This window comes from Peromyscus maniculatus, chromosome 8, assembly GCF_049852395.1.
Source record: "Peromyscus maniculatus bairdii isolate BWxNUB_F1_BW_parent chromosome 8, HU_Pman_BW_mat_3.1, whole genome shotgun sequence".
In the NCBI taxonomy this organism is placed as follows: Eukaryota; Metazoa; Chordata; class Mammalia; order Rodentia; family Cricetidae; genus Peromyscus; species Peromyscus maniculatus.
This window is the reverse complement of record NC_134859.1, coordinates 1,853,484-2,098,435: the sequence shown is the minus strand read 5'-3', so window position 1 is coordinate 2,098,435 and position 244,952 is coordinate 1,853,484. Positions and strand designations below refer to the sequence as shown.

The window sequence follows — 244,952 nt, the reverse complement described above, 5'->3', positions numbered from 1 at the left end:
CATCAAGAACAGGGATCCAAACTATGTCTAGTGCTACTGTTTACATGATTATATTGATCAAAAAAATCTAGAGAATAGCTTGAAAAGAGATCTATATGATTAGTAGTTCTGGTCTCTTGTAGAACATAATCCCATATTTGGCTTTAATAGGAATACAGATGTTATGATGTTCTATACAAATAGGAAATGATTTAAATCCCAAGGAAAAATTAAACACAGCCCCTTCTTCTGATGGATGAATGTATCTTCATGGTCCCAAGGTCTATTCATAAACACAGAGCCATTAGTAGAATATCTTCCCCCTTGGTGCACAGGGCCTGAACTTGGCCCCAGGTGGACAGGCTTGACCTCTGGTGATATGACCTGAGTCCAGAGGACCCCAAGAGGAATCCACAGTGTCTCAATGGATCCATCTGCAATGACTTCTGGAGAGTTAAAATGGGGCAAGTTAATGCATCAGCTTCCTTATTTCCTTCTGCAATAAAACAAGGTTAGAGTGTGTGGGGGTATAAGCAATAAACAAGAATGTGTGTGTGCAGATTGTCATCAGAGGTTGTAGTTATGGAAGCATAACAGAATGTGAAGACAAAATTAAAAATCCTTCAACATAAGCAGAATCTGAAATGATATTTAAGGGTTTATGAATTAACTGTAATAGAGGAATCAAAACAGCCAATTCCATCTGTTGGGACTGAGGAAAAAGAATAATAATAGATTGATGAATATCTGGATCATGAATCCCTCCTATGCCATTAGATGAGCCATCAATAAAATAAGTATCTGCCTGTGGGATGGGAGAAGGTTGGGCAATTTTTGTGATCACAAATTCAGTTTGTATGAGAAACTCTCATAGATTACCAGCTAGCAGGTTGTAATGAATAATCTGAAGTAAACTCACTCCTGTCACTACAACTGGGAGGGGGCAGAAAAACACAATCCAGTAACAGTGCTCTGCTTTGAAGAAACTGAGGTCACAAGACCCTTGTCTTGTTTTCTTGGTGTTTTCTCACAAACACAGAATTCTCCTCATATGACTCCATTCTTGGACTATGTTCCAACATATGGGTATAATTTAAGTTATTAAGAGTTGGTTTGATATTATGTCCATTTAGCAAAATAATAGTAGTAGGTTCTCTTCTGTGGCCTATGACCAGCCAGGCCATAGGTTCTTGGCCCAGTAATGGTGCTGGGTAAGGATTTCACCTTCTGGGGTGAGTAGGCTTCAAATCCAACCCAATCAGAAAGTCTTTGGTTGCTTCCATGCTGTTTGTGCCACTACTGCATGGGCATGTGGGCATGTCTTGCCAAGCCAGATGATACTGTAGCATGTAGGGTTCACAGCTTCGGCAGATGGATACTCACTTTTCTCCTCTAGTAGCATGCATTGCACCTCCAGCACTATGAAAGCTATCCAGTGGCACTGAAACTTCCAGATCGGCTTTTAATTTTTATTTATTATTAGTGTTTGTATATGTATAGCAAGTGTGTAAACATGGGCATATGCATGCCATGGTCCTTATGTCTAAGTTAGAGGACAAGGCTTAGAAGTTGATTCTCTCCTTCCACTTTTACATCTGTTCCAGGATCAAGGTCAGGTCATTAGGCTTGAGTGGCAAGTGTTTATCCACATAACGATCTCACCTGCCCTCAAACTAGCTTTTGAAGTGGCTGTCCCAGTTATCATCAGTAAATCAAAATATTACAAGAATCAGTGGGTCTGTAAGAATCTTCTGCAACACAGCACTTGGTATTGTTAGGCTTAGTTTATGCTGAGCAATTGTGAGTTAATAAGTATCACATGATTAGTGCTAGCATTTTCACAGTGATGCCAAACATCTTTTATAGGTGATTTTGAGGTGAAGGGGTAATGGTGTAAACAGATGTTTCCTGTCCCAACTGCCCACTCCCTGTCCCGGTAGCTGCTTATTATTATCACACAGAGGCTTAATATTATTTGTAAATGCTTTGTCAATAACTCAGGCTTGTTACTAGCTAACTCATACTTTTAAATTAACCCATATTTCTATTTATGTTTTGCCACGTGGTGGTACCTTTATTAGCATGACACATTCATCTCCCGCTCCCTTTGCATCTGGCTAGCAATCCCTGACTCTGCCCTTCTCCTTCCCATCATCCTTAGTTTGGTCACCCTGCCTATACTTCCTGCCTGCCTACTGGCCAATCAGCATTTTATTAAACCAATTTGAGTGACAAATCTTTACAGTGTACAAGAGGATTATTCCCCAGGGACTCCCAGTACCATAGCAAGGCAGATACCCACAGTAGTGGGTTGACAGTTTTCAAAACACTGCCAATGTGGAGACTGAGAGCTCAGGGATACAGAAGATTGGTGTGTAGTCTGCAGGTCAGGGGAGACTTCATGGAGGAAGAGACGCCTGATCTCATGCAGATAGCTTGATGGAACTATCATCCAAACCCAGTTAGTGGGGAGCTGGAGTTCCAGTTCTAGGGTCAAGTTCACAGTTTGAGCCCTAGGCTCACACAGCCCCACCCACAAAAGCACCCATTGCTTTCATTCATCAAGGGGTAATAATAATACAGAAAGCATAAGTTTATTAGAAAAATTAAATGACATACTGGATATATAGCTCTTAGTCAATTCAATTTTATGACCAACTCACAGAAAATCAATTTACAGAAACCCAATTTGCCAAATGACCAATATACTAAAATCTGTGAGGTACCAAGTGATTTTAACTAGAATATTCAAGTTTGGTCTGTAACTGAGAGATGTGGTTTCTGGCTATTGGTTCTTTTTAGGCTGTCAGTCAAGAGGGAATGCAGCAAGGTCATGAGGAGCTACTTGGTTATTTTTAATTTTTGTTGTTGTTAATTGTTTGAGATTGGGTCTCTGTGTAGCCCTGACCAGCCTGGAACTTACTATGTGGCCAAGACTGGCCTCACCTCTGGGATCCTCCTGTCGTATGCTCTTCAGCTCAGTCTTTAGAGGCACGAGCACTCTGCCTCACTACGTTTTACTTGTCTGTGTTCTCCCAATCCTAAAGGTGCTAAAGGTGGAACCCAGGGCTTTACACACACCAGGCAACTGTTCTGCCACAGTATCCCCAGATGTTGCATGATCCTAATTAGTCTTAATCAATAAAAACCCGGAGTCAGGTATTAGGGTGGAAAGCCAAAAGATCAGGGAAGCAGAGCAGCAGCCACCAGAAACTTTTTATCTCTACAAATCCTCAGACCGAATTGGGGGCGGGGTCAAGATTAAATGAAGGGATAACCAATTTAACTGGGACTGACATAATGTTAATTATCATTTTGATAACACTTATTATTGGTTTGATAATTCTTGGTTTAACCCTAAAAAAGTTGGTTGAGAGACATCAAAAGATAGTTTGGGGTTAGTAATGCAAATTAGGATAGAAAGTGAATTAGGTACAACACTTTGGACTCGCCGAGATAGGATAGATAATGGAGTATTTTCTCTGAATTTGTCAAATCAAATGGACTAAACATTGTTAATGTAATTTTTGCCTGTATATATTTGTATACAGTTATTGTACTTATTGTATATAGTTGTTCTATGTTAGTCAAAACCTTTGCTTTTTGTTTAGACAAAAAGGGGGAAATGCTGTGTGATATTTTGTTTGCGTTCTGACAACTAAAGCTCTTCTAGAGATCAGAGGGCAGAGATAGCCACTAGTTAACCATAGAGGCCAGACTGTGGTGGCACACACCTTTAATCCCAGCACTTGGGAGGATCATGCATTTGATCCCAGCACATGGAAAGCTCAAGCCTTGATCCCAGCACTTGGGAGGAGGAAGCAGGAAGATCAAGGGTTCAAGGCCACCCTGGGCTACATGAGATTGAACCAGTCTAAAAGAGAAACAGAGCCAGGCAGTGGTGGTGTGTGCCTTTAATCCCAGCACTAGGGAGGTGGAGACAGGAATATAAGGTGGGTGGAGACAGGATCTCAGTCCCTCGTTTAGTCTGAGGATTCGTAGAGGTAAAAAGTGTCCAGTGGCTGCTGCTCTGCTTCTCTGATCTTTCAGCTTTCACCCTAATATCTGACTCCATGTTTTTATTAATAAGACTAATTAGGATTGTGCTTCACCTAGCCCTTTAAACACTGCTCCAAATGTGAGGCCAGTGAGGTGGTAAAAGTGCTTTCCACGTCTGGTAACCTGAACTGGATCACAGGAACCCACATACATGTGGAAAAAGAGAACAAACTCCACTAAGTTGTCCTCTGACTTCTACACCAGTGTTGTGGTACACGTACATCATGGGCACAAACACAATTAATAAATAATAAACTAATAACATTTTAAAGGGCGTTTCCTAAAAAGGTAGCTTGTATGACACCCTCAGTTAAATCCTAGACACAGGAAAAATGGTGAAGTGACAATAAGTAATTTTTACAATGAAGTGCTGTTTATCTACTAAATTTTGAATTTTTATTTTTAATTTTTTATTATATGTCTATTTTATTTCTAAGTGTGAGTTTATGTGTGTATACAATCCACTGTGCATTTGTGGAGGTCAGAGGACCATTTAGTGGAGTTTGGACTAAACTGAGTGGACAACTTGTGGGAGTCAGTTCTCACCTTCCACCATGTGGGCCCTGGAATTCAACTCAGGTCACCAGGCTTGGTGGCAAGCACCTTTACCCACTGAGCCATCTTGCTGGACCCTACGTACTAAAATTAGAGCATCACATGTCATTAACTTCCATTTCTTCTATGATACTTTTGAGTGTCTTCTATTTTTCAAAGTGTAAGCATTTACAATGCTCTCTTCTCTGTTCCTTTCATGATATATCAGACTTAAGTGAATTAAACTTAAAATTGAATTTATTTCAAATTAGATTTTAAATATATTAAGTTTCAATACACATGATAGCAAGGAAATCTGAAATCTTAATGAAACATGAAAACAGACTAAAGAAGATTTGGCTCACTGGGACTGTGCTTTCCTGGAAAATGTTGAAATTTTGGTTTTCTCAGGGATCATTTGGGATAAATGAGTGAGCAGCAGTTCACATTCAAGACTGACATGAAACATATTAAGAAATTTAAAGGAGGGAAAGTTAACTTCCCCACAATGAATCATATTATCAAGACATCAAGATATCGATACGTAGGAAATTATAAAGAATTCATCTACAACATCAACCCAGTTAACAGCCCTGGGCTGGGAAAATGGCTCATTCTCATGCAGGAGGGCATGAGCTTGGATCCCCAGCACCCGTGTGAAAAGTCTGGCAGTGCAACACCTGCCTGCAACCCCAGCACTGGGGTGGGGAGGAGATGGGCGATCCCAGGAGCTTGCTCACCAGCAACTCCAGGCTCAGCATAGAGACCTGGGAGAGACAGGCCTCCAAGACTGCTTTGACCTAAATGGTGAATAACGGGGAATTGAACAAAGGTTATACTGAGACATTGACCCCGGCTGGGATGCAGCTCAGTGGTACAGTACTTGCTGTTTATGAGCAAGGCCCTGGACTCCATCTCTAGCACTGAAAAAAATATTTTAAAAATATCATCATAGATCCAGCAAGATAGCTTTATGAGTAAATGTACTCGATGCCAAACCTAACAGCTTTGAGCTCAATCCCTGGGCCCCACATGATGGAAGGAGAGAACCAAGAGTCCTTTGATCACAACACAATGATGTGGCCTGCCAGCACTGGCCACTCCATAAAATAATATATCACTGTTAAACCACTTCACAATCAGATAAGTGAAGTATAGTTATTTAGTGTGATCAGTGTGCCTGCCGGACATACATGTATGTGTGTGTGTGTGGGGGGGTGCTGGACATCACACTTAGGACCACACACATACTAGATAGATAGGCATTTATGACTGAGCGACATCCAGCTGGGTAGAGTCTTATCGCATGTTTAAGAAATCTGAATATGAACAATTCAGGTAAAGCAAAATATCCTACAAGAAACACCGGAAGAGGCCGGAGCAATGGCTCAGCAGCTAAGAGCACTGGCTGCTTCTCCAGAGGTCCCAGGGTTGATTCCCAGCACCCAGCTCACAACTCCCTGTAAGTCCAGTCCCAAGGAATCTGATGTCCTTTTGTGGCCTCTGTGGACACCACACACATACGGTACACAGACATACATGCAGGTAAACATTCATGAATGTAAAATAAAAATAAATAAGATCTTAATAAACAAACCCACTGAAGGTCCATCCATATCAAGAGCCCAGACTCAGCATTCCCTCTGCAGCTACTGAAACAAGGCACTTTGCATTATTTCCCAAAACAGAAAATTTCAGTAGCTGTTTGATATGTAAAATACATTCAGATTTTTCTGGAATTCTTATTCATGTACAATGTATGTATGTATATCTGTGAGTATTCCATTAAAAACATATCAGTGTGTCCTGTGAGGCATAGACCTTTTTCAGGACGGTGAGCTAGCTCCATTTGTTCTAAGTATTTCCTTTACTAACTGAACTGTTTTGTGGTGCTGGGATTGAATCCAGGGCCTTTTGCATGCTCAACAAGTACCAGACCACTGAGCTACAGCCCCAGGCCAGCCTGCTGATCTCACTGACACCTTTGTCATACTTCACTGACATCTGCATCTGGGTGTCTCTGGCTTCCATTCTGTCCCTCTGTTCCGTACCCTGCGTTTAATGAGCATTCTTTGTTCTGGTTTCATTTCTGTCACTGTGACAGAAACAAAGCAGGTGGGAAAGAGTTTATTTCAGACGACAGCTCTCAGAGTCCATCACTGCAAGGAAGCACTTGTAGGAGCCTGAAGCACTTGTCAACGCATCCTCAGCCAAGAGCCGAGGAACATGATGTCCGCATGCTCGCTTGCTTGTGCTCAGCTCCATTCCTTCACTTTTTAAAAATTCTGTTTTGAACTTTATGTGTATTTTGTCTGCGTGTGTGTCTATGCACCACTTGTGTGCCTGGTACCCAAGGGCCGCCAGATCCCCTGGAACAGGAGTCACAGATGGCTGTTAGCAGCCATGTGGGTGCTGGGAATCAAACCCAGGTCCTCTAGAAGAGCAGCCAGTGCTCTTAACCATTGAGCCATCTCTCCAGCCCCAGTTCCTCCACTCATACACAGTTCAGGATGCCCCTACCTGGGGAATGGTGCCACCTGCTGCAGGCTGGGCTAAGACATGCTCACAGGCCGATGTAGACAGTCCCTCCCTGAGACTGTCTTCCCAGAAGACTCTAGTTCATGCCAAGTTGGCAAAGGTAAGCATCTGCAATAAATGTGAATCATTGGCTGAATAGAGGCCACTCTATCATAATAGCCTTGAAGTTTTTATTAGTTAAGTGGCCCTCCTTAAGCATTTATTCTTTGAGATGCTGAACATTTAATGTTACTTTTTTTTTTAAAATTTATTGTTTTTTTAGACAGGGTCTCACTATGTATTCCTCGTTGACTTGAAACTCACCCTGTAGACCTGGCTGCCTCCAACCTCACCGAGATCCACCTGCTCTGCCTCCTGAGTGCTGTTTTTGATAATTTCCCTTTGTTGTTGCTGTTGCTTGAGACAGAGTCTCATCTACAACCCAGGATGGCCTAACCCAGCTCAGCCTCAAACTCACAGCAACTCTGCCTCAGCTTCCTGAGTGTTGGAACGACAGGTGTGAACTACTATGTCTGGAAAGATTTTGTTATTGCATTTATGTATTTATTTATATACCACTTGATTCTTTTAAAGATGTGCTAAACATCAGCCTTTTTTAAAGGCATAAAGGTCTTTCCAGTGTTGAAATAAACAGAACTGTTTTAAACACCAAGCAAGTCACATACAGTGCCTGGTGTTCAGATTCAAGCCACGTTCACAGCACCCCTCCTTTGGCTGGAACTTCTAAAATCTAAGAATGTACTGAGTCAGAATGCCAGGGTTTTAGGCCGGCAACATGGCTCAGTGGGTAAAGTTGCCACCAAGCCTCACAACTCAAGGTTGATCTCTGAGGCCTACATGGTGGAAGGAGAGAATCAACTCCCACAAGTTGTTCTCTGATTTGCACACACATGCAGTGGAGTGCACACACGCACACACACATCACATGCACACATACACACACACACACATCACATGCACACAAATAACTAATCAAATAAGATGTAATTTAGAAGATAATGCCAGGCTTTCTTGCCTGGCCTGCCCTTCCCTCATCAGGGGAAGGAGCTCACCTATGAACTAGAAAACTCATTGCCATCTGCATCTCCAGGATGCAAACACGATACACATTAGTTTGCTTGATGACAGCAGAAATCATGCTGTCACTGTTCCAGACACAAAAGCATGAGGCTGAGGAGGAGGCTCTGTAGGGGGCCCTGGCCTGCTGCACCCCCCTCATGGTTCTGGTGTCTCCTTGCCATCTGTGGATTCCCTGATGGCTGCCTCACTCCGGCCTCTGCTGCCCGTTCCACGTGCTCTCTTCATATGAGGTCACCAGATGTTGGGCACTTAGTCCTGTGGGATCCCTCCTCATAGTTACATCTGCAGAGACCCTATTTCCAAATGCAGGCACAGCCTGAGGGCCTGTGGACATGGACTTTGTGGGGACACTCCTCAACCAACTACTTTAGTCTTGAGTAAGTGCAACTTGTGTCCATGTTTTCCTTTCTCTGTTCTGTGGTGTTTGGTTATCAGGGTAGAGTTTCTTTTATAAAGTTAATTGGGGTATTTTTATTTTCTTTATACTCTGGAACCAATTAAACCCTCGAGAAAATGCTTACTCCCTTTAAGTGAGGGGTTTGCCCACCCACTCCCCTCTCTGAAGTTTTGTTTTTTGAGTCAGGGTCTCAAATATAGTCCAAGCTGAACTTGAACTACTACCTCCATTGCCAGGATTATAGTATGCTCTATCATACCAGCTGTGTTGCGTGTGTGCACATGTGTGCATGTATGCGTGTGTGTGTGTGTGTGTGTGTGTGTGTGTGTGTGTGTGTGTGTGTGTACACGAAGGCCAGTGGTCAATTTCTAGTGTTTTCCTTAGTGTCGCCACTTTATTTTTTAAGGCAAGGTCTCACTGAGGCTGGAGCTCACCAGCTCAGCTCCAGACGCCCTCCTGTCTCTGATCCCATCACCGGGGTTACGGACTTGTGCGGTTTTGCCTGGCTTTTTACATGACGGCGCCTCACGCTTGCACAACAGCACCTGGCCGAACAAGCAAGCCCAGCCCAGCCCCATGTTCTCTCTCTCTAAGATGAGTTCCTCTATAAGGGTCTCTCTCCTCGACCTCGCCTTCCGACGCAGGTTTGACTGCTTTATTTTAGTCACCGTTTGGTGAGATAAATTTAAAGAAGTATGCTTTCAATTTGCACCTCCCACATCTGTTTGGAAGCGCTTTTGAACTCTAGCGTTATTTATTCCTTTTTCACATGTGACCTTGCTAAAGGGTTGTCTCTTTTATTGGTCTTTAGAAGCACTTGCTGCTCTTTGATTTACCTTATCAATTCAGTGACTTTCTGGTTTCTAGCTTACTCAGCTCTCTTTATCTTTCACTTTTTTATTTCTACCATCTGCTAGTGTCTGTCTCCATTTTCTAAACATAGTTTTTATTATTTATTCTTTAGGGATTTCACATCATGCCCCCAATCCCACTCATTTCCCAGCCCCCCATATCTGCCCTTCACCATTGCAGTGCCCCCCAAAAGAAAATTAAAAATAAAGATAAAAATATTAATTAAAAAGAAAAAAAAAACCTCACTCCGCTCTCCATCTTTCCCACCTCTCCGTCACCTCTTCATTAATCTTAGTGGCAATGGGAGCTGCGGCGTGCCGCCCAGTCTATCCTTTTGTCCAAACAGCTTTACTTGCAAATGTTCACTGTGATGAGCTGGTCTGGTTCAAGGCTTCTGGCTTCTGGTACACCATCAATTCTGGACCCTCACCGAAACTCCACTGGGATATCCTGCTGTTGCCTGAGTCGTGGAGATCCTTGGCTATGGTTCCACAGGACCAGCCCCTTCACATGCTCTAGCAGGTCATAGATAGGGAAGATGTTGGGGTGAGCCAACTCAAAGCACTGACTGTGGGCCTCACTGGTAGCTGAGTTGCTCAGTCCCGGCCTCCACCAGGACTTCAAGTGAGGAGTGGAGCCAGGTCTCCTGCGCCCACACCCTGGAGGGCAGCTAGCCCACGCCTGTGGTGAGAGGTGGGGCAGCTCTCCCATGAGGGGCACCAGACCTCCCAAGGGCCAGCAAAGGGGACACCAGTTTTTTTAATTGTACAGGATTGTTTAGCTATCCTGGGTTTTTTGTTTTTCTATATGAAGGTGAGTATTGTTCTTTCAAGGTCTTTAAAGAATTGTGCTGAATTTTGATTGGAATTGTTCATTCTGTGGATTGCTTTGGTAAGATGGCCATTTTTCCTATGTTAATCCTACTAATCCATGAGCATGGGAGACCTTTCCATCTTCTGCTATCTTCTTCAATTTCTTTCTCAAAGACTTGAAGTTCTTGCCATAAAGTTCTTTCACTTGCTTGGTTAGTGTTACCCCAAGATGTTTTATAATATTTGTGGCTATTGTAAAGGATGTTGTTTCCCTCACTTCTTTCTCAGCCCATTTAGCCTCAGCTAAATTTATAGGCATGTGCCACCATGCCCAGCTCACTATCATCTTTGTACAGATTAAGAAACTGAATTTCAGGCCAGGCGGTGATGGTGCATGCCTTTGATCCCAGCACTTGAAAGGCAAAGGCAGACATATCTCTATGAGGCCAGCCTAGTCTACAGAGTGAGTTCCAGGACAGCCAGGGCTACACAGAAAAACCCTGTCTGGAAACCCAAGAAGATGGAGGAGGAGGAGGGAGAGGAGGAAGAGGAAGAGGAAATAGAAGAGGAAGAAGAGAGGAGAAAGGGAAGGAGGGAGCGAGGGAGGGAGAAGAAAAGAAGAAGGAGAAATAAAGAAACTGAGTTTCGAACCCTAACCTGGCAATATTTACTAATATGCTGAACCCAGGCCTTCTGATTCATTTCTCACTAGCATAAAGTTTCCATCAAGACAGAGTTTTGAGACGTCTTCACTGAGGGGAGGAGATGGAGACTGGCACAGGCTTTCCTTGTACCGACCTTGGGATAGTCTCACATCTAGAGAAGTCTATGTCTTGGCGTCTAAGACCCAACGAGACAGGCTCTGATTTAGACGTCACAGCCTTGTGTCAGGGACTCCTCCCAGCCTCAGTGTCCTCCTTTGTAAAGGACAGTCACAGGAGGGCCCACCGGAAGGGACGCTGTGACTGAACCAGAAAATACCTTACAGCATTTGGCCCCTGGCGAGTAGTCGGTGCTTGTGTTGACAATGTGAATTGCAGTCACCAGGTAGCTAGAAATGAGCACGTCTTCAGACCTGGTGCTTAGGGGTTTGTCCTAAGCTGGCACTGAACCTGCAATCCTCCTGCTTCACCCTCCTGGTCCTGAGACTGCAGGATAGGCATGCCAACCCTTGATTGAAGTCGTTCTTGGATAACAGTCTTTTCCTCGAAGGTCTGCTTCAGTCAGTGGCAGGCCAGAGACTTTTGTGATGCACTCAGAAAGGAAGAAAATTCAAGATGGCTTCTTGAGATAGGACCCAGACTCTTCTGGCCAGAATAACCCACAGTCATTTCCTTAGGGGTCGGTTCAGAGTTGCACTGTTGTTAAGAATCCAGCTCTGAGTAGGTCACTTTACCTGTCTGCACTTCTGTCCAGGAGAACATACAGGTAAAATCATTAAAATACTGATTCTGTCCTTGATTCTTTGTTCTTCCAGTGGGGTAAGGAAGGCATCATCCCAGCACTGGATAAAGACTTAGGCCAGCACCAGAGCATTCCTTTTCACTCGTGTAGTGTGTGTGCATATATGTATCCCGTGCACACATGAGGAGGTTAGATAAGGCCATCAAATGTCCTGCTTTACCATTCTACAGCATATTCCCTTTTGACAAGGTCTCTCACTGCCTTAGGGTTTCTATTGCTTCGAAGAGATACCATGACCATGGGAACTCTTATCAAGGAAAACAGTTTTTGTTTGTTTGTTTGTTTGTTTGTTTGTTTTTTCAAGACAGAGTTTCTCCATGTAGCCCTAGCTGTCCTGGAACTTACCTTGTAGACCAGACTGGTCTCAAACTCACAGAGATTTGCCTGCCCTTGTCTCCCGTGTGCTGGGATTAAAGGCATTGGCCACCACTGCCTAGCCTAAAGGAAAACATTTAACTGGGGATGGCTTGCAGTTCAGAGATTTAGTCCATTATCATCATGACCAGAAGCATGTCGACATGCAGGCAGACATGGTGAATGGAGAGGAAACTGAGAGATCTACATCCGGATCCACAGACAGCAGGAAGAGAAAATGAGCCACTGGGCCTGGCTTCAGCTTCTGAAACTTCAAAGCCCTCCCAAAGACACACTTCCTCTAGCAAAGTCACACCTCCTAGTAGTGCCACTCCCTATGAGCCTATTTCATCCCAACCACCACACTCACTGAGCCTATAGCTCACTATTGGCCAGGCTGGCCAGAAATCGTCAGGGATATTTCCGCCACTGCCACCACACATCGCTGGAGTTATTTACCTGTGCACAGCCATGTTCCACTCTTTATATGAACGCTGGCAATCTGATCTCAGGTCCTCATGCGTGCACAGCGAGTGAGCTGTCCCCAGGCTCCTTTTCGCTCTTAGTTAAACAAACAAATCCTTTGTTGCTTATGGTGGCACATACTTGAAATCTTATCCCTGGGAGACAGAGGCAAAAGGATGTGAATTTGATACTGGTCTGGATTACCTAGCAAGTTTGAAACCAACCTTCCATCTTAGCTACTTTTATTTTGCTATGAAGAGACACCATGGTTAAGGCAACTTATAGGAATAAGAATTTACTGGGGCTTACAGTTTCAGGGGGTGAGTTCCTGATCATCATGTTGGTGAGCATGGCAGCAGGCAGGCAGCCATGCACTGAAGCAGTAGCAGAGAGCTTACATCTTATTTACAAACACCAGGCAGAGAGAGCAGAATGGGAATAGGGTAGGTAAGCACTTGAATCCTCAAAACCCACCCCCAGTTACATACATTCTCCAACAAGGCCACACCTATTAATCTTCCCAAACAGAGGACCAACTGGGGACCAAGCATTCACAACTATGAGCCTATGAGAGCCGTGCTCATTCAGACCAGCACATTTCAGCCTCTGACCCCTATAGGCTCATGGCCATATCACTCATCCACATAGTGAGATCAGACCTTGTCCCTTGAGTCTCAAGTCACAGATTTAGTCCCATTTTAAAAGTCAATATCCTAGCTAACATGTTAGTAAATATACCAAACTTTGTCTGAAGGGCTCTTTTTCCCTTTCTTTCATCTGTGGTCCATTAGAGCATGCTGCCAGTCTTCTGAGAAGAAGGAAGTGAATATCATCTTCCCCAACATGCATACTCAAGGGGGTGGGAGGGGGAAAGGAAACATAAGCCAGGGTGAGCAGGAAGGGCTTACCTGACTGGCTGAGCCCAAAGACAGTAAGCACCCTCTCCCTGGGGGTGTGCTCATACACTCTGTGAGGTAGAATAGCCACTTGCGGAGACTCCGCAATTGAAGCTGGTGAGGCTCAGGGCAGCTTCAGGACCCTCCCCATACCCAGCACTCCAAAGACCCTTCAGTCTATGTCTACTGAGGGCTCAGGGCTCTTCCAAACTACCCCGTGAGCTAAGTCGATGCCTTGCTTAGAATGAGGAAAAGTACTTGTCCTCTGTCAGAAGAGGCTTGGCATGCTGAGCCCTGTGGGCTCCTGTGTTAGTCAGCTCCTTTTGCTATAACAACACCCAGAGTAATCAACTTCCTACGAGGAAAGACTCGCCCTCGGCTCACATTGTTTAAAAATTCCATTCATGGGCCTATTGCTTTGAGACCCATGGTAAGAAAAAACACCATGGAAGGAGCTCGTGTTGGAAGAATCCCATTAACCTCAGAGACTTGAATGAAGGAGAGAAGCAGAAAACGGTGGCTCTCAGAATCCCCTTTGAGGATAGATACTCAATGATCTATTATTCTATAAGTAATATTGGTTGTCAACTTGACAGAATTTAGAATCACTTAGGATATAAAACCTCTGGACATGCAAGTGAGAGAGTTTCTACATTGGGTTAATTGAGGTGGGAAGACTCATCCTAAATGTGGGTGGTACCATTCCACGGGCTGTGGGCGGCACCATTCCACAGACTGTGGGCAGCACCCTCCCACAGGCTGTAGGCGGCACCCTCCCACGGGCCGTGGGCTGGGGTCCTGAACTCATAACAAGGAGACAGCAAGACAAGCACTAGCTCTCCTCTTCCTGGCTGTGGATGTGCAGCATGACCAGCTGCTTTGTACCCTGCTGCCATGACGTCCCAGCTATGGTAAAATGTATCTTCAAACTGTGAGCTTTTGTCAGGTGTTGAGTTAATGCAATAGGGAAAGTCACTAACAGAACTGTGCAGGTTTCTATTCTGTTTCTGTGATTGAGGGAAAAATAAACACAAGCAAAAAACACCCTGACAAAAGAACTTATGTGACAAAGGGCTTATGTGGCTTCCAATTCCAGGTCACAGTCCATCGTCACCAGGAAGTCAAGGTAGGAATTTGAAGGACCTGGTCACATTATGTCTACAGTCAAGAGCAAAGCAACAAATGAATGCTGCATGTCTGTACTAAGCTTATCCAGGACCCAAACCCAGGGAATGGTGCCACCCAGGGTGGGTTGGGTCTTTGCACATTCATTAACACAATCAAAACAATGCACCACAGACATGTCCACAGGCCAACTGATCTAGACAGGCCATCATTGCCACTCTCTCCCAGGTGTTTCTAGATTGTGTCATGCTGACAATTAAAACTAACTGTCACAAAACCTAAAACCTACCGAAGGTTCCGTTATCTCCCAATAGCAATATAATGAGGGCCAAACATTAAGCACACGAACATTTATTAAACATTCCAGACACGAATCATAGCAGTTTCCTTACAACTATCTCTCACCCTCTTAATGCTCAAAGGTAAATCCCACATATCCCTGTACCTCCAGGGAATTCAAATCAAACTCTTTGTAGCCTCTGGAAGAAGTTGCTGCCCCCAGACAGGAGGGGCAGGAAGAAATAAAAAAAAACACACCAACTGTTGATAAGAAACAAAGGACAGCTTAGTATTTGAAACAAAAACAAAAATAAAAAAACTCCTGTCAGGATTCTCTAATACTAATTGATACTAATTGATTCTTTTATATCCCGTCTGTGGATCTACAAGGCCAGAAGGACTCAAATACAAGACAAATTCTCCAGTACCGGCTGTGGAAACCGAAACCCTAGGTCTTAGCTGCTTTTCTACTGCTGTGGAAGAATACCCCAACAAAAGCAACTCAAGGAAGAAAGAGCTTATGTTATTTCACAGTTCAAGAATGCAGCCCATCATGGCAGTCAAGACAGGCAGCAGGAGCTTGAAGCAGCTGGTCTCCCTGCATCCACGACCAGGAAACAGGAGAGAAATGCATGCTGCCACTCAGTTCCCTTTCTACAGTCCAGGTTACAGCCAGGGAATGGTGCCACCCACAGTGGGTGGTTCTTCCCACCACAGTGTAATCAAGATGGTCTCCCACAGGTGTTTCCAAGGGCCTAGGCTCTGTCAAACTGACAGTTAACTCACCATCACAACTGGAAAGTCCCTTTGCAGTTTTTATGGCTTTTAAATCTCCTAATTTATTCTCTCTGCTGTTAAAGCGGGGATATTGTTTATGTTTACTCAGTGGAGTTTCTAAAGTGATGAAATCATACAACTGATGAACACAAAACACTAAGCAGAGCAGCTGACAGAGCAAAACCTCAGATACAGTGGACGTTAGTCATCTAGGTCCTCCATACGCAGCAGAGGACGCGACACATAGGAAGTGCTGGATAAACGCTTACAAATGATTGCGGATAATGCATCTCAAGGCAGAATAAAGTATGCATTGTGTACAAGTCCTGTATCATGTCAACCAAAAGAAGCCATTATATTGACAGGTGTCTAGGTCAGAAGGTGGTGGCCGAGATTTGTGTGTGAAGTGTCTGCTACAGACTCATGTTGGGTCCCCAGCTGGTGGCAGTGTTTGGGAAGGTTATAGAACCTTTTAGGAAGTGAACCTTGCTGGAGGAAGTGGGTCACAGGAACAGGGCTTGAGGCATTATAGCCTATCTGCACTTCCTGCTGGCTCTCTGCTCCCTGCCTGCTGATACAATGTGATCACCTGGCTTCCTGCTTCATGCCTTCGCCACCATATGGACTGGATCTCTTTGAACTATAAGCCACAAGTCCCTCTTCCCTTAAACTGCTTTTTTTTTAGACATTTTGTTAGAGTAACAAGAAAAGTAACCAATACTATAGTTTCTGTGTAGGCAGGGGATCAGTGTGTGGTTCTGGAAGAGCCTAGCTGTTCTGGGAGGGGATGAGATTGAGCCTCCTGGATAGGCAGAGAAGGGTTGTTTGTTGGGCCATGCCGTCTTTAACGACAGGCCAAGGCCACGTAGGCATGTAATATTCTACTGTGGGTAGTAAAGCCATCACCCTGAGCAGCCCTAGATGGTAAAGGCAAGTGCAGCATTGAAGAGGAGCAGCTTCAGCACATGAGGCCATCAGGATCCGTTGCCTTCCTCATTACCCTGATTTCATTCTCAGTCAGGCAGGTTCAATCTGGGGTAGCAGGGTAAATGAGATATTTCCTTCCAGTTCAGATCCAGAAGTACACTCAGTCTTTCCAGATAACACTCCAAAATCCATCATGATCATTCAGCCTTGTGTTGCACAGGACTATCCTCCAAGCCAAACTGCCACCATCTTTGTGAGTTAAACTCTGCCCTTTTGCAAAAGATCTTCACAATTGGACTTGAATATTGATGTTCTCTCTAAAGGAGGGGTAGGGAGGGTCATAGGACCATCACTCAAGTATCCAGCCATTCCTTCCAACCAGTTGTTTAGATGGACATTTCTGTCCCACTAGCCTGCTCCCAAATAACCATATAGAGACTAATTATCAATTATAAATGATGGGCCCATAGCTTAGGCTTGTTACTAACTAGCTCTTTCAACTTAAATTAATCCATATTTCTTATTTACACCCTACCACGTGGCAGTACCTTTTTTTAGTGTGGCATATTTATCTCCTGCTTCATCTGCATCTGGCTGGTGACTCCTCCCTCTTTCTTCCCAGAGTCCTCCCAATCTGGCTCTCCTGCCTAATCTCTTCCCACCTACCTATTGGCCAGCCAGCTCTTTATTAAAATGAGAGCAACACATCTTCACAGTGTACAAAAGGATTATTCCACAGCACAGTTGTATACAATTCTGCCCTAATTGTAGGAAACCTCATGGAGGTGCTAGAGTACATAGCCTGGGAAGGGCTAGGGCTCCATCTGCGCCCTCTAGGGAGTCATCATCCCTGCTGGGTGTAGACCCTCCAGTGTGGCTGCTTTAAGTACACCCACACTCCTGCCCCATAATCTCTTCCCTGGTGCTCTGTAGGGACGCCTAATAAACTCATCAGTTCCTCAGAGTGAACTCTGGTGGAATTGTGCCTTGGTTTGTCATTGAAACCTTTGAAGGAAGGTAGAGGTTGTTTATATCTCCCCACAGAAAGAATTTTAACAGCTTTGGAATTTAGCAATTTTAGAATTTTAGGCTCTAGCTCATAGGGGTTAGGGGAAAAAAAATCAAAATTGATTTTTACACAGCTCTTAATAGCGTATGACATTCCTTGTCCTTAGGCTGAATCAGAGATAGCTTTTGTTATTTAAACACTTAGTATTGTCACCCCATGATCTAATGACTACCCAGTTAGTCCAAGTGACTCCAGCCCCTACTTGGGTCATGACTGCCTCTCAATCAGGCAGGCCTTAGTGTGATGAGATCCAAAGTCAGATCAGAATGAGAAGGTGGGGTCCATATTGTTTCTTTTCATAAATACCAGTCTTGAGAGGGTCCTTTCACATCACAGCCCAGGGTCTGCCATGGGAATCCAAGCCTTCTCTGGGCTTGGCAGCGTGAAGGAAACCAGGAGGAAATGCTCCCATTAGAAGCAGGCCAGAACATTCCCTCAAATAGTCCGAACCATGATCCACTCCCAGAGGGAATTGCCGGAGCTGCCCTGCTGAGGTGTTGATGGAGAAGTGACGGTTCTCTCTGGTGCCTTCTCACTGCCAGTATGAATGTAGGGAAGGGAGAGTGCAGACAACAGAGCCAGGTTAAATCCCAGTGTTCCGCTCACCTGTTGTTTTTCCCCCCACTGAACCCCACTTAAAAAGAAAAATGCAATCTTTCCCCACTTAGTATCTGCCAGGTAGCCTGAGAATGTCCTTTTAGTGAGTCTGCTCATGAAAAGGACCTTTTGGTGACACCAAGTGGATCCCCACTCTATTTATAGGTGCCGTTTGTTTAATTTGAGTCCGGTCTCTAAGAATAAGTAATGAGCTCATCCTGGGAACCAGCCACAGCCTAGGACTTTACAAACCCATCCCCCTTTCCTCTGGTTTGGGAAGGGATTCTATAAGTCAGAGGTCAGCGCCTTCTTTTGGCTGGAGAGGCTTGAGACTCAGACATGTTTGCACACCCAGATTTATGGTTAGCCCTCAGCATGTTTCAGGATTGGGGATATGTAGTTTCCAACTGGTGCTTAAAGAGTGGGTGTGATCTCCTCATCACCCACAAGGATTGACAAAAAAAACAAGGATCCTAGTGAAATTTAAGATGGAGAGAAACTCCCCCAGGACACCTAGGAAGGAGGATGTGACGATGGGGAAGAAAAATCCAAATCTCAGCATCCTCCCAAACTGGCAGCCAAGACTGCACCCGAGTTATCTCATAATGTGATAGACACAGGAGCCATGGCCCACTTAAACTTTAGGTATCTGACCCAGAACTCGCTGCACCAAAGTTCAAAGACGCATTGTCCCTTGAAAACTAGTTCAGCATGTGCTGGAAGCTTCCCCCATCTCCTGGCATGTGGTTTAGTGGCCCTAGAACCAGACCTGCTCAGTCTGAATGGAACCTTTGGACTGGGTTCATTCACACATTGTGGCTTCCCGTCATTCTCCTTCTCCATGAACTTGACCGCCTTCTCTCTGGGAAGGAACAGTGCTAGCTCATTTGTTTATCCCCTTATCTGCTGGCCCTCCCCTCTACGCCAGAGGCTGCTCTAGGACCACGAGGTGATGATGTGTCAGGCTCTGATTTTAAAGTGAAAAAATTTCAGCCTCCTTTATCTCTTGCAGATGAGTTAGGCTGGCTGCCTCTGGGCTCCATTCACATCATTCTTTCATTCAAAAAGTGTTCATGATGGAGGCAGGAGACATGGCTGATTGGTAAAGTGTTTGCCACACAAGCATGAGGACCCGAGTTCAGGTCCCCAGTACCCATGTGAAATGCTGGGTGTGGTGGCGTGTGTCTGTGGTCTCAGTGCTGGGAAGGTGGAAACAGGAGGATCACTGGAGGCCAGGATAGCCTGCATCTAGCCTCCATAAGCACCCACATATCCATGCATACCCACAACTACCCATGCATACACAAAGTACTTATGAGGCATAGTCTGCTAGGTACAAGGCTGGGTGTGGCGGTTTGAATAGGAATGATCCACATAGGCTCATATACTAGAATGCTTGGTCATCAGGAAGTGGCACTACTTGAGAAGGATTAGGAGATGTGACCTCATGGGTGTAGGTATGGCCTTGTTGGAGCAAATGTGTCACTGGGGGTGGGTTTTTAGGTTTCAAAAGCCCAAGCCAGGCCCAATGGCTCTCTTTTCCTGCTGCCTACCAATCCAGATGAGGAACTCTGAGTTACTTTTCAAGTACCATGTCCGCCTGTGTGCTGCCAAGCTCTCCCCCATGATAATAATGGATTAAAACTTCTGAAACTGTAAGCAAGCACCAATTAAATGCTTTCTTTTATATGAGTTGTCATGGTCTTGGTATCTCTTCACAGCATCAGAACACTGTCTAAGACACCGGGTGATTCAGTATACCATGAGGTTAAAAGATCAGTCCTTACTTTTGACAAGTCTGGAGTCCAGTGGGGAAGGTGGATATTAATCCAATAATCACACAAAAATAAAAATATTACAAATGATGGGGAATTTATATGGGAGAGCCTGAGTGAGGGATGAGGATTGGTTAGGCAACCAAAGAATGGACAACTGTGTCCCCTAGAGTTGCCCCAGGAGATGAGCCACCTATTGAGGACAGAGGCCAGTGATGTCTGTTGCATCTGGTGTCTTTACTCTTACCCAGTTGCCCTGAGGATAGCCATAGGCTAGCACATCTCTGGGTGAGTTTGTGGTCACAGAGACAACAGAGACCTAGGTGTCTAGCATGTTGAGATTTTGACCATCACCTAAGGGTCTGCAATGTGTCGGCTGAACTGCTCTTCCTGTTGTCTTTTGGTTTAATAAATTGTGTTCTCTTTCTCCCCATTTTATTTTTTTAAAGATTTATTTACTTAGCATGTATAGTGGTCTGTCTGTAAGTATGCCTGCAGGCCAGAAGAGGGCACCAGATCTCATTACAGATGGTTGTAAGCCACCCTGTGGTTGCTGGGAATTGAACTCAGGACCTCTGGAAGAACAGCCAGTGCTCTTAACTGCTGAGTCATCTCTCCAGCCCCCTCTTCCTGTTGTCTTTCTGGACATTTTCTCATTCTGACTCAGCGTGACTGTCACTTTTGACTTTTTTAAAGTCTGAAAATATTAACTTTAAACATGTATGTGTATATAGCTGTTCATCATGATTGTGTGGGTACCCTCAGAGGCCAGAAGAGGGTGTCACATCCCCTGGAACTGGAGATGCAGGTGGATGTGACTTGTGAGTTGCCTGATAGGTACTGGGAACTGAACTCTAGTTGTCCTCGGGAAGAACAAGCCACAAGCACTCAACAACCGAACCGTCATTCCAGTTTCTGTACCATCATTTCAGTAAGCACTAATTTAAAAAATGTAAGAAACAAGAGAAAGTATCCTACCCTGAACACTCTCATGAGACCACTTAGATGAGATAAACACTGGATACTTATAACGTGCCAGACACAGAACCAGCATGCAGAAGCTACGTGTTGCCTAGATCAAGTTTAATCTTGCTTGCTGAAGTTGATGATCCAAAAGAGATGCTCAACCCATCATAGAACATGATGATACCACACATGCTAGTCTGCTCGAGACCACTTAGAAGTCAGTGCTTTTGACAGAGTCTTGACTCTGGAGTCAGCTGTGCAGAGATCTGAGGGGAGCAGCAGCAGATGGAACAATCTGAGGCATGAAGGGCAGGGGGTGATTGCCTTGTTTGAAGACTATGGAGACACATGTGACTAAACCTGTGTGAGGGGCCATGGGCCTGGCAGGCTAGGGGTGTGGCTTCATCTCCAATAAGAATATGACATTTTAATCTCTCTCCCCAGGGGAGATTTGGCAGACTGGATGAGATTTTGAGAAGACAGATTTGGGAACCTCATTTTTTTTTTTATGTGTATGTGGTATCTTTGTGTGTTCATGTGCAAGCACATGCACGTGTATGTGTGTGTGTGTGTGTGTGTGTGTGTGTGTGTGTGTGTTTAGAAGCCAGAGGTCAACACTGGGTATCTTTCCTGATCTCTCTCCATCTTAACTGTTTGATACAACACTGAGCATGGTGTTCATTAACTGGTTGGCCAATGAGCTCCAGGATCTTCTCCCCCTTCTCCCCCGCTTCATGTCCCCTGCCCCACCCCCACCAGCCCTAAGATTACACATGTGTGGTGACATGCCTGACTTTTTCAACATAACTCTGGGGATCGAAACTCAGGTCCTCATGCTTGTGTGGCGGGCCCTTACCAAGTTCACCACCTCTCCAGCCACGGGCCTGGGAGGCTTGAAGCAGAGATGCCCAGGTGAACTTACATCCAGAAAGATAAGAAATTAACACTAGTATATTTCTGAATAAGGATAATCCTCCTAACCTCTGGGGAGGAACGGATGAAACTAGAACATGAATCAACCATAAGACAGGCTCATGCTTGCAGCCTGGCATCCATCCCCACGTTCAGGAATGGGCTAATGTGACTCAGAAGCATCTCCCACTTGCTGCCTTCACAGCTGAGTGATTGACTGAGGGATGGGCACAGAACCCACTCAGGGGCCAAGGCAACCCAAGAGGCCCCGCTTCCTCCCTTTTCCTTGGGAACGAAGACATGACACTTAGAACCTTCACAGCTATTTGTGACCATAGGGGAAGGTTCTAGAATTGTGTAGGGCCTTGGGGGAGCAGAGTGGCTTGTGAACATAAGCCAACCACACAGAAGGCAAAGCTAAGAGGTAGAGAACACCGAGTCCTGTAACAGCATCGAGTGCCAGCATGCAGCCTCACCTGGAGCCTGACCTACTACAAGGTATTTTAGTGGGCTCAGCCACTTAAAGTGTTCTTTATTACATAAGCTGGTTTCAGCTGGGCTTGTAGGCTTTGTAACATAGAACTCACAAACCTTGCGGTAGGTTGCCAAGAGCCTCCGCTCTGCACTCCCTGTTCCTATGAGGAAGCGAGCCTGTTTTGAAGCCCAAATAAAAGGTCCTGCCTCCCCCTTCTCTCTCCCAATGTTTCCATGCCTCCCATCACCACAGCACTGGGACTCTCACAGAAAGGCAGAGGAAGCAGAGGAGGAGAGGAGGCCCGTCTCCAGGCTGGGTTGCTACACTGTGGGGAACATGAGGCGGCTCCAAGCCTGACATTTCAGGATCGAGATAACAGGGTAAAAATAAACTCTCAAGCGCCTGTAGCAGGGCTTGCTTCTCTGCTTCACAATTCTTATCTCTCCTCCATTGGGGACAGAAAGGTTCCTTTCAGGTCACCTTTCAGTCTGCTTCTTCCCAGCCCTGAGTGGGGAGGAAGCAGAGGGGTGGTTTGTATCTGCCCACACATGCCTGTTCACCTCTGGGAGCCAAGCGGTCCCTGCCTCTTCCCTTAGTCTCTTCTTTTACGCTGTAAATGAGCTTTCCCTTTGGATTCTGCCATAGCCCAGGGGATGACGGAAGCTGGGTCTCCATTTTGCTGGAGGGCAGAGGAAAGGACACTTCTCACGTCATACTGCTAATGAACAGGGTGGCCCTCTCTCCCCCGGGTGTCTTCGGCAGCCCTACATTTGAAACTGTCAGAAAGAGCCTGGCGCTTTCAGGGATGCTGACAGTCCTATAGGCTGAGTACTGTACAGTTGCTGAAGGTGACAGTCTTGTGAGGATGTGAGCATCCCTATGTGATACCTGACGGTCACAACTTCCCAAACATACCTTGTCAGAGTTTTGCATTTGCCAGTGAGCAATCTACCCTTTCAGTTGGCCTTGTACGCTTTGTAACATAGAACTCACAAACCTTGCGGTAGGTTGCTTGTACCTACCGCAAAAGCTTGTCTGAACAATGGTGCACATCTCTATGATCCCACCACTGGGGAGGCTGAGGCATAAGGACCATGAGTTTGAGGCCAGCTTGAACCACATTATGAGTCCTGTCTAAAAAACAAACAAACAAACAAACAAAAACAAAAACAAAAACAAAAAAGAAAGGAAATAAGGAAGACAGATGGGATGGCTGATGGTAGGGGCCAGTTAGTGTTAGGGACCCGGAAGCGTCCTGGGCCACTAGGTTCACAGAGGATCCCTGGGCCTCAGTTCCCTCACCTATAAAATGCTGATGAAGATGAGCCTCGGTGACAAGATTGTTGCAGATTAAAGTGCAGCCTGCACCTGACAGATGAGGCCCTGTCATTTGGAGCTTCTTGTGACTGTGGTGGCTTTTCATGTGTCACTATCTATGTGTGGGCATTGCCGCTTCCCTGGGTCAGTAGAACAGGCCCCTAGAGCTGTTTCTGGATTCTGTTTTGTTTTGGCTTTTTGACCCAAGCTAGACCTCGTTTGGATGCATAGCTGAGGGTGTGTTTGAACCCTGGTCCTCCTTCCTCCAGTCTCTGAGCCCTTGGGCCTCTGGTTCTTTCTGTCACCAGGGCCAAGGATTTTCACTGAGCCGTTTCATCAGTTAAGCCTCCCGTGGTTCCGAGTGACTGGAATACCAGACCTCACAGGATTACATGAAAGGAGAATCACTGGCTTCGCAGTAGCTCTAAAGCAGTGAGTATAGCGTTAGCTTCAGGCACAGCTGGATCCAGGGATGGAAATGATACCATCAGGATTGAGCTTCTCTCTCCCTCTCCCCCTTCCTCTCCCCTCTTCCACCCCCTCACTGTTGACTCCCTCCCGTGTTAAGAGAAACGCCATGAGAGACAAATGTCTCAGTCTCTTAGTTCAAAACAGAACTTTGCAAAGTCCCAACCCAGCACTACCAGCAGAAGGCTCTGTGCCTCTCTCACTGTCTAGACCCTGTGGATGGACCAGAGTGTTCAGGGAGAGAAAAGCCCAGATGGTGACAGGCCCCATAGCCAGGGATGGGTCCCTTCCACTAGATGCCCAGATCTGAGTGATCACTAGCCACTCTGAGAAGTCAGCTATGGCTACCATTAAGGTGAATTTTGCAGCCACTGGCCACCCTGCCTTGTGCCCCAAAGTATACACTGGTGATCAACTTTTGAAATTCCAAACACCATCACCCAAGATTCAGGGGGTGTTTTTTCAGTGATAAGAGTTGTCAAGCATTCTGGAAGCCCTGGATTCCATTCTCAGCTCTGCAAAATAGCCACCATCACCTGAGGACCACCCTCCCACCCCCGCCACCCAGTGTCAACTGCTGCCTGATTGGACCAACAGGAACCTTTCCTGGGCGTACTGAGTGAAAAGCCAGTTTCTAACCATCTGGGCTCTTCTCCGGGCTTCCCTGTTCATTCTTTATCTTCTGTCTATTAAGAAGCAGGCTCTAATGACAAACCTCTTTCATATATTACAAAATATACATCTGACAGGGCTGGAGAAATGGCTCAGGAGGTGACATGCTTGCCGCACAAACCTGGGGACCTGAGTGGCATCCCCAGAACATACAGTGTGGCTGTGAAGGCTTGAAGACTCAGTGCTGAGCAAGAGAGAGAGAGACAGAGACAGAGAGAAGGGGGGCGGCCCTTCTATTAACATGTATCTGGCTTTTTCTGTGTTTTGTTTTTTTGCTTGCTTTAAGCCTGGAGAATATTGCTGCTGTCACTGAAAGTGAAGTTAGCCGTTTGTAGGAAGGTGTCAATGTCATATCTAGCACTGACTTCAGACATACTGAAATTAAAATGATCAGAAACAAATTATAAAGGGAGCAATTTTCCCTTTAGATGGTTCCATTGATTTACATGCTAGTAGTCAGTGTTGCCCACCACCCCCCCCAAGCTCTCTGATGTACCTTGAGGGAGCATGTGTGTGTTCCACTTTGGCTCTAAGAACCCAATGTATGCTGGTCCAGCTGCAGCCTCAGACCCACTTCCCAAAGTGCCTCTGTCCTCTCTCCCTCAAGCCTAGAGATAGAGAAGTGGGCGAGCAAACCAGGAGAGTTGGCTTTTAAAATAATTATGGTAATTATGTATGCCTCTCCAGTGGGAGCCTCTGGGAATCACTCCTAAAAGACTGGAAAGAATTTCCTCTTTTGATCTTGATTCTGAGCCAGAGAAAATCAAATTAAGAAAGAAAAGCAAGAGAGGAATCTCACTGGGGAGGAAGGGACCAGAGCTGGGGCATTGAGTGGGGTCTGGGAGAAAAGATGATAACGGGAAAGTCCCAAGGAACCCCCCAGGCTTCCTAAGTGTCGACTCCTCGGGGAACTGCTTTTGACATCAGAAGAAAGACGCTCAAGCCAAGCGCTATCTTCACATCCAGCCTGCAAGGCTGCAGTCCCTCCCCTAGAGGGGCCTGGAGAATGTTCCCTTCCAAGCCGTTACAGACACATTTCCTGTGCCTGAAGAGTGGCTGGCCAGGCCCCTGACAATGACCAGGACAGCCAGTGGATTCTCACCAGCTCCCCTCCAATCACTGAAGTGAGGTCAGAGAGTGTAGGTGTGTGAGTTGTTTTTTTTTTTTTTTTTTTTTTTTTTTTTTCAAACTCCTGTTGAGGCACTAGGCAAAATGGTCCTGTCACTTCTCTAAATTTTCTCCTGTGGTTGCTAAGCAGCACGCCTCTGCCCCACTTCCACTTCCCTCTGCTCCTGCTGTCTTTGTCTCTCTCACCACCCTCCACCCCCACACAGGCACAGTGCTCTTTCCTGCCTAAGTGTGGAGAGCAGGGAAGCTTCCTGTTCCAACGGCTCTTCGCTGCTGCCATGCTGGGTGCTTTCATGAAGATGCTCCCACAGAGGTGCAAGTCCCAATTCTTCCCTGCTCAGAACATGTGCAGGAGCATTGCTGGAGACCTTTTGAATCTCTCAACAGGCCTGAGAGCTGAGGCTGACTCCAGATATTCTCCCATTCATACTCATCCACTCCCCTGTTCACCTTCCGGTCCGGTCCATCTATCCATCCACCCACACATCCGTGAACCTATCCATTCACATACTCACCCACCCATCCACTTATCTCTTCTTCTTTCCTTGGGAGCTGGAGGGGGAACCTCAAAGCATGCAGGCTGCAGGCAAGTGACGTAATGAGGGAAGGAGGCCAGGGCTAAGATAGCCTAGCTGTGCCAGCTGCTGTTAGAAGGACATATAGACAATGTTGTTCAAACTCAGTACATGGGGGCTGGAAAGAGAAGCTGGTCTGTGAGTGCTTGCCGGGCAAACATGAAAACCTAAGCTGGGGTCTCTAATAAAAATATAAAAATCCAGGTGTGATGGTACACAGCTATAACCCCAGCCCTGGGATACGGGTGAGGAGGGTAGGGGTGGGTGGATTCCTGGGGCTTGTTGGCAGAATTTAGCAGAATCACTGAGCTCCAGGTTCAATGAATGAGAGTCTCTGCCTTAAAATAAAAACAAAGATGGAGACATGATTAAGGAAGACCCCTGGTGCTGCTGTCTGGCCTCCACATGCATGGGCACTTGTGTACGCACATAAAAACAAACAAACCAGCCAACCAGAAACCTATCTGTAGCTAGATCAAGGAGGCTGTATAAAGCCAGCTCACAGTGACCCCATGGCTTTGGCTACAGAGTAGAAGATTGATGGGAGGAAGCTCTGAGCTGCAAACTATTACTCCTGAAAGTTCCTTAAAGAAAGAAAAAGGATTGAGGCATCCCCGAGCCCTAATTTCTACTGGACCCTCATTTGGACAGGTAAGAGAGTAGACCCGCTGAATAGGGTGTTCCCCACAGCCACAGGCACCCGTCACTCAGCCCTGCCTGAGGCCAGAAAGGCTCCAAGTTAATGAGGGGCAGTCACTGCACAGATGTGGCCACAAGGGATCTCCAAGGACCAGGGGAGTAGCTAAAAGAATGTCCTGGTGAGGTGGGGCGAATACAGTGCAGAAAGGAACGCCATAAAAGAGAACTCTGATCGAGATCAGAGGCTCTGGGGCCTTGTAGCCTGGGCTCTCCCCCACTGGCCGGCAGCTCCCATGGGCCCCATAGGACCTTCTGGCTCTCTTTCCTCATCAGCCACAAAGATGCTCAGAGACTCCAGTCCTCCTGGAATGGAACGAGCCATCCAAGTGCTCAGAGTTCTGTGTGGGTTCTGGCTTGTGAACCAGGGGCCAGAGCTTGGAGGAGGCACTTACCACTACAAGGATGGACCTTGATCCCTCTGCCCAGTCTCTCAGGCCTGGTTCTCCCCGAGATACGGGGTTACCTCTGGCTGGAATTACAGATGTGTATCTGGATCTTATCACACAATCGTGGGCTGCACAGCGTCCAATCTGTAGTTTCTACGAAGGCCTGAAGGAGCCATGTGGCTGAGTGAAGGAAGGAACCATATAGGCACAGGCCCCATCCTCCTCACATCCCCAGGCTTGGGGACTGGCCCTGCCCCAGGAGCCTACCAGCAGCTAATGAGTAACAGCTGGGAATACGAAAGCAGGCTGTTGGTGAAGACTGGGGCTGCTAGCTTATTTAGGTGTTTTGTTTTGTTTGAGAGCGGTACAGCGTGCTCTCTTTGAAGGCCTTTTACCCCTTTGCTTTCAAAGGGGTTAAGGGAGCAGGGAAGGTGGTAGGAAATAAGAGGGGAGCCGGGCTGTAGGTCAGTTCTAGGGCTGTCTACATGGCTAAGCTGGTAAGGAGCTTGCATTGCACAGCGTGGATCTTCCAGCACGCAGGTCAGGGAGGCAGATGCGTGGCAAGAGACTCCTCGCCAGGGAATGGTGGAGGGTTTGGCATTTGGTCATCTCCAATCTGAGGGCTCAGTGTTATCATCCCCATTTAATAGATAGGAAAGTAAAGGTCAGAGAACTCAAGCAGTTTATAAGATATGGGTGCAAAGTGGAGACCCTAGGCCCCTCCTAGCTCAAGCTCCTGCTGCAGAGTGAGTGCCCACTGGGGAAAGGATGCCCAGAGATGATTCGGACGCCACTGACTTCTCTTAAACATTACATTTATTTTTTTATTTATTTATTTATTTATTTATTTATTGTGTGTGTGTGTGTCTATTTGCATGCACGTATGCATTCGCATGTTCTCACCTGTGTGCTGAGGACAACTTACATGCCCCCTCTGTCCCTCTTGCTCTGCTTCCTGGCTGACATGATATTCTGCCTCTCCTTCCGTTGAAATCTCTGAAACTAAGCCAGGATAAACCATTTTCTTTTGAAGACGTTTATTTGTTCCTTGAAAATTTCATGTACGTTTATAACGTATCTCAATTATATCCACCCCACCGCTTCTGTCCAGCTCCCTTGGGCCAATTAACAGACCTCCCTCCCCAGTCTTCCTTTCATAACCCGGAGTTAGGTCAGTATTGCTCGTAGACGCTTGGGTGTGGGGTCCGTCACTGGGACATGGCAAGCTATCAGTAGCCGTCCCACAAAGAAAAGTGACCCCTCACCTCAGCAGCCACCAGCAGCTCCCCAGCTAGGGGCAGAGCCTTGGAAGGCCCTCCTCCCTCCATGCTGGCTCTCTAACTGGGTTGATCTTTGCACGTCTTATGCAGCTGCCGTGAGTCGGTGTGCAGCGCCCAGTCGCATTCAGAAGACTGTTTCACAATTCTCCCTGGGTATCTGTCACAGTGAGCACCAGAAGTGAGAGGATCTCTTTATGACCTCTTGATACCTGCGAGGTAGCCACCCACCCTCACCCCTGCTGCCCACCACCCTCACCCCTGCTGCCCACCACCCTCAACCCTGCTGCCCACCACCCTCACCCCTGCTGCCCACCACCCTCACCCCTGCTGTCCACCCTCACCCCTGCTGCCCACCACCCTCACCCCTGCTGCCCACCACCCTCACCCCTGCTGCCCACCACCCTCACCCCTGCTGCCCACCCTCACCCCTGCTGCCCACCACCCTCACCCCTGCTGCCCACCACCCTCACCCCTGCTGCCCACCACCCTCACCCCTGCTGCCCACCACCCTCACCCCTGCTGCCCACCACCCTCACCCCTGCTGCCCACCCACCCTCACCCCTGCTGCCCACCACCCTCACCCCTGCTGCCCACCCACCCTCACCCCAGCTGCCTACCCTCACCCCTGCTGCCCACCCTCATCCCTGCTGCCCACCCACCCTCAACCCTGCTGCCCACCACCCTCATCCCTGCTGCCCATCCTCATCCCTGCTGCCCACCCACCCTCACCCCTGCTGTCCACCCTCACTCCTGCTGCCCACCCACCCTCACCCCTGCTGCCCACCCACCTTACCCCTGCTGCCCACCTCACCCCTGCTCTCTACCCTCACCCCTGCTCTTTTGGATTTGCAGCAAGCTTTGAAATCAGGAGCTATGAGTCCTCCAACTCCATTCTTTTATAAAATTTTTACTTATTATTAATGTGTGTAATGTATGTGTGTATATGAGTGGTGTGTGGATACAGGTATGCACATGTTGTAGTGTGGGTGTGAAAAGCAAAGGGCAACACACACACACACACACACACACATGTATGTTTTACTGTTGGGAATTGCAGGGTGGGGTATGCATATCACCACACAAATGTGGAAGTCAGAGGACAACTTTTGGGGAGTTGGCTCTCTCCTTCCATCACATAAATTCTAGGGATTGGACTTTATTGGTATTTTCATTGAAATGACATTGAGTCCATGTCACTGAAGGATGTATCTTGTCCCCTGTCTCTCTCGCATCCTCTTCTTCCTGTCTCTGGGGCTCTCTGGCTGGCCAGCTTGGCCTACTTGGTGAGTTCTAGGCCAGTGAGAGACCGTCTTAGTTGGGGTTTCTATTGCTGTGCAGAAACACCACCAGCACAGCAGCTCTTCTAAAGGAAACATTTAATTGGGGTGGCAGCTCACAGTTCAGAGGTTGAACCCATTGCTATCATGGAGCGACATGGCAGCGTGCAGGCAGACATGGTTTCAGAGAAGGAGCTGAGAGTCCTACATCTTGGAGGCAACAGGAAATGGTCTGAGACACTTCGTGTGGCTTGAGCATATATAAGAGCTCAAAGCCCACCTCCACAGTGACACACTTCCTCCAACAAGGCCACACCTCCTCCATCAAGGCCACACCTCCTAAGAGTGCCACTCCCTTTGGGGGCCATTTTCTTTCAAACCACCACAACGACTCTGTCTAAAAACAAACAAACAAAACAAAACAAAACCAAGTGGAGAGCTCTAGAGAAGTTACGCCACAAACTGACCTCTGACCTCCACGCTCATTTGCATACCCGTACATGCACATGTGAACATGCACACAGAAGCAAATTAAACAGGGGCTGGAGAGGAGGCTCAGCAGTCAAGAACACTGGCTGCTCTTGCAGAGGACCCGGGCTCAGTTTCTCGCACCCACATGGCTGCTAACTACAATCTGTAACTCCTGTTCTAGGGATCCAATTCTTCTCTTTTGACCTCTGCATGAATTGCATGCGTGGTGCACTTAAGCACATACAGGCAAAATGCTCATACACATAAAAGTCAATAAATTAATATTTAAGAGTTATCCACTCATACAACATACACTTATTGGGATTGTAGACTCAGAATGACTTCTGACCTTTGGGGTTTCCCTGTCCACTGCAGTAGCTATGACCCACAGGTAGCTATAGAAATGTAAACTCACAGGAGTGGTGGTACACACCTGTAAGCCTAGCACTTGTAAGGTGGAGGTAGAGAACCAAGAGTTCAAGGCTAACCTAGTCTATATGAGATTCTATCTCAAAAAGGGAAACATTGAAATTAAGTAGCATTCGAGTCCTGTTCCTGCTTTACACTAGACACATTTCAAGTGATCACCAGCCACATGGAGTGTAGAGTTGCCATATTAATCAACACAGTTCCAAGCCATTCCCATCATAACAGGAGATTGTTGGATAGCATTGTTCTAGTCCTGGAGAGACAGAAAGTATAATTAAGAATGATGGGGTTGGAGAGATGACTCAGTGGTCATGAGCACTGGCTGTTCTTCCTGGGTTCAGTTTCAGGCACCCACATGGCAGCTCACAACTGTCTGTAACTTCTGTTCCAGGTGATCTGATGCTTTCTTCTGACTTCTGCGGGTACCAGGCACACACACAGTACAGATACACACATGCAAGCAAAACACTAATGCACATAAAAATAAAATATGAAAGAATACTGTCTGGGAGGCTTGAGACAGACAGGTGAGGCCTGTGCATAAGGCCCACCCAGAGATGAGGAGGTGAGGAGCTGGCTCTGGCCCTGCCACTCCTAATTCTGTAACTTTTGGGTAAATCACTCCCTTCTATGGTTTTGCCCACTGCCAACAAGATGGAGATGTTGGGCAACATGCTGCTGAGAGCCCTTGCCGTGATCTGTAGTTTAAGGTGGGTTAGCCAGAAAAGGAGAGGGGAACCACTTCCTAACACAGAAAGGAGCTGGTATCCCAGTCGGGGGTACAGACTGCTGCTTGATATTACCCAGCTGAGCCACCATGGACCAAGTTACTTAACCTCTCTGAACCCCATTTCCACATTCATGAAAGTAAAGGAGAGTGTTTGGAAAATAGATTGAGAAAATCCATCAAAAAATACATTGAAAAACAAAACAAAGGACCTCAAGATGTCACCATGCCAAATAAATGGGAAAGTAAGCAAAAATCCATTTCTCTGATTGTTATGAGGACAGATTTCTGGTTTTGCTTTTTTGGGTGGGGGCATGAGTGTGTGTGTGTGTGTGTGTGTGTGTGTGTGTGTGTGTGTGGTGTACACATGTGTGTGCAGATGCGTGTGCCAGTGTGTGTACAGAGGGCAGAAGAGGTTATCAGGTTCCTGCTCCGTCACTCTCTTGAGACAGGATCTTTCACTAAATCTAGGCCTCGGCTGGTGGCTGCGCTCCAGCTCTCTTCCCGTGTCCACCCTCCACAGCACTGAGGTCGCAGGCACATGCAGCCAGGCCTGTGTTTTCATGTGAATGCTGAGAATACAAATTCAAGTCCTTACATTGCATGGCCAGTGCTCTCACCCACTGGGCGGCCGCTCCAGTCACTGAACAGAATTCTCTTTTAAAGTCTCTCAAGAAGTATCTACCGGCATCTTCAATGACATGGAACACCCTAAGATCCAAGTGGTCTCTTTAGGTCAGCTTGGATTTACAGCTGTTGATCCAGTGCAGCCCTGAAATATCTCTGACCTGGGGAAGAATTTGAAAGACTAGGATCAGAGGACACTATATGAATGGGCTGGAGTGCAGGCAGTTGTGAGCAAAAGCTAGAGAAGTGAAGGAATCATGAAACTCTAGGGAGAGTACAGTGTGGAGATCCTCTGGCATCTCCACAGACTTTGGCCTCCCTCCCACAGGACGGCTCTGAGATGTACCCATTGCACAGATAGGAAACCAAAGTCCTAAAACATCTAAACATCCAGTGAGTGGCAGATCTGTAATCTGGCTCATGCCTGGGTGGCTGTGCACGCCCTAGTCCCTTTCTTTCAACAAACATACAAGATTCTGTCCCTTGAGGTTTAATCCTGCAGTCAATGAGGAAGAAAACTACCTAAGGTTGGTGACACCATCCTCAGACTGCTTCTTTACACTGAGTCAGCTCTTCCATGCATGTGTGTACCTATACGTGTATTTTGATTATTGCTAACACTGAGTGTGGGACCCTGGGGCATGCTTGTCAAATGCTCTATCTGATGGAAACTATCACCACATCCCCGGCCCTTCTTTTTGTTAATTCTCAGACAAGGTCTTACCATCTAGTAAAGCTGACCTTGAACTCAGGCTGGCCTCAAACTAGTAATCCCCCCGTCTCTGTTAGTGCTATAACTGCAGGGATGTCCATCCACACCAATCCGTCTGATTGGTGCGTGCATGCACACGCATTGGAGTATGTGCTCATGGTACCCACATGGAGGTCAGGAGACAACTTGTGGGATTGGTTCTCTCCTTCTACTACGTGTGTCCCTGGGGATCAGGCTTAGGGGCAAACATCTCTAACCAGTGAGCTATCTTGTTGGCATGTGCCCAGCTTTTTATGTAGGCGATGAGATTCAATTTTTTTTTGCTTGTGAAGTGAGCTCTTTTAGATGGATGGGCTTAGTCAGCTCTCCTCCAGTCTCTACAGCTTCTCATCAAAGATGACTCAGGAAGCCCCAAAGCAGAGCTAAAATCAGCTCCCATCCTGACACCTCCCACCCTCGCCCCCTGGGAATCACCAGTGTCGAGCAGGCCGGTATGAAGCCTGAGATAGCAGGAAGTATATTTGAGAAGACTCTACCCATGTCTTGGATCTTCTAAGTGAAGCCAGAGATACTGGCTGGTCTGATAGAGTATAGAGGCCCTGGCTCTCAGGCGTGGATTAAGGGAGCATGGTGTGGACCGGTGGATTTTTATATGTGGTATGTCTTGTTGGGTTAATTCAGACTCCATCCAGGAGACTGGAAACTAATCAATTGCAATTAAAAAGCATTGATACTGGGGCAAGGCAGATGATTCAGTCATCAAAGTGCCTAATCGTCAGCACCCACGTTCTCCCCATCCACTGCTGTGGGTTCCGTGGACTGAATGCCGCTCACCAGCTGGCAAGGCTTCTGGCAGTTGAGGCAGTTTGTTTTCTAAAAGCTCGCTCCTTTAAGGTGGTACAGTAAACAATTTTATGTACTGTCCCTAGCACTGTGTGTGTGTGTGTGTGTGTGTGTGTGTGTGTGTGTGACAGGGTTTCTCTGTGTAGCCCTGGCTGTCCTGGAACTTGCTCTGTAGTCCAGGCTGCTCTGCCTCCTGAGTGCTGGGATTAAAAGCATGTACCACCATGCCCAGATGCACCTTGATATTTTGAAACACACTGGGGCCGTGTAGAAAAAAGGGAAAGCATTGTGAATGCTGGAATCCTCTAACAGATCTAGCTGAACGTAACAGGGGTCCTCGCTTACAGTTAACTGGGCAAACTCTGCCAAGATCACAGATAGCATCCCTTTTGCTCCAACAGCAATCAGTTGTGGGGCATGTGTTGTAACCCTGTCTTTAAATACAACCACATGTATGACATCATTTGTTTGCTCTTGGCCACTGGACTGGGAAACTACTAAGACAACATCTGCTTTGCTTTGTGATTGAATTGGGGGCAAAGGGCAGGTCTCCACAGTCCTTCAGATAGAGAATGCTCTCAAGTTACAGTCACTGAGCACTTTCCCACTCCTGAGGAATCTGGCCGTGGGAACCAGCCCCTCTGCAGGGCCTCCTGGCCTCGCCTCCAGCAGGTGCAGAGTGGTTGTTGTTGTGTTTGTCTTGTTTGGAATACTACCCATCACCGTTGACAGGCTTTCATTTTCCAGTTACTTGTCTCCACCAGGATGACACCGTGAGAGTGATCACTTCCCTTATCCCTTAGGGAAGCATTTCTCAACCTGTGGGTTGTGACCCCTTTGGGTGAGGAATGACCCTTTCACAGGGGTCGCATATCAGGTATCCTGGCGTCTCAGATATTTACAGTTCATAACAGTAGCAAAATTACAGTTATGAAGTAACAATGAGATAATTTTGGTTGAGGGTCACCACAGCATGAGGAACTGTATTGAAGGGTCGCAGCACTAGGAAGGCTGAGAACCCCTGACCTAGGGCCAAGAACAAGTAGTGAGCAACTTCACAGAACTTGTTACATAAGCCATGGGGTTTCCCAACTAGGGGAGTTGAGGGGGTGGGGCATGCAGATCTTTTCATGAGGTCAAGGTTGGTCATGGGGGTTAATGCCTCTGACAACTCGCTCCCTGGCACACTCCTCCCCAGCCCACACCCCTGTATGTGTGCATGCGCACGTGTGTGTGCACATGTGTACAAGTTCCTGTGTGAAGGGTCTGAAACCAGCAGTCCGGGCTCCTGCGGGGAGAAGCATGGCTTGGATTCCTGCCGCGCACAGTCTATCGTTAATAACTAACACGCAGGTTGAATGGCCCCTAAAGAGGCAGATTCCCTTGTTCCCATCATCGTGTAGGACTTCCCAGGGGTTTCTGTGCTCACCTGTATCAGTGCAACGATGAACCTCTAGAGACTTGCACACAGAGACAAGACTGTCAGGATCACATCTGTCTTAACAATCCTCCTTTTCACATGCCTGGACTTCTCCTAACCCTCCATGCCATCTCTGCAAACCCAGGATCCAGGCCAGTGAACCCATTCCTCTGTGTACAAGCTGGGGATCTGGAAACTCTGCCTGGCTGTGTGACTTTAAGCAAGTTACTTAAGTTCTCTGACTCATGGGAGTATTAAATTTAGATCAAAGGAAGGAACAGAGGTGGGAGAGCCGTGGCAAGTTGGAAGGTTGTAGCCTGTGAAAGGTCTACCCAGATGGTCTCCAATGAGCAGGAACTCCTGAAGGCCCCTGAATGAGGCTCCTCCCAGGACAGAAAATAAGGTGGAGCTGTTGCAGACAACAGCTCCCCGCTTGTTTCCACATTTTCATTTATTTGCTTACTTTGTGGGTGGGGGAGCTTGCACGTGGGAGTTAGAAGACAGCCCGTGTGGCAGTCAGAGGATAACTTGTGGGGTTTGGTTCTCTCCCTCCACCATGTGGGTTCCAGGGATTGGACTCAGGTTGTCAGGCTTGCTGGCAAGCGCCTTTACCCACGGAGCCCTCCGGTTGGCTTTAAAGAATGATTTCCCCCCTACCCCCACCCCACCCCCATCTGGTGAGTCCTACTTTGTTTCTTCAAGGGATCGTAGATGCCATGTGTTAGTAACCACTAATGGGTGTTTGAACTTGCTTTGACCACACTACTCCCAACCCAAGTGGTTAAGCCATCGATTGGCTCCAGATGTGGACACGTGACTCAGAACTGGCCACTTAGGCCATCGCTTTCCCTCAGTCAGAAGTGAGGTGCCATTTAGGTTGAGCCAAGAGGCTCTTCACAAGGATTTCTGAGGTGCAGCTATTCCCTTCACATGCTCAGAACCGAGTTTGGTAAAGAGCCGGAGCTGCTGCACCCGGCATAGCAGGAAGAAGATGGAGAATGGCCAGAAGCAAAGACGAGCTCTTCAAACCGGGTGTCGTTGGCTCCATGGGACCAAATTACATGTGTGTTGCCTTGGAAGCTGACGTATGAGATTTGAGTCACTTGCAACTCTAAGAATCCTGACTCCTATGTTATGTTTACTTTTTTTTTTATCAATTGGAGTTTCTTTTTCTTTCTTTCTTTTTTTAATTTTTGCTTATAAACTATAGCTTCAGGCTCCATTTGAACCCACTGATCCATTAATTTATTTGACTTTGGTATTGGTGGTGTGAGAGAGACATAGAGAGAGAGAGAATTTGTGTATGTAGTCTATGTGCACATGTGTGTAACAGTACACATACCAGTGTATGTTCATGTGTGGAGAGCAGAGGAAAATACAGGGTGACCTCCTCCGTCATTCTCTACCTCTTCCCTTGAACAGGGGCTCTCACTGAACCTAGAGATAGACTAGCAGCCAGTTCCTGTCTCTAACACCCACAGTGCTGAGGGTACAGGCACATGTACAGCTTTTCACATGGGTTCTGGGGATTTGAACTCAGATCCTTATGTTTGAGTAGCAAGCATTCTTACCCACTGAGCCATCTCTTCAGTCCCCATTGACATTTATCTTATTTGAAAGTACTCTTATTTTTCCTTTGCTGGGTGGTAGTCATTTTTTTCTCATCAATGTTGGAACTACAGAGACTGTGGAAACAACACCATTTGCTCAGTAATTCACGGTTTCCGTAAAGCTTTTTACGGGTACTGTATCAGACAGAACCATGGTACCCACACTAAATAGATGAATAAACCCAGAGTCGGAGAAGAAGAACTCCACATGTAAGAGCACACCGTTAACAGCCCAGGATGACTGAGGAGATGCAGAAAACAGGCCTTGTTACAGTCTCGGCTGTGTGTTCCACAGCCCGGCCTTCTGTATGAAGCAGGACTTCAAGCTCTCATAGGAGCCCTCACATAACTCAAAGTCCTATTATTGTACCTCAGCCCTGGCCCCAAAAATCCCCTAGGGTGGGTTAATTCATACCCATGCTGAAGAGATTTCCTTTTCAGACTTTGGAGAACACACCCAAGCTTCCACCCTGTCTTTTAAAAATTGATTTCCTTAATTGTCCTTCCTTCATTTGTCTAAACTCTTGGTTGCTGACAGTAATCCATTTGAGCTCCGTTGAGAAGAAAGGGAAATGTTAGGTTGGTTGAGTCTCAAAATCTCCAACAGAACCAGATCACTGGACTGCTGGCCACCTATCCAGGAACAGCCAGCATCCTAGTTGCAAAGAGAGTCCAGTAAAGTAAGCTGATGTTTTCCACTTTTACCAGGAGATTTAAACAAACAAACAGACAAAAAGCCCCCAAAATGAAAAAAACAAAATCAAAGTCTTGTTGTGTAGCCCGACTGTCCTGGAACTTACTATGTAAACCAGGCTAGCCTCAAACACAGTACCATTTTTCTTCCCTCTACCTCCCAAGTTCTGTCATTATGGGTATGCTCCACCATACCTGGCCTAGGAGACTCCTTATCCCCAAAAGAACCTTAAGTTGGACAGTTCCCCAGATTTGTTGACAGTCAACAGGTGCAATCCAAGCACAAGAAGTTATGTGGTTGTCTTCCTAATTATGCTATGATGCAAACACTACCACTCCTCGACCTGAGAATCCCCACTCACAGTTTGGCACCGCTTTATTCTCACAGGAGCGATGTCTACAGTGCTGTTATCTTGGTCTCCTTGTCGGGACTCTCCCCCACATCCAGGGCCATTCCTTCTCTATTCCGAAGACTGTGCAGTTCACTCCACCTCAGCTGCCCTTGTCACTGAACTTCCACTCTAACACCTTTTCAGTTGAGTCCTTTGATTTATTGTTCAAGTCTCACCTTAGGAACTCCATCCTGAAGAATGTCATCAATGCACTCTTTAGAAACGAAGCCAGCACAGAAGCTATTGCCTATGTTGTCCACCAAGTCCACGGGGTACATTCCCAGAGTACATCAAATGTGTGAAGTGTTTGTAGAGAAATGCCTCTCACAGTCTAGGCCCCCAGCTGGTGGAGCTGTTTGGACAGCCCGGGGGTGTGGCCTTTCTGGAGGAAGCATGTCACAGAAGGGCGCCATTCCTGCTCCCTGCTCCCTGCTATGGTTTAAGAAATGAGGCCGGGCGGTGGTGGCGCACGCCTTTAATCCCAGCACTCAGGAGGCAGAGGCAGGCGGATCTCTGTGAGTTCGAGGCCAGCCTGGGCTACAGAGTGAGTTCCAGGAAAGGCACAAAGCTACACAGAGAAACTCTGTCTCGGAAAACCAAAAAAAAAAAAAAAAAAAAAAAGAAATGAACCTCAGCTGTTGGCGCTGCCGTGTTTGCTGCCTGCTGCTGCCCATCCCCTGATGTGATGGACTCCCCCGCTCTGGAACCCTAAGCACAAGTAAACTCTTCTGGAAGTGGTGTTGCTCATGAGTTTTACCACAGCAAGAGAAATGTAACTAACATCTCTCGGCTTTATTTGGCTTTTCTGTGAAGGATCGAGCTGTGTCACTCCAAAATATGCTGCAGTTAAGTGTCAGGCTTACGTTGAACTAAAGACAATGGAGGCTCATAGGTGCAGGAAAGTTCCCCACCCTGTTTGACTGCCTAGGAGAAAAGTGTGGGAAGCCCTGTAAGGAAGCTACCCCACCTATGTAGGCTAGGGAACAAAAGGCTACAGTTCTCATAGAAGACAAGACCGGTACCAGGATGTGGCTACAACAACAGGCCTTAATGAAACAGTCCTTATCATCAAAAACCTCACTCACTGTGTTAGTTACTTTCTATGGCTGGGAGGAGACTCCTTAGATTAGGGCTCCATGACTATCATGGCCGGCAGCATGGCAGCAGGCAGCAGGCAGGCAGCAGGCAGGCAGCAGGCAGGCAGCAGGCAGGCAGCAGGCAGGCAGCAGGCAGCAGGCAGCAGGCAGGCAGGCAGCAGGCAGCAGGCAGGCAGGCAGCAGGCAGGCAGGCAGGCAGCAGGCAGCAGGCAGGCAGGCAGCAGGCAGCAGGCAGGCAGGCAGCAGGCAGCAGGCAGCAGGCAGGCAGGCAGCAGGCAGCAGGCAGGCAGGCAGCAGGCAGCAGGCAGGCAGCAGGCAGCAGGTAGGCAGCAGGCATGGTGCTTGAGTAGTAGCTAAGAGTTTACATTTGATCCAAAAGCATGAGGCAGAGAGGGGGGGGGAGAGAGAGGGAGTGAGAGAGAGAGAGAGAGGGGGAGGGAGGGAGGGAGGGAGAGAGAGAGAGAGAGAGAGAGAGAGAGAGAGAGAGAGAGAGAGAGAGAAGAGAGAGAATCTTCATTCAAACCACCACGAATTAATTCTTAAGTTTTCTTGCAAGACTGACACCCAGGTGACTCCTTTATGCTGGCTGGGTAAATGGGGCTCCATCTCTAGTTGCCTGTTATTAGCTTCCCAGTCCTTTTTCTGAAAATTGTTAGTTATTTAGCACCTAACTCAGGTAACTCCATTTCACTTGTCACAGTCCAGACAAAGCCTCTCACAAACTGATTATGAAACCAAATTTATATTTCCTACAGAATAAAAGTCCCTGACTCTAATTCTGACCAACCTAAGGTCAGTGAGCCTTAGTGCTTTCAAATATTAACAAAAGGTCCTCCTGTCTCCATCTTCCCCGTGCTGGAACCACGAGCATGCACCACCACATCTGGCTTCTGCATCTTAATGTCATCTAGTCACAGCTTATGTGTTTAAAGCCTGTCTCCCCTGCAGGACTGTGAGTGCTGTGAGGGAAGGAAGCTCATCTCTCCTATTATCCGTGCTTGCCCTAGTCCCAGACTCGGGGTAGCACTTCCTCCATAAATAACTACTAATTGACACAGAGTTGAGCCTAGCTGTCCTGGATGGATGTCAGGGAAGCACTTCCTGCCTCAGCAAGCAATGGTCACACCATTCTTGGCTATTGGAAATGTCCCCCGAATATGGCTGGGATATAGGGCATGAGGGAATAACCACCCTAGCATGAAAAAACCTACACCAGGAGCTTGAGGAGGAGTCTTGCTTAGAGAACACAAAGAGGCAGCTACCGTTTTCTCCTGGATGGAGACAGAGGCTGACAGATGTGTGAGAGGTGTTACGTGAGGTACGATTCTCTGAAGAGAGCCAAGATAATGCATGTATATTTGAAGAGGACTTATTAGACCTCCTTACATGACATGTACAGGTAGTGTAAGCCTATCAATGGCTATCTCACACCCAAGAGGCAAAGAGCCTGCTGGTTACTCTGCTTACAAGGCTGGAAGTCACAGCAGGCTCAATCTGGTTCCCAAAAGCCTGAAGGATTCCTGGAGAGCTACTGGCCTTGAGTCTGTGTTAGAATCCTGAAGAGGCTGGTTCTAATGTCAGTGAAGGAATGCCACAGCAACAGGATAGATAGACTTGCCAGCAAGAGTGAAGGCAAGCAGGCAAAAGGCACATTTCCATTTACCTGGGCTGCCACCAGAAGACACCACCCACATTTAGGATGAGGCCTCCTGCTCCAAATTATCTGACCAAGAAAGGACCTCACAGGAGTGTAACACGAATTGGTAAATGGTCTTATTTAAAAAACAAACAAAAAACCCAGAGCCAGATAGTGGGGTAAACGCTGGAAGATCAGAGAGGCAGAGAGCAAGCCAGCCACGTTCTTACCTCTACAAAATCCTCAGCCTCAAGAGCGTGAGTTCCTGTTTCCTCATGCTTTATAGACCTTTCTCTGGCCAGACATCACTTCCTGGGATTAAAGGCATGTGTGCTTCCCAAGCAAAGTTGGGATTAAAGGTGTGTGCCACCACACTTGGCTCTGTTCCCAGTGTGGCCTTGAACTCACAGAGATCCAGACAATCTCTGTCTCCCGAGTGATAGGATTAAGGGTGTGTGCCATCACTATCTGGCCTCTATGTCTAATTTTGTGGCTGGCTCTGTCCTCTGATCCCCAGAGAAGTTTTATTGGGGTACACAATATATCACCACACAGGAGGTCACAGTAGCTTGCTCCTTAGTAGATTCCTGGTCCAGTCAGCTGACAACCAAGACTAGCCAGGATGCTCCGCAGCTCACTAACCCTGTTCTGTGGCAGAAGTGGGCTGTTGGCAGGAGCATGACCCAAGTGGGTGTGAGACAGGAGTGGACAGGAGGGAAAAGCTCTCCAGGAGAGCTGGAGAACCCAGGAGAGAAACTGCTCTCGATTTTTAAGTCTTGCTTTACTTTCTTGGCTCCTTCATGTTGGCTCTGAGGGAGAATTACTTGCTTAATCTCAATCTGTCCCTCCCCCTCTCTCCCTCCAAGCCTCCTTCCCTGTCCTTTTTCTTCAACAGATCAACATGCCCAAGTCTCTCTTATCTTAAGACCTCTCCCTTTGCTCAACCTTGCTCCCCCCCCCCATTAATAATATTCTAGAAAGGACCCATACCCACCCTCATAGCCCCTGGTCATCATCCTCTATCCATTAGTCCATGGCATGGCTTTTCTGGCCCAAAGTTATTCATGATCCTAAATCAGTCATTCAGCCCCCCCCCCCCACACACACACAATTTGGGTTCTCTAATCTACTGAGAACTTAATAAAACTGATAGATTTTCTTTTCAAAGAAAACATACTCTCATAGCCATATAAATAGCCACATATAATTTCAGGAATGCACTTCCTGAAATTTACCCTCAATCCTAGGTCAACAATCCTTCCCCAGAGTATGAAATCCAGCAATCTGGAGGCATAGGGGTGAGAAATGAGCGTACACAAGGGTGCCGGAGCATGTGTGTGGAAACCAGAAGCCAGTCTCAAGCACTGTGTTTTTCTCCAATAGCCATTCATCTTGTTTTGTGAGGCGGTAGACCTGGGGTTCAAGGACTAGGCTGAGCCAGCTAGCCTAGTGATACGCCTGTCTGAGCTTCCCCAGCTCTGGAACTACAAACTCACACCACATGGGCACTGAGGATGGAACTCAGGTGTTCAGGCCTAGACTGCAAGTTCCTTATGTAGTGAGCTACTTTCCCTAGCCCACCCGGGATGCCTTTTCTTTATTTCTTATTTCAGTGTGTAAATAAAGTACATTTCACGTGTGTGAAATAGAGCCTGATGGCAGATTTTTGTTTCTGTGTTTGATTTTTTAATGCTTTGACAATGTGATCCATGTACATAGTGATTTTGGTTCTTTCAGCCCACATAGCCCTCTTGCCCCTCACCTCCCACCAAAGCTCTTCTTCCCGACAAGTACCCCTCAGACTTGCATGCCCTTTAGTTTTGTTTGTCTTCTGAATTTAATTAGTGTTGCTTGCATGAGGCATGGGGGCATGTTTACTGGGACATGGACAAGTTGCCAAGGGCTACACCTCTGAAGGAAGTGACCACCTCCCAGCAGCCATTAACTGTCTGTGACTCCAAAGGTTTCCTAACCAGCTTTGAAAAAGAACAGGAGCTGCCGACCAAATTGGTTATGTAAATCCCAGCTCCATCCTTCCCAGTCACGCGAGCTTAGACTGCGCTGTACCTCATTTTCCCCAAAGTATAAGAAGTGAATGACTGTAGAGAGCATGGGATCCTTTTGCTCACAGATAAGCACTAGGGAAACAGGAGTGTTAAACACACAGGCTAATAGTCTCTTCAACAGAAGGGATGTGTACCTGTTTTCCACCTAGAAAGCTGGGAGTGGATGTTGGTATCAACCTGGTGACCTCTGCTATCTGTAGGGCCAGGCCAGGCCTGAATCCTTCAGACTATTATGTTTACCCCAAATTCTTCCTCCCTAGACCTTTACCTTCAGTATTGCTCCCCAGTCACAGAACTCTTCCCTAGAGGAGATGTCACATGTACTTTGAGCCCTTAAGCTATAGATAGAACCCATTCTTACGGAAGAGGTCACATGTACTTCTCAAGATGCAGTCACTCCGTGAGCTTTATTGTGACGACTGTCTCCAGGAAACCTTTACCCAAAGTTGTGCTGTGCTTAAATATGTCTAAAATAACCTGCCTGGGGTCAGACTCTAGAACTTTGAACCGACCCTGGCTACTGGCAAATTTCCTTCTTGCCTCACATGGATCATTTCTCTGCTGGCCATGGTGTTTACAGGGACCCCCCCCCCAATAACGGCACCCAACACAGTAGCTTATGCAAACTGGGATGATGCAGGTCTGACATTGAGCAGCATGTGGTGAAAGTGTTAGACTCACAGGAGCTTCATTGTCTTCTTGGTTATTTTAGCTTCATTGTTTACTGTCACCAACCTCATTAATTCTAGATCTAATGTGGTTCCATGTTTGACTTGCAGATGTGCCTTGTGGGCTACACATTATACCTTTTAAAAGCAAAGCTTACTGATAATTTTGTTAACATTCTTGTTGCCGTGACATACCTGACCTGAACAGGTGTTGTGGTGTCATGGGTTTCAATGCACAGCTCTCTTGTTTCTGGCCCTGTGGTGATGCAGCACACACAGCAGTCAGAGTGTGTGATGGTGGTGCTTACCGCATGGAGTAAAGAAAGGAGAAAGGTATTGAGAAAAAGAGGAGCTCCCTGAACGGGATACAAGCTCCTCAGGTCCTGCACTGGGGCCGGCAATGGGCTGCAGAGGTAGAAGTAAATGTCAATAAAAGTGCTTGTCTGGCAAGCATTAGGACCTGAGTTCAACCCCCAAGAACTCCTGCTCTGCAAAGCCAGGCATTCACTGGAGATGTAGCTCAGCGGTAAAACACTTACCTGGCAAGCATAAAGACCCATACAGTGCCCAGTACCAAGATGGGGGGGAAGCCTGGCATGGTGGTAAGCTGTTCTAATCCCAGTAAAGGGAGAAGGAGACAAGTGGGTCCCCATTCAGTAGCCACCAGTCTATCCCACTTGGCAAACTCCAGGCCAGTGAGAGACCCTGTCTCAAGAAAAAGGACAGGTGAAGGGTAGCTGAGGAAGGACACCAAAGTTACCCTCCAGCCTCCACAAGCACTCTCACACACCCCCCCCACACACACATGTGCTCATGCACACATGAACATGCACTCAAGGATTCACATACACATAGAGAACACTGGTTAACATTCAAGTAAAGACCATGCCTAAAAAATGAACATCATAAATACTCGCTCATTCTCTCACTGGATTGCCTGGCCTTTGAGGACGTTTACACTCTTCACCATTGACACATTGACATCCCGGGATGTGCTGCTGCCCTTGTACTGCCCCAAAGCAAGTCTGTATTCTTCTCAGCCGCACTGTGGGGCAGCTCCAGATAAAATTGTAACAGAGGTCACATTTCTATCTTTCCTGTCACCAGTGGCCTTTGGTCCTTGTATTCTGTTCAGGGCTTTCCCACTTCCCTCTGGAGGAAGTCCTCAATCAGCATGGCCTGTCCTCTGTGCTGGGAAGCAGCTCCATCCTGGCAGGATCAAGGTATTCTAAAGACAGACCCTCTGCCTATCAGACTACTGAAACAGTGGACCCCAGGAAGTCAGAATCTCAGGCTGGGAGAAAGAAAATTCTGGGGTCCCAGTGCCAGTCACAAGGGGAAGTTTCTTTCAGAAAGAGATTTCACATGGTTCTAACAACTTCCCAGACTGCCTAGAGCCTGATCCATCAGTAACAGGCAGGACCACACCTTGACCAGCACTGCTTAGCTGTGCAGACATCTAGCCCTCTAGTTACATGTAATCCTCATGTAAGGACCCCAAAGATGGACTTGGGGAGGCCATTGACCCCCTGTCCCTCTTCTTTATGTGGTCACATTGGATAAGTCTTGTCCTCAGCTTCTCGCTGTCACTTGTCTTTTTTGTTGGCCTATTAAGGACAGTTGGCTGACCTTGGTTTGGGGGCTACAGGGCCCAGACTGTGGGCCAGACAACTCCAAATAACACTGTTAGTATGTTATTTTCTTTCACCTCAGATTATTTTTTAAATTTTTGTTTTGCATTGTGTGACAGTTTAAATGAGAACGTCCCCCATAGGCTTATATATTTGAATGATTGGTCCTCAGTTGGTGGAACTGTTTGGGAAGGATGTATCACTGGGTGTGTTGGAAGAGATGTGTCACTGGGGGTGGGCTTGGAGATTCAAAAGCCCAAGGCATTCCAAATTCTCTCTCTCTCTCTCTCTCTCTCTCTCTCTCTCTCTCTCTCTCTCTCTGTGTGTGTGTGTGTGTGTGTGTACACTACTGTGCTGTGTACATGTGGAGGTCAGAGGACAACTTTCAGAAGCTATTTCTCTCCTTCCACCACGTAGGTTCCAGGGACCAAGCTCAGGTCTCCAGGCAATGCTCCCCCTTCACTGAACCAACTCACGGGCCCTCACCTCGGATTATGTCTGAGTTTAGCATCAAGACCTTTAAAGAAAATGCTTCACTTTCAAGATGTGGCTCTAATAGTGGAAATATCAGTGGGTTTGGCAGGCCAGGGAAGGAGATATTTTTAGATCAAGCCCTGCCAAGTGGCTGTGGCCTTCAGGTCTTGCCAGTCACCTGACATGTGCTAAACACCAACAAGGGATGTTTTCATTTCCTATTTGCTGCCATAGCACATTACCACATATTTAGCAGCTTAAACCCATTCACATCTGTGATGTCATATTTCTGGAGGTTGGAAGCTCAGGGACCATGGGGTCCCCTGCTTAGAATCTCACAGGTCTGCACTCTTTTGGGAAGTTCTGGAGATGTCTGCTTCTGAGGTCGTAGGTTGCAGGCTGATTTCCATTTGAATGGTTGTAGAAATGAGGTCCAGTTAGTAGCTGAGGGCTGGTCTCCTCCACTCCTCCAGGCCGCCCAGTTGCCTCTCGTGCTTTCCCAGTGAGCTCTGCAACCAGAGCTCAATGAATGTCACTCGCTCCAAACCCTTCTGGCCTGTTCTGCTAAACCTCTCTGACACCAGTCACAGGAGGTTCTCTGCTTCTTGGGTTTTGTTTTCTTTTTTGAGAGTTTCTGGGGTGGATCTAAGTCTCACACATGCTACTAACCCTCTATCACTGAGCTACACCACAGCCCACATTCTCTGCTTTGAGGAGCTCCTCTGCTGACCTGGTAGGACAATCTCCTAAAGATCTATAACCTAACCACACTGCAAAATGTTTGCCTTGTAATACAACTTCTAGGTTCCAGAAATTAAAATATGCACATATTTGGGGTGCGCCCTGCCTACCACACCCAGCAGGAAGGCAGAATGAGGGATAGATTTGCACTGCCGCTCTGCCACTGTAACTGTAGGCAAAGCTGTTAACTGCCCGAGCTCCAGTTTTCGTCTCCACTGAAGAGGAATGGCAGCCAGGACTTCACAGCCTGCTCATCCAATCTTATGGCTTAAGTCAACTTAGATACCCAAAGGAAGGCCATCAGTTTAACAGACACACGTGTCACTGCTGCTGCTCTGTGCCACGGGGCACTCGGAACACTCTTGTGTTGTGTGGGCTCCCTCTCTGCCACCTTGGAGAATTCTCTAGCAGAAGAAAACAGCTACAGCAGAGCTGGTTAACGACATGGGCTCTGGAACCAGCTGCTTCCGCTTAATTCCTACTTTCTCTATTTATTTGTGGCCCTGGGAAAATTATTAAGCTGTGTTTTAGGTTCATGATCCATTAAAAAAAAAAAGAGTAATGTCAGGGACTGGCGATGTAGCTCAGGTGGTACAGTACTTGTCCATTTTGGGCCTAGCCCTGTGATCAATTCCCAGCACCACATAGAGTAAGTGTTGTGGCCTATACCTTTAATTTCAGAACTTGGAAGTATGAGTAGGAAGATGAGAAGTTCAAGGACATCTTCTATCCTCAGCTGTTAGTGAGTTTGAGGAAAGCCTGTGGTCAGTGATTGAATGAGTAAGTGATTGGATAAATAAATCAATACATTAAAAAGGAAGAAGAGTAGCATCTCCATAGCTGTCACAAAGAGTAAGTGTACTTCCATATGCAAAATGCTTAAAGTTTGTCTGGCAGCTGCTGCAATTGCCTCATGGTCAACACCCATATTCTGCCTCCCACCGGCCCTTCACCGCCCTCCTTACCACTAGCGATCTTGTCTGTGTTACCCGGGTGTATTTTCCTCCTGTGATAGACGCCAAGTCCATTAGGACTACTAGGTGGAAAAGAGCTGCTTACTGTTTGTTACTTAAGTCATGGAGAATTCATCTCGTAAGTACATGGACCCACTGAGGATGAAGGTGTCTCCTTAAGGAAGCTGTGCTCCCTGCCTGTTCCTTCCCGAGGGAAGCGGCCTGAGGTCTGACAGTATCTTGTTGCTGTGGATGTGGAGAGGTGGAAATGCCCAGACCTGTAAATGGATATGGCGTCCACCAAGTGCAGTGTGGGCAGGAGCTATTAAAATCAAGAACCAGCACATCTCCTGACCCAGCAGTTTCACTTCTCAGAAGACACGTTAGACATGCCTGTCCAAGAAGTCAGGGAGGAGGAGGGATGGTCATGGCTGTGTTCCCCATGATCACAAAAATGTAGCAGCCTAAATCCCCATGGATTCAGGAAGATGCAGCACTACTCATGTGTGGTGCAAGAAGCAAATATGGAACTTGTGTCTGTTTTTAAATCCTCATGTTTTTCATGATTGTATTTGTACTTCATAAGGTGTTAAAAATCTGTGTATGTGAGCACACTCATGCACACGTGTCCATGTGTGTCGTGTATGCATGCGTGTTTACTTGCACAGGTGGAAATGTACGGCAATCATAGGTCGACATCAGATCTCTTCTCTACCTTGGTTTTTAAGACAGGGTATCTCACTGAATCTGGAGGTCGCTGCCTATCCCAGACTGGCCGGTCACTCAGGGAGCCCCAGGGACCCACTGGTCTCCATCCCCAGCCCTAGGGAAGCATGGCACTATGCTTGACTTTTTACACAGGTACAGGGGATCCAAACTCAAGCTCTTTCCCACCAAGCCATTTCTGCAACCCCTGAGCTTACAATTTTTAATAAGAACAGCAGACTTGCTGTGTTTTGCAAGCCCTGTTTTGCATTTAACTCATCACAACAGCGTTCTGGTGTGGGTGCTGTTATTATCCTGTTTACTGAGGAGGAAAGTGGCACACAGAGAAGATAAGTAACTTTTCCGAAGTCACCAGTGGCTTTGGAATTTGAACCCAGGAGTCTCCATTATGTAAGTGGGGTTAATCATTATGCTATATAGCTGCTCCTTTTCTGGAATGTTCATGAGACAGCAATATAAGAGATCATGTCTTAACGTGTAAAGGTAATATTCAGAGAACTTGATCATAAAGTTTTAAGCCAGTTTAGAACAGTGCGCTGCTTCCTAGTTCCCGCAGCTGTCAGCCCGTGATATAAGAGTCTCAATCCGGGATCGCCTTCATCAGACCGGCCTGTGAGCACGGCCCTGGAACATTTTCCTGATTGCTGATTGGCCTGCGAGGGCCCCGCCCACTGTGGGCAGTGCCACCCCGGGGACCGGAGATCCTGGGCTGTATGGTAGGGAAGCTCTCTGAGTAAGTAAGCAGCCAGTAAGCAGCGTTCCTCCGTGATTTCTTTGCTTGAGTCCCTGTCCTGAATCACCCCAACGGTAAACCATGACCTGAACTAAGCCAAATAAACCCTTTCTCCCCAGGTTGTTTTTGATCAGCATTTTTCTCACAGCAACAGAAAGCAAACTCCGACAGCAGCCGCAAAGATGAGGTTGCCCATGCCGCTCACCTCAGTGTCTGTCCGCTTGTGTTGCAGGTCCAGCCGGCACCTTACACGTGCCAAGACCACATTAAGAACCCAGGATGCCTTGATTGCCTTCATGTAATGCTTGCCCTGGTCTGACCGCAAGTAGGAAAAACCCTAAGGTATGTCTTTAGGCTCCTTGCTCTCCCTTTTCAGACTCTGTGCCCCAGGACACCGGCTGGGCAGGGGCAAGAAGCTCAAGTGTCCTAGAGTAGAGACACAGAGATCTGTAAGGCTGGGTGATAGAGCTGGGGATTCCGGGAAGAGCAATGAGAAACCTTCACAACAAGAAACAGCTCCTGGAACATGAATACAGACACACCACAAGATACAGGATTAACATGCAAAAATCAGCCGCCTTAAAGTAATCCCACTTTGCAACCAGTGAGAATTAGGTCCAAACGGAAAATGACAGTGCCATTTACAATTATTCAAAACCTTAAGGTATAAACCTAATAAAATAATACAGACAATAAAACAAAAATTATAAAATACTGGTGAGAATCAGGGAGAGCTATGCGAAGATGTATACCATGTTCATGAAGCAGCCTGTTTCCACAGACAAAAATATAAAGCTCAAATGAAATCTAACACATTATACAAAACTTGACTCCTAATGAATCATCTATATAAGTCTAAGATATAAAGCAATAAAAATTTTTAAGAAAATGTAAGAGAAAACTTCTTGGCCTCGTGAGAGCTGAAACTCCCTTGAACATAACTTCTAGGGCGCCATCCCTAGGAGAAAACATGGAAGTTAGACTACATCAAACTTTAAAACCTCAGTTTTCTGAAAGAACCAGTTAAGAAGCTGAAAATACAGCCATGGCCTGTGAGAAAACAAAAAACAAGATCGTGCACAGTACTTTTAAAACTTAAGTGACCCCCCAAATTCCAGGGCCATGAAGATGGCTCTGTGGGTGAAGGTACTTGCTGCCAAGGCTGTACACCTGAGTTTGACCCCAGGTCCCACATGGGTGGAAGGAGGGGATGTGACTCCGGCAAACTGACCTCTGACCTTCACATGTATACTGTGACATACACATACTCATGTACGTGTGTGTGGGCCACACACACACACACACACACACACACACACACACACACGTATATAAAATTAAAAACCCCATTAGAAAAAGGGTCAAAGATACAAAGAGACACACAAAACTACGTAAACGTATAAAAAGATTGCAGTGTCTCTGGCCTTGAGAGAAATGTAAGAGAAAGACACAATGAGCAGCTATTAATATGACTCAAAGTTTTTTCATAATTTCAGATTTTGAATTTTTCAAATTCATAGCCTAGTAAGTGTTGGCACAGCTGTGTGTTCCTTGTGAATGGCTGGTAGGACTCTAGAATGATACACCAACCTGGAACACATTTGGCAGACTCTAGAATGATACACCAACTGGGAACACATTTGGCAGTTTCTTTTTTAGATTTATTCATTTTATTTTCTGTGTAAGAGTGTTTTGCCTGCATGGACATGCATGCCTGAGTGCCTCAGGAAGTCAGAAGAGGTCAATCTATGCCCTGGAAATGAAGTTACAGATGGTTGTGAGCTGCCATGTTTGGACCAGGTTTGGGTCCTCTCCAAGAGCAGAAAATGATCTTAACCACTGGGCTATCCAGCCCCTGGCAATTCCTTAGACACACAAGGGGCGCACAGATGGCTCAACAGGTAAACATGCTTACTGTGCAAACCTGGGGATCTGAGTTCCACCCCTGGAACTCAAGGTGAGAGGTGGAAGGAAAGAACCACAAAGTTGTGCCGGGACCTCCACATGCACACCATGTCATGTGCGCATGCTCACACATGGTAATAGTAATAAATTTTCAAAGTTAAAATGCACACATACCCTGAGACCCAGCCACTGCTTTCCTGCATTCTAAGTGTGAAAGTGCAGGTTTGTGCCGAACCCTCATATCTCTATTTGTAATAGCTCCAAACAACCCAAATGACCGTCAACAGATGATGAACCAGCCCTTCCTTGGCCACAGAAAGGAATTAATATTGATATATTCAACCACTTGATTCTCCAGAACAATTATGCCAAAAGAAAAAAAATCCAATCAAGAAAGGTTAAATACTACACGATGTCATTTTTAAAAATACCTCAAAATGACAAAATAGTAGAAAATGTCAACAGGTCAGTGGTATCAGGGTTTAGGGTTGGGGACAGTGTGGCCAGTGGGACAGTCGGGGGTCAAATGGGGAATCCTTGGTGGTGACAGAATGAGTCCTAATCCTGATCATGACGGTGATGGTGCTAATGTCTACACGGGATGGCGTTCCAGAGTATCCTCCATTGAAAAAATGGCAATTGCGTGTGAACGCCGGTGCAGTCTGAATACGGTGCAGTTTAGTGACGCCGTCCATTTCCTCTGCTCCCTTTATAAGCTGCTTAAGTGCAGGCCATCCGGGTGGCTGCACATGGGGACTCTAATTTCAGCAGCTTCTAGTAAGTTTAAATCTATCTCAAGATACAAGAGCTTTCAAAACTTTAAGGCAGCTTATTTACACAAGTTTGGGAAGGGTGACATAACACTATATGGCGATTAAAATGAGTCAAGTGTCTCTGTGGACCACTCCAATAGAGTGGAACAAGGAACTCTTGGGTACATGGAAATCCTGTGTGAACAGGATACAGACAGGATAGCTGAGTCCAGACCCAGGTCTTCATGATCAGGTGGCCCCTTCGATAAGCCTTGTGACCTTGGCCCTTGGCTGTGCAGGGCTACTGTGTCTTGCCGTAGGAAGACAAATGCCAGAGCTGGCAATTCCTGGAAGAGTTCTAAACAGGTGGTGGGGTATCAGGCACAGCTGGCCCAGGTTTGACAGAAGACAAGATCTTTCCAGGGTTCCGTTCTGACCTGGGCTGGTCTTATGACTGTAGGGACACTGGACCCCTTCTTTTGACGTAAATTGGCTGCTCCAGCAAGCTGCCTGGCGCTCTGAATTTATTGCCCTCTCAAAAGACCCTTAAGTTTGAGTCTGCACTCCTTCCTGGTTGTGTGAACTTGGGATAAGTCGTTGCACCACACTGGAGCCTCTGTGCTTGTATCCATAAACTGGACATCATGTCCTCTGAGCCTGTCAGACTAATGCCACACAGGCGTGTGGATTAGTATTGTTCATGTCAAGGACTCCGGGCGAGGTCTGTTTGTTTCAGGGCACAGGGTACATTCGCTTTCTTTCTGTAAGGTGCACGTTAGGTACCAATGGAAGTGCTGGATCTAGCACTCTGGATGAATTGTTCTTCCTGCCTGTCCTCTTGGCTTGCTCTCCTTTGTATCCAGCTGAAATCAAGTCATACCAGTGTCCAGGATGATGTCTGAGGGGTTCAGAAACCTTGAAAGAGCTGTCGGGGCATGGCCAGCATGAGGCATGGCCCATTGGTAACAAGTTAGGCTACCAGGATTCACACCCCAGCTCTGTTCTTTATGGAATTATATGGGCGACTTACTTAAGGTCTTAGACAGGCCTGCCATCCCCACTTCTTAGGAGGCTAAGGCAGAAGGATCCGGAGTTCACAGCTTGCCTGGGCTACAGATGAGTACACAGCCAGTCCAAGTCATTTAGTGGAACCTCTCAAAATTTAACAACAAAAAGGCTGGGACATAGTTCTGTGGCAGAGCCCTTGCCCAAGCATGCATGAGGCTCTGAGTTTGATCTCCAAAATAAACAAACAAACAAACTTAAATAAAGTAAAATGAAGATAAAAGCCTAGGCTCATAAGACTATATAAGTATTAAGTATAGTATAAATACTGTATGGAAAGTCCTAAGCATCATGCTGGGGACACCATCATCATTTTGATGTCCACACAGATAAGGAAGGGCACAGAGCAGAACATCTGCAGGTGTTTTTAGCTTCCAGAACTGCTTCTGCCCACCCCCTTATTCCATCTCCGGGAATCACTTTCACAGCAGGGAGAGGCAGCTGTCCTTGCCTCAGGTCCTGTGGGAAGGATTCTCTAGGGAGAAGACAAACTGTCTATCTGGGTTACCTGCAACCTCACCAGATGCATTCCCTGGAAACTAGGCCCCAGTGATCTAGACCCAGTGGCTTCGTCAGGCCAAGATAACATCCTCTCTGTCCTCAGATGCCCTGAGAGTCGGGTAGATGCCCAGGCATGGTGGGGAGGGAGGAGGGAGGATGCCTGTGATTGGTCAGCAGGCCAACCTCACCTGGCAGAGAAAGGAGAGGAACTCAGTGTCCCTGGTCTGAGAGCGTAGTTTTCTGCTGCCTTCTGCTCTGCCCAGATTTCTGAGTCTCACTGAATAGCCAAGACTCAGAAGCCACCGGAAACCACACAAGGCAGCTGGTCCAAGCCCTTGTTTTTCAATCGGAACACTACGGCCTATTGCAGATTGCCACAGTACAGCACAGCCTGTCAACTCCCTGGACAGTGCTCTGTCCCCCTGGACAGTGCTCTGCCCTCTGACCCCCACAGCAGTCAGAGTCAAGTTCTGGTTCTGCTTGTTTCTGGTTGTGGGAGCTATGTATTGCCACAAAGGCCACCTCTCTCTGCCTTCACTTCACCATTCGTAAAGTGGGATAACTCAAACCTCCAAGACTTCTTGTAAGGTGCATTAAAGCTATGCACAGATGGCTGAACATGGTGGGCAATGCAAATGAGTGGGGCCTCGGGGAATTCAGTCAAGCTGTTTGCCTGCTACAGGCCATGTGCCAACTACAGGCCCTGAGCCTGTTAACTCATGTCACCCTCCCACCAGCAGCCTCTGGAGGCCAGGGGTACCCCTTCTTTACTTCCAGAAAGGAGACAGAGGCAAAGACTAGTTGAGAAGCTCACTCAAATCCAGCAGCCTGGATCCTGAGTTGGTGATCTTACCCTTCCCGTGAGGAGACCTCAGAGCCACAGAGGATTCAAGTTGACCCCCTCAGAGCACTGACAGTACACAGCACACATCGGTAAAATGTAAGAGGTAGAGAGCAAGGAGACTGCACGTGGGACCTGCAGCAGGGGTCCTTTACCAGGACACCCTGGAGGCAGAGTCTGTCCTTGCTTCTACCTTGTTTGAGACAGGGTCTCTTGTTGTTTCCCACTACAGATGCCTGGGTAGCTTGCCTGTGAGCTTCTGGACATCCTCCCATCTCTATCTCTCATCTCCCTGTAAGGGCATCGGGATTTCAGCTGGGCACTGCCCTGCCTGGCTTTACTGTGGGTTCAAATCCAGGCCCTCATGTTTGCACAGCAGACACTTTGCCCACTGAATCATCTTTCCAGCCCTCAGCTTGGGTATCTGAATATGAGGTCAGCAGTTTGTGCTATCCTGAGTCCAGAGATCCCCCACTGCTCATATATAATGGCAGGCATCTTGAAATTCTCAGAACAGACTCAAAGAATTATCCTGTCCCAAAAGCCAGCAGCCTCCTAACTGATGAACTTATTCATTAAGAAACCTCAAGGGAGGAGGCTCAGTTGATAGAGTCCTTGGACATGATTCTCAGAACCAATGAGAGAGAGCATCTGGGTGTGGAAGTATGCATTTATAATCCCAGTGCAGGGAGGTAGAGACAGGAAGATACCCTGGGCTTGCTGTCTAGGCAGCCTGGTCTGCTTGGTGAGCAGTGAGAGACCCGCCTCAAAAGAAAAAAGGTGGACTTCACCTTCAGAATGACACTCAAGGCTATCACACACATAGGGCCTTGTGCGCACGCACACACACACACACACACACACACACACACACACACACACACACACACACACACAAATCTTATGAGGAAAGACCTGACACATGTAGACCTCAGGTAAGGCTCATGTAGCCATACACCTCTCCTCAGTTGTCTAAAGGGTAAGGAATAAAAGAATATAATTGCATTAGATCCATATTCTCCAAACTTTGGTTCATAGGAAAACATCATTTTAATGATAATGTATCTTAATGTATACTAGAAAAATAGTACACCAGATTTGTGATTAAATGAAAAGTATTTCTCTATTTAAGATGAAATCAAAGTTCCTGATGTCTCTGAGGGGTACTCCAAGGACCCCCATAGATGCCAAGATGAATTGATGCTCAGGCCTCTGATGTAAAGTGCTATAGTATTTGCATGTAGCCTACATACATCCTCCCATACACTCGGAACCATCTGTGGAGTACAGTACCCAACACAATACAAACACTCATAATCACCATAGTGTATTGTTTAGGGAACAATGACAAGAATAAAGGGTGTGTGTATATAGCACAAATGTAATTAAAATATTTTCAATAGTTGAATCACAGGTGTAGAATGCAAAGACACAGAAGGCCAGCTGTGTTTGCTTGTTTTCTTTTAGTAAATAGACAATGTTATCTAAAGGACCAGTGATGAATTGGAGTATTATTGTGATGTAACACATAACATGTTTATCTATCTTTTAGTCAACCTTCTATTGAAAATCAGTCATCTATCATCTATCAAGCAATCATCCATCTATCAATCAATTTTCCATATATCAATAAGCTGTCAATCAAATATCCATGTATCTATCTATTGTCAATTACCTATCATCCATCTACCCACCTATCATCTTCTATAAGTTATCCATCTACCAACTATCTAGCTGTCAATCATATATCAGTCATCCATTTATCTCTCATCTATCTACATCTATAACCTATCTATATGAAGTACCTATCTATGTCTATCTCTCTGTCTCGGTCTTTGTCTCTTTGTCCTGCTTTGACCACAGCTCCTGAAACCCTTGTACTCTCTTAAGTGATAGTGAAAAAAGGCATCTTTTGTTACATATGCATTTTGTTTTTTAACCCCAGAGCCTAAAACAGAACCGGAGTGATAAAGGTGTTATTCATCACAATCCCTTTTCAACCACACCCGAGTCCTGCCTGGGAAAGGCTCCTTCCTCTGCCAGATATTGGCTCGTCCCGTGAGATTTCATATCTTGCACTGGTTATTATTACTGCTACTTTGCACATGCCCCCAAATTCAATCTTCAGTGACGCTGTGCTGATGGATGGGATCTTTAGAAGGTGTTGGGTAGAAAGGACCAATGGGGATACAGTGTTGATCATGGAGTGTGTTGGTGGGTGTTATGTACTGCTCATGTTTCCAGAGTTTGTTACCCAGCTGGGGCACTGTGTTGGGAGGCTGTGGAGCTTTTAGGAGATGGGAAAAGCTGGAGGAAATGGGTCACTAGGAATGGGCTAGGATTTGACCTGCTTTCTGGTTGCTGTCTGGCTCTCCATTCCCTGGTGCACCATGATGTAAATAAAGAGCCCCAGCCACATACTCGCAAAACCGGCTGTACTATTCCACATTAGCTGCCTGCTATAGAACTGTGGGCCCAAATAAATACTTCCTTACATTGTCTCTGTCAGTAATTTTGGTCACAGTGATGCCCAAGTGACTGATACACTAGTCAAGGAAGCAGTCTCCTGATGAAAGGATGGGTCTTCTCTCTCTCCAGTACAATGCTCTCCTGTCCTTCCCTTAGAACAACATAAAGCAAGAAGGCCATCACAAGAAGCTGGCCTCTAGAACCATATGTTAAGTAATGTCTATGCCTGATGAGTTATCTGGTCTCTAGCATTCTGTTATAACAGTGGGAAACAGATCAGCATGCCACCCATCATCTGGCACTCTAGGCCAGACTCACATATCTAAAACACTATGTAGAGTTTAGTAGCAACCACCCCTCCATTTGTCCCTTCTACATCCAGAGAAGTTAATTATCTCATCAGATTACTATTCACATCATCTATTGTTTTTCCTAGAAAATCCAGAAATTGGGCTTTTTTTGTATGAAGTGTCTTAACATTTTAATGTTTGCGATAAATTAGCATTTTTTTGAGCAACAACAAAAAACTATTATAGCCAAATAAAGCCCATCTGTAGAACAGATGTGGCCAGAGGGCTTGTGTCTACATCCCAGTTCTGACACTGAAGTCCATGATTATGTCATGGTAGGATACTGGGATGTCCCCATCTTCAGAAGGACAATGACAATCCCCACATTGTGCCACTGAGTTTGATGGAGTGATGACAAGGTGCAGCACCAGGCACATAGCTGACACTCAGTAGGTTGCGTTATTATGACAACAGGGACATAAAGCAGCACCAGGACTCTGGTAGGCAGAGATGGAGCAAGGCAGATGGATCACTTGGAGTTGGTGAGGTTTCATGTGTTTCGAAGACACTGGAGGAAGATATCCAGAGGCTGGTGGGCACGGGGATGGGGACTGACGATGTTTCTCTGGGTTGGAGATGGCTTCTACTGAGAGTGTTTCAAAGAAGCGAGAGGTTCTGTACATGTGCATTCAGATTTATGTGTGTGGAGCCCAGAGGACAGCCTTGGGTGTTGTTCCTCAGGAGCCACCCACCGGCTGGCCAGAGAGTCCCAGGGGTCCTCCTGTCTTTGCCTTCCTTGCACTTGGATTTTAAGTGCACACCACTATGTCTGGCTTTTCTTTGTACGTGAGTCCAGGGATGGAAGTTAGGTCCTGGTGCTTACAAAGCAAACATGTCACTAACTGAGCCATCTCCACAGCCCCAGAGAGAGATTTAAAACAGCTGTGTGAAGATTTATTTTTACTTTTAATTGTGAGTGTGTGTGTGTGTACACATGCACATGAGTACAGGTGTGCACAGAGGCCAAAAGTGGGCATCAGAGCCCTTGGAGCTGGAGTATCTGGCAGTTGTGAGCCATCTAACATATGTGCTGGGAACCAAACTCAAGACCTCTGCAAGATCAGCACACACTGTTCATCACTGAGCCATTCTCTAGCTCCCTTAGAACATCTTCTAATGTACTTTTTTTAAACTTAATTTTCATTTTTATTCTTTTTTTTCCATCACAGGCAATTTATTTTGTTCTATTCATTCACAGTTAATACAGAAAATACTTGGAAACATTCCCATATAATGTTTGACACAGAAATCATCAAATAGAAGTATACAATGTTGACTGGAGGCAGTACATTTATAATTTATAACCCAAAATGTATTTATAAATTAGAAATGGAAAGATCTACAAATGAAATTATGAAGGTTCACCAAAGTCATTTAATCTGTTAGTTTCTCATTCATTTTTATGTCTTAATAATGTTCTATTGTATGAATAAGCCACATTTTATTTCTCTCCAGTATTTGATAGCTATTTGAGTTGTTTTAACTTTTTTACTATTAGCAACACACTGCTGTAAACCTTCATGTACATGTTTCATAGGTGCACATTTTCAGTAGTTTGAGGTTATATTCCTAAGGGTAGAATTGTTGAGTAACAGAGTAACAATGTTTTGCATTTTGACCAACCACCAGACTGTTTTGCCAAAGTGGCACACCATTTTACAACCTCACCAAATCCTTGTTTTTAAGGCTCTGATTTTTGTACAAAAGCATTCAATCATTCTGTCAGACCAAACCAGGAAAAGTAAGCTATAGTTCAGAGCTGTTCTATTCCATTTACTATGCAAAACCAATCTTGGCGTTTGCAACTCTCAGCCCTTTTGAGTATTCTTGCAGTGTTTACCTTTTCCTCCACCACTTTTTTTTTCTTCTTTTTTTCTGGTTTATTTCTATCTATTACAAATGTGTAAGAAATCCTCCATCAACGCTGCTGATAGCACCAGAACCTTGAGAAATATACCTTTGGTTTGCCTCAGAAAAGGAACACATATTGTACTGTAAAGTTTATAAAATTGGTGCAAAACATTGTAATAATGTTACAATACCAGTTTTAAGAGTTCAGTAACTAATGGGGAGCCGATGGGATACATGCAGAACTGTGAAAGCGATCTCACTTAGCCAGCTGTACACGTAGACTGTAAATCTACATTCAGATCATTTCTGAACTAAGACTGTCATCTCAGTTTATCTGTTGAGGTCAACCAGGAAACCCTAGAATACACCTTGATTTTTGCAAAAAAACAAAATAGGGGGAGGGGTTTCTTCAGCATTTCAGTCCACGAGTAACAGTATCCTAACAGGCAAAGTGTTCTCTCACTGTCAACATAGAATGAACTGCTGCTGGAGGTCAACTTGGGCTTTAATTTGCATTAGCACTTACATGCATAGTAGTCCAAGTTGTTGACCTCATGACTTTAAAAAGTAACTCTAAAAAAGTAAAATGGCCCTTCTTGGAAGACTAAAGAAAGACATCCAGCCACAGTTGTAAAAAGTCTCATCAAAACAATATACCCTTTTATGAATTACGCCTCAATTAAAAAAAAAAGTAGCCCCAAATAAGAAGCAGCTCTGAAAAAGAAAATATAACTTAAGATATTTGAAAAAAAAAAACAAGGTGAATACAGGTTCAAAAGTAATAAAGATATATTTTCTTAAGGCTATCTAGAATTAGGCTTTAAAGAATTCTACCATTTCAAGTTTACCACTAGTTACTAGATACCTATTTACAAACAAGATGTTCACCTTTTTTGTTTCTTTATCAAGAGAAAAATCTACCTTCAGACTATGAGGGTGGTGATGGGGAGGGACTAGAAAACAAGATTCAAACAATCCCATGCAAATATCACATTTTTCAAATGGAAGAACTCCAAACTGCTCTAGAAGTTCCAATCACTAAGACACTTTCCATTGAAATGATTTAAGTACAACTACATGGCACCAAGGTTTAGGCCTAATATAGGCCTGACAACCAAGTCCTTGTTTTCTGGAAGAAAGGCCTCAAAAGTCCCACTCAATTCCATATAACAATACTTCAAAGATCAATTAGGTTTTCCTTTCCTTAATATTTTTGTTTTTGACTTCTAATCCTAAAGACTAGATTAAAACTTAACTCATTTCCCAGAAGGCATTGCTTCCCTTTGCTCTATGAAAGAGTCCACCAAGACCTCTTCCTCAAAACCATCTAGGCCCCAGCCTCCAGCCTGTGCTTGTGATGCATCTTTCTCAACATCCTGAAAAGGTAATGTAGGTAACATATGCTCATAAACATTAAAACTAGTTGTTAGAAAGATGTAACTAGCTTTATAATTTAAGTTTTAAAGTATAAATACTTGCAGCTTAATCTGCACTGACAATGATTGTCGAAGCCTAGAATTCAACATTTACAAATTCTCATTCACACACACAAAACACACTAGTATCACACAACTTGTGTCTTGAGAGAATCTTCTGCTTTTTAAATCTTTGGCCTCCCAGTCAATCCCAAGTTCAACCAACTTTTCCGAGTTCTGGTAGTTACCTGGACCACTGAGGCATTGCCACAAGACTTCTTCTCTTTTGAAACATCCTTTTTCTCTAGATATTAGGATAGCTACACCAGCTTGTTTCTTCTGTGGTGTATGTTGGTGTGGGATTATCTATTGCTTGATTTTTCATGGATGTGTTTAGCTTCTTTGGGTTGAATTTTCCCTTCTAGTGCTTTCTGTAGGGCTGTGGTTGTAGACAGGTATTGATTAAATCTGGTTTTATCCTGGAATATTTTGTTTATTCCGCCTATGGTGATTAAGAGTTTTGCTGGGTATAATAGTCTGGGTTGGCATCCGTGGTCTCTTAGTGTCTGCATGAGATTTGTCCATGATCTTCTAGCTTTCATAGTCTCTATTGAGTAGTCTGGTGTTATTCTGATGGGTTTACCTTTATATGTTACTTGGTCTTTTTCCTTTGCGGCTCTTAATATTTTTTCTTTGTTCTGTGTGTTTAGTGTTTTGATTATTATGTGGCGAGGGGACTTTTTTTTTGGATCCAGCCTATTCGGTGTTCTGTAAGCTTCTTGTATCTTCATATGTATTTCTTTCTTTAGGTTAGGAAAGTTTTCTTCTAGGATTTTGTTGAATATATTTTCTGTGCCTTTGAGTTGGTATTCTTCTCCTTCTTCTATCCCTATTATTCTTAGGTTTGGTCTTTTCATGGTGTCCCAAATTTCCTGGACGTTTTGTGTTATGACTTTTTTGTCTTTAGTGTTTTCTTTGACTGACGAATCTATTTTCTCTATCATGTCTTCAGTGTCAGAGATTCTCTGTTCCATCTCTTGCAATCGGTTGGTTATGCTCGTTTCTGTAGTTCCTGTTCGTTTTGTCAGGATTTCTATTTCCAGCATTCCCTCAGCATGTGTTTTCTTTATTGTCTCAAATTCATTTTTCAGATCTTGGAATGTTTCTTTCATCTGTTTAATTGCTTTTTCTTGGCTTGATTTGATTTCTTCCCATTTTTTGTTCGTTTTTTCTTCCATTTCTTTAAGGGAGTTTTTAATTTCCTCTCTAATGGAGTTTTTCATTTCCTCTTTAAGGGAAGTTTTTATTTCCTCTTTAAGAGAGTTTTTCATTTCCTCTTTAAGGAAAGTTTTTATTTCCTCTTTAAGGTAGTTTTTCATTTCCTCTTTAAGGAAAGTTTTTATTTCCTCATTGAGGGAATGTTTTATTTCTTCTTTAAGGGCCTCTATCATCTTCTTAAAGTCATTTTTAGGGTTGATCTCTTCTGTTTCTTCTGTCATGGTATGTTTAGGTCTTGCAGGTGTAGAATCACTAGGTTCTGATGTTGCCATACAGGTCTTTATGTTGTTGCCTGTATTTTTGCACTGGCGTCTACTCATCTTTTCCTCTGTGCGGTGCAGGTGGTGTCTGTGTCTGAGAGTGCCTCTCTTGTTCTAATTTTTAGTCTTGGTTCAGTAGGGGTTCTTGGTTAAATTGGTGCTATTGGGCTGTTTCTTCAGGGACAGCTGATTTCAGTCGGTGAATTATATACTTATGATTCTCGTGATCTGGTTTGGTGACTGGGTAGCGCCTTCTTCTGTGTTCCCAGGTCACGTTTTGTTCATTTGTCAACTCCTCAGCTGATCTTGTTTCTTCAGACTTCAAACTGTAGGCATCTGAATCCTCTCCCAGATGGGTTTCAGCTGAGCAGGGTAGTCTCACCAACACCTCCAAGTTGTTGGGTTTCACAGGATCAGCAGTTGGGCCCTGGGTTGTCCCCAGACGGAGTGTCCAGACTCGCCCTGGTTCCGACCCATGGAGATAGCCTCTTCCCCAGGTGTTGGGGCTAGGGGCGTCCCCGTTCCAAGCTGTGTCCGCCCCTCTCTGTCCCCGGGCCTGTCCACTCCTGTGGCCCACCGCCACAGGCCCACCTGCGTCCACTTGTCTCCACCGCTGGGCCTGTATGTCCCTGTCAGCTGCTGCTGGGTCTGTCCGCCTCTGCAGGCGGCCAATGGGCCTGTATGTCTCTGCCGGCTGCCGCCGCAGGCCTACCTACCTCTGCTTGTCACTGCTGCCAGGCCCATCCACCTCTGCGAACTGCCACGGGGCCTGTATGTCTCTGCCGGTTGCCGCTGGGCCTGTACGTCCCTGTCGGCCGCTGCCACCGGCCCTTCCACCTCCGCAAGTCGCCGACCTGCGTCCGCCTGTCTCCACCACGTGGCCTGTCCACCTCTGTGGACCACCGCCAGGCCTGAAGGTCTCTGTCGGCCGCCGCCGCCGGTCCTGTCCACCTCCGTCTGCTTATCTCCGCCGCCGGGCCCGTCCACCTCCGTCTGCTTATCTCTGCCGCAGGGCCTGTACACCTCTGTGGGCCGCCACTGGGCCTGAATGTCTCCGCCAGCTGCCGCTGGGCCTAAATGTCCCTGTCAGCCATTGCCGCCGGACCTGTCTACCTCTGCGGGCCGCTGCCACAGGCCTACCTGCGTCTGCTTGTCTCTGCCATCCCTAATGTACTTTTGTAAGTCCTACATGCTCACAGGCTTTGGGCCACCACTGCCATGTTGGGTGCTTGGCATTGTTTCTTGGAGGAGACACAGTTCCTTGAATTGACACTTTTCTGTTGAGAATAACAAGATAAAGTCAGACTAGTACTGGTTCTTGTTTATATAGACCATTTTAAGGACATTTTATTTCTAAGTGTGCGTGTGTGTGTGTGTGTGTGTGTGTGTGTGTGTGTGTGTGTGTCATGTGTACACATAAGTGTGCAAATGTGCATGTCTAAGCTCACTCTCAGAGGCCAGTGGAAGACACTGGGTGCACTGATCTATTACTTTATACCCTATTCTCTTGAAACAGTGTTTCTCATTGACCTGGAGATAACCAGACAGCCATCAAGCTCAGGTCTTCACCCCTACCCCACCACCCCACCCCTGGAACACAACAAGGTTATAGACTCCAATGCAGTCACCGCAGCCTTTTTTGCATAGGCGTTGGAGATCTGAACTCAGATCCTCATGATCCCACAGCAAGTGCTTTTACACACTGAGCCATCCCTCCCCACCCCGTGTGTGTGTGTGTGTGTGTGTGTGTGTGTGTGTGTGTGTGCACATATGCGCGAGTGTGGTATATGTGTACATAGTGTATGTGTGTGTGTGTGTGCCTGTGCATATGCAGAGGACAGAGGAGGACATTCCATGGCCTGCTCTACACTTATTACCTCATCTAGAGAACACTAACCCTGGTGCTAACCTGGCAACCAAGCAAGCTTCAGTGATCCTCCTTCCTCTGCCTCCCACCACACTGGGGTTACCATTGCATGAACTGTATGTAGGTGCTGCAATCCAAAGTCAGGTCCTCATGTCTACTGAGCAAGGCTCTTACTCTATGGGCATCTCCTCAGCATCCAGACACTGTTTTCTGCCATCATGAACATGGAACCAGGAGCTTGGTTGATGTCCACCAGCATTTCCTGAGTCTTTTATCTGTGGGCTCTTGGTCTCACTTATCAGAAGAAATGTCCTCCGGTTAGGGGATGTGGACTGCTCCTGCTGTTCTGTGTCCTCTCTGTGTCTGGCTGAGTCACGCCTACATTTGGACGTGAGTTTATTATTTGTAAGGCAAGTGCTGGACTGTGATTCACTCTCTAGAGTTGCCATGACAAAAGACTGCAGGCTGGGTGTCTGAAATAACAGGAATGTATTTCTTCACAGTTCCGAAGGCTGGAAGAGCAAGTCCACAGGGTCCGCAGGACTCCCCAAGGCCTCTCCTTGGCTCTCCTATGTGTATCCAATTGTCTGTGTCTAAGCACCTTTTTATAGGGATATCATTCATTTTCCATTAGGGCCATCCCATGACTCATCTCACCTTAGTTACCTCCTTAGAGATCCTGTTTCCAAGTACAGTCACACTCTGAGCTAAGAGGGAAAGAGGGTCACAACTCAGGTCACAGTTCACAGGACAGACCAGACCAGCATCTTCCAGCGTCTGAGTGGGGATGGCTTCACGTCAAATGCAGAAGCAGATCTTGAAGAACCATCAGGCATTCTGAGTACATGAAGAAAAGAGTTCAGTTTAGTGCTAATGTGCCTCATTTTTGTTGTTTTGTTTTATTTTGATGAGGGTTTTGTTTGGTTTTGTTGAGACAGGATCTCATCATAGAGCCTATGCTGGCCTCTAAGTGGCAAATCTCTTGTCCAGCTTCCCGAGTACTGGAATTACAGGTGTGCGCCAGCCTGGTATGCCTGGTTTAGCATACTTCTGACACATTTCAGTGAAAAGGGAAAATAGGACCCTGGCAGAGGTTTAGTAAATAAGCACAGCTGTGTAACAAATTACCCTCGAATTCAATAGCATCAAAAGACTACTCATGCCCTGGACAAGTATCCACAGGTCAGAAACTCAAGAGCATCATAGATGAACGGCTCTGGTTCATGGTCTCTTATGAGGTCACAGTAACCTCAAGGTTTAACTGAACTAGTAGATCCACCTCTAAGTTGGCCCAGGGTGGTGCTGGAAGTTGGTGGTACCCCTCTGCTCCTTATCACCTGGGTATCTCCCAGGCTGCTTGAGCACCCTTACAACATGGCACCTGACTGGATCCAGAACCAGCAGTAGAGAGAGTCAGGGAGCAGATGGGAAGCAGCATTAGATGCCATCACTCACAGATCTGTTCTTCCAAGGGGCAGTGAAATACATAGGACCCAGGTCAGCCCTGTTCACTGCACAGAATGGAGGCAGAGTCTTGAGTAGCAGGGAGTGAGGCCCGCTGGGGACCATCTCAGAGGCTAGAACACTAGAGAGTCACAAGCCCTGCTTTCCTATTAGCTACTTTATTGGTCACTTCCTTTAGAGCTGATACACAGAAAATATGTATTAATGTTGCTTGGTCTTTAATTCTCCAGCAATTCTGTGTGACACATAATTGATTTTCACTTGACAGTATGCCTCTGAGACCTCTCTGGGCTGACATCAGTAGACTGGGTGCACTGCCTTAATTTAATAGTACATGCCACTTCATTTATCCAGTGACCCTTCGGTGGCCACCTAGAAATTTCTGACCATTGCTTTTATAACAACGAAGGTTGGAAATCCTTGTCCATATCCTAGGATAAGCAATGAAAAGAAAGTGCTGGGTTGTATGTATTCTGTCTTTTTAGTAGGCAGGGCCAATTGCCCTTTAAAATAGTGATTTACATTCTCATTCACCAAGAAGATAGTTTCCATTTCTCCACAACATCATTAACTCCTGTTGCTAGAAATTTTAATTTTTGCATACTCTTTGTTTTTGTTGTTCTTGTTTGCTTTGGGATCTTTTGGGGTTTTGTATTTTTTATTGTTTGCAGAGGGTCTTGCTCTGTAACCCAGCTGGTTTTGAACTCATGGTCTTCCTTCCTCAGCCTCCTGAATTGTAGAATTACAGATATGCACCATGACAACTGCTTGTTTTGACAATTTGATAGATATACAAATGGTATTTTGATGTTTTGGGGTTTTTTTTGTCTGTTTTAAGTTTGGTTTGCTTATTGTTTTTAGATGGAGACTTATACTCAATAGGTACTTGTACTATTGTGTTCAATAGGTAGCTAGGAATGATCTTGAACTTCTGATTTTCCATCACCTGACTGCTAAGATTACAAGTAAATGTCACCACACCGAGTTCACGCAATGCTGGAGATAGAACACGGGACTTGGTGCACAAGCAAGTCATCCACTAAACCATACACTTAGCCCTTAATTACTTTTAAGTATGTTTGAAAAAATAACAGAAGCTTCCCTAAGCCCCCACAGGCACAATGCTTTCTGCTGTATGAGTTCAACTTTAGATCCCTCACGTAAGTGTGGTCACGCAGCCCATGTTTGCATCCTGCACCTGGCTGGCTTCTCCTGGTGCAGTGTCCGCAGACTCCATCCACACTGTAGTATGGACAGGATTTCCTTCTTGTGAGGCACCTGCCACACTTCCTTATCCGCATATCTGCAGATGGGCATTTGGGTTGTCTCCATGTGTTGCCTATTGTGAATAATTTCTCTGTGGACGCAGGTGCATAGATTTCTTTCAATTATTTTGTATATGTATCTTCAGAAGGGGATTGCTAGATTGTGCAGTAATTCTATTTTTAATTTCTTGACAACCCCCAATACTGTTTCCCACAGCACTCCTTTTTTTTGTTTGTTTGTTTTTGTTTGTTTTGTTTTGTTTTAACATTCTCGTCAACAATGGGACAAGAGTTCTTGTTTCTGGGCTAGAGTGTAACTTGGTTGTTAGACTGTGTACCTAACATACATGGGGCCATGGGTTCGATCCCCAGCACTTCATAAACTGAATGTGGTGGCACATTACCTATAATTCCTGCACTTGTGAAGTTGAGGCAGAAGGATCAGAAGTTCAAAGTCCTAATCTACAAAGCTACTTCAGAGCCAGCCTGGGATACATGGAACCCTGTCTCAAAGAGTTGCAGATTTTTCATGTGTTTACCAATACTTACTATTTTTCTGTAATTGTTGCTTTTTGACAATGGCCAACCAACATCTGTATTTTATACCTCACTGAGTTCCAGTGAAGTTGGGCATCTGTACCCTGTCCCACTTGAAGGATGGAAACTGGAAGCTCTGGAAAGATAAGGCCTTCATCCCGAAGAACAGGGCTGGGCAGTGGCGGAGCCAGTGCAGAAGGGGTGTAGTCCGAAGTGCAGCACCTTCCCAGCATGCCACCCTGCCTGTAGGTTTCAGTGCCTCTTTATGGCGAGAAAGGAAGGAGAACAGGATGGCCCTGCTTCTGAATTCCTGCCGCACACCCCACAGACAAGCCGGGGATGTGCACAGCATTGTTGTTCTTGGACTCGAAGGCCGAGCGGCCTCTACCTTCACCCAGAAGGAAGCAGCATACAAGCCAATACCCCGGACGGGAAATGTGTGCCCAGAAGATTACAGCTCCATTGTGTGTGGCTGGACGCCTTCCACGGGCTTTGTTTATGGGACAGATTGTGTTTGCTAAGTTGTTTGCTCCGGTAAGCCTCCAAGTTCTCGAGGCCCCTGGCTGTGGAGAGGGTCACATTTACGGGCAGCACAGAGCACAGGCAGGAAAGGGCTACAAAGGAGTTGAATCCTGTGAGAGACCTCCGGAGCTCCCTGGACAAAACCAAAGCTGCTTTTACTTTATTTCCTAAGTGGCCCTGCCACAGGTGTTATCTTTCCTTCCCTCTTGGCTTCGGGTGCTGACACCCTTGTGTCACTGTCCACATTCCATGACAACTCACCGCTACACACTTCCATATGTGCTGTTGGGATTCTGAGGCATTTTCTTTGGTTTTCCTAATTCTTCCTTCCAGAAGTACAATGCACTCAGTAGTTCAAGCGTTGCTGTACCATTTGTTCCCAATCATGGAGCAGACGGAGCCTGTGGAGTGTAAGGTGAACACGCCCCACTCAGGGCCATGAGGGGTGTATCTCCTCTGGTGGTCTTGGCGCCGTGTCCCTCTGACGGAGAACGTATTGTGTCTGGGTTTTGGAGCAGATGCCAGCTGCTAACATGCACTCCTTCATTGTTCTTTTTTCCCACCCACCTCGCCACCCAGCCCATCCCACCTCCCAGCATTTCCCACTCTCCCCAGACCTCAAGAATTTAGGCCAGCCAGTCTAGAAAAGACAGATGTGGAAGTAAAGGAGGCTCAGGGTCTTACCGTGGCTGGATACGGAGGAGGGCCACCCTGGTCACAGAGGTCACTGCAGCAACAGGGGTGTCAGTGGAAAAGCTCTCAGCATAGTGCTGGGAACCACTCCCTAGGGCTGAGGGTGTAGCTTAGTAAAAAGCATGTCTCTAGCATGCACAAGGTCATGAGCTCTGTCCCAGCACAAGAACAATGTAAGTCCCTCTAACTTCCTGCATGCTACCTTGGGCTGGGCCTTCTGCTCAGACAGTCTTGCCAGTGTGAACCACAATGAACTGACTACAGTGTATTGATTTAAAACTAGACATCTAGACCCAACTGTATCAGAGAAGGCTTCCTGGAGGAGGTGACATCTAGATTGAGTCTGGAAGAAAGTTTCTTCACGCTATGTAGGCAATCTTGAGCCTTGAGAGACACCATTTGTTATCCATGACTGCTGAAGTACCTGGCCAGGTCCTCATCCACTCATTTATCTATTCACTCATTCAGTCAGTCTACAAAGTGTCAGTGAGCATCTATAGTGACAAGATAAACCTAGGTCCCATGACGGTGTCTGTGGGACGATAGCTGAGATGGAGAGGGAGGGTGCTCCGAGGCCCTGTGCCCAGCATGTGACCTCCTCATTACTAACTGACGCTGGTGCTCCTCTGTCTTCATAGTGCTAGGAATAGCTTTTGCTCCCATTTTAAAGGAAGGACATTGAAGTTCAGGGACTGTGTTATCTGGAATTTGGGGCAATGTGACAAATGCCTGAGAGATTCATTTGACACACAGCTTCAGTCAGTGGTGTCTGGTTCTACAGAATGTCACGGAAGGAGGGAATAGGTGGGGGCATTGCTGACCTTGAGCAGGAGGATAGGAGGAGGAAGGGTGTGGTTTGGGCAAAACAAGCCTCCACAGGCACCCTCTAATTTTTCTAGAACTTCTTAAACTAGGACCAGCATCTGGGAACTGCTCGCCAGTGGGGTACATGTCATATTCCAGCTGTAACAGGGATGACATGTAGTCCTCATGGCATCTTCCACTGTGCTTGTTTGCAAACCCAGGACAAGTAGGAACCCACCATAAGAGGGTGAGCACACACTCTCTGCAGCTGAGGTGTGTGAAGAAAAGTCTGCTCCTTGGTGCCCAAAACCTGCTCTGACCTCCCTCTCAGGCTATGCATATCACTGACCCTTAGCCAAGAGGGATAGGAACTTCACCCAAAGACGCCATCATCCCAGAATTATATAGCCACCTCCGCTGTCTCACAACACGACGGAGAGAGTCCCGTGTGTCATGGTACTGCTCTATCGGGCCCTGTGGAGGGGTTCCTTTGTCCATGGTCACTTTCTCAGAAGGCTGCAGTTGTTGAGCCTGTAACTCTAGGACTCCTGGACAGTAACCAGCAACTCCAACCATCCAAAGCAGCTCCTAGCTAGATTGTTCTCTGGGAACAGTCTTTTTGTCCCTGGTCATCTCTGGCCAGTTCTTGGTCTCAGGGCTATCTCACCCCTCCTATAATGGCTCCCATTAGTCTACTTCCTACCACCACCATCAGCTCCTGTCTCCACCCCCTGCAAGCAGGATACACGAAATCTTCCAGAAACTTCTAGATGCGTGATCTAATATCTCATTCTGCCTAAATATATTGTTTGTCAGTTTTGTTTGAGTATTATCTGCTTCCAGAATCTCACATGGGAAATTATGTAAAATCTTCTCAGCTGTTGGATTTTCCATACTCACCTAACAATCCCTTCTCAGCAAGTTCAGCCCAAGTGGATATCTGAGGGCTGACGGCTTCCTGCCTCTCCCTCTCCTCTTCACACAGAATTCCATGGGCAGTGAAGGTCTAGCCTTGGAAGTGGAGAGAGAGGTAAGCTAGGGAAACGGCTCAGTCAGTGAAGTACTTCCCTTGCACGCCTGAGGACCAGAGTTTGATGCCCAGAACCAAAGGTGGCAGTGCATGTTTACAATCCCAGAGCCAGGAGGCAGTGACAGGTGGATCCCTGAGGCTCTCTGCAGCCAGCCTGGGCTACTCAGTGAGTTCCAGGCCAGCGAGGGATCTTGTCTTAAAAAACAAGGTGGTCAGCACCTAAGAAATTACCTTTGAGGTTGACCTCCGACTTCACATGCATGTGCACAGGCACACCCCGACATGCACACACAAAACACAGAAAGTCACAAAAGGAAGTAGCTCCAGGAAAGAAGACAGCTAATGAGAGAACAGGTGGCTGTGGGGCTAGCCTGCTACCCTAGTGTTCAGCAATGGAGAGAGAGTGAGGATGTGCAAATAGGAAAGACCAGAGGAGTAGGGAGAAGAAGTTGTATGACCTTTGGCAACTCATTAACTTAAACTGATTCTCAGCTTACCCAGCTGTGAACTGGGGATGACATTATCTCTGTCCCACAAGCCTGTGAGAAATGAATGAAAACATACCACTAGGTCTCTCACACCTGTATCTGGGGGCTGACAACATGAGTTGTCATGAATTTATGTCCCAGCTTTATTCAGGGAGTCATGTTTCTTGGCACCTGACTAAATAAAAGTGAGTTTTAAATTTTTATTACATTTATTTTTTTATTATGTATGTGTGTGTATACTTACATGCTATGGTGCGTGTTTGGTGGTCAGAAGACAACTGTCAGATGTGGCTCTCTCCTTTCATCATGGAATCTGTGGATCAAATTTGGATCACCAGGCTTGGCAGCAGACACCTTTGTCAGGGAGTGATCTCACTGGTGCACAAGGGAATTTTTAAAGGAGGCAAGGAGATAGAAATGGGTGCTACTGAGTAGCCGGTGACCTTAACCATGGCTGGTGAAGTGACATCAGCATTGTGCCAGCTTCAAGTACGTCCTGGAGAGTAGCAGTTATTAGAGTGATGTAAGGCCTGAAACCTTGATTAGTGCTGACAAGGTTGCAGATTATGGAGGGAAGTCTGTGAAGTTCTCAGAATCATCAAATCATAATGCTTTCCTGTTTTGTTTGTTTTGAGACAAGTTCTCAAGTGTCTCGGGCTGACCTCAAACTTGCTATGTACCTTTCTTAGTTAGGGTTTCTATTGCTGTGAAGAGACACCATGACCACGGCAACTCTTATACAGGAAAACATTTAATGGGCTAACTTACAGTTCAGAGGTTTAATCCATTACCATCATGGTGGGAAGCATGGTGGCATGTAGGCAGACATGGTGCTGGAGAAGGAGTTGAGAGTTCCATGTCTGGATAGGCTTGAGCATCTGGAACCTTAAAGCCCGCCCCCAGTGACACACTTCCTCCAACAGGGCAACACCTCTTAATAGTGCCACTCTCTATGGGCCTATGGGGGCCATTTTCTTTCAAACCATCACAGTACCCAAGGTGATCCTCCTGTCTTCACTTCCCAAGTGCTGATGACACTTGAGAGGCTCAGAGAAGCGGTTGCAGCTAAGGGTGAATTCTCCCAGTTCACCATGCTTGGTGTATGTGCCGCTGGGTATCTAACTCAGAGCTTTGTGTGTGAAGTGAGCACTCTCCCAGCTGAGCCACACCCCAATCTGGGAGACTGTAATCATTTCTGTCCAGACACATCTCTACAGAGGACACAGTAGGTGGTTAATACATACTGAGTTAGAAGGGACAAGTCTCCTGGGCCCTGGTGAGCTGCAGCTTCCCTTAACTGCTAGTGGAACCTCTGAGGAGCTTTCAGGAACCCCAGACACAATGAATGACAAACTCCATCCTTTGCATGGTGCACAACAGCAGAGCCACATTTCCTGAGCAGCATTTCTTGGCCTGTACATGAAATTGCCAGGCTTTGTGCAATTCCCTACGTTTCCCTCCCTACGCCCCAAACTTGCTAACCCAGCAGCTCTCAGAAAACAGTGTGAATCTCTCCTAACTACCATCATCATTTTTCTTAATCTATTGCCTAACTAAGTAAACAGAGCTTAGAGCTGAAGAGAAGAAGCCAAAGTATACTGCTGCAAAGGCTCACAGACAGCAGATCTTTCCAGCTGTAAGTGAGCCTGACCATGATATCAACAGACAATAACAGTTCTCTGAGCAGTGATTACACACACATCCATCTACTCCTTTCATCCTTGCACTTTCAAGGTCCAGAGATGACCCCTAGTTTATACAAGAGGAACGAAGGAGCACACAGGTCAGTGGTTATCAGACTTGATCAGGAGTCAGCCCCAATTCTAGAGGACTGGATGTGGAGTCATGGAAAGATGATTGTTAGGGGCCCAAAGTTGCAGCTGAGTAGAGGAATCACTTCTTGGCAACATTCAGTTGTGTATTTCAAAATAACTAGTGAAGAGGATTTTTAATGTTTCAAGACAAGATAAAGGTTGAGAGTGATGGACAGACATGCTGATGACCCTGATCACATTGTATGCACCTGTTGAAATGACACACTGGACCACATAAACATGTGTAAGTGTTAAGTATCAACAAACACACACATATGAAAAGCAAAATTCACACTGACATTTCAAATAGAATTTTGGTTTTTAGATGTTTTTTACTGATGACAGCAGCTCAAACCCTTCGGTTTACTTTTCCCTCAGGAGCAAAAGTAAGAGGATGCTGCACTGTTTTTAAGGCTTAGGGCATGAAAGTTCCTTTGGTCTTAGTAGGCCTGAGCACTACTCAGCACCACCGTGTAGTTCAGAAGGGAAAGAAGGAGGGGAGGGAAGAGAGGGAGGGAGGAAAGGAGGACGATGAGGGCTCAGTGCCCTATCTGGAGTGCTGGCAGATCTCTGTACCTCATTGGCCAGGAACCACCTCTGCCCAGATTGTCACTCAAGAGAAGGTCAAGTCAGCTAGCCAAAAGTGCCATGAAAAAGTTCTACGGGGTGGGGGAATACAGGATGTCTGTCAGGACAGGACAGGTGGCTTTGAACAGAGGCCTGGTGACTGGGACCCAGGCTCACTGCAAAGATCTGGAACAGAGCTTTCTACACAGAGCAGGGAACAATGTTATTTGGAAGCAAGTAGGGATGGTGTGGGGCTAGGGTGTCTCTAAGCAGAGAGGGAAGTTTAGGGCCACTGAGACCTGAAAGCAACATAACAGGGCCACAGGGGGCACAGAGGCATTTAGACTGAGATCCAGGGGGTGAGGTAGACCTAGAGCTTTCTGTCAGGGGCTGGCAGGATCCACTCACAGTTGGTGTCCAAGGGTTCAGAGAGGTGAGAGGCTCAGAGAAGCAGTTGCAGCTCGGGTGAATTCCCCCAGTGCCTGCCTTTGGGTTTATTCCTCCTGGAAATCCTCACCCACTCCACCCCTCTTTTATGCTAGCACAGCTCCTAGAGTGCTGGCCTGTGTCCTGTTCTCCCCAGGACCTTATGCAGGGCCAGAGGTGATGGAAACACTTGCGAAGAACCACTTGAACTGAACTGGGCAGGAGCAAGTGTCTGCTCGAAGATCCCTCCACCTGTTGCCACTGACTCCACTCATGGTTCTGGCTAGAGCACTGGCTCTTTGCCTCCCAGGGGGGCATTTGACAATGTCTGAAGACACATTCTGCTGTTGTCATAACTAGAGAGAAGTGACCAGGCTGCCGCTGTTTCCATACAGGGCACAGGATGACCCCCACACAGAATGACCTGGCCCCAGTGCCAGTAGTTCTGAGGTTGAAAAACCCTGCATAGATCTAAATATCTTCTCCACTGTTTCCCTAATATTTTCTGCTAAATTAATTCACTTTCTTATTAGCACATATTAATTGTGTCAAATAATGGGTTTCATTGTGACATTTTCATACAAGTGTGAATGTTCTCTCATTAAATTCCCCTCCCTTATTCCCCTCCCTTAACACATCTTCCCAAATGAGTTCGCTTTTTAAATGAAGGAAAAAAAGTGGCAGGGTTGGGGGAGAAGGGCCGGGGGTAGAGTACTCACTGAGCATGAACAAACCCAAGGGCTCCATTCCTAGTGCAAAAAATACACAAAGAAAACAGAAACATGAAGTAAAATAAAAACAAGACCATGTATGGCTCTTCTAATTAACACACCAGTGTGACTTCTGGTAAATAGAAGACTGTATGAAAATAAGTACTCATAAAACAAAAAACAAACAGACAAAAAAACAATTACACCATAGCTGAATGTTTCGACCACTTAAAGGTCCTGAGCCTGAAGCTTGTTTCTCTCTCCCAAAAACAGTTTGATCGGCATCTTTAAGACCTGATTAATTAGGTTAAAGGAAAGTGAAAAGAAAAGACAGATAAATGTAGTATGATTCTGGGTTGATTTTGAATCAGAAAAAAATATTAGAATGATTCAGATGGCCTTATTGTGACAACTGACAAGCTCTAGATGTGAACTGTGTGTTAGCAGAGAAGGGTCAACATCACATGACTTGTGTATGGTTATATTCATAAGTGCCCTTGTTCTTAGCAAAACATGAAACATATCAGAATGCAATAACCAATCACAATGTTCTCCATGCAAGTTATTCTCCATGCATTTTAAAAGTTAGTTTGTTGCACTTTATTATTACTACGTTTATGACTAGAGGTATTTGCATGTGCCATGGTGCAAATGTGGAGGCCATGTTACAATTTTGGACAGTTATTCTCTCTTTCCACTGTGGGATCCAGGAATCAAACATGGGTCATTAGGCTTTGGGGCAAGCACTTTTATCCATTTCACCATCCTGCTGGCCCTGAAATGCTTTTTTTTTTTAAAGTGAGATATAGATACACACATGTGTAATACATACATGTAAATAAACATGGAGAGGAAGACAAAAAGATAAATATAGCAAAAATATAAAGCTAAATCTAGTACATAAGAGAAATTGTATTACTCTTGTAACTTTGCTTTTTTTTTTCTTGAGACCCAGCCTTGAACACATTAGAATTGAAGATAACTTCATACTTATAAACTGTCAGCCCCCATCTCTCAAGTGCTCAGATTACAGGCATGTACTACCATTCCCGGTTTATGCTGTGCTGGGCATGGAAGTCAGGGTTCATGCATGTGAAGCAAGTACTTCCCCCACCCCACCCCACCCCTGTGCCTCACATTTATCCAAGATAAAAAGCTAAAAGCAGGGTTGGCACAGGTTGGGGAAATAGTTCAGTGGGAAAAATGTTTCCCTTGCAAGCACAAAGACCTGAGAGAGACCCCCAGACCCCCCATTTAACAACAACAACAAAAGCCAGGCACTTAAAACCTTGGCGCTGGGAAAACAGAAACAGACAGTTCCTTGCAGCTTGCTAGCAGCCTCGCCTACCTGACACAGTCCACACCAGTGAGAAGATTTGTCTCATTAAAAAAAAAAAAGGAAGGAAGGAAGGAAGGAAGGAAGGAAGGAAGGAAGGAAGGAAGGAAGGAAGGAAGGAAGGAAGGAAGGAAGGAAGGATGAAAATTACCTAAGGAATGACACCAAAGGCTATCCTCTGGCCTCCATAAGCATGTACACATGTCCATCTGCCCACCCACATGAATGTATTGTGTTATGTGCTTGTAAGCAAGAACACACGCGTGTGTGTGCACACACGTAATCAAGCAAGTAAAAACTGACTTTGCCTCTCACATGAGAAATGTCTGTGTTTTAGGAGCTCAGGAGGCTTGGGATATTAATGGTTTCTGATGAATTGAATACTTCTATTTTTCCCAAAAATTGATAGCAAATGATGCTTTCCATGCCGTCATACCATCACACATAAGCGATAAGACAGGCAGATCCCCTCCGGGGGCAGGGGTGGTGCTAGTGTCAGCAATCCTGTGTGCAGGGCTCGTGGGGTGCATCTCTGTGGGAAAACGCTTCAGTTGTGCCGCTGAGGCTGTGGTACTGGCTGGAGACACTGCTGCTGCTGGTGAGAGAGTGTGAAAGACTACCCCACCGAGAGAGGCGACACTCTTGCTGCCACTGGGTGTGCGCTGGCCAGGCAGATGTCTCTGCTGGCTCAACAGCTGGCAGCTTCTCTTCAATTTATGAAAACATTACCTGTGAGACTCAGTTTCCACAGCTGTGAAGCAGTGAGAAATAGTGTAAACTGGATGTCGACAGCCCTCTGAGGTCTCTAGAAAGCACTGACTCGACTCACCACCCACACGCTTGTTCCCAGTCTTGGGGAAATTCCAATACCAATGCAAAGAGGTCACAGGATTCCCGGAGCCTTAAATTCCCACCCAGGGCTCTGTTCCCTCCTCTCAAGCCTGACTTCTTGCCCTCCTCTGGCACGTGCAGCAACTTAGTTGTCTTCTCTCTCAGAAACTCCCTTGCAATGATGTCCAACACACACACAAAGGCAGGGGAACACCAACATATCCCGACATTTAGGAGACAAAGACACACACAGACAAACATCCAGACATAGCAACACACCTAGGCCCAGAGCAGGAAATGCACACAGGCACACGGACAGACACACAGACAGAACTGAGGCAGTTGCTCAGCAGTAGAGCACTTGCTCACAATGGGAAGGCTCTAGGTTTACTCCCCAGTACTGATAGCTACATTCCTTCTTGCTGGGAATGGTGCCCTATGCCTGTAATCCCAAGATCTTGAGAGGCTGAGGCAGGTGGATCACTATAGGTTTTAGGCCAGTCTGGGCTACACAGTGAGTTGCAGGACCCCTTAGGCTACCAAGTGAGACCCTGTCTCAAGTAAAATAAGAAAATTTTATCTCCAGCCACACCACTCTGAACACTCCTGACATTGTCTGATCACAGTAAGCTTGGATGGGAGAGATACAGTGTATTTAGACATACATATACACATGTATGTGGGTGCATAGATCATACACACAAATGCATAGACATACCCCCATGTGGAAATGTGTATAGAAATGCAGACACACTCTTAAATAAGCAGAAACACACACACACACACACACACACACACACACACACACACACACACACACACGAGGCCTGAATGTGTAGCTAACTTTACAAGGTCTGGGAACACATTGGGTACACATACTGCTGTAATCCCATCACTCAGGAGGCAGAAGGGAGGTAGTTACAAGTTCAAGATCAGTCTGTGCTGCATAGTGAGACCCTGTCCAAAAAAAAAGAAAGAAAGAAAGAAAGAAAGAAAGAAAGAAAGAAAGAAAGAAAGAAAGAAAGAAAGAAAGAAAGAAAGAAAGAAAGAAAGGAAAGAAAGAAAGGAAAGAAAGAAAAGAAAAGAAAAAAATTGTCAAGGCAAAGTTGAATATTAAGAACCTTCCTTTCAAAGCCCCCTGAACATCCTTCCTCTCTTGACTTCTACAATGCTTCCCAAAATATCCCTCTCCATTTTTAAAATCAGAACTAGTAATTTCTTTGTGACTCTCCTTACTTTCAAATCCTGCTTTGGATTACCTCTGTATGCCTTGTAGGTGGCCTGCCCCCACTTTTCCCCCTAGGGTACTCTTGAACAGAGAGAAATGAGGAATATGTAGATAGAAATATAGAGGAGAGAGACAGTTAGAAACATAGAATAGTCTCAGGAGGTCCTGGGTCAAAACCCACCAGCTCCTTCTGTCTCTACTAAAGGGCTTTTAAAGGAATGTCAAAGGGTGGAGCAAAAGACATCCCCCCCCCAGAACAGCCAAGTGCAGACGATCCCAAACACCTCATGACCATGCACATGGTCAAGCAATCCCCTAATGCAGCCCTGCTGTGTAAAGCAAGCTTAGATATCACTAGAAAACTTTTGTGGGCTCCCACAATGTGTCTACCCTCATACCCAAGCACTGCTACAAAATGCCTCCCTTCTTGCTCCCAATCTGCTCCCACCCAGCTTTGCAAGAGGAGAGCAGCAGGGAGATTTATTTCCCATAATAAATGTGGCATGTCATTCACTCTTAGACTTAAAGTGATGCTGTAGTCACACTGTGTCTTGTTACATTTGCTGAAGGGTTTGCACTAGTTGCTTCCTCCTCCTCCACCTGGCAGGCTTGTTGGAAGGATGATATGAAATGTGGTGGCGGCAGCAAATTCATGGCTTTAGGATCCCAATATAAGTCAACTTAAAGCCAACTAGTCAAAGTTCATGGTGACGGGCACCACATCCCTTAAACACACTGCTATGGTTTGGGTGGGATCTGAATTTGTCTCCCAAAACTTCACACACCAGAAAGGAAGGCACTGTTGAGAGGGAGGAGCCTGTAAGAAGTAGGGCTCAGGGGGAGGTGTCTTGGTCACTGGCTCTTGGAAAGAATAGTGCAGTCCTGACCGGAGCCCAGAGAGAGCGAGTTGTTATAAAAACAAAAGAGCAAGGCAGGGGTGAGGGTGGCTGCGGAGACGGCTCAGTCAATGAAGTGTCTGCCATATAAGCATGGGGACCTGAGTCTGGATCCCCAGCACCCAGGTAAACTCCAGGAGTGGCAGCAGGTACCTGTAATCGCAGTACTGAGGAGACAGGAGCCACAGAGCTTGCTGGCCAGTCAGTCTAGCTTCAGATATAGTGAGAGACTATATCTCAAAACTGAAGAAGACCTGATGTTGACCTCAGGCTTCCACACACATGTGCACACACAGGAGTATACACACACAGACCAAGGCTGGCCCCTGTGTCTCCAAAGCTTCCTGTCACAACTTCTGACGTCCTCCATCCCATATGGTACAGCCAGACATGCTCTTAGAAGAAGCAGAACAAATAAGGCTGCCTAATCCTGAACTTTCACTCTTCAAAACCATGAAGTTAAATGAAACATTTTTCTTTATAAACCTCCCAGACTCTAGTATTTACTTATAGCAATAGAAAATGAATTAAGATACACACCTAAATCTTTCCTGACTCAGAGCTCCATACACGCTGCTCCTGTCTGCCGTTCTTCCTTCTCCCTCGGAAGATTCAGCTTTCTTGTCCATTAGTTCTACCCTTTTTACCATCAGTTCAGAAATGCTCACCAGGCCATCCTGCTGGCTTCCTGCCTCTGCCTTAGCTCACAGTGATTCTGGATTTCTCTACTTAGTTAATTTTTTTAAGATTTATTTTTATGTGTATGGGTGTTGTATACATGTGCACTACATGCATGCAGAGGCCCGAAGATTGCATCAGACTCCTTGGAATTGAGGTTACAGACTGTTGTGAGCCTCCATGTGGGTGCTGGAAATTGAAACCAGGTCCTCTGGAAGAGCAGCCAGTGCTCTTAATCACTGAGCCATCTCTCCAGTCTTTTTATTTCTGTGTACATGCATGTCTGTATGTGCATATATGTGTGCAGGTGCCTGCAGAGGCCAAGAGAAGGCATCATATCTCCCTGGAGCTGAGGTCACGAGCAATTGTGAGCCACCCAGCACAGGTGCTGGGAACCAAATCTGGTCCTCTGAGAGAGGAGCAATCGCTCTTAACAACTGAGTCAGCCGAGCCCTTGTTCTTACTTTTAGCATATTTACTTTAGTGAGTTCTTAGTAGGTATGCCTATGTGTCCCCTTCATACCCCCAGAACCCAGCACACTGCTGAGCACATGATGTTGAATGACAGTCCCCTTTGAAAGCCTCACCACAGGGGATAGATGGTTGTAATTGGCCTTACTTTTGTTTTGCTGTGGTTTGAATTTTCATTTTTTGAGACAGTTGTACTGTGTAGCCCAGGCTGGCCTCAAACTTGCAACCTTCCTGCCTCAGACTCAAGAGTCCTGGGACTGCAGGCATGCCTACCACCTAGGGTCTCCAGTCTATTACCAGCTTTAGAATGTGCAATTCTCAGGTTCATATTGCTTCTAGAAAACTGGAGAAATGTCCTGTCAATCACGTGGGTGGTCAGCAAGTGCTGTACTCTGCACTAAGTATGCTGCCCTAGGGTGGCTTATTAATGTGATTTTAACCTGAGTTACTGGGTCAACATGGTGCTTGTGTGATTCATAGACTCTGAAAAGTTAATGTCCAGCGGGAATTGCTCTGGTTCCTTTATTTCCTTCTCATGTATTAATTATGTCTCCTTAAAGAAAAGAATCCCCCTCCTCTCCATAGGTGTCCATGGCATCTGTTGCATTCTATGACATACAATTCAACACGGTCATTGTTCTGTTGCCGAAACTATTCCAGCTTTGATGGTTGGTGTTCTTTCCAGTGTCCTTTCAATCGCCTTCCCTCCTCAGAGTCCTGGTTCCTTTTCCTGGACGGCATTTAGGAACCAAGATTTAGATGAAAAATATGCTCAGCGTTACAGCCTGGGGCCCTTTGACACTAGGCCTTAATGCTTTCCTTCTTTGTTTGTAATTGTGAGGTAATTTTTCCCTCCAATTGAAGGGCTAATACTTAAATCTGGACAAGCTGTGGAAAATGTTCCCTCTCATGCCTCCCCCTTTCTCTCTACCCCTCACATGACTGGGCACCAGAGTGCAACTCTGAATGCTAGATGATGATGTCAGAAGCTGACCCTAGGGCTCTTCCTTCTGTAGGAAGCACTGAGCAGGGGTGCAGGAGGGTCAGCCAGGCTCTGGAATGTGAGCTCATTATTCCAGGCAAATGAGTCAGAAGAGAGGGAACGAAAATGCACTTGAGTAGTTCTGTATTAACACAGTCCTGGGGAGAAAGCAGGGCGGCTTTGGTCCTCTGTGGAGAACCCGCAACAGTAGCGTTTCTCTTTGGCCACTGGCTTCTCTCCTGCAGGCACCACCACCCGCTCAGTAATGTCCTCCCATCGTCCCATCAGAGCTGCTGTCTCCTTTCCATTGACTGTCCCTCCCCAGTGTCCCAGCGGAAACCTTTCACAGCTGGCTCCTCAGGTTTTCCATAAAAAGAAATCAAGCTTACATTCGAATTTATTTTGTTGTCTAAGGACTTTTCCCCTCCTCTGAGGTTCCTTGGTTTATAACACACTGGGTGTTGAGGGAGATACTCTGCATTTCCGTCCTCTCAGAACAACACAGCATGAAACCTCAAAGCATGTTTCCACCAGAAATCCAAGTGGTGCCCACTGCTCTCCAGATGTGGGAAAGCGAGGGAGGCAGCCAGGGTATGCTCCCTGATAGCATCCAGCAGTGGTTGTCAACCTTCTTAAGGCTATGACTCTTTACTACAGTTCCTCATGTTGTGGTGATCACCACAACCATAAAATTATTTTGCTGCTATTTCGTAACTGTAATTGTGCTACTGTTATGAACTACAATGTAAATATCTGATACTGTAAATATCTGACATTCTCAACCCACAGGTTGAGAACCCCTGGCCTACAAGCTTTAGGATTGCAGACCAAGAGACCCACTTCTCTAAGCCTCTCCTGGGGGGGGGGAGGAAACTGTTTCATGTACTGCTCTATCATGTCATCAATGATGCCTGAATCCTGCACCTCCCACTAGCAAGGTGGCTGCCACTCTTGTCAGGAATAGACAACAAATTCCTGCCACTCCACAGTCTGGAAATGTCAAGGCCACACAAGAGAGAGCCTAGGGTGAGCCCAGTTTTTCTTAGCTGTTTCTAGGAAGTCTGGATAGAGCATTACCAGGCATTAACTTCCCAAGGAGCCACTGGGTAGCTTCCTGGGGGGACTGGGTGTCTAAATCATTGCCTGGTTACTGAACCTTCACAACACAATATAGAACTCCCTTGGAGAGTTCCAAGAACACTCTCCATCTTTGAGAGGAATGTTTAGCAAAGCTACTTGGGGTTGGCAGGAAGGGACAGAAGATGTGGTGAGTAATATCAAGGGTGATGTCGTGAGGGGCATGTGAGCAGTGTTACAGCAGGAGCTGAGACAAGGAAGCAGTGATGACGGGATGATGCTGAAGGTGGTTGGGATTTAACCGCCTTCTTTATAAGCCTGACAATGAATGCTCTTGAGTTTGTATCTTCCTGAATTCTCACTGTGTAAGGTAAGGGCTCTCATAAATCGCCTTTTACATCTGAGAAACTGTGGTCCAGAGGACTGAAGTGCAGTGGCTGCAAGGTGGGAAGGGTTGGAAGATAACTCTGGAATATTGGCCTTTGGTTAATATTCACTGTATGGTTTTGTTAGAAAGGTCCATCGTGTGGGTAGTTAGGCTTTGATTTAAGTACGTTAGTGTGTCCCATGTACGTATTAATGTGCATGCACGTGTGTGGGGGCCAGATGTGGGCATCATGTCTTCCTCAATGGCTCTCCACCTTTTTTTCTGAGACGGGGTCTTTCACTAAACCTGGGCTCACTGGTAAATGAGCAGGCACTGGAGCTGCTCCTGCCTGCCTCCTAGATTCTGGGATTACAGAAGCACACTTCAGTGCTCAACTTTTCACATGGGTCCTTGTGCTTACACAAGCACTTCAGTGCCTGAGCCCCAGGGCTTTGGTTTTACTGAACCAAACACTGAGGTAGCTAAGGCTGATGCTTTTTAGCATGTGCTTTTGATGCTAGCCCATGACTGAGAGAAAGGCAGTCAAGGCCCCACCCTCTCCATATGTGCAATATAATGAGAGAATCACTGGGCTGCCAAGTTAGGGCCACTCAGCATCACTCAGCATCACCCATCCTTCAAGGATCTGCCCAGGGATTCTGGAAACAAGGTAGTGAGATTGGAGGGAAGATATGCCAGGCAGATCCCAGAGTGGGAGCCAAAGTGCGGACATGGGAGAGAGTGACATGAAAGCATAAGGCAGGGTTCGAGGTGAAGGGAAGATGCAGCTAAAGCTGAGGAGAGAAGTGAGGGCTAGTGCAGAGCAGCTATATACCTGGAAAGCAGATACAAGTAATACTCCATGTTAGGTTGGCAAGCTCATCCTGTTGGTGACTGATTTTGTCAATTAACTTCCCACCACCTGGAAGGCTTTGTTACTTGTAAAGTGCTTATATGTTCCCACTTCATGTTCTCTCTTTCAGATGCTTACCCTGTTCCTATGGTAACTTATTTTTAACTCTGCATCTCTGTTTACTCAGTCCATGTGGCCTTTAAGAGTGGGGACTGAGTTCTAGACCAAGTTGTACAGGGAGGGACCAGAGCCATAGGGGTATAAGCTTGGAATGGTGGGAGGCTGGTCTAAGATGTCTACAGCTGGAATCTTCAGGGCTGCAGCCTGAGCTCTCCTGTAGTCCAGCTAAGTACAACACTTTGAATTGAGTGAAGGATCACATTGCAGGTACAGTCATTCTTGAGTATCCAGGGCCCTAGGGATTCCCAAATCATGGATGCTCAAATCATTTATATAAAATGTAATAAGGCTGGGGAAATGGCCAGGTGGTTAGTCTACCAGCCAGCAGTAAGAACCAGGATTTGTACCCCAAGAACCCACATAAAAGGTGGAACAGGGGCTCCTAAAGCAAGCTGGCCAGCAAGACTATACACATCAGCCAGCTCTTGGTTTGACTGAGACATTGCCTCATTGAATAAAGTGGAAGAGCAGTTGAGGGTGATTCCTGACATCAGCTTCAGGCCTCCGCATGCACATCTACATACATGGAAACACATCTGCACATACATATGCATGCAACATACATAAAAATGGGATATTAAAAAATAAAGTAACATAGTATTTGCGCATAATATTTGTAACCATCAGTAGAGTAAACCACCTCCAGATTGCTTTAAGATACCACAGTGTAAATGTGATATGAAGAGCTGGCATGCTGCGTTGTTTAGAGTGTTATCTGCTCAGTTAACACATGCAGATTAAGACATTGTCTCCTCAGTTGAATTAAAAAATGCAAGATTAATAGCTATGGAGGGAAAACTGTCAGTCAAGATAGACTAATGCACATGGGGACAGCCATCAAGGCCCACTTCTAAATGGTTTAGAACCAGAAAGTTCATCCTCAGCTCACACTGTGTGTCCATGAAAGATGGGCTGGGAGACTCTGCTCAGTAGACCCACTACTGTCCTAGGCACTGCCATGCTGGATAGACAGAACCCTGTTTCAGTCTAGCTTTTAATGCTTTGTCCCAGAAATGTCACATTCTCTCTCTACCCATGCTCTTTGACTAGATTGTGACCCAAGCCAAGGGAACCAGGAAGTACCAACAGGTACATACCCAGACAGTGGGGATCTAGATATCTTTGTTGAGCAGCACAGATGATAAGCAGCCTCCAAGAAGGTAATCTTGTGATTTCACAGGGGGCCTGAAGACATGTGTTCACAGCTAGGCATGATGGTGTTCACCTGTAACATACCTATAATCACAGTACTTAGGAGGCAGAGACAAGGGGCATCAGGAGTTCTCTGCAGTCAGCCTTGGCTGTGTGAGTTGGAAGCCAGCATGGGCTACACGAGACCCTGTCTCAGATAAACAAAACAAAACAGAAAGTGTGTTCAGGAGCAAAGGGTAAGAGACAGAGCTGGGTTCGTGCTCTGCAGCAAAGTGAGGAAGTGAAAATGGAGGCAGAGCTTTTTGTCCCATCCACTAATCCCAACTACCTGTCAGCCGCTTTCCAAATTACCACACAGAGGCTTATATTAATTACAAATGCTTGGTCTATGGCTCAGGTTTATATTAATTGGCTCTTACATTTAAATTAACCCATTTCTATTCATCTGTGTATTGCCATGTGGTCCGTGGCTCACTGGTCCCCTGGCATCTGGCTTCTGCAGCAGCTCCTTGCGTCTCCCTCGACTCCACCTCTCTTCCTCTGAGTCCTCAGTTTGATTGCTCTGCCTGACCTCATCCTGCCTTGCCACAGGCCAAAACAGCTTTATTCTCAACCAAAGAGAGCAATACATATTCACAGTGTACAGAAGGATCATCACACAGCAAGGAAGCTGCTTCAAGGCTATAGTTTTTATTTTCTAATGTAATGAGGTTGGACAGTACCATTAGATGTAGCAGTTAAAAGCCTGGAATCTGGGTATCCTATAGACTTTCTTCTTTGCTGATTACCAGTTGTATGAGCTGAGGGAAGAGACCACCCATCAAACAGATGGGAAGACAGGGAGGATGTGTTTTCTAGAATGGAAGAAGTGGATCCATACAGGTCTTACCTGAACAAGACTGATGGGGAGGAAGGATGTATGCAAAGCCTGCCCACAGTTGGAGCAGCCTGGGCACAGAGAGGGCATGCATGCTTACTCCTCAGAAACTGCTGCCTTCCTCTTGTGCCAGTGTGAATGCTTAGGCTGCGGGGGGACAGAAACCACATGCAGTTGGTTATTAGCTCAGTAAAGGGACTATTCAGGGCCCTGTGGGTCTGGAGTCCTCCCAGAGCAGTATGCTGATGTCACCAACGAGCCAAGATCTTTTGGCTTCTTGGTTCTCTGTCTTGACGGCTCCCACCTCTTATGGGCGAAACACCAGTAGCCACAGAATGTGTTGGTTTCCAAGAGATGCTTAGTTAGAGCAGAGAAAGCTGCCTTTGTCCCTGCAGTCAATAAAACTCGCCTCTTAGGCTCCAGCCTGCTTTGGCTTCTGTGGGGTCAGAGTTCTTGAACTGAAATCCTAGCTGCTTTAAGCAGAAAGGTAGAGGATATTAGGGTGCCCACAGAGGCACTGGGGGAGGGGAGCACTTTCCATCAAGGACCTAAGTGCCCCAGTGTATCTCTACATGTTCATGGCATGTGTCTTAGGATTTCTATTGCTGTGAAGAGATACCATGACCATGGCCAACTATTATAAAGGGAAAACATTTAATGGGGTGGCTTACAGTTTCATCGGCTCAGTCCATTATCATCACAGTGTGACATGGTGTCGTGCAAGCAGACATAGTGCTGGAGAAGGAGCTGAGGGTCCTACATCTTGACGCACAGGCAACGGGAAGTGAACTGACAGTGGGTGTAGCTTGAGCATAGGAGGCCTCAAAGCCTGCCCCCACAGTGACACACTTCCTCCAACAAGGCATACCTACTCCCAAAGCCACACCTCCTAATAGTGCCACTCTTTATGAATTTATGGGACCAATTACATTCAAACTACCACAGCATGTACAGGTCTTTGTGATTGTTGTTTTGAAGTAGGGTCTGGTCTGGCTGTGTAGTTCAGATTGGCTTGGTACTCAAAATGTTTCCTGTTTCAAACTTCCTGTTTCAAACTGGAATTTCAGGTGTGTCACCATGCCTGGCTGCATAATGACTTATGATGCTTCCAGAGGCTCCAGGGTGCCCTGTGTTCCCAGTGACTTACACTATTTCTTGCTGATCCATGTTGTACTCCATTTGCATTTGGCAAAATTAGAGAAAATAATTATCTATCTCATCTTGGTGAGTCTAAAGTTATTTACTTTCTATTATGACTAAAGAAAACTATAACTCTTTAGTCTTCAACTCCATCAAAGACCCCAGAAGGGTGAAATGTTACCTAATTACAGGGACCTCAAGCTGCCTGGACAGTCACCCAAAGTTTCTCTGCAACATTGGGGCATCCAACTCTGGCCTACAGGCCTAGCATATCTGATAGACTTTCCTGTAAAGCAGGGAATTTTGAAGGACTGTCCTACCTTGTCTTGGCAAAGTTTGGCAGTCCCTCCTCTTGTGTCCTGCTGGTCCAGTTTAGACCATATATTGTCAGCAATTGAGGCAAGGGCATCTTTGCCCACATGGCTAGCTTTTGCCATGAAGAAAACAAACTCCATATGGAGTTTCTTCGATGACCATCACCCTCTTTGAAGTAATTGGTGCTGCCAGGAGCAGATGTGTCTCACTGTTGAGAAAAGTCTAAGTTCTTAAAACATTTTAAATGACATATTCTGTAGGTCTTTGCAGTGTTTGAAGACTGCCTATCTATCTGAAAGATATCTCTGTATGACCTTGAAAGCATACCTAACATGACTATAAGTTTGCTATCATAGATGACTATTAATCTGTATTTCTTAATTATATATTACATTTTTAAATGAGCTGCATAAATGTAATACCCTAAACAAGAGTAGAAGTATACATTCAGTATAACAAAATTAACTTTAAATTTGTATCAATAAATCAAAATCCATACCAATATAAAATATGTAAGACTAATAGTTGATTTTGGATTAAAGTAGATTCAATAGTCTACTCTTTTATCCTATCATTTCTATATCCCCCTTTTTCTTTTCAGAACAAGATCCCTGAATCTAATCTCCTTTGTTTAGCTTTTTTCCTGACCATTATCCATAACAACTTGCAACCAAACCCCCTGAACAATGACAAATATTCATAATGTATTTTTGGGAATGTGGGTGTAGTTCTCTAGACTACTTCTTGTTGATTGGAGGCACCGGTAATCTTTGGGGGACCCTGAGAAAATTTAGGATTATGGTGAAGTCCTGACTGGTGTATTCTGTGAGGCTGGATCATCTCAGCCAGCAACCTTGAAGCTATTCCAGATGCAGAACTCAGAGGAAACTGCAACAGAGGTTCTCTGAAACATTGGATCATCTGGGCCATCCGTTGCCATCAGAGATTTTTCAGGGGTCTTCCTGGATCAAACCTAATTTTTCTTAACCAAGAATGAATCCAGAGCCTCTAGTTTCCTGTGGAAACAAAAGCTTAACCTCTTTCCCAAAGTAACATATCTTTTGACTTAAATTTTGAAGTCAAGGCATTTTCAAAATATATAGGTTGATTTAATCTAGTAGTTTTCATAATCAAATGTCTCTTGGCAGTTATCATTTGTTCACTAGTAGTCAAAAAGATTTAAAGACAACACAATAACATACAGTATCCAGACTCTCTGTGTATTAGCCATTTTTATGTGGTTTATTATATTTTTTATTACTGTATTTCTTTTTTTAGGATTTTCTCTACTCTTTTTCTTTTCTCTCTTAGCCTATGTATGTTTTTAACACACTGTAAATTGTTAACAGGTTTTTTTTTTTTTTTTGTCTGAATCTGTCTTACTGCACATCTCATCTTTCTCTGACCACACGAGTCTTTAAACTGCTAAGAAGCATGGCTAGGACTGAAACAGAGCTTTGGCAGCTGGCTCTGCCCCATTTTTTTGTTCCCTGAGAGGCTAGTCTTATGGCAGAGGTATGTTTACCACTAGCTCTGGGAGCCATGTTTAGCCAAGGGAAGTTTCTGAGACCATGCTGCCACTAAGTAATGTGCCACCAGCTGCTCATAAAACTCCATTTAAGTATTTGTTAGCAGGACCTCTCAAAAAGAGTTGCTCGGTTTTTGCCACTAACTGTTGTTGGTTGTTTTTGCTCTTTTGGTCTTTTTGAGGGGCCTCTCGCTTTAGCTTGGCTTAGTTTCCAGCCAGGTTTCCTTATTTTATATTAATCTATCTTTTGCCTCTGGGTTTTTCCCATTCTCTTACTTCTGTAAATCTTACTCTTACTCCGTGGCTTGCTGTGCAGCTGGTGGCTGGACCCTGGGGTCCTCCTCCTTCTCTGGCTACTTCTTCCTTCTCTCCTCCATCTCTTTTCTTCTTCTCCCTCCCAGATTTCTCCTTCTATATATTCTCTCTGCCTGCCAGCCCAGCCTATCTCTCTCTCCTGCCTTCCTATTGACCATTCAGTTCTTTAGTAGGTGTGTTAGACAGGCACAGTAACACAGCTTCACAGAGTTAAATAAATAGTAACATAAACAAAAGTAACAGACCTTAAAATAATATTCTACTACAACTAGTGCTGAGTCAGGAAGCCACTCTTAAAGGAACAGCGCCTCTGCTCGCCACCAGCAAACAGTGCCCCTAGAGAAAAAGCAGTTACCAAGAAGCCAAGTTTGACTCCAATTTTGTGTGTTTAGAATCCTTTTTTAAGTTTTGTTGGGTCTCATGTGGAAATTCCAGCCCCAGGTTGGGTGCCATGTGTAATCGGACATTTCTCTCCAGCCCTTCTGCTCCCAAATACCTGGCAGCCGCTTCCCAAATAATTGACTCAGAGGCTTAATATCAAAATTATAAATGCTTGGCCAATAGTTCTGGCTTATTATTAACTAGTTCTTACTGGCTAACTCTTACACCGGTCCGTGAGTTTCCAGACATTCATTTGTCTCTCCTTCCTATCTGGCTATACCAGCACTGTGATTACAAATGTGGGCTACCATGTGAGACTTCATGTGGGTCCTGAAGATCTGAATGCTGGCCCTCACATGGCACAGGCAAGAGCTTTAACCATTGAGCCATCTCCCCAAGCCCTTTTTAGAGAGCCCATTTGTTCTTATTGATTCCTACCTCTCTCTCTCTAACAGAAGAACAAGAAACGATGGTCATGCTCATAGCTATTAACACAATACTTGCCAGTTAGTGCTTAAACTGTTTCACTGGAGCATTAACCAAACCCTATTACTGGCATTTATAAAGTCTCTCATGTATCAAAAGACATTTTGATATCTTACATCCTCAATTATACCACATAATATATAGTATACCTTGACCCTTTAAGAATGGACACATTTAGCCAGGTGGTGGTGGTGCACACCTTTAATCCCAGCACTAGGATTAGGCATAGACAGGTGGATCTCTGTGAGTTCAAGGCCAGGCTGGTCTACAGAGCAAGTTTCAGGACAGCCAGGACTACACAGAGAAATCCTGTCTCGAGAAACCAAAACCAAAACAAAGAATGGACACATTTAGACACCTCTCCCATTTTAGTAGTTGAATAATAATACCCTTGTGGATGTTGCTACACCTACCCCTTCTGAGGGTCCCTCCCCTAACAAGCTGTTGCCATTGGCAAGAACATGCGACACCTTCAGCTGCTGTAAACCCCTCTCTGTTCACAGTGTCACAGACGTTAGCCCCAAATCCCCCTAGGATTTTGTTAACAAGTTTCAGCTTTATTCATCTTTCTTTTTTGTTGTTTATGGCTGCTTTTTCTGGAGTGACTTCCAGAGTCAGATATTAAAAAACACCTGGGTAGATTTTCCTGTATAAGAGGGAGAGCCTTTATAAAAAATGCTGCTCCTCTTATAGGAAGTTGGGAAGAGAGATTTGGAGATGGCACAGTCTCCTTTCATACTATAGTGGATCCAAGGACAACCTGGGCTACACAATACCAATTTTTCCCCATTGTGCTAGAAAGTCTTGCAGTCCTACACCCAAGCCCATCTCCCAGCATGATTTGAAGTTTATATTGGGAGAAGAGGAACAAGACAGTTATCACAGGGAACTTTCCCATGGTAAGAGTGACTGTGTAAGATACTTTAACATGCATCATGTATTTAATTCATCTCCCAAAACTGTGCCCTTATTTTATATGAGACAGAGAAAAACATTGGATACTTTAGGTTGTCTTGATCTCGTACAATTTGTACAGCAGGAGTTCAGAGGACAACTTGAGGGTCAGGTCTCTCCTTCCACTGTGTGGACCCCAGGGATGGATCTCAGGTGGTTCATATTGGCAGCATGTGCCTTTACCTACAATAGGGTATTGGGATAGGAAAGAATCTGTTTCCTATTTCTTAGGAAATTATTTCCTTAAGAAAGAACCAAAGCCAAGTTTTGTAGGTTTGGCGTCAGTGACCTGGAGGATTCCTAACTGCCACTTACCCATTGTGTGTCCTTAGGCAAATCTACTCATTTCCTAGACTCTTGGTTTCTCCATCTGTGAAAAAGAAACAACACATACTTATACATAGGTGTGTAACAGTTAACATGAGACATCCACCAGACTGGGTTAAGGAATTCTCAGCTCATTATATCTGTGTTCACTGGTCATGCCTGGAAAAGACTGCAACGTGAATCGGTGGGCTGAGTAAACCTTAATCAGCTAACTGCAAACTTTGGCAGTCCTCCAGAGCCATGGACATCTGTCCTCTGTCCTTCAACATAAGAACTCGGAGGCTTACACAAGCTCCCCCCCCAAGCCCTTGCATTTTCTTGCACCTCCAGCCTAATAGCGAGAGTTGTGTCATCAGCTCTTCTGGTTCTTGGGTCTTTGGACTTGGACTGAGCTGTCACAGACTTCCATGATTGCTAGTCTTGCTGACAACATATTGTGGGGCTTAGCCTTGATGATAAATCCCCTTATGCATCTATGCCCTCTTGGCTCTTTTCTGGAGAACACTGCCTGATAGGGGTCTCTGGGAGGACTGACCAAGCTCACAAATGGACAGGGCTTGAGCTGGTAGCTACCAGTTGGATGGGATCTCTTCTCTTCATCCACATCCCCATTTTGTTGAGCTGTGTTGCCACATTCCATATGCTCTGGTCTCTCTAAGAGGAATGCTTTCTAGGGAAACTAGGATGGGAAGATTGGTGGGCCCACATTTGCTGACATATGACTGACTGTCAGGTTGGGTCATCTCAGACAACCTCAGTGCAGCTTGCAGGAATGAGCTAGAACCCCCCCAGGCTCTTGAGTCTATAGAAGCTGCCACAGAGGGCCAGCTCATAGGAATGTGCAGAACATACTGTGGTGGTTTGAATAAAATGACCCCCATAGGCTCAGAGAGTGGTACTATTAGGAGGTGTGGCCTTGTTGGAGGAAGTGTGTCGCTGGGGGGTGAGCTCTGAGGTTTCAGAAGCTCAAGCCAGGCTTAGTGGCTCACTCTTCTGCTATCTGCCAATCTGGATGTGGAACTCTAAGCCCCTCTCCAGCACCATGTCTACATTTGTATTGCCATGCTTCCCACCATGGCAATAATGTACTAGAGCTCTGAACTGGAAGCCAGCTCCAATTAAATGTTTTCCTTTATAAGAGCTGCCATGGTCATGGTGTCTCTTCACAGCAATAGAAACCATAACTAAGACAAAGACCTTCCCAAAGACAGTGCAGGCCCTGGACTCAGTGCAGATCCAAATACTGCCTTACATATGGGCTATTTTCTTCATTGTAAGCTTGGGATATTATGGGTACCCACTTCGATGCACCTCAATACACCAGCCTCTCTTCTCCTGGGAAGAAGTCACATGGTTCTCCCTAATGCAGTGGTTGTCAACCTTCCTAATACAGTTCCTCATGTTGTGGTGGCCCTCAACCATAAAATTACTTCGTTGCTATTTCTTAGCTACAATTTTGCTACTGTTATGAATCATAATGTAAACATCTGATATGCAGGATATCTGATATGTGACCCCTGTGGTCGAGTACTGCTGCCCTAACGCCTTTTATGCTCTGGTTCTATGTCCATGATCCATTCTCTCCTACTTTCTCCCACGATACTCTAAGGAAAGCATATATTGCTTTTAGGGCTCTAGGGAGTTGGTGCAAAAAGTGAGAGGCATTTGATATGTAGCAGCACAAAGGCGGGTTGCAACAGACCACCTGCCAGGGTCACCTCTTTTACTCTGGAGAACTCTTGTGGGGTAGGGAGCGAAGCTGGGTTCAAGAGAAGAAGGGGGCTCTAGGGTGCGGGTCGTGCATCGGAAAAGCCCTGACTTCACAACCAGGTCGGCTCGTCCTGGCTGCCCCCCACTCACTGAGGCTCTGTGAGCACGCTGGGGTAGCAGGCGCTAACTGGCTGACCATCTGACTTTGGGCGCAGCCAGAGTTGAGGCTGGAACCTCGGAGCTTCGGCTCCGCAGCCGGGCCTGCGCATGCGCCCCGGGCCAGCCAGGTGAGAGCGCCGTGGTAGCCCTCGCACCTGGGCTTTAACCCTTCCGGGCCACCGGCGCGGGTGGATGCCGGGTGGGAGAAGAGAAGCAGGTCGTGAAGCCCCCGGGGTCCGCACGGCGCTTCCTGGAGCTTCCAAGCCGGGGTCCGTGCCCTCCTCGTTCGGGTGGGAGGGGGGTGAGCGCGGGGCGGAGCGAAGTCTCGCGAGATCTGGCGGTAGCTGCAGCGGCGGCGGCGGCGGCGGCGGAGGTGGTGGCCCGGGAGGTGAGCGGCGGACGGGCAGGAGGCGGCCGTTGGGGCTGAGGAAGGGGCGAGCTCCGGAGGGCGAGGCCGGGCTCGGGGACAGGGGCGGGTGGCAGGCCCGCGTCCTCGCTGGCCCCTCGAGGCTGCCGCGGCGCCGCCCGGTGCGTGCTGTCCCGGGACTGGCGCGGGGCGGGGCGCGGCGGCGGTCTCGGGGCCCCCGGAGCCAGGCGTCCCTCTCCGGGGTCCCCGCGCGCCGGCGCGACGCGATCCCCCCCGGCAGCCTCGGCTTGGTTGGTACCGGCGCTCTCCTTGTGCGCTCCCACGCTGGCACTGCAGGGAGCCGCAGCGCCCTGGCCGAAGCCGCACTGCGGGGACGTGGTGGGATGGGGACGGCCCACGCCCCGGGCTCACCTTCCATCCTCCTCCCCAGCCCTGCGCGCGCCTCTCCTCCTGCGCCCCCGAGGGGTGCAGAGGGTGCGTCTGGAAGCCCTCCCGAAATTGCACGCAGCGTCCGGTTTCTAGGGAGAAAGTTTGTCCTCTCCCAGAAGGTTCCCTAGCCCCGAGTGTTCAGAACCGACCTTTGGCCCTGTGTGAGAGCTGGTGCCCAGAGTGACGAGGGATGCGCTGGGCGTCCCAGGCCAGGCCGAGAGCTCGAGGCTGGCCTCGGGCAAAGCAAACTTTGAAAAGTTTGATTTTTGTCAGAAGCCTGAGATCGCACTCTTGGGATGAGTGATTGTGATGCTGGTGATCAAGGCCTCTTCCTTCTGAGGCAAAAGTTGGTAAAGCCCACCTTGCCACCCTGACACGAAGTTCGTAAATAAAATATCTCTGTAAACATGACCCAAGGTCCGTGGAGTGCTCCCTCCCCTTTAGGTGTAAGGAAGAAATAAAGGAAAGAGGTGCTGTGGCGTTGTATAGCCCAGACGCCCTGCTAGGACCAAATGACCCTAAGGCCAGTATGTTTGGAGACAGACATATGTTATGTATATATGTACACATGTATTTGTCTCAAAGTCAGGAGCAAAGATTGGGACCTGAGCAAACCATCTTACTGTGGATAATTGATGCTAATGAAAAACAGTGTAGCCTGAATGACAGCATACAAGATAAATCACAGCCTGTCTCAGTCAACACTCAAATAATACAGCCCTCCAGGAATGCAGTACTCCATGCTACATTGTAACCCACCCTTTGCATGCATCACAAACTCTGAGTTATCGCCATTTAAGGGACCACACCAAATCCCTAGTGTTTATCATTGATGATAAGGAAATAGAACATTGGAATTGTTTGGTTTGGCTGTAGCGGCTCCGTTTGTACCTAGTGCTGGGGTGCAGGTGAAATGTGCTGTGTGGAAGTTCACACAGTTCCCTATTCTCTCACCATTTTGTCCTTCATAATTGGGGCAGACGGTGGGTGTTTTCCAGAGTATCTTGCCAAATGATTCAGTATTGAATCCTAAAGTAATGTTAATCTATAGTGAGCTCATGGGTAAGGATAGCCTGGATTATCACCTCCACCACCCATATGTTGTATGGGTCTAGATCCTGGATCCCAAATCCATATGCTTTCTGCTTCCATCTAGGAGTCTCTTCAGTAATTAACAGTTTACCTTGGGGACAGTTCTGCACTCTTGAGAACTACTATATAAAGCACACACTCCATTATCTAGCTAATTATAACAGAATTTAATACACACTTTTCATTGGGAATTAAAAACAAAATTCTCTCTGATGTGTCTGATATATAAAAAAGACTGGTTGGTTGGTTGATGACGTTTGATTGGTTATCTTCAAGTCTCAGGAGGCGTGTTAGTACCTGTTCATCTCAGCTGTTTCCCTTCGGAGGAAGTCCTTGTTGGGAATGTTGGTCACACTTGAACTGCCTAGCAGCTTGAGGTGAGAATGGAGTTGGCAGCTTCAGCAGCCTCATGGATGGTGATAACTGAGTGGCACTGAGTACCAGTCGGTGCAGTCCTACTTAAGTGGCCTTTTCTATTTTGATATTCTTATTAGTCAATTTGGAAAGTACAGATGTGCTCAAAAGTGAAAACTGAAATTACCCATGAAAGTAGTTCTGGGATGGCTCACAAAAAAGCTGTCTTCACTGCAAAGTTCTTGCTGAAAGTTGAGCTCAGTCCATTTTGTAGCTATAGTGTAGCAAGTTTTTTCAACTTGCTTATGTTTGAAAAAGAAGTTTACTTACTTTTTAGGTATGAGTTGCTTCTTGCCATAGACGCTTGTTACTTTAGAAAGGTGCTGGAAATCAATATCTAACTAAAGACTTGTGAGAATAGGATCCATTTAAAGTTGTCTCATCACAGATACAATGCATTCTTTTGAGTTGAAAAGTCATCTAAATTGAAAGTAATTAATTTTTATTGCTCCAAGCAAGCACTGTGCACTTCCAGGATTTAAAAAAAAAAAAAAAAAAAAAAAAAAGGCTGATACTTTTGGTAGTTTTGTTTTTATTAATCACTACTTTAAAAAACACTCCTGTTTTGGTTAGGGCTTCTATTGCTGTGGTAAGCACTATGACCAAAAGCAACTTGGGAAGGAAAGGGTCTATTTTGCTTACACTTCCACATCACAGTCCATTGTTGAAGAAAGCCAGTGCAGGCGCTCAGGGCAGGAATCTGGAAGAAGAGCTGATGCAGAGGCCATGGAGGAGCACTGCTCACTGGCTTGCTCAGCCTGTTTTCTTACAACCTCAGGACCACCTGCCCAGGGGTGGTGGCACTGTCTACAGTGGGCTGGGCCCTCCCCCTGCAGTCATCAGTTAAGCAGATGCAGCCCAGGCTTGCCCACAAGCCAGACTCGATGAGGTTCCCTCTTCTCGGATTACTTTTGTGTCAAGTTGACATAAGTCTAGCCAGCACAGCATACCTGTTCTTAAATGAATTAAGTATGAATTATGAATTAAGAGCATGTCTGGATGATGAAGCCATCTCAGAGAAATAGGGACTGTACAAACATGTTCATGCATTGGTTGGTTTCTGACAACAAAAACTGGACCCAAGGGAGGACTTGCAAAACAAAGCTGCTCAGCTTCTGGATCCTCATCTAACTAGAATTCTTTACTCTGAAGGTTTAAAGATCACTGTCACTCTCAGAACCATTTTTTAAAGTGTTCAGAAGAAAGCCTCTGCAAGCATGAGGTTAACATGAGTTGTTTGCTGTTTTATTTGCTCTTCCGTTCTGGAAAGCTTGTTGTTCGTCTGATAACTTTTTCTCGGATGGGTCATCCTTAGATTAACAGTTGCTACTGCTTAGGAAGAAATGTGTTTGAAAACACTGACTGTAGGAAGCAGGCAGTTTGTGTGGAGAGCTGTCCCCTGGTGTCTTAGGAAACCCAACTGCACAGCAGTGCTTGTGCAGCTTGCCCCTTCTCAGGTCTGCTGGTCCCCCACTAGTAGCTCATCATAGGACTCTAGGGCTTGATTGTCAAGCAGACAAATGCTGAGCTAAGCAGAGGCCCAGGGAAATGCTGGGTGGGTGTGGCAGCCCCCCGTCATATATAGGTATGCAGAGATGGCACAACTGTATCAGTGAGCTCTGGGTTTGATTGAGAGAACCTGCTTCTACAAATAAGGTGAAAGAGCAACCAAGGATGATCCCTGACATCTATCTATCTCAGGCCTTCACATGCGTTCACACACACATACACAGAGACATGTGGGTATACACAGTGTCCATCACATACACATGAAAACGCAGAAGCAGCTCTATCTATCTCAGGCCTTCACATGCATTTACACACACACACACACACACACACACACACACACACACACACACACAGACATGTGGGTATATCACATACACATGAAAACGCAGAAGCAGCAGCAGAGTGGAGCACATACCCCAGGACTGCTGGCCACCACTGGAGTCTGGGCAGGGAAGTGGGGGCACTTTGCATTTTACTAAGTCAGCCATGGCTGCTGCTCTAGAAACCACACTTTAGCATCATCACATGCTTTGCTTGCCTTTCAATATCGAATTTAAGAGAATATTCCCTCCTAATCATTAAATTTGAACTCTGGCTTTCAGGCAGTTCTCTGTGTATTTTTTCAACATTTAAGGATTCTGTTTATATAGACAAAATATTCATGTGACTCAAACACTTAAATAATGTGGGCATGTCTGGAAAGCCAAATTTCCAATTCTCTTGGCCCCCCCCCCATATAGCCTTTATCTGTTTCCTATAAATATGTTCATCATTTCTCTTTGTAGATACAAGCAAATGCCAGTGGGCTGTAATATTTCTTTATATAAAGTACAGTGCACTATGTAGCTTGTCCTGCCCTGGCTCTCCATTAGTTACTTAGTTTATATGCCCTTGAGAGTGTTTGATGTTAGCACTTAGTAAGTGTGTAGTGTTCATTTACAGAAAACACTTTTTTTTTAAAGATTTAATATTCATTTTTATTTTATGTGTATGAGTGTTTGCTTGTACTTATGTCTGTGTACCACATGCATGCAGTGGCCTTAGAGGGCAGAAAGGGTATTGGATTCCCTGAAATAGGAGTTATAGTTGGTTGTGAGCCACCATGTGGGTGGTGGGAATCAAACCTGGGTCCTCTACAAGAGCAGCCAGTGCTCTTAACTTCAGCCCCAGAAAACATCTTTAAATAGCTCTAGGCATCTGTTCTGTCCTGGGTCTGCTTAGCTAGCTCCACTTGGAGATATTCATTTTGTCTTCAGTATTACAGACCTTCTTTGCCATGGTAATGTCCTCCCAGAAGTGGGGTTGCCGGGTTAGTGGGCTCTGTGTTTTAATTTTCATAAATACTTTCTTTATAAGTTGCACCATTTTGAACTTACACAGGTGTGCTTGTCCTCAGGTTTTGTGGAGGGTTGATTCCAAGACGCCTGTGTAGATGATGAAATCCAGGTTTGCTTGTGACTTAATTTGAGATAGTGTTTACATGTAACACATAAACATACTCCACAGGCTGTGAAATAATCTGTGGATTACATGCTATGCTGGATAGTTTTATATCAACTTGACACAAGTTAAAGTCATCTGAGAGGTGGGACCCGCAAATGAGAAAATGCCTTCACAAGATCTGGTTGCAGGCAACCCTACAGGGCATTATCTTGATTAGGGATTGATTTGAGAAGGCCCCATTGTGGGTGGGGCCACCCCTGGGCTGGTGGTCCTGGGTTCTATAAGAAAGCAGGCTAAACATGGCACCCTAAGCCATGGGGAGCAAGCCAGTAAGCAGCACCTCTCCATGGCCTCCACATCAGCTCCTGCCTCCATGTTCCTGTCCTGTGTGAGTTCCTGTCCTGACTTCCTTCAGTGGTGAACAGTGATGTGGCCGTGTGAGCCCAATCAACCCTCTCCTCCCCAGCTTGCTTTGGTTATGGTGTTTGATCACAGCAATAGCAACCCTAAGACACATATACAGCCTGAATCAGTGTGTGCCATGTCACTTTTTTGGGGGGGACTGTGCACGTAGAAGTCAGGACAACCTTGGGTATCAGTCTTCACCTTCTACCTTGACTCTCCATCCCCATTAAAGAAAAAAAAAATTCTTAAAAAACAATCTATTTATGTCTATAGGTGTTTGGCCTGAATGTATATCTGTGCTCAGTATCATGCAGTGTCCATGGAGGCCGGAAGATGCTGTGTCCCCTGGGACTGGAGTGATAGATAATTGTGAGCCACCATGCAGGTGCTGGGAATTGAAGCCAGGTCTTCTGGAAGAGCAGCCAGTGCTCTAGCTCCACATGTTTTCTTTAAGGTTTGCATGGTTTCTGTCATTCTTCCATGGAGCCTGAATTTGGATGTGCTGAGAGGTGTCCTCATTTCTGTTTCTGTTAAGTCTGTGGGTTTACTTCTACACTTCAGTCTTTGGTCCAAGATTTAGTCTAGTGTTCTGGGGGCCACAGACTCAATTCCATCTCTGCAAGTATCCACTGTACTCTGGTGCCTTTGCCCCAGAGCCTGCTGGGAACTTAGTGCTGGCTGCTGTGTGTATGTGTTAGGCACATCTTTGCACTTTGTGTCCTGCTTTTCTAGGGGAAAATAAAAGAAGTAAAATTGCATTAAATAAATAACTCAAAAGTCTGTTTAGCTTTTTCCAAGCCTGGATTGCCTCATCTGTAAAAGGAGGAAGGGGCAAACTTACGTCTAAGTATGCACAACCTCTGCCTTCTTTCATTCTGTTTCCTACCCTCATTGACATTTTTAAAAGAGAAAAGCCACAGGAATGTTAGAGTTCAAGTTAGAATTAAGATCTTAGTCTATGCAGAGTCATCACCGTTTTTTTGTTTGTTTTTTGGTGTGTGTGTGTGTGTGTGTGTGTGTGTGTGTGTGTGTGTGTGTGTGTGTGTTTTCCAATTATTTTGCTGCAGTGGTGATGTAGCCCAGGGTCTTTTTTGCTAGGAAACCACTCTACCACTGAGCTAACGGTTCCAGCTTCTTCCTTCTTTTCTTGTTAAATTTTGGGGTAGAGTCTCACTGAGTTTCTCAAGCTGGTATTGAATTCACTATGTAATTCAGTCAAGCATTGTGCTTGTAATCCTCCTGCCTCAGCTTCCCCACCACCTGGGATTACAGGCCTGCCCTAGTACAATCACTAATCAGTTTGAGAATAGAGAATGAGGCTTGGTCTGGCATCCAAGGCTTCCTTCTTGCTTTCTGGCCTCTCACTACTTAATCCTCTCTTGCAAACACCCTGGCCATGATGCTGGTAGGCATTTCCCAAAGGCCTTGGGTTTCTAGAAAACCATCCAGAATGTCCTGTTGCCTCATGCTGCCAGTCAAGTGTGGCATTCAGTAAAGTGTGGCATCCAGGCTTGTTCGGCTGGTGATTTGTACCTCAGTAGGTTGGGAACTGAAGAGAGACCATGTTCCTCCTATGAAGAACACCTAGAACCCAAGCGAATACCTGGTAGAGGCAAACCAGTGTTAGACAAATGAAGGAAGAATTGACTCTGGTCTTCCTTTTTGTCTTGCAAGTCAGGTAGCTCATCCCACCTGTTATACTCTTAGTACTTTGGGGAGAGTCATAGGAACCATAACAGACATTAGAGAGATGTAATGAGAGGCTGATTTCTCTTTATAAGGAGCTATAATAACAAAAGCATGAATGTTTGTTCAACATGTATGTTCAAGAGCCGCCAAGGAGTCTATGGCTGGGTCATCCAATGTGACCCTCGTGTCTATTGTTGGATGCTGTTGGTAGATACACAGAAAATGGGCCCAGAGGTGTGATGGCTGACTGAGGATACCCTGATTGATGCAGGTAGTCTGAACACCATGCCCAGCTCTTAGCCAGAGAACAGAGTACCTGTTATCTGTGGGTCCCTGAAGGGTTTAGATGTTTTTCCTTCATGGTCAGGGTCCCCTTTTTGGTGACCTCAGTGTTCTGGCTTGTCTGTAATCACCTACTGGCATGTGGTAGGTGGTCAAGAAAAAGTAATTTCTACTTCTTTTTTCAGGTTCATAATAAAGGTGCTAAGGAAGATAATGTAAGACAGGAAAATAAATATTTTTTATTGAGGTAAGTCTTTTTTATGATTTTAAAACAATTTCCTTTCAAGACATAAATTCTTCACAGCTACCTTTTCTCTAATGTGGTGGTTGTCTTACCAGTGTTTGAGGTTATATAGAATCTAGAGGTGGTGAGGTGTGCAGAGGCTACATTTTAAATTTGTGCCATCTTGGGGAGAGAAAGAGAAAGACACACACACACACACACACACACACACACACACACACACACACGTGCGCATACGCATGGAGGGAGAGTGCATGTGTAGAGGTCAGAGGACAACTTTGGGGAGTTGCTTCTTCCCTTCCATTATGGGATCTGGATCAAACTCAGGTGCTTAGGCTTTGGGGGCAAGTTCCCCCCAGCTGAGCTGACTCCTTATATTAATAGTGCACAGGCAAACCGAGCTGGACTCGATGGGCAGTGTTAGGTCCTGAACGAAGGAGACTCTCCTGTGCCTCCTCTGACACTCCCTCTGGTGTCTTACTGGGAATAATAGTATGATCCCCTACATTTCCTTAAGACTCTGCCGTTCTTAGCTCTGGAATCCTTTTCTGTGGTAGCATAGTTGTTTATACAGCCCTTTTGTTTTACTGGTGGAATGCCTTGAAACCCCAGTTCTAAGTTACTTGTGGGAAGTGAGTAGTGAATGGAAATCTTAATTCAAACTCATTGCATTGGTGAAATGCACTGTACGCTGATCTCAAGACTTTCTCACGCGGTGACTGGTTCAAATTCGGTGTCTCTAGCAGCTTCCTCCCATTGCAGGCAGTTTCGAGTTTAAACTGGCAGACTTGGTGGTCACTGGATAAAGTTGGGCAGAGGGGGAGGTTGAGTCTGAGCATTCAGGGTGTGTGACTGTCAACTTTCTAGATGAAACTGTCTTGCAGTGAGGGAGGTAAGATGTAGTTGGAAGATTTCCTGCGTCCTGGCCTGCTGGTGATCGGGACAGATCTCTCCCACTCGCGTCCCCCAAGTAAACACACAGAGGCTTATATTAATTATAACTACATGGCCATGGCACAAGCCTTTTGCTAGCTACCTCATATCTTAAATTAGCTCATAACTATTAATCTATGTATCACCACCTGTTTTGTGGCTTTACCTGTGTCCCATTACCTGTTGCTCCTTGGACAGCTTGCTAGCGTCTCTCGCTGCCTTCTTCCTGTCTCTCTCTTTGAATTTCCTGCCTGCCTCTAAGCTGCCTTGCCATAGGCCAAACGGCTTTATTTATCAACCAATCAGAGCAACACATATTTGCAGTGTACAAAAAGACATTCCCCCATCAGTAAGACTGAACTTGTAGGAAGGAGTCAAACTGAGCTGTGTAGTGGGAACAGGAGGTTCCCAGAATCAGTCTGATTTATTCTCTCCTTGTACTTTTCAGCTGAAGGTCGAACTTTGGATGTGGTAGGGGGTGAGGAAAGCAATAGCCACAAGCTATTTACTAAGCTCCACATCCCTCAGCTCTGTGTCCTATACTCACTGAAAAATTTGCTTCCTTGTGAGCCCTGAAAGCTGTGCCTTGTGTGTGGTGTGGTGGAAATCTCTCTGGAGCTAGGTAGAAGAAGGCTGCCACTGTGGAGCCTGGTTGCTGATTTGACATCTAACTGAGTATACAGTGCGAACCGGCCTTCCCCTTTAGCATAGACACAGCTCCACACAAGCAAGCTCTTCTTCCTCCTGTGTCTTCAGAGACGGGAAGGTGAAAGTTAAGTGTGTATGTTAAACCCAGTAAATTTCATCTTGATTGCATTTCAATCGATTCTAATGTGACAGGATTTTTCAGTCTGAGCTTGTTCTAGCAGCCTTCAGTCAAATGAGAATTGCTGTCAGGGGAAAGGGTCCCTCCCACACCTCTCCCTGAATGCTTGAAGCCATCCCACTTCCTCTTTCTTTTACCTTCAGAACTGACTGCTGACACTTGGGAATTATAATCGGATTGCATCAGTCTTATGGAAAGGTTACCAATTACTGTTCTGCACAATATGCACTTCAAGTGTCTTGGTTCAGTGCTTTTAAATGCCTGCTAGGTGAATGAAGGCTTTGTGTCACACCCTGATTTAATACATTTGATGAGAGACTTTATTGATGGCTTCTTGTCTTCAGTTCTATGGCGGGGGCTGGATGGAGGAGGGAGATTACTTAGTATGAAGTCTTCTAGGGGTCTTTTGGCGGTTGTTTCATGAAGCTGGATTTTGGAAGAAGCATGGCTGGTTCAGTGATTGGGACTGAGGATAAGCCTTGTCTGGGGTGTCACATGGAGCTGTGAGCAGGAAGACGTTTCCTTGTGGTGCATTCTTGAGTACTTTGCCCTGCTTTCCTGACCTCATTTTGTTCATTGAGTATCTGATAGAAGGGCACAGTGAGATGTGGAATATGTCCTTGAAGGTTTTTAAATGCATGGCTCAGATCCTTTCTTTGGTCCCAGATCCATCTGTCTGTGTGTCTGTGCATGTCCACAGAGGATGTGGGTATTATGTTAGGGATGGTGTTGTAGACTGCAGTTTTGAACAGAGTGACAGTCAAGCTGTGTCACCCTCCCAGTGCTGTTTCTCTTGATTTCCTGTATCTTTAGCCATTGCCTGACGAACTCTCTTGGCTGACCAGAGTGTCTGGCTATGTTCAATACATCATAGTCTTGTTTAATTTAGCAACGCTCTGAGGTGAAAGGGCTCCTGACAGCCAAGTACAAACGTTGATGTAGTCAGAGGAGAGAATGCTTATTTCCCTCATTCTGTGCCAGTCAAGAGGCTGGCAGATTTTCTCCTCATGTGGCAGAGGGCTTGGACTTGTTGAGGTTGCTGTGAGCAGCGGGAGTGAGCTGTGTGTTGGAGAACCCTTTTCCTTGTGCAGTCTTACATTGGTTCCATCCTATACCTGCTGGCTGATTGCATTGTATGCTCTTTTGTTCTTGGCTCTGTTTACCTTGGATTTCATTTTGTGGTTGGTCACAATGGGGATTTATTGGTAGGAAAATCAATCCTTTCTTCATTTGAACAGACTATGTGTTCTTAAGACAGATTATCCTGTTGCAGGCAGATTCAAGCAGGCCCCTGAGCAGGGACACTATGCTATGCCTCTGTGCCATTATTTCTTAAAGTAATAGTTTTACTCATACTTAGTTCATATACTGCAAGGTTCATAAAGGGGTTTTTAGTGTGTTCACAGAGTCTACGCCAGTCACCACTGTCTAAGTCCAGCATACCGTGAGCACTCCATGAAGAAATGCCAGCCCCCCAGTCACTTCCCACTCATCATCCCATTCTTGGTAGCACTAATTGTTGTCGTCATAGGTTTAGCTATCCTGGATGTGTTATGTAAGTGTAGTCATTTGGTATGTGGCCCGTTTAGTTAGAGTTTCAGTTAATAACTGAATAACTGTGATAAAACACCGTGCCCGTCAACAACTAGGCAAGGAAAGGTTTTACTTGAGTTTTAAACTCTTGGGTCGCACACCTTGACTCAGGACAGGAACCTGGAGCTGATGGGAAGGGCGCTGCTTACTGGCTTGCTCTTCATGGCTTACTCAGCCTGCTTTCTTATAAAACCCAGGACCACTAGCCCAGTAGGTGACCCTGCCCCCAGTGAGCTGAGCCCTCTTCCATCAATCATTAATCAAGAAAAGAGACAGTAGGCTTGCCCACAGGCCAGTCCAGTAGGGCATTTTCTCAATTGAAGTTCCTTCTTTTCAGATGACTCTGGCTTATGTGAAGTTGACCTAAAACTATCCAGCACAACATGTTATCGAGGTTCATTTACATTGTAGCAGATATCAGAGCCTCATTTTTACTTCAGTGTATTCAGTTGTGTGGATATACATTATTTTATTTATCAGTTGATAGACATTTGGGTGCTTTCCACTTCTTGGCTTTTACAAATAGTGCTTTTGTGAACTTTTTTTTGTCATGTTTTGTTTTGTTTTGGTAGTGTCTTTTAATTTGTGTGTTGGGGTGGGGAGTGGAGGTGCACAGAATGGGCTCAGACTCTAAAGCTAGGTGGGGACAAGAACTTGTCATTATCTCCAGTGATTGTTTCTTCTGGTCCTTGCTGCTAGGTGTGCTGTGCACAGTGGCCCTGCCATCCATGGCATGTTTAAGCCATGTGCATAGGGCACCCCACTAACACTCTACTCTTGGACCAGTTGTAAGTTCTTCGTTAACCACCATCCACTGCACAGAGAAACTTCTTTGATGAATCCTGAGAGCTGCGCTACGTGTGGGCAAGAGATGTGAGTTCAGAGAGAGGTTTACTGCTGTGTCCATTTAGCAGAATAAGAGGAGTAGGTTTAGTGAAGTGCCCAGCCACAAATGGAACATCTGTATCATCTCCTCTTCACAGGGGCAAGGAGCATCACCGACGAGCGGGCAGAAAAATTGTAAAAGCCAGAGGTTAGGGAGGTCCAGAGCAAAGCTGTCTTCCGGGAGTGACAGGACTCACAAGCTCACGGCACCTGGGGTTGCCTACACAAGAACAAGCCAGTCAACATTTTAGCATGGAGTGATGTTCATGATCCTGCACTCCCAACTGAAGGGCTGTGGATAGTTGATGGTTTCTGGGGAGGAGAGAGTCAGGTTTTCTTAAGGGTGTGTCTCCTGGTAGTGCAGTCACTTGTAACCCCAACAAGTGGGTTACACAGATTGGACTCTGGCTCATAAAAACAGAAAAAGAGGACAAGAGGTTGTAGGGAGTAGGGAGGTGAGGGTGAGTTTAAGGGGAGGAGTTGAATGAATGTGATCAAAATACACTGTATCTAGTTACCAAATAAGAAATGAAATAGTATACTAAAATGGCTTTTCAGTGTAGTCACAGTCAAGTGTATATTCAGATGGGATGCTTTGATGCCCAGGAATAAGCCCAAAGCAAGCCACTTGGCTTCAGTTTCCTCATGCTTACAGGACTGAAAACATCCTCCTAGTAATGGGTTCAGCATGCGAGGTGGTGGTCTGAGCTCAGGCCCCTGCTCCAAGGTGCTCAGGGCACAGCAGTCTCTGTAGAGTGCCACTTTGGTTGGCTGGGAAGAATGTTGGTTGTGGGAGTTGGATGTGTCCTGTTCTGGAGTTCACATTTTGTCCTTAGCAGTAGGTAGGGGCATCGAGGTATCTACAGAGGACAGAGGATGACACGGTTATCGTAGTTCCGGTATGCTAGGGCCCAAGTGTGAGGATAACAGTTGGGCTTTGTGCTGCTGTACCTGCGAGCTGGTGAGGACCCGAGCTGGGTGCTGGGGGTGCAGTGGACAGACAGAGGCGGAAAGCACGGGAGGAGTTAGTCAGGATGCCGGGCTGCACGTGAACAGGAAGCTCACACATACTGTTGCAAGTAAGAGAATTCTTCGGAAGATCCCTGGAGAAGGGCGCACAAGGTAACAGTGCTACAGAAACAGTGCCAGGGGGACTGCAGGCACCCTGCTGCAGATTAGCATCGGGGCCTGGTTCCTGGGCAGGGGGGGGTGAGGGGGCCTCCTCCCAGCCGTCCCTCCAGGAGTCACAGTGACTACAGCCTTGAGTTTTGTGCCATCTCTGCTGGAGCCCTCTGCTGCCATCACTGAGTTCTCACAGAAAATTCTCCTGTGCGCATCATTCTGGGAATGTGAGCTGACCCAGGATCTGAAATGAAGGGAGAGGTCAAGGGAACCTCACAAGTCTGTGGCTTTGGGAACCATTCTGCCCAAGAGTAAGGAGGTTCGGATTGGGGAAAGCAGAAGGTAGGAAGTCAGCCGAACAGTTTTAGACTGGTAGTCTGGTATAACACTGCTGGGGATAACATTTTAAGTATCGGATTGATTTGTCTTCCTTCACTGCTAAAAGCTAGGGATGGTTCTCTTCGTTGTGTCTCCAGAGCCTGTGTCATGCACTTGCCTCATAACTGGTATTCGAAGCAGGTGTTTGGGTGGATGCTCTCTTGGATGGGGAGTTACTACATCAGGCCAGGTAGTTGAAAAGCTTTGGATCTTATTGACTAAGGGACATTTCCAGTTCAGATACTCTGTAGTCTATGATTTCCATGTTCACATAATATTATTGTACCTATTTCTTCCTTTCTGTTTTTCATTCTTATTCCACCTGACAGTCAATGCTGTTTAATTACCTGTTGACAGCCCTGTCAATAAATTAAAAAACATTTTTTTTTCTAAAATTAGACTTATGGAATAAAGATGATAAAGACGGAGAGACTTAAGGGTAATTGAGCCTCAACTGACTTCAGATCTCTCCGGTAAATGCAAGATGTTTATGAAACACTTGGAGTGATATAGATTGTACTCAGAACACATGCTCTAATCAGCCATGGAGCTACGAAGCACAAGTGTTGCTAAGACTGGAAGTTCACCTTCAGAGTAAGAGTTTTGTTCATGGCAAGACAGACTTGTGGATTTTTGTATTCCAAAAGCAGATGTTAGCTTAGTTCCATCTTTTATGTAAAAATAAAATGAATTGCAGGTTTCAAATTTTGGCACCTTGAAATCAGACTCCTTATTTCTATCTCTTAATAACCACCAGACACTAGTCCACGAGTACAATTTGGCGGGTTTTTTTTTGTTTGTTTGTTTTTAAACCCTTTAATTTTGATGTGACTCTGCTTCCAGCTCCATCCTCTCTCCATATCCAGGAAAACCAAACTATTGGTAGCTTGGGTGTGCTACAATTTTTATTATTTAAGTTTTAGAAAAGGATACTTCTGTTTATATATATTAGCAATATTATGTTCTTACTTGGGCAAAGCAGTTTTTTTTGTTTTGTGTTGTTGTTTTGGTTTTTCCAGACAGGTTTCTCTGTGTAGCCCTGGCTGTCCTGGAACTCTCTCTGTAGACCAGGCTAGCCTCAAACTCATAGAGATCCATCAGCCTCTGCCTCCCAAGTGCTGAGATTAATGGCATGTTCCACCACCACCCAGTGGGCAAAGGTTTTTTTATGGAAAAAATACAATTGTGTTGCTTCTTAGGCTAAACACTCTTGTCTCACCACCCTACCAATGGCATGCTATTATTGGTATCTGCATGTTCAGCCATCAGTATCTATGACTGTTGTTTCCAAACATTCTGTGGGTAACATAATCCAAGGATGTGCAAGGCATTTTGTGGTGGTTTGAATAGGTATAGCCCTCTAGACTGATGTGTTTGAATGCTTGGTCCATAAGGAGTAGCACTATTGGGAAGTGTGGTCCTGTTGGAGTAGTTGTAGCCTTGCTGGAGGAAGTGTGAGCAGGTTTTGAAGTCTCCAAAAGGAACTCTCAGCTCCTTTTCCAGCACCATGTTTGCTGCATGTCACCGTCCTTCCCGCCATGATGACAATGGACTGAACCTCTGAACTGTAAGCCGGTCTCAATTAAATGTTTTCCTTTAAGAGTTGCCTTGGTCATGTGTGGGGGCCCAAATTACTCAAGGTCAGAGAATCTGAGCTTGCTTTACCCAGCAGGGCTGCATAATGGGATGATTTGGCCACGGGAATATTTATCAAGTGTTTTGAAGGGTCTACATTTGGCTGTACATTGTGCTTTGATCTTGCAAGGGGGAAGGCTTTTGCTTTTCCCCTGGGTAGTGGCTAAAAGGCCCTTTGGAATAAACCTTGAGGCAACTGAGTATTGACCCAGAGCCCTCCTGAAGCTATCCTGTGTTTTTCTTATCATCTCTTTTCTATCTTTCTGTCATTTCCTCATTCCTCTCTCCTCCCCTCTAGAACCCTTGGAAAGGTGGGAGCTGGATTCCCACAGTCATGGTGTCTCTTCACAGAAATAGAAACCCTAAGACACCCTTATATAAAGTGATGTAATGTTTACATATAACCTATACACATTCTTCTGTCTACTTTAAAGATCTGTTTTTAATTATGTGTGTGGCAGGATATATGCATGAGAGTGCATGCCTGTGGAGGCCTGGGTACTCCCCAGGAGCTGGAGTTGCTGGCGATTGTAAGCTGCCCAGTGTGTGCGCGCTGGGAACTGAACTTAGGTCCTCCGCAAAAGCAGCACACACACTTTCAAGTGCTGACCAGCTCTCCAGCTCCTATTGTGTACTTTAATCATCTCTAGCTTACTTATTGTGTCCAGTATAGTAAATGTTGTACTGGACAGTTAGGGAAAGGAGGACATGTGCAGGGTAAAAGCAGTGTTTTAAAGATACCTCCTGTGTGCACTTGGTTGAACCCATAGCTGCAGAACTGACGGATAAAGAAGGCAGATTTCATTTTCAGTGTTGTTGCCTATTGCCTAGAATCTTTTCTTTCTGCCATACAGTAGAGATGTGAGCTATTTTTATCTAGGTTTTTTGTTTGTTTAATTGAATCTTTACTATTTTTTTAAAAATATTTTTTATTTTCAATATACCTCAACCCCACCTCCATTTCCCTTCAGAAAATAGCTGGCCTCCCAGGGTTAGGTGTGGTTTTTTGTTTGTTTGTTTGTTTGTTTGTTTGTTTTTTAAAGAGTGTTGATTAAATTTGGCTGCATATGCAGATTCTTATCACATTGTAATTTAATAGACTGCAAGAAGTCAAGTCACAGCCTTTTAAATTACTGTAAGGTATGTTGCTGTAATTATTTAAGAATAACTGATCTTTTTCATTTGAACTGTAGACAAATGCTTGTTCTGTCTGCTTCTGCTTCAGATGGATTAAGGCCTTGCATAGTCTGCATTTTCACAAAGCTACTCAAAGGCTTTGAGAAAACAGTCCATCCTAGAATAACCCAGGCCAGGTGTGGTGACTCAGGACTCACACCTCTAATGCCAGCACTCAGAGGTAGGGTTACTGTGAGTTCTAGGCTAGCCTAGGTTACTAAGTGAGTTCCAGGCCAGCAGAGCTACAGAATGAGACTGTGAGCTGGGGATGCCCACTGTCTAAAGCAGTTGCTGCATAAGCACAAGCGCATAAGTGTGGATCCCCAGAAGCCACAAAAACTGGGCAGACTTGGTGGCCTCTTGTAATCTGAGCACTCTGGAGGCTCAGACAGGCACACTGGCGAGTGAGACGGGCTGATCAGGGAGCGCTGGGTTTCAGCTGAGAGAATAAATTGCCTTAAGAAATAAATAGAGAGTGATTGAGCACCAGATGTTAATTGGGCCTACACACACGTGCACATCTGATACACTCGAATTCATGCATACACATGTAAACATGCATTCATGCATGCACTACACATACAGACAAATATTTAAAATATTTTAAAAGCATAAATAAATAAAAGTGTGGAGTTTGCTACATAGGTTAAGTAATCACGTAGGAAGTTCTTGTTCCAGGGTCTCAGACCTTTACATAGAACATCACATTTTAAATCAGTTATCAAACAGTAGTGGAAGACTGTTGATTTGAGGAGATACCCTTACCAGCTCCTGAAAAAAGTAACCAAAGTGTACCTGCTACACTACAGCTTATTCTGTTTTCCAAAGTGATATTATTCCTTAGGAAGTAGTTAGTGTTGATCTTTACCGATTAACTTTTCAAAAGTGGTGCCATTTAAACAGAATCCACAGCCCCAGTGTTGTGATGAGTAAACAGCTGTTATCAAGACATGCTAAGCACAGGCTTTGCTGAAAAGAGCCTTGGCTTGCTTGTCGGGGCTGCTCCTCTGTTGGATACACTGCTTACAGTAGGACCACTTTTCAGACACTCTTGACATTCATTAAGTTTTGAATTTGCTTTATTTTACTTTACTTGTATGTTATTATGTAGGTGATATCAAGAGCAGTTTTGTGTGTGTGTGTGTGTGTGTGTGTGTGTGTGTGTGTGTACGTACATGTGTGTACATGTGCGTGCATTCATGTGCCATGGTGGACGTGTGGAGGTCGGAGAACCACTTTGTGGAGTCAGTTCTCCCCTTCCACCTTCACATGAGTTCTGGGGATTCAACTCGGGTCATGTGTGTTAGTCAGGGTTCTCCAGAGGGAAGCAGTGGGATGAATAACTATGTTACTATTATATTTATTATATATAAAAGAATTTATTAAGCCAGCTTCTGTTAAAATAGTAGCATTTGTCTCACAGCTGAGAAACTGAGAACCTGGTAATTTCTTGGTGCTTGAGGTGGGGTACTTCAGCAGTTAGAGTCATACCACAGTAGTAATAGTCTCTCACTGGAGAAGCCAACAACCCAGTGGCTAGCTGGTCAGGTCATAGGGCTGGGTGCTTCAGTCTTGCCCCCAAGGCTGGAAGATTCCTGAATCCCTCTCATCCTCAGCCCACAATGGAAATCTGGGAACTCCAGACTGTTGAAGAAAGCAGCAGCAGCATTAGCAATAAATCACCTGGGTGGCCAGAGCAGGCCACATGAGAAAAGGGCTACTGATTTCCCCTCTGCCGTAACCTTTTTACCTGGCTGCCACAGTGGGGTGGGTCTCCCATACCAACTAAAGTAATTAGGACATTCTTCGGGTGAGGCTCCCTACTCAGGTACTTCTAATTTGTGGCAAGTTGACATCAAAACCAACCACAATCTCATGCCATTTTGCCAGCCCTGTTTTTGTTGTTGTTGTTTGTTTTTTGTTTTGCTGTTGGACAGAGCATAAATAATGGAAGGGTGGCAGATCCAAATGATGTGTCCCTGTGGAGATGAGTCAGAAAGACTTGAGGGAGAAATCATTGAGTGCACTCTGCTAAAGTGCACATAGAAGGTGAGCTGAGTGGCCACACTGGGAGGTAGAGGAAGGGGAGTCAGGACTTGAGTGCCTGTGTTTACAGAAGAGCATGATCCAAAAATACAAAAGGAAAAGAAAGACAAGACAGGCTATGTGCTGGCTAATCTTAGGTCAACTTAACACACAAACTAAAGTTATCTGAAAGGAAGGAACCTCAGTTGAGAAAAATGCCTCACTAAGATCAAGCTGTAAGGCATTTTCTTAATTAATGATTGATGAGGGAGGGCCCAGCCCATTGTGGGTGGTGGCACCATCCCTGGGCTGGTAGTCCTAGGTTCTGTAAGAAAGCCGATTGACAAAGCCATGAGGAGCAAGCCGGTAATCAGTACCCTTCCATGGTTCCTGCCCTCCCTGCATGAGTTCTTTCCCTGACTTCCTTTGATGATGAATGGCAGTGTGGAAGTGTAAGCCAAATAAACCCTTTCCTCCCCAAATTACTTTAGTCATGGTGTTTCATCCATCATAGCAACAGAAATCCTAACAGGCTACACCACCCATAAGAGGGAGTTGAGGAGAGGGAGGGAAGGAGGGTAAACACACAATTTATAAACACACATTTCTCAAGCATCCATGACAGGGGTGTTCATGCTGTCTGATTTCCTCATGGACAAAGGGACTGTTGAGGTCATTCTTGTTTCTGTCTAGTGAGGTCTGAATTTCAGTTTTTGTCTTATCTCAAAGATGGCAGAAGTCCTAAGAGGGTGAGGATTTTTGTGGCCTGCTAGCTCCTTTTCTGGGTGTATTATCCATGGAAAGCTCAGCCTGTAGCAGGTAAAGCAGGTGATAGATAAATGGCACTGGTGGAGGCTCTGGTTACCTCATGGAAAGGTCACAGTCACGTCAGAACCCAGTGGTAGGTTTTAGAGCTTTATTAGAAGGGAAGGGGGGGGGGGGCGCCAGGCCTGGGGGGAGGGAGAGATGGCAGGAGCAGAGCAGAGAGCAGGGAGCAGGAGAGAGAGGGTGGGGGTCCACATCCGGCTTTTTAAGGCGCAGATTGCGTGACCATGTAGTTGCCGGCGCCCCCCCCCCCCATGACGTAAGACACAAGACGTCGAGCTGCACATGTACAGGATCCTAACATTCTCGACTTCTTGCTTATTATAAAAAAGCGAGTGAATAGGAATAGAGGCATCATTTCTCCCAGAAAAACTGCTTCCAGCTGACTTGGTGGGCATCGGTTGGCGCTTAGAGGGGTAGGGAAAGGGGGTCTTCCAAGGTAGACAGGTGTCCTGGGGTGGTGGGCTGTCTGGTGCCCTGGAGCTGTTTATCCCTCTTGGCTGGGCACCCTGGTCACTTTTGTGTCTGACAGGACGCTGGTGAGACAGGAAAAGCCTGAAGTAGGTCCGACCTGTCCAGATGGATTTAAGCTGGTTTCTGGAGCTTGGGAAAAATTTTGAACATGTTAAGAAGCAGCCATGAGAAAATTGGTGACCATTGTAGTGTTTAGTACTCTGCTTGTATTGGTTAGTGTTAATGAGAGAGACAGAGAGATTGGAACATGTTTTTAAGCTTTATCAGAGACAGATTATTTTAAGGCACCTGTTTTCTTTACTAGTTTATCATCTAGGAGACAAGTGATCAATTGTTGAGAGCATTTAACAGTAATTAGTTGGTTATATTAAAGTGTGTTTTTGTAGAGCCCAGATACTTTTGGGTCTGGGGGTGTAAATACCTTTTAGCTGTTACAGTTTCTTACTTGATGATCCCTGGACTCCGGTTCTGTGGTGATTCTGTAACCATTAGCTGAGCAGTTAATTAGAAGAGAAAAGCTTGTGGGGTGAAAACTCATTTCTTTGGAATTTAGGGACAAGGCAGAGATCAGGGCCCTGTCTGTGTCCCTGTGCATGAGGAGGAGAAGCACTTCTGACCAGTCTGGAGTGAGGCACATGGAGGGAGCAATGAAATGAAAGCTCCTATCTTAGCCTGAAAATCTTTTCCCATTAAGTAACCCTGAAAGTACAATTAAGTCTGGTGAGGTGGGTAAGGCTGTCCTCCCTAACCTGACAATAAGGAAATGAGGAGAGGTGAGATCCCCAAACTCCCAGGACTGGGTTAGTGGCTCTGGTGTCCAGAAGGAAGGAAATGAATCACTTCCATGCTGCGTTCTGGATTCCCTGCAAGCGAGCCTGTGGCCAAGCCTAGAGGTCTGCTGGAGGTCTTAGCTTGATGCTCCCATGTCCCTTGGTGCCTGGGTGCAGTCAGATGACCGGTTGTCTTTCTAGGTGGCACTTTGAACAAGGCTCAATTGATGGCCTGGCAGGGCACGTACTAGCCAGAGTGGCCTCTTTTTTTTTTCCCCCTGCACTAAAACAGGGACCCAGCGGCTTTTGGGAGCCAGTCGGACAGCGTGTGCCAGCACTTGGCAATTCTGTTCTCGGGCTTTTTCATCTCTCCCCTGGTATACCTTAAATACCACAGCTGACACTCCCACCTGTGGGGTCAGGAGCCTTGCTCTCCAGATGCTTAAGTTTTAGCCCTTATATCAGGGAGGTCTGGGGGACAAGAGACAGATTTTATTCCATGTCTTGAATTTTTTTTTTTCTTGATGTCTGCTGGCTTGAGGACAGCTTTAGGAAGACCTGCCAGGAGGCAGGGTATAAACTGATCGTAAACTTATTTTAGACCCCGATTTTAGACCCGTCTGTGCCTCTCAGGGCAGCTTGAGAACGAGTGGGAGGAGTTAAGGTGAGTTAAGGTTAGAACCAGGGTTGGGCAGAAGATGCCCACCCAATACTGGAGAGTGGAGCAGAAGTCAGATAGACAGAAGTGGTTGCACATGACAGGGAAAGAATCAGAATTGGAGAGGGAGAAGGGTTCAGAGCTTCGGTAGAAAGCTTGGGGATAAGGTAACTCTTTTCCTTTGCCCATTCACTGGCAGAAGTTAGATAATTCCCGTGAAGTCGTTATACAGCCAGATTTACTGGTATCCGCCCCTATGTCCCATGACTGCAGCCAAGAGAGAAAAAATAAAGAATTAAAATAACAAACTGGGATCACGCTCCAATCTCATGCATCCCTGAGGTAGAAGGATCTATGAATCAGCACAAGTTACTCCCACCTTCCTCAAGAGAGGAGTAAGGGCTGGAAGTGTATGCAGCACATGGACCCCCCGGGGGTCCGACAGCATTGACCTCTTCCTCAAGAGAGAGAATGAATCGGTGCCAGTGCAGCCTAAGGAACCCCCCCCCCCCCCGGGGGGGAGTCCAGTGTGAGTAATATAACTTAGGCTGCAGCCGTGGGAAACGGCGGGGGACTCATCAATTGCATGTGTGGTGGAGGGAGATGCGGTGGTGGTCGGGAGCACACTCCTGACTCAGAACGGTGGTGGCGCAGGTCCTCCATTAGGTTTCCGACAATGTTCAGCCCCGGATGCTGAGTGCGCAGAATTTCCTATCCGAGTCACGGCAACCAAATGATAGATAAATGGCGCTGGTGGCGATGCTGGTTGCCGTGTGGAAAGGTCACGGTTACAACAGAACCCAGTAGTAGTTTTTAGAGCTTTATTAGAAGGGAAATGGGGAGGAGAGAGAGGGGCGCCAGGCCTGGGGGGAGGGAGAGATGATGGGAGCAGAGCAGAGAGCAGGGAGCAGAGAGAGAGGGTGGGGGTCCAGGTCCACGTCCGGCTTTTTTTTTTTTTTTTTTTTTTTTTTTTTTTTTGGTTTTTTCGAGACAGGGTTTCTCTGCGTAGTTTTGCGCCTTTCCTGGAGCTCACTTGGTAGCCCAGGCTGGCCTCGAACTCACAGCGATCCGCCTGCCTCTGCCTCCCAAGTGCTGGGATTAAAGGCGTGCACCACCACCGCCCGGCTGTACACGTCCGGCTTTTTAAGGCGCAGATTGCGTGACCACATAGTCGCCAGTGCCCCCGATGACGTAAGACACAAGACCCCCAAGCTGCGCATGTACAGGATCCTAACAGCGGGGGTTTCACTCCAGAGCCTGGCTGCTGACCCGGAAGCACCACTCAGAGCACTGTGCTGTGCCACGTAGACAGTGGAAGAATGACTGAGAGGTGTTCTCTAACACGAATTGCTGAGCAGACTTATTAATAAAAAACAAAAAAAACGGAGCCCAATGTTGGGGTGAAAGCTGAGCGATCAGAGGAGTGAAACAAGCCACAGCCACAACTTACTGCTAGGAAATCCTCAGCCCAAGAGAGAGCTACTTCCTGTATACTCACGCCTATAGACCTTTCTGTGCCCTGCCATCTTCCTCTCTGCTCAGCTATATCACTTCCTGTCTGTCTGTACAGACCTCCAGACCTCTATGGTTAACTAGTGCTGGGATTAAAGGTGTGTGCCATCATGCCTGGCTCTGGCCTTGAACTCACAGAGATCTGGATGAAATTCTGCCTCCTGAATGCTAGATTTAAAGGCGTGTGCTACCACTGCTTGACCTCTATGTTTAATATAGTGGTTGGCTTTTCCTCTGATCCCCAGGCAAGCTTTATTTGTTAGAGCACTAATAAAATATCACTACATCTTCCCTTTTTTTTGTCTAAAATAAAAAGTTATAACTAATATAAGAAAAATATAGTAAGTACATTAACTATATACAATATATACAGGCAATAAATATATCAACAATGTCTAGTCCATTTACATTTGACAAATTCAGCGAAAATATTACATTATCTATCCTATTTTGGTGAGTCCAAAATGTACCTAATTCACTTTCTATCCTAACTTGTATTACCAACCAAAAACTACCCTTTGATGTCTTTCAAACTTACACACTTTACACCTCTTTAATGAGTTTCTCTTCTGAATTTGTTAACAAAGAAAACTATATAACTATCTAATCTTCAACACCCTCAGAGACCCGAGAAGGAAATAATATTAATATCTGGCTCTGGATTTTTTATTAATAAGACGGTTTAGCAATTTGTGTTACATTATTCAATATGTATCTTGTTATAGCTTTCCACGAATTATATACCTATAAGCACTGATAACATTTAACATCAGAATTGTCATAATTTAAAGCTACTTTAAGCATGATAAGAAGTAATATTACTGCTAAGAAAGGCATTCCATTGATGTAGAATAAGTGTGTTGGGGTGGAGGCCAGAGGGTGATATCAGGTATCATCCTGTGTTGCTGTCCACCTTACATTTTGAGACAGGGTCCTTCACTGAACCTAGGTCTTGCTGATGTGGCTAGATTGGCTGGCTATAGAGTGTGCTTCTATGTCCCACTGTTAAAAAATTATTTTGTGTGTATCTGGTATGCCTGAGTGTATGTTTGTGCACCATGTGAGTGTAGGAACCTGTGGAAGCCAGAAGAGGGCATCAGATCCTCTGGAACTGGAGCTACAGTTGCTTGTGACCCAGATTGCTTCAAGAGCAGTGAGCGCTCTTAGCCACTGAGCCATCCCTCCAGCTTCATGCCCAGCTGATTGGGGGTACAGGGAGATAGTGGAAGTACTAGAGAATCAAAATCAGGGCCTCATGCTTCTACAACAAACACTTTATCCATTGAGCCATTTACCAGAAAGACCTGGCTCACTGCATAAATATAGTAGCCCAGGCTCTATACTTTGAGCTGCTCAGAATGTAAAGTAGTGTTTGCAGCCAGCTCTGTCATTGTATTTCATCTCTTCTACACTAAGACAGACCTTTTGATTGAGGCAAATGAAAGAATATTGACCCCATTGAGAATAATTAAATGGTAGGTACATGGTGAGATGTGCTTACACCTGGCCTGCGAGACTCCCTCTTGCATAGTATTGGAGCTGATGTGTTAGCTGTCCTCTGAGCTGAGCTGTTAGCAATGCGAAGTAGCTCTGTGGCTGTGACACAGTCACTATTATCTGATGTTCCCTAGCAGAGTGAGGATGATGAGGGCCACTGTGTATGAAGTGCCAAATGATTAGTAACTGACGGCAGATGTTGGGCCATGGCATGAAACAGTGTTCCCTTTCAAAGTAAAATGAAATACCGGGACTGTATTTGACAGTGGAGACATCATGTGGAAGCACAGGTGACTCTGGAACTTAAGTGGCCCAAACCACAATAGGTGACTTCCCACCACAGTGATGGAAGACAGGACACCATAAGTGAAAGTCTAAATCTGTCAGATGTATGCTTCTGCTTTCTGGATAATTTATTTTCTTACTGTTTTACCTAATACAGAATGATCTTCATTTTTGAAATTCAGAAAAACAAAAACCAGAAAGTGAATTTCTGGTGAGCAGGGTGGGATGGGCCTGGCTCAGGCTGTGGTGCTGTGGAACGGCTGCAGGGAGTGGTTCTGTCAGGCGGAGCCACTAAGCCTGCTGTTCCTAAAGCTGTCCCTCGCACCTTTCCCAGGGCAGGCTGAAGCTCGTGCCAGTGGCACCTGCCTAGCTCCAGGAAGAGATTCTTGGTGAATCTGAGTCTCTTGAATGAGTTCAGTGGAGTCTTTTAGAGAAAAAGTCAGAAACAGTATCACTACAAGGAATAGAGAAAGTCGTTTTCAAATGGATGGTCCGCTGAAAGATGTGTCTTTTGGGTTTTACTGATAAATAAATAAAGCACACATGTCTTCTGTATTATGCAGTTTCCATACTTGATCCACAGCATAGAATTATCTAAAATCAGGAATAAATGTTCTTAAGCCCAGTGTGGTGGCACACATCTATAATCCCAGCACTCAGGAGGCTAAAAAAGGTCAGCCTAGGTAGGCTTCATTATGAGTACCTGCCCAGCCAGGGCTGCACAGCAAGAGCCTGTCTCAACCCAGAAAATACACAAACACATCCCCCCCAAACAGAAAGGAAAAGCTATTATATGGAATATTATCTTTGCTATAATCTCTAAGAATTTACTTAAATTTCAGTTGTTATTAATAGTTATTTATTTTTATTATTTGTATTATTATATATTATTATTATTATTATTATTTATTAATAGACCTAATAAACCTTTAGGTCTAGTCCTTATTAGCTTTCCATGCTGCTTCCTATTCCAAGCTGGAAGGACCTCTTGGAGCCAGCCACCTCCATTAGAAGAGTGGTCATACTGGGCTAGCTGAGTGCCTTTTCCCCACATCCTTCCTCCGCTTGTGTGCTTAGTACACTATCTAAGTCCATCCTCGAGAAGACACACAGCAGCTTTGTAATGTGATCCTGGCCATGCTGCATGAAGTCCAGCACTTCAACGATGCCAGACACAGAGGGCATGTACGGCGAGTGTTTACCTGAATTAATGAACTGCCTTAGGGCAGGGTGCAGTAGTAATGATTTCAATGTCTAGTGACAGAGCAATCCGTGCTCATGGTTGAGCTAAACATTCAGGCTTCCTTCAAAGCCAGTCAGCAGAATCCAGGGAGACCAGTTGGTTCACTTTTCCACCCAGTAGTCATTTACTTTTACAGTTGTGTTTATGTAGAGTAAAGGTCAGGGGGAAAGGTGTGTTGAAGGCGATCACATCAGTCACTTGGTTACAACGGGAGTTTCCTGTGCTATTGAAAGAGCTGCAGAATTCAGGCAGACCCTCCTCCCTCCCTCCCTCCCTCCCTCCTTCCCTCCCTCCTTCCTTTCCTTTTCTCTCCTCTCCCCTCCCCTCCCCTCCCCTTCTCTCTCCTCCCTCCCCTCCCTCCCCTCCCCTCCCCTTCTCTCCCTTTCCCTTCCCTTCTTTTGTTTTGTTTTTTTGGACAGGGTTTATGTGTAGCTGTGGCTAGTCTAGAACTTGCTGTGTAGACCAGGCTGGCCTCTGGGATTAAAGATGTGCCTCTCTTTATTTTTAATGGCAATTGGTATCTGACGGGGCCTTGTGTGTGCTAGGTAGGCATTCTCCACTGAGCTTTTGCCTCAGCTGCTCTAGTTACTTTCTGTTTTTACTAGCCTGTGATAAAACACTGACCAAACCCAACTTGAAGGAGGAAAGGGTTCATTTAGCTTGTTCTCCCTGAGGGAAACCAGGGCAGGGGCTTAAGAGAGGAATGGAAGCCCAGCCACAGAGGAACACTACTTACAGGTTTGCTTTCCAAGGCTTGCTGAGCCTACTTCCTTACACAGCCCAGGGGCCTTCAACATCAAACGTTAGTCAGGAAATGCCCCACAGTCTTGCCCACTGTCCAGCCAGGTTCCTGTAGTCTGTGTCGTGTTGACAAAACTACCAAGCACACCAATCCATAATCTTTTAAAATTTACTTTTTTTTTTTTAGTAGTGATGGAGAGCCAGGCGGTGGTGGCACATGCCTTTAATCCCAGCACTTGGAAGGCAGAGCCAGGCGGATCTCTGTGAGTTCAAGGCCAGCCTGGTCTACAGAGCAAGTTCCAGGACAGGCACCAAAACTACACAGAGAAACCCTGTCTCGGAAAAAAAAAAAAAAAAAACGTAGTGATGGAGATTAAACCCAGGGCTTCACATGTGCTGGGCGAGCACTCCACCACTGAGCCTCTGGCAGATTCTTGAAGTGTAATTGACATCTGCAATGAATTGACCATTTCAAATGTGCAGTTTAATCAGTTCCAACACACTTGTATGCCCATGCACCATTAACAGATAAGGAGAATAAACGTATCCATCATCCCCCAAGGCTTTTTGTACTGCTCTGTAATCCACCCACATGGTCCTCTGTCCGTCTCCAGGCAACCACTGATGTCATTTCTGTGACTTTAGGTGAGTTAGTGTCTCTGGATTCTCTAACAGAATCCTGTTTGCTGCTTTCACGTAGTGTATATCCTGAGATGTTTTGATGATATTGATGCAGCAGTGTTTTTCCCGTCAGTGCTGTTGGGGTGTGTACATGTATAAGCTTTGTGGATCCGCTCACTGTTCCCGGCTGTTTGGATGTGTCTGTGTTTGGCTCTTACGAAGAGTGATCGTCTGAACTTGCACGCTATCTTACGCACTCATGACATGTGGGAGGGAAGTGTCGAGCCCTATGCTAGCCGTGGAAACGGCCAGACTGTCTCTGCAGTCGCTTACTTTTACATCTGACCCCAGTGCAGGGAACTCAGACGCTTCGGTCACTGCCTGCTAGGGCAGGTCGTCTTTCTCTTCCAGTCGTTCTAATACAGTAATCTCCCATTGTGGCTCCTCTAACTTGTGTCTTCCCAGTGGCTGAAGACCGAGCATGTTCTTATGCTGGTTTGTCATCCTTTGATAAAGTGTCATGTATTTTACATGTTTAATTACTGGTTTGTTTTCATAGTTTTGAGAGCTTTAGATACAGAATATCTTCAGTGCCCATCCTCCTCTCTGGAGTAAATCGGTGCTGCCAGGAGCAGACATGTCTCACTGTCCAGAAAGTCTAAATTTTTAAAACATTTTAAATGCCATATTCTGTAGGTCTTTGAAGTATTTGAAGATTACCAATTATATCTATGTATACCTAGAAAACTTAACTAACATGACTACAAGTGTGATTATCATAGATGACTAATTATTAATCTATTTCTTAATTATCCATTACAGTTTTAAATGAGCTGTACAAACATAATACCTTAAACAAGAGTAGAAAAATACACACAGTATAACAAAATTAACTTTTAATTTTGAATCAATAAACTAAAATCCATAGCAATGTAAAACATTTCAAACAAGTTGTTGCTCTTTAAAAGTAGGTTCAACAATTTACCCTTTATCCTATCATATCTATATCCTATATATCTATATCATATCCCCCTTTCTTCTTTTAGAAAGATGTTGTGTTCATAATTAACCTTCTTTAAATAAAAATAATGGTTTTTCTCTGTCCCACACCAGAGGGCTCTTCTGATATGGGACACAAGAATCTCTCAACCTTTTCTTTTAGCAATGTGCTTGGGTTTAGAGAAGGAGTGAGCCAATTTCATCTCCAAAGCCAGCTTGGTATATTTGGGAATTTGGGCATAGCTTCTCATACTACTTCCTGCTGGATAAGGGCACTGTATTCTTATGAGGACATAAAGATAATTTTAGGATTATGGGGTAGTCTGTGAGGCTGCGTTGTCTGAGCCAGTTGCCTTGGAACCATTCTAGATGTTGGATCATCTGGGCCATGGTGTCATTGGAGACTTTTCAGGGGGTCTTGGCTGGTCAAACCTGATGTACCTTAATCTGGAACAAATCTATAGCCTCTTGCTTTCTGTGGAAACAAAGCAGAGCCTCCTTCAGCAAATCCTACCAGCATCCTACCTCCTTCAGCAAATCCTGCCAGCATCCTACCTCCTTCAGCAAATCCTACCAGCATCCTACCTCCTTCAGCAGATCCTACCAGCATCCTACCTCCTTCAGCAGATCCTACCAGCATCCTACCTCCTTCAGCAGATCCTACCAGCATCCTACCTCCTTCAGCAGATCCTACCAGCATCCTACCTCCTTCAGCAGATCCTACCAGCATGTGCCACCACACCAGCACCTGAGCCCTTCCTGCGCCTGCCTGCTCTCAGAACAGTTGCTCTCTCATATTCCTTGCACACTGTGTTATAGCTGTCTGTTCTTGTCAGTCTTCCTAATAGTAGGTGAGGAATGAGTCTTAGCTCATGTCAACCACCTAGCAGACCTCTAATAAAAGATTCTCGGCCAGGCTGTGGTGGCATACACCTTTAATCTCAGCACTCAGGAGGCAGTGGCCAGCCTGGTCTAACAGGACAGCCAGAGTTGCACATAGAAACCCTGTCTCAAAAAACAAACAAACAAAACCACCACCAGAAACAACAAAAAGGATTCTTAGGAAAATGGTGTTGGGCAGGAAGGATTAAGCTCAGTGAATTGAATTCAGAGAATGCTACCAATTCCCTGGCCTCTGTGTTTTCTATCCTCATCCTTTTCAGTTTGTTGTTTTGAGGATGAGCGCGAGCCTTCAGTTTCCCATACGATCTTGACATCCATCATGGCATTGCTCCATGCTGTTGCTTTTCAGGGCTTCTGTAGAGCTTTGGAACACATCCTGTACATGTCCACGTCTGACACTAAGGACCACTGAATTTTTTCATTCTGTGTTACACACATTGGCCAAATGGCTGCAGACACAGGCCACTTTTAATATCCTACAAAGCCAGCCCAGCAAGACTGCAATAAAGTAAACATTGGTATTGAAATAGAAATGAAGAGAATAGTGGTTTTAGAGACAAGTGCCCCATGGAACAGCATGGAGTTTGTGAGCTCTGTTTCAGTCCTAGGTGACGGGGTTACCCTGGGAAGGCGTTTTGCCTGGTTTCTGGCTGCTGAGAGCATCAATACTCAAGTGAATGTTGGCTGACAGGATAAACAAGAGAATCACATGATGAGACTATCTTACTCTATAGGCTCCGTAATTGATAAACAGCAGTTTTGATTCACTGAGTACTCTTGACCCAGAACACAAAAGCTTACAGAAGACAAACTGCAAATGAAGCTGATATGATGCTGAGTGGGCAGGGTGGTGTCAAACCCTGAATGTAAGATCTGCAGTGGGGCTGTGCGTGTGCGTATTCTGCTGGGAAGGATCTAGGAAGGCCCTGGGTGTTGGGTGTCTAGCCTGACTTCATTTCCTTTATTTCCCTTCTCCCCAGGGAGTCAGGGTACAGTGGGGATGTGAGAGTCTATTCATTTCCCATGCACCCTGACAGTGAGCTGTTAAGCCTCATTATTTGAAGGGCTTTCACCTCTTAAACCAGAAAGCATCCAGTTGTCAGGAAGACTCAGGACCCAACAAGGTGTATGTATCCTTTAATCCTAGTACTTGAGAAACAGAGGCAGGCAGATCTCTGTGAGTTCTAAGCTAGCCAGGGCTACATTACCAGACCCTGTTCCCTGCCCTAAAAAATAACAGTAATAATAATAATAAAATCAGGACCCCCAAACTGAGCATTGTTTTCATTTGTACACTGTTATTTTGAATGATGTTAGAAAAAGTTTGAGGTTGCAAAGACCACCACTCCAAAGTATCTTTTTTTCCACCAAAAATTTGTTTTTTATTTTATGATACAATATATTTAAAGTCATTTATCTTTGTATACAGTTGTTTCAGAACTGAAACTTTGATTTATATAAAAGTCAAAATTAACTATTGATATTATTGTATAAATGCAAAGGATTAAATTCTCAGTCTTAAAATTTTTTTGTAGCAACAGAATTTTTTTGCTTTTATTTGATTTTTTTCATTTTTCTTTATTAAGAAATTTTCTACTCACTCTACATACCACCCCCAGATCCCATCTCCTCCCTCCTCCCACCCCTCAACCCTCCCTCCCAAGCCACCCCACATCCCCCAAATCATGATGGGAAGACATGCAGAGATGATTGGCCACACTAGTGGAAGCCCATGAACTGTAGACTAGTGGCTGCGGAGCTCCCATGGGACTGGACTAGGCCCTCTGGATATGGGAGACAGTTGTTTAGTCCAAACTGTTTGGGGGACACCCGGACATCCCTGGTGCATGGGCAGGCTTTTGGGAGCCTGGTGTCTGCAGTGTGACGTCTTGCACAGCCTTGGTGCAGTGGGAAGGGGCTCCTAAGCTCAGTGTGTCAGGCTCTGCTGACTCCCCAAAGTGTCTTGACAAGGCAAAAGTTTACTCTTGATCAAGAGGGTGTGCTGCTCATAAAAGCAGAGGAGAAAGCACACCCGGGCAGAAAATGCACTTGGTTTTTATTCTAACTCAGGTGCTGTCTTTATCTTTTCCCCATGGTTGGGTACTGTTGACCTCATAGTCTTTTGAAAGTGTCTAGTTTTTGTTGTTGTTGTTTTGTGTGTTTGTTTGTTTTTAAAGGGCAAAGTTGGAGGGTGGAAAGGGAAAATGATGTAATTATATTTTAATTTCAAAAAGTAAAAATTGTAATAAAATATTTTTCCAGAGGGAGAAAAAAGAACCTGGCAAAGAGCATGAAGGGAAGTGGGAAGGGGTAGGCCACTTGAGTCACTTAAGTTCTGGGAAGGCAGCAGGATCTTTGTGTAAACAAAGGGTGTACCTGGGAGAGAGGATTAAAACATTTGCATAAAAGTCTTACAAGGTAGTGAGATAAAAATATTTTATTTTTTTTATTTTTTTATTTTTTTTGGTTTTTCGAGACAGGGTTTCTCTGTGTAGCTTTGCGCCTTTCCTGGGACTCACTTGGTAGCCCAGGCTGGCCTCGAACTCACAGAGATCCGCCTGTCTCTGCCTCCCGAGTGCTGGGATTAAAGGCGGAGATAAAAATATTTTAATTCCTTGCAGTATTTAATAGAAAAGAATATTTATTATTTCTTACAGTGGTAAGATTTGAAAACAATAGGTTTATAAAAAATGAGCTTTGAGGAGTTGGTGCTGAGTTGTAGTTGAGACCACTTCCTGCAAGGTTTAGCTTGCTGTGGGCCCTCCACTTTGTAAGCCTCCTGTCTGTGGCCTGCCTGCTTCCCTGACCCTCCAGGTCTCCTTGGCTCTGAAAATGCAGTGGACCATCCCACTGGCTCAGGTGCGTTTGCATCTTTGCCTGGCCATAAAAGCTTTATTAGAACATGGAGCTTCAGGGTGCCATCAGTATTGGGCTGATAGTTAGGAGGAGAGGGAACAGATGGAAAGAAAGAAGCTATCTTTAAAAAAAAAAAAAAAAAAAAAAGTGAACTAATATCCGGAAATTAAAAATGTAACATCGTAGGAGTTTAGTAAGCACTCCCAAACAGCTTCAAAATGAAAAGTTGGCCACATGTGACTGCCCACATATGCAGTCACGGCACTTATGTGGCTGAGGCAGGAGAATTGCTAATTTCAAGCCCTCCTGAGCCACATCGTGAGATTCCATCTCAAGAAATCAAATACCAAAGAAAGAAAACTTGAGCCTATTTCTTTGTGTGTTGCTTGTTGAGTTAGTAAAACAGTCTCCTTTGCTTCCTTCATATCGTCTTCTAATCAACTCTGAGAGCCCTTCTCTGGTCTCTCCCTGGTGGGACTTCTGGGGCTATCTTTTATAAAAGGTCGGTTTCAGAAATAAGTGATGTTTGTTTTAAAAATAAAATGCTGTGATGTATATTTTTTGCAGGTCAGGATCCGAATAGTAGCAAGGCAGTTAGATACATTGTCCATCAGATGTGAGATTCTACCCTTTTGTTAATGGATGCTCTAGTTATTTGTTTCAAGATGGAAATTGTATTGTTATTAATAAAGGTAGTTTTTAGAGAGCTTGTTGGGGGAGGTCATACGCTGTCATTCTGTCTCCTTGCACTTGGGAACAAAAGCAGATGATTGTAAAGTAGTTTAGTGGGTTGAACCTTAATGTAGCGCTTGCCTTCCCCAGTATTATAAGGAGCACTTTACCTAGTTGCCATGGAAACGGATTTAAATTATTGCAAGTTATAATGTAGATTTTGATACTGATCTGTGAAAGCTAGGTACTACATTCCAAGGATCTTAATGCCACCCCAGCAGTGCCTTGAGGGCTTCTCCTGGGGATGGCAAGCAGGTAGATGGGCAAGACATCAGGGACAGAGGCATCCTGCCTGCTGCTGGAGGACTGTGCCAGAAAGTCAAGCATGCTACACTGACAGCAGGGGTGAAGATGGAGTTCCCACCAAGGAAGCTGCCTGTGCGGGCCGAAAAGAGAGGGGATGCTCATCCGAGTCCATTCTTTTCAATTACAGCCTTAGCCACATCGCTAGGAAGTATGGTGGTTCTTAAATATGTGAATGTGTGGACGGGGTCAGCCTGCCCATGGGCCACTTGACCATGTACCTCGATTGTTTGACTGATAAGCCTCCTAGGGCTGCTCTGTGGTTGAGAGAGGCTGCAACTTGAGGCATTTCCTAGCACGTGTGGATTGTGCTTCAGCAGCAGTGGTCCTGTCACTGCTCATTTAGCTGCTGGAAGGTGTTTTTCTAACGGGTTAGCTCACCGTAGTACTACAAACAGTACTAGAGATTGTTTATAGTTAGCTGTTGGATGCCTGCCTTGTGTTGAGTACTGGACTGGGATTCAGTGAGGGGAGTGTATGTAGCTCCTGTCCTTATTCAGCCTCCAGCAAGTTCAGAGTATACATGGACAAATACGAGACAGTGTTGGACATCACAGTGGTATGACACTGCATGCAGGGGTTCAGTGTGCTGATGGAGGTAGCACAGCTGCTCATGTGGCTTGTGCTCTCCTTTCAAGGAAGCCTTGGCATGGTTGCCAGAGAAGACCAAGCACAGAAGTGGCAGATTGAGGGGAAGGTGAACTTTTTTCTTCCTGTGTGTGTGGGAGGGCAATTGTACCCATGGCATGCCGAGGGGCTGGTCATCCTCAGTCCACCACTGCAGAGGGTAACTACATACCTGGAAAAAAAAAGGCTCAGCCCAGCCTTTTCTGACAGTGATTTTCATCAGAGTTGAGATACAGGAGGAGAGCATAGTTGGGACCAGTGGTGGAAATCTACCAGTGACAGACTTCATGTTGTTCTCCAGCAAGCAGTTGTACAGTACATGTCAAATGGCTGCTGTCCTGTGCCAGCTGCTGCAGAACCAGGAATAAAAGCACAGGTGAGAAGGCATGGTCTCCTTACCAGCCTTACAGGAGAAAAGAAAGGGATACAAAACGAGTGTGGAGGACACCCCAGGCAGATACTACAGAGGGAAGTGCAGAGAGAGCAAGATTCAGATGCAAGGTCCCCAAGGAGAGGGCACTTTGAGAGCTGTAGGGAACGCTAGAGGATCTGCTTAACCTCCTCTAGAACAGCCTCCTGTCTTCTCCAAGTGTCCAGTCCCAGAGGACAGGACACACTGACCTCATTCCAGATAAGACTGCCATTGCCTTCTTTACCTGCCACCACCTCTGCTGGCAGCAGTGATGGACTCTGGTTCTCCCAGGTCTGGAGCATTCAGCCAATTGAGCTCCTTTACATTGGGCCTCTGTTTTAGTGCAGGATTACGTGCCTCAAAGAGCTCTGCATTTGAGATAACTGCTGGGCCTAATGCTAGAGGCAGTGGAAGGGTAGGGTTGGTGTGGGTTGAACAGCATCCAGGAGACTGAATAATTGCTAGTTTTGCATGCACATTGCTTTTTTTCCTAAATAGAGTTAGTCTTAGGCATTCTCTGCTACATGCAAGTTTTGAGATATTTTAGAGATATTTAGAGATGAACTTGCAGTGTTTAGGAAAGGCTACTGTGAGAACTTGAGGATGGATTTCATCATAAAGTTAAGTGCAGTTAACAACCCTGATAGAGGATTTCCAAGTACGTGGTAATGATGTCCTGAAGCATACAGGCCCTGCACCTGCTAGCTGGAGTGAGGCTGTGGGAACTGGCTGTTTGGTAACATGCTCACTCTGTAGAAGGCTGGAAAAAGATATTTAAATCCTGTACCTCAAGGGTGTTACCTCTCTCTCCCCTCAGATTCAGGATCCTGGGTGCATTTTATCTTTTTTTTTTTTTTTTAAACAATTAATGTTACTGGAGTTAAAGTCTGAAAAGCTGTGTTGAACAGTGAGTTTGGTCCATGTGTTTTTATGTTTTGGTCAAAACAGTTCATGACAATAGCAACAACTATGCCAACAAAGAAAACCTTGCTGTTATCTGCCCTATCAAGAATAGTGTCTCAGTATTTGGGACATTTGATGGCGAAAGTATTAGTGTCCCATTTCTAGGAAGAAAATGTAAGCTCCTCTATATAGCAATCTAAAAAGTGTATAATCCATATAAATTTTTATAGTTTCTCTTTCTATACCTGGCTTGATTTACATACCACAATCATTACAAGAAATCACCCTTTAATAGGACGGGATTACGTCTGTCTTCATTGTTTCTTAGTATTCCCTTTAAAAACACAGAATTCTTTTCATCCAGGAAACTGAAAGAGCAGCCTGTTCTAGAGGTGACTGGTGCATGGTTCCTTCCTGTCCAAACTCTAAACCAAATGTGTTTCCTTGCCCGTAAGTTTAAGGACACAGTTTACATGAATGAAAACAAACTGAACAGCACCTGCCACTTAGTCATAGAGAGACCATCTTCAAGTTGCTAAGCAAACAGATGCACTCAGGTTAGGGTTTTGAGGTGCTTCATACATGTGTGGTCAGAACATCAAATGTCAGTGTGAATTGTATGAGGAAAGTAAGTTAAGATAGGAGCAAACCCATGGTCAAGTCTGAGGTCAGAAGTAGGTGCATCCAGCTGCAACTGCCATCATTGTGGGGCTGGCACTTTGAAAAATTGTCCATGGAAACACAGAACTGTCAAGTTGCTCAGAAGGATTTGGATGTTTTACAGTTCTTTTTCTTTAAATGTTTTTGTCATAATTCTTTGTTGTTGTTGTTGTTGTTGTTGTTGGTGGTGGTGGTGGTGGTGGTGATGGTGGTGATAATTCTTTGGATTAGCAAGAAGACAAACAACATAAAGTGCTCCACAATTTTGCTATAAAAATACTGAGCACTGTGGAGTTGAGGTAGCTCACTGTTAATAAGTTCAAACAATCTAGACCTGTCTGCTCTCAGCATCTGCTGTAGTGTGGCCAGTTTACTGTGGCCTGTGGTACCTCATGCATGTCCTTGTCTGAGATGACTGGGTTCTAGAAGAGGCAGCCATAGAGTTCAGAGGGCATCAAGAGATAGGTGGGTTCTAGAAGAGGCAGCCAGAGTTCAGAGGGCATCAAGAGATGGCTGGGTTCTTGTTTCTGCTCTGTCACAGCTAGTTTTGTGACAGATGACAAATCTTTTCTGGGCCTGTGCTTCTGTTTATGCTCAGGAGAGCCTTAGGAGTGCTGTGACCTAGGGTCACATGTGGTGTTGTGCCCTCACTGTGTGGAGTCGGCATGCAGGCTTGAGACCCTTCGTTAGTGCTTCTCGTCCCCAGGCTTGCTGTGTCCATCTCTCCCTGCCCCCTGCTCACTGTCCTGCATCTCGTCAGCTGCTTTACATATGCACCCACCTTTCCTCTAGCATGTCACATCGCGATTGTGCGTCTCCTGTCCCTTCCCACCTGATTCCAGCCCTTTCTGTCCTCTGCTCTTCCATCCCATTCAATTCTAGGCTCTTGGTCTTAGACTGATCCCATTTCCTCATTCAAAAATCATCACTCTACTTTGGCTTTTAAGATCTTCTGTGAGCTTGTCCTGCCATCCATCCTATTTATTTACTGTCCCCGTGTGGACTCTGAAGTGTCATCACAGTTACCATAAGCATCTTACGTTTTTCTACTTTCTTAACATTCATTCTTTATATGGGTGTTCTGTGCATGTGTGGTAAGCACATGTATGTGGTGTGCTTGCCTCTGTGTGTGTGTGTGTTTGTGTGTGTGTGTGTGTGTGTGTGTGTGTGTGTGTGTGTGTGTGTGTGAAGAAAAGGAGATCAGGCAAGCCAGGGTAGGCTTGTGACTTTGGGTGGTAATAAGTGTGCTTTTGTTGAGGGGCTTCTCCTGCAGTGAATGGCCTGTGGAGAGTAGCCGCATGAGGGTGGTGAGGACGGTGGTGTGAGGGCAGGTGGCTCAGAGCTAAAGGATGGTTGTGAGGCGGGATAGTGTTTTGGAGATGATGGTGAGCTGGGTTAGTGAACTGTGCTGAGGCATGTGAAAGGAAAATGGCCACTTGGAAGGGCTGCATGGCCAGCGATGTCTTCAAGGTGAGAAGCAGGACTCCTGTCCTGTTCATACTCCACTGGCAGCCTAGTCTTAACGCAGCAGTGGTGTGGTTGCTTTGCAGGACGGGTCCAGTGTCTCTATCCTCAGCTCTCTTGGACTGGAAGAGTAGGCTCCCTCACGGCTACTGCTCCCAGCTGCTTCCTTGCCGGGACTGCACTCGAGTGCCCCTGCCTTCAGGACTTGCGTGGACCACTCTTTTTCTATGTTTGTAGTTTGCTCCTTTCCACATTCAGATCCCTCTTCAAGGGCTCCATTGGGCAGAGGGGAGCCCATCTCATTTAGTAAGCATCCCCAGGGATCTGCTGTGGTTTCTGTTTGTTTGTTTGGTTTGGTTTGGTTTGGTTTGATTAGGTTTTTCCTGAAGATCACTATTTGACAGCCTATACTTTATTGAATTGCTGATTTATATGGTACAGGAGGGCAGAGATTTCTATCTTTATTTTTAATGGTGCATTTTTCTCTGCACCTATTACAGAAGTTGGCAGATCACAGATGTTTGTAAACATTAGTAGAGTGCAGAGTGTACATAACCCAATAAGTGAAGAAAGGAATTGGGGGAGGGAGCAGCTAGCAAACAGTAAGGGGAAAGGAAGTGCTAACCCTGAAACCTTGGAGTGGAGGGTGGAAGAGGCATGGGGTGGGTTGTCACCAAGGGGGATTGAATTGCAGAGAATAGGAAGGTTTCCTGTTGTTGAGGAAGTCCAGCTGCGGGGGTTGGGTGATTAGGAATTCCACTTCCTGGCATGATGGCAAAGCTGCAAATCAGGCCCAGGAACACTGGGTAATTTTGGAGGGGTTAGGTCACCAGTGACTCTTGACAAGAATGGAGGGTGGTGATGGTTTCACAGAAGAGTGGCTGTGAGGCACCCCACCCCACCCCCCAACACACACATGCAGAACCTCTCCACCATGTGTGTTTAGTTCCCTGTATGCTCCTCTGACTTAGTCTCTCGTTTTGTTTTCAAGAATAAGAAATATTACAGTACAGAACTAAAATGTGTTAAGCTAGTGTTTGAGTCTGTTGCTCAGATGGGGATGCCAAGAATACGTCAGTAGAGTGGTTGGTGTGACTGACTGGTGCCTTTGGATCTTGGGACAGAGCTTTTCAAACTCACAGGTTCAAAATACAGAGTACCATTTATGCTGCTAGGGTTGTGGTTGGAAACTTGGACACTGTCAGAATCTTCCCATTGACATCTGAATAACTCAAATTATGCCTCTGGTATTTATGGTCCCAAGTGCCCAACATCAGCAGCAGCACATTGCAGTGACCTCACTCCTGGCCCAGACTCTTGAGCTCTCTGGATGCTTCAGTGTCCAGCCGTCCCTCCTGCCGCTGTGACGTCACTTTGCGGGGACGGGGGTGGGGGGCCTCCCCTCACAGCAAACAAAGATGTCAGCCCTTCATGTTCAAGTTCCTATTCGCACTGTATTTTAGGGTTGAAGTATCTTCCTGAACCTCAGAAGTCTAAACCAGTTTCAAACAGGATTTCCTCTGGATGGCAGCCCTCTCCTGCCAGCACTTGTGGCCTCTCTGTCTTATTCCCATCCTCAGCTTTCTGCAGTTACTTTTCACCCTTCTGCTTTGCTTGGATCCAGTTTCTTCCTCTTTTTTTGTGTTCCGTTGGGCTGAGGAGTTCTAGTTACATTTTTAGCTCTCAGCTTTACATTCTCAGGGAAGTTTTTATAAAGTCCCTCCTTTCATGGATGCTGGGTCCCTGTCCCATGCATGGGCTGTCATACTCACCACAGCTTAGGCTTCTATCATCATAGCATGTCCATGTGTCTCCAACATCCCTAGCCTCCAAGGGACCATCTTGATTGTCTTGCTGTGTTTTCAACACCTAGGGTAATAAAAGTAGTTATGGGCCCCCCAGAAAGCTCTTCCCAGATACTTTGGACTGAAAGAGTGATAAAGTCTCGAGAACTCTGTCTTCCTCTGCAGCCATGGCCATAACCCCTGCCACTGCAGCTCGTTGACCCAAGTTCAGGAAGGATCTGTCTCACCGCTACAACAGAGTCAGGCGACTGTGTGCAGCAGTGGTTTGGAGAGTGACTGCACATCTCTTTCATCTTCCAGGCAGCAGCTGCATCCAGACTTAGCCCACTGACGGGGGCTCCTGCTACTGATTAACGTTCTCTGTCCTCTGGGCAGCAACCAGAGGATTCAGGAAGGAAATAAGTGAACTCTGTGCAATGGGTTTTTATTGTTGTTTCATTTTAGATCTTTCCACAGATCATCTGAATCCCATAGTGACTGGGATCCTATTGCCAAATTGCCAAGATTTTAAGGAACAATTCCATAAACTTAATCACATGGCATCCGCATGTGCCATGGAGTTTTACACTGTTTGTGCCGACACATTCTCCCATTTGTTCAATTCAATTAATTTAGCAAACATTCATACTTCTTGTGTAGCTCCATGATCTCTTTTATTGAACCCTGCACCAGATGCATGTCAGAATACAGACTTTCTCCTGTCTTTCATTGGCACATGTTAACTAAATCTCGTTATGATTTTCCCTCCATGTTCACAAAGGACTTGATCTTCCCATTTACTGCCCTCTTGACCCTCCTGCCCCTACTATTGGCCCCCCTTTCCAAGTAGTTTCCCTTATAGTTTCATGTCCTTTTTGGGGACGGGGGGGGGGGGAGCTGAGACCAGGTTTGTCTGTGTAGCCCTGTCTCTGTAGACCAGGCTGGCCTTGAACTCAGAGATTCTCCTGCCTCTGCCTCCTGAGTGCTGGGACTAAAGGCCTGTGCCACCACTGCCTGGCTTCATGTTTTTTTCTTTTCTTTTTTCCGAGACAGGGTTTCTCTGTGTAGCTTTGGCCCTCCCTTTCCAAATAGTTTCCCTTATAGTTTCATGTCCTTTTTGGGGACAGGAGGGGGGGCCGAGACCAGGTTTGTCTGTGTAGCCCTGTCTCTGTAGACCAGGCTGGCCTTGAACTCACCGAGATCTGCCTGCCTCTGCCTCCCGAGTGTTGGGATTAAAGGCATGGGCCACTACTGCCTGGCTATGTTTTTTCTTAATACTCTAGATTCTACATGAGAGAAAACATCTGAATTAGTCTTCTTTTGCTTAATATGATTCTCCCAGGTTTTTTTTAATTAAATTTAATTTTTTTTTTAAAGATAAGATACTACCATGTAGTCAAGGCTGGTCTTAAACTTTTTACCCCCCTGCCTCAGCCTCCAGAGGCTGGGCTTACAGATGTGAACTACCTTCCTCACTACTGTTTTAAGTTCTAAGGAGATACTGAACTTCCTGGTAAGATGGAGCAGTACCCATAGGAGCACTGAGTATTCACATGTGTCTGCAGCTCTTGAGATGTGACAGCGCAGCTGTGGAGCTGGTTTGACTTTTATGTCACTGTAACATAGTCATAGCCAGGTATGGTGTTGCATGTCTATAACCACATCACTCCGGTGGCAGAGGCAAAAGGATCTGTGAGTTCAAGGCTAGCCTGGTATACATAGGACAGCCAGAGCTAAATAGCGATACTGCCTCTCAAAATGATGATGATGATGATGAGGAGGAGGAGGAGGAGGAGGACACGAGGATGAGCAGCAACTAAGATCTCCCTCCAACCCCCCCAAGACAGCTTGGCTCTCTCACTTCCAAGTCTGCCTTGGGGGGTGGCTTTTTCTGTACCCGCCCCTTCCCCTGCTGCACCTCTGTTTCTTTGGCATGTGACCTTCCATGCACACGCTCCTACCTGCCCTTGTCTTTCTCTTGCTTTCTCCATGTTCGTGTTATGTATACACATAATCTGTTCTGTCCATAAGCCAATTGTTTTCCTTTGTTACTAATCAAGGCCATTTTGAAAGTACCTAAGGATCTATCTCCTTTTGGTCAATTGTGTGATTTCAGCAGGATGAGTGCACCAGCATGTTTTTAACTGTCTGGTTGTTTCAGTTTTTCTCTATTAATGTTTTTTAAGCAGCATGTTTTCCTACTTCATGTTTTGCCTATATGTTGAGTGCCTTTCTGTTTGTTCAAAACTGAGGACCCTGTTTTTGCATTTGTATTTTGATGGCTGTTAGGATTTCCACGTAGTCGGAATAAAAACCCATCAGAATGTTTGCCTGCATTTGAGGACTGTTGCTGCTGGCGAACTTCCCTGGTGTTGTGACTGCTGTCCAGTGTGCAAGGGAGGAGCCCAAGAGTCACACTGCTGTGAGGGCTTGCTTGGGCCCCAGGCAGCTGCCTTAGTCTTGCTTAAGGCTCTGATGGTAGTGGTGAGGTGGATATGAGGGCAGAGTCAGGCATACTGCTGCCTCTCCTCTCAGGGGCAGCCTGCTTCATTGATAGTTCCATTGAGACTGAACCCATCCTGCTCCAGATTTAAAAGGAAATGGAATTCTAACTTATGGTTTAATGGTCATCCAGCCTGGCTAAAAGAGCAGTCATGCCAGGCAAGGGGGCAGATAAGAGGTGCTCTGAGTGTAGAGCCCAGTTCTGGGAGTGGTGAAGGCTGGCTGGCAGGATTATTCTCTAGCCAAAGCCTCAGTTTTATTCAGTTAGTAATTTTTATACTATCCTCCATAATTTTTCCAAAAATATCCTGTTCTCAGTCTTCTGATAAAGACTATTCTCTTTTTAAAATCATAAAATAACAAACTGGCCAGTGTATGTGGCTGCATAGCAGCCCCTCATCTGCAGGGAGTGGGTTCCACACAGCAGGCCCATGGTAGAAGGTTGATAATATGCTGAGGTCATTTCCAAGTCATGATTATAGATTTTAAACTTTCAAGTGAAAATATTTTTCCTAAGGGCTGGCGTATTTATAGGAAATAGTTAAAAGAGTGCTGCTTGAAAACAAAGTATTTGTGAGACTAGAAATCCAAGCTGTCTTTCCTTCTCTAAATACCTGCTTTCAGGAACTTAACTCGAGCCCCCTGATTCCCTGACACCTTACAGAGGGACAGTGCTGACAGTGCAAGGAGAAGTCAGTACATGGGAGAGCTTTACTATGCTGGTTGAAATAAAATAAAAATTTGTGAAAAGTTTGAGCCTATAGAGACTGAATGATTAGGTTTAAAAAGTCACTTTCGGGATCCCTTGCTAAAACTGTGCTCGCTTTTCCTTAAAACAAAACAAAACAAAATCATAGTTTAGCTATATAACCATGTTATGTTGCCGAATATCTTGACATCTAAATGCTTGTTACACCCTAAAGGTTGGAAAAATTATGCAAAAGTAACTACTTCCAGCTTCTGTTATTTTTAGAACTAGGCTGTACCCTCGAGGTGAACATACCATCACTTTGCTAAAGTTCCCTCTAAATTCCCTGTGCCCATAGATTGCTACAGTTCCAGACCCCACCAGAGATGTTTCTATGCACAATGGACTGTGCTTAACCCAGAAATTCACAGCTGATCAAAGTGTAAAAATAAGTATCTGTAATGTGCTCAGCCCCAGATGAGACCTCTCTGTTACCCACCTATGCTAGGCTTAGGGACCATCTCAGGAGAGGGGGTGGAGAGATTGCAAGAGCCAGAGGTCAGGGAGAACCGGGTTGGAGTCTCTTCTGGACACGACAGGACCACTGTACCCAGGAACTCAGCAGCTGTGCCTGCATAAGACCCACACCAGACCAAGCCAGTCAGCATTCCAGGATGGAGTGGGGAAGGGTCAGGGGACTGTACCCCAGCTGCAGAGCTGTGGGATGGCTTCTGAGGGAGGGGTATCAGGAGGCTCTTGGTGGATTGGCCATGCTCTGGTAGATGGTCTCACACAGGAGTATATGGGCAGCACATTGGACTTGGTGTGTTATTTAAAAAAAAAAAAAAGGACACAATGTTGGGAAGGGCTGGGGACATGGTAGATATGGGAAGAGTGGAGAATAAATATGACCAAAGTACATTGTATGACATTCTCAAAGCTGTAATAAATCTATTGTTGAAAATTGAACTAGCCAAGTGTATTCATTTTAGAACCAGCCTGTGGTGCTCTTGTTTTATGGAAATTTAAAAACCTTATTGTTATTATTCATCAGAATTTTTTTGTGTATGTGTCAGAATAGTTGGTAGGAATAAACTTTCCCCTCCATTTGGAAGTTTGAAGTACAATTTAAGACAAGCTAGAAATGAAGTTTGACATGTAGTTTGAGATTTTTAAAAAATGATTACTGTACTTTTTGTGTTATTTTACATAATAGATGCCGGAAACTAGGAATGTGACAGACAAAATAATAACACTAATTGCTCACATTATTGACGTGGATTGATTTATTCAGATCTCCTCTGTACACAAGTCTGTTACTGTTTCTTTATCCTGTCAAAGTCAGCACCCTGTTGCCCTCACTTCTAACTACCTGCTGTGGCTCTGAAGGTACCAGTAGCTGTCCACCTGGAAGGTTTCAGGGCTGGAATTAGATGCATCCTGGCCCACCTGGTAGCAGACTTTCACCATCACTGGTCCAGTGGAAGGCCTCTGAGTGTGGAGCCTCTCACTGATTGTGATGCAAGGAGACTCGGCTGTGTTTCGGGTGTCAGCAGGTCATTTTATTTCAGCATGTTCTTGTATTCGAGCACCAGTTAATGGTTCTGTTTAGAGGTAAAGGTCATTGGGTTGCATTTTTTTTTTTAGTTGTGAAAAATACTGCCATATTGTTTACATACCATAATATCCACTCATTTAAAGTATAAAATTTGATTGTTTTTGTAATTATATGGAATTTTATGGCCATCACTGCAATATAGTTCACATCATTTTCATTAAAACAAAACAACACCCCACCCCCATTGTACCTGTGTACAGTCAGTCTCTTTCTGGACCCCAATTCCGGAAGCCACCAATTTAATCTGCCTCTGTAGGCTGACTTGGGGCCTGCATATGAATGGAGCCACACAGTGTATTGTTTGGCTGCTGGCTTCTTTCACTTACTATAATATTTCCAAGTTTTGTCCCTTTCCATGTGTGTCAAGACTGCTTCCTTTCTTGTTACTGAGCAGAAGCCATTGCACACCCCATACTGTGTACCATTCACTGCCTGACATTTTGTTAACATTTACCTCCAAGTATTTGTGTGGATGTTTCTCTTGTGCAGAGAACTTAGATGAAAATTATGCTTAATATTTCAAGGACGAGTTGGAGTTTTCCAAAGCACTCACTCACGGGCTTCCCTCACTCCCTATTTGTTTCTGTGAATTTTTGTTGCTATTCTAATAGCAGTTCTGCAGGGTATGAAGGGTGCTCTCCGTTGGTTTTAGCTGCAGTTCCCCTACAAACTGGTGCTTGCCAGGGAGGTACATGTCTTCCTTAGAGAACTTTGTCCAGATCCTCTGTGCAGCTTACAATTGTGGTGTCTTGTTTAGTTGCAAGAGTTCTCTGTATTGTGGATTTCTGTCCAGATCTGAGATTTGAACAGTACTACAGAACTCCTGCTTCTCACTAAGATTCAGTAGTTTCCTCTTGCACAAACATTTCTCTGTTGTCTGCCTTTTGTCAAGCTCTAGAGTTCTGAAGTCATCATTTTGACACTGTTCCTCTCTATTGTTCTGGAAGTCCTGCTTCCATTTCATTTGAACAGGTTCCTAGAACGTAAAGTGCTGGGTCAAAGGATGGATGCATTTGTAGTTTTCATAGATGTTAGCAATTTTTTTTCTTGCAAAAAACTGTGACAGTTTATACTTGCACAGGTGTGGCTCAGATTTGCCAGTGACATGTGTTACCAACTCTTAGCATTTGGCCCATAGAGATGTAATTAAAAATGGAATATCATGGTAGTATTTTGTTTATTTTCTTATATATTACTGGTGCTGAGATTGAAGTTAGAGTCTTACACAAGCCAGGCAAGTGATTGACCCCTGAACTCTGTCCCTGCCACCCTTCCCTCTATAAAAAAAAAAATTTTTAAGATAGGGTCTTGTTGAGTAGGCAGGCCTTGAGTAGGTAGGGCTACAGGCTTGCACCACCAAGTCCAGTTTGACTGGCCCCTTACAATCTTAAGGACATACTAGAGAGAGTCCTAGTCCCTATTTCTATGCAACAGGTCACCTCCAAACCTGTGATTTCTGCAGGATTTGGGAAAGGCTCCTTGGGGAAGTTCTGACTGGCCTCTGGTATGATTGTGTCCAGGTGGAAGCTAGAGCACAAATGAAATATAGCTGAAATAGTTGGGTCTGACTGGGTATCTCTTTTTGTCTCTCTGTGTCATCTCAAAACTGCTTTATGTGGTGTCTTTGTGGCTTCCTCATGGTGTGGCAGCCTCAGGGCAGTCAACTGGCTTACAGTATATCTCATTTACTCCAAAGATGAGTGTCTCACAAGACCTTGGAAGACCTATTGTCTTAGTTAGGGTTTCTGTTGCTGTGATGAACACCAGGACCAAAAGCAACCTGGGAGGTAAAGGGTTATTTAGTTTACATACCCTCAATTTCAGTTCATTGAGGGAAGCCAAGGCAGGAACTCAAATTGGGCAGGAACCTGGAGGCAGGAGCTGATACAGAGGTAGGCCATAGAGGCTTGCTGTCATGGCTTGTTCAGCCTGTTTTCATGTAGAACTCAGGACCATCAACTCAGAGGGACACCCACAAGGGGTTGGGTCCTCTCCTAGCAGTCACTAATTAAGAAAGTATTCTAGAAGCTTGCCAATTTCTTAATGGGGTTCCCTCCTCTCACATGACTACCTTGTGTCAAGTTGACATAAAGCTATCCAGCACACCTATAATGACCTAGTCTTAATAGTCACATGGAATTATCTTTCTTGTAGAAGAAACTAGCCAAGACTCAAGCAGAAAGTTATATGCTCCACTTTTATGGGAATAGCTACATTTGCAGTGTATGAATAGATGAAATGACAGGTAGTATCATATTCTTTGGGGAAAACAATCTGCTATTATTGTTTCAGCAATGGAAGGAGACTTCTAGTTGCAAGAATTAAACATTTTCACATAAGTATCCATAAGTTGGCTGTCCAAAGAGGAAGCTAGTTCTGATTCTGAAATGATCTGGACCTTTTACATTCCACCTTTAGAGAGACAATTCAGGAAGTATTTGACTTAACTAGTTCAGACATAGAAAGTGGCCCCTACCCTTTATGAATCCCACATATGAAATAATACAGATACTGCCTAGCCTTTATGAATCCCACATATGAAATAATACAGATACTGTCTAGCAAGGAGGAAGAGTTGAACTTTGTGAGCCTTTAGAACTTTAAGTCAATCTCATCCAGCAATCTCAAACTTATAATCCAACTTCCCACCTTAATACCATAGAAATGGGGTAAAACAAACACAACCCAAGTGGACAGAAGGAAATGAAGGTGAATGCAGCATAATAATACAGGAAATGGAAAAATAATAAAAGTTGGTACTTTGACATCAACTTTTAGCTATTCTGACAAGGAAAAGAATTCAAGTTACTGAAATCAGGAGTGAATGTGAAGATAGAAATTCTGGCCTGCTTAGCATTGTATAACGTGTAGCTGGGACAGTTAAAAAAGAAAAGGAGATAAAGATGTCTAGGTAGGAAGGGAAGAAGGGTAACTACCATAATTTGCAGATGACATTTTTTTATGTAGAAAATCCTTGAAGAACCTGAAAAGGAAAAACCTGTTAAGGCTTTTCAGGTTGCAGGGGAAACGACCCAAGCGCAAAATGAAGCACTGTGAATGTCTTTGTATTCACAGTGATGACTCAAGAAGAAACCATCCAAAAGATAAAATCACCAGAAGAAATTTAACCAAAATATAACTAAAACCATAAAACACGGTTGAAAGAAATCAAAGACAATCTTTTTAGAAAGTGGAAAGGCATCTCACCATCAGAAGAATTAATATTATGATGACTATATTGGCAAGTTTTCTATAGATTCAACACAATATCCTTGGGCTTCCTTACAAATCTGTGTTTGAAAAAAAAAATGGGCGTGTTAAAGTTCTCATGATAATTCAAGAGACCCAGAATAACAAAAACATCTTGTAAAAGAACAAGAGTTGGAAGATGCCCATTTTTCAATTTCAAAACTTAACTACAGGAGTCTGGCATGGTAGTGTACACCTTCACTCCCCAGTATTTAGGAGGCAGAGGCAGACAGATCTCTATGAGTTCCAGGCCAGCCAAGACTGCATTGAGATTGTCTCAAAAACAAAACAAAACTTCCTACAAAGCTGCAGTAAGACATTGTGGTACTGACTTAAGGATAAGCATATAGATCTGTGAGTCCAAACATGCACCAGCAAATGCATGGTGAGTTAAATGTAAGCAAGAGCAGCAAGGCCATTTAAGTGGAGGCACACACTGGTCATCCCAGCCCCCAGCAGACTAAAGCATGCGGCCACAAGTTCTAGGCCAGAGTGAGACCCAATCAGTTGAGGGAAAAACAAAACAGACAACTCTTTTCTCCAAATGGTTCTGGATGTTACCATTAGAATAGTGAGGTTGTATCCCTTCTGCATGCCACATACAATATTAACAAAAATGGATCAAAGAAAGCTACAGCACTTAAGAGGAAATATGAGAACAAATTTTATATATTTGAAATTGCTTTTCGTTTCTTTGTTAATACAATAAGACAAGCAACCAAAGCAAAGCATGGGTAAATTAGACTTCATCAGAATTAAAGACTTACTAGTAGAGCACAGTATTAAGAAAGAGGGAAGTCAGTCTGAACAATGGGAGAGAATATTAGCAAATCTATTTTTTAGACAGATTAATAATGTATTTTATAAAAGAAGAAAACAGTTGCACCAATTGAATATCATTAGAACATAACAAAAAGAAAATGTTTTAATAGCCCATCACAGGGGTCAATTTAGGCATATATGTTTAGATACCTTAAAATATGTTACTCAGTGGACTTTCTTGGTAATAATCATGTGATTGTGTTTCTTATATTATGGAAATGAATAACAATGCTAAACCTGTCATACTGTCTTTAATCTACTAGTCTGAAATTAAATCACACTTTTGAGTTTTTAGGAGTTTGAACATTATGAATCATGCATATTTCATATCAGAAAAACTCTGGCAAAGTCTTTCCAAATCTTTGGAATTTCAGTGTTAGCTCTCACTCTGTACTGGATGGCATTGACTCGGTTTTTCTGACAGGTGTGGCCTGTGGTCAGCAAATCTATTAAGATGTAGTATTAGTTATGTTTACTGTACAGATTTAAATAGAAATGACTGTTCAAATAATAAAAAGATAAACATTTTAAAATGGGCCTTTCTCTAAGGTACATAAATGGCTAATACTCACAAAACATATTTTCAATATCATTAGGTGTTAGTGGCATGCAAATTAAAACCACAATTAGCTGTCAATTCACATCTACTAGGCTATCATTTTAAAAAAAGGTTTATTGGTGCTGGGTATGTGGTTCAGTTAGTGTAGTGCTTGCCTAGCATGCAGGAAGCCTTGAATTCAATTTCTAGTACCACATAAACTGGGTATAATGGTGCCAATAATCCAGCACTCAGGTGGTAGAAGCAGGAGGGTCAGAAATTCAAGGTCACTGTCTGCTACATAGAACGTTTTAAGGCCAACCTGGCCCATATGAGACTGTCTAAAAATAAATTTAAAACATGTGCAGAAATTGGAGAAGTAACATTTTGCTGGGGTGAACATCAAGCAGTCCTGCCTTGTAGATACCAGTTGGGCATTTCCTCAAACAGCTAAGTGTAGAGTACTCTGTAACCCAGCAGTTCCATGCCTGTGTGTACTTCCAAGGTATCAAAGGTATATATGTTCACACAGGACTTGTACTTTAGTGTTCACCACAGCATGATTCATGATAGCCAAAGTTCATCATGCCAGCCATGGGGAAGCAAAATATGGTAAATCCACACAGTGAATTATTTAACTACAAAAAGCCATGGAATGCTGATACTTGTGACAATATGGGTGAGTATTGAAAATATGTTAAATAAAAGAAGCTACACAAAAAAGGTCACACACTTTGTGATTCTGTTGCTAATGAAATCTGTAGAGCAGGGATACAAATGGCAGATTAGTGACTGCCAGGCACTGAGAGAAGAGAGGAGGAAACAAATAGCCCTGAGTTCTTGGTAAACAAGAAAGTAATACCTTATCTACAACGCAGTATTACAAAGGTAAATATTTAAAAATGGGTGTTTCCTATCCACAGCTATAGAGCAAGTGATAAAATGTTCATAAATATACAACTGTTATTTTATATGTGAAATGAGATTGACACAAACAACTCATGAATGTTTTGAAGGACTGGTAAAATCAGTAAACTATATTGCTAATGATATCAGGTGCTTATTGATGGTATTCTTTTAACACCCTAAAATTGAGCCCTGAGGTGTTGTCTGCAAGTACAATACTAATACATTTTGCAAGAAATCAAAGAGTATTAAAATAATATTTGGGTTGTAATTTATGTTAACAGAGTCTAGGTTTCTGATTAGAGATGACTCTTTAGTGCTTGGTGGTCAAATCTCCCCATCCTCTGCTACAGGCTTACCACTTCTTGATTTCTCTGCTCCCTCTGTCCCAGGACAGAGCTGTGATCAAGAGCTAATGCTGGAGTTTGGTGATGCATTTCTGGTCTTACCAATGGAGTCATTTGCTAAGTAGAAGTCAGCTGCATTTACTTCTAATCTGCTTAGACTGTTGCAATAACTGAAATGTTATGTAAACAGATATACTTGGAGTACAAAATACTTGATGTTTAGACACACAAAGTCATGCTGCAGATATACTTTTGAAACGAGAAATTGGTGGTGGGGAAAGTGGGTTGAGCCCGGCAGTGGTGACACACACCTTTAATCCCAGCACTTGGGAGGCAGAGGCAGGCAGATCTCAGAATTACAGGCCAGTATGGTCTACAGAGTGAGTTCTAGGAGAGCCAGGCCTACACAGAAACCCCATCTCAAAAAAACAAACAAGCAAAAGAAGTGGGTTGAAAATTTGAAAGTATAAATATATATTGAACTCAAAATTATTTATTCTATTTCTCAAAGCAAAAACGAGATCACAGGCATTTTGTATGAGATGAGCTTTGGCTCTCTGTTAGAATGCTGACAGTAAATGGTCATTTGCACACTTTAATGTAAAGAAAAGAGTTTTAAGATCTGCCCTATTGTCTCCTCTTTTAACTAAGATTTTCAGTCTAGCTGGGCAGTGGTGGCGCACGCCTTTAGTCCCAGCACTTGGGAGGCAGAACCAGGCGGATCTCTGTGAGTTCAAGGCCAGCCTGGTCTACAGAGTGAGATCCAGGACAGGCACCAAAACTACACAGAGAAACCCTGTCTCAAAAAACCAAAAAACAAAAGATTTCAGTCTGCTAATCAGGCAGTGTGTTCTCTCTGGTTAAGTACTGAGGAACTGAGTCACAATCGAGGAGCCTGTGGCTCTAACACCACTGCTCACTTAGCTGGTCACCACATCCTGGGCAAGTGCATCAATCTCGGGTTTGTTCATAAATTGTAAACTTAAACTTAAATTCTGTCAATTGTTAATATCAAGAAGAGCAAACAGCTGGGGAGAGAAGACAATTCTGTTTAGTTTCCCCTTTCCTTATAGTTTTCTCTTACTCCTTTTTTGGTGGAGAGTACTTAGAAATGAAAATATGATGAATTTTTCTTACCAGTTAAATAAAATGCGTAGAAGGTGTGACACAGTGGCAGACTCTGTCACAAGGCCCTGGGTTCAGTCTTCAGTACTGAACAAAAATAACTAAATGAAATACTTAATCTGTTTAAAAGAATTTACTTCTTAGCATCTAAATCAAATACCAATTTGGGTTCAAAATCAGCAGTTGCTTTAAATGCAGTGTTTACAAAATGTGAAAATCATTCTAATTTAAAATTAATCCTCTAATCTATTCTTACTCTGTAAGAATCATTCACTACAAACAAAACTTTGAAAATAGATGTTCAAGCTAAAAGGTGCATTTTACCTATATTACTTAGAAGTGATTGGCATTAATTCTGTCTTTTTAATATAGACGTTAAAAAGCTACATGTATTCTCTGCTTCCACTAATTCTGTTTATAGATCACACAGACTATTTGCTTAGAAGTCATCATTGTGCTCATTAGAACTGAGATGTTGGAAGAACATTCTACAGCCTGCTCCAGGTTGAAAACAAACCATTACCTGACATTCTCAGAGTGGTAACTGTGTCTACAGAGAAGGGTTGTTACATAACTTTTTCTATGCAAGATATCGTCAGTATTTGGTATATTTATAGTTGCTTTGCCCTGCATTTAATGGCTCCATATACAGTCAAACTGCTACAAGTGACAGCACTACTTAGAGGTGTTTAATTTGAATGAACTGCAAGCTGTTGTCAAAAGATGCCCCATTAGCTTGTGGTGGTGGCACACGCCTTTAATCCCAATACTCGGGAGGCAGAAGCAGGTGGATCTCTGTGAGTTCAAGGCCAGCCTGGTCTACAGAAAGAGTATCAGGACAGCCAAAGCTGTTACACAGAGAAGGAAGGGGGAAAAAAGGTAAAGTAAAAGATGCCCCATTTATACCATTACGTCGAGTCTGCAGCTTCCATTTCTTGGCATCTGGAGTATAATTCAGATAACTATCGCCATACTTGTCTTTAATACTCTTGCCTGGGAGTCTACAGTTTTACCCCAGTACAATGTGTATTCCTCATCTGCCTCTCACTCCCTTCCCCTCAGTGTGTGGTATAGCACCTACCTTCCAACTGTCCGTCTGGAGGCTTAGATCTTTGACCTTTTGCATGGTCCAGCCCTGACACTTTGGAATTGTATCTCTTAAATACTGTTAAAACTTAGTTCCATCAGCACAGCCACTGCCTAGTTCCTGGCATTTCACTCTCTGCCACAGTTACCTTGTCAAAATTCAAATATGGGCTGATCCCCACTAGAGTCCCATCCCTAACTCACTCTGCCACCCCAGCCTCCTCCCCACTCCCTTCCATCACTTTCCATTGTTAGGATCTCTACCTATGCTGCTGCCTTTTCTGAGGAAGAAAACTCGGCCTGACAAATGCTAGCTCACCCTCATGGACCGTCCTGATGTGTCATGTATACGTTGGGTTCTATAACTTTGCTCTCCAGGCCATCTCCTCTTCACACATGCTACAGTAATTACTCTCTGCCCATTTTACCCTCGTAGTACAGATGATTTCTTTGTGAAAGGAGTCTCAGGAGATAGTGTTCCTCTGGCTATCAATAGAATCCCTCTGTCCCATACTCATTGTAGGAGAATCTGGATCCTTCTCTCCATCCCTGGGTTGTTACGGTGAAGAGAAAGAAGCACTCTTACTTGGCATTGCTGCCTTTTAGCTGAAATGAGATACTCTTTTCTGTGATTATTTTTATTCATTTAGACAACTGTGTAACTTATTCATAAAACAAATAGGTGTGATCATGGGTTCTTGGTTGTATGTGAGTAACTTTGTCTTTAAACATCTTTGTCCAAACCTGATGTTTTATCTTATTTATTTAGACATTCATTTTTGTCTTAACGTTTGTGATTCAGGACAACTTGATGAGCAGAGGCACAGCTTTACTATGGCTACGGCATTTTTTGCTGCGTGTAGTGGATAATCTGCATATCTGCATTTGATTAGTTGTGTATCAAACTCTGGAAGCTCTACACAGACATGGCTTGAGCACCTTTTTATTTAGCATTTTCCATATGTAGCAGGGACTATGTGTTAGTTATTACTGACTATGTGTTAGTTATTGGCCATTATAAACAAGGAGGTATTATGGAAAGAAAGTTGACTTTGAATTTGCATTCAGTTGGAAACAAATGTTAACACTGATGTAAGGACTGCCTTAGTCCAATAACCTAGTGTTTAAAAATATAAAATCATTATTTGTGATATTATCTTGATTCCATTTTGAAAAAAGATTGAGAAAGGGACAAAGTAAAAACAACAACAACAACAAAAGGCTAATGCCTGCTGTTTTGTTTTTCTACATTTTTTTCCTATCACAACAGTATTAAATGATAAAGTGATTTGGTTTATTATTGGTAATTTTTATTTTTTTTAATTATAGTATAATTACATCATTTCCCTCTTCTCTTTTCTCCCTTCAAACCCTCCCATGTGACCCTTTGCTTTCTTTCAAATTCATGACCTCTTTTTCTTTCATTGTTGTTACATATGTTTGTATATTCATAGATATAACCTGTTCAGTTTGTATCATGTTACTTGTATATATGCTTTCAGGCCTGACCATTTGGTTTGTCTTCCCTGAGAACAATGATTTCTCCCATTCTTCAGTATTCCTTAGTTTCCTCAAGGTCTTTGTCTAGGGTTAAAACTCATTAACTTTTCCAGCCCACGTTAATGTGTCTGTTGGTGTCATGTTTAGGCAGCCATATTGGTTTATGGGTGTAGCTTCTGCTTTAAGGAATCACTGTCTCACAGCAAACTGATCCTCTGGCTCTTAGACTCTTTGAGTCTCCTCTTTTGCAAAGTCCCTGAGCCTTAGGTGCAGGAGTTGTGTTGTGGATGTATCCATTGGAACTGGACTCCACAGCTGTGCATTTTGATGAGTTGCCGTTTTCTGCAATGGTCTCTGGCTGTTGCAAGGAGACATCTCCTTGACCAGGGCTAAAGACTACTTTTAACCAGCTAGACCCTGGAGAATGATGTCTGATTTGTCTTAGGAACTAAAGTTGACTCCTGGGTTGATGTTAGAGTATTCTCCAGTGTGTTTACTTCCTGCCAGATGAGTGTTAGATGTTCTGTTTTGGAATGTTTCTGTTACTAAGTTTTGTAAGGAATAAACTCCCTAGTCATTCACCACATTGTCAGTTACAGACAAATCAGTTTTGTCACTCTTTGTCCACTTCAGACTGAGTGATACTTACCTTATAGCTCAGTTTTGACCCAATGAGACGATCCATTCTAATGTTCTTCTTTTAACATCTCACAATGGCTGAACCTTAGATCTCAGAGACTTCTAGACAAAGTGTTGTTTATAATGGATGTTGGATTTAATTTTCAAAAGAAATTGTCAAGCACTTAGGTAGACTTTAAGATGACATTCTGCAAATTTCAGAGTATATTCCATGCTCTATCAAAAATGTTCACGAATATTAAGTTAATTTTTTTGAAAACGTATTCTTTTCCCTTTGCTACATTTTGTAAAGATTTACTTAGCTTATAATTTTCTCAATTTGGAAGTGTGTGGGAGTTTAAGGTGAGTACAATGTCAAGACATAAGTTGAAAAAGAGATCTTTCAGTATTAAAAACAGGTAATACTGCCTTGAAAATATTTTAAAATCTCTATCTAAAGGACCCTCTGGATCAGTACCACTGATGTTCAGACTTTGTACATCTTGCCATTCTTAAGGGCATCAGGTACTTGGTTTTTGAAATATTTTGGCATGAACAAATTTTATTTTTATTTATTTATTTTATTAGGAAATGTTTTATTCATTTTACATGTCACCCACAGATCCCTCTCTCTCTCTTCCCTCCTGCCACCCCAGATTTTATTTTGTATGAATAAATAATTCAAAATGAAAATTCAATGTTGAAAAATCTTTGAGCTGTATTTTAATGTTTCTTAGTAAAATAAGTATTTCTGCCTGCAAACTTATCTACCTAATGAACCTTTTGCAATCAACATTATTGTCTATATTCTGTAGAGTCTTTTCTGTACATGTAGCCTTAGGGATCCCCCAAAGATCTAGGGTATAGTGTACCCTTTTTGAGGAAATGAATTGAAAGCCAAGGGATACAGTCATACTATGCAGGCTAAATGACTTTCAACAATGATGCAAAGACAATTTAGTAGAGAAGGTGATCTACAAATGATGCTGTAGCAGTCAGATATCCATAAGCCATCAATATTAATTTATTTTTACTGCATATACAAAACTTGGCATCTTGCACTTAAATATATGGTGTTTTTCTGTGTCTAGAAGGAAACACAGTTCTGTGACCTTGGGCTAGTCCAAGATATATTAGCTACAACAACAAAAGTATGACACATAAAAGAAAATATTTGTAAATTGGACCTTACCAAATCAAAAAATAACCAATTTTTATAAAACACCAATGAACACAAAAGTGAAATGCACTGACTCGAAGAGAATGATTGCCAGAAGCATACTAACAAAATGCTTGTGTCCAGAATATACAAAAGATCCAAGTTTGAACTGTTAAAAAACCAACTGCATACTACTAAAAATGAGCATATTTCATCAGAATTTAATCTGAGAATATAAAGGGATGGGAAATAAGTACATAAAAAGATGTCCAACATCATTAATCACCAGAGAAACCATTTTAAAAAGGCTGGAGAGATGGCTCAGTGGTTAAGAGCATTGGCTTCTCTTCCAAAGGACTGGGGTTCAATTCCCAGCACCCACATGGCAGCTCACAGCTGTCTGTAACTCTACTTCCAGGGGATCTAACACTCTCACACAGACTTACATGCAGGCAGAACACCAAATGCACATAAAATAAAAACAAAACTTAAAAAAAAAAACTACCATGAAAAACCTCATGCCCACTAAAATGTCTAAAATGAACAGAATCTAAAATGAACAAAAGGATTTGCAAGGATAATGGACAATCTGGGATCTGGTACCCCACCACAAGGGATGGAAAGCACTTTTCCAAGTGTCTTAAAAATCTACATATACTGCTGTCATGTAATCTGGTCATCCTACTCCTGGTTCATGTATAGGAGAATTTCTGTGTTGTAATAGTCAAAACTGCAAACCACCCAGCCACTAGGCAGCTGACAGTCTATATGTAGAGAATACTACTTTGTAAGTAGGCCACAGTTTCAGCAGGCAAGTTGCCCCTGCAAAACATGGATGGGCTGGCATCTCCTGGCTTCCTATTCAGCACCTAGCACACTCTCTCTCTCTCTCTCTCTCTCTCTCTCTCTCTCTCCTCTCTCTCTCATACATACATACATACATACATACATACATACATACATAGACAGAGAGAGAGAGAGAGAGAGAGAGAGATGAAAGAGGCTGTGACTGTTAACTAATTCAGAGTCACTCAGAAGGAAGGCATCGAGATGGACTTTCAAGCCAGCCCACTTTTTATTTTAATTAGTATTTGTTACTCTCTTCTCATTTTAGCATGTGTTGAAATCTTTAAATGACAATAGCTAGAGTTTTCTTTAATCTTTGATACAAAAATATATGTAAAATGACTTAGCTTTTATTTACTGTATAAATGCTTGTTAGGTAGGAACCATATTCCTGTGAGTTGGACAAAGAACCTGAGATGAGAGAGAGTTAGTTAGTAACAGACACATAGCAGCAGAACTGAACTATAGTGGAACCTGGGAGCCTGTCTTAATACTTGTGTGTAAACTGGAGAAAACTTAAACCATTTAATTTACACTTTAAAATTTTGCCAGTCTCGTCAACAGGCCGCGCGTAAGAGGTGTCTCCTACTCCCCGTTGCCAGTGGCTGGAACACGATGGATCACACAGGGGCAGTAGACGCAGAGGAAGAGCTGGGGCCTTTAGCCCACCTTGCACCAAGTCCTCAAAGCGAGGCTGTGGCTCACGAATTCCAGGAACTCTCTCTACAGTCCAGTCAGCACTTACCCCCTCTGAACGAACGGAAGAATGGTGAGTTTTTTAGCTGCATATGGGACTTTGATCTAGAGGGCCATTGTTTTTGTGGGCCTAGTTAATCCCAATTTGTGAGTGATGCTTTGTCATTTACACCTGGCAGTCCCCACAGGGACAAGATGGTTCCTGAGAAGGGCAGGATTTCACTCCCTGTCTCCTTTGCTACTGTCTGTGGTAACAGTGCTGCCTTTACAAGTCAGCCTGAGACTCGCCCGTTGTGGACGGGAAGACCGCTTCCTAGAAAGGCATTGTGAAGTCGATAACTCTAAAGAAGTGGACAGTGGCCGTGACCTCCTCTCTGTTTTACCATCTCCAGTGTATTAGAACTTTTTTCAGAGATGGTAAGAGTTAGCCACTTCAGTGAAGCAAGAACTTCTTGAGTGATTTTATACTGACGGGCTCAAGATGAGCTAGGTTCTATCTGGAACTAGTTCATTCTTGTATGCAGAATGAATGTTTTTAACCAGTTCTTATCAGTGTTGCAAATTCTCATTGATAATAGAGGCATTCCATAGTCCCAAGAAAACAATACTAATAAATATAAACTAGCTACACTTAGTTCTTATACACTTCAAATGTAAAAACAGTGTGATGTTCAAAGAACATGCTGACCATGCCAAGGCAGAACCCAGAACTTCAAGTGGGTTTACCCTGCTGTCAGGGTTTTCGTGTTTACCTTTACAAATACATTTTTTAAATTATAGTTTTAAAAGTAAGAAGAAATAAAATGATTTTCCTGCTGAATGCTTCCTATTACCCTGGTAGGTTTCTAGGGCCTGAATGTACCCCAGTCACACTAACCTCTCCTTGCTGAGGACAATGAGTAATGTTTAGTCTTTCAGCACAGGGTTGGCGTGAACTTGCAACACCTTCTCTTAAGGCTCATGTAGTTTTATGTCCTGAATCTTACTGTTAGGATCTGCCCTTGGCCACCTTGGCTTAAGCAACACATAGGCTTGGTTCCAAAAGAGCCCTGAGTGACATTTTTTAGATGTTCTGTCCCCAAGAGCCTGGCTTTATTGTGGATAATTGCCAAGACAGATATATTTGCTCAGTAACGACTAAATACAGTTGCACAGTACCCCTAGTCCAGTTTCATGTCCCAGGTATTTGAGTTGTATTTGGCATAAAATCAGGTGACAAACTGCTCACAAACTGGCCGTGTGTAGCAGGGGAAGGGATGCACAGGAGTGGGTGCACTAGAGTCCTATAGTTCATATAGCTAGCCATGTTCTCTCACAGATGCTCACGGAGATGCCTGAGTGTAAGGGGCACATAGAGAACAGGCTCCCCTCAGACACTTTAAATTTGTTATTTTGGAACCCAGGACCTTATCTAGGCTGGGCAAGCACTCTACCACTGAAGAACACTCCCTTCCTGTGTATGTCATTAGGGAGGTAGATGAAAGGATAAATGTTTAATTTACTAAGACGGCAGCTATGTTTTATGAAATAATGCAATCATTTGTATTGCTCTTTCTACTCTCATAGTTACTAAAACCATCCTGCCCAAAACTCTATGTGGTTAGTGTTTTATCAACCCACATTCATCTGTTGAGCTGTAGTTTTTAGGATACACCTTCATTTCTGTCACTCTGAATTCCAACAGCTTAGAATCCATGTGTAATCCAGCACTGAAATCCTGTGCTGAGTCTTAAGAACCACTCATGAAATAGTAGGACTGGTTTTCTCCAGTTGTTTCCTGTTCATGATCTCTGTGACGTAATCATTTGTTTGATATGTCATCATTTGTAGTCTTGTGCAGACGTGAACTTCTGTTTGAGAAGAAACCCACTTTGTGTTCTGTTTTCAAGCCAAATGGACATTGTTTAGCTGTTCTGAGAACACAGGAAGAGTATGCTGGCCTCCAGTCTGCCCTTTGCCTGCCTGGTTGTTTCCCAGAATCAACAATTTTTACTAGTGTCCTTTCTGAGAGAAAAACATTTGACTATTTATGACTGCAGAGATGGCTCAGCGGTTAAGAGCACTGACTGCTCTTCCAGAGGACTTGGGTTCAATTCCCAGCACCCACATGGCAGCTGACAACTGTCTGTTACTACAAGATCTGACACCCTCACACAGACATGCAGGCAGGCAGAACACCAATGCACATAAAATAAAAATAAATTAATTAATAAAAAATTGACTATTTTTAAAAGTAGTTTTAAAACATTTTTAACAACAATGTAGTACTTTAAGATTATAGCTTCAAAATAAGTATTGATTTTTTTCTTTATCACTATAGTGATTCTATAAACATAAAATTAATTTTGAATGAAGTGGGTTTTCATCCAATGTGTTTTCCCCAAGAGCAATTTCTGCTCAGTGTTAAGACATGGAAGCCCATCTCACAGTGAGGTACCATCTAAGGATTCAAACAGGAGCTAGCTCCCTTTTCTAAGAGATGACTGCAAGAAGTTTGAAACGTTGCCTTATGTTCAGGCATGTGTTCTAACTTCAGGCTTATAGCAGCTGCCTGCTTTAAATACACATTCCAAGGTATGAAGGAGATCTTTGTGTACATGCTACCAAAAATGTAGATTTTTAGGGAGTTATGGGTCAGGGGATTAAAAACCTGAATCAGAAAGAGTGAGTTGGAGCAGTGTGTAGTTATAATGATATATGGCCTTCCTGAACAGTTCTAAGAGGAGACTTTTAAGTGTCCTCAACTACAAAAACAGTACAATACAAGGCTTCACATAGAGTGTGTATATTTCAAAACACACCAGTACACATATATGTTATAAATGTGTACCATTTTGTCCAATTAAAATGTTAAATAAAAAGAAATCTGGGTTTTGAGAAAACATGATATATATATATATATATATATATATATATTATATAAAATATAAAATAAAAATAAGTGATAGACCCTAACTTGCTTTCTTTGATATTTTCATGTATGTTGTTCATATTTTTAGCTCTTTGTTCTCTTGTGTTTAAATCATAATGAAATGGAGGTATTGGTCTTGAAACCACTTACAAAGTATTGTGTGACCACTATAAAAGCATCACATTCACATGTCCCTGCTTGTGTGTTTTGTTGTTAGTCCTAAGTACTTAAGTTTTCTCACTGATGTTAGATTCTTTTCTGTTGGAAAAATTATGGGTAGTTAAGTCTGTGATTAGGGATTAGAAGGATAATGTCATCATAGCCTATAGTTCAGCTCTGTGAACAGATGAGTTCACATTTAGGTAATGATTCTAGTATCTCCCCTCATAATATCTTTTTAGAAACATTTTGTTATTCCATTAGTTGAGTGGCAGAATGTTGCAACTCTGGAGTAAATATGGAAGATGTTCAGCACAAATACACTAGATTTTTCTTTATGTCTGAATGTTGCTAAAATTACAGCTAGTAACATCTCAATAAGATGATCATTTAGGTAGTTAGCTTTTCTAGATGGGCCCTATAAAGGAGAGTAGATACATAGACACATGAGCCGTGTTTCTTTATGAAAACAGACCATCCACAGAGACACCAAACATCATGGTGTCATATCACATACCAGTTAGCCCCATCTTATTTCTATATTTATGTTGGCCTTTAGTGTTCAATACGAAAAGCTGAGGTGGAGGACATTCCCTGAAGGAGCTGCAGCCTCTTCCTACATCCACACTCAAGGAGAGCATGGCTCCGGTGGACACTCTATTAGGTGGTTTGCAGGGTGGGACAGCAGAACATGTAGAGAAGCCCGTGTAGCTGCTGTGATAAAGAGCTGCACACTCTCTGGAGCATCTTGGGTATTTCGATGGGAGACTCAGTGCCCTTCACACAGCCTCAGGCTCAGTAACTCAGTAGTAGTGAGGTCAGTGCCTGCTGCCTGCCTATCCTGACAGGCTTTTGACTGTGGCCTCCCACTTCTAACTCACCTGATCTCATCTGAAGTGTTTACTGTGAAATAGCATGTGTGGGGTCCTGGTAAGGAGACACTTCTTTTTCAGACATTCACATCATTGGTTATCATAGGTAGGGACTTGAGCTTACAGCAGCATCTGAATTTTTTTTTTTTCCGAGATTTTCTTTCTTCCATTCAATTTGATAGTGAAAAACCTAGACCCTCTTTTGCTTTGTTCGTCAGTGACCCCTTACTGGAGGAAAATGACAAACTCAAAAGTTGGTTGCACACAAGCAAACACAGAGAGCTCTTGGCTTTGGACTCAGCACAGGGCTTTATCCAGCCACAAACAGACAGGGAACTTTCCAGACTGTGCCAAGGGCAGCCACTTGCCTTGCACCTTAGTGAATAATGGCTTCTGTTCACAGCTGCTCTGTTCTTTGCAATTTCTCTGAGAACATTTCCCCACCCCTCATTAACCTGTTGGTCCAGGTGTTTGGAAATGTGCAAAGGTAATAAACATTGTTCTTGTGCAAACTCCGCTCCTCAGACTGCACATGAGCTGGCACAGTGGAATGGAGATGCGAGGAGACAGGCGGTTCTGTTTCTAGAGCCAGAACCCACAAAACTCGGAAAGTATCACAGGAGATGAGTAGGTGCTAGGCAGCGGAGCTGAGGCTCTTCCTGGCCCTTTATATTGGAGAGAACAGCAGTGGATCATTTTTTGTAAAACTCCCCTCAGGTGCTCTCCTGTGGGCATTTAGGATCCAGAGTACTTACTGGGACTCTTCAGGGCATCATTAAACAGTCTGACGAATTTTGATCATTTGTTTTTCTTCAGGAATCAGACTAAGAAAATAACTGTGTATTTCTAATATTCCTTAGTCAAGTTTTAATGTTTTCAATCAGCCTTAGGACTTAGATTAGGCACAATTATAGAGTCCAAAAACAAACTCTAGAGTGACACCTGCAAATGAAATTCTTCAGTGGTGTTTCCTTCAGAAGGAAAAAAAAAGCCTGGTAAGCCCTAAGGTGAGGTGCTCCCTTTCATAATGGCCTGGGGTCACCTATTAAAAACTTGTTTGTTCTGCCGGGCGTTGGTGGCGCACGCCTTTAATCCCAGCACTCGGGAGGCAGAGCCAGGCGGATCTCTGTGAGTTCGAGGCCAGCCTGGGCTACCAAGTGAGCTCCAGGAAAGGCGCAAAGCTACGCAGAGAAACCCTGTCTCGAAAAACCAAAAAAAAAAAAAAAAAAAAAAAAAAAAAAAAAAACTTGTTTGTTTCACAGTGTCAGTACGCACCTATAACCTGTCTGCCCTCTTTTTTCTGCTCTGTTTTTTATTCAGACAGTTGTTGGTAAGGATTTAGTTTGCTTCAGTGTGTTGTCAAACACATCCTTGTAGTATATGCCTGGTGGGAGGGAGCAGGAGATGGACTCTTTTCCACACCTCTGAGCTAGGCAGGAATCTTCTCCTGTGCAGCAGTAGAAGGCCAGAATGCTCATAATGCTTATCCATATGCGTTTTAGGGGTCGCTGGAGCCCACAGTTTCACAGGACCACAGATGTGGCTTATAGCACCCCCGACACCTCATTTGGAGTCATTTATCTGGTGTCTCTTACAGAAATGCTCCTGGGACATCGATGATTTCCTTATATAAGACAGGGCGACTCAGAGAATGATAGTAATGAGCAATTTAGTTTAAGCTAGCATTGAAATCATATCATCATAACACATAGAAATGCCTAACCTAAACACTTTAAAAGGCTTTTCTAGGTACTAGATTCAAGAAGTATATTTTTTACATAAATTGAGATGATTTTCTTAAAATTGGAATCTACTGCATGTTTTATTAGACACATTGGACTGGTGAACAATGAACAGATGTGTGAAGTAGTAGTCGCTGTCCCTCAGAGAGCATCGAGGAAGAGAAAAGAGACATTTGCACTTGCACTCTGCCATCCCTGTGAAGACCCTGTTAATAGAGGAGGGGTGTTTGGAAACATGGCCCATGAGTATTTTTATTCAGTGTCATTTAGCTTACACTTTAAGATGTCAATATCATGGTACTGTTGTAACAGAAAGCAACAGGATGGATGAGAACAGCAAATGGATTAGAATTTTCTCTTTGGTTTCTAGTTAATGATCACTCAAACTAACAAGCAGTCATACCCAGTGTTTTCTAACTCCTTTAACCATGCTCTTGGCTCTCCTGCCTCACTGTTATTAACAGGAAGTATAGTCATTGGGGAGTCAGGACTCCAGCTTCCTCTGCCGGCTCAGTCTGTGAGCACGGGTAAGTCCGAGAAGCACTCTGTGTCATAGTCCACCCATCACACTGTCTGTCTCTCTCGGCCCTTTCTCATCACATCATGTACTCCTCTGTCTCTTTTTCACTTTGGTCTTGTGTTCGTTAGGCAGCAGAACCATAAATATGCTTCCAACTGATGAATTTTCCATAGCTCCAGAGTAGTCACGTGTCATGTTATTAAACATACATATGAGCTCTCTGTTAGTCAAATGCTCCTCATTGTCAAAAAGAAAGCAAAATTGACTTGATGGATGCTATTTTTAAAATAACGTGTCTTCTTTAGAATATGCAGTATCTCTTCCTGTGGCTCTCAGAGGTTGGGCAGGTATGTGTTATGTGTTGATGGTGGCATCAGTCTGTCAGTTTAAAAGGCACTATTTCACTTTTTTTTTTTTAAGCCCAAATGATAAATGTTCTTTTCTTGTCGTGTATGTTGCTGTTTTCATTGAGAGTGCTAATATCTTTATTCGCCACCTTAGAATTTTGCTGTTTGACCTTGTGTTTATAAGGAAAGCGGGAATCTCATTTGTCACTCACCTTTGGCTCTCACAGCCTGCATTTAGAGCCTGCCAGTGTTTGTGTGGTTGGCATGCTTGCTGTCTGTTGGAATAGACACCATCATCCTGACAAGGCAATTAAGATACTGATTGGGCTGCCAGTTAGCCAGCTTCTCCCAATGTGTTGAAAATTGGCACTCCAAAGACAGAAATAAAGATGGCTTTTTATTTTACATTTATTTATTAATGTGTATGAGTGTGTGCACACGTGTGCTAATGTCGTGTAAAGGCAGTGTAGTTCTTTCCCTCTACTATATGGGCTCTGAGGCTTGAACTCAGGTCATCAGGCTTGGCAGTAAGTGTCTTGACCAGCTGAGCCATCTTACTGGCTACCAAAAGATATTTTTTAAAAATATTATTCGCAAGCATTTATTGAGATGACCATTGTGTGCCTTGCTTTAAAATAATTTTTAGATTTCTAGCTGCTAGTACAAAGTCAGAAATTCAGAGTGCAGTGTAGTCCTGTGAAGCTGTTGGACATGTGGTTCTCTAGAAGCAATTCCCCTGGCCATACACAGACAAGCAGTGTAGAGATGATTCTCAAAGAACACACAGGGCAGGCACATTGTGAGCAGTCATGCTCACATTACATGCTTGACCAGCAAGAGCCTCCAAGGAGCAACACAGGTCGGTTAAGAGTGCCAACCAGGGGCCAGTGCCTAGCTGGACCATTCCTAGCTATGTGTTTTCCTCCCTCTGCCTGCTTCCCACCTGCAGATTGGGGGCCACACCTAGTCCTGCCCTGTGGGATTGCTTTGACAGGAGAATAGGTGAATCTCTTTAGTGCTTAAAACTTGTAGATGCTCAGAGAATCTGTTCATGAGAAATGGATATCATTTTTATAGGTTTCCCCCAGTGATATTTTTTAACTTGATGTGTTTGCTTTTTTGTTTTTAGTAGTCCCAGTAATTTTGGTTCCTGTTTCCACAATTATTTCTTTTTAAAGAAAATAAAATGGCACACAGCTTCTTCCTGCCACTCCTACACCTTCACAGCACTAACAACCAGCTGAGCCCTGAGAAGGCAAAAGCAGTGGGCACAGGTTTCCCATGAAGTTGTCTCTCGTGGGTCCTGCCAGTTCCCACAATCCTAGCATTCCCTGGGCATCAGTCAGTGTCTACAAGGAAGGGCTTTGAGATTGTGAAGCATGTGAAAAGACAAACAGGCCAACATTCAGGCTCTCTAGGGACCCTGCCCTGCAGAACAGACTCCAAGCTGACATTTTCACAGGCTACTTGCAGGAGTTGCAGTCAGGCGGGTCCAGTCAGCAGGCTTCTGAACAGAGCCTCCACCACCCAGGGCTGGTGCAGCTGCTCACCCTCCCCTGTTCTTGTTCTGAGGAGATTAAGTCAATAGATGTGGCTGTTGAGATGCTGAAGGCCTGTGATGTGAACGGTCAGTGCTGGGCAAGAAGACATTCGGTATAATGAAGTAATACAGTGGCTATGTGTGATGTTTAAGGAGGTGTCCTGTTCTAGGTCGTCATCTAAATTTTCTTCACTTTAGCTACAGGAAACCTCTGGAATAAACACATTTCTGATTTTGTTTATTATGGCCTGACCATTTAACAAAGAAATTAGATTAGATCCAGAAATGACCTGTTAAAAAATAAATGTGGCTATTAAGAACTTGTTTATGAAAAAAAAAAAAAAAAAAAAAAAAAGGCCGGGCGGTGGTGGCGCACGCCTTTAATCCCAGCACTCGGGAGGCAGAGCCAGGCGGATCTCTGTGAGTTCGAGGCCAGCCTGGGCTACCAAGTGAGCTCCAGGAAAGGCGCAAAGCGACACAGAGAAACCCTGTCTCGAAAAACCAAAAAAAAAAAAAAAAGAACTTGTTTATGTTGCTATGGCTTGTTTCCCAGTGACGTTTGACATGCACAAAAGCAGAGACATTTGCAGTCACTTAGAATGCTGTTCTGAAAGGTCTTTCAGTGACGACACCTGTTAACTTTATATGTAACTAAAAATAAATGTGGAGTGCAGGACCCAAGGGATTTGGAGACTGGATTACTTAAGGAAATAGGTAATTAGAATTGATTGGGTTTATACTTGGCTTTAAATGCTAAAAGTCCTGGGGCTATCCCTGGAAGTCTTGAGTGGCTTGTCTATAATTCCAGTGGTGGACAGGATTCCACACTGGAGAGGTGGTTTATCAGGGGTTGGAAATGTTGTTCTTAGATCCTTGTTTTGCATTCTCCTGTTTCTTTTCAAAGAGTTAACCCGTAGATGAATCCACAGAATTCAACTGTTAAGAGTTCTACACAAAGCCAGGCGGTGGTGGCACACACCCTTAATCCCAGCACTCGGAAGGCAGAGGCAGGTGGATCTCTGTGAGTTCCAGGTCAGCCTGGGCTACACAGAGAAATCCTGTCTTGAAAGAACAGAGAGAGAGAGAGAGAGAGAGAGAGAGAGAGAGAGAGAGAGAGAGAGAGAGAGAGAGAGAGAGAGAGAGAGAGAGAGAGAGAGAGACACACCTACACAACTGGTAATTTAGGATTCCGTATCCATTTCTGTTGTCATATGTTTTGAATGATTTTTTTTTAAAGGACATGAGCAAATAGACTTTGTATGTTCTCAGCCAGCCCCTTCACATTGGCAATAGGAAGAAAATACATTTTATCATATCCTGTTGGGAATCCAGGATATTTTAAATGCCCCTATTTAGAGGGGTGGGCGAGGAAAGGAAGGAGACTGAAGTGAAGTAATAAGTTGGTCACAAGTAGTTATTGAATATCCTGGATTGTATTGAAATGTCTGGCTCCTGATGAGGGTGTAAAATATAAATGCTGAAAAAGATATGTGGACAGGTGCTTTTCCCAAACCAGGAATAACAATGATATTTAACTGGATCTAATTTCAATCCCACTCCCATGTCTCTGTCTCCATCTCCCCTCAAAGCCCCATGTGTACATGTGCTAACCTCCTTTTGTTTTTCAAAGAACTGGAATGTGTTGGTGGACTAGTGGTTTCTCTACTTGTGTATCTGGGTGCTTGTTTGTCATAGAGTACCTGCTTGATGGTCAGGTGCTTTCCACAGAAACACAGTATAGACTTTATTGGTTACTTGTCTGTTAATGGGATAAAATTCCCTGACTAAAAGCAATTCTTTGGGCTTATGGTTCTAGAGGGAGAGTCCATAATGTCTGGGGAGGCTTGGCAGCAGGTCGCTGTAGCAGGCTGAGAGATCACATTCAACCACAAACATGTAGGGTAAAGAACCCACTGTAAGCGGGGTGAGGCTATGAACTCACAAAAGTCACCCCCAAAGACATACTTCTTCCAGCAAGGCCACGCCTCCCCATAACCCACCCAAGTAGCACCATTAACCAGAGAGCACGTGTTCAAATATGTGAGCCTGTGAGGAACATTTCCCATTCAGACACTAGTATAGAAAATTTTACTTGGGTTTACAGATGTCATGATTTGGAGTTCAAGATAAGGTATTAGCCATTGAAATCAAGTTCAGACTAAAATAATAATTGAGGAATTGTGACTCATGGCTAAGTGGTTTTAGAAAGTATCTTGATTTTTATTTTCTTCATCTGTGGAGCCAACGTTCCCTATACTTTCTTACAGAAATGTGTACAGTTTACAAGCAACTGTGATTATTTCGTGTTACCTCCAGGATAGAATGTTGTGTTTCTATCAGGTTCCCTTAGGAAGGGTTGTCTGCAGTCACTGATGACTTTCTGTTCACTTGTTCCACGTGTATTCAGAAATTTAAAACTGCCTCTTTTCCTTGTGGGTTACTTTCCTTTCAGTGTAAGTCTCTCTGTGTGTGGAATATGTAAGTGCTGTGTATGCATGTGTGTACATGTATGTAAAGGATGAAGGTTGATATCTGTGTCTTCCTCAATTACTCTGCACCTTGTTTGTTTGTTTGTTTGGGTTTTGGTTTGGTTTTGAGGCAGGGTCTCTTCATGAACCTGAAGTTTATTAATTCATCTAGACTGGCTGGCTAGTGGCCCATCTGTTAGTGTTGAACACTCCTGGTAATGGAGTTGTGGATGTTTGCTGTTGTGTCTGGCTCTTACGTGTGCACTCAGGTCCTCCTGCTTGCAGAGCAAGCACTTTACCCTTTGTTTTGATACAAGGTTCACTGTGAAACCCTGGTTGGCCTGAAACTTACTCCACACTCTAAGCTTGAGGCAGTCCTCAACACCTCTGCATTGTACATGCTGTGGTTGCAGGTGTGTGCCGCCATGTCTGGATCCTTCAGGATAATCTTTGTCTCATGTGTTAGAGGTTTCTTATAAGATAATATGCTCATTAATTTTTGTCACCTTGACACAAACTGAGAAGAAGGGAATTCAATTAGGAATTGCCTCCATCCTGGATTCTATAAGAAAGCAATCTGAGAAAACCATGGGAACCAAACCAGTAAGCACACTCCTCCATGGTCTCTGCTTCAGTTCCTGCCTCCAGGTTCCTGCCTTAAGTTCCTGCCCTTGCTTCCTTTCCTGATGAGCTGAAATGAAACCTGTCTTCCCTGAGCTGTTTTCGGTCACAGTGTTTATGACAGCAATAGAAAGCAAACTAGAACAGTGATTGCAATTGGGTCTCCTTTTAAGTATATGTGTTTGTGTCTGTGTGTATGCACATATGTGTGTGTGTGGGGGGGGTTACCCATGGAGGCAAGAAGAGGACATCTGAATCCCCTGGAGCTGGAATTGTAGGCAGTTATGAGCCACCTGGTGTATGTGCAGAATTCCAGTCTTCTACAGGTGCACTTAATCTGAGCTTTCTCCAGCCTCTTGAGCTTCATTTTTAAGCACCTTCTTTTTAAAATTTCATCTGTTTTTATGAATTGATCCTTTCACATCATTGAACACCCTCATCCCAGGTAATGAGCCTTCTTCTAAAGTGTTTTTTTACACTTGGCATGACATGAGGTCCGGACCATCTGTATTTTTAGGTGGTTTCTTATAAACTGCATAGAACTGAATTTTTCTTACTCCTGTTTGATAATGTCTTTCGAGTGCAGTATTTAGCTCACTGGTATTTACAGTAATTACTGTGCCTGGCGTATTAGTTATACTCACTCAGTAATGGCTAAACCTGTGGGCAGTTGCCATCTCCTAGCTCCATAGGTCAGGAATTCGGTTAGGCCTGGTGGAACTGGTCTCCTCTGCTCAGGGTCTCTCAGGAACCTGCAGCTGTGTCATTGGGACTGGAGTTCATCAGTTGACCAGCTCAGGAAGGTCCTCTTCATAAGCTTGCCTGCAGTTCTCAGCAGAGCTCCATTCCTTGGGTTCCATGCTGACTGGTGGCTAGAAGCCACCCTCATACCTGCCTCGTCGGCTTCTCCAGAATGACAGCTTGTTCTCTTGCATCCAGTAGCAAAAAAGGACTAGGAAGACAGAATTAGCCCCTCAAAGTTGTGTTCTGTTGATGAGAAGCAAATCACTTGAGTAAGCAAAGCCATGAGTACTAGAAGGCGGGTCTGGTTGGGGCTGTAGCTGTAGCTGTGTTTGAACCCATCCTCTTGTGGTTTTGTTTGTCCCTTTTTTCTATCTCTCTGTCTAGGTTCTTTTCCTGCCTTTTTTCATGGTAATTTTTAAGATTATTTTACTTTCACACTCCCTAAGTGTTTAGTGTTTTTTTTTTTTAACTTAGGTAGAAAGTGGCACTAATACCACCTAGTAAAATAGGTCTCTCTTCAGCCTTCCATTGAGACCGAGTAGAGTGTATGTTTTCGTTGTTACAGCTTTATCCCAAGTCCTGTTTTTCCTTCTTATACTCTGTTTCCTCAAATCGAACCATCTTTTCCTGTTGAATACTCTTTCAGTCATAGCCGTTGTTAATAGTTCCTTTTCTGACATTTTGTGTCTTCTGTGTGAAATGGTCTCCTGTGGTATGAGTTGTATTTCATTGAAGGAGTTGAGCTGGGCATGGTGGCACACACCTTCAATCCCAGCACTTGGGAGGCAGAGGCAAGAGGATCTGAATTCAAAGCCAGTCTGATCTACACAGCAAGTTTCAGGACAGCCCTATCTATTAAAAACAAAATAAGAAAAGAAAAAAAAAAATAGCAGAAGAAGTCAAGTGAAGGAGTTGCATTTCCCTGCTTCCTGGAAATGGCCTGTGGCTGTTATTGGCTGTAACACTGTGAGTGTTGCCGGGCTGAGTGTCTAGGTTTGGGTTTTGCTGTCTTCCTTTAAAAAGCACTGGCTTTTAGCTTGGTAGATATTGAGTAACTTTTAGGTCACCTCATGGCCAAATCTACGGGATCCGGAATTGACATTTTAGCCTGAGGCCTGTGCCCTGTCCTCTGGGATGTGCTTTGATCAGACTACAGCCGCACTGGTGTCTCAGTGCTGGTTAGTGGTGCTTTGGGGTAGTGAGTGAGTGAGACCAAGGTGCTGGTGAGAGAGCAAGGACAGTAGCCTTCATGTCTCAACTGCAGGAGTAGCCAGCAGGTCGTCATGACAACACTCCTGAGCCTGGAGGGCCTCCTGGAGCCAGTGCCAGAGGAACTTACTTCTAGAAGTTCATTTTTCTTCTATTTGTAAGCACAGGGAGGAAAGGTTTCTCAGGTTGGCAGAATCTATTCTTCATTAATAAAGAACTAATTATGTACTGTTTTCTCTTTTAAAAAATCGTTTTGCCAGAGTATTTGAATTCAACTTGGCAGAAGAGTCAGCCCTTAAAGATGACCAGGGTGGACCTCTCCTCTCACATGTGTGTCAAATGGGAGTTTCTTTGTCAGGAACATCTAGATCCTACTAAGACAAAACAAGGAATAAAATCATAAATTTATCAAGAATGCACACTCTCCCGCCACCCCCTGACCTGAGGGTGGGGCAGCTCTGTCGTCAGCTGACAACCGCACACTGCTCCTGCCTCCCCCCCCACCCTTCTTCCTTTTCTTCTCTCTGTCTTTGTGATTTGAGATGGCGCTCACAAAGTATACATTGTATATTAACACCTGCCCCAGCGCCCTCTACCCTCCCTTTTTGTGCCCTTCTTGCCTCCCTTTAGTCCCTTTTGTTCCCTGGACAGTTCCTCATGCAGGATTCTGTGTACCTCTGTAAAAGGACCCATCAGTGAGAGAAAGGAAACATTTGTCATTCTGAGACACGCTTCCATGTCTTCTCTATAGTCACATCCGTTTTCCTGCGAGTGACATGTGTTCATTCTTTATCAACCTTTTAGTCTTGATCCTTGTGCCTAGACTTCCAAGTTCTGAGATGTCAGGAGTACTCCACCATGCCTGTCTCCTTCCTTTGCTGTGGTATGTATTCCTCATCATGTACACCTAATGCTATGGTATCAATGAGGAAAAACAACCTTAAAAACATAGTGGAATATCAGGGATTTGGTAAGTTGTTACTGTATTCTGATGTTGGGGGATTCTACTTAAAGCTGATCAAGTTGACTCTTCACATTCATCATAGATCAGTACAAAAGCTTTAAGGAAAAATGTTACGTTGTTACATACTTTGAACAAGGTGGTGGAAATAAAATAGGGTATCACTGTGATTACTTGGTCACACTGCTCACCCTATCTCAGCATAATCCTAACACATAATCAAACTTTCTGAGGTCTGGCCCCCAAAGGCTGTGCCCCAGTTTATCATTGGGCTGTTGGTTTAAGGTCTACACCTCAGCTCCCCCACATGTGCTACTGTCACCCCATCTCACTTGGAATCAGATAAGTTGAAAGACAGCAGAGAGTATTTGATAGCAGGCTGAGTGTACTAGGCATCTGTACCCAAATGCACTCGAGATGGAGATGAACCACCTAGCGTAGGTCAACAGCACCATCAAGAAGCTAGTGAGTCCAGGTGGTGCTCAGTAGGTCCAGGAAGCCTGCTGCTAGTGCAGGGAGCCAAGTAAGAGCAGAATGAAGTTAGAGTCAGCTCTTGATGGACACTTGGAACTGTCGCGTCATCAGACTGAGATTTTATCAAAGGAGTTTCACAATACAGAATTCTAATTTATTAACCCACATGCTTTGGTTTGGGGTTTGTCTGTAACTTGTTTTGAGACAAGGTCTCACTCTGTAGCCCAGGCTGGGGCTAGATCTAGACATCCTTCTTCCTCACCCTCCCAAATGCTAACCTTGCAAGTACGGCTGCCACTCATAGCTGATCATTTAAATTAAGGGGCAAGATGATGTAATGTGCTAATGTAGGATATTTTCAAAAAGAGGTTTCCTCTCCATACTGTGCCCTTTCAGAAGCTTCAGAAGCCAAGTTCCCTTGGCTCGTTTTTGAGATGCTCAGTTGGATAATACCTAGCACTTAGTTTTGACCTTCTTAGTCACTGGGCCACTTACAAAAACAACCTACATTTTTGTCTTCACTCCCTGTGATGATATAGCAGTGAACATCTACAAACAAAGCTGCTGTGTCAAGTTTTTCTGTGTGGTGCTGCATTTTGCCACATTCTTCCTCCTTGCTACACAGTAAGTAGGCCTAGATCCCATGGGTCCACAGCCAGATACAGCCCTGGATTCCACACACAGGTTTTCTTACTCAAAGAGACAAAGCATTGAACTCATGAGATAGGATGTAACTGTTTACATTTCATGTGCCCCATAACCTGAGGTGCAAGGAGGCTAAATGGGCAGAGTGGCTATGGGGACATGTAGTTTTGTAGATACTCGACAGCTGCCTCCAGAAGTCAGCCACCAGCCTCCTGAAGACTCCCGCTCTGCTCCTGTTTCGTGCAGCAGCAAGTATTGCAGTGCTGTCTCACTCACCTTTCAGTTGCTGTGCCAAAGCACTGTGACTAAGAGAGCTTTAGAAGACGGGGTGGATGATAAGAGTCCATGATGGCTAAGCAGAGAGGCGTGACAGGCAGCAGACATGTTGGCAGGAACAGGAAGCTGAGAGCTCACACCCGAACCAAGCATGAAGCAGAGAGAGCAAACTACAAGCAGAGTGGGGCCTCGAGCTCTCAAAGCCCGCCCCCAGTGACCTACTTCCTCCAGTAGGCCACTCCTCCTAGCCCTCTGCAAAGAGCACCGAGGCCTGGGACCAAGTGCTTAAATGCTTGAGACTATGGGGGACGTTTCTTACTCAAACTACTGCAGATGTCATGCTGAACACTAATATAGCATCCAGGCTGACAAAAGCTCACTGCCACCTGTGGGACTACCCTCTCATGCCTTTGTGTGTTCCCATCCGTACACCTTCCTCACGGTGTTACTGCTTGAGGAAGAGTGACGTCATAGCTCAGCACCTTGCAGTGGAGAGCCCAGCGTCATAACAGTTTGGTCTGTGTCTTCAATCTAGCCTAGTGTTTTAAAAGTTCTCCATGAAATGAATGAACACTTTTTAAGAATTTCTCTAGTAAAAAAAAGTTCCAACAATTATTTGATTCTTTTTAATCTTTAATGAATTAATTACATTTGTTTGTTTATTGTGGTGTGTGTGTGTGTGTGTTTGTGTGTGTGTGTGTGTGTGTGTGTGTGTGTGTGTGTGTGTGTGTGTGTGTTTGCACTCATGTGGAGGTCAGAGGATAGCTTGCAGGAGTTAGTTCTTTCTTTCCACCATGTGGGTACTGGGATTGAACTTGGGTCCTCAGACTTGGTGGCAAGAGCCTTTATTCAGTCAGCCAGCTCACTGGCCCTCTTACTAATCTTCTAAACAAGTATACTTCGTTTTCCAGGAAAGTGAAAAGCCCAAAATAGATCACCCTCTTTTGGCAATTTATTTTATAACAAACTATTTGACATTTAACAAATAAAATAAAAATCTGCTTTACTAGTTTTATAAATCAACTATCTTTTCTATGGTAAAGTATACGTGAGCATTTTTCACTTGTAATTTTCCACAGTAGAGTAGTAGCCTTTTTACATGTTCTTTTTTTTCCTTTAAAATTTTTTTTCTTTTATTCTTTCATGTTCTTTTTAACTCTGGAGCCACAACAGTTTATTAGTCCCTAGAATCTCATCTGTGTGCAGGTTGTAGGCATGCCCACATATACCCGCATCTTGTAAGCATAGATGTCCTCCAGTCTTCTTGCTGTTGTTGACTAAAGTTGACGTGAGTGTGACAGCAGTGTGTGAGATGTGTCCCATCCCCACTCTCCCTGTGCTCCTCAGAAATGTCCCTTTTAGTTTTGTATTCTTCAGCCAAGACCTTACCAAGTAGGCTCCATGTGTTTAGCTGATAGACTTTAATTTCTCCTAATGCCTTTTGCAACGTGACACTTTTGGAGTATCTGCAGTATTTTGGAGTATTTGCAGAATGGCACCAGTTTTTATTTGTCTGACTGGGTTGTTGTAGGAGGCTCAGGGAAGAGTATGACATGGGTGCTCTGTCCTCATGGAGTCACATCAAGAGGTGAGTGACAGGTTGACCCGCCATTGGTTGAGATTAAAGTATCTCTTATCTCTGCAACTAATACGTAGTATGATCTTAAGACCTGACTGTTCAGTGTCCCAGCCATCTTTCACCTATTGTTTAAATGACAGTTTTTCCCTAATCGTTATAAGGTTACTTGAAAATGATTTCCAGTTCTGACATTCTTTCTGGAATTCTGAGAGGTTCACTTCTCTAAGGGATTTGTAGGCTCTTCATCCATAACTGTCACCATTGTCTGTGTGTGTGTGTGTGTGTGTGTGTGTGTGTGTGTGTGTGTGTGTGTGTGTATGTGTGGAGGTCAGAAGACAGCCTTTTGGAATTAGTTCTCTCTTTCACCCTGTCAGTTACAGGTGGTTGGACTTGGTGGCAAGTGCCTTTACTTCATGAGCCATCCATTATCATTTTGGGTGCACAAATTAGTTTCAGTTTAAATAATAAAGCTCCCTTTGTGACTGTATTCTTCTTTTGTGTACTTTTGACCTTTTCCTGTTCATCTTTGGATCACCTTTTAAATGTTCATTGACCTGATTTTAGGGTTAGCTGTTCCTCTGCAAATCTCTGGTTCCTTTAGTGGGGCATAGTATGTAGAAACCAGAGTGTTACTCGTGGTCATTATCAGCTGGGTGTCATTGATTCTGTTCTTTTTAGTAGATTACAGGACATCATTTAGAATTGTGTCTTCAGGCCAAGAATTGCCATGCAGTCGTAAAGAAGATAAAAGTGCCGGAGGATTGACTCAGAGCTGAGGCCTAATGTGATACTGCAGGACTTGAGACAGAGAAGCTGTCTGCCAAGGGAACAGCATAGAAGAATTAGGAATAGACAACACTCAACTACCTGGTCCATTTCAGAATGTGCCATGGGGAAACAGTGGTCTAATCTAGATTTGCTAACTGTCCAGGGGAAATATATCTACCTTTCACTCCTCCCATACACAAACATCCAACTGTGATAAACCAAAGCTTTGGGGGGACATATTTCCATGACCTTGACATGGGCAGGAAAATTTTAAATAGGACTTATAAGTTATGCTGTATTTAAGTTATAAACACTTAGCCAGGCTGTGCTGGCACATGCCTTTAATCTCAACACTTGGGAAGCAGAGGCAAGCAAATCTCTGTGAATTTGAGGCCAGCCTGGTCTATGGAGTAAGTTCCGGGAAAGCAGGACTGTTAAACAGAGAAACCCTGTCTCAAAAAAAAAAAAAAAAAAAAAAGTTATGAACACTTATGCACCAGCACATCGTTGAGAGTTTTTTAAAAGACCCACAGAATGCTAAGAAATGAATCTCAATGGAAGGTTTAGTAAAAGACTATTCCATAGTATGTAAAAGATCCGTGCAGGCCAGTCTAACCTATGGACAAGAGCCTGGACAATGAGTTCATGTGGTAGTTCAAACTAGAATGGCCCTCTAGACTCATGTTGGAATATTTTGTCTCAAGTCATTTAGACTGGTGGGGGAAGGTTTAGGATCGTGCTTCTCAACCTGTGGGTTGCAATCCTTTGTGGGGGTCAATGACCCTTTCACAGGGGTTGCCTAAGACCATTGGAAAATACATATATTTACATTATGATTCATAACAGCAAATTTACTGTTATAGAATAGCAACAAAAATAGTTTTATGGTCGGGGTCCACAATATGAGGAACTAACTGCATTAAGGGGTTACAGCATTAGGAAGGCTGAGAACCACTCAGGAGGTGTGGCTTTGTTTGATGAAGTATGTCTCTGGAGGTGGGTTTTGAGGTTTCTCACTCCCCTCCTCCTCCTGCTGGTGGCTCAGATGTAAATTCTCAGCTACTGCTCCAGCACCATGCCTGCCTTCCTGCTGCCATGCTCCACACCATGATGGTCATGGATTCTAACCTTCTAGAACTGTAAGCCCTCAATAAACGTTTTCTTCTATACCTTTCCTTGGTCATGGTGTCGCATCAGCAGTACAAAAATAACTAAGATGGTTGACAGTGGAAGATATCTGTGGGATGCCCAAGTCTATGAGTCCTTAGTCATCAGAATAGTGAAGCATGGCATATATCCTGGAGAAGATAGGAAACACCAGAGGTGTTAAGGATACAGAACAACTGTTGAGTGTGTAAACTAGTATAACTTAAAAAAAAAAAAATGTGTCATTCACACCCAGCATGAGAATTCCACCAGTATTCAATGGAAATACATATATACTTTGTGCTCATCCCAAGATGAGATTTTAGTTTGAATTCTACAAGTTGCCATCTTGTGATCATCTTGTAATATAATGGCAGGGATTCTTTGTACCATTTCTGTAGCTGTCCTGTAATCATTTTAAAACAGGACAGTGAAGGAAAGCCCCGGGTGCAGGGCCTGAGGTCAGCAAGGACAGGACTCGTGTTGCTTCTTCTGATAGAGAAAATGTGCACACAGGTACAGCAGGAAGAGTACTTGATGCTCCAGGCCTCAGAGGAGCAACACAAACAGTGGCCAAGAAGGAGGAGCAGCCTGGAAGTGCTTCCCCAAGGCTTCTAGGCTACTCAGCCATAAGATTCATCTTCAGGGCAGCCAGGACTTTGAAGCCATGCATCAAGTAATTTGGTGTTTGGTGCACTCTTGGCTTAAAGAAAGCTCAGAATGGACAAGAGATTCATGCTGGAAACTGTTTCCGGGAACCAGGAGTCCTGTGCCTTTTTTCGTACAGGAGGATGTGCTAATATCTCAAGCCAAACACCACTGTTAGTTTTTGTTTTGTTTTGTTTTGTCTTCAGTTTTGTCCCCTCAATTCTCATGCAGAATCAACCCTAATCCCAATAAAAATAAGTCTGTTCTGAGAAAGGAAACATGCTTTATCACTGAACTTGGGAATCTTGAAGAGCTGGGCTCAGACACTGCTCACTCCACACTTTTAGACCTGTAAGGTTCCAAATCTCTCAACTGCAGTTCCTCTTTGGTCTTTACTTGAATTTCAAGGATAATGTTGATTCACTTTTACAGGCTGCATGGAAGGGTACCCGGGACAGTGAAAGAAAGCTCCAGGCACAAGGCTGTCAATCCACAAGGACAGGACTCTTCTTGGTCCTCCTGATACTTGCTTTTCTGGTGAAAATAAATGGAGATAATGGTTTTCGTTTTTAAGTATAGTATTGGGGCTAGAGAGATGGCTCAGTGGTTATGAATGCAGACTGCTCTTGCAGAGGACTCAAGCTCCAGCTACAGGAGATCTGATGACTTCTATGGGCACATTTATAATTGCACACATACATGTATAAAATAAAACAAAAATCTCTTTAAAGTTCAGTGTGCTTGGTGTGGTAGCCCATGTCTATAACCCCAGCTCCTTGGCTACATAGTTCATGAACTCGTTCAGTGGATACTCTGCTCAGTTATCATTACTTTTCTTTACATTTATTTATTGCCCTTTCCATGTCTAGATGTGGCTTTTTCTCTGAACCACATGGAAGTACGTTCCTAATGTTTTAGTGCTACACACTTAGGTACATGCTTACCTAAAATATACTCTCTTATGTAGCCACAGTGTTAAAATGAGAATGTGAAATTGACTCACTACTAGTAACTAACATCAGGCACCACTCAGGTCCCCCAGTTGAATCAGTCATAGCCTTTGTAGAAGAAGAAATAATAATATGTCTGTCTTGTTTTGTGCTCTAGTGCAGGGTCACCAGCTCTCCACTTCTCCTGTAAGATGGACATTTCTCTAATCTTATTTCTTGTCTTCTGTAACACCTTTGAGGTACTGACTAGTTATTTGGTGGAATGACCTTTATTTGAGGCTTGACTCCTGGCACCCAAGAGGTGACAATTTGATCAGGCTATATGCTTTGCTAGCCCTCCATGCTGGGAAGTTATGTTTCCCATTCATTGTGGGGGAAGGTATGGCATGGCATCTGTTTGGCCAGTACAGGTTACCTCTGGGTTTAACAGTGGCAATCTTACTATTTTTCCATTTAAGCTCTCATGATAATGTCTGTGGAGAAATATTTTGACACTATCCAAATATCTTATGTCATCGATGGTTCTTGCCTAGAGCAAGAACTGATCATTAACTTGAGTGGTGTTCTGTTTAGTTCTGTGCACAGATTAGACGATATCCTACTTAAGTACCAGCGTCCTTCCCATCTCTCCATCTGTCCCTTCATTCATACTTTATCTTGGCATAAAATCATGGACTGTATAGGTATAAACTGTTAATATTCCTTATTTTAATGCTAAAATTATCTGAATTAGACAATGCAGCTCCTTCAAGCTGGCCTCTGAGTCACTGTGATAAGACCTGTCATTCTGTAAGCACCTGTTTGCTCTCCGGACAAGATGCTCCAGGTTCAATTTATACTTTTCTGCACCAACCCTGAAGTAAGCCATTCTTTAAAAAAAAAAAAAATTGTTCCTGCTAGTAGAATATTTGTAGACAAGATTCAGAAGTAGGTGTGTTTACTGCCCCATTGCACTGCTTTCAGATCTCTCCGTGAGTGTGATAGAACCAGCCCTCACACATTCCTGTTTCTGTCTGTCACTGTTAAACTATGGCGTCCCTGAGGCCTCTGGCATCGTGCCCTGGCATTATAGGCTTCACTTAGCCTCCCCCTTTCTGTGTTTGTAACTCATTTTTCTGATAGGCAGAAATAGACTTCCATTATCAAATATCTTTTCAACATTTTATTTATTATTTTTCATTTTTAACATTAATTGTACAAAATAATGGATTCCATTGTTTCACACATGTATATAATATATTTTGATTATTGTCAACCTCCTGTAATCACACACTGCTTACTAGTCCATTTAGTATTGCTCATCTCTATTTGATTTTAGGGCTTACCACTTAGTATTGGGTAACCAGTCTGGGGCTCATCCTTGGAGAAGACTGAGTCTCCCTCTCTTGGTAGTAATTATTGCCTGTTGCTCTTCATGGGGATGGAGGAGGGGTTGTGAGAGTCCCCCATCTACATTGCCATGTGAGCTGGTGGTGTCCTTGTTTGGGTCTTATTTAGGTAGCTTGATTATTGAGACTTGATGGCTGTAGCTTCCCTGTCATATATGTCACCACAGACCTCCTGCTCCTCTGCTTTTACAGCCCTCCACCCTCTGCCTGAGATGCCCTTAGCCTCGGGGAGGCCCAGCTGTGTTGTAGATGTGTTATTAGGGCTGGGCACCTCACAGAATGGTTCACTGCATTTTACCAGTTGTGGGTTTCTATAATGGTCTCTGCCCTCTGCAAAAAGAAGCTTCTCTGATAAAGGGTGAGAGCTGCGTTTATCTGAGGGCATACAGGTAAATATTTAGAAGGAGCTAGAATTATACTGGCTTGGGAAGGTAGCAGTTCTGTGGCCTCCCCAGTCATGAGTAGCTGGCTAGGTTTACAGTGCTAGGCATGGCTCCCTCCTGTTGAGCAGGCTTTAAGTCCAGTTAGACAGCAGTTGGTTACCGCCAAGATCTAAGGCCATTATTACATCTTCAGGAGTAGTTTGCTGTGCTGGTCATTGGTGTGTTTTGTAGGTGTCACAGCTGGGTAGCAGTATTGATTTTCTCCCTTAGCAGCATGCTTAGCACCGTCTGCTTCTCAGAGCAGAGGCTTCCAGGTCAGTTCCTCTGAGTCCTTTGTTCAAAGTCTATGGTGTCTTGAGCAATAGGGACTTAACATCAGGTTCTGGGAGCCAACCCACGGCAATGACAAAATTCTTGTGTTGTTTTGAGGTCTTGGCCTTCCCTGACCAACAGGTAGGTTTCTCCTACCTGTTACTGGGGAAGCATTATCACCCCTAGTGATAGAGCTTCATTTAAACTGTATGTATGTGTGTGTGTATGTATGTATGTATGTATGTATGTATGTATGTATGTATGTGTGTATGTATGTGTGAATGTGTGATATAAAATGTATATTTAGAAAAGCATAAAATGGATCCCTACAGCCTTTTTTAACATTCTCAGTGTTACTTACCCCTCCTCTGACCCTCTCCCCCGGTGTTGCCCTCTTCCCCTCCTCAGTTAGAGGCCCCGGTGGGAGGGCCTCCTGTGTCCTCCTTTGTAGCATCCTGAGTCCTGCTACTTCCCTCCTCAGAGATCTTTCTCCCCTCTCTCTTGACTTTTGACAGGCCATCTGCTCAAATGTGTCTGCTGTAGTCCAAGCTATGTGCTCACATCTGTCTGTGCTTAGTCCGGGCTATGTACTCAATCTGAGGATTCGAAGCTAGAACTGTAGATGGTGTTTGCATTTCTGGATCTAGGTTACCTCACTCGATATAATACACTGTAGTTCTAGCTACCTTCCTGCAGGTTTCATGTTCTTTACAGCTGAAGAGAATTGCAGTGTGCATGTAAGCTGTATTCCATCGTTTGAAGGGCATTTAGCTTGTTTCAGTTTCCTGGCTGTTTTGAACAGAGTAGCAGTGACACAGACGAGCCAGTGTCCGAGGAGTGGGATGTCCAGTCGTTTGGGCTGGTCATCTGGTAGATCTAGTTTTAGCTTTTTGAGAATTCTCCACACTGATTTCCAGAGTGACTGGACCAGTTTGCAATCCCACCAACAATGAATGCGGATATCCCCTTTCCCCACATCCTTGCCAACATTTTTTTCTTCAGTTGTTTTCTACATCTTAGCCCTTCTGACTGGGGTAAGACAAAATCTCAAAGTTGTTTTAATCAGCATTTCCTTGACTTCTAAGGATGATAAACACTTTTTTGAGATAATTATTATCCATTTTGATTTCTTCTTTTGCAAAATCTCTGTTCGGAGACATAGTCCACTTTTTAATTGGATCACGCTTTATATATTCTGTATATTAAAACTCTATCAGATGAATACCTGGCAAAGATTCTTTCACACTCTATGGGCTTCTTCTTCACTTGGTTTATTGTTTCACTAGCTGTACACCTTAGTGTCTTGATTTTATTTTTATTGCTGTGATAAAACATTAATAAGAACCAGCTCTGGGGAGGAGCATGTTTATTTGGTTTACAGGTTTTGGTCCATCATCAGAGGAAGCCAAGGTGTGAATTTGATGTAGATGCTTGAGCAGATCATGAAAACCTGATTTGCTCTCCACAGTTTGCTCAGTCCGCTTCCTTATACAGCCTGTGTTCGCCTAGGGGTCTACTTCCCACACCAGTCAGTAATCAAGGAAATGCTCACAGAGTTGTCCACAGGCCAGTCTGATGGAGGCACTGTTGAAGTTCAGTCACTCCAGGCTCTTTTAGACGGTATCAAGGGGACAAATACTGATCAACATAGCCAACCATTGTCTCTTCTTCTATTGTTTAATTTTAGAATACCATAAAGTAGATTCAGTATTGCTAGTCCATACCACTGTGAAAAATAAAGCAGCATTTTATACACATAAACTTTGTGGTTTATAATTTATATTCTAGTAAAACTAGTTTTTAAATATCTGCTAAGTGAGTGAGTCTTTTTCTGTGTCCTTTTATTTTTATCCAGTACATAGCATTGCAGTCTTGCATGGACAGGGTGTGTCTGACTCTGCCCTCTCTGCAGTGTGGTGGGCTCTTCTCATTCATCTATTTTGATTTTTACATGTGGCTGGCCCATGTCCTTCCTGATGGACATTAGCTCACATTCCAGCCAACAGAAAAAGGAAAAATGAGTTCCCATAGGTTATGCAACCAAGTATGTTGAACAGCTGCAATTTGATATTTTGCTGTGACTTTAAGTTTCTCTAATTGTGTAAGTAAGCTAATGAGTAAAGCTGAACATCTTTTTCTGCTTTTAACAATTACTTCCAAATACTTAATGTGTGGGGACAAATGATCTGGTCATTTCTCTGGCAGGGTTTTGAACTTCTTTGTTTTTGAAGCATTATGAATATTCCTTTTTGGCGTACTTTGGGACTTTGTTTTAATGTGGCCAAAATCTGTCAGTCATCTATTACATTTGCATCTTGGGTCAAACTTTGAAAACCTTTTCTAATGGCTAGAACCTAGAAAAACCCTGATCCTCACTCACCGTACCCAGAGAGTTTGAATTTTTTGTTTGTTTGTTTTAGATCCATGAGCCTCTCAGGGGTTTGTTGTTGTTGTCCTTTTCTTTGTTTTTAAGATGTATGTTTAACTCTGTGTGTGTGTGTGTGTGTGTGTGTGTGTGTGTGTGTGTGTGTGTGTGTATGTGTGTGTGTGTGTGTGTGTACACACCCGTGCACACTTGATAACTTGAATGCAGTTGTCCATGAGGGCCAGAGGCATTGGATTCCCCTGGAGCTGGAGTTAGAGCTAGCTGTCAGCCATGCAGTGTAGGTGCTAGGAACAGAACCAGGGCCTTTCAAGAGCCAAGCGCTCTCCAAATCCAGAGTTGGTTTTGCCCCCCTCTCCACTACATGACTTTTATTTTTGTATGTTTTCCTGCCTCTCTTAGGGTGTTTTTATTTTTTCCATGTAAGTGTAACTGTCAGCTTGTCTGCTTTTATTGAACAGCTACTGGGTATTTTTATTGGGATCATACTAAATGTGCAGACTGTCTTAGAGATCTTTATGATTCTCTGTCATCTTGTCTGTATATGAGGACTGACTGACTGTTCTTTCCAACTTCTGTGTAGTCAAGAGCTTCCTACATTTCTTAATTAGTAGGAATTTCCTTCTTTTTTTCTGTTGTTGATACCTGATATGTTTTTGCTGTTGCTCTTTGTTTTCATTGGATTTTTTGAGAGAGTCACACTGTGTAGTCTGGACTGGTCTGGAACTCATGAGAATATCAGGATGCATGACGGATAAACTTGTGTTTAGTGGTACTTACGTGGATACAAAGCAGAAGCTCCTTGGTGCTGATTCTAAACCCACAGCATGAGTGAGGACAACTAACTCACCTGCCTTGAAGCTTCCTTCTGGGCCAGCTCAGATGAAACTGTCACTTTGCTTTCTATTGATGTGACTGTCGTTACATTTTCTTTACTAGCTGCCCCTACTTGGTTACAAAGTAACTGTCCAGGTCACTACAGAGTTTTTTCTAGGTTTGAGAAATGAAAACACAATTAAACTTTTTATTTATTTATTTATTTTATGAAGGGGCTGGAGCAATGACTCATTGGTTAAGAGCACTGGCTGCCTTGCAGAAGACCCACCAGGTTCAGCAACAAGCACTCAGTCTGTAACTCCAGACCCAGGGGTTCCAGTGTCCTCTTCTGACCTCTTTGGGTACCCGTACATACATGTGTGCATACATACACACAATTAAAAATAAAATAGATTTTTTTAAAAGACTTCTCTGAGGGTGAAAATAAATACATGAGGTCTGAGTGCAAAATACCACACTTTACATGTATGTCCAAGGTGCATGTTTGTTTTCATGTTATATAACCTTGTGATATTACATATTCATGAAACATGACTAGGAAAGAAATACTGTGATGGGGCATTGGGATGTAACTCCACTGTCCAGCAGCCACTCAGCATCACTGATTATAATGTTATAACTAACCACTCCATCTTTGCTAGGATTTGGTTCACTTCACCTTCGTGTCATCCCTTACATCTTCTCTGATGTTTCAAGACTATTATTTTATTCTCCCATCTGCTTGTGGCTGTGGATGTCTTCTGAGAACTCAAAGAACTGGCTGGAAGAAAATCTAAGGAGAGCTCTTGGTTATGAATCTTCCAGCCAGTCGTCTGTGTTTATGTGACTAAAGCTTAGAAACAAGGAAAGGTTTTGAATGACTTCTTTCAGCATTAGTGAGTGTTCTATCATCTCTTGACTACCCATACTATGACTTGAAGGAAGACATAAGATGGCATTAGACATTCACATGGAGTCAGTGTTGCCATGGAGCAAAGCCCCTGTAATGAGAGAGATGGGCCTGAGAATGAATTGTGGGGGAATCCTTGGCTGTGTGCTATTCTTCACCCTGCTCCACCACTCGGAACAGAGGATCTTTTGTGTTTACTTGGTTTTTAGAATAGGTCTCACTCTATAGACCAATTGGACTGAAACTCACTGCCATCCTCCTGCTTGAGTTTTCCAAGTGCTGGGATTACAGGAATGCACCACCATCCTTGACAAAATGTATTGTTTAAATGATAGACATAGAGACCTTTTAAGATCATATTTCAGCGATAGCACTATTTAATTTTAGTTTCCTTTAAAAAAAAACATTTTAAACTCACCATTGGAAGTCACCCTGTCTATTTAGTAAAGACCTAATGGTTTCATATTTCAGAGTAGTGTTTGTAGTGTTAAAAAGGAAGGAAATAAGGACGCAGAATAAGAACTGTTGTAGAAACTTTGTGCCCTTAGAAGAAAACTCAAAGTGTATCCTCCACTGAATGTTTCTTCAATGCATGTATCCAGCCAGTGTGCAGGAAGCTGCCAGTTCACCTTTCTCCAGAGAGCAGCAGCTGAAGTTCTGTGGCAGAGCAGCACACTGTGGAATTGACAAGAAAGCCATGTTCTCTCCATCTCCAAGTCAGAATCCCATCAGCCTCTTTGTGTTGCTGCTTTTAGAGGACTTGCATCAGTGGAACAGGCCCCGTTAAGAATATTCCCTGAATGGCTCAGCTGCCTTTAGCCTGCTGGCTATGGGATGGATAGGACCTCTGTGGGTCTTTTCTGTGTCGAACACACAGATTGCAAGCCCAGTGCCACTTTGAGATCTTTGGCAGCAGTTAACTCTGCAGTTCACACACGATTGAGCCTGTATGATAATGAGTATTCAGAGATGGGTAGTGCCTGGGGGGCACTCACCAACCTAAGACAGAGCACCTGTGTGGCCTGGGCAGGCATCTCCATGACGGGTAAGGTGACCTGCTGACGTCCCACACAACCCAAGTCAGAAGCTCATTTTTTAATAAAAGGGGCACCTATAGGGTCCTGGCCCCCGTTTTGGGTAACTGTTGCCTTGCTTTCGGACCTTGACCTTGATGTCCTCCCTATGCTAATTCCCTGCCAGGTTCCACCCTCCTGAATGCTTAAGGGAAGTTCCTTGTCTGTGTATCCTGAATAATGGGCATTAACAGCTTAGATGCAAGATTGTAAAACATCAGCAAACTTCTGCCCTCTGGGGTTCCCCATTGTGCTGTAAGCCTGTATTTATGACCTCCTCCCTCCTTCAATAAATGACATTCGGCATTTAAAATTTATATATATATATATATATATATATATTTGAATGAATAGTGCAAATGTAATCTATGAATACCACAAATGTGATTTATATCATAAGTGTAATTAATGAATGTCATGAGTGTAATTTAAAAAATAAAAAAAACCTCAATATTTAAATAATATTTTTAGAAAAAATGGGGAAATCATGAGTCATAAAGTAGCTGTATATACAGAATGCGACAATGTGTAAAGTATCTAAAATAAAATGACTTATATATCCAAAAAAAATAATAATAATAATATTCCCTGTTCTTTCTGGGTTTGGCCTCACCCCAGCAAGAATCTTTCATCAGCAGTGTTGTGGGCCTCTCTTGCCTCTGCCAGGTTTGTGTGCGGGTCCCTTGGGCCATGTTTGTTGTATTTGATCCCTGAAGCCTTTCTTGAAGCACTGCTACTCTAAGCCACACAGTTTTTCTCATGCTTATTAAATATCTGTGCTTGGTGCTGGGGACATGGGCTTGATTTATGGCAGCCAATTTATGGTTAAAACATACATACACACAAACACCGGCAAGGGGAGTTTATCTTAAGTAGAAGTGACTTTAATCACACAGTATATCATTTGAAGTTAGATGTCACTCATGACAATAGAAACAAGTGACAATGAAGGTGTGCAGGACATGTGGCAGGAAGTCCTGTGACACTGTGGACTTCTTCTGCTAATGTCATGGCAAGGCTCACTCTCCTCTCTGTTCAACCCAAAGATTGGTGTGAGGTCCCAGCAAGGCAGCTGCCCTGAGACACTGAGTGTGGTGGGTCAGGATGAGATATCTCCTGTGCAGGGCAAGGCTACAGCACTGGCTGTGGGCAGCAATGGGTTGTAGAGACCCTGGAGGGCACTTTTCACTCTTGGGAAAAGAGATGAGAAAATGAGCGTGAACCTTAGGTGTTGGGCTGGAAGTTAGAAGTGGTAGGTACATTTGTGTTCTTTGATATTTATAAATAAACACAGATGTATCTATCTGAATATAGATGTATTTGATATCTCTTAATACAGAGAGATGTAAATGTTTGTATGTGTTAAATGCAAACACATAATAGCACATCCTAGCTCTGTGCACAGAGAAGGCCTGGAAGAGTGACCACAGCAAGCATTCAGTTCCTGAATAGGGCAGGAGAAGGTGGACCTGAAATGTATGATTAGAGGAGAACACCAAACTAGGAGTCGTGGTCACATAGAGACAGTCTTCACCAAAGAAATGACAGTCATAGGTGCAACCACTTGAACAAAGCAGGAAGTTATGAGACTGTACTATAAATTGGTAATATATGCTGGCTATTCATTTTCTTACAGTTCGATATACCTCTAATATAGACGGTCCCCAATTTATGATTCTGCTTATGAGTTTCCAGCTGTACAGGAGTGTAAAAGCAACACATATAAAATAGAAAGCATGCTTTGAATTTTTATCTTTTCCTGAGATATGCAGTCCAGTTCTCTTGTGCAAAGTTAGGTAGCAGCCAGGCACCGCCACTCGCAGTTAGTGCCAGGATTACCAGGAGATGATGGATATGCTGCCATAGCACTGTGCCACTGTGATGCTCTGCAGGTTGGAGTATTGCTTAATGCACTTTGAACTTAACAGTAGTTTTTAATTTACAATTAATATTCAAGACATAAGTTGTAACTATAGATAGAATGATCATCTTCCTGCCAAACTATGTCACCCCAGTCTTACCTCAAGGATACAGTCCCCAAACCCAAACTGCGGGTTCTTCTGGAAGTAGCCTGCAGTCCTTAAAATTCAGGGAAAGAAAAGTCAAGAAAGACTGAGAAACTGTTTTAGATTGAAGGCACATGAAAAGATTTAACTGCTGAGTCACATGGGACACTGCTTTGGATCCTTTTGCTGTTTGGACAGTTTGGAACTTGGGTGGATTGTGGATTGATGGTGGTGGCTTACAGCCTTGATCTCAGTACCGATCCCTATGCTGTGGTCTGGGAAAGGTGATCTGTGTATAGGAGCATGCACACCAGCGTTCTTAAAGAGATACTGTATCGGAAATTGTCAGAGAGAGTTTGGGGAAAATGTTCTGTGAATTTGAAACTATTTCAAATGTTTTGAGAAATAGCAAAACAATTTTTTTTAGATATATCCATTACTAGAGAAATTATTTCCTTTCAAAACTATACAGCTAAGACTTTAACATAACTCATATTTTTTAACCTACAGACTGAAAACATTTGAGCATCGCCCTAGGAAAATACATGCCCGGCTGTTGTTTTCACTGTTCTTTTTGCAAAGTACTATAAAAATGTAAGCCCCAGAGCCAAGCTTATTATGTGGGAATCTTGGCCTCCACTTGTGAGATATGCTATCTCTAACAAAATGTTTGATTTTCCTTAGGCCTCAGTTTTCCTATCTGTAAATTGGGTTGGTAATGGTGAACTCACAAGTCTACCAACAGTCTGATTGATAAATAAATAAATGAATTACTTAGACTCAGCACATAGTAGGCACTAAATAAAGTGTTGCTGCTTCATAAAAAGTTAAAATGCTCTTATAAATCATCACATTGTGATCTCTCATCAAGAGCAGAGAGAGGATGACTTCTGCTCTTAAAGCTGTCGCTAGCTAAAGCCTGGAACTGAGGACTGTTCTAAGGAAAGCAGGCAGTGCAGTGCGGTAAAAAAAAAAAAAAAAGACCTTTGGCTTTGGAGAGCTGCAGCTTTGGTTCAATTTCAAGCCTGCTTATGACCCTGGGCTTGATTCGTCAGTGTCTGTGATGTTCCAGTCACGATAGAGGTCAGCAGGACTGCTGGGATAGCATGAAGTCGTACGTGCAGAGCACCAGATGAAGTCCCCAGCTAAACAGCAGTGACTCCCTGTTACACATTTGGAAGGACAGGAATGTTTTATCTGGAGAATGGGCCCAGAGAAGGGACAGTGGCAGAAGGTTTGCTTGAGGGCGTATGAGCAGTGTGATAGACGCCTCCGTGCGCTCTGAGGTTTAGACTCCCTGGGCAGCTCCTGTGGCTTCAGAGGGAAGTTGACAAGAAGCATGTCATGTGTTGTAATCCTGTTTTCCAGAGATGGGGGAAGAGGGTAGATGGCAATCTTTGTAGGACAGCGTGCTGAGTGCACGCTAGCCTCGGAACCAGAGGCAAAGGACAGGACACTTCATCCAGACCCAAGTGTGTCATCAGAAGATGTGCTTGTTCTGGACGCAAAATGTAAACCTTGCTTTAGTCCACAAAGGGCCATGCTGTGTGTGTAACTAAAATATATCTGCATTTTCTCTTAAAGAGAAATGTGCTTCCTTTAGAGGCTTTTTTATTCATCTTCCATTAGTGGTGCCTCGTCAGCAGGGACCGTGTTGTCAAGCCATTTTCTCATGGTTTCTTCCAGTTTAGTCCCTTACCTTGGTTTGTGCCCAAGTTAAAAACTCAGGCAACAAGACTACATGGACTACAGCTCCTGGGCCACTGTCCTTCATTTGATGGTCATTATGGGAGCTCTATGCAAAGGCATATAGTTTGAACCCTTAAAATGGGAGTATTGTGTCTGCCAGCATGTATTTAGTGTATATGGAAACAGACTTGTTCCGCGTTGCCTGGAATTTCCGTCGTAGACATTTCCTGTCAGAGTGCCCCTTGCTTGCGTGAGCAGCAGCCTGTGCCTTGCAGGAAAGGTGTTCCTGTTGTGAAATGAAACTCCAGGTCATACTGATTGAATCTGTTAGGAAGTATGCATACGATGTTGGTGGTATTGCTTTGTACTTGGGAGGACCATTCTCCTTTAAAAAAAAAAAAAAAATGGTGATTTCAGCCGACTAGTGGCACAAAGGCAAACTGCTGGGTTCTGAATGGCCAGGGAAGCAACTGCTTTTGCAGTGCATTCCTGACTACCAAGTCTTGGCTCTGCCAGGGATAGCCCTGTACAGCAAACAGCTCCAACAAAGGAATATGGGAGTGAAGGGACACTTTCCACCCAGATGTGCTGGTAACGTGTTTATTCAGTGTGATATCTCTGCTGAAATAAAACCGCTTCCTTTTCTGTCGTTTGTGTAGCTGGAGAATTTTACGAGCAATACATGTGCTTGTCTGGCCGATTTAAAGTATTCCACAGCCCAAGGCTTTGCTTATAGAGAGCCTAGAAGAGACTGCAGACAGCATTTCATCTTCCTGTTATCAGCAGAGGTTTCTTTTTAACAGCTAGAGATTTTATTTTTAACTGCTTGACTCAGTACTCGTCAGATGATTGGGACCATCTAGCTGCAGATCGAGCAGCCAGTGCGGGGGAAGCTGGAATGGCAAAGGGAAGGGGGATGGCTGGGAAAGGGGGTGGGATCTTAAGAGTCGTGCCTCGAAGGCTCTGTCTCCTCCCAATGTGGAAGAGAGTTAAGGGCTCCCACCCGCTGGAGTGTGTCTGCAGGTCAAGCTGGGGACTCCAAGAGAATGGCTGCCTTCTGCCACTTAGAGACGTGATTGCCCTGTGGTTAGTGTGCTGTGAGGAGGGAGCAGGATCAGAGGATTCTGTGTTTTCTGCTGTCCTGCAAATCGAGCTTCTCTCCCGCTGGATGCTGCCTGTCTCCGGAAGCCTCTCACCATGATCGATAGCTCCAAGAAGCAGCAACAGGGCTTCCCAGAGATTTTAACTGCTGAGGATTTCGAGCCTTTCAAAGAAAAGGAATGCCTTGAGGGGAGCAACCAGAAAAGTCTCAAGGAAGGTTAGTCTGTCTCTGGACAGGGGCAGGATGGCCATGTTCCTGTTCCTGTCACCTTGCTGGCCACCCGGCATGTCTGTCTGCTTTCTGTTCACTGTGACCCTTACACTGTCAAAGTTCTGTGTGGTGACAGGAAACGACATGAGTGGTTTGCAATAATTGGTACTAATACGGGCACTCAGGAAGCTGGTGCTTGTTTAAGTTAAATTTGTACAGATTTGTTTGTGCATTTTCCCCAATTTGGGGGTTTTCTCCCCTCCCCTCCCCCGACCCGTATCCTATGATTTTTTTTGGGGGGGGGAGAGGCAATTTCCTTTTTATTATTAATCAGAACATTGCTTCATTTGTGTTTACAATCACCTAATTCCAGGAAAACTAATTATTACCAATTAACATGTTGACTTTTTGTTGTTTAGCAGCAGGAAGGTAGCTGGCTCTTTCTTACTTGAGTCCTGAAATGATGGGTCAACTGTGTGTGCATTGTAAGCATTTTTGTTTTAAAAAGCACTTTGCATAGTTCAATTTTATTTTTTTTTAAGCAAGCAAATGAGCTTTTGCATGCTTGCTGTTGGTTACACTTGTGAGCGAGCACTGCACTGATTAAGAAGATGGCCAGGGATCTGGGAAGTGCTGCTCCTGTTCGCACAGCGCTCTTCTCTGTTCCGGCTGAGAGCAGGCTGTGGCTGAGGAAGAACAGGATTCCTCCATTTGAGACCTGAGTGCCACTGATCCCAATTTTAAAACTGGTTTTCTGGTCCTCTGGGAGGCTTTTCCTTCTCTGCTCTCAGTTCTGTCTGCAGACCCCTCCTGTCGTCTCCAGTTCCTGTTCCTCCTCCGGAGAGCCAGCCTGTGAGAGACCGCATACTGGGGGCTGCTTCCATCCTTTTTCTCTCGGTAGTCAAGAGTGTGGAAATGTGATGATGGAATGTATAGATTGCAAAAGATGATAAGAAACAATTCTTGGACTTGCTGGAATTGAACTGCCTTTGGGAACGGGTAGAAAAACACCTAGGTCACAACAGATAGCACACAGTGAAATATAAGGAACTGCTGCTGAGAACCGAACCATACGTGCACTCTGCTCATGTACAACATGTGCTACTGCAGATTGTTAAAAATCAGTGCCAAGTGAGTTTTTAGGATACATGGAAACTCGTGGAGAGGGGTGGGGGTGGGGTTAAAGTTTTTAAATCATGCATTGGTAAACAAGTTTAAGAATTTGCTTTGGATCATTTAAATCAGGACGTTTAAATGTCAGCTCCTTTTAATGTCATATATTTAAAAAAACTTGGTGTGCTTGTAAGATCAGGCAAGTTAAGTGAAGTAGAAATAAAAAGATGTCAGAACCACTGACTGATTTAAAGGACTTAGTAAGCAAGGGTCAAAAATAGGAAGACAAGGACTACAGGTATGGAGCATGTGCCTAACACATGTAAGTTCCAGCTTCAATTCCCAATACCAACCATACATACATACATAGATACCTACATACATGTGTACATGATAGAAGGATGGTGAGCTGATTGATTACATAATTAAAATCTCCTTGGCAATCCTGGAGGTTATGCAATGCAGTAAACAGTGCAGTATTAAAAGAGCAACAATGGGCTGTGAGTGACAGGTGTCTAGGTCCAAGCCCAAATGCAGCACTACTTTTGTGACCCTGGATGTGTTCACTGCTCTGCCCTATAATTCCCTCACTTGCACCATGAAGAGGAAAGGGATCCATGTCTTCTGTGTGCATGGGAGGCCGGACACAGCATCAGTTTCACATTTGCTCCTGACCCACTTGTAAACCCTGCATTATTGTGTGCCTCGACGCAGAAGTTCAAGTTGAAGAGCCAACATACCTTTTCCTCATAAAGGAATGGCCTGTTTGTTCATACATGTAAATTCATAAAGAAATGGCCTGTTTGTTCATACATGTAAATTCATAAAGAGGTGGGGGAGAGGACCTCGTGTTTCAAGAGATTCCACAGAAAGCACTGAGAGTGAAATTCACATCTCACTGGAATTGCATGGAATTCGGTTTTGACATGTTTACTTAACGGATCATGTTTTTCCACTCATTTTTCAGTAATAGGCGATGAGAGTAAAATAATACAGCCAAATGAAGGGCGGGCTACTTCCTCAGACCTGGATTTAGTCAGAAAAGAACAATGATTTTTTTTTTTAATTCCTTGATTTGGGTCATATGAAAATAACTTGTTCCTATGAAAAACTGAACCCTGAAATTCAGTATGCCCCAGTATGAAATTCAGCTTCAGGTGCAATATAAGGTGAGTGCAGTGTATTGACTGACTATAACCTGGGAGCCAAGTGGTGTCCTCTTATACATCAGCAGCAGTGTTTTGTGAGCAAGAGTTACTCAGATGCCTTAGATTGACTTACTGAAAATGCCTTCAGGACTAAGTGGATCCAGTGCTGTTTTGGCAAAAGAGGTAAATCTATAAACGACTATTAATAATGCCTAATGGTTTATCTTCATAAATGACTTTTAATAATGCCTAATAGTTTATCTTCATGTGTTAAGAGGCACTTACTAATTTATTTATGATATTTGCATCAACACTGTTGGATTTTTCTACTCATTGTTCAGAAAGTTGCATTTGTTTCTTTGAAGACCAACCCATAGAATTTTTTAAACACCTGTATCATAAAATCCTAAGTTTCTAGGCAATGAATAGTAGTCCATCTGATTCTAGTGGCAGCCACCAGCCTGGTCCCTCAGGTGCTGCTGACATGTTGTCTGCCTCTCAGGTGACCACTTTCTTGCTTGCTTGTATTGAAGTTTTTTCCAGTCCCAAAGCTGTTGACAAGTGCTAATTGGCTAAAATTAATACAGGGCTACTGGGGTTGGGGTTCAGATTTTGTCAGCAAATAATCAAAGGTTTAAGGCTCAGTGGGTGAAGGTGCTTGCCACTAAGACTGACCACATGGGTTCAATTCCTGGGACCCATGTGGTGGAAGAGAACTGACTCCTACAAGCTGTCTTTTAACCTCTGTACTCATGCCATCATACACACACACACACACACACACACACACACACACACATGCACATACAACTTTATAGAATTTTTGCGATACAAAAGTTTAGTAATGTGTAGAACAGTTGAAGCTCTACATCCATCTCATCCAGGGTCCTGCACATGTTTAATAAGTGAGTCACACCCCCACCCAAAGGAAGAAGTTACCCATTGGTAGTTGGCTGTAGATAGCAGGGAATCAGTTGGACAGCAGAAGATACCACCACACTCTGATAATGGTTAGCATTGTGGAAACGTTTTGGTAACTCCTAGTCAGTATGTATGGTTGGAGAATTCTGCTCCTTTCTGCTCTGAGGAGCAGCAATCATCATGAATTCCCTGAACAGAGTTAAAGTAGAGCACTCTTTACACCAGTTCCCTCTGTGAGAGCAGCTATGAAGAATCTCACCTTCTACCTCATCCACAAGGGCCTTGAGCATTTTCTAATTATGCTCAGAAAACATGAGCTTAAATTTAACAGAGTTCTACATCATGACAACAGAAGAATTGTTCCTATGAATTTCCAGGAATGGGGTTCTTTAATCCAGATCAGTCTTATAATGAGTGGCCCTTGACATGAATGAGAGAGTGTATTCATCCAAGGCAAAGTGGTAGTACTTATAGTAAACAGGAAAAAGTAGAATTTGAGATGAAGAACTCACTGTTATTGAAAATTAAGTACCCAAGAAAGAAAGCTGGATTGTGTATTTGGCTGAAAATGCCTTCACGACCCTCTGCATCTCACTCGGCAGGCCCAGCAAGGAGCTGGCATATCCTAAGGCAGCTGTCCTCTGACAGTGACCGAGTGTCTAGGCCCTTTCACTGGACTCAGCCTTTGGTACTGGGGGTGAGGAGGAGTTTCAAACCTGAGGGAACTGCTAGGTGAAGTGTGAGTCTGTGGCAGTTTGCTGAGGGAGCAGGCGATGCTGTACTGGAACATTAGATTTGTTTAAGGAAAGAAAGACTATTTGTCTGAGATATTCTAGGGAATCCAATCCAGAGAAAGAATAATCAAAATAACTAGCATTGCCAAAACACACAGCTTTTATGTGGCATAAATGAACTCATATGAAATTCTACCTGTGTTTATCTGTCAGCCAATTCAGTAGTTCATACTTGCATTCCCAGCTGCTCCAAGGCTGAGGCAGAAGGATCATAGGAGTCCAAAGTTTCAAGACCAACCTGGACAGCATGGTAACACTACCTTCTCAAAAAGGGGGCAAGGAGTTAATTAAATAAAAATTTTCAAAAACGCTGTCATGGGGCACAGTCACAGCAAAGTCTACCAAGACAGCATTCCCCAGGGCTCCTGTTCTTCAGCTTTACAGGCCAAAGTCTCTTAACATGTAGTTCCTGTACTCTCTTCTAAAGAAAGTCATTCACACTGGGCATGGTGCCCAGTCCTAAAATCCTAGTACTCAGGTAGCTGAAGCAGGAGGATCCACAAGCCTGGACTCAGTGAGGCTTTGTCTCAAAAAAAAAAAAAAAAAAAAAAAAAAAAAAAAAGTCATTTTTATAGCTGAAAATACTTGATCATCTCCTGCATAGTCCCAGGAACTTATTGGAGTCATTGGCATTTCACCAGAGACCACTGCGTTGAACATCTGTTCTGACATCATGATTAGGCCAAAATGGTTCTTGGAGACACAGTCATCTATCCTGTTTTGTACTTGACCCCAAGTCCTGCATCTCACAGAAATGTTATTACACAGCAGACATTTACTCCTCTTTTTGTGCAGTATGGGAACTGAACATAGGGCCTGTCCATGCTAAACAAGCATTCGAGGACTGAGCTGTATCCCCAGCACTGCAGCAGATATTCAAAGAGTATTACCCACCCACCCCACCTTAAACCATGTATGTTTTGAACTGTTACCTTCACATATGAATTATACATTCAGACTCAATCAGCCCAGTGTCTGGAAGGCACTGCAGGGGTGTGTGAGGGCAAACACTGTTCACCAAGGCATGGCATGATCCTATGTTCAATCCTGTTACAGAAAGAATCACTTTCTATTGCTGGCCCTCTTCTGATCAGTTCATCTGATAGTCTTTACTGTAGATAGCCAGAATACACTATGGATTTCTAATGCTCTTGAGCCCTGGTGAAAGAGACAAATAAATGGCCAGCTTAGACAAGATGGATATGTTTAGTCACTAGAATATGCTACAGAGCCCATTGTGTAGCTAAAGGACATAAATTTTAAAATATCTGTTTTGATTTCTCTGGGAATTTTTACTTCTTTGTTTTCTGTCTCCACTCTACTAATTGAAAGTACAATACGTGTGAACTATCATTAAATTCATGTTTAATACATAAGCTTAAAAAATATGGTTTCATATTCAAGTGACTTAACATATGAATGAAGAAAAAATCTCTTTCCCAGACATGATTCACTATTTTTAAATGGGTATATGCTACTTTTGAGATGAAATTATACAGTCTAATGTAGTGGGTAGCCATTCCAGCTTTGACCTGGAAGTCCCAACCCCCATTGAGGCTTCAAGGCGGGGCCGAGAGAGGACCCTGAAGACCTGAAATCCGGATGCACCAGCTCTCTTGGTTCCTGGACCCTGGACGCTGGAGGTCGACGAGCAGAGTTCTCCAGAGAACACCGCCGGACTGTGCTACACCTTTCCCACACCCTGTTACCTATCCCTTCACTTGTAAGTTACCCCATAAAGTAAACCTCCCTTTTAACTATGTGGAGTGGCCTTAATAATTTCACCAATTTCTGGTGCCCAGCGTGGGGCACGAACCCATGACCCTGAGATTAAGAGTCTCATGCTCTACCGACTGAGCTGGCTGTGTTGGAGCCAGCACTCAAGGAGGAGGGGAACGCCTCACTCACAGCAGTCTCACTGGTCTGGAGGCTAAAACTTGCCACGGAACTGATTAGCTCCTTTTCAGGAATGAAACATATAGGTTTTTCCTGGTTTTACGGAACTCTGCAGGCAGTACGCTGCAGCTTCAAGTGCCCGCCAGCTGGGGAGGAAGCTGAGGGTGGGAGCCACCCAGGCCTTTGGAATTTGCCCCACATGAGCAGGTTTATTTTGTGGGGTAACTTATAAGTGAAGGGATAGATTGCAGGGTCTGGGAAAGGTGTAGCGCAGTCCCACGGTGTTCTCTGGAGAACTCTGCTCGATCTACCTCCAGCGTCCAGGGTCCAGGAACAAGAGAGCCGGTGCGTCCAGATCTCAGGTCTTCAGGGTCCTCTCTCAGGCCCACCTTGTAGGCGTGACAGTTACCGAAGCCTCAATGGGGGTTGGAACTTCCAAATCAAAGCTGGAATGGCTACCCACTACAGTCTAATTTTTATTAAAAATCTTGTTTTTGGTTTTGGTTTTTGAGACAGGGTTCTCTGTGTAGCCCTGGCTGTCCTGGAACTCACTCTATAAACCAGGCTGGCCTCCAAATCAAAGAGTTCCACCTGCCTCTGCCTCCTGAGTGCTGGAATTAAAAGGTATGTGTTACCACTGTCCGGCTGAAAATCATGTTATTTAGCAGAAAGAAGTGCCTTCCATATAGGACTGTGGTAGATGTTGTAAACCTCCATAAGCCATGATGTTCTAAAAGTTTATATAGCCTAAAAATTGGGAAACTAAAATGACATTATAAAAGTCCAAACACATGTAAATACACACACACACACACACACACACACACACACACACACACACACACACACAGACACCGGAAGAAAACTACATGTACTTTGGTCCAAATGAGCCAGTAGTCCAGCCTCAGGGATCCAGCCCCTTTTCAGATGCATACAGTTGGTCACCTACCTCCAGATGTCCTCCCCGGGCATCTTATTTCTTATACCACACATGTTCCTCCAGGCTTTCCCATCTCAATGCACATCACTTCTCTTCAGTCAGTGGCTCCAGCCAAGAGTGGCCATGAGAGTGATCTAGATTCCTTCCCTGACCTCATCTTTTACCAAGTCTGTCAGTCCTTCCTCAGAAATGCATTCTGTCCCACAGCACTGCAGCACTGTGGCCCAGGCTTCCAAGGAATCTGCTCAGGTGGAGGCAACTGTGGAGTTGACCTCCCTTCCCTTCCAACAGTCGCAAGAGCCATCATGGTGAGGTGCAGACTTGCTCAGCTGTGCACACTGCTTAGTGCCTCTGGTAGCATTCTGCTGTGTGGGGGAATAGAACCCAATCCCATAGTATCTAGGGCCTGCCCTGACTCCAGGACTTCCCTCTCCTCCCTCCAGCACTGTTCTCTCAGAAGGCCTGTGTTGGCCCCTGGCCTAAGCCACCACAGCATAGCCTCCCTCCCTCAGCCTCCAGGTTCACTGCAGATGTCAGCCACTGCTGCAGGGACCTGCCTGTGCCCACCCTCACACTTCCTTGGGTCATTGTTGTCCATGCCCATCAGCATTATTCCTACAAATACTACCCCTTCTGGACTCCAGGATCTCAGGGGGAAAGAGCTGAGTTTATTCTCTGTGTTTCAAAGCCTGTTCCAGAGCAAGGTGCCATCTCCTGAGGTAGGTCAACAGGGATGTGTGCACGGGCTTCTGGGATTGCCCTGATCCCTTCACCTGAAAAAAGAAAAGGCCATCAGAATCACCCCTTTGTGGTTCTGTGAATCACGTGAAAGTGCAGGTGTGGGACTGGAGATGGAAGGCTGTACCTGTGTCTCCTGTCATCTCACTATGGTAACATGACAGCAGTCTTGTTGAAAAGCTTTAAGAATAGGTATGTTCAGAGCTTTGGGTTTTCAAATATTTCCTAATGGTGGCTTTCCGAGGATATTTGTTTTGAGCAGGAGCTGAAGGGTGAAGAAGGATCAGCTTAGAGTTTGTGTCTTCCATAGCAGCCATCATTTCCCACACCTCTGGAGACTGGAAGCCTAGAGGCCTGGACTTCTGGTGAGGGCTCTCCTCTTGTCTTGCAGTTTTGTCAAGTGGTGCAGAGGGAGAGGAGTTTCTTTTCTTATGAGGACACTAATCCTTCTGACCCCATTCAACATTACCTCCTAAAGGTCCTGTCTCTAGACAGTCACTACCTGCAACACAATGAATTCTTGTTGGCATATATAGCTTTCTGATGACACAAGACTCCCCATGCATGCAGTCAGTGTGGTGAGCAGCATTGGTGAGGGAGATTAGTGCTGTAGCAAAAGCTCAATGTGATAGTATTTTGGTAAACATTCTTTTATGAGCTAAATGTTTTTAAGAAAAATTACCTGTGGAAATGGCTTAATTTCTTGCCTTAATTCTGCTTCTGTCTCTTACTAGTTTATGTATGATGATGTTAAGTAAGTACTTAATTTCTCTGAAAAAGCAAATATCTGTACCCACCTCATGGTGCTACTGGGAAAGAAGATGGGTGATGACAGACAGCTCCCAGTAGCGCCTGCTGTGCAGGAAGTCCTCCATAGTGTCACAGCACTGGGAACCCCACTTTGCTTCCCTTTCAGCTTGGGGGCACAAGCAGACTGCTTTCTAGGCTGTTGACACAAGAGAACACAGGCAGGCAGTTTCCTAGCTGTGTACCATTTCTGAGTAATGAACCTTCCTGTTAGTTAACGTGAATTCATTTCATATCTAGAGATTTGTGGACATGATAAATTCTAGCATCCTTGTTCATTGGCTCAAATTGCACTTATTTGTTTTAATGGAAGAGCACCGCCAGATGACAGTCTATCTTATAATCTAAATACCAATCAGCAATCTTTCTCCTGGTGTACACCCTGCCATTTTAATACCAGAACGGTGACTGATGTGTAAAGGACAGCTGGGTGACCCTTCAGGCCACATACAGCTACTCAATGTGTCACCTGGATCATCAGGGCTGTTAGGATAACACAGATAGTGACATTGTTCAGTTGCCTTTATGCTTTGATTATATTACACACATACGAACATGGATAGATATGAGTCTACAGATATGTAAACATATGCATTTGTATGTTTATATACTATGAGACAGAAGGCTCTCTGCCAGCTCTGTGGTATCTTTCTTATAAGGGCATTAATCCTACTAGATTACCTCACCACACACCTGACCCCACCAAATGAGAAAAGCCCAGGTCAGGAGCCTTGGTCAGGCTACTTCCCTGGAGCCAGCAGCTTGCTGTCCAGGGAAGTGAATAGAAGCAATATTTCTGTTTTCCTGTTAGTTTCTTGTTGTTGTCTAGAGCACCTTAGATGTTTAAGTTAAAATCTTATAGACAGCTGCACACTTGGGCATTGCAGAGGGATTAAGAGGTAAATGAAGGTTTATCTGGAGCCCACCTTAAGACACACCTCCACCGTGCTTCTCATATAGCATGGAAGTGTTAACTGTTTATAATCTCCAAAGCAAAAAAAAAAAAAAATAAGCATTCTGTTCCCTTGGAACCATGTAGATAAGAAATCTTCACATGAAGAGCCTCATGGTTCTTCAAGTTAAAAATTGGGGTGGGGGGAATCAAATGTTATTCTAGCTTTCTGATCTTTCTTGCATTGGGCAAGTGCATTGATAAGTCTGCTCCTTTGGTGCTTTCTTAGAGCGCTGGGATGCATAGATGCCGCTGTGAGCTTTTTCCCACTGCTTTTTCACCAAGTGAGACAATGTGTATGTCTTTCTGGAATTCTGCCATGGCTAGTGTGATCTCTGCCCTTCCACCACTACCTGAATATCAATCACATTGTCATACAGGATAAGCAGACATTCCTTCCAACTCTGCAAAAAGGGATGAGGAGTCTGTGTGAAGGTATGCTCAGTTTAAAGGAACATGCCCCATTTTTAGCAGTCTGTTTCCATGACAACAGAGGCAGCAGCCAACCAGAGAGTTCTCAAAGCTCCTGTAAATTTCCAGTCCTTCGTAGTGAAAACATTGTCTTCCTGCCCTGGTACCACAGAAGAGTGCAGGGAACCAGCAGGGCCTGGAGTAGCATTTCAGCTGGCTGCAGTTGGGCTAAGTGCTGTTAGAAGGCAAATGCTGCACTGTGGGACTTCCGCCCTCACCAGCATGTGCTTGTAAGGATGCAGCAGAGGGCACTGCCCTGCCCTGCAGCGCTGAAGAAGAAGGCATGACGTGCCGGCCACCCCTCTAAGCTTTCTTTGGATCCTCATCTGCACAGCATTTTAGTTACTGTCATGTTGTTGCTCCTGTTTTCATCAGGAAAGAGTCATAAAAATCCTGGGGCAGATGCTGTGTGTGCTCGTGGCTGAGCCCTGGGTCTTTGGGCGCCCTCTGCAGTCGCTCTCAGGCAGCACAAACAGCAGCACAGCTTCCAGGGTGAACTGCCGCTGGCTTCTGTTTTGTGGATTGGTTTGGTTTGGTTTTCCTCTCTTTGCATTACATTTTAAAAATTACTTGAAGAAAGCCGGGTGGTAGTGTCGCACGCCTTTAATCCCAGCACTCGGGAGGCAGAGGCAGGCGGATCTCTGTGAGTTTGAGGCCAGCTTGGTCTACAGAGTGAGTTCCAGGACAGCCAGAGCTACATAGTGAGACCTTATCTCAAAAAAAGAAAAAAAAAATGTGTTAAGGTGAAATTCACTTATTATTAAATTAACCATTTTAAAGGAATCAATTCAATAATATTTTGTACATTTAATGATTGCTACAGTGTAGGCTCAAAGAAATTTCATCACCTCAAAAGAACACCCAACACAATCAGCAGCTGCTCCCAGGTCCAGTCCTGGCAGCCAACAGTCTGTACACTGTTTCTAGATTCGCCTGTTTTGGATACTTCTTATAAGTGAAATAATGTGTCCTATTTTGTGTCTGTCTTCTTTCACATACCATGTTCTCCAGGCTCATCCACACTCAGGTTTATTTTTAAGAGTCTCTCTCTCTCTGTCTCTCTGTCTCTCTGTCTCTCTCTCTCTCTCTCTGTGTGTGTGTGTGTGTGTGTGTGTGTGTGTGTGTGTGTGTGTATGAGAATTCACACTCACATGTGAGTGCAGGTACCAGCAAAGTCCAGGAGAGTATCAGACCCCAGGAGCTAGAATTACGGGGGAGTGTGACCCACACAGCATGCATGCTAGGAACTAAACTTAGGCCTTGTGTGAGAGCGGCAGGTGCTCTTAACCGCTGCGCGATCTCTTCCACTGCTCACCCTCATTTGGTCTGTGTCAATACATAATTCCTCTCTGGGACTGAATAGTACTCCGTTTCCAGTATAGACTCCAGATAGCTGTGAGCAACAAGCTGTTGAGGGTATAGTTACTGTGAACATGTGTGTTTGTGAACATGTTTGTGTCTGCATACCTGAGCTCTTTGCGTTTCACTTAGGAATAGAATTAGAAGGGTGTACTTGTTTTTAATAAAGGTGCCATATACAGAACTTTCAAAAGACTCTAATAAATGTTCTTATTTTGTGTCCTTTGGTCTTTTTTTTTTTTTTTTTTTATTTCTGATAGAAATGGCATAGTTCAGAGCCAGTGAGTAACTTTCTCACCAGAGCTGCTGCCTTATTATCTGGAGCACTTAAGTGATAGATGGCATTGTTTCTCTTTCATCTTTTCCGATTGTGTATGAGTAAGTACTTCATGCTTCCTTCACTGACCTCGAAGCTGACCTTCCTGTCATCCTTCTCACTCTCAACACTGAACCTTTTTTCCTACCTCTCTGAGAAAATACAAGTTATCACCCCAGAACTCTGTGACTTTCCCAGACCAGAGCTGGGAGCCTCCTGCAGATCCAGCCTTCCTGTGGTACAGTAACCCCTCACAGAGGCTGTCCTTGGGTGTCTGTCCCTTGCTCCTTTGCCCCCTCCAGTCTAACTTCCACCAAGTGGCTCCTGTGTGTGTGGAAGTGGCAGCACCCGACACCCCTACTCCGTCCTTCCTCTGATGTCCATGCTCTCTTCTTTCTGAATCTGACCCACAAGTGCACTTTGAACTGTTGGTTTTCTTGACAGCCGAGCCCTGAACTCCTTTCTGTTTATGTCTCTGCTTCAACAAATGCCTGTAGCTTCAAATACCACGTTGTTCCCAGTCTCTTGTGCCTGGACCCACAAAACCAACTGCCATCTGACATTTCTGCTTCCTTATCTCACATACGAGCTTCCTAAGGTCTAGCCTGAGCAACTCCTGTCTATAACTAGTCTACCAAATACTCAGGCCTGAGATCATCTCAGAGCAGTTCTGAAGGCGTTAAGGAAATGGTCCCATCAGAGCTCCTGCCCTGGAACATTGCTCTGATTCCCCAAGACCCCTGAGCTTCTCCGTCACATCATCATAGCCCAGGCTGCGGCCCCAGGGCTCTTCAGTCCAGGGCTCCGGCTCGGTGCAGCCCTTACTTCTTACCACTCAGTGAATGTATGTGTTGTTTGGCATGAGGTCACCAGTGTGGTCTGGTGAATGAAGGCAATCTTCGTTTTGGAGTTTATTAAAACATGGTGGTACACATCATGGAACAAGTGGAAAAAGAGTCTTGTGCTTCCTGACACTATATATTGGCACCACATCTGCATGGCAAAATGATCCTATCAGAATGTTATATCCATTATTAGAAATTTAATTGGGCAAGCAGTGGTGGCACACACCTTTAATCCCAGCACTCGGGAGGTAGAGGCAGGCGGATCTCTGTGAGTTTAAGGCCAACCTGTTCTACAGAGAGAGTTCCAAGATAGTCAAGGCTACACAGAGAAACCCTGTCTCAAACAACAAGAAAAAGAAAGAAATTTAATCTACAATTGTATCATTAATATACTCCCAAAATGAATGAAGCTCTTAACTGTGCCAGTTTATAGTAGCAAGAGGCCTTGCTACACAAGTACTAAGTTTTTAAGAAGAAAAGAGCTAGTTTTCATTTTTTTTAAGCCAACTCACAAACTGCATGACTAATACAGTCCCACCCTGTGTGTTTTCTTTGCATACTTTCTATGTACTATTAATAGAATGTTCACATTTTCTGAAGCCATGGGGCTCTCACAGTGGTGACAGAGGACAGGAAGTCTGGGCAGAATGGAATAGCTTTCATAGTTCAACAGATAAATAGGAAACTTCATATAAAATGTGATACATCAAGGTACTAACATCATCACACTCATGGGTCTTCCTCTGGGGCCTGGGCTCAGAAGGAAGCCTCTGAGATAACTTCTTCCCCTGACTGCAAAATAAGCCTTCCTGGCAAAGATATCTGGAGAGATGCTCAAGGTTAACATCCCATACAGAGTATCAGAGGACCTGAGTTTAGTTCCCAGCACCCACGTTGGGTGGCTCATGGCTGCCTGTAACTCCACCTCCAGAGAACTGACACCTCTGGCCTCCATAGGCACCTTCACATATGTATGCCTACCCATACACAGATATATAATTTCAAAATAATAAATCTTGAAATTAAAAATGTAAATGTGGAAATCTGTAAGCATTTTTTTTTAATTTGCGGTTTTGTGCTTGAAGTAATAGTGGAAATAAAAATAGTAACAGCCATCACCATTTTAAACATTTGTTTGCCTTTTCAATATAAAATTTTCACGGTGTGATTTGCCTGTAGCTGATAAAACAATGGTTAAATCTCATTTGGCCACTGAACTGCATGACAGACAGATTAGACGTGGGCCAACTTGACTCACCATGCCCGAGCCCAAAAGATAAAGCAAGTGTGCTTCACTTCTGTGAGCTGTCCGATTTGTAGAATCAGGCCCTGGCTTCATCCTGCTCAAACAACATGTGATATATTTCTGCCAGAGTCAAACCACTTCACACTCTTAATTACTCCAACATCTGTTTGGGAAAAGCTGAAACCAGGATCTGTTCATTGCCCCGCAGGTTCTTCCATCAGAGGATCACCAGTTCCAGGGTGTTATTTCATCCCCTTCTTTGTCTTTGCCCCAGCTCACCACTCTTGGCTAGACTGCTCAGGTTGGGGTTTGTTTCAGGAATCTGCAGTTTGCCTTCTCCTTGTCCTGTAGTTACAGAACATATCCTGACCCCTCCCTGACTGCAGCCAGCTGCTCAGCACCCTTCCTCTCCTCTATCTGTCCTCTTCACACCATAGCAGTTTCCCAGAAAGTGTCGCTTCTACCTTGTTTTTGACATATACAGCTCTCAGGTGTCCTCAGAGTCCCAGCCCAAAGCTATGCTTTGTTTTAGCTTGCTCAGCTCATGCTGTTCTGTGTTATTAATGCATATGAAAAATCATTTTAATCATATCAAATGTAGGAAACATTTCAATATTGGTCATTTTAATTTGAAAAGCTAAAATTTTGTACAGTATTATGTAAATTATATGTAAGGTCTTTTTTGTTAGATATTAATCTTAATTTTATTACCTTAAACTATTTAAGAAGCAAGGGAAAGTAACTAAAAGAAGACACTTTTAATATTGAAACATTTGTCATGTTTATATGACACAAGGTTAATCATTAGTAGATGAGCTAGCTACCTGTTTTCAAAGTAGTGATTAAAATATTTTATGAAAGTAGAGCAAGTTCAAAAGACTTACATTGACACAATTTGGTTTGTGTGTTTTGTAACAAGTATTAAATTGAAATTTCAAAATCTTTCTTCTTATAGAAATGATATGAAAGACCATGAATGCTAGCCCTGAGGAACATGAGACATGGCACCTTAGAGTCAATAAGTAAATTTCCACCTTGAAAAAGTCATTGTGGTCTCATCCATCCACTGTAACTTCAGAACATGATGCCATGTGCACACACTGGCTCCTTTCACTAGCAGTCATGCCGGGGGCAAAGCCCATTGAGATACCTTCTGTCTAGAAATTTAAATTCAGGAAATGAGGGATAAAGCTTATGCACAAAACCCCACCAGAATATCATTATTGCAAGCATTGGAAATAAGTCAGTGATAAATGGTGGCTCTTGAGAGCTATATGGCACCCCCAGCAGACATAACCTTCAGCTACTAATGTAATGCTTATCGTTGTGTAGCCCATTATGAGACTGGCAATGTGTAAAGCAGAGAACCATTGTGTCTCTGGCTGTTAGCGTCCATGGTTTTCACTTTTAGGTCTCTTTCTTTTCCATATTTTCTTGTTGAATGTGACTCAGGGCTCGAACTAGTTGAGAAAAACTTGAACCATGCTTGTGCAAATGGGCTGCATCCTCATCCGCCTCCCTTGACAGGCCTTTGTACACCCCTGAGTGTTGTATGTCTGGAAGTTCACAGTATCTGGATTCACACACTGAGATAGAGGCTTCCAGAGGTGCCCTCCTGCTTGTATGCAGTATACTTTTGTGTGTCAGCATTTCCTTTTCCTTATGGAACAAACGGGTTTAAGGACTTCTCAGGGGACAGGGTTTTGAAATGCTTTCGTTCCTCAAGTTTCCAGAAATAAAGACAACCTCTACAAGGATTCAAATGTGAATTCAGTTTTACTTTCTTAGCTATACTTTTTGCTTTATGAAAGATGTAAGCACACTGTCTTTGTGTTTTGAACTGCTTTCCCACCAGAATTCTGCGTCACATGTATTCTTTTCCCTTCAGTCATTTGCAGGATGGGCATGGAAGGTACTGACTGTCAGGTTGGTCAGCTTACTAATAGCATGAAGGCTGTGGTCTTACGAGCCCATTAGTGCAGGGTGACATCTCAGAGAGGCATAGGATACAGCTCTCAGGTACACTGCACTGACATGAAGCCCTCTCCAGGAAAACAGGCTTCTCGGACACCCATGCCGTCCTAGGACATTATGCTAGGCTGGTATGTAGACTAGGATGGCAGCTAGGGATACAGATCTGCAAAGGGCTGAGGAACATCCAGGGTTCTGGGATTTCTCTTTTACATGGATGGGCCAGCCTTGGTTAATGTAGAGACTCGAGAGAGAGGAAGGGGAACCTGTAGCTAGAGTTGTCCTGGTCCTGCCTGGCCCACGGTAAGGACAAATCTCTCTCACCCACCAGTCCCGCAGCTGCTCAGACCCAACCAAGTAAACACAGAGATTTATGTTGCTTACAAACTGTATGGCCCAACCTCTGCCTCCCAGTGTGGTGCACCTGTCCACTGGCATGTACTCTGTGTTTATTGGTTTCTACTAAGTTGGTGAGTAGAGTACTAAAAGGAAGTTTGCTAATTTTCTAAAATTACTAGTCTGTACTATATGGTACTATATAACTAGTACATTCTAAGAATAGCCTTTACCACATTGTTCTTCACTAATTATGTTTAATATGAACAAATGCCATAGTTGAATTGTAAAATTCACCAAGATTTACAATGTGCTGGGGCATCTCTGTTCCCCACCCTCCATACCCAGTGTTCACCAAGCTCTACAACTGACCTTTACCCCCTGTCTACCTGAGTCTGTATTAGATAATATGTGTCCCATAGTGTCCACCTTTGGGTATAGACAGGGTAGAAGAGCTAGGCAGCCAACAGATATAATATAACTCATTACTTCTAAGTCTACCTCCTCTCCAGTCATGTCCTTTCTAATGTCTTCGCTTCAAAGTCGTTGTCCCATCAACAGTTACTGATGCCTCTCCAGCAATCCCATAAAACAGGGGCCTTAGAGTAGCTTACCTTTGGGGAGTTATATGGGGAGTTTTGAGAGCATCGGTTAAGTCATTTTGTTCCCTTCAGGCCAAATGACCTAGGTTGTCCGAGGGGTTGCTTATTTTCGCCATATAGGAACTGGGTGAAAAACACAGGACTTGGGTATGGTTTTTGTTTTAACAATTGGTGATTGGTGCCTTGTCTCTGTGGTATGAGAAATGTATATCTGCTCTCTGCCTCTAGTTCTTGGCACACAGCTCCTAATGTGGTTTCCTAGGTGACAGGAGGAGGGGGTGAGTAAGCATCTTCTGTCAGCTTTGATCTTAGTCCTCAGTTCCTGACACAGACTGCTCAGTGTTGCCAGTGACAAGAACATCTAGGGTATGCTAGATGATAGGTAACTAGGGCCCCTGATGGCTTCTGGGTACCTTTAGTTCCAGGAAGGCACAGATGGAGTCAGAGAAAGGATGGAGGCCCAGAGCAGAGGACCTCTCCCTGTGCATCTCTTCCAGGGATCTGTTTCTGAATTGTATCCTTTATAGTAAAGCAGTAATCATAAAGTACCTTCCTGCATTTTGTGGAACCGTCAGGCAAATACTCAAGTCTGAGGAGGATGCTGTAGTATGAATAGCCTCAGCTAGGGACTAGTACTTGAAATTGGGACCACCTAGGGAGTCATGTTGGATTGGAACTGCTGGACACCCAGTTGCTATCCTCAGATTGGAGGACAGAGACACAGGGAAAGCCTGTGCATTTGCAGTCAGAAATGTCGGCCCCGAGGAATGCATCAGAGTGACATGTGTCCGTTCTGTGTGCTAGCCTCACAGATATACTGTGTGTGTTAACATGAGTGATTGCAATCTTGACTGACTCAGAACTGCCCTCTTGTGTTTGGGGGCGGGGGGTCCCTGAAGCAACCAGTGTCCAATCAGAAGAGCCTCTGAGAAGCACAAACTTGCTTTGCCTCTTGGCTTGCTGATGGAATAACTGCTGATGTCCTGATGTAAATATGCAGGAAGTGTAGTGTTCAGAGCATGTCTCCTAACTACAGATTTGTGTTTGGAGTTTGTTTGGTTTTTTTTTTTTTTTTAAGGTACCCTTGTTCTGTGATCTTTCTTTGAGGATCCCTGGAGAGAAGGGAAAGACACTGCTTGCTGCTGGAGCTTCTCCCTGACATGGACCCTCTGAGTTGGAGTGACACCCTGACCCTTTATCCTCTTAGGTTTTCCTTGGGATTCTCCCTGCTGTGGCCACCTTAAGTACCACCCAGCATTAGCCTCCACAGTCCTGAAAAATGCTAGTGTCAGAAGTATGCATGCTGTTTAAGCTTTTACTTGGCTTTTGCTCTCTGTGGCAGTTTTATATCAACTGTATCAGCTCTAAATGTGGTATCAGTGAAACTTTGTGGCCCAAAACCAAATTATCTCGTTTCTGTGTTCAGGACTCTTATCTAGGTGTTCGTAAGAGCCATTGAGCAGTTCAGGGCTCTTTGGGCAACCTGAGGCAGGACTCTGCTCTGCAGTCCTCATAGGGTCAACACTGTCAGGACTGTGGTCTCTGAGGCACGCAGGGTCTCCTGCAGATGGGAGACACTAGTATGATCCATTCTAAGCCTTTTGTTCAGTCTCTTCTCCCTGCCATTAAGAAACAGGCATATTTTGTTTCATCATGTTGGTAACTTTTATGCAGACCCTTAGTCATCCTAACTGTAATTTGAAAATAAAAGCAAAACAAGTTAAAGTAACTAGGGAAAAGGTTTCTGTTTTACTTGCTGCGTTATTTTTAAATAGACTTGTTTTCTAAATTGAATATCTAGAGATGCTGTAAAAAGAATCTCTTTGAAAATGGGGGGGGGTAGATTAATTTTTATTTGATAAGCGAAATGTCCACATTTCCTAATGTGGGCCTTGTTTCTACCAATTCTCACAATTTACTCTGTAGTAGACGGTGATACCAGTTGAGTATAGCTTTTTCAGGACTTGTAGGGTGAGATTCATTGTGTATTTATGCAGACTGTTAAATTCATAACTTAGAAGTTTCTCTCTGACCTAATTTATACGTATTCAGGAATCACTGAAGCTGTTTCTTTTAAATTCTTTCCTGGTGGAGAAGTCCTTCCAAACAAGCCAGTCTTTTCTTAAAATAAATTGTTACTATTAACATAGAAAAAAATGTCAAGGAACCTCATATTGTTGCTCCAAATGAGATTTCCTTTGAACAAGTCATAATGTATAAGCCAACTATCAGTTCACTTGAATATTGTGTGAAGTATTTAAATAGGAAATGCCTGGCATTCATTATAAATTCAAATTATTAGCTAAACAAAAGAATTGCTGAGTAAGCCGGGCGGTGGTGGCTCATGCCTTTAATCCCAGCACTTGGGAGGCAGAGGCAGGCGGATCTCTGTGAGTTCAAGGCCAGCCTGGTCTACAAAGCGAGTTCCAGGAAAGGTGCAAAGCTACACAGAGAAACCCTGTCTCAGGGGGCAGGAAAAAAAAGAATTGCTGAGCAAATTCAGAATTCACCAGCAAGCAGAATCCCAAAATAATTTCTTTTGCAACTTAGTACCACGTAATGTCTTCTCTCACCTCCCTTATTAAGACAAGATCTCACCCTACATGTAGTTCAGGATGTCCTGGAACTCAGAATGCAACTTGACTGGCCTTAGACCTGCAGTAGCCCTCTTGCCTCAGCCCCTTGAGATCTGGGATTAAAGACATAGCTACCACACTCAGCTTCCCAATCGACTTCCTTCTTGTTGGATAATACAGTGGGTGTTTAATAAAGGTTAACAGTGTCTCCTTTGGAACTGCAGGAATTGGGGTTACAGCTGCTGATAAACTCAAACTCTTTCCTTTCCACAGTGCTCCAGCTGAGGCTGCAGCAGAGGAGGACGAGAGAACAGCTAGTGGACCAGGGCATCATGCCACGTAAGACCAAGTCACTGTTGCTCTGGTGTGTGGGGACAGCATGGCCATTCCTGAGGAAGGCTTCCCTCCTTCTGTTCAGTCCTTGCACTTTCCGTGAACGCTCATCAGGAGAGCCAGGTGTCAGCATGGCTCAGCCAGAAGAACCCTTAGTACATCTTAAAAACATATGCAGCTTAAAAAATGGGCTTGAATTTTACACTAATGAAGAATGCCTTTAAGACACTGCGAAGTTCTTTTTTTAAAGATGTATTTATTTTATGTATATGAGTGCTCTGCTTGTATGTATGCCTGCATGACAGAGAAGGACATTAAATACCATTATACATGGTTGTGAGCCACTGTGTGGTTGCTGGGAATTGAACTCAGGTCCTCTGGAAGAGCAGCCAGTGCTCTTAACCATTGACCCATCATCTCTCCAGCCCCCACTGTGGAGTTCTGACTGTGAGCTTTAATGTCTGTTTGGACTTTAAAGTGGTTGAACTGATAATTCTGCTGGTATATCTGAGGTTAGACCTACAAGAGTAATGTGATAGCCTTAACTCATGACCTTCAGAATTCTACCTGAACTTAAGGTCATTCTCCATGGTGCTGGCCTATGGTCTACCTAATTACACACATCTCGGGTTTGTAACTGATGGAATGCTATTGACAGTTAGTTTGGGCTTTCTGGCCTTGAATACACTTGTTTCCTTCAAGAGATTCATAAGAGTTGATTTTAGAATATTTATCTAAATTGTTTTCTTTACCTTTAACCACTAGGTTTGGGGGTTTTAGAGGAGAGAATGGTTGTTTTCTATACGCCGTGGACTTTGTTTAGAAATTAACTTCCCAAGAGTTAATTTATTCCACTTTAAAATACTAGAAATTACAGAACAAACATGTGTTTCCCAGTCCTGTAACTCATTGCTAGCCCAGAAATACTTATCAGTTAATGGAGATAAGGAGTGCTTGTTTGTTTTTAGCAGATTTTTTTTCGTCAGTGAAACTTTTGTAGACTGCTTACTGTCTGTCATCTAAGTCCCCTAAATCCAGCTGTACTCCCCAGAGCCACTCTGATAACTGCTCAGCATCTCCACTACCGCAGTCTCCCCCAGCCAGCTCATCAACAGCATCAATAATGATGCTTACAGCACTCCTTCCGGGTCAGCCCTGGCTGGTGTGTAGAGCTGGTCCTCAGCCAGGCTGGCAGGGGTGGGCTACTGGGAGCCTCGGAGGTGTCTCCAGGACCAAACTAGAAGATTGTGCTCCAGACAACCTGCCCAGGGAAGCCTAGGCCTAGCTCCCATTTACTGACCCACGCCCATGGTTCTTAGGTGCAATGGTGGATGTACACAAATCAAGAGTCTCCAAAGATGACAGACTGAAATGCAAACACCGTTTCTCCTTGTGCTGAGATTCTGAAATAGAATACTGATGACTAAAGTCATCTTTAGTTGTGTTGCACTGTGGTGTGGTACAAAGAACATGACCCTTTGAATTTAGAATGCTGGATTTAAGTCCCACTAGGACCAACAGTTAGCTGTATGTCCTCAGGGACTTGCACACCTCTTCTTCTGGGGTTCACCCGCACCTGGCAGGTTTATTAGGGAGACCAACAGCAGTCGTGACTGTGCCTTACCACAGAACCAAGACAGTTGTGAGTTCTGAGTAAATGTGTGCTGTGTCCCCGTGTTCCAGTTCCAGAGCCACATGGGCTTTGTCTGGCAGCACATATGGGCACTAAGAACAAAACCTGTGCAAGTCCCTGGGCCTTGGAATGGTCTGACCTGGCACTTACAGAGTCCTGAGACAGCAGCTCTGTTTGAAATGTCCACTTGCTTTATTTGTGATGTACATCATTCCAGTAGGGTAGCATTGAAGTCTTCATGTTTGGAGGGGTCTCATAAAGGAACTGTAAATAAATGTCAGCACAGATACACACTGTTGGGGTTAGCAGATTGGCAAGCTAAGATGTGAGCTCCTGTTTATGCTGTAGAAACCATTTGTTTTCTTCCTAACAGCTTTGAAGAGTCCGGCAGCATTCCATGAGCAAATAAAAAGCCTGGAGCGAGCCAGAGTAAGTCACTTTACTTTAAAAATCTTTATTTCTCCGCTGTATCCCAAGCACCAGTACTCCTAAATATATTGATACAGAATATACCCATTATCTCCAAGATCTGTGGTGTAGATAGCATGTATTCTGGGGTAGCTGGATTTCTAGAGGCTTTTAGAAAGTGTCTGACAGTTCAGTTTTGTTCTTTTAAAATCAGTAGTATCATGGAAAAGATGGCTCAGTCAGTAGAGTGTTTGCCACAGGGCTGTGTTTAAAGCGAGTCTGGGCCTGGCAGCTCACACCTATGCTGATCCCAGCACTGAGGAGGCTGAGGCAAGAAGTGCTTGCTGACCAGCCAGGTTAACCAACTGGGTGAGCTCACCTGACATAGTCACTGTCCTTCACATGCACATGCTCACACGTGTGCACATGTACATGCATTACCCCAACACTCTGCATGTCTATATTCACACATGTACACATGTGCATGCATTGCCCCACATACACACCCATAAAAAACAAAACAGTAATTTGTCTTAGTTAAGGTTTCTATTGCTGTGAAGAGACACCATGACCACAGCAACTCTTATGAGGAAAACATTTAGTTGGGGCTAGCTTACAGTTCAAAGGTTCAGTCCATTATCATCATGGCAGACATGGCAGTGTGCAGGCAGAGGAGGAGCTGGGAATCCTAGACCTTGATCCACAAGCAACAGGAAGTAGACTATCACTGGAAGTAGCTTGAGCAAAGAAGACCTCAAAGCCCACCCCACAGTGATACACTTCCTCCAACAAAGCCAGAAAGAGAAAATGAAAAAAGTGAAGAGAAAGTGAAAAAAGATACCTGACACTAGCCTCTGTCTTCTTCATATACATGCTCACACATGTACATATGCACATGTATTGCCCCCAACACTCTATATGCACACGCTCACATATACACATGTATTATCCCCCCACATGTACACGTGCATGCATTACTCTGACACAGAGTCATAAAATAAACAGAAGTAACTAGTTCATTTGTTTTCAGGGCTGTGCTAACTAGCTTCTTATTAATTTGACACAAGCTAAAATGCCCCAGCAAATCGCAAGCCTGTGGGACAGTTTCTTGACCGATGACTGATGTAGGGAGGGCCTAGCTCATCATGCCTGGGCTGGTGGGCCTGGGCTTTATAAGAAAGAAGTCTAGGGCCAGACCAGACTCTAACAGACAGACTGGGCAAGAGCCTCTGCTGTTTGTCAGCCCTGCAGAGGGACAAGAGAGTCTGTGCTTCTCAAGGTCCTCGGCCAGTTCCCTGTGGGTCTTTGTCACTGGTGATTTGCCTAAGGATTGAGAGCACAGCTAAATACAGAACGTGCTATACTCAGCTGTGTTCTTGAAAGGGATTCTTTGGTGGCCACACATCACATGGGTGCTCAGTGCCATTATGTCTTTCTGTTTTTCCTGAGGGGAGGGGGTTCTGTTATGCAGTATAAAAATAAGAACATTATAAAAATTCCTTCACACTGTCCCCAGAATGCAATAATAACCTAGACCTATTGCTTGAGTGTTGAGTGCGGTTTTAGAGAATGTGCTAAGACTATGAACTCAAATAAAATATTACTATTATTTTTAAAAACTTTAATATCTAAATAAATTTCTACTTTTATAAAGTATTGGTTTTATATAAAAGGGTTAAATCTTATGTTTATTCAAAGCTCATCTTAAAAATTCGAGCTTTTCTCAGTTTCACTATAAAACTCTATAAAGTAGTTATTTAAACTAATATGCGTCAGACCCCCCTGGGCAATACTGAAGGATACATGGTTGTCTTGTACTAGATGATAGTTCCCCTAGCACTAATTTCTAGTTACTCTCTCAAAGACACAACAAAAAGGGTGTATAATTTGTTTTTGAAGAAAATCTAAAACTACAATAAATCATGAACAACTTTTTTTTTTTTTAAAGACTGAAAACTTTCTGAAGCACAAGATCCGGAGTCGCCCAGACCGCTCTGAGCTGGTCAGAATGCATATTTTAGAAGGTAAGACGTTTATTTCTTCTGGCTTGGCTGTGTTTCTTTAAGAAGAAAAGTGAGGTGTCTACCATTTCTGTTTATTCCCATTTTAATAACTCTTTACAGGCTGACATCCTCCAAATTTAAATAGTACCATAAAGACTCAAAACTTGACACCTAGGGAACATTTGACCTCTAGGCAGTCAGTTAATGGCCTAGCTCTATATTTTTGACAGCTTGGATCTCATTGATATTTATCTGAAATGATGCTCACACAGGTTGCTACTGCTCTTTGTCGATACTTACGGTCTTGACATGACCATTACTAATCACTTCTGAGTGATGTAATCTTAGCCCTTGGAGGCAAAGCAGTATCATTCCATTCCTACAGAATACATGGCTCACATGTTCTCGCTAAGAAAGTCTTCTTAAAAGCCAGCTTCTCCATCAGAAATTTCTAGAGTTCTATTTCTGCCTCATTCTGCTTCTATAACTTACTGAGCAAGAGTAGGAGCTTGGTCCTTTGAACAGTCTCGAGTGTGTTAAGCTTTAAGAAGAATCTGGAAACATCACAGACATTTAGAGACAGTTGTGGGGCAGGAAGAGCCTGTTCTCTCCAAGCCTAGTGACAGAATCAGAATAGCAGCCTGGTAGCTCAGACACAGCCAGAGTGCACTTCTTCAGGAGGCTGTGCGTCCACTGGCCTAATGCTAGGCACCAGGGACCCAATAATGAGCATCATGTGCTTCAGGGGCAGAGACAGACAGGAACAACCAGGCAGCTCTGCCTGAGAAAGGACATGGGCTGATAACTGCGTTAGAATGTGCTCTGAACAAATGGCAAGTGCCACACTGGCCTCCACAGACTGAAGAGTGTTCTCCTGTGTGTGTCCTTCTTGTCCCAAGCAGGAGGTGGGAGATGTGTGCCTTTCCCCACCATGGATTGTATTCTTCGACAGCCCCTTGAACAGAAAAACTTCTCAGAGATCCAGTGTTAGCATAGAGCACTGCAGATCTCGGGGGTCATTGACTTCAGCTAAATAACCCTAACACAGCAAAGAACAACACATGTGCATGAATATGTGAGTGTATACAGTGCTGTCTGTATTTGCCTTCTGACTCTAGATGTCATTAGTAGACTTAAAATAAAAAGAAATACATCTACCCAAATTTTCTTTTATGAAAAAGAAAAAAAGAAGAAGAAAGGCCAAGGAGATGGTGAGCTGGCTCACAATCAGTTGTTGCTCTTGTGGAGGACACTGTTTGGTTGGAATGCCCATGTCAAACAGCTCCCAACATCCTGTGCCTCCAGCTCTAAGGGATCTGATGCCCTCTTCTAGCCTCCATGGACACCAAGCACACACATGGTATATAGACACACATGCAAGCAAAACATTCATATGCATATTTTTAATATAAGAGTATATATTGAAACATGCATTCTCAAGTTGAAATCTGAGAATGAGAATATATCATCTTTTAGTCTTTAATTACCTTATCATATATTTTTACATTAACCTAATTTAATTGAATTGGGTTTTTGGCAGGTTAGATTCTAAATTATTTTCTGAAATTCAGCAGCATAAATTGAGCCTCAGCTCCATGGAGTTCAGGAGGAAGTGAGACAGACAGAAGCACACCAACCTACCAGGCTCTGCTTACTACTGTGGGAAGATTTTCCTTGTTGATGTATTGTTTAGGTGGAGAAGGGAGAGAGACCAAAGGCTCTCCCACCTTGAGCTTCATAGAAGCATTGAAAAAAATCCATGTGTTTGGCTGGTTGATCCTGTCCTCCCTACACATAGTGTCCTGTACAGTTCTGTGCACTTCATCTCAGGAGCTCAGAATCAACTCGGAATCTCGGGTGATAGTGTACCACCTATTTTTAAACCAGCAAAAACATAGCTCAAGACAATGGGAGGAGATGTTAATGACTTACTCCAAGGACAATGGACATGATGAAGCAGAGGCATTGGGAGAGCTGCAGTGGCTTGTATCTGTTGTAGTAACTTATTTTAAGTGTATGAGCGGATGGTTCTATGCACCACAATCTCTGTGTAAAATGTGGGGGTTTTTTGTTCCAAAATGAGCTCAAATTCTTAATTATGATAACTGATCCCGATATGCAGTCAATCCAAGAGTATTAATCGTAGTTCTTCCCACTGAAGAAAGTAAGAGAAACTTCGGTCCTAGGGCTTAGTGCCTCCCTTTCTAGGAACTGCCTTTCCAGTGACACCAAATGAGAATCATCCACTTGTAGAGCTCTGGGCCACATGTGTCCTCATGCTGTGTCCCCTGGTACCTAGTAAACGTGTTCTAAACAGACCTGACCTCCTACTGCAGGCAGATGGCGGCAGCCGCATTTCCAACTTCAGCCCATGATCATTCAAGTCTGGGGCCTCCATGTTGCATAGATGAGTAGCTGCCAGCTCTGAGAGAAACAATGTACCAAGCACTCTCAGCAGTCACACTCTCTCCTTCCACAGTTTCACCCTATTCAGTTACTTGGCTTGATAGGTGCTGTAGTTAAAGCTACACTTGGTCTTCCAGAAACGTTTGCAGAGCCATCTCTGCAGGCCACGCAGATGAAGCTGAAGCGAGCTCGGCTGGCAGATGACCTGAACGAGAAGATTGCTCAGAGGCCTGGGCCCATGGAGCTGGTGGAGAAAAACATCCTTCCTGTGGACTCAAGCGTCAAGGAAGCCATTATAGGCAAGAGTAACCGTTTCTGTCTTCCACAGGAGTGCTAAATAAATTTGATCAAAATGCTAGCATCAATCAAGGGCATTGTTTTCTTAGTTGACTCGAAGCTGATAAACATCTATCTTGTTGCGACTGTTTTGTTATCTGTCAAGTAATGTGGATTTCTATTTTATGTCAGAGTGACCTCTGATGCCATCATCACATGTTCTAAGATAAATTATCGTATTGTATCATTTCACTTGTGCTGTTGACTATTGCTGGACTCTTCGTTCTGTCCATCTAGGAAGATGATAAGCTGCACAAGCACAGAGGAGGGCCCGTGGGTTCACTGCACTCTTGACAAGATGTAGCATCTGTCTGCTTCAGCTGCTCTTGGGCTTGGCTTGTGCTGCTCATCCTGTTCTTGAACTTGAACCCAGGCCTGTGCATGCACAGCACACTCTCACGCTGAGGCCTGCCTGCCTCACTGGTTTTTGTTTCTGGCATAGTTTTAGCAGGGAAACAAATGAATAATGATATTCATTCAGCAAGATTCTGTTTTTGTTTTTTGCTTGTTTTTGTTTTTATACTAACTGAAAAATTAACTAGTACAGCTTTCATACTCCTCAGGGCTTCATACTCTGAGTTAGTATAACTTTAAAGCTTAAGCAGTTTGTAGTCACAACATTCCAAAACATAGAGTCAACTCTGATTCCAGACATTTGGGAAGATAGCCCCCAAAGTAAGGTGTGAGTGTAGGTGTGCTGTTCCTTGAAATAGACACTAACACTCTCACTTCCTCCTCTGCTTCCTCCATGTGAACATTTCGGTTCCAGGTTGGGGTTTTAAAGAATAAGGTCCATGCATCTCTTAAACATTACTCTGTTGAGCGGGTGTGCTCTGCTGCTCATTTTACAGAGCAGGCTTGTGTTCTGCATCCTGCGTCCTCTTGCTGTTGTGTCCTCCAGTGTCATTGAGAACCCTCCCCTCTGGGCCAGGCTGCAGAGGAGTGCTGATGCTCTGGCCTCCTGGCCAGCTTGTCCATAGCCCTGGGCTCCATCCCCAGGACCACAGGGACAGGAGCAACAACAAGGCACTCCTGTCCCCTCCCTTCCTACAGCTGGTAGCTGGACCCAAAGACTTGATCTGACTAGAAGAACACCAAACCCCAAAGAGTACATGACAGACAACAGTGTGGCTCCGGCTAGAAGAGCCTCCATTTCTGTAGCAGTGTGGCTCCCTCTGGGGAGAGCCCAGCTTTAAGCCAGCTCCTAAAACTCCCCTTTCTCAGTCAGCCTTGGTTCCAGAGCCCAACTTCACCATGGTTCTCTCTGCAGGTGTGGTGAAGGAGGACTATCCCCACACTCACGGAGAGTTCTCATTTGATGAAGATAGCAGTGACGCTTTGTCTCCAGACCAGCCAGCAAGCCAGGAGTCTCAGGGCTCAGCAGCATCCCCCAGTGAACCAAAAGTCAGTGCCTCGCCACCTCCTGTGACTGCAAACACGCCGGCCCAGGTAAGGCCTTCCTAACATTTTTACAGACTGTGTCAAGACAATATTTTCACCAGAAGAAAAATCTGAAATTACTGACACTTCCTACCTGTGAGCCACACACTGTAAAACTGCACAACTGGTTGTCACTTTGTAGTTCTAACATTCATACACACCATTAGTCTAGCTTTTAGTGTGATTTAAAAAATCTTCTTAGAACATTGGCCAACATAGTATAGTATAGTATAGTATAGTATAGTATAGTATAGTATAGTATAGTATAGTATAGAATAGAATAGAATAGAATAGAATAGAATAGAATAGAATAGAATAGAATAGAATAATAGAATAGAATAGAATAGAATAGAATAGAATAATATACCTGTTTTCTATCATCTGAACCATTCTTAGGGGATCATATACATCCACACAGTCTTGAACGTATCTCCATGGCCTCTTCGCCACAACACTGACACCTCCTCCATTCTTGTCTGTCCAGCTGCCACAAGCCATTGTCCTGCTACCTGTCTGTGAGTTTGACTCTTTAGGAAACTCATTAAAAGTGGGATCAGTGTGTGTTTTTGTGACTGGCTTATTTCACTTAGCATAATATCTGAGGTTCCAGCCATGTTGTAACTGAGCCATGCAGAGACACCCTGTCTTGATAACAAAAACATACAAATGTATATAATTTTAATAGAGTTGAACTGATACACCACATCTCAGTGACCCCGTCCATGTCATCAGCTACTCAGAGCCATGTCCTCATTTTCACTCTTGTGTTTATAGTAAGATGCCATTGTCTTCACTCATGCTTGCTGATTTTTTTTATTTATTTATTTATTTTTTTGGTTTTTGGTTTTTGGTTTTTTTCAAGACAGGGTTTCTCTGTGTAGCTTTGCGCATTTCCTGGAACTCGCTTTGTAGACCAGGCTGGCCTCAAACTCACAGAGATCCGCCTGCTTCTGCCTCCCGAGTGCTGGGATTAAAGGCGTGCGCCAGATTTTGGCATTTACCTGATTATTTTTTTAGCTAAATTGCCAGATAATGAAGTGAGCCTTGGTATAAGGTCAGCTGAGTTCATAGGAAACTTGACAGATTGAAAATGTGTTTCTTATGTCCTTGTCGTTTTGAAGCATTATTTCTTCATTACACTCATCACTGTCTTCAACGAAAATGTGAAGAACTCTTGACTCTAAAAGACAGACCACGTAGAGTTGGGTGCAGACAACTTTGTGAAGGGAGGTAGACAATTTAGTGTGTCTAGAGGGTAGACAATTTAGTCTGTGTGTATATGTATGTGCATGCATCTGTGCACCTGTTTCAATAAAGTTTCAATAATTAAGCTTTCTGAATGAATGATTGGAAAATCTATAGAGGTTTGTATTCTTGTATTTAAAAGTGATCCCATCAGAGATGGTGTGGTAGTTTGAACGTATTTGGCCCCCATAAGCTCATAGAGAGTGGCAGTATGTGTGGCCTTGTTGGAGGAAGTGTGTCACTGGGGTGGGCTTTGAGGTCTCCTGTGCTCAAGCTACACCCAGTGTCACAGTCCACTTCCTGTTGCCAGTGGATCAAGACGTAGAACTCTCAGCTCCTTCTCCAGCACCGTGTCTGCTTGAATACTGCCGTGTCCTGCCATGATAATAAATGGACTAAACCTTTGAAGCTGTAAGTTACCCAATTAAATGTTTTCTTTATAAAAGTTGCTGTGGTTGTGGTGTCTCCTCAGAGCAATAGAAACCCAAACTAAGACAGATGACATGGGTAGTGACAGTCCAGATCTTCTGTCCAGATCACAGAACAGCAGTGTCTGTGGCCCTCAGTATTGCTGGAACCTAGCCTGAAGGGAAGCTGGAGTTTCTTTGTTTTGTTTGGTTGTTTGTTGTTTTTGTTGTTGTTGTTGTTGTTGTTGTTTTTTCAAGACCCTGGCTGTCCAGAAACTCACTCGGTAGACCAGGCAGGCTTTGAGCTCAGAGATCTGCCTGCTTCTGCCTCCCAAGCACTGGGATTTCAGGCGTGCGCCACCGCCCGGCAGACACTGAGGTTAAGGCGCATCACTGGGCTCTGAGCAGATGGAGGGAAAGGAGGCCTGCCGCCACCGTCCTCACATGCTTGCCTCACCCTGGCTTGAGCTTTAAAAATAGGCCTAAAAAGAATGTCAAGTATGTACGTAAATAAACATTAGAAAAGAGTTTGACTTAGCCATTTGGGTTACTTTTCTGCTTCTGTCTGAGTAGGTCAAGTTGTGAGATAGTTATTCACATGGCTGTAGCTTTTGTAACAGAATTGTCACCTCAGCTCTCTGTAAACAGCTTCTTGGGGCTGTGATGGTTGATCCTTAGTATCAAGTTGACTAGATTTGGAATCAGGTAGGAGATATAAGCAAGAGAGTATCTGCTGAGGGTGTTTCCTCAGAGGCGCTTAACTGAGGACACCAGGGTGGTGCTGCCCCGTGGATGGGTCCCACTGAATAAATCAGGAGGAAGCCAGGCAAACTCATGTTTGTCTGTTCTGCTACCAGATGGATGCAGGTAGTCTCTCACTGCCATGCCTTCTCACCAGGATGGGCTGTATCTCAAGACTATGAGCCACAACAACCCATCCTCCTCGGCTCCTAGGCAGGTGTGTGGTAAGCAACAAGAAAAGTTAGGGCCACAGAGGCTCCACCTGTGAGAGATTGCCATCCTCTCTGTCACAGCCAAACCTTTACTTTGCTCATGAAAGTTGGTCCCTATCCAAGTTTATGTGAGAAACTAACCAAAGGCAGTCCTGCCAAGCTGACACTGTAAGCCCTTGGAGGGAAATGGGAATGGCAGTGTCTATCGATGAATACAGATTGCTTATTGCTTATTACAGAGCACACGGAGCCTGGCTTGCTCCCTGAACAGAGGCACTGATCTTCACATGCCCTCAGTGTGGCTGCAGTACTGTGTGCACCTACTCCCCATAGCCAGTAGCCAGGCCAGAGGAAAGACCTGCTTTGGGGAGTGTGAACAGTCCTCCACACAGTCAAGGATGGTTCCACTGCAGTTACCTTGAGGCAACTTGTAGCCTGTGTGTGTATTTTTAAGGAAGGAATTGAGGATTCTTACATGTATCTGCATGACCCTGGCAGCTGAGAAGAGGAAACCTTCAGTAGTACTGAAGGTGACATTGTCGGGGTCTGTTGTGTTGTCAGTTTTTAAATGAAGTACCGAAGCAAGCCTTATATCGGTGAAGTCTAGAATTGATAACTTTGATTTTGACAATGTGTGAACTTCATTGTGTTTTTCCAGGTTTTTAGTTTCTCTTTTTGGTTCCCTTTCTCCCAGCTGTGACAAGGCCTGACAAGAAGCAGCCTAAGTAGAAAGGGCTTGTTTGGGCTTGCAGTGTGAGGATAAAGTCCATGGTGCCAGGAGAGGCGTGGTGACTGGAGAAGCAGCCCTGCACACTGCCACTGCTGCAGTCTGGGAAACAGTGACTAGAAAGCAGGCCGGCTGCGGAAACTCGGGGCCACCCCCAGGGACCCCTTCCTCCAGTCAGCCTCCACCTCTGAGTCTCACAACCTTCCAGACAGCTCCACCCACTCAGGACTAAGTAGGGGAGTTTGTGGATGGCATTTTATATTCAAATGCATGTGTAAAATCTATTCATAATTACTCTAACATTTCCTTCAAGGGAAAAGACCTTACCATACTGCTCCTCACCAGATACCAAGTTCTGAGACAGCAAGATATCATTCATTTTATCATAGAAACAGGTATTTCCTGATTTAATGAATGAGACACCTTAGGAGATTGTTAAGGTTCCCAAAGGCCTGTGTGTGCTAGGCTGCCAGCTGGTGGACTTGAGAGGTGAATGGATCATGAAGGCACTGAGTTCATCCGTGGATTAATCCATTATTCAGAAGTTCATAGCCAAGTGGGCCATTAGGTGGGGCCCGGTAGGAGGAAGAGTATGTCTGTTCTCAGCCTCTCATCACCCTGTTTCTGCCTTCTTACTGGCCTAAAAGCAGCAGAGTCACTGAAACCACAAATCAACAATAAAAACCGAACACAGAGATCCTGGCTAGGTAGTTTTTTCAGCTTTAGAACTCATTTCATCCCCAAAGATCACATATTGCAAATGGAGCACAACTTGTTTTATGCTTAGGCAACTCATGAACGGTGGGAAAGTAGAAAATCCCAGTTTCCATATGTGGGTACAAGGGAGGTACCCTGTCCCTTTCATCTGCAGACTCTTTCCTCTTATTTTAGAATACCGGGATGTCCAGCCATAAACATGGTCTGATAGCACGTCTGTGAATTCCCAAAGCCTGGTACTTGGACAGAGAACTGTTGACCAGCTGCTCTGCTAAGCTGTCTCCCATGTCTTCTTCCCCTCTTCTCTCTCCCCTCTTCCAAGTCACCACAAGGTAGCAAGCCATCTCCTCCATACACATGCATGTGCCAAAGTAACATGGCCTGTGGAACGATGTCATAGTAATAGTGTGAGTGTTGCAGCTTGGATGGAAAGGTTTCCTGGCAGTTGGTAGCCAAGAAATACCACAAAGTCCCACCACACAACAAACCTCACACGAAAGACTTATTGGGAGGTGGGGGAACCAGGAGGGTGGCTGCCTCTGCTTGAGCAAGACAGCAGAGAACTGAGCAAAAAGCAGGGTTTATATAGAGTTCTTTTTGAGGGGGTGGAACTTTTCAGGGTGGAGCTTTCCAGGATGGGGATTGGTGGGATTTCAAGTACAGGGCTTGGACTTTTTACTTTGTAGGGTGGGGGCTGGGTCCAGCAGTTAGGGCAGTTAGAGTATTCTATAAGTGGAACTTGGTAGTTGGAGGTCCTCAGGGGAGGGGCCTGGCCACTCGTATACCTCAAGGAACTTACAAATAGAAAACTAATTAGTTCAATAATATATGGGCAAATACTTAAAAAAAAAAAACTACTGCAACCTTGATTTATAACTCCAATTTGTATACAGGATTTTAAAAATATATTTAAAATTACAAATCTATGGTAATGACTATGTGGTTTATAACAATTTGTGCTCTAGCTAGTATAGAAGAGAGCTAGGGAAGGGTATACACCCCTGCATTCCCACACTCAGGAAGCCAAAACAGAAGGATTGGTCCCTTTGGGTCTGCAGACATGGGGATGCCATAAAGCAACATCTCTGATGTGACTTGAGCTGATTTTAAGAACAGCTCTCAATGGCGTACATACTTGTCACAGTGACAAAGACAATGCATTAAGAACATAAACAGAAAGAGAAAAGGGAGTCAGGTCATCACTACAAAAAAGTCAGCTGAACACAGAAAGACATGTAGAGTTCTGGGAATGCTTCTGTTGAGACATGAGCATGATCTCAAACAATCCACAGATTCAGTACAAGCCCTAGCAAATCCCCACAGTGATTTCCACTGAAATAAATAACCTGTAAGGGTGTAAGGGGCCCCAAAAACCAAAACCATGTTGAATTTAAAAAATATATAATGTTGTCAGCCTCATCCTTTTTTAAAGTTGTTATTGATTAGATTGTTTTCTTTGACAGTTTCATACATGCATATAATACATTGATTTTTAAAACTTATCATGAAGCCATCAAAATAATACGGTGCTAGCATAACAACAAGCACACAGACAAGTGGAATCTACCAGAGCCCACTGAAACAAGAGCCTAGAGAAAAAGGTCCTCATGTGTATGACAAAATATTCCTTGACAGAAACACCAAGATCACTCAGTGCAGGAAATGCAGTGTTACTAAGGAAACCATGCATCCATATTTAAGAAAATTAATCTGTGTTTATCCTATACGGAATCAACTCACAATGGGAAAGACCTACATGTGAGCTGTAACACTAGGGAAGACTTAGGAGACACAGGAGAAGTCATCCTGATCTTACATTTTCCCTGTTTTCTTGAACACAAGACCCAGGCAACAAGAGCTAATTAGTTCTAATCAAAATTTAAAAGTTTTGTACAAAGAATCTTATCAGCAGAATGAAAAGCCAACCCACAGAATGGGAGAAAGTGCTTGAAGAGGGGTTGTCTCTGGTATCCATAAAGGACATTCACAAGTAAACTACACTATTCAAAAATAGGTACAAAACTTGAGGGACATTTCTCCGTAGAAGATACATGTGCTGGCTAGCTTTATGTCACGTTGACATAAACTAAAGTCATTTGAGAAGAGGGACCTCAATTGAGAAGACGCCTCCATAAGATTCGGCTACAGTCAAACCCATAGGGCATTTTCCTCAATTAGTGATTGATGGGAAGGGCCATCCTACAGGGTGGGGCCATCCTTGTGCTGGTCCTGGGTGCTATAAGAAAGCAAGCTGAGCAAGCCATGATGAGCAGTCAGTAAGCAGCACCCTCCATGGCCTCTGTATCAGCTCCTGCCCTGTTTGAGTTTCTGTCCTGACTTCCTTCAGTAGTGAGCAGCAATATGGAAGTATAAGCCAAATAAACCCTTTCCTCCCCAACTTGATTTGATCACAGCAAGTTGATCATTTCATCATGGCAATAGTAACCCTAAGACAATATAATATACAAATAGCCAATAAGATATGATGATCTCTGATATATTGTAACTATGTTATGTAGACAATGGAAATAAATGCATCACAACATATATAGCCTAAAAAACCATTAAACAAACCAGAAGATGCCATCCCATACCCAGAAAACACCAGGTTCTGGCAGGTATGTGGTGAAACTGGAATTCTTGTGAGTTGTTACTGTAGTAACATATGTAGTTACATAGTCATTGTAGAAAATGGTGTCTTAAAAATACAATTTTACTGGGCCAGTGACGGCTCAAGTGAGTAAGGGCATTTGCCACCAAGTCTGATGATGTAAATTCAGTCCCTGTAATCTGCATAGCAATTGGGAGCTAACTGACTCCTCCATCCTCCACCAGCATGCACACCCACACAAAGTAAATAAAAAAAAAACTAAGTAAATATTGTTTAAGGCAGAACTTAACCAATGACCTAGCAGTTCCGTTCAGGATGAATGAGTCGAAAGCAGGAGGCAGGTTGTTCTGGCACACACCTATCACCCAGTACTTCGCAAGCTGACACAGGAGGGTGGTTCTGAGTTCAAGAGCCTGGGCCGTATAGTAAGACCTGTCTTTAAAACATATGAACCAAAGGTTATAAGAATTAGAGCATATATATTCTCTGTAACATACATACCACCATTCACCCTCTTCCTGTGAGCAACATCTCATAGCAAACAGAAAAACAGCCCTTCTGTGCACAGCATCTGAATGCAGAAACAAAAAGCTGCCCTTGAAAAGGAAGGGGTTCTATACCAGCTACAGTATAGGTGAACCAGAGCATTATATTAAATGAATGAGCCAGTCACAGAGGGACACACACCAACAAATGAGATTTTACATGCCTGTACTCAAAACATGTTGGGTTTGTATTCAGCTCATTCATTGTTTATTTAATCTGTGTAGGAATTGAAATATCCAAACAGTATTCAAAGCACAGTTACAGTTTGAATTTATTTGCATGTTGCCATCTTCAGCAAGAACTCTTCTGCATCCTGAATTAAAACCATGTTGCTGGAGAATTTCTCTCCAGCTCCCGCCAGTCCCGGAGCCCACTTATAAAATAAACACACAGACTCTTACATTATTTAAACTGCTTGGCCATTAGCTCAGGCCTATCATTGTCTAGCTCTTACTATTATATTCAGCCCATTTTTATTAATCTTTACTTTGCCACGTGGCTCGTGGCTTACCGGTACTTTACATCTTCCTTGTCCTGGCGGCGGCTCCAGGCGGTCTCTCTTTCCTTCCTCCTTCCTCAATTCTCCTCTCTCCTTGTCCCGCCTGTACTTCCTGCCTGGTCACTGGCCAATCAGTGCTTTATTTATATAGAGCGATATCCACAGCAAAACCATGTTTATTAGAGATTGAAAAGCTACAGTATAAGAAAGTAAGAGTTTTCCAAAAGGCAACACCTGAGCCTTCATGTGCAGACAGTAGTCTGCAGGGTAGGCAGCCAGAACCTGCATTGTTAACTTTTTCCCGTAGATTTCTAGTAAAAGAAAGGTTGGTTTTAAAGTTAAAAGTCTCTTTTTCTAACTTAATGTCAAAATATCCGGTATTTAATATTTTTCTGACATTTTCCTTTGAATGATGTGTTGTGTGTATACACATGTATGTGGAAGCCAGGTTGATGTGTCAAGTATTGTATATGCTCATGTGAGTGTGTTCATATGTGTGCATGCATGTGTCTTGAGTGTGTGTGTCTGGAAGCTAGAGATTACATTAGGAGTCCTCCTCAGGCACTCTCACCTTGTTTTTTAAGAGAGGCTCTCTCCCTGAACCTGCAGCTCACTTATTTGGCGAGGCTGGCGACACAAGGAGCCCTAGGGATCCCATCTCTCTCCCCAGCACTGGATTGCATGCTCACTTCACACCTTGCATGTTCTGCATGGATGCTGGAGTTCCTCCCATCTCAGGTCCTCATGCTTACATGGCAAGCACTTTCCCAGCTGAGCCAGTCCCAGCCCTCTGCTGTTTTCTCTGATAGTGGAAGATGAAAGTGAAGGTCTAGCAGTCAGGAGCCCTATATCCTGGGGTGGGAATAGTCATCCTATGGGATGGGAAATCAAGTCAGCAGCTTCTTTTTCTTCTAATTCTAAATCCTTAAGTTAGAGATTCACAAGGTGAATGCAGGTTTTGGTGTCAATTTAGATACTTTAGTATTCTTTCTAAGGTGGTAACATACTGCTCATAGGATCACATATTAACTGTAGAGCAGAGGAAGCATCCTTTGTGACCTAGATATTTTCAGCCCTTTTAGAAGAACATGGTAGGTTCGGAACCCTGGCACCTGGGTCCTTTTGCAGAGTTTACTTTATTGGAGCATAACCCTAGACATGTCATGTGCCATTTCTGGAGGATATTTTGGTTTGTATCTTTCAAGGCACATAAGAAGCCTGACAGAATACCTAGAGGACTCTAGATATCTCTTCCCCTTAGGCACAGTGAACAACCAGCCACTGTTTCAGTGGCTTTAGTTTTGCGGTTTTCTGGATAACAGTCACATTGAAGTAGAGACAATTAAAGACAGCATCTGTCTTAGAGGCTGAAGGAGGCACAGACTAGGAATGCAGGCAAGACGACACATCTTCACAAGCACCCCAAGGTGGCCCTTCAAGTTGTTCACAATCTGCTTACTCTCGGATACATCAGACCAGGTGGAATGCTTTTGTAAGGAGATAATGTATAATCCAAAATTCGGACATTTGATTCGACTTCATACACCAGTTACAGAAGCGCCAAAGAGTATACTCCCTGTGTGACCACCCAGAAGGAAGTATCTCGGTCCCTAAAGTATGCCAGGTGAAAGGACCACTGATAGCGTAAGACCGTGTCCCATAGGAAAGTGCCACCTTTCACTTGAAACTTGGCTGGCCACAGGTTTATCAGAGAGCCAGACAGCTCCAGAGTGTTGGAGAGCAGAGTCCAGAACCTTCATTTCTGGATGAAATGAGGCTGATCACAGCCATCTTTACAAAGTCTCTTACATTGTCTTACGTTAATAATCTCAAGCTGAAATGAGTAGCAGGGGCTGGTCTCAGAGAGAGCCCTGGACTTGTACAGTCGCATTCTCATTCACAGGCACAGCTGGGCTTAAGAATGTGACTTTGCTGAGGGAAGCCACAAGAACGCCACTCATCAATTAAACAGATGTTTATTGAGTATACACACCGGGCTTCATATTTCTTGTTGCTAATAGCACTCCAGGCTTTCAGGTTGTTTATCTTAAGGAAGGGAGATGCAGTTTGTTATTTTAAATACTTCCACAAGAGGACTGAAGGGAGTGGGATGTCTTTTCTGAAGAAAAACCATTTTCCCTGAAGAAAAGCTGGTAATAAGGAAGCGGAAGTGAGAACACAGCATTCCCTCTGGTGATGGACATGTCACATACTTGGAGTGGATTACTAGCAAGGAGCAGTGAAATCTACTGTAGCTGTTTCTGCCCCCATCCCAGCTCCATGCTGGTGCTCTCTAGCTTTGGAAGGGCAAAGCCCCTGTAAGAGAAGCTCAGGTATGCAAGGAGACAGTCTCCTGGGAACACATTCTTCCCCTTCTCTTTTAAAAGACACGAGGGGATGTGGTCAGTTAGCATCGGTCTGGAGACAGAAGTGTGAGGTGTGCAGCACATTGAAGGCCCCTGGGGATGGCATGAGCCTCCTGGGAGGTGCCGCCAACAGCAGAAGGGGGCAGGCATGGTGCAGGCCTATGTTCTGGAAGGCCAAACCCTACATGTGAATGGGCCAGGGTTAGTATGACCTGTCTGTCAAGAAAGGTTTAGAAATGCCATGTACTGTTCTGAGTGCTTTCATGAGTTGTGTTGTTGTTGTTGTTGTTCTTGTCATTTTGTTTTTGACAAAAATAAGGATGGCTCTAACCGTATTTCTGGGGAGTCGGGACAACACACACAACTCTATATCAGTTCAACCTTACTTAGCTTCAGCTGAGGTAAAGGCTAAATAACCTGCTTCATGGGAATCTCAGGCACAATAGTATGTTTTTCTTTGTTTCATTTTTAGACTTATTTTTTTATATTTTTAAGTTCTTTATACTTTTTTGTTTGTTTGTTTGTTTTTCGAGACAGGGTTTCTCTGTGTAGTTTTGGTGCCTGTCCTGGATCTCACTCTGTAGACCAGGCTGGCCTCGATCCACCCGCTCAGCCGAGTACTGGGATTAAAGGTGTGCACCACCACTGCCTGGCTCTTGATACATTTTTAATTAAAATAGAATTACATTACTTACCAATCCCTTTCTTCCTTCTAGCTTCTCCCAGGTCTCCTCCTTCCAAACCTCTCCCATGAGCCCCCCACTCTCAAATTGATAGACTCTTTTTCTTTACTCTTATTACAGATATGTATATGTGTATGTATGTATGCACAAATATATAACTACGACATGCTGAGTCTTTTATATGAATATGGTTTGGGGCCAACCACTTTGTATCGGATAATCAGTAAGGATGCCGTTTGTAAAATGAGGTCATTCCCTTGCAGTTCCATTCCTCTTAAAGCCACTGACCTCATGACCTTGTCTCTTTCTGCCTTTCCCACCAGTTTAGCTCAGTGTCCCCAGCAGTTCCTGAATTCTTGAAAACCCCTCTAACTGCGGACCAGCCTCCCACGAGGTCTACAGCTCCCATCCTCCCCACGAACACTGTGTCCTCAGCGAAGCCGGGCCCAACGCTGGTGAAGGTAGGTGCCCGGAGCACAGCACTGCAGTGCTCCACTCGGTGACTGGTGCCTCAGCATCAAGCCTCTGGACACAAGACAGGGAGGCATGTGTCTGGAGTTCCCACAACCTTGAAAACGAAATTAATGCTTGCTGGACTGGGTCAGCACATGACCTGTCCCCCAGTAACAGATGACAAAGAGCTTGGCTGTATGAAGTGCTGGCTGCGTAGCATCCCAGGGACGTCTTTGATGACAGCCCGCTTTGGATTCTGTGTGCAAGGTGAAGCTCTATGGCACCCAGACAAGAGAGAGGATGTGCTGGTCAGAGGCTCTGGAGAGGCCTTTTGGTTGAGTCATTTCGTCCAAAGCAGCTTGGCAGGATCTCAGATACGCCTCCGGTTCCTGGCACTGTTCCCCAAAGTGCACTTGGTTGAAATAATTCAGTTAGAATAAGTCCCAAGGAAGGAGAAAAATATTTAAATATGCAGTATATTTTTAAAGTTCTTAAAATCCTATTTATAATTTCTAAATAAGATGATGGGGGAAAATAACAATAAGGAATAGTCTAACCATCTCATTTGTGGCTTTTCCTAAACCTGGCAGAGTTCACGTCTCAAACCTTTTGAACTAAATAGGACATTAGTGCTCACTAACCTCTTGTCACCGTGCAGAGGAGGCTGGCCCTCAGATGAGGGGTGGCATGGTTACAAAGGCCCCATCTCCAGGTTCTGCTCCAGCCTCTGTCTGCCCTGAAGGTCATGCAGCACTCAGTTCTAAGGCAAAGCTGCCTTTCAAATGAGCACACTCTTCTCTCCCAGCCAAGGCTTCTGAGGCAGGGGGACTCTAACTTCGGAACACCTTTCCCCGGCTCAGCACCGGAAGCAGGAATGTCAACAGTCACCTCCTAACGCGTGTGCGGTATCTCCTCTACATCCACCCCACCAGTATCCACCCCGCGTCCCTCAATAGCACAGAGGGCCAGCATGCCAGCCTGTCCTGTTGCCTTTCTCCCACTCTGCTTCCCTACTAGCTTCTCTTAGGGAGGGTTTTGGCTCTAGGGGAAGAAGCATCAACAAGGATTGTGCAGTCCCAGAAAAAGCAGAGGGAGGGGCGCACCAAGGGCTCCTGTGGAAAGGAAGAGGCACAAGACTCCAGCAGCATCCACATTGTACAGATTCTTCCTTGTGCGTGCTGACACTAGCTGACCAGCTAACTGGACTGTTGAGTGGTGTGTAAGCTCAACAGACTGACTGACAGATTACAGCCTTGCCACTTTCCATGGGGTGCATGCTCCCACCACAGCCACCAGCTTCAGGTAGCCTGTGTGACGTCACAAGCGCAGAGTTAGGAAAAGGTGCACGTGGAGCTCTTGTGAGTCAGTCAGAGCAGCCGGTTTCACGAGCGGCTTGTACCACGGCTGTGAAGGCCGTGCGCCGGACCACTCCTGTACGACAGGAAGAGCCCGTGCCGTCGGTAGCACGGAGAGGAACATTTCCCGTAAACGTGCATGGGCTCTCCATGACCTGCTCTACACTGGCATGCATTCACAGAGGAAGTTATGTGCCCAAGAGTTATTATCTGGTCTACACTCTTGGTGTGGGGAGGGCTTGTCATTTTCTCATTCTTTGGTTACGAGGATGTTGTATGTAGCTTAGTCACAAGATCTATGCAGTTGTCTGTCACTAAAGCAACTTAGGAATGATGTCCTGTTTTGTCTGGTTTTTTCGTTATTATTTGTTTTTAGATGTATTTTATTTTTATTTATATGAGTATTCTGCCTGCATGTATGTATGTGCACCATGTGAGTGGCTTGTGTCCAAAGAGATCAAAAGATCCCCTGGAAACTGGAGTTACTGGTGGTTGTAAGTCACCATGTGGATGTTGGGGACCAGCAGGTCCTCTGCCAGTTCTCCAAACAGCCAAGCCATCTCTCCATCCACTGTTTGGTTTCATTTTGCTTTTTGTTTTGTAACGTTTTTCTTCTTTTTATTAGAAACAGATGCTTTCTGTACAATATATTCTGATCACAGTTTCCCCTTCCCCAGCTCCTCTAAGATTCTCCTCACCTCCCTCCCATTAATATCCGGCACCAATTCTGTCTCTCATTAGAAAACAAACAGGCATTTAAAGAATAATAATAAAATAAGAGCAAACATACTGAAACAGGACAAAACAAACAAACTTGCTTTGTTCTTCACCTAGAAAGGTGAGATTGGTCTGTAGATTTTGAAACTGAAAAGAACAACTCAAGAAAAAGTTGCCTGCCAGTCATAAGATAGGAGAGATGTATGGTCTTACCCCATTTTAAAAATAAAATTGAACATTTTCAGTTTTTTTTTAATTTATATTACCTGGCATTTTGAATTCTGTTATTTTCCTTAATGCTGCTTATATAATCTGTCTTATTCTCTTTAGAAGAATTTATTTGTTTGTTTGTTTATTTATTTTTACATAGCCATACATCTCTTAGAATGTTCTCCCTTTTATTTTTTTATTTCCTCAAAAAATAGCAAAGCCATCCCAAGAATACAAATGACAAACACCGTAGCAAAAAATGCAAAGATCCGAAACCCCGAGTGAAGAAGTTGAAGTACCACCAGTACATTCCACCAAACCAGAAAGGGGAGAAAAGTGAGCCACAGATGGACTCCAACTACGCCCGCCTGCTCCAGCAGCAGCAGCTCTTCCTACAGCTGCAGATCCTGAGCCAGCAGCAACAGCAGCAGCAGCAACACTACAACTACCAGACCATCCTGCCCGCACCCATCAAGTAAGCCTGCACTCGGGGTGTGTCCCGCCATGGCTTATACCCTGGCTCTGGGAGGATCCCAAGTTACAGAAGGTTGAATGTGGCCCAGCACTCTGCTCAGGGACCACCCTCACTTGGCTGCTGTCCAAGCTCACCACACAGGGTCTGCAGTCCCAAAGTGACTGTGGCCTGCCTTCTAGTCAGGCATTTGTCCTCCAGTAGACTCAGAGCTCTTCACAGCTCTTCAGGGAAGATGTGCCCACTGGACCTGTCAGTACCAAGTGCTTGAGAAAACCGTGGGATGCACACCCACACATGTGAAGAAGCATGGGTGGAAAGTTCCACAGGGAAGAAGGCTCTAGAAGGCTCTTCCAAACAGAGAAAGAGACAAACTCTGGTAGAGGAAGGACATGCATTGGTGGTGAGCAAAGTTGCCTGATGGGGGACCATGAGTGATTCCTAAGAAAGGTCCAAGGAAGGAGGTAGAATCATGCTGCAGGAGACCGTTCCACGTGACAGACAGTGCAATGTTTAGACAGTGGTAAACCTGGTAGGACTGAATCATTAAAAACAAGTTGGATACTGATAATAAAGGAGATTCTGGAAATGTTCGGGGGCAAAGGGGCAGTGATGAGGTCCTGAAAGACGTGGCAGGTGACTCATAGAGAAAGTTCTCCGTGCCCAGGAGTGGAGAAGGATGGCGTTGCCACAGCTTTCCACCTATTGTTAGGGCCCAGGGGAGGCAAGTTTGTACCCTCAACTCACTGGTTGAAGAATGTTTTGGATATTTATCCCAACATGCTTTTTCTGAAACTCAAAGATGCAAAGGTCCTATCCTTCCCTTCCCACTTATCCAGCTCTAGAGACAGGGAAGGGACAGAGAAGCTTGTCATTGAGAAAATACTCTGAGTGCAAGCTGTTCAGTATCATAGGAGAATGATTATCAATTTCCTTCTCTTAAGATAAAAATGTCATGATGAAGATTAAATTCATTGGTAATTTAGACCATCTTGTGGAGCACATGTCTAAAACAGAACATGGAGATGGAGAAGTAATTCTGTAACGTGTTATTATTTAAAAGCAAGCAAGCCCAAGTGAGCTGTTTTGGTGGAAAGGTGTCAGAGTTGGGACAGGACCCAAGCAGCTGTCACCATGTTGTAGCTTTGTCTAAGACCTGGGCAGATGTCCTACACCTCCAGCTGCTCAGGCACCAGTAGTGACAACAGTGGTGCCCATGGTTCCTGGCTGCTCACACCACCATCAGCCCTGCTGCCGTCTAGTAGGCTTGGTCTTTTGACTCCATCCCAGTAGGAAATCCACAGAATGGTTTTTCCTGTGATATCTACCTGTGAATTACCCTTTTCAAAGTGAAGGGGACATGCTTGCAGTCAGAACATCCATGTACATAAACTTGAAACAGTTTTCAAGATTTATTATTTTATGTGTTTGAATGTTTTGCCTGCATGTATATATGTGTGCCATGTGCATGCCTGGTGCTGGAGAGGGCATCAGATCCCCTGGGACTGGAGTGACAAGACAGTTGTGAACTGCCATATTGGTGCTTGGAATGGAACCCAGGTCCCCTACAAGAGCAACAGGGGCTCCTGATGCTGAGCCCGCTCTTCAGCTAACCTCTGCCTGGACAGAGGACAGCTAGGGCATAGGACTCAAGACTCCACAACCCTTCCTTCCTTGAGGCTTCAGTTTGCCTCCCCTCCACGAGAACCCCAACTGCCATAACTAACCTCCCCAGGAAGAGGAAAGAGCCATCTAGTGTCCTCTGTCATTTAACCACAGGACAACTGAACTCAAGTTCTGGCCAGTTCCCAGATCTGAAAAATGAGGATTTTGTTTTCCAGCACACTACTAATCTTTACCAGAGATCTGTGACAGAGCAAAGAGAACTGAAGCCAGGTGTGGTCATAATCCCAGCATGAGGGGAGGTAAGGCTGGAGGTTGCAGGTTCAGGTCTAGCTCAGGCCACATCACAAGACTGTCTCAAAAAAACAAAAAGACAGAAGATCTGAAGGTCTGCTGTGGGGAAAGTCCAAGTTTATATGTCAGGTTCAGACGTCTGTACCCATCCCTGTGCCTCCTTGTTACTACAGAGCAGGCCTGGGCTTCACATAAGCCCCGGGTGGTCTCATACCAGCAGAAGTTAGGAAAGGTGTCAGGAGCCCACTGCAGGGCTCAGAACCTCAGGTCTCATCTGTGATTTAGGTGAAAAGAAAATTCAGCTTTTAAAATAACAGAAATAAGTTAAACAGTGAGTCATAGGCACAGATATGGAATCCTGGCCACAAAGGTAGCAGAAAGGGTTACATTTGTGTTTCTGTGTACACACATGTGCAGGTCAGAAGTCAGTATCAGGTAGGTCCTCTCATCAAGCCCAGAACTCACTCTTAAGGCCAGCAAGCCCCAGGGACCCTTCTGTCCCCACCTCCCCAATGCTCAGGTTAGACACACACCTCTGTGCCCAGCTTTTCATGGAGATGCTGAGGATCTGAACACAGATCCTCAACCTCTCCACCAACTGAGCCATCTCCCTAGCCCCATGAGTAGTACTTCACTGTATATTCTCCAGGGGACAGTATCACTAAATAGAATAAAGGTGGGGTGGGGTGGGCACATCAGGTAATAAAGCACAGTATAGCAGTTATTCAAACTTCATGGAGAGGTTGATATAGAAAAATGTCCAAGAATGCTCCTTGTGGGGACAATATTGAATAACAATAAAACCCAAAGCACCAATTGAGTTTCTACTTCTCTGAGGTAAGACTTTAAGTTCTGTGTGAGAAGAAGCTTATGATACATAAAACACTCAGCATTTTGCCCAAACCTCAAAAAACTTCATTTTCAAGACTAGGTAGGCATTTTAACTCAACCCACACCAGGCAAGTGTTGAAAGGCAGAGATGTAAATGTGTTAGCTGCCAGTGTGCAGCGTGGGCCACAGTTAGCATCAAGCTTTCCTTTAGGGCGCCCCGGCCTTTGCCTTCTCGGCATCAAGCTTAGAGCCACCTTCTAAATTTCCTCCAGACAGACAGGCAGTGCCTCTAGGGGTTTGACTGGGATGGAATGCATTTGCTGTTTCCACGATACTGAGTCTTCCAGTGTGTGTCTGTAATTGAGTCTCCCTGGAAGCAGATAGATTGTTCATAGAGCGGACCTAGAAGCAGCTTGTTGTGAACTCTCGTTTCTTTTTCTGTTGAAGAAATGACAAGAACAACAGCAATAGCCCGACTGCACCTGCCAGGAGGCCAGGGCCTCTGCCTTCCAGCCTGGATGATTTAAAGGTAACAATCCCACCTCCAGCTTATTCCCTTCAGTACCTGACACGTGAGCAGACGGCCAGGGTTGCCTGTCCTGTGCATAGTTTTCCATAAGTGAACAACAGTAGTTCCCTTTAGAGGAGTGTTTTCTTTTTATTTCTGTTAGGTTTGATCTTTCAAATAGCTGGTAATTCTCATTTGCTGACGTGTGGCTTCTTTGAGCACCGTGAGCAGAGAGCGCTTCTGTGTAGAAGTTCTTAGAGGACCAGCTCTTTCCAGGCACTGCTCACAGGCTTCTGTGCCTCCTCGGTAGATTTGAGTTCATGATGGTGAACACAGATGTGGTACAGATGGAGAAAGTCCAAGTTTATATGTCAGGTTCAGAAGTCTGCTGGAGTGGGGGCCCATCCCTCTGTGGGCAAGGGAGGGAGTTCTGCTGTTTATGCCCCGAGACTCAGGAAACCAAACACCTGATCTGCTTTTGCCTCCAGGTGTCAGAGCTGAAGACAGAACTCAAACTGAGGGGTCTGCCAGTGTCGGGAACTAAACCAGACCTCATTGAACGCCTGAAACCCTACCAGGAAGTGACCAGTAGTGGCCTTGCTGCTGGCAGTATTGTGGCAGTGTCCTCAGCCGCTATTGTCACCAGTAGCCCAGAGGTGACAGTGGCCCTGCCCGTCACAACACTGCACAACGCCGTGACTAGCTCTGTGTCCACTTTCAAGGCAGACTTGCCGCCTGCTGGAAGCAGCAGCGTGACCCACGTGGAAAGTGCCCATTCCCCTCTGCCCATCTCGCCGTCGCCCTCTGAGCAGTCCAGTCTCAGTACCGATGACACAAACATGACAGACACCTTCACCGAGATCATGAGCATGATGTCCCCTTCCCAGTTCCTGTGTGCCTCCCCCCTGAGGGTGGCAGGCCACGAGGACAGCCTGAGCCCCACCAGCAGCACCCTGTCAGCCCTAGAACTGGACGCTGCTGAAAAGGACCGAAAGCTTCAGGAGAAGGAGAAGCAGATTGAAGAGCTGAAGAGGAAGCTGGAGCAAGAGCAGAAGCTGGTAGAGGTGCTCAAGATGCAGCTCGAGGTGGAGAAACGAGCACAGCGGCCCCCAGACCCTCAGCCCAGTGGCCCTGCACAGCCCCTCGGTACATCAGATCAAACGCACGCCAGTGTTGGGTCCTCCATCAAGGACGAGGCCTCACTTCCCGACTGCTCCAGCCCACAGCAGCCCATCTCCACAGGTAGCCAGACCCTTATTGCCAAAAAGGCTGTGGTCATCAAGCAGGAGGTCCCCATAGCCCAAGCAGAGCAGCAGAGTGTTGTCTCGCAGTTCTACGTGAGTTCCCAGGGACAGCCGCCTGCCCTTGTTGCTCAGCCCCAGGCCTTACTGACCACGCAGACCACTCAGCTGCTGTTGCCAGTGTCCATCCAGGGCTCAAGTGTCACTCCAGTGCAACTTCCAGTCAGCGGCCTCCAGCTCCAGGTACGACGTGTCTCACAGTGTCCCTCTGCAGCAGTGGGAACGGTGCAGCAGCCTGAGCTGCTGCGTGGCCACTGTGGTTGTGGTGGCCTCCTGTTCTAAAACACCCCCGCCTCCTGTTCTCTTGATACACGTGCAGGGCTGGAGAGCTGCTCGGTATAGTTCAGAGCACATGCTGCTCTCAAACAGGACCCAGGTTTGGTTCCCCAGCACCCACATCAGTCAGGTCACAACTGTCTGTAACTCTAGGGGATCCTGTACCCTCTGATTTCCTTGGGCACCTGCACACATGCACATAAACACACAAAGGCACACAAACATACACATAGTGCCATGTGCCTATTCCTGGGAGGTGCCATTCATATGAGAACGGCTCATGAGGGAAGCGTGGGGCTGTCCTGACCACAGGGACCTACTTGTTGGCTTCTTGCTTTCTTGCTCGGTGTAGCACTTCTTATGGATGTTACACACATGTGGCCACTGAGCTTCTTTAATTTGCCCAATACCTGTGACAGCAGGCAGAGGTAAGTTCACCCCTGAGTTCTAGAGGCAGAGCCCAGACAACCTTGGCAAGTGCAAAGCACTCTAACGCCCTGCTTTGTTTGTAGAATGCTTTGAGTCGGAAGTCTATTCTATAACGTACCTTAGGGAAGAGAGTGATCTAAACACTTGGTTAGAGTTGATAGAAGAAGAGAACCTGTTTTCTGCTGGGCCTCTGTACAGCTGTGTGCCCAGCATTTCTGGCTATTCACAGACTGCAGATGCTGCAAGCTTAAAGCAGAATTGTGGGCTGTTGGGTATCACAGTTTTCCTCAGTGCTCTTGAATGTGCTACAGACCTGACTATTGTGTGTAGAGCTGCCTTGTTTCAATTTTCTGCCTTTAAAACTTTTCAAGTGGAAAAGGAACAGTGGTCTGATCTGGTATGTGTCATTGGTATAGGCTTGTTGAACTCACTCGGGAAAGGTTGACAGAAGTCCAGGAGTGTTGTTCAGGCGGGTAACTGTACCTACAGTACTGTGCTTCTCAGGAAGCTAGACAGTTTTGAACCCCCAGTCCCCAGCTCCAGAAAGAAGGAGAAAATGTTCCAGGACACAACATGTGTGTGCAGCACAGTGTCACACGGCACCCAATTAATGATAGTTTTTTTATATTTCTATCAGAAAAAAAATTTGAAAATGATTAGCTGGGCAGTGGTGGTGCATGCCTTTAATCCCAGCACTCGGGAGACCGAGGCAGGCAGATCTCTGAGTTTGAGGCCAGCCTGGTCTACAGAGTTCCAGGATAACCAGGTCTTAACTGAGGAAACCCTGTCTCGGGGTGAAAAAAAAATTGAGAAAGTAATTATCAAAGATGAGATGACCCCAGGTATTTGACTGTAACCGTCTTGTGTCGTTTCATTGTAGCTGTGACTCCCAAGCAAACAGCTGCACTGTGTTATAAACTCAGTCCCAGATGAGCTTCTTGGCACTAAGATTAATTTCTGTCTTCTTCCTAGACCCCAGTACCAGGAGGAGCCCAGGCTCAGCCTCAGGTAGCTGCTGCCACACAGGTTCCAGCGGCAGCCTTGGCCCCAGCATGTGGGCCTCAGAAGCAGGAGGCCTTCCCGCAGCATGTGCTGGGCCAGCCTCAACCAGTCAGAAAGGTGCGATGCTTTCAAGGGCAGACTGCTGCTTCCCTTTTCTGTCACCTCCCCTGGCAGTGAGCATCATCTAAGAGCCTGTTCATTGGGAAGCCCTGTGATGCTCAGCCATAGAACAGACCTTCGCTCAAAGCTGTTTGGACACAGATACTGTTTAGGATTCGGGGAAAGCTTTAGTATGAGAGATGGTTGAATAGAACAGTCCTTTCCAAGTAAGTTTCCAGAGCACGTTTCCAGAATTCTGGTATACGGCCGGGCGGTCGTGACGCACACTTTTAACCCCAGCACTCAGGAGGCAGAGCCAGGCGATCTCTGTGAGTTCGAGGCCAGCCTGGTCTACAGAGTGAGTTCCAGGACAGCCACCAAAACTACACAGAGAAATCCTGTCTGGAAAAACCAAAAACAAAGAATTCTGGTATACTAGACTTGCTGAATTTCAAGATAGACTTCTTTTCTAATTAAATGTGCTGATCCATGGAAAAGATAGTTAAGATAACGAAGATACTTGTGGCATTTCTCTCTTACATGAGAACTTCATATTGTATCTGAGAGTCACTGCTCTGTCGTGGAGGAAGAGCTGCGAGGGCCAGTGGAGGGCACACACCTGTGACCCCATCACTGCAGAGTCTCCAGTGAGGCCAGCCTGGGCTGCGAGGGCCAGTGGAGGGCACACACCTGTGACCCCATCACTGCAGAGTCTCCAGTGAGGCCAGCCTGGGCTGCAGAGCTGGCACTTCTCAGAAAAAGAAGGGAGGAAAGGATCTAACCTCGAGGCCTCAAAACAGATGGTTTTGTCCTGGATCTGAGCTCAGAGCTTTGGTCTTGAACAGGTTATTAGGCATCCCAGTGTGTAAGCCTCAGGTATCCTGAACCGTGTGTGCCGAGCCAACTTGAGGGGAAACAGAGGCCCTCTTATCAACAGCAACACTGACACAAGGAAAAAGAAGCAGTCAGACATGACCACATCGAGAAACCAGAAATACTAATTTTAATGTAGTAAGCTTAAAGGAGGCCCAGCTCCCTTAGCTAGGAAGAGAGTGTACAGCGATAGAGACAGTAAGGAGAAGAATTCTCACTCATCTCAGAATCCTGGAGTCAGGAGTCAGTACCTCCATAAAGTGACGTCTGCCACATGGAAGGAAACTGCAACAGTAGGTGCATGTGAAGAGAGGATGTGCACTCATGTATTCTCATGGTAAGAAGTATACATGTTGGAGCTAGAGAGATAGCTCAGCAATTAAGAGCACTGACAGATTGAATTCCCAGCGTCCACATGGCAAGTCACAGCTGTCTGTAACTCTAGTCCAAGGGGAACTGATACCCACTTCTTACCTTCATGACCAGGTATGCGCATGGTACATATACATGCAGGCAAAATACCCATGCACATAAAATAAAAAATAAATAAATGTAACAAAAAGAAAGACACATATCTGCTCATGGTGACATAAGGGAGAAGCCACCTTCTTTAAGGATATTATTAGTGGTGTAAAGTTCATTAATCATTTTGGTGATGAAACCAAGCCCTGTAAGACACAGTACTGAATAAGCCACTGACAGCTCTTCATGGAGCCATAGGAAACTCCAGAGTTACATGAAAACAAGTTTCCCTTTGGCCTTCTGACACAGAACACAGTTCTTTAGAAGGGGTGAGACTTCAGACAGGAGGAGCATGCTGCCCATGTGACAGGCATGTCAGTGGGGGGGGTTGAGAAGCACTCGGGGAGAGGCCGCCAAAGAGGTCCAGGATTTGCTAACTCACTAAAGAACTAGGAAATGCAGAGGGAAAGGTCTGCAGGTGGTCCCAAGAACAGACCAGAGGATGGTGCTGAATGCAGACCCGTGGACCACCATCCTCTGAGCTGGAGCAGTGATGGGAGGGAGAGAGCAATGGAAACATACTGAGGTGTCCAGAGAGTTGGCTTGTTTGGGTGTGAGCACAGAAGAGGTAAAATGGCTGCTGTTAACTTAGCCTATGTCCTGGAAGGGGACCAGGTCACCCCAGTGAGCAAGGAAAACTGCCTGAGCCCTCCCATAAAATGCTGGCTACACAGCATAAGAACAAGTTGCTCAGCAGAGGACCCCACTCCTGTGTGTCTGCAGATCCAGTCCTGTTGGCAGCTGCCTGCTCTCCCACTGCTCAAGGCTGCCTTCGTGCTCCCAGCAGAGACCCTGTGGCCCATGAACCTTGAAAGTTTGTTGGCCTCTCCTCTAAAACACGGTTTGCTTTCCTTCATTGTCACAGGTCTTCACAAACTCTGCAGCAAACACAGTTCTTCAGTATCAGGGGCCGCCTGGTCCAACGACCCAGCAGCCCTTTGTCAGTAAAAGCTCCAACCCTGCTCTTCAGTCTAGAAGCACCCCACTTGCACCCCTGCAAAACGGCCCTAGCCCAGCCAGCAAGGTAAGCTCTAGGGAAGTAGCATCTACAGTGCTCACTGGCCATACAGCTGTCCTGGCACCTGGAGTGTGGTGACTCAGTGTTGGAGCTGAGGGAGTGAACCCAGGACTGACAGTGAAGACAGCCGCCACCTGCCAGCTGCCAGGGCTTAGGACACCTGCCTGTGCGGTGACCGAGCCCTGCAGGCGCAGGCGGTGGCCCAGAGCTAACGGTGCTTCTCCCTTGTGTGATGCAGCCCAGCCCACCCTCCCCGCCGCAGCAGCAGTTCGTCGTCCAGCACTCTCTGTTTGGGACCCCGGTCACCAAGACCAAAGACCCACCTCGATATGAGGAGGCCATCAAGCAGACACGCAGCGCCCAGCCAGCCCTTCCAGAGGTGAGTGTGGTCACAGTCAGTCCCAGTCACATTTCATGTCATCCTCTCAAGAACTTGCCTCAGTTAGAGCAAGAGATTCCAGCTGGGAACTTTGTATTTTGGCTGGCTGTGAAGACTCCCAATCCGCTTGCCTACAGTAACTTTTTGGATCAGCAGTTCAGTGTGGCCTCAGGCAAGGTGTTTATGTTTCCTTGGAGCCCTCCTGGGTCCCCTCTAATGTGGGAGTAGTGGCGGCTGTGCCCCCAATGAGCAGAGTGAGGGCTCTCCATAATAAAATGCACCTAGCCTGTGGAGGACGCCCAGTGACCACAGCACGTGTTTTTGATTAATGTAAACACATCCAAGCCCCTGCCTTCCCAAAGCTCCCTTTCAGAGCTGAACACTTACTTTTGAGAAAGGAGCCCAGCCTCCCAGAGGACCTGAGGGATGGACCTGACAACAAGTCATAGTGGATCTTCTAGTAAGAATTCATTCACAGCAGCTAGCAAGAAAATGAGCATCCGTGTGCAGCCCCATGGCCGTATTCTGTGGAATACTTGTCAGGGACACATGGTATGTTGCTGCCCTTGCTGTCTAAGGCATGAAGAGGCAAGGCCGCACTTTCAAACAAGTGAGCTCCCTTACCTAGGATGCAAGCGTCAGGACTGTCTGCACGTGGGCAGTGCCTGTGAAGAGATGCTCAGTGACCACAGGATGCAGAGGAAAGACAGTGTTCCTAGTTGTAAAACATCCCAGAATCAGCAGAGACCTCAGCTGTGAGGAAAAAGCCAGATTTAAAAAAAAAAAAAAAGGTTTAGACATTGCTGTAAGAGTCAAATAAACAAATGGGACTTGGCCTGCCCCTCCCACAGTCCGTTTTGAAGTAGCATCTCTTCTCCGGAAGCAGAAATGAACTGCCAAGTGATTTTAATGACAGTGAGAAGGCAGCCGTCACCCACCAAGCACCGTTCTCATGTGCAGGCTCCCTGGCGTTGCCCACCTGACACATAGACCAACAGAAGAAGCCAGTGGGGACTCGGGTTCCCATGTCACTAGGTTCAGCTCCAGGCTGCGAGCGCCAGGTGTGTATCAGCCTCTCGGGCCCACTGGGAATCTTGAGGCTACACAGACTTCAACTCCACCAGGGCTAAGCAGGGCCCAGCTGGTTCCAGCTTCCCACAGTAATGGCAAACACAAGCCTAAGGCAGAGACTCGGCACGCTCGGCGGAGGGGACTTAGGCGGCATGAGTTCTCTCTACATTTGCTGTGGGGTCTAGCTGACGGTCAGGGTTGCTGGTAGAAAGTGGAGTCGCTATGGCCTTCAAACTACAGGACCTCGCTGTGAGCTACTGAAGAGAAAGAGAAGAAAGTCCTCAATTCTGTGTCCACAGCTCCGCTAACCTTCAAGCCACAGAGACTTGGAGTAGACTCAGAGCTGCAGACAGAAGACAAACTGAGATTGTAATGTCTACCAGGAGCATTTCAAAGCTGAAGTTCACCCAAACTAGCTGCTTGCTAAAAAAAGATCCACTCATGTGAGAAAACGATACAGATAGCATCCTTCCTCGACAATCAAGAAGATGTCGCCTGTGCTCAAAGGAAAAACCACTAGAGAGTTGAACACAGGCTGAAGTATGGACTCACCCTGTGTTTTCACCCTGTGTAAATGAAAACAGATACAGGAAGTCTTTTAAAAGACTAAATGGAAATTCTAGGACTGAAAATACAGTACTCAAAGAAAATCCTAGTTGAATTTAACAGAGGGGACGGAAAGGAAGTGAGCTGATGAGGTGAAGGGAACCAAACTGAACAGTGCACAAGCCTGAGTCATCCTGAGCTCGCCCGTTACATTGTAAACACAAGTGGCCCATAAATATGTACAATTGCTTCATGTCACTTCACCTTTAATTCAAAACAAAACCCATGACTAGAGCCTCAGAGCCTTGGTTTCACAGTGTAACTCACATGGAAGCCCTAGAAAGAAAAACAAGACATGGGGGTGGCTGAGTACTTGAAGAAATAACAACTAGTGTTTTCACATCTCTGAAATGTTCAACAGACACCGACCTAATTAAGTAGAATCCTGTTACATCACAGCATTCCATGTTACGTCACAATCCCATCAAAAGTAAAGGTAAAAGATTACTGGGCAGAAAAGCAGTGCATCACCTAAGGGGCAAGTGACTTGACTAATGTCACCTTTTCATCAAAACTGATGGAAGGAGACTGGCAAGGTGGCTCAGCGGGCTTGCCAACAGAGTCAGACAGACTGAGTTCCAGCCTCGACCTGCGTGATGGAAGGAGAGAAAACTCCTGCACCCATGTACAATAGCACACATGCAACAACATATATGTGCACACTCACAAAATAAATGAAATGTATTTTTAAAAACTAACAGAAGCCAGAAAAAAAATGCCAACACATTATTTCAAGTTCTTAGGAGGGGTTAGAAAGACTGCCACCTGGATTCTGTGTCAAGTGAGAGTATTCTTTAAGAATAAATGTAAGCCAGGTGTGGTCACACACTCACCTATTAAAGGATTAACCCAGCACTCAGGAGACAGAGACAGGAGGATATCTGTGAGTTCAAAGCCAGCTGGTATACAAAGCAAGTTCCAGGACAGCCAGGGCTGTCACAGAGAAACCCTGTCTTTAAAAAAAAAAAAAGAATAAATGTAAGCTCCGGATGATTTCAAATAAAGAAAACATAATCTGTCAAGCTCAAAGACATGGGTTTTAAGTCAAGGGTTGGGGAAAAAAAGCAGCATTCAAACAGGAAGCTTACCAGATCTGCTGGTGGCAAAAGACTTAAATATATGTTTTACCAAGGATGGTAAATGGCTAAAGTGTTTGCAGACATCCAATGATCACTAGTCACCAGGGAAATGTGTTAGAACCACATCTTATCCCATAACATACCTCAAGAAGTGAGAATGGTAATGTGGACCACCTGCTGATGGGAACCAGTTTGACCATTTTCTAAGGCATTAAATGTACATCCACTATGACCCGGTCATTCTATTCCAAGATATTTCCCTGAGAGAAAACAGCATGGCTGTGCAAAGACTTGTACATAGATCTCTACAGCAACTTCATTAATAATCCAAAAGTGGGAACCCAAATGCTGCCAACAAGTGAGTGAATAGGGAAGCAGGCATTTCCATGTGTGGAGTACCAATCAGCAATAAAAAGGGATGAACTATCCATAAGGTATATACTACAACATGGATAAACCTCAGAATAATGACACTGCATAAAAGAATCTGCCTCCTCTGTACCCTCAAGAAGTGCACATCTGAATCACTGACAGGAAACTGATCTGTTCTGAAAGAAACAGGACACTGGTGTCCTAGAGATGAGGGAGCTTCCCAGGTGACAGAAATGATGCTGATCTTGTTGATGGTTTCATAAACACATACATGTCAGGACATTAAATTCCATGATCTAATGGTGTCTTAGGGTTTTATTACTGTGAAGAGACACCTTGACCACAGCAACTCTTAAAAAGGAAAACGTTTAACTGGGGTGGCTTACAGTTCAGAGGTTTGGTCCATTGTCATCACGGCAGGAAGTATGGCAGCAAATAGACAGCTATGGTGCTAGAGAAGGAACTAAGAGTTCTACATCTGGATCTGCAGGCAGCAGGAAGAGAGTGAGCCACTGGGCCTGGCTTGGGCTTCTGAAACCTCAAAGCCTGTCCCCCTACCCCCACCCCCCGTGATACACCTACCCCAAGAAGGCTACATGTCCTAATCCTTTCAAATAACACCACTTCCTATGAGCCTATGGGGGCCATTTTCATTTAAACCACCTCGTATGTTAAATGCAACTTATGTGTCAGGTAAACTTCAAAACTGAAAACACATGCATAGTGTGCTCATTTTTAAACATACCGATTTTATTGAATGATATACTTTCAAAAATTATATATTTCAAAATTATATTATTGAATTAGATACTTTCAAAAGTATTAGAAATTTCCCAAAATGCCCTTCAGTGACGGTAAGGGAAATGTGGAAGTCAAGAAGCTGACTTCTGACTTCTTACCTGACTCCCAGTTGTTCTATCATGCTGTGATATTTGGGGTAAATGTTTTCATTTCCCAAGTAACTTAGCTGTTTTCCAGATTATCCAATGCTAGATGAGAGCAGAGGCCCAGTGGAGGGCCTGAGGGCATGGCTGCAGACTACCCTGGTGAAGGCTGCTAACTCTGCTTTCCTTGGCTGCAGGTTTCCAACGTGCACAGTCAGCAAATGGACGACCTCTTTGACATCCTCATAAAGAGCGGAGGTAGGTCAAAAGCTGAACATGAGCCTGTGGGAAGAGGCCTCACACCTCTGGCCCAGGACAACCTTACTCTAAAGATGGAGGTTGTCTTGGAAACTGAGAAATGGATAGTTATAAACCTGTTCAAGTTAGGTCATTAAAACACATAACAGAGGAAAGGCCTTTGGTTCCACATCAAGCAGTGGCGTGATATCCCCACAGCCGTTACCTAGCAAAATAAAAGATCATTCCCAAACAGCAGAATTGGGCCAGCTCTAAACTCTACGTGGAACTACAAAGCATACCTGTACACCAGTCTAGCCATGGGCTGAGAACAGTTGATTACCTGGCCTGTGCTCCCTCAGTTCTGTTGAAATTCAAAGCACTTCTACGTGTAAGGAGACACGAGGGCTGGTGAGATAGCGCAGGGGTAAAGGTGCTTGCTGCCAAGCTTAGTGACCCGAGTTGAGAGAACTGACCCCACAGGTTGTTCTCCGACTTCCTCACACATGCTGTAGTGGCATGCACACACATAAATAATAAAATTAAAAATTAAAGTAAGTCATCAGTTTACAATATGTTGTCTTTAAACCAGACATTAACCACAGAAAAAACAGTCTGCCTCAGCTCCTGTGTCTTTAGAAATAAGCATAGAATCAGTTTCAGAAGCTTGTAGGGATGGTTGCAGCCAGTGGCAGAGTGCTGCAATACAAATGTGAGGTGCCATATTTCATCCCTAGCTACACACACACACACACACACACACGCACGCACGCACGCACGCACGCACGCACATACACATGCACACACACAGGCTGAATGTTAAAGTTTTCTGATGAAAGCAGTCTTATCTTGGTGGGGGGGGGGGAGTTCAAGGCCAGCCTGGTCTACAGAGCGAGATCCAGGAAAGGCTTCAAAGCTACACAAAAGAAACCCTGTCTCAAAAAAAAAAAAAGTAGTGTTCTGTGACGTTTGAAGTCTGATTCCTATTTCTCCATCTGTATGGAACATCATCTGACCAGAAGTCTGATGTTCTGGTCAGAGCACTTGGCTAGTGAAGGACCCTTGCCATCTGCACATGGGTCACATATATAAATAGAAGTCTTTGCTAAGAACTGTATTGATCTTTCAAAATATGTTAAACTCATGATTAACATAAACTATGAAAACTTAGGGGTTTAAAAATGAAATGTGTATTTTAAAAATCAGGGCATTCAGTTTTGCTCAATCTGGTTATGATAAGATTTTTTCCAATGATTAATAGTAATTTTTATGGGGCAGAAGATGGTTCATTAGTTCAGTGGCTGCTCTTCTGGAGGACTCAGCTTCAATTCCCAGCACCCACATTGTGGTTCACAAACATCTGTAACTTCAGTCCCATGAAATCCAACTTCCTCTTCTGGCTCCATGAGCTCTGCACACACATGCAACAGACAAAACCCCCAGTCACACTGAGCTTTAGTTCATTCAATCTTTCCCCTAGTGTATTCTCAGAAAAGTGAAATTGAATCAAACATGGTGAAGCACATTTAATTAATCCCAGGCAGATCTCTCTGAGTTCCAGGCCAGATCAGCCAGGGCTACACCTAATGAGAACCTGTCTCAAAAAAGCAGTGAAAGAGATAGTTAAAATTCACCTAAGTGAGTGCTAGTGTATCTATAACCGAAGGTCTGTTGATTTGCCAGTAAACCTGGCAAGGAATCAACACATCATCAGGTAGGGAGACGGCTCATCAGTATGTACTATGCAAGCCTAAGTTTGGTTCCCCCAGAACCCACAAAGGAAAAAAAAAAAAATGAGCCAGGCGGTTCATAGTGCATACCCTTAACCAGCACATGGGAGGCAGAAGCAGGTGGATCTCGGATTTCCAGGCCAGCCTGATCTACAGAGCAAGTTCCAGGATGGCCAGGACTACACAGAGAAACCCTGTCTCCAAATAAAAGTAGACACAGTAACATATGCCTGTAACCTGGTGTTCGGGAGATGAAGACGGTGGGTCCTTAGGGCTCGCTGGCCAGATGAACTCTGGGGTCAATGAAAGACCCTGTCTTCAAAAGCAGGGTAGAGGTAGATTTAAGGAAGACATCTGATGTCAATTTCTGGCTTACACACACACAGAGAGAGATTCACAAAAATTAAAAGGGTGGGAGCTGGAAAGATAGCACAACACTTAAAAGCACTTTTCTGCTGTTACAAAAGACGAGGGTGTTGTTCTCAGCAGCCATGGTGGCTGGCCCTCAAGAGACTGTAACTCCACTCAGGGTCAGATACCTCCTTCTGACCTCCATGGGTACTTGCACACAGGAACACAGGAATATACATGTATATATAAGTAAAAATTAAATTTGTAAGAATAAATTAATTAATTGGTGCTTCTTAGCCATTTACCTAATCCTCCAGAATTTATATAGCTCAGAAAAGAACAAGAACTCAGAGTAGAAGCTGACCTGCCTCACCTTAAGGGAGAGGGCAAAGGAACCAGCGCCAGCCTTGAATCATAAGGTATATTATATCTTTTGATAACTTTCTAGACTATCTTGCCAAACTGAAGTGCAGTCTCAACCATAATGATTTTTAAGAAAAGAATTAGATAGAGCATGGTATTTCTACTTCTAAGATACGAGAGAGGGTGACAGGGTAGTCACTAATACAAAGTCCGATGACAGCATATCCGTTCTAACACCGTCAATTCTTCTGCACAGAGATTTCCTTCCCTATAAAAGAAGAGCCTTCTCCAATTTCCAAGATGAGGCCAGTGACAGCCAGCATCACTACAATGCCAGTCAACACAGTGGTGTCTCGACCTCCGCCCCAGGTCCAGATAGCACCACCTGTGTCCTTAGAACCTGTGAACAGTTTATCTGCCAGCCTAGAGAACCAGCTAGAAGCTTTCTTGGATGGAACTTTACCCTCGACCAATGACGTCGCCCCACTGCAGACCAGCAGCGAAGATAGAGAGCCTTTCTCCCTGATCGAGGACCTCCAGAACGACTTGCTGAGTCACTCCAGCATGCTGTACCACTCTCACTCTCCCATGGAGACCTCCGAGGCCCAGTTTGTGGCAGGAACCCCCTGTCTGTCTCTCGACCTGTCGGACTCCAACCTGGACAATATGGAGTGGCTAGACATCACCATGCCCACCCCATCCTCCGGGCTTACTCCTCTCAGTACCACTGCGCCAAGCATGTTCTCTGCTGATTTTCTGGACCCACAGGACCTGCCACTCCCATGGGACTAAGGTCACAGGTCACTTGTCTCAGAGTCGTGAGGTTTCAAAACATGAAAACAAGGGTCAGTGCTTAGAGCTATAGCCAGAGCTGCACTGTTGCAATTAAAATACATTGTCACAGAAAAAATAGACGGTCATAGCCTGGAAGCCAAGTGAGAGCACCTCATGCATCGAGCAGTGACTCCACAACTTACAGAGGCAGGCCTGTCGCATGCAAGAGGCCTTGTGAAATGCCTTAGATAAAGCCAAAGGTCAGTGCCACCCACAGGAAGTGGCACTAGAGCTCTGGCCATCAGCTACCTGTCAACCTCTGTGGTCACCTCACGGCCCCAATGAGAGGCAAGCAGCTCCACTTGAAACTCAAGGCCACCGCAAGGGAGGGGAAGGCAGGGGGGAAGGCACTGCACGTGTGCCTCCTGGAGTGGCCGGACCCAGGTCTGTGGCACAGTCAGGCATTGGAGCATGCTGTGCAGCCAGCAGCCGCAGCTTCCAGCCAGAGGCTCTGGGCTCCACTCTGAAATCATGTGACTGTGTGATGTCATAGGTCATTTGGTGAGTCTGGGAATCACCGTAAGTGGATGTCTGCAAAATACTGTCACACAAAGCCCCGTGCACAGAATCCAGATGTGTTGGTAGTGCTGCAGCTCTCAGTGGCCCCAGGTGGATGAGGTTAGTTCTCATGTGATGGTAGACATTGGAATGTGCTCTGACCTTGTGACCTCTACAGCCTGCAGTAGAGTAAAAAGATGGCCGTCCACTGGTCCTACTTGTTGTAATAACTCAGATATCTCTAGAGCACCTGAGCCACAGTATCTCCATCTTTGAAGACTTGCCGACAGACTCTCAGGTGGCCACACCCATCTCAAAGAACCAAAACAGGCTTCAGCATGAAGTTCCTTTTTGAACTAATGAGTTAGAAGAAGGGAAGGTGTGGAGTGTCTGTCAGACTGCAAGACAGTCCCACCTTTAGCACAGGCTAGACCATCCCCTGTCACTAGATCCCTGGTTCTCACTGCATAGGCTTGTAATCGGATGCCCTGCCTGCTCTCGGTGTGTCCTCAAGCCTACGCCTAAAAACTGGAGGTGTTATTCCTTTTTTCTCTTGATCTATAAAGGAAAAGTTATGTTTGTCAAGTGATTTAAGAAGATTCTAAAATGCCAACTGCCACAGGATTTCCACAACTCTTGATCTAGTCATTTAGTTATTGGCAAATTGTAAATAACTGAGCAGAGTATGGGATTTCTATTAAATAACAGCCTTGTCCTAGTCCCTCCCCCCCTTAACCTGAGCCGGGTGGGCTTCCTCCGTCAGTACACAGCCCTGTCCACAGGCACATCCAGGAAGTAGCCTGACCCATCGCCTAGACAGAACTTGAGTCATTTCTGAGGAGGTTTTGCCCCAAAGTGATCCACGTTCAAGTTTGCACTTGTTTAAGCGCCTCTGTCAGAATGGTCGCTGTTCCCAGCCCGGTCCTCTTATTAGGAACTGTTCGGTCAGTGTTGGCAGACGTCACCATTCTGATAGCTGGACACCGTCATCTGACCGAGTCTTCTGAGAGCACTCCTGTAGGACACGGTGTAACCAGGGGAGTTCTGCTGGACAGCTGCTTGAGTCCTGGCCCCGACTATGGACTGGGAAGAAACTTTCCCCAGGGGAATTTCAGCTCTAGGTTTTGGTGGAGAGCTTTAGTCTTCTCTCTCCAGCTCTGAGTGTCCAAGTAAAGTAGTACCCAGTATCAGTGAGCGTGGGGAAGGCTGCTAAACGCTAGAGCATTTCCTCCTATAGAAAAACTTGTACTTCTGTAATCCTGAGCTGTGAGTAGAGACAGCATCCTGGCCCTCAAGTCCTTTGTATTGTTCTTAAGTGGTTTGAAGCCTGCCACAAGAAAGTCGTTCTCCAAACACAAGTGAGTACAGAGGAAGCCAGCTTAGTTATTGATGTGCCCATCCTGTCCAGGCTTCAATCCATCAGAGTCCTATTTCTTAAAAAACCAAGGGGCCTCCAGCTACCTGCAGCCAACTCACCCACAGCATTCCTTGCCCTACTCTCCTGGTTTGAGCATCCCGTAGGGATATGAGAGCGCTTGCTAGGCCTCCATCCCCCACATGCTGTGGGCAAGAGTGGGCATCTTTCCCATGTGTTCACGTGAATGTGTCGTGACCAAAGACCATTCTACAGAAAGACCCTCAGTGAGTGCATCAGAAAAGGTGTGTGTCTGAAGATGACTTTGTTGTTTAAAGCTGGTCAGGCCAGCAAGATGACTCAGCAGGTAGGGTGGAGCACCTGCCAACAGGCCTGAGGAGCTGAGCTTGAGCCCCAGAATCCATGTGAAGGAAGGACAGACTGACTCCCTCAAGTTGTCCCCTGACCTCCACACACAGACACACCTGCAAATAGGTGTACAGTTACTTCACAGCCATTAAATCACAGGTCAGAGAGCCCGTGAAATTCCCACTGTGCATGTACATGTGTAGTGTAGGCTTCTGTTTGTAGCATGTTGCCAAGGAAATCCTTCCTAGAAGCCTGTAGTGTCCAACCCCAGCTTCCTATTTCCACATAGTCCCAAAGTGCAGTGGTATCAACTTGACTTTGTAAGGTACAGATTTCCAGTCTTCTTACTGGGGTGGGATGAGTGGAAAGAATTGCCCTGCAGCTTCTAGAAAGCTGATGTGGCTGTGGGCCTCTTGTACATTTCAGCAAGGCCTCTCTAGTAAACCTCTCGGGGCTGCACCAATGCTCACTCAGGCATCCTGCTGTCCTGTGTGGTCAGCACAGAGATGGATGTCCTGAATTCATGGAACTTTTTGCTTAAATACCATATGTGTTTCACACTTGACTAAAACCTTCTTTCCAAAAGCACTGTGGTTCTCTGACCACATGCTATGCTTTGCTGGTCTGAGCTCTCCAGAAGCCAGGTCAGCTCTGCAGAGTCAGGGAAATGGGACAGTGCTGTCAGCCCACATGTGCTGTTAGCCGAACCAGAGGCGCGAGGGAGAGCACTGTCCACTTTGTCACCAGAGTGGACTCGAGCCACCTGAGCCCAGTTACTCTAGGCAGTGTTCCCAGCAATGACAGTTGTCCCCCAAGTCAGAGGGCAGCCCCTTTTCTGTCCTCAAGCAGATCTTGCCCAGAGAAGAGGCCAAGAAGAGCCCACAGCACATTCTCACCCTCTGCTGTTCCCACAGTGGTCAGTCTCAGAAGCTGCTGCTAGGAGGAGGCTGGGGACGTGGGTACCACCAGGACTGGGGAGAAAGCTGAGAGCAGCTGTTGCATCCTACCATCAGAGCAACCAGGTCAGGGCCAGCAGAGTCAGCCAGCCTTGCTTGCTTCTGTCAATCACACCACACACCGAAGATACCAATTACACAGGGACCTGCTGCCCCAGAGGACAGTTAGCCCCAGGTTACCCTAGCACACTAACTGGAAGGCCAGGTTTATCAAGAAGCACTGTTCATGTTCACAGAAGGTGCATTTGGAGAACATTCTAAAAGTTCAGCTCATTGTAAAAAAAAGTTCTGTCAAAACTGGAAAATAGCAGTTCAGATAGAGTCATTTTGTTTCCTGGTTCAGACCTTCAATCGCTTGTTCACTCAGCAGTCTCTGGGTTCCATTTTTATTTGTCTGGTGACTGACTGACTGGCAGTGAGCAGGTCGTTTGTCAGCCGCTCACCCTCACAGTACCTGAGATGTGTCCCCGTGACTTTGTTTGAGGCCTGTGATTCAAGAAGCTGCACGTGTTTACAGGAAGCCTCACCCTCCACTCAAGCCCACTGCTCTGGGGAGTGGAGGTGTCATGGGTTTGTGACGGCAGCTTAGCAATCTCGTGTGTACTAGGTGCTGTCTAGAAGCCCACGATGCTGTCATCAGAGACATCGGCAGTGAAACAAAGCTTTATGCCAACACCCAAGACAAAGCTTTAGTGAGTGAATAGACTCGCTGGAAGAGGGCCCAGTTATGTTACCTCTACATCCTGCTGTGAGGACCCTACCCACTAACAGGAGATGAAGGTTTAGGAGAGGGTTCAGCATCCACTAAAATTACTTGACCTCAAGAAACCAATAGTAATGCAAAATGCTTAAAGGAACCAAAGGCATCGCCAGGTATTTGCCAAAAGCAGCCACTTTTTATTCAAAAGTTGAGACTAGTGTGATCTCAAGTCAGTCCCAAAAAGGTATCCATTTAAGGTTAGGTTATAGTTTTCACAGAGATGTAGATATTTCTTTCTTGTTTTCCTGTAAAATAGTATGGAGCTGTTTTGTTGGTTTAAGAATAACATACTTGGTAGTAGTGCAAAGTTGTTTTCTTCTGTGTCGAGGTTAATTCTCTGTTGCTTGCAATGGACATGCAGGTGTTTCTCTTCTTTTCATCTTCACATATGTCTTAGCATCTCACTTCCTGGAAAGAAAAGGGGAAAAACACCAGTGGGCAGCACCAGTCTTAGGGAAGCACTAGTTTCATGAACAGGAAATGATGGCAATCGGGGGTCCATTCGTGTGTTGCCTTTATGTTGTTTTTAAAAGAAAAACCATGATGCCTTTGTATGTGCCGTTTGCACCCCTGACCCGGTTCTGTACTGTGTCTGAATGCCATATGTTTGCACATGTACTGTACATAGGCGATGCAGACTGTATTTTTATATGTATGTGCATTTATCATCAGATCTTTTGTACATAGTGGCAGTATTGTAGCTGATCGGGAAATGTTTGATATCTCAGCAATTTTGCATTTTTGTGTCTCAAATAAAAAAAATTTTGATGAACCATGACTTTGTGTGTACAGAGGAAGACACTGGGGCAGTGGGACCGTTACATACTTGTGAGATGGGGCAGCCTCGGGAAGGAGAGCATCTTCAGAGCAGCTCCCGGCCAAGCACAGGTGGGCCGGCGGTATGACATGCAGACCCCCCGGGAAGTAGGCTGCCCACCTCATGTCCTCACAGTGCACAGCAGACACTCAGTGGCCCTCAAGTCCTGTTCTGTCCTCCAGAGAATCCGGAGCCACTGAGTGAGAGGCACTAAGTATGTGGCCCTTGCTGTGGTGTGGACACAACACTGTCTACAGTTAGAGCTGGCTCCTCATGGCGATGTGCGCACCACCAACAAAACTTCAGACACCCAGAACTGAGTCCTTCAGCCAAGTCTCAAAAACAACTACCTATGTCGAAAGTACATTATGGCCCATATAAAATGCTCTTTAGAAGTTAGTAAGTTATGGGGAGAGGCATTTATTTCATGGTTAAATTAAAGTTAATGTTTTATTTTCTGCTTAGCTTAGAAGAAACCAAACGGTGCTAGGAAAGCTTAATGGACAGTCATAACTGATAACATGTGACAGTCACAGGAGGCTAGTCCTCAGTCTCAGAAGAAAGCTAGTTAAAGTGCTAGTTATCCGTGTATCTCAGTGAAAGAGAGCAGGCAACAGACGGCTGACGGAGCTGTATGCAGTGTCCCCATGTACGGACAGATCTGCCTGCTTGTGCAGTGACAGGTGCTGGGAGGGAATTCTTGAATGAGGCCAGACTCCCTGGGGACCAGCTCTGCTCTGCTCTGCTCTGTGCCAGGCAGCAAGCTCAGTGCTAGGGTTGGACTGTGAGAAGGG

General features: G+C 44.8%; 2 protein-coding genes and 1 long non-coding RNA gene across 5 annotated transcripts; 2 read left to right on the top strand and 1 right to left on the bottom strand.

Annotated features, from left to right (window-relative positions):
- The first annotated feature begins 22,199 nt into the window (after nt 1-22,199).
- Nucleotides 22,200-99,784, top strand: LOC143274519 (uncharacterized). The gene is made up of 4 exons (XR_013053146.1): nt 22,200-22,355; nt 23,958-24,081; nt 49,016-49,125; nt 99,719-99,784. It is a non-coding gene; the product is annotated as an uncharacterized LOC143274519 (long non-coding RNA).
- LOC107402070 (uncharacterized) lies at nt 89,673-94,676 on the bottom strand. 2 transcript variants are annotated; one of them, XM_076577832.1, is made up of 3 exons: nt 92,056-94,676; nt 90,020-90,074; nt 89,673-89,887 (listed from the first exon to the last, which is right to left on the bottom strand). In XM_076577832.1, the coding sequence occupies exons 1-2, from the start codon at nt 92,683-92,685 to the stop codon at nt 90,054-90,056; spliced, it is 651 nt and encodes a 216-aa protein (XP_076433947.1). In that variant the 5' UTR covers nt 92,686-94,676; the 3' UTR covers nt 89,673-89,887; nt 90,020-90,053. The 2 variants fall into 2 exon arrangements, with proteins under 2 accessions (XP_076433947.1, XP_076433946.1); XM_076577831.1 differs by having other exon boundaries at nt 90,020-94,676.
- Mrtfb (myocardin related transcription factor B) lies at nt 92,208-244,119 on the top strand. 2 transcript variants are annotated; one of them, XM_076577830.1, is made up of 17 exons: nt 92,208-92,288; nt 148,176-148,392; nt 154,468-154,530; nt 200,476-200,541; nt 202,542-202,597; nt 204,525-204,600; nt 207,123-207,284; nt 208,592-208,770; nt 219,839-219,976; nt 222,466-222,725; nt 225,918-225,999; nt 226,467-227,462; nt 228,957-229,103; nt 231,346-231,504; nt 231,737-231,877; nt 236,087-236,147; nt 238,827-244,119. In XM_076577830.1, exons 2-17 carry the CDS (start codon nt 148,239-148,241, stop codon nt 239,360-239,362), a joined length of 3,276 nt encoding a protein of 1,091 aa, XP_076433945.1. In that variant the 5' UTR covers nt 92,208-92,288; nt 148,176-148,238; the 3' UTR covers nt 239,363-244,119. The 2 variants fall into 2 exon arrangements, with proteins under 2 accessions (XP_076433945.1, XP_006983951.2); XM_006983889.4 differs by lacking the exons at nt 92,208-92,288; nt 148,176-148,392; nt 154,468-154,530 and adding an exon at nt 180,800-181,177.
- The last annotated feature ends 833 nt before the right edge of the window (nt 244,120-244,952 follow it).

Bases quoted from the DNA above. Each gene is read 5' to 3' on its own strand.
- LOC107402070 (XM_076577831.1), bottom strand. From the start codon at position 92,685: ATGGAAGGTGAGCCCGGGGCGTGGGCCGTCCCCATCCCACCACGTCCC.
- Mrtfb (XM_076577830.1), top strand. From the start codon at position 148,239: ATGGATCACACAGGGGCAGTAGACGCAGAGGAAGAGCTGGGGCCTTTA. The intron at 154,531-200,475 runs GTAAGTCCGAGA...TCCTTTCCACAG, and splicing joins GGCTCAGTCTGTGAGCACGG to TGCTCCAGCTGAGGCTGCAG. The intron at 208,771-219,838 runs GTAAGGCCTTCC...CTTTCCCACCAG, and splicing joins CTGCAAACACGCCGGCCCAG to TTTAGCTCAGTGTCCCCAGC.